General features: G+C 46.3%; 6 protein-coding genes across 8 annotated transcripts; 4 read left to right on the top strand and 2 right to left on the bottom strand.

The window, feature by feature from the left end:
- The first annotated feature begins 1,932 nt into the window (after positions 1-1,932).
- On the top strand, positions 1,933-2,840 carry LOC102090851 (hemoglobin subunit alpha-A-like). Its single transcript, XM_005508461.2, has 3 exons — positions 1,933-2,147; positions 2,303-2,507; positions 2,612-2,840. The coding sequence occupies exons 1-3, from the start codon at positions 2,053-2,055 to the stop codon at positions 2,738-2,740; spliced, it is 429 nt and encodes a 142-aa protein (XP_005508518.1). The 5' UTR covers positions 1,933-2,052; the 3' UTR covers positions 2,741-2,840.
- An 8,695-nt stretch (positions 2,841-11,535) lies between these two features.
- Positions 11,536-29,904, top strand: PGAP6 (post-GPI attachment to proteins 6). Its single transcript, XM_065030712.1, has 13 exons — positions 11,536-11,716; positions 15,684-15,861; positions 17,483-17,690; positions 17,777-17,910; positions 18,292-18,557; positions 19,773-20,101; positions 20,830-20,923; positions 21,480-21,603; positions 22,290-22,426; positions 24,798-24,976; positions 25,453-25,599; positions 26,004-26,120; positions 27,596-29,904. The coding sequence occupies exons 1-13, from the start codon at positions 11,623-11,625 to the stop codon at positions 27,890-27,892; spliced, it is 2,304 nt and encodes a 767-aa protein (XP_064886784.1). The 5' UTR covers positions 11,536-11,622; the 3' UTR covers positions 27,893-29,904.
- A 124-nt stretch (positions 29,905-30,028) lies between these two features.
- MRPL28 (mitochondrial ribosomal protein L28) lies at positions 30,029-35,008 on the top strand. Its single transcript, XM_005508506.3, has 5 exons — positions 30,029-30,377; positions 32,040-32,192; positions 32,752-32,886; positions 33,551-33,637; positions 34,592-35,008. The coding sequence occupies exons 1-5, from the start codon at positions 30,090-30,092 to the stop codon at positions 34,673-34,675; spliced, it is 747 nt and encodes a 248-aa protein (XP_005508563.2). The 5' UTR covers positions 30,029-30,089; the 3' UTR covers positions 34,676-35,008.
- A 6,615-nt stretch (positions 35,009-41,623) lies between these two features.
- Positions 41,624-124,841, top strand: AXIN1 (axin 1). 3 transcript variants are annotated; one of them, XM_065030710.1, is made up of 11 exons: positions 41,624-41,834; positions 48,923-49,049; positions 57,008-57,979; positions 95,063-95,203; positions 101,457-101,553; positions 108,019-108,156; positions 113,403-113,956; positions 115,961-116,137; positions 117,291-117,536; positions 122,108-122,275; positions 123,107-124,841. In XM_065030710.1, the coding sequence occupies exons 3-11, from the start codon at positions 57,102-57,104 to the stop codon at positions 123,231-123,233; spliced, it is 2,526 nt and encodes an 841-aa protein (XP_064886782.1). In that variant the 5' UTR covers positions 41,624-41,834; positions 48,923-49,049; positions 57,008-57,101; the 3' UTR covers positions 123,234-124,841. The 3 variants fall into 3 exon arrangements, with proteins under 3 accessions (XP_064886782.1, XP_064886781.1, XP_064886783.1); XM_065030709.1 differs by lacking the exons at positions 41,624-41,834; positions 48,923-49,049 and adding an exon at positions 54,778-54,917; XM_065030711.1 differs by lacking the exons at positions 41,624-41,834; positions 48,923-49,049; positions 115,961-116,137 and adding an exon at positions 54,778-54,917.
- Positions 124,842-125,219: 378 nt separating this feature from the next.
- PDIA2 (protein disulfide isomerase family A member 2) lies at positions 125,220-128,950 on the bottom strand. The gene is made up of 11 exons (XM_021295825.2): positions 128,584-128,950; positions 127,934-128,140; positions 127,501-127,634; positions 127,296-127,433; positions 127,106-127,222; positions 126,901-127,026; positions 126,627-126,821; positions 126,158-126,278; positions 125,820-126,001; positions 125,642-125,728; positions 125,220-125,510 (listed from the first exon to the last, which is right to left on the bottom strand). Exons 1-11 carry the CDS (start codon positions 128,795-128,797, stop codon positions 125,430-125,432), a joined length of 1,602 nt encoding a protein of 533 aa, XP_021151500.2. The 5' UTR covers positions 128,798-128,950; the 3' UTR covers positions 125,220-125,429.
- Positions 128,951-129,008: 58 nt separating this feature from the next.
- Positions 129,009-133,466, bottom strand: ARHGDIG (Rho GDP dissociation inhibitor gamma). The gene is made up of 6 exons (XM_065030714.1): positions 132,965-133,466; positions 131,638-131,820; positions 130,562-130,645; positions 130,409-130,485; positions 129,649-129,712; positions 129,009-129,553 (listed from the first exon to the last, which is right to left on the bottom strand). The coding sequence occupies exons 1-6, from the start codon at positions 133,035-133,037 to the stop codon at positions 129,354-129,356; spliced, it is 681 nt and encodes a 226-aa protein (XP_064886786.1). The 5' UTR covers positions 133,038-133,466; the 3' UTR covers positions 129,009-129,353.
- Between the last annotated feature and the right edge of the window lie 117,682 nt (positions 133,467-251,148).

Below are 251,148 nucleotides of genomic sequence, written 5' to 3'. Positions count from 1 at the left end.
TTCTTTTTTCTTTTACTATTACTTTATTAAAGCTGTTTCTATTTCAACCCACAAGCATTTCATCCCCTTTCCCTCCAGAGAAGAAAAGGTGAGTGAGCAACCGTTTTGCTGTTTAGCTGCCGGCCCAGCGCTGAACAGCAGCAGTTGCGGTCTAGCAAAGGGCCACAGGTATCAGCAGTTTGGAGTCTGAATTAAAAAAAAATAAAATCATTGTCTTTAGATCACAGGTGATGGGTTAGGAGATAATGAACTAGCCTTTGGTGTGTTCTGTGCTATGATACCAGAGGGAGAAGAGTGTTGTGAGGGATGGGAGAAGGTGCATGAAGAGCAGTTTCTGCAGTGGCCAAGCACAGGCAGCAGCCAGGTAACAGGCACGTGGGGACCCTGCCTGTATGGAAACATGGGACTATGACAGCCCATGCTTCCCCAAGTGCACTCATGGGCCCACAGTGCTTTTCCTCCATCCTTAGACACATCCCAGTCTACATTCCAGTGTCTTCCTGTGCATTTACACCCATTTACTCTTGTGTCACCAGTTTGAAGGGCTCTTCTGCCTCTGCAGTTTGTCCCCGTGATGTACACACAGGCAGCAGATGCACCACCCTGAATGCTGTTTCTCTGGGCTCCGATTCTCAGAAGATTGGCCCCTCTGTCCTCCCCTCCTCCCCTGCTCTGAAATGGTGCCAGCTCAAGCTAATCTCCCCTGAACACAAATGATAAGAACCATCAGCCATGGAGGAAACATGGGTGTGAACTGTCCCCTGCCTGTCTGCGCCACCTTTTGAACCTACTGGAAGCACTGCAGCCCTCCTCACCTTCCTCACCCTCCCTGTCTTCCTCACCATCACCACCTTCCTTGCCTTCCTCACCATCATTTGAGGCTCACAGGGCTCACCATGGGCTGCTGCAGCCCTCCGTGCCTTTCTCCCTGGGCTGTGAGCTCCTGCTGCTGGAGGCCAGTGCTTCCACCAGTGCCCACTGATCCCCGTGGCTCTGCTGAGCGTCCCCTGGCACAGGAGTCAGGGTGACCTGGTCCCCCATGGCACTGGGATTGGCACATGTGCAGAAGGGAGGGCCAGGGCAGGGGAGCTCCAGGGTTTGTATGCAGAGTGGTGCAGCTGTGGTTTGGGGAGCAGGAAAAGGGCACACGCTTTGGGGTACACTGGTTTGGGGTGCACTGAGGGAACGAGAGCAGTAGGTGCAGTCAGGCAATATGGATGTATGTATAGGGGCTGCACTGGATGGCAGTGTGTGTATAGGGGCAGCATGTGCGGGCAGAGACGGTGTGTGCACAGGGGCTGCATTGGATGGCAGCGTGTGTAGGGGCACTGTGCACACAGGGGCAGCTCACGTGTGTGCGCGGGGGCTGTGTTGGATGGGTCATGCATGTGCAGGTGCCCACGGGGCAGCATGTGGGTGTTGGGGGCGCTGGGCAGGTTCAGTCTGTGGGGCACAGGCTCCCACCATACTATTGAAGTTATAATGCCACCCCTCTACCGCTGTCCCCTCCATCCTGCCCGCTTGTCCCTGCCAGAGCACATGCAGGCTGTGCCAGGGCTGCCTGCGCCCGGGGGACCCAAGTCAGTACCTGGCTCCAAGCCCTGAACCCAACCTGTGCCGGGGGGGAGACAGACTCCTCCACCTGTGCCACTGAAGACCGTAAACCTAACCTGAAGCCTAAACCTAAAACTAAACCAAAGCCTAAGCCTAAACCTAAGCCTAACCCTGCAGTCAGTCTGTGCCAGAGGGGATGGACCACTCAGCCTGCGCTGATGTGATCCCTGGCCCTAATCCTGACTCGAAACCCATCAGGTACCGGGGGCCAGACCCCCCCAGCCGGTGCCGGTGCCGCAGAGCGGAGCGGGGTGCGGTGCTGGCCGGGGGGGGGCGGCTCCGCCTGGCCGGGCTCCAGCGGCGGCGGGGCCGGAGCGGGGCGGGGCGGGCCGGGCCGGGCTGGGCCGGGGGCGGGCGCTGCCCCGGCACCGCATATAAGGGACAGCGGCGGCCAGCGAGGGCACCCGTGCTGGGGGCTGCCAACGCGAAGGTGACACCATGGTGCTGTCTGCCAACGACAAGAGCAACGTGAAGGCCGTCTTCGGCAAAATCGGCGGCCAGGCCGGTGACTTGGGTGGTGAAGCCCTGGAGAGGTATGTGGTCATCCGTCATTACCCCATCTCTTGTCTGTCTGTGACTCCATCCCATCTGCCCCCATACTCTCCCCATCCATAACTGTCCCTGTTCTATGTGGCCCTGGCTCTGTCTCATCTGTCCCCAACTGTCCCTGATTGCCTCTGTCCCCCAGGTTGTTCATCACCTACCCCCAGACCAAGACCTACTTCCCCCACTTCGACCTGTCACATGGCTCCGCTCAGATCAAGGGGCACGGCAAGAAGGTGGCGGAGGCACTGGTTGAGGCTGCCAACCACATCGATGACATCGCTGGTGCCCTCTCCAAGCTGAGCGACCTCCACGCCCAAAAGCTCCGTGTGGACCCCGTCAACTTCAAAGTGAGCATCTGGGAAGGGGTGACCAGTCTGGCTCCCCTCCTGCACACACCTCTGGCTACCCCCTCACCTCACCCCCTTGCTCACCATCTCCTTTTGCCTTTCAGCTGCTGGGTCACTGCTTCCTGGTGGTCGTGGCCGTCCACTTCCCCTCTCTCCTGACCCCGGAGGTCCATGCTTCCCTGGACAAGTTCGTGTGTGCCGTGGGCACCGTCCTTACTGCCAAGTACCGTTAAGATGCGGCACCATGGCTAGAGCTGGACACAACCTGCTGCCAGCCCTCCAACAGTGAGCAACCAAATGATCTGAAATAAAATCTGTTCCATTTGTGCTCCATCGTTGGCGTCCTGCTCTGGCTGCTGCCTGTGGGGAGGGAGCGGGAGAGATCTGTGCTAGGGGTCCAAACAGGGGGTCCCCCCTGCCAGGTGGGCATGTAGGTGAAATGGGCTCTTGTTTTGCTGTCTCTGAGAGGAGGCAGCCTTTGGGTGGCTGTGGTGCAGACACTGCTCTGCTAGCTGTGGAGCTCTGTGAGCAAGCGAAGCATCTACAGGCACTTGGTGGAAGGGAACAGCCAGAGTCTGACTCTTGAGGGCTCTCTGCAGCTCCAGCCTGTCCCGGCCTTCCCACCAGCACACCATGCTGAAATCTCCTCTTGCCACACCAGCTCCCCACACCTGTTGTTCCTTCTCAGGCCAAACTGCTGGAGACCATCTCCTGCTGGAAGTTTTTGCAGGAGACAGGGAGGTGCAGGTACTCCCAGTGCCTGTGACCCTCTGCGTGGTGTCACAGTGAGGACAACCTGAGGACCTTCAAGTGCAAGGGCATGTCTCTGTGCAGCCCTGGCATGCAGGGCTGTGTGGCATTGTAGGGCTTCTTCTGTTTCCACGCAATGCTGCATTGTGGAGATGTCACTTTGGAGGCGGGCTGGCAGGCTGGGGGAGACAGCGGGCATGGGGGACTGCAAGGGGAGCAGATGAGGCTCAGCCTCAGATCCTGCTTTTTGAGCGCTGAACCCCAGTGGGATAGGGGTATCGGGGCAGGAAAATGAGCACAGGCAGCAAAGTGGTGCTGAGTGCCACAGTGCTGGTGTCAGTGGAGCCCCTGGCCCTTATCACAGCATGCAGGGGGTGGCCGTGGCTGTGGGGGCTGCAGGCAGCTGATAAAGAAGAGCGTGGGCTCTCCTCCAGCTGTGGGTGTGGTGGGAGACGGGGCAGCAGATAGTCCTGGAGGGCTACAGCCTGCCAGGTGCTGAGTAAGGCTGCCCTGTCCCTGCCAGGCTTGGGACTTGCTTGGGCTGAAGGTTTGAGAAAGCCCCAGCATACGTGGCCCAGCAGAGCCAGAGCACAGAGCCAAGGCATGGTCGCCATGGGCCCCTTTCCTCCCTGGCACTTACAAGGATGAATGCTTGCCACAGCCTCCAGTCACCATCAATGAACATATCAGAGGCAGGAGGGACCCCAAATGACTCCAGTGAGAGACAGACACCCACTAGCCCCCAGGGTTTCTCTTGCAAAGCACCATAGGCATCATGATCCCAGCTGCCCACCACACCTGGGCACCATGAGAAGGGGAAGAGAAAGCTGGTCAGATATCAACTCCAGCACAGGCTTGAGATGCTCCAAACCTGGCCACAGAGGACGCTCATGGGGTCTTTATGCTCATGGTGTGTCCATAACAGGGAAGGTGGAAGAGCAAGTCAGGGACAGTAGGTGCATGGAGGGGGAGGAGGTGGCAGTTGTCTCCGCTGCCTCTGCCAGACTTTTGCTCCCAGCCGCTCCCGTGCCGTGTTGTGTCCTCGGGCAGCACATGGCGTGTGGCAGTGTGCTGTATCCTGGCTCTGTGGCACTTTCCCGAGGATCTGTCTGGCCAAAGACCCACTGAGCTCCCAAGAGCCGGGATGAGTTTTGTCCCAGCCATTTGTCCCTGCCGCCACCAGATGGGGACCTCAAGCTGTGGTGTTTTATCGGGGCAGGCAGAGGGTGCGGAGGGCCAAGCTTTGGTCCTGCCTGCAGGGCTGAGCTGGAGCCTCCAGGCAGGGAGGAGCAGGCTGTCAGGATGGGCTTCCAGCCGTCCCCAGGTCCCCAGCACTCTGGGGACACTGGTGCCAGCTCAGAGGGGTGCAGGAGCCCTCCCCAGCAGCCCATTTCCAGTGCTGGATGCCCCAGCAGCTTCCTGCCTCATAGCACAGGGGCAGGCGAGTCCTGTGCTCACTTCACTGAATGTCCCTTGGTGGCCATGGCTTCATGTGCCCCAGGACACAGCCTGCCTCACAGGTCAGACACACTGGCAGCAGCTTTCTAAAGCTGGGCCCTCCCTGAGCTGGCGTTCCTGCCCAGCGCCACAGAACAGCAGTGCTGGGCAGCGGGGCAGGGTGAATCTTCCCCACTGCCTTCCCCGGGGTTGGTTTTGCAGCTTGTGTTGCTGCAGCCCTGTTGCTGAGGAGGTGGAGGCATCTCTGCACTGCCACAGCAGCGGCAGCCCTGAATGGCACCAGGAGACATAAAGGAGGTGAACTTTGCGGGGCAAAGCCCCCTGACCCAGGCCATGGCAGCACTCAAGAGGCAGAGTCCCAGCAGGCACTTTCAGGGGAATATCTTCAGGTGAGACAAAAGCCTGTTCTGATGTCTACACTATTTGGAGGCCTTTCTCACCACTCATCAACATTCTTTCTTGATTGGCAAACCATCTATGGTTGTAAGACACCCACAGAACAACATACTATTTTGTCATATGATAGTCACCATATGATAGTTCATTTTTATTGAAAGAGAAAATAAAATGACATCAGGAAACAAGCTTGATGGCTATGTCTTACCTAATCACAACGCTTTTACCCGTCTCTTGAGGGTTGCAAACAGTGTTGTCCAGGTAGCTTGGATGCTACTCTTATTAATATCTGGTAAAAAGTCATGGCCCTAGAGCATGCCTCCTGAAAAGGGACAGAGAAGCACATGCTTCTGGAGGAGGTCAAGCATTCTGGGGGAGTTTACCAGGAATTTCCCATCCAAAATTTAGCCGAGAAGAAGCGAGAAGATGTGGATCTGGTTTATTGCTGGAAGCTGATCTTAGGACTCCAGTTGAGAGATTCTCTTGCTGGAGAGATGAGGGGAAACATCATGTGTTTTACAAACTGTTCTTCTGTTTACACATCCCACATTGGCATTCAATATGCCAACAGCATAACTCATGATTGGTGCAGCCTGTAAGTCTTTTGCTGAAATACCGCTGCATAAGCAGTTTGCATTATGGTTGGACAGTTCCTCTTTCCTTAATGTCAGGTTTTCCATAGTCAACTGATTTCTCCAATTTGTCTAGGTCATTTTGAATTTTAACCCAGTGCTTTGGGGTGCTTGCAGCCCCTCCAGCTCAGGCACATCTGAGAATTTAATAAGCACATTCCCCATTACAACACGTAAGTTATTGATGAAGGAACAGTGAATAATAATGTTGAACCAAGGACTGGAATCTGTCACAGAAGGAAAACAGACTTATCTGAAATGATTCACTCTTGGCAATGGCCATGGTTATTACTCATCTCTTTCTTTGATTAAATGTCCTACTGGTTTTTTTTTTTTTGTGATTTGAAGCTGACTGGTTTATAGTTCCTTGGTTTCCTCCTCTAACCCTGCTAATGATGAAAGACTTTCTTGTCTCATTTCTGCAACCCCATCATCCTCCACAGCTTCCCAAAGATACTGGCTGTGTGGAGATGGTTTTCATCAGTTGCTTAGGTAAGGGCATTTTTTTCAGGCAAACAGCCTGAAAATACTGGAATGATTGAAATATACTTTGATTCACACTTTTTAGGATCCTCCCACCTTCTCCACTGGCTATCTTGCCAGTGAGAAAAGGAAAAGTTATCGTAGGAGACAGAAAATAGAGTCAACCTTCACTAAAATGCCAATTGTGAGGAAGGACCTCAAATATTTTCTCTCGTTCCTAACAGCACAGACTGCTCGCAGCAGAGCAGCCACATCAGGCACAGCTGTACAAGAGCTTCCAGACAGGATGGGGTTGATAAAAACAAATATTGACAGAACTTGTCTGCTTTCCTTTGCCATCACAAAAAGTTTAACACCGCAAGCAGCATCTTAGCAAACCTTTCTGCTGCTCCAACTCAAAGTGGACCTGTGAGAAACCCAGGTCCCATTTTGTGAGCTCCAGTGAACAAAAAGTCATTAAATCTCACAAATCCCCTGTCTCTGGAGATGTTCACAACAGAATCCAGGACTTGGATTTTATATCTGGGAGGAGAAGAAGCAGACCTGTGTTAACATGACATTGGCCGCTGATGCCTTCTCAGTGCCATCACAGCTCTTTTGGAGCCATTCATCAACTAAATGGCAGAAATTTTCCACAGCCACTTTGCACTGTTTTCCCACTTTCTTTTCGTGGCTGACCGTGTCTTTTGGATGATGAGATCTAGCCAGATTTTCACTCCAATTGTACCACTCACAATCCTTTTCCATGTGATTACAGTATTTTTCAGTCAGGCCTGCTTGACGTTGTCCAGTGGGCATTGATCAGATTTTCAGCACAAGGATAGGTATGAATGGAAATGCAAAACCTTTCTTCCTTGCTGGTTGCTCTGTCTTCCCACCACACACAAACCAGATCTGAGAAGATCTGAGTTTGCTTAGGGATGGTGGAACTGAGAACATAGGCAACGGTCTGCTGGTCAGATCATTGGTTTTTCTCTCCCAGTGTTGTTTCCAGCAGCAGGAGATGCCATCTGGGGAGAGCACATGAACCCAGCCATTTTTCATTGTGCTCCTCCAGCATCCACAGCAGCAATAACAGCAATTTCAGATGGTGCATTCCTGTCTGTTGCTTTCAGTATTTGCCTGTTGACCTGCTGCTCATGAATTTGCTTTAGCTTTTACAAACCTGCTGATCCTATTTTTTTCTACAATCTCCTGTGGCAGCGAGTCCCAGAAGCTCACTCTCCCCCCACCCCATATGAAGTCCATTTTATCCATTCTAAACCAATCTATTAGACTCATCAATAGCTTCTTCATGAAGAATCCAGTGAGCATCAGATCCACATTCACTTTATGATTTTTTAATGTTGGCTCTTTCTGCTCCCCTTTTTCCAGGGAAATATCCCAGCCTTCCCAGGACCTCCTTATACCACAGATGCCCCATCCTCTTGATCATCTCGCTTGATCTGCTCAGGACTCTTAAGTCCACTGTGTCCTTCGATCCAGAGGCCAAAACTGCACAGATGTGGGTGTACCAAGCTGCTACTCAGCAGGCAAAAGATGCCCTGTCCTTCTTTTCTGAGAGTCCTTCCTGGTGATATCACCACATTTTGCTGGCTTCTTGGATGGCTCCTGCACATCAAGGCTGCAGTTTTGGTGAACCATCAGCGAGGACTCCAGCATCTCTTTCATGAGCTATAATAGCCAGTTCAAGTTCAACCTCCCCTGGTTTAGATCATGTTTCTCTGTCTGTGTCACTTTACATTTATCTATGCTGAAACAACTGACCTCCTATTTTTCCATCTGTGAATAACTCTGAAAGCTGGGCATAGCAAAGCTCTGTGGACTACATCAAACGGCCTTTCACCAGTCTCCTGCAGTGATGGAGCATCATCTGACGTTTCTGTCCAAAGTTAAAACATGCAACTCTAAGAGCAAATTTTTGATCCATACTCCAGGGACACAGTTCTTCATTATATTCTTTTTTTCCAGACCCCTGTCACAGTGACTTCAATTGGCAACAAGATGCTGCACTGACACAAATCAATATAGCTGGAAATGGTTGAAACATAGGGTTTTTTACTCCTTTTACCAGAACCAGACAGACAGAGACAGGGGAGCAGATTGTGCCAGCTCCATGCTCTCCAGAGACCTTTGCGCATGGCCAGGTGGATCCCAACAATGGATTTATGGAAAGCAATACAGCAAAATGTGCATTGTAGCTTCTCGGCCAGAAAGCTTTTATACCTCCTTCAACGGTTGAGCAGCTGAGTGCCTTTATTAATAGTAGAAGTATATTTATCAAAATTCATGGGTCAGCATTGTTAAAGCTCAATAGATTAAATTTGGACAGGTCACCATTATTTATTTTTCCAGATCATAGATTCAAATGGGGATATTTTCAGCATGTAGTCCAGACGTCTCTCCAGGCCTGTTTGAAACACTGTAGGAAATGCACTCCCCAGAGCAGGCTCTTCCTCTTGGGTCAGAGTTCCTGAGGAGGGGCTGAGCTTGAGGACTCATGGACCAAAGAGCAAGAAGCAGATGTGGTGAGCCCTAAGTATTACCCAGGTACCCCCGCTATATTCAGAGCCAAGTGTGTCCCTGAGCCAGACACAAGCCCTGGCCCCGGCACAGTGCTCCCTTAGATTTCAGCATGGACAGAAGCTCACCAGCTGTTTTCTAAACGTTGCAGTTTTTGTTGCCACCACAAGAGGAGGCAAATATCACCGCAGCTGGACCTTCTGCCTGGCTGCAGGTCACGGTGCTCCATGGGTGTGGAGGAAACTTCAGCTCCAGCTCTGGAGCAAAAGGGAGACAGATCATTTCACCCTCCCTGGTCCAAGCTCACCCCTTCTTCTGAGATTGGTGAGCCAAAGGGGAAAGGAGAAACCCACAGAGTCGCTAAGCCAATGACAACATTTTACTGTCCTCAGCTGTCTGGAGCAGCTGTCAGTCTGGAGGTGACATGTCCTACAGCATCCACCACCCCAAACACTTCCATTGAGCACAGGAATGCTTTTATTGGGGAACAGGAGCACATTCAGCGTTGTTGATCTGATTTTGCATTACCATAGGTGAGTCTGAACGGTGCTCAGATCTCTCAGATCTTTGACTTTGAACCTCGTTTTTAGTCCTTTAAGAGGAAAATAACTATAAGTAGAAACAGTCTTGCAGGAAAGTCATTCATATGGATTGACTGATGACAAGCTGATACCTTTAAAGTGGAGTTGAAGGCTAAACTAGCACAGAACAAGAACAGACGGGTTTGTTTGTTCTTCTTTCAGAAGAACAATTTTTGAGCAACAGCAAAATCAACTGGAAAAACTCAAAGCTAGTGGGGAAGAGGCTTGCCTTTCCATAGGGAAAACATTGTAAAATTACTTTATACCCCAAAGAAGCAGGAAAAAGCACAAAAAACAAGAGAGAAAGAGTATAATACCTAACTGGACTGTGATTTCCTAATATCAAAAATATATTAGGAACAATAAGAAGATTATGAAAAATGGAGAGGAGGACTAGCCATTAAAGGAGGCTTTGATTGATGTCTGCAATATGCATGAGTGATGTAAGAACAGATAAATCCATCAAGTTGTGGGTCGAGATCTCAAAGCTTAGTCATAAGCTTTGTTGTAAGTCAGGAGCCGTGTTACAGCAGCATCATGTGCTGCTGAGACCATGGGATTTAGCCTGGAGAAAACATGGATTAGTGGAGGAACTGTAAGACAGAACTCAAGAAAATAGGGACATGATAACGGCATGTTGAAAGGGAATTGTTAGGCTGGATGGAAATTGCTGATGGAATCTGACCTTAGATCTGGCCTTGGAATTTTTATTAATGGTCAAAATATATTTAAAAAAAAAAAAAATTGTGGGTACTGCCACTATAGAGAAGGCTCAGGATATTATAAGATACGTACACGGCTTCAAGGAGCAACGCAGCAGAAAGGTGATGATATCTTCATGCCCAGAAAAAAGATGAGAGGAAGCCAACACTGTTCTATGCAGGACACGTTCCAGAAGGTGAGTTCTGAACATTCAAGGATAGTATTGCACAGGGACAAATGGAAATGAACAGGCAGTGAACAAATCTAGGCTGGGAATTAGAAGAATAGTCCCTTCCCATCCCATGTTTTATATGCTCAAGCTTTTGGGCTGACTTCAAGGAAGTCTTCTCATAAATTAGATGAGGACATTGCTAACTATTGATTGCATAAGCTGCTCTGACTGGGCTTTCAGTGATGTCAGAGCACTAGAAAATGACTGGCTCTTCCCTATGGGATTTCATGCCCATACCTAGGAAAGTCACCACCAGTATATCAGGCCCATGAGAGCAATAAGCAAAGATTTTGAGCTTCCGAAGTAGTAAGTCCATCTTCATGGAGATTGTGGTTGACTGAAAACAGTCTGAAGTTCTTAACCCATCTGATACATAAACAAGTGGTGGGGTTTTTGCCTGAGCAAGGACTCTGAGACCATGTCCAGACTGCATCATTCTCTTAGAGAACACAAACACTTCAGAAGATATTGCAAAGAAAAGGCATGTAAGAGAGAAGATCCTGGAGTCTTCTGGAGACAATCCAGAAAAAATCAGAGAACGAGTTCACCTACGGAAGCCGCATCTCCTCCAAGTCCTGTGGACATGGCAGATACGTGAGAGCTGAGAAGGCAACTGGACTTTGTAGGGATGTATAAAACCCCACTTTGGTCTGAAGAGCTGAGCCTCCCCAACAGTTTGGGTTGTGAGCCAGGGTACGTGGGCAGCTGGTGTCTGTTTACGACTGAAGCATGTCAATGTTTGCAATTTCAGGTTAAACTGGTCTTAAATGCCCATGTCACTTTCTCTTTGTGTCACCAAAAAGCAAACCCAGGAGGTCACTGTCTCCGGTGGCAGCAGCCTGGTTCCAGCACCACCATCATGACCCCTACGGGTCCAGGGTGCTCCTGGGGTTCTGAGCCCCAATTAAGTCACTCTCCTGGGGATCTCAGGGACGTCCTGGGGTATCAGGGTGCTGGGGAACACCAGGACCATCCGATGTCTGTGGGTCATGGGGCTCCCTGGAATTATCCATAGCCTCGGGGTGCTGATGGGGCTGTAGGACTTCCCAGGGTCATAGACTCACAGAACAGTTTAGGTTGGAAGGCAATTTTAGGGGAGATCACCAGAACAGGGGGAGGTCACCAGGTCAATAATGGCGCTTGTCCCCGAGCCCCCCAAGGCTCCCCAGCTCTGCACGCAGCCCCACGGCCCCGCTTCACCCCACGGGTCCCCGCGCCCGTCCCAACGGCTGCTCCGGCGGCGGCCGTTCTGCCGGGGGCGGGGCGGGGCGGGGCAGCCGGCGGAAGCGGCGGTGGCGGCGGCGATGGCGCTGCGGGGCGGGCGGCGGGCGGCGATGCCGGGATAGCGCCGGGCGGCCATGGCGGGGGGAGCCGGCCCGCCGCCGCCGCTCCTCCTGCTGCTGCTGCCGCTCCTGGCGCTGCCCGCCGGCCGCGCCAACCGCACCGGCCCCGGTGAGTCCCGGCCGGGGATGGGGGTGGCTCGGGGGCAGTTCGGGGATGCTCCGCGGGGGCCGGGGATGGGTAGCTTCGCAGAGGAAGCCAGGCTGGGGGGCTTCGCTGCCCGCCCGGGGCCGGCGGGGTCCCGGGGGGCAGAGGTGCCGGTGCGAAACCAACGGGGTGATGTGGAAGTGAGCGGGGACTTGTCTGCTGCGCAGCCCCGGAGCCGGTCTGAGCCCCGCAGCTCCTGCCAGGGGTGGCTTTGAGGCGGCTTTGAGGTGGCTTCGTGGTTTCGCGGTGATTTGGGTGCTCGGGGGCTCCATGAACCGGCTCCGGTGGAACAGCGCTTGTGTCGGGCGCTGCAGAGCAGCGGGAGCTCAGGCCCGGACCCGGAGGGGCTCCTGCTGGCTTTGTGGCAGCAGTGGGGCTTTTGCTTGGTTTTGCTTTGTTTTCAGAGTAATTCCCATGCATCAAGGCAGCTGGGCGGGAGCAGGGGTTTCAGCAGAGCGGTGGGATGCTCTTCACAGTAGTGCTGGGGGTCTGGGGACCGTGGTGACCGTGCCTGCCCCTCCGGAGGGTCAGCCCGTGGGTGTGGTGGTGCAAAGGTTTGGGGAGGTGAGATTCTTTGACTGCTTCACCCTGTTACGGAGGCAGGCTCACGCCAGCAGCGGCTGTCTGCTATTGATGTTGGTTGTCATTTCCTCATAGCCTGCCAGCGTGGAGCTTGCTCCGGGGAGCTGATGGGTGAGATGGCCTTTTGGCCCAGGCCCACCCTCCTCTGGCATCCTGCTGGCTGGCTTTCCAGCCCTGGAGAGCTACCCCGTGCTGCAGGTTGGTTTGTCTCGGCGCCGTCCCGCCGGCTGGGTCAGGTCTGGGAGCTGGAGAGATCAGCACCTCTCCAGAGGAGTGAGGAACCCTCTTTCTGGAACATTTAAAGATGGATTTATGATGTGAGCTAGAGAGTAGGATTTCTGTTACGTTATAAATGGCCAAACATCCTTCCACGTAGCCGTGTCTTGTTCAGAGTCAGACTGATAACCATCTGTATATCTTTTTGCAGCGCCTGCTTTGAAATGTGGGCTTCTTCCTTATGATGGGAAGCCCTAAAACCAGCAGTCAAAGTATCATTTCCTAAAACTACCATGAGATCATCTTTAGACAAACACATCCAAGCTAATGCAGGTGGCTCTTTATTCTGAAATTCAAATAACGTGTCTCCTCTTTGCATCTATGATTCTATCGTGTTTTGTTTCTTGTCTTAAAAACACTTGTTTATTGCATAATATATTTGAAATCTGCTTTTGTGGAATCTGTATGGGAAGAGGATGGAAACAACATCCATTTGACAGCTCCCTTGCTCAGTTTAAAGGCTCGTTTTCCATCATGGGACAGTCCCACACAAGTGGGACTTTCCAGGTGCTGCCGTGCTGGCACAGAGCATACTGAATAGATGGGGACAGACACGTACAGAGCACAGCAAATACTAGAGTGCACACTCTCCATGTAAATGGGCTGCCGGTGACCTGTCTTTCTGGCTTTTTCCTGCTGATATTCAGTTTACCTGCCTGTGGTATTTCCTCGTCAGCCCAGCCGGAGGGTGCCCTAGGAGCCAGCTCGCCCGCTCTGGGGGTGCAGCCTGTGAGGGGGGGCTTGGCCAGTTGTCCCTGCGAGAAGCTGTTTGTGAGTGGACTTTGTCCACGCCAGGGTTTTGTTGGTACAGCCACAGCTGCTGCTCGCCTGGTCGCAGGCAGCGTGTGGGCAGGGCAGGTCTGCCTGCCCTTGACCTCTTACTGCACTTGAGCTTGCTCTGTGTAATTGGCGAGTACTTAATAAATAGCACTGCTGTTTGCTTGAGTTTTTAATTTGCAGCCTGCCTGCCTTCTCCTCCCCAAAACCCACACAAATCTTGCTTCGGTTTCCTGAGGACGTGCTGGACCAGTGGTGACCGTGGTGTTGGTGGTGCAGAGCCTGACAGCCAGCGGGGCCGGAGCAGCATGCATGCAGGTTGCCTGATGGGACCTGTGGCATTGAGCAGGACCAGGGCTCTCCCAGCTCTAATCATGCTTTGTGTCCCTGTCTGCCCTTGTCCTGTGCCCAAGCATCTCCATGGACTTCCAGAAACAAACATTCTGTGTGCATGTGGAGTGCAGCTCGGGGTATAGACAACCGATGACTAAAGACTGCTCCCTTCTGTAGCTCCCGTGCATGAAATACAACTGGGCTCGTAGGGGATCGCAGCCAGCTCTTGGCTGTCATAGCCCACGCACTGTGCTGGCGTTGCAGCCGGGGAGCCTTTGCTTGAAAAGCCCCTTTTGTGGTCTCTGCTCCTTGGTGTCCTGAAGAGCAGCATAACCCTGGTGTGGGGAATGCAGCGGGACGGCTCTGCCTGTGGGCTGCGGGCTCCTCGCTGTCCTGCCCGGGCTCCCCCTGCCCGGTGACCTCGCCTGGCCCCAGCACTGAGGTGCTGCAGCTGCTGCTCCCTTGGCCGGACCTGGTGGGCGTGCAGCCGGGGCAGCCATGCTCTTCCTCCACCAGCAAATCCTCCTCTTGGCTTGTGTGGCTGGTATTTCTTGCTTTCCTGTTTCCTCCTTTCCCTGTTGGGTTTGTAGCGTGCCCCGAGGCTTTGGTAACTTGCCAGGGAATGAAAACCATGATTACTGTTCCTGTCTCTTTGCAGTGCCGTGGGTGCAGGCCAGTGTGCATCCTGCTTTGGGGCATGAATCCGGAGTTCCTGCTAGGATTAGGTTCCTCTTGGCATGAAGCACATCCCAACACTCTGGTCCTGACTGAGGACTGTTTTCCTCTTTCTTTGGCCTCTTTCTTAAACTCCGTTAGGTCTTCTGTGTTTCCAACACGACCCTGTGCAGCAATGGAGGAAGGCAAGTTAAACCACTCTTGCTGCTTTACTTTCTGAAATAAATGAGGAATCTGCATCTGAAAGGTGCCACAGTTTCTTCTCACTCTGGGGAAATCCAGAGTAGAAAAGGAGCATCTTGGAGGACTTGGCAGAGATGTGAAGACACTTTCTTCTAGGCCCTTGCTAAGTGTTATGAACCTTGGTTTTGGGTGGGCAGCATGACCTTGGCTCTGCTGTCTCTGTGTGGTTTTGTCCCTTTCTCAACCCTGGTGTGATGTTGCTTTCCCATCCCCGAGTTGCAGTATGACTGGTTTCTTGCTGGCAATAACACTGATGTGTAATTTTGCAGGTGAAATCATCGGCAGGCTGGGCATGATCTGTAGGCATAGCTGGACAGAGAGATGGGTGTAGGATCCAGTTAGTTCTAGTGGCACTTTCACTGAATAGCTCTTGTCCTCTTGCATGACCTTTCAGCCTACCCTGGGGCTGTTCTCGCTATCCCAGCAGCCTTTCTTCCAGGTAGGAAAATCTTTAGACTTTGGAAGGTATGTCTGAAAGCAGAGCTAGGTCTGCAGCACATGAATTTTCATCACGTTGTGTGTCACAGGAAGGCGGCATGTTGCGCAGGACGTGTGTCCTCAGCTGGGTGAGACCGATAACATCAGCCTGGGCACTCAGCAGGGACAGACAAGGGCACAGCTCTTGCCTGTTTGCACCATAAACTGCTCGCAACCATCTGCTCTGTGCTGTTTGACCCAGGGTTTGCTGCTGCCTACTCCGTCGCCTGTTCTTGTGCCATCAGTTTTTCCTCCTGACCTCTTCCTCCTCCTCCTCAGTGTCTCTGGTGATCGATCATCTTCAGAGCACATCTTGCAGAGCATAGTTAAAGCATCTTGTAGTGCTCTCTGGCTCCAGGTGACCGTTTTGTAGCTGGGGTGTGGGCGGTTCTGGCTGGAGGAACAACGTGGATCACCATGTACCTGGTGGGGTTGGAATGAGGAATCAGGGACACAAGTGGCTCTTCTCCAGCAGCATTAAAACTCCCGTGTGCTTCTGTGGGCGGGTGTAGCCCCGCTGCCTGCCCCAGCAGCCACCCCAGCATCTGCTGTCCTCTCTCCCTTCCAGATTCCCTGTACATCTCCGAGTACTTCTCTCAGAGCGCCCAGAAGCTGTCCTTCTACAGCTGGTACGGGAACGCCAAGCTCTTCCACTTCCATGTGCCAGAAGACACCGTGCTGCTCCGCTGGCTGCTGCAGGCGTCCCGGGGGAGAGGACCCGAGTGCACCAACATGGAGATCACAGTGTACGTACATCCCTGGGAAGCGCTTGCCCATGTGGGCTTCCTCTCCTGCTCTTGCCCGTGTTGCTCATGACTGTGGTTGATTGTTTTTAGGAGGCTGTCTGTTCTCCAGTTGCAGCAGGCATTTTGTAGTTTCTTAACGTACTAGCACTAAATCTGTGTGTTTAAACCTGTGGGAGCGTTTCACATTCACATTACCAGTGGATCTGGGGCTGTCTGTCATATGTAATGCCTAAGAGACGCCTTAAAAACACTGGAGAGATCTTCACAACAAGGCTGGTGTTGCTGCTCATTAGCAAAGGTCTTCCTGGACCTTTCTGTGCCTCGCAGGATCCTGTGCATGGTACCAAAGGATGTGGCAGAAATGCAAGGGGCTTGCGAGGACCTGAAACGATTGGAGACAGACATATTTCCCCAGTACAGATGAACTGAAGAGACTGGAAACACCTTTTGTGAGGGATGTGGGCTGTGTGTGGAGCAGAGATGGGAGAGGAGTGCCAAGTCCTGCAAACACTAGAGCATGGGAAAACTCAGTAGGATCCAGTTAGTTCTTTCTCAGTGCCAGTGAAAGAAACGTAGCTGAAAGCAGTACTTGAGTTGTTAGGGGATTTGAGGTCAAAAACTTGCAGGTGGGGCAAGACTTTGAGCTGTATCTTGTGAAGGTCCCAAGTTTCCTGGGCAGATTGTGCCCTTAGAAACACGTGGGTCTCTGGTACCCACTCCTCAGGGGCCTCAGCAGTGACTGAAGTTTGCTGCTGGGCTTAGACTTCCCTGGTCCGTCCTGGGCACAGACTGGTGCCTTTAGTTGCTGCAGAGCAGCCTGACACAGATGATCTTCCTACTTTCTGCTTCCCAGAAAGATTTAGTTTGGGGATGTGAGGGGCAAGGCAGCAGCCAAAGGATACCCTAAGGAATTAAGACCAGCTCAAACAGGTTAATAACACGTCACCTGTCACACTTGCTTGCTGGACCTGCTGCGTCCGTTGTTCTGTTGCAATGCTCTAGCGGTCCAAAAACAAGGAAATTTACTGCCGAACTGACTGGCCAAATAAATATCTTGTGTGTTACTTAGCTGCCTGCTTTTCTGCTACTTTTCAGACGTTAAGCTGCTTCTCTGGGAAGGAGAAGTGCCGCTGTGCTGGAGTCAGTCACACGGGCCCTCCTTGACGAGCACCTCTTGAGTCTGCCTGCCTGATTTCCTTGAAAGAGCAAATAGGGAAGATGCAGATCTTAGCTAGAAAATGAAAACTCTTCATCGATGATTTAGCCTATATGGGGAATTTGCTGATGGTTATAGAAAAGAAGTAGTCTTGCAGCTGGGGCTTAGCCTTAGTAAGTGTGGAAATTTGCTTTCAGGCTTGATGGAACCATGTAAATCCTTATCTTAATAAGCAGCCAAGTTAAACCAATCTCTAAATAAATCCTGGATAAACTAATAGCAGCCTGTCCTCACCAGATGAAAATGATGGCTCTTGTTATCCACTTGAAAATGTGGGTGTTTTCCAGCCTGCTCCTTCTACCATCCCTGGCTAAGCTGGGTGTCCACTGATGAGTCTGTATCCCAGTTTATCTTGCCAGCATCTTTACATACCTTGATTTATTTACTTCCTGTTTTATTTTGCAGGCATTTTCGCTACGGAGCCCCTCCTGTAATTAATCCACTGGGCACTCATTTTCCTGCAAATGCAACCGTCCGTCCTTCCTATAACATCAGCATCACTCTGAGCGGTGCTGTGCAAAACACCACCTTTGTGAACGTCACCACCCCTGCAGCTGGAGACTGGTTCATCGCTGCCCATCTCCCCGAGGCTGCTGGCAGGATTGAAGTGAAAGTGAGGGTCCTGGAGAGGGTCTCAGCCATTGTACCCTGCCCGGTGTGTCTCGTCACAGCTGACCCCTCTGCTCTCTCCTCCTGCAGGGTTTCTCCACTCCATGCCACTATGTGTTCCAGGCAGATATGTTTGTGCTCAGACTCGCTGATACACCTGTTCTGGAGCCTGGTGTTCCCACGCTGCAAACCGTTGTCTCCCCTGCGAAGCCTCTGCATGTGAAGTGAGTGAGAGCAGTGGATGGAGAGATGTGGGGCCATGGGGGGTGGGATTTCCCATGGGTGCTGCTTAGGGGATGCCACTGTTGTTCCCAGGTAGGGCTGGAGCTGGGGAGTCCCCCAGCCTGTTTGCCAGCCTCCCTGCAGCCGTGGTGGGGTTTGCTCAGGGAGCACACGAGCACCCTTATCCAGCCCTTCCCAGGTGGTCTTAGAGGTTCAGCTGCAGGAATTTTACTTCTTTGAGATGTTTCTTTCGGGAAGGATTTTCACACAACCAACCAGGGTGATCTAGTTCTTGCCACAAAGCCCCAGGGACCGTGGTGGGTCGTTGGCTGGTTTGTGTTGAGAGTACAAGCTCTGCAAACTGCTGGTCCCTCCTCCCGCAGGGTCTTTGTCCCCAAGCACGCCTCAGGGATGCGGTTTGAGCTGCGAAGGTGCGTGACCAGCGAGCAGAAAGCGTGCACTGTGCGGGTAGTGCTGGGCTCCATCACGCTGCCCCAGTCCTTCCAGAAGATTGTCACCTGCACGGGGACTGTCAACTGCAGCCTGGCCCTGCATTCACCCCCCTGGGAGAAGTGGCTGCAGATCATGGTGGAGAGTCTGGGTGCTGCCAATGCCAGTGTGTCGGTGGAGATGCTGGCTTCTTTCACAGGTGGGCTTCCGCTTTCTCTGGCCCTGTGGGATGGACCAGAGAGAACTGTGTGTTTACTATGTCTGTCTTGGACCCTTGGGTGGATATACCGGCCTGCACTCCCCAGCATGCTGGTTGCTTGGGCATAACCTGTGGGGCTGAGACCTGGTTGATGCTTTGGGGTCAAAAGTGATGGCTCCAGTGTTCACCCAAGCGAGATGCTGCCCGGAGCTGTCTGTTTTGGAATGCCTAAAAAGTTTAGGGTCTCTGAAGCAGTATTTTCCAAAGGCTGTTTGGGAAACCATGGGTGGCTTAAAATCTGGTGAGGAGGATGGTTTTGGGTAGGTGCACCAGACTGTAATGATATGTTGACTATCAATTGGCCACAAGCAGGCTACGGACAGCAAACTATCTCACAGAGGTTTCCTTGGGGTAATGTCTTTGGTTGTAGTGAGGGAATGTCACCTTTTCAGGTGACACCTTGTGACTCAGGAGCTCACAAGGTCCTTGTGGCTGTAATAGGCACCTTTGCATCCTCTTATTACATGACCATAATCCCTGTTTGACTCTTGGAAACTCACCAGCTATTATAGATACATTTTTAAAGTTTTCTGTGCTGGGGGTTCTGCCATCCCCTCCTCAAAGCAGAGCCTCATCCCATGTGCTGGAGGGCCTGGTGCTGGCAGCTGAAGTGGTGGGAGGGAGCACTGGAGTCTCAGGGAGCAGTGAAGAGGCTCCAGCAGTGGGAGTCCAAGTGTCCCACTTGGCTCCATCTGCCATGACATGATGCCTTGTGCCTGTAGCTGCCTTGGGTCAGCTTCTCTCTTCTGCTCAGCCTTGTCTGCTCACATCTGCAGAACTGGTGGAGATGTGGATGCAGGCTGTGGTTGTGGGACGGCTCAGTGCTGTGCTCTGCCCCTGGCTGGTGAATCCTCCCTGGGCATGTTGGTGTGTTACGGTGCTGTGCATTATCCCTTCCTCTGCTCTTCCACCCCTTCCCGGCAGCTCCAGAGTGCTCCCACTCACTGTCCCATTGTCTGGCTTCCAGATGTGTCCCAGCTTGTGGGTGCTGGAATCCCCCCTGCAAAGGTGGTGCCTTTTGGGGGCTGTGGTGCATGGACCAGCTGAGATACCCCCAGTTCGTGCTCTCACTTGAAAGCCCGAAGCTGCTGGGGCCCTGCCTAGATGAGGTGCCAGTCCTGGCTGTGCTGATTCCTCTCCTTATTTGCGTTACAGCTTGCAGACCGGGAAGCACCAGTTCATTTCTGAACTTCAGCAGCCTAAACCAGAGCCAAGCTGGTCCCAGACCAGGCAGCGCAGGAGCAGCGGGGAGCTCCGCTCTCTCTGCTGGAGAGGCTTCTCGCAATGTGTCCCACCAGAGGAGCTTCTGCCTGCAGAACCAGCCCGTCGTGCGTGAGGACCTGGATGTGGTGTCTGTGCGCTACAGGCTCTTGAATGGCCCCACCGTGCCCGTGAACTCCTTCTCCCCAACCCTCGTCCTCCTCAACCTGAACACTGGCATGGACAGCGGGGGTACCCTCGTGGTCAGTCTCCTGCTGAACAAGGTGCGGAGGATGATGGATGAGGTTGTCTCCCCTTTGCAGGGCTTTGTCCTTGCTCCTGGGCTGGTTTGTCAGCAAACTCCAGGGGTTGTAGGTACCAGTGAGACTACTTCTCTTTTCTTTTTGTTGTCGCAAAACACACTGAGCCTGTTTTAGCCACTTCCAGCATGTCCCAGCTGCCAGGTCCAATTCAAATGCCACAGCTTGCTGGCATGTGGTGGCAGTGACGCAGTGGAGATGAAAGGGAAAACAGCTGCAATGCCTTCTTCTCCCTGGGAGCCTGGCACCTTGCCACCAGGAGAGGAGACTGAGCAGGGAAACCTGGGGATGTTCCTGCCCAAGTTGCTGATTCCCAGTGACACCCCAAAATCAGCTTCCTGAAATGCTCTGAAACCTCCTGAGGGCTGGAACAGAGCTTAGTGCCCGTGTCATGCTGCCTCTGACTTGTGCCACCCTGTGCTCGTGCTGAAGGGATGTGTGAGCGTCCCAGCTTTGAGGCAGTTCCCCTTGGGAGATTCTCTTGCCTTTCAGCCAGCACACAACTTGGTGGCAGTGCAGGGTGAGGGGGACACAGGTTTGCCCAAAACCAGCTGCCAAGTTAATGAGCAACCTTGGTCTGCAGGGTTTATTGTCGCTTGCTGCTCTCGTATGCCGTGGGCAGTGTGGGAGGTGAACTGTGGGGGAGTTGACATTGGGGCGCTCTGACATGGGACACTGCTCTGTTTGCACAGACATCCGTGAGCCTGGCCAATGCCACCGTGGTGGCGTGTGTGAGTGCTGCGTCACCGGTGCTGTCCCTCAATGCCACCCAGAACTGCAGCACAGGTATGAGAGACACTGGCATCTGCCGCCAGCTCAGCGACGCTGTCTCAGGGCTTTGCTTTTAGACCTTGTGAGCTGTCAGCTGACTCAGGACTTTGTGGCATGTCTCAGGGAAGCTGATTTTGGCTCAAGTCCTCCTGAGGTCTTCGTGTTGGCATATGCCCTGGGGTGCAGATGCTAGTCTGGCACTGGGAGTTTGCCTCTGCCAAAGGAAGGTCTGGTTACCAGCCTGGACTCTTCCAGCCTTGTTGGCAGGAGGTTTGGGGATGGTCAAGGCATTGCTGGTGTGCAGAGAAGCTGAGCTCTGCACTGGAGGACTAGCCAAGCAAACAGGCTCTTCAGATGCCCTGTGCTGTGTAGGCAGGTACTGAGAACTGAGATGAAAGAAAAAACAAGGGTCTTGGGGGCAAGGATCCTCTTCATGCCCCTGGTGCCTCCTGAGGACAGGAGCAAGGAGCCACAGGACCATCTGATTCCTGTGCAACCAATCTCAGCCGGGGATTGCAATGGGTCCTTCTCCCCTAGTCCTGGCCCATCATAGCATCCTCTTTTCTTTAAGCTTTTTTCCAGGGCTACCCTCTGAGTGTGAACGCATCCTCAGCAGAAGCGACGGTGATTGTCCTGTACCCACAGACGGACAACTGGTTCCTCTCCCTACAGCTCGTCTGCCCCAAGGGCCAGGGGTGAGTCTGGTGGTCATCTCACCTGTGGGCTGGTTCAGAGCTCTCTGCCTCCACATCCTGCTGCCCTTGACTAGTGGGAGCAAAACCAAACCCCTGTCCTCACTGCCTTACCCTGGGCTCACTCACCTGGAGGGGTGAAGCTGTGGCTGCAGAGGGGGAGGGAGACAGGTGGCGGTGCTGACTTGCTCTCTTGTGAGCACCCAAGCAGCTTGTCTGGTGCCGAGCTGGCATGTGTCATGCAAACTGTGGGTGGCAGAGCCTGTCTGGATGAGCTTCCCCTTCCCCAGGGGGATTTTGAGGGGATAAATTGATAAAAGAAAATGCTGCTGTTGCTCCTTTGAGAGGTCTCTGAAATGCAGGCAGTTGTGCCCATGCTCCTGCTGTTTGTCTGCCTGCCGGATCCTGTGTGAGAGGCTGAGCACACACTGTAAAACAGTGCTGGTGGTGCTGGGCCTGGATACCGGGGTCTGCTGGGGGCCTGGGGGAGCTGACTGCCCCCTGCATGTTGGGTGGGCAGTGCGAATGGCGAGCGAGCCGACTCTGCTCCCAGCTCCTGGGCGGGCTGGAGAGATCTGAAATAGCAGGGGGCTTGCACGAGCGCAGCTGGACCCTCAGAGCAGAGCGCTCCCTGGGCACGGAGCTGCCCCGAGTGACAGGGACACCCACACAGCCTGCTCCTCTGGCAGTGAATGTAACGCCGCAGAAGCCAAAGTGACCGTCTTCGCATACCTCACCCCCTGCTTCAATGACTGTGGGCCCTACGGCCAGTGCAGCCTCCTGAGAAGACACGGCTACCTCTACGCTGGCTGCAGCTGCAAGGCAGGTGAGTGCATTTTCCTTGGAAGCTTTTCCATCCTTCCCAAAAGGAGGCCACATTTTTTGGTAGTGGTGTTTATGTAGGGGAGCCTGGGGTCTGCCATGGCTGCCAGGAACAGCCTGAGGTCTCAGTGCCTGCCCCAGTAGCCATTGGCACCTGTGGTGGCCTCTTTGGGAGCATCCTGACTCCACCGATGGTGCTGTGCTTGGGGAGGTGAAGAGCACCCCAGGGGAATGAGGAATCAGACTGAGGCCAGCTTTCTGCTCAATGGTGGTTTAGCCTCCATCATGAAGACTCCCAGGTCCTGGAGAGGTGCTTCTAGGCACCCCCAAAGAGCTCAGAGTGCCAGCAGGGCTGCTGGAGAGTGTGTCAGAGCCTGTGCTGTACGGGGAGGTTTGTCACACAGGGAGGTTTGTCACGCAGGGTGGTGGTACGGGCTGCGCTGAGCCTGGCTGTGGTCCCTGCTTTGCCGTGGCGCTCTGTCTCCTGCCAGGAGCCAGCCCTTGGGCTTAGAGGTGCCCCTGGAGGAGGAACAGCCATGTCAGCTGCTAATTATCTTAATGGCATGAGAAGACTGGGCGGGAGTCAGTGGCGTAGGGAAGATGATAGCTCTGCTGTGCCTGGGTGGGGACATGTACCTGTTCCCAGCAGAAGGACGAGGCGCAAAGTGTTTTCGCTGCTGCCTTGGGCCTGAGCCAGGATGTCCCTGTGTCTGCTGCAGTGCTGATGGGTGAGGAGTGAGATGGAGAACAGCATCCTGATTTCCCTGAGTGGTGCCAGGTCCTGGGAAGCACAGAGCACCCCAAGGGAACTGGGGAATCAGGCTGAGGACAGCTTTCTGCTGAGTCACTTGGAGCAAAATGCCCCAGCTGCATATTCGTGACCCAGAAATAAGCTGGAGAGGGCAGCAACCTCCCTGGGCTCTGCCTGGCAAGGAGCCGGATTAGGGGCAGGTTTCTGGCTGGGTTTCTGGTGGCACTGGAATGGGATGGATGCCACTTTTAACTCTGCTCATTGGCATACCCAGGCTGCCCTGTGAATGACCTCCTTTCCCCAAAAGAAGGGCATGGGTATCCTGATCTTGAATTAAAATAATTAAAAAGAAAAGCGGGGGGGAAGGAAAAAGGGCAGGTTTGTGTTTGTAGACTGTCTCAGCACAGTCCTTGGTATGGCACCAGCAGGCTGAGCCCTGACCCCCATGCCAAGCCCGGAGTGCGCACTGTCCTCCAGGATGATCGCTGCCCTGGTCCTGCTGACCACACTATTCCTGATACAAGCCAAGATGTTGTTGGCTTTTTTGGCCACCTGGGCACATGCTGGCTAACGTTCAGCCGCTGTTCACCAGCACTCCCAGATCCTTTTCTGCCAGGCAGCTTTTCAGCCACTCTACCCGAGCCTGTAGCGCTGCCTGGGGTTGTTGTGACCCAAGTGTGGGACCTGGCACTTGGTCTTGTTGAACCTCATACAACTGGCCTCAGCCCAATGATCCAGCTGGTCCAGATCCCTCTGTGTGGCCGTCCCACCCTCCAGCAGATCAACACTCCCACTCAGTGTCATCTGCAATCTTAGTGAGGGTACACTTGATCCCCTCATCCAGATCATTGATAAAGAGATTAAACAGAACTGGCCCCAATAATGAGCCCTGGGGAACACCACTTGTGACTGGCCACCAACTGGATTGGACTCCATTTACCACAACTCTTTGGGCCTGACCATCCAGCCAGTTCTTTACTGAAGTCCAGGTACACAACCTCCACAGCCTTTCCCTCATCTACTAGGCAGGTCACCTTGTCACAGGAGGAGATCAGGTTGGTCAAGCAGGACCTGCTTTTCATAAATCCATGTTGACTGGGCCTGCTCGCCTGGTTGTCCTGTACGTGCCGCAGGATAATCTGTTCCATGACCTTCTCCAGGACCAAGGTCAGACTGACAGGCCTGTAATTCTCTGGATCCTCCTTCTGGCCCTTCTTGTAGATGGGCATCATGTTTGCCAACTTCCAGTCAACTGGGACCTCCCTGGTGAGCCAGGAGTTACTGTAGGGATGAAAAGTATTCACCTGGACAGATCCATGGTGTCCAGAATGGACCCATGCAGAACAGAATGGCCCCTGCTACATGAGAGCAACCCTGTGGGTTGTCCTCAGAGCAGACATGGGGCTCTGCTGAGGTTCTCCAAGGCTTACCACAGCAGAGTATACGATGAGTAATGGGACCATCCTGAGAACAAGAGTGTGGGTGGCTGATGGACCAGGAGACAAGGCTCAGAGATAGTCCTGGGGTGTGATTGCTTTTTCTGAGGAGTCCCAGGCTTTTGCTGGGTGCTGTGTGGGGACAAGGCAGGGCATGCAAGATCCAAACAAGTCTCTCTGCTCCACAGGTTGGGGCGGGTGGAGTTGCACAGACGATACCAAGGCCCAGTCTGTCGGTGCACAGAACCTGGCTACCCTCCTGCTCACCCTGAGCAACTTCATGTTCCTGCCAGCAATAGCAGTTGCTGTCTATCGCTACTACCTGGTGGAGGCCTCCGTCTACACCTACACCATGTTCTTCTCCACGGTAGGGATTACTTTTAGTTGGGTCCCCTGCCAGCTCCCCTTGAGCATCGGGGATGCTGCATCAGGCTGAAGTCCTTGGTGGAGCAGTCCATCCTGGAGCTCCACAAAGAGCTTCTAGGATTGAGGACAAGCGCCTCTGTGGACATGTCCTGCCCCTTCAGAGCTTGGCAGGAGCGTTACTTTGACTGGGCTCTTCCACCCACACCGCGGGTGCTCGTATTTGGGGGTGGAACCCCATGGAGCAGAGACAGAGTTGGAGCTTTGCTGTCCTGGGAGCTCTCGGCTGCTGCTGGGAGGGTGCAGGTGGTGGATGCTCTCATCTGCTTCCCCTAATGCCATGGTGGTTTGGTGGAGCTTCCTAGAGGCACTGCCAAGAAGGATCCTGGTTGCTGTGGGCCGAGCCTTTTCCTGCCTCTCCAGAAAGCCAGGTGGTGCTGCTGGATTCATGCTGGTCTTTGCTTTTGTCCCTGGCTCTAGTTCTACCACGCGTGTGACCAGCCAGGCATCGCGGTGATGTGCATCATGGACTACGACACACTACAGTACTGTGACTTTTTGGGCTCCGTGGTGTCCATCTGGGTGACGATCCTGTGCATGTCCCGGGTGAAGAAGATTCTGAAATACGTGAGTGTCGGGTAACCCTGTGCAGCACAACCAGACGTGAGCCAGTGGAGCCACGGGTGGCCATGCCGAGCCCTCTCATAGCTGTATTTTAATTGCACAGCCCAGCCTGGTGACAAAGCCTGTTTGTCACCCAGTGCCACCCTGACTTTTAAACCAGTGGGTTGTTTTGTCCCTGGAGTTTCGATTGTGAACCTGCGTGTTTGTAGAGACTGCTCCTGAGGGGAACTAAGATCTGTGGGAAAGGTTTGTGGGTCCTCTGGTTTCTCCTGAAGGTGCTGCTGTGCATCCTGCCCGCACACAGGGCTGGGTGGCCAGCAGGGAAGGTCCTCCCTGCCTGTGGCATGGCTGGCCACGCTCTGGCAGCAGGTGAGCTGCTGCTGACAGCCGTGGTGTCTCATTCCCAGGTCCTTTTCATCTTGGGGACCCTGTTAATTGCCATGTCCCTGCAGCTGGACCGCAGAGGGGTGTGGAACATGATGGGTCCCTGCCTCTTTGCCCTTGTCATCATGATTGCAGCGTGGGTAAGTATAGGCAGCCAGGCAGGATCTGTTGCCTTTATCTCCCCTCCAGAGTGATGGTGGCAGAGCAGACCCCAGGCTCTGGCTCATCCACAGGCAGGGCCTGATCAACTTGAAGCACCCATGTTGTGGGAGGGCAGGGCAAGGGATTCACTTTCCACCCCTCCAGTAGCTGAGAAATCCCCTGTTGCAGATCTCAACAGGGTCCAGCTGCTGCAGCTGCAGCTGAGCGCCCGCCTGGGGCTGGGCTGCTGTCACAGTATCACAGTATCACAGTATCACAGTATGTTTGGGATTGGAAGGGACCTCAAAAGTTCATCTAGTCCAATCCCCCTGCTGGAGCAGGAATGCCTAGGTGAGGTCGCACAGGAACATGTCCAGGCGGGTTTTGAATGTCTCCAGAGAAGGAGACTCCACAACCTCCCTGGGCAGCCTGTTCCAGTGTCTGCCATCCTCACTGAGAAGAAGTTTTTTCTCAAATTTAAGCGGAACCTCTTGTGTTCCAGCTTGATCCCATTACCCCTTGTCCTATCATTGTTGGCCACCGAGAAGAGCCTGGCTCCATCCTCATGGCACTCACCCCTTATATATTTATAAACATTAATGAGGTCCCCCCTTAGTCTCCTCTTCTCCAAACTAAAGAGCCCCAGCTCCCTCAGCCTTTCTTCATAAGGGAGGTGCTCCACTCCCTTAATCATCTTGGTTGCCCTACGCTGGACCCTCTCCAGCAGTTCCCTGTCCTTCTTGAACTGAGGGGCCCAGAACTGGACACAATATTCCAGATGTGGTCTCACCAGGGCGGAGTAGAGGGGAAGGAGAACCTCTCTCGATCTACTAGCCACCCCCCTTCTAATACACCCCAGGATGCCATTGGCCTTCCTGGCCACAAGGGCACAGTGCTGGCTCATGGTCATCCTGTTGTCCACCAGGACCCCCAGGTCCCTTTCCCCTACACTGCTCTCTAATATGTAATTTCCCAACCTATACTGGAACCCGGGGTTGTTCCTGCCCAGATGCAGGACTCTACACTTTCCCTTGTTAAATTTCATCAGGTTATTCCCCGCCCAACTCTCCAGCCTGTCCAGGTCCCGCTGGATGGCAGCACAGCCTTCTGGCGTGTCAGCCACACCTCCCAGCTTAGTGTCATCAGCAAACTTGCTGATAGTACACTCTATTCCCTCGTCTAAATCGTTAATGAATATATTGAATAATATTGGCCCCACACTGGCTGGCGGTGCCTGTGTCCCGGGCAGGAGCGGTGCCATAGCCACTGTCCTCTGTGTGCTGGGCTGCGGTGCCACAGCTGGACAGGGGCTCTTGCACACAAGAAATGAGCCCAAGAAGCGAGGAGCCTGAATTTCTTGCAGCCTCTTGCTGTGAGGTTGGCAGACAGTCCTGCATCAAGCAGCACTGCCTGTCGTCCCCCTGCCTAATCTTCTTCTTGTCTACTTAACCCTCCCGTGCTCTCCCACCTCCAGGTTCACCACGGGGTGAAGCGCAGACACTGCTACCCCTCCTCGTGGAAGCGCTGGGTTTTCTACCTCCTCCCAGGGATCACCTTGGCTTTCATCGCCATCTCGGTGTATGCATTCATGGAAACCAATGAGAACTATTACTACACCCACAGCATCTGGCACGTGCTGGTGGCTTGCAGCGTTGCGTTCCTGCTTCCTCCTCGGGACAAGCATAAGAAGCCCTGGGCCTGGTCACAGAAGCTGACTTGTCGCTATCAGATCTGCCAGAACGACCGCGAGGAGCTCTATGCTGTGACCTGAACCTGCTCAGCTCCCCGTGGCAGAGGTGGAGGGCTGGTGGGGTTGCTCTTTGCCTGGGCTGCCCCTCTCTCACACATCAGCCATCCTCTTACATGCTCATTCACTGGCCAGGGGAGCACGGCATGGACCTGGTTTAAAGATGAAGATGGTGGGCTTGTCTTGTGAAGATGAGTCTGAGGCCACCTCTGCTTTTCTACTGGGATGGGGCAGGTTCTTTGTGGTTCTACATCAAGGAATAGCCCGTCCTTCACCTCCCTGTGGCCCGGGGGGAAATCACCAACCCTTCTCCTCCTCCTGCTGCATCCATGAGGCTTGTGCTTAGCCTACGCTGAGCTGGAGCCAGGGTGTTGGCTGCTGGGCTCTTCCCTGCACCCCTGTCCTAGCAGAGGGCTGGGGGGTGGGGATTTCTCCTGCCATCCTGCAATCAGCATTTGAACCCAAGAGAAGAACAGGTTTCTTCTGATCTGGGGTGCAAATGCTGCCGCACACCCTTGGTGCTGATGAGGAGGGAGGAAGCTGCTCTTGGTGTGTGCTGGGCCCATGGCTGCTGTCAAAACGGGGGTCTGGACCCACTCTGCCTGTGAAACAGGTGGTGCTGCTCGGACATGGTCCAGATTCTGCGGGGACAAGGACAAGGCCAGGACTTGGCATGAATGTGAAAAAAAAAATGCAGGGACGTGCAAGAGGCATTGGCAGCATCTCACCCGGAGCTGTGAAACCCACAGCGGCACAGGGTTTAGTCTGAGTGTAACATTAGCTCTCTTAGCTCATCTGGAAGGAGCCAGGCTGCTGCACCAGGTCCCTTCCTCTCTTGATGTTCAGGTATTCGCCATCTTCCTCCCTTTTACGGGATCGGTGTGTGCGTGGCTGTGCCTGGGCTCTGGTCCAGGGTGACGTCCGAGCTGCCCCCCAGCTCCTCCAGCCTGCTGTGCCACGGGGCTGGACGTGCTGGGGAGTCACGGCCAAGCTGAGGCCACCAGCAATGTCCCGGCCTGCCAGGGACATGGCCACAGGCTCCCCGGGTGGCTGCGGGCTCCTTGGACGTGTCTGTCTTGCCTCAGCCTTGCTACAGGGCATGCAGAAAGCAAAGGCAGAAACTTGGCAGCCAGGCAAGTTGTCTTTGCTCATCCTTAATCTCTAGATAAGGGCTCACATACATTGTTCCTGCTGGTTTGTTCGAGCTGTGGTCAGTGAGGTGTGTGTGCTGCTGCCTGTGCGCAGAGCCCCTCAGGTGACTTTGGGGAGGAAAGAGTTATTAATGAAGGACGTGCCTCCTCGTTTGTAGGAAACAGGGTCAGTTCTTTGCATTGAGAAGCGCCCAGCTTTCTGCTCAGCTCTGCACTTTATCCCTCTCCCTCCCCATCCGCTGCAAACTCCGACTTCTAAGCAGACGCAGGACGAGCGAAGGGCGCTCACCTGCACCCAGCGATGCCGTCACCCTCGTTCCCCGTCTTTCCTTTTGCTGCTGCCGTCCACGACGCCGGCAGCATGGCAGGAGCGGGGGACACGGGGCCCTCAGCTCTTCCTTGAACTTTTATCACTTTTAGGCACTTTTTGCCCCCCTCTCAGTTTGCACAGCGGCGTTGCAGCCCCAGCCCTGTGGCAGGCGACTGCTGCTCCTCCAGCCGTGCCAGGCTGCCGGTCTGGCCCGGTGCTGCCGGTTACCGGAGAAAGCAATAATTCAATGATTCCTGCTGGGGATTTTCCTTCAGTGGCTTCTGTGCTGCAAAGCAGGAGAAGCTTTGGGGTGAGAAATCCCACTAACATGATTGTTTATTTTGTATTTGATCGTTTATTTTGTGTTTGATTGTTGAAATTCTGCTTCCCCCCACCTCCCCACGAAGGTTGTGTTAGGTGCCTGGGGGAGCTTTTGGGTAAAATCTGAGCAAATGTCTAGGGGGGGGGAAAAAGGTTAATTTTGTTTTTCTTTGCTGTTAATACCTGTGATTATTTTATACGGTAAATTTTAAAGCTTACGGTTTTATAATTTAATAAAGGTACTTGAGGGCAAACCGTGGGGCTGGAGGTGTCGCGGGCGCGCTCAGGGCGGAACGCGGGCGCGCTCAGGGCGGAACGCGGGCGCGGCGCGGCCCCTGCCGGCCGCCGTCGTCGTGTCCACCGCGGTCCGTCCGCGCCAGCCAATGAGAGGCGGCTGCGGCCCCGGTTCCGGCGGCCGGGAGCGGAAGCGGCGGTGGCGATGCCGCTGCACCGGTTCCCGCCGCGGCTCTGGGCCGCCATGCGCCTGCGGGAGGGCATCTGTGCGCGGCTGCCGCAGCACTACCTGGACGCGCTGCAGGACGACACGCCGCCCACCCCCGTGCACTGGCGGCCGCTGGGGGTGCGCTACCGGCGGAACCCGCGCACCGGCGAGCGGGAGCGGGTGCAGGACGTGCCGGTGCCGGTGTATCTGCCGCCCGCTGCACACGAGGGGCTGTGGGGCGGCGAGGGCTGGATCCGCGGCTTCCGATACGCGCGCAACGACAAGGTGAGCGCTGCGGGCCTTCCGCACCCCCCGATGACCGGGAACCGCCCGCCCCGTGTCGTTAGTCATTAGTGGGTCTGGAAAGAACACTTAGCTAGGTATTGTGAACTGACAGTCATGCGAAACGGAATTAGCAAGCGTCTTCTTTGGTATGTGTTCTGTTAAGTGAGAACAACCGACGGTAGGACAAGGGGTAACGGATTCAAACTGGAACACAGGAGGTTCCACTTAAAGATGAGAAGAAACTTGTTCCTGGTGAGGGTGGCAGAGCCTGGCCCAGGCTGCCCAGGGAGGTTGTGGAGTCTCCTTCTGTGCAGACATTCCAACCCGCCTGGACACCTTCCTGTGTAACCTCATCTGGGTGTTCCTGCTCCATGGGGGGATTGCACTGGATGAGCTTTCCAGGTCCCTTCCAACCCTGACACTCTGGGGTTCTGTGGATAGTGAAGAAGGAACATAGCAAACAATTATTCAGCGAATACAATAGGCTCAGGCGGTATGTCTCAGCAAAGCAAATTTTTAATAACGATATTGTAAGACCGGGTGTTCTACCTAAAGGTAGGCACACATAATAGGGCAAAAAGCCCCTGCTTATATCCCCAAAAAATCCGGGCCGCAGTTTCCCTCCCCTGTTCCCTGTTGGTTGGGTACTGCAGGGTTTACAGACGCGTACAATACCCTTCCCCTTATCAGTCTATTTAGGATATGGATTCCTGGAACTTTGGCTGCACTTCCCCCTAAATTAACTTGTAAATACAGGTACCGGTATGTATACAGATACCCGTATATACTCTGGGAAGAGACTGTGTTTTACATTAAAGATTCATAGCCCGATGTCTCTCGGTCCTTCCCCCTGCTGGGGTCAGGCGCCAGGTCCTCAGTTATGTAAAAACAACAGTTCTTTGTTGAACATTCCTTACAGGATCATATTTTTCAGTCTGCTTGGGAGACTTTTAGCCGTTGGTCCATGCAAAATTTCACAACAGACAGTAGCTACATGAATTATTTAACATATTTCATTTTAGCTTAAATATCTATTCGCTATTAAGACACAGGGTGTTTCAAAAAGATGGACCCAACTTGAAATGACGACTGTTTTGAAATTGGGTCCATCTTTTTTAAACACCCTGTATATCTTCAATAAGAGACTTCTCAATCAGAATTCATATTTTTTCCTGATACAGTGGCTACAAATCTAGTGGGAATCTGTGCCAGACCGTGTTTTTCCCTCCTGAGTAGGCCATGTGTGATGTGTAAGCTACTCAGTGACTCAGTTTGATATAGCAGTATAACCTATATATACACTCAATTAGTATGCCACATATCACAGCCTAATATATTTATCATTCACAAAAATGACCGAGATGCACACCCCTAAAAATGCATGATTCAGTGCTCTTATTTAGGAAATGGCATTAAGTCAGTCGTCAAACTCTGTGTGCTTCTGTTTCACTAAATACAAAGCTTGCTTTAAAAAAGGATGCGTGTCTCCCAAAGAAAGAGCTAAAAATAGTTGACATTTTGAACTTAACCCTGTCCTGGATTTGGATAGCTGGTGATTTGTAAGACTCATGTTTGATTATTAGAAGATAAATTCATAGGGCTCCTCCGTGTCCCGGGCCCCCCGGCCCCTGGGGCGGGCGCTCAGGGCCGCTCTCTGCCCAGCTCTCCACCCGGCTGCCCAAAACGTGGAAGCCGCAGCTGTTCGAGCGACAGTTCTACAGCGAGATCCTGGACGCCACGCTCACCATCACCGTCACCATGCGCACCCTGGACCTCATCGACCAAGCCTACGGCTTCGACTTCTACATCCTCAAGGTCAGGCCCCACGCTTGGGGGCTGGCGGGTGTCTGCTGCGGTTCGTGTGTCAGCGCAGGGCTAAAGCTTTGAGCCGTAGCATGGAAGGTGCTGGTCTCTTCTCCCAAGTGATAGGATGAGAGGAAGTGGCCTCAAGTTGTGCCAGGGGAGGTTTAGATTATATATTAGGAAGATTTTTGTCACAGAAAGGGTTGTGAAGCACTGGAACAGGCTGCCCAGGTGGAGTCACCATCCTTGGGGGTGTTTAAAAAATGTTTAGATGAGGTTTTTAAGGAACATGGTTTAGTGCCCGAGTTAGAGTATGGTTGGACTCAATGATCTTAAGGGTCTCCTCCATCCAAAATAATTCTATGACTGAAGCCCTAAGAGTTAAAGATCAGAAGTATGATCAAATTAGCTCCAGAACAAATCCAAAGGATCTTTTGCTTTTTATGATCTGCATCCTGAGAGGCTGTATAGTGTGTGGATAAACCACCAGTGTTGTCTATATGGTAGTAAACTCACACGTTCTCCAGCAGCTGGTCTCTTGGTGCATTTTAACATCAGACTCTTTCTCCAGACTCCAAAAGCCGATATGTGCTCGAAGCTTGGGATGGATTTGAAGCGAACGATGCTGCTGCGACTTGCACGGCGGGATCCTAAACTGCATCCTGATGACCCCGCCAGAAGAGAGGCAATCTATAACAAGTATCAGGTGGGTGCCTGCCCTGCAGTCCCTGCCCTCCTGTCTGCAGTGATGTTTGCTAGTTGTCCAGGCTGGTAACACCCCAATCACCCCATCACAGCACCAAACAGTGTTAATGCTCCTGTGTTAAGGGTTAAGGGTATGGGCAAAGAAGATCTAAACATCGTTTGTCAAGTTTTTCATGTCCCTCTGTGGGCCGCTAATTTCTGTACTGATCACTTAGGGTGGCAAAATCCTCTACTTTTGCTGCGAGCACAGCCAGCGAGGGTCTGCAATAAGCTCTGGTAGGAGGTGGCACTGCCAAGAGCAGTGAGAATTTGTGCTGACACCGCAGCAAGGAGCCCAGGCTGCCTGTGTGCAGGGTGGTTTTGTGCGGCTGGTGATAGTTTTCAGCACAGAAGCACCAGCAGCATCCACGGCCCATGGATTGGTGCTAAGAAACAGCCCCAGAACCACACAAAGGAGAGACAGGACTGATCAGAGGAAGCAGGACCCTTGCACGGGGAAAGAGGAGAAGTGGATTTTGGTTGCCAGAAATGAGGGAACAGTGTTTTAAGATTTGTCCATAATAACATTCTTAGTGGATTGCACGTTTGTGTGAGTTGAGCATAGAGAGGATTTGCGTCTTAGTCACCTGGAAGGACTGTACCACCTGCCCCTTCTTCTATCACAGGAGTTTGCGATCCCAGAAGAGGAAGCTGAATGGGTTGGCTTGAGTTTAGAAGAAGCAATAGAAAAACAGAGGCTACTAGAAAAAAAGGTGAGTTCCTGAGGCTGTGCTTGGCACCCAGGTACCTTAGCTGTGTTGGGCTGCAGGTCCAGCTCATCTTCTGAGCAGCCTGAGCTCTCCTGAGCAATGGAAATTGTGCTCCGAAACTCCTGAGCAGCCTCATGAGCCCAGTTAAACTTGGGTGCCCAAAACAAGGGGCTGAATTTAAGCAGATTGTAAAACCAGATCCCCCAATCCAGAGAGAGATATATAGGACGATGGCTCATAACTCCTGCCCTGTTGCATGAGCATCTTTGGTTTGTTCTGCTGTACTTCTTGTGCTTTGAGACACACAGACACAAGCCCAGGGCTCAGTGGGTTTGTGACCCTCTGTCGCTTGTCGCTGCAGCTTGCTTTTTAGAAGCAATCTGCAGAGGAGGGTGCACCGGAGAGCTGCTGGTGGGGGTAAAGGGCTTCCTGGGGTGGTGGGGTCTCTTGGTGACATTTTCCCCAGATCTGTTGGCTCCTGTTGTGGCTGCAGCAGAGGCGGAGGTTGGGGACACTGAGTGCAGGGGGTGGTGCTGCGCCCCAAACCCTGCAGGCCCCAGCTTCTGCAAGGGGCAAGTTCTCCCAACGTGCTTCAGTACAGCTCTGATTGAGGGCGATGTGAGGAGGGAAGCAAGTTTTTTTAGAGGAAAATGGATCCCTGGGAGCTGCTGATGATTCTCATCTGCGGACAGGACTGGGAGAGCTGCTGAACATCCCCCACAGGTGCCTGTCATCTTTGGGGCAGGGTCCCAGAGCTGAGCATCAGCTGTTTCTGGAGGAGCAGCACAGCAGGTTGTCTTGTTCTGCCACTGAAAAAACCCTGGCACATCTTCCTCCGGTTTTAGTTGTTACTGCTTCTGCAGCACTGGCTCCCTGGGCTCACTGTTACATTTCACCACTTGCTGCTGCTGCTCAGGTTCACTCATTTTAAGTGGTTTACCCTCTGCTTTGTTTCAGGACCCTGTCCCACTCTTTAAAGTGTATGCTGAAGAGCTCGTCAACCAACTGAAAGAACAGGAGCTGCAGAAGCAGCAGAAGTAGAAACCTTTGGAGTAAAACCCCTGCTGCAGATCAGGCTGTAGGGTTCAGCAAGTTCTGCCTGAACCACGCTGTGTGGAAGGGGCCACATGAAGAGCGTTCCCAGGAGCATGTTGCAGTTACTGGGATCTAATGACAGTCTAAGTTCAGTGAGCAACTGCTCCCGTGGGCCAAGGAAAGAATTTCTGTCCTGTGGCCTCTGGAAGCATTCTCGTAAGACTGACTTCATGTGGTTCTTCTGCCTGTGCAAGGAGTTGGCTGCTGTCGAGGGCTTGATCATGATACAAAATGAAATATGCATTTTGGGAATATCAGTAAACTTTTCTCTGATACTCATTGCTCGGTAGTGTTTTATAACACGGGCTGTGATATGTGGTGGTGTAACTTTGATCGGTGACCAGCCCCCATCTTCAGAGACAGTTGTGCCCCAAAAGCGTGACCCCAAACCCTGGCCTCTAGCAGGGCTGCCAGCAGGTGGGGCTGAGCTCCCCACCCAGCAGTTCACTCTGACCCCTTGGCTTCCAGTGCTGTTTCTGTTGGAAGCTGGTGATTTTAAAATCTCTCGTTTTGTAAAACTGTAGTTGATGTGGGTGTTCAAGCCTTTGCCCCTGTCTGGCATGAAGGGACTGAAAAGCACTTGCCAGAATTCCACACCAGTGCACAGTGCTGTGTGTCACTGATGGCGTCTGTGACATTCGTGGTCCTGCAGAGGGTTTCTGGCTGGATAAAAAGCAACTTCTGCCTTTCCCCTCAGCTCTGAGGTGAGGGATGAGAGCAGAGCTTGCAGGGTGGACTTCATGTGAGCTGTGTTGTCACCCCAGGAAGAAACTTTGCCTTCACCTTGCCTTGGGATGAGACACATTCCCCCTCTCTAGCAGGTGTATGGTCTCAGTTTCTGAGCCATAGGACCCATGATGAGAGAGAAACTGGGCTTGTAGGGCAGTGTGTGGCTGGTCCCCTCTGCACTGGGGTGGAACAGGACCACAGGGAGCAGAAATTTCCAGTGACGTAATGTCTGCCTTGAGGCTTTGGAGGAGAAGCACTGCGGAGGCAGCTGCTGGATGGGCACGGGGCCTCGGTAGGGCTGTGTGAGGTGGCTGGGGATGAGGGAAGTGCTTGAGGTGAACGTGACCTAAATGCCATTTCATGAGGACCAGACTTCGCTGCTGCTTTTTTGTGCCAGGGAACATGTTGGAGCCCTCGCAAGGGGTGTTGGAGCCACTGGGCGAGCATGACACAGCTGTGCAGACCCATGCTGGCTGTTGGGGGCTGCAGGACTGGGGCTGTGCTGTCTGTGTGGGAGCAGGAGGCTCGGCACTGCAGGGGACAGGTTGGGTGGCAAAAGCTGGCGTGTTTCCAGCCTGCCTGCGTGTCTCAGCTTTGGCAAGTCCAGGTTCTCAAGAGCAAACTGGCACAGAAGGTTGCATTTGCCTAATTAATGATTTTGTAGCTAGGCCAGCACAATGACATTTGCTTATCTTCTCTCTCTTCTGCAACTGAGCTGAGTGGGAAGCTGCTGCCCAGCTCCTCAGGGACCCTGACACTCTGCCCTCGTTAGAGATAATTAGCTGGGACAAGCTCCTTGTTTGACAGCTCCACTCATCATTAGGGCTAGCGCAGCTCATGCATTTTAATGCAGCTCTGAGCAAAGCTCCAGACTGTGGCTCCGTCCAGGCCCCCTCCATGGCTTTACTGGAACGTGCTGGTGCAGGACTGGCCCCTGGGGCCCAGTGTGGCTGCAGCAGAGCGTGGCTGGCGCCTGCCTGGACCCTCCCAGCCCTGCGGTGGTCCCTGTGTGTCTCACAGCTCCTCGGGGCTGAGGGGCTGTTCGGGATGGCTGAGGGGGCAGTTGTCAACTCCTGCTCTGTACTTGGGGCAAGTAGGTTTTAGTTATGAAAAGTTATCTGCCAGTTGTGTGGTGCTGGTGCTCGCGGGGAGAGCTTGGGCTGTGCATCCTCCCAGCTGCGCTGCTGCTGTTATCTGTCCTTGAAGTTGTCTCCGTTCCTCAGCACTGCTCATCATGTGTGCCCATTCTGCAGGATCTGACACCCTTGAAAGGTTTGGTGGGTGCTGAGGGGCAGTGGGAGCTTTTGTCCACACCTGGGAGAGAGCTCCGGTCCCACTGGGGTTTGGGGCACTGTGTGCAATAGGAGCTGCAGGAGCTTCCCCATCAGGAAGCGTCTGGGTACATGGTTAATCCTGACTCTGGAGTGGGAACCCTCCAATCCCTCACCTGCCTTCACTCTGAAACGCTCACCTTGCTCCTGCCCCTACAGCCATGCTGGATGTGACTGGGACCCCCACCTCATGGACACACACCCCTGGAGATACTCTCCTGACCTGAGGAAAGCTGGAAACTGCTTGTGGACCAGGGATGCTGCAGCTTCAGGGAAAACAAAGTCCGCAGTTGCACAGCCGCAGCCATGCAGGGCTGGCTTCTCCTCCTGCTCAGCAGTGTAGCGAATGTCTCAAGGTGGAGAGGGAGCCTCTGGGCAGCATTTGGGGCAGTTTGGGCAACAATGTCCTCAGCCAGGTTGCCTTGAGGAGGTGGAGGAATAGCTCAGGGGCCGGTGTCAGAGCTGGCCTGGGTTTATGCCTGGTTTTGTGCAGCTCTGACCACAGATGGAGAGCTTGATTCCGTGTGTGTGGTGGCGATGGTGGTTTCCATATGTCGAGGTGGGCTCAGTTTGGCAGGTATCAGGTTCCTTCACTGCCGGAACACAGGGAACTGGAGGAGCTGGTCATCTGCCACAACAGCATGTTCCCAGTAAACCACAGATGCCACAAACCTGTGGGTGCAAATCGGGTGCTGTCAGCTCAAAGCTGCCAATCTGCCCTGGACAGGGACAGGGCCTGGCGGCTGAGCACAGCTCAGACCCGAGCACCCCCTTGGGTTCCAGCAAAGGTCACCAGGCTCTGTCTGTGCTCAACAGCAGCCACCATGAGGATCCCGAGCACCATTGCAGCTTGTGAGGACGTGACAGCCACCCACAAGCTGCCAGGGAGCCCTCCCCAGGGTCACCTTGAGTTTGGCAGCGTAAGATAAGGCTGGGGTAGCAGCAGAGAGTGCTGAGAAGGGGAAATGATGAAAAATGATCTCAGCAAGACAGCAACAAAACGAAAAATTGTGAGGAGAACTGGCAGGGCAAGGTTTGTGCCGATCTGTCAATACAAGACGGCTGCTTGCTGGAGTCCAAAGCACAGAATCACCTGTTTTATTCTCCTGCACAGGGACTGCAGCCAGCGCTGGGAGGACTTCTGATGGGGCAGGAGAATAGGGCTCGTCACCCAAACCCCACCGCAGTGCTCTGTCTGAGTCCCCTGCTCGGCATCGCAGATGAGCACTGCCTCAGTCTCTCCTACAGCCACGGGGTGAGCTGGACCGAGGATGCTGGACCAGGGCAGATGGGGCATGGGTGGGCGTGTGGTGTTACCTCCATCCACAGCTCCTGCACGTCATGGGCTCAGATTGGGGTCCTTGGCCATGGGAGGAAGGGCTGGGGGTGCGAGGGGCAGCAGTGCTAGTGGTAGACTGGCCACAGGCACCTCTGCCTGGCTGGACTCTGCTGTCCGTGCACATCTCCATCACATGCATTTACCAGGCAGCCATCGCCATGGAAACGCTGAAAATGGTGCTGTTTCAAGCCAGTTAGAGCACTCTGGCAAACGCAGAAAATGGCATTTCTGAAATGGGAGGAGGGCTTCGCTTGCAGGGCCTCCAGGTACCTTGGGATGCGGCCGCTCTGAGAAGGTCCTTGCAAGACCTGCTGTCCCCTGGGATGCACGTCCCAAGCTGGGGTGAAGGTGGTGGAGAGAGTATGTGAACATGTCTTGAGACCCAGGTGGACCTTCCCAGCGGGGTCTCACCTGCCCAGCAGGGACATGGGTTAAGTTGAGGTACCTGTCCTCGCTTTAGAGGAGACATCCAACTGCCCTTGTATCTGTGTGTCGACTCTTTTTATTCCTTAGGATGTTGTCCATCAACTTCTGATGCTGATTGAGGACCCGAGCTGAGTTAAATGCATGGATTTAGGTTTCAAGTGGTGGAAAGTCTTTACGCCTAATGTCAAGCCTTGCTTTCAGCTCTGGGAATCAAGCCTTGTCATGCTCTGTCTCTCACAGCAAGGCTTTGCTGTACCTGGTATTTCCTCCTCTTTCTCACATTGTAAACTCTCGGTCTGTTTGACATTGAGCTTCAGGCCTTACCTGTGGCCTTTTCTTTTTGCAACAGTTCTCCACCACTGTTTTTGAAGCAGGGGACTGGAACTGGGCACCAGGACCAAAAGTTGGGGAAAATCTCCTTGAGTGCTGGTGCTGGGCTAGCAGGGTCCTGCCCAGCCTGGCAGTGCTGGGATGTGCAGAGCTGGGACCTACCAAAGTGCAGAGGTAGGAAGTCACTCATGTGCAGCCCTGCTTATCCTGCTCAAGTCCCCCTCTCCTCCCTGAATGCTGTGCTCCTCTTGCCTGCTGTCTGTTTTCCCTTGTTTTCTGCATGATCCACTGCAGAAAAAAGAGAATTAGGGCCTTTACAGAGTTCTGGGGAAGATACTCATGTTGTAAAGCTGGTGCAGCTGCTCTCTGTAGGGAGGCATGAGATGGTGGGTCCCTTGCGGAGGGGCCAGGAGGTCCTGGGTGGCAGGAGGGGACAGCAGCACTGGGGGGACAGGGCAAGAGGGTGGTGAGACTCTGGCAGGGGAGCTGGGGTGGCGGGCACAGGCCGTGGGTGTGTGTGGCTAAAGCCGTGATGGTGTGTGGCTAAAGCTGTGCTGGCTCAGGAGCCAGAGATCTGGAGAGTTACCATGGGAACCGCCGGAGGATGCTCGGGAGGGCAGTGCGGCTCTGGCAGCACCGGCACAGCCCCACAGCCGCGGTGCCTGTGCCCAAGTCCCAGCCGTGAGCACAGGCAGAAGGTCCCGGTGCTGGGAGCGGAGCCAGGTGGAACCCCAGCCCACAGGTACCCAGAGAGGCACCAGCTTGTTGGCAGTAGAAAGGCAGCAATCCTCTCTCGGACAAGCCCCAAAGCACTTCATGGAGAAGGTGCCTTTAAAATAGAGAAAGTGCAAGTGCGAGAGCAGCCACAGGCATGATGGGAGCATGGTGGGACCTGCAGTCAGACAGCAGTGCTGGGCTGTGCCGGGGCTCCCAGCTCCGCTCCTGAACCGCCCTGTGCCGGACACCGGCTCCTGGACCAAAGGCTCTAAAGCCAGAGCTGTAATGCCATCCCTGGGGTGGCTGCATGGTACAGCCCCGCTCGCTGCTCCAGGCACCAGCCAGCCCCTTTCCCCATCAGCCCATAGGTTGCTGCTGGCACTTTCCAAGTTGGCTGCGCTTAGGGGACAGGTCATCCCTGTACAAGTCATCTCAGTTTCCCAGAGAGGGTTTATTTACCCAGGTGCCTACAAATGGTGCTTTCAGGAGCATCTCTGCTGATGTTGTGGTACAGCCATCAGATTAGTGGCCCGCCCTTTCCTGCCTTTCCCTGTCGTATGTGAAAGGAAAATTGTTAATGCATTTGCCAGGCCCCAAATTGCCCTTTCTGTGAGGTAGGGCTGTTTGAGGGTCAGCAGGTTCGTCTCCTAGTTTCTTCAGAAGCTCTGGAGATGCCTCCTGGCCTCACGGCTCCTTGCTGTTCCATCCTCGGCTGTTTCCATGTTGTTGTCTATGGCCACCCCTGTCTTCTACGCTCCCCAGTATGCAGGGTGGGAATCCCCCAGTCCTCCCACTGAAGCAAGGAGCTTGCACGGTGTCTCCCAGTGCTTCTCCTGCAGCTGCCCTGATGGACTTGTCCCTTGGGCTGGCTGTGAGGGTGGATGGGAACATGACCTTGGTTTCCTCTCAAGCCCAACCCACTCCTCTCTCACCCTGCTGCCCATGAGCTCTCTGTTTTCCCAGGATGCCTCCAGCCCTTAGATTCTTCCTAAGACCTTTTTTCCCCCATTTTCCTGGAATTTCTGTTTGGTGCCAGCTGTGGCTGGTGAGGACAGAAGTGCTGTGTGTGTGTCCCGGTGGTAAGCCTGGGCTGGGCACCCCTGTGCTGTTTTCTGGCTGCAGCATCCATCCCAGGACCATGAGGATGGAGCTGGAGCCGCACTCCTGCCTGCGGGACCCACCTGGCCACGAGCACGAATTGTGATCCACGCTTACAGGTCTGGCGACAAGACCTGCGCATATCGCTCTGCCTGTCATCATTAAACACCCTCCAGGAGTGACGAGAAGCTCTGTGCCTCGCAGACCCAGCACGGAGTGGCTCAGCCTGAAGGCAGCGGGGCAGAGCAGGTGCCTCGGCATCCCGGCCTCGAGGGATGAGCATGGCTGGGGCCAGAGGTACGAGCTGCCCCATCCTAGCCAGCACTGATGCCGGGTCCCGCAGAGCTGGGGAAAGGGCCGGCTGAGCCGGGCAGCGCTGGTGCTTGGGCAGGAACCCCGCACGCTTTGGCCATGAATCACCAATGGAAGTGGTGGGGAAGAAGGACGGGGGCAATGAAGGACCATTTGAGCCCATCCTCGCTCTGCTTATGAACCGGTGTGAAATCCCTGCGAAAGGCAGAAGCAGCGGTTGGCGGCAAGAGCCCACTGCGGTCAGACCTGTGCATCCATGGGGTGTCGTGCATCCCCACTCAGCGCTGCTCCTGGAGGAGGATGATGGTGAGGGCTGCGTGACAGTGCAGCAAAGTCCTGGCATCGAGGCATTGTGCAGTGGCCGTGGTGGGAAAAGGCTGGCCAGGAGGGGGGCACTGCTTTCCGCAACAGCCTTCAAAGAGTTTTCCTTAAGTGTTGCTGTTCCTTAGGGCTTCCTTCTCCAATAAAAAATAAAAAAATTTTAAAAAAGAGAAAAAAAGGCGATGAGGTAGAGCAATCTCTTGGTGCGGGATGAAAGCGGCCTGTCTTGACTATTTACCCAGCAATTATAAGTAAATCGGTGGTGCCTAACGGGGCCGGTTGCCATAGTGACAATGGGATGGAAGGACCAGCATTTGGTCCTGGCCGCAGCCAATCAGGCTGGGAAGCCCAAGCTGCAATATAAAGTAAAGATTCCCATCTTCCAGCCACGCACTTGCCAAGAAAGGGAAATAGGTTCAAGAGTCTGGGGAAAAAAAGTGCTCCGGCCGGCGGCAAGCGGGGCGGCTGCTCCCGTCATGGCGGACTGCGAACGCCCGGGCAGGTGAGAAATCCCAACTCTCCCCATCTCCCCGCTTATTGTTCTCCCGCGCCGCGGTCCCCTCCGCCGCCCCACCCCACCCACGCCGCCGCCCCGACCCCTTCGCCCCGGCACCCACAATGAAACCCCCCTTCGGGCAGGAGACAAAGAGAGGCGGGTGGAGAAAGGCTCCACCATTCTCCCCAAATTGCTATCGTAGGCCTTTCACATCAAATTTCGCAAAGCAGCTTCATCAAAGGCCCCCGGCTGAGAGGCGCGAGCCCCATATTCCTGCCCCCCCACACCGCCCCGGCAGGTCTGGGGTGGTGCGGTGATCCCACACAAAGTCAGTGCCGCTCCAGAAGTGAATTTGAAAAAAAAAATTAAAAAAAAAAGAAAAATAGGGAAGATGGAGATAAAAAGAAACGCAAGCAAGAAAGAGCGGCGCCTAAATTGCTCGTCGTCTCCCCATCTCATTACTGGCGACTTCTGAGCACAGATATTTCCAAAGGCTGCTATGAAAGACTTGTGAGTGGGGCCCCCCCGGATGAGATCAAAGCCCAAGGCCGGGACGCCAGGGTGTGCCGGAGGAGGGGGCGAGTGGCGGCGGCACCGCAGGATGGCGGGGGGAGCCTTCCTCCCCTGCTGCCGCTGCCCTCCATGTTTCCCAGTGTCGCTGCTGCTGCTGCTGCCCGACCCATCTTGCAATGGAGACCAGAGACAGCGGCCGGAGCCCAACGGCTGAAACCCAGACGAGCAAACTCCATCGGCTCACAGTTCCACAACTCTCCTAAAATTCATGATTGATAAAGAAGCTTATTCCAGCCAGGACCTCTCCGGACACCTCGAATTGCAGATGAGTGGGCGGCTTCCCCATGGCTTGAGCCCGTTCCTTGGATCTCCTCCTTCCCTGCGCCACGGCATGGCGAGCCTGGGGAGCACCGGCAGAAGGGCCGAGGACAAAGGCAGGAGGACAGAAGTTGTGCCACTTTCCCTTCCCGCTGCCTCCCTTCAAGTACGGGCTGCTTGCTTCTGCTCGGCAACAAATTCGGCTCCAGGCAGCGTTCCCACCACCGTCACCACCGGCAGACGGGCGCCCCATCGGCAGCACGGAAAGCAAACTCACAGATGGTAAAATAAGAGAGTCGTGTAGGGTTCAAAGAGACCTTCTATGTCAATTGTTATATTATTAGGTAAACTCTAAGAAGAAAATCTTTTAATCCACTGTGGCTAATCCAGTCCACTTTTGTTGGCCAGGACATATTCAGCATCAACAAAAGGCTCTGGCCGACGGACACCGGCATACATAATGTATTTATAACTGCGGGAGCCGGCTCGGCAGCAGAAAGAGCCACTGCTTGGGCCAGCAGTGGGGGCCGGGGTGGAGGATTTGCCTGACTTTTATCAGTTTTATTTTCATTTCAAAGATCTCGGCTGATATTTGCGCTGTGCCGCTTACCAGAGGGAGCACAAAGAGGGCAGGGACGTTCCTGGCTCCGGAAAGCCCCCAAACCCCACTAGGAGCCTGCTGGGACCCCGCCAGGACCCCATTGGGACCCCGCTGGGACCCTCACTCCTCACCTTGCCCCTGGGGCCGGGCCAGTGCCGGGCTGGTGGTGGCAAAGAGGGCTGCGAGGGCAGGTTTGTCCTGTGCCTGGTTCAGAGATGATGGTTCCCATGGGGAGCTGGCAGCTGGGCTGGTTTCCCCCCAAAATGGCCATGTCAGACTGGCAGGGTCCCCTGGGATTTACACTGGGATTTACCCTGGGAAGCTGCCATTGCCTCAGCATGGGGCGAATCACCTTCCCGCAAGGACATGGGACACAAGCGATTCAGGGACAGAGCTGCCCGCCCTGCAAAAGGCCAACGCCAAGGAGGTGGAGAGCAGCGTGTGGGTAGACCTTGTCCTCCAAACCTGAAGAAGAGACTGGAGCTGAAGAACCTGAAAAAGCAAATATAAACCAACACTGGCAAAGGACAGGTGGGACATAAGTGGGGACAACATGGCCACAGCCTGGCTGATGTGGATGGTCAGGCAGGAGGAGGTGGGAACTAGCGAGAACATGCTGAGACGGATTGAGGTGGCAGCCATGAGCTGCCACTTGTAGATGCTGGAGGTGAGAAGGGGACACCAGCTGCCCAGCTCCTTTGGGCATCAGGTACAGCCTGTCTTGAGCAACAGGTTCCCCCTGGGCAGGGCCCATGTCTGATCCACAGTAAGCCAGGCTGGATCCACGGTCTGAGCCGGAGATTGAAAACAGCTGTTAAATGCTCGGCTGGACGGGCACTGGTGGCCATGGGATGAGGATGGGACTGAGCCAACAGAGACCTCTGCAGAGCAAGGGTGTCCAGTGGGAGTAAGCTCATGGTCCTCCCAGGATGTCATTGAGTCAAAAACGTCTTTATTCCCACCATGGGTTGCTCAGTGTTGTCCAAGGCCAGTGGCTCAGGTGTGGCCATGAGGATCTTCAGTGAGACCATGGAAAGGAGACACAGCGATGGAGGGCTCAAAAGGACTTGTTTCACAGGGCGTTCAGCCTTTGAAGTGGTGCTAACACAGTGCTGACAGGAACAAGTGACCCAGGGAGGAAACAACCCCTGAGGGATTTGGTTGTTACTGCAAGCTTTTTCACTTTCAACGCACTCACAGGTACTTGAGAGTCCTCCAGAACTACGGTCTTCCTAGGATATTGTTAAATTGGCCAATGCTCAGAAGCTTCTGCAGAGCGATTAAGCACAAACCTGTGAGTCACTGGCCCTGGACAGTCCATCCTGAGACCTGCCAAGGAACAGGGGTCAGGGATGTGGGTGCCACCCATGAAAGCAGCCGCCATCCCAAAGGCTGAAGTGTAACGGAGCTCACTGAGCATTGCTGCACAGCCCAGCCCAGCTCTGACCGTTGCTGAGGCATCCCCAAAACTCCTGGCTGCTCTGCATGGCCCATCCAGAGGTTTGCACAGCACAGGAGCTGCCAGGGCAGATGGACACAAAAGGAGCACAAACCACCTGGGAGACAGAGGATGAGAATTCAGGCTAAATCATCCGTTTTCCTCAGGCAGAAGCTGAATATCAGGGGCTGCAGAGGAGCCAGGCTCTGGGCAGCTGTCATATGTGAGACTGAGCTAAACGGTCCAAGTTAAAGTTGTTCAGCATTAGAGATCTGAAAATCTCTCTCCACTGGGAAAAGGGAGCCAAGGACCTGGGCAGGCACCTCTGCTCCACATCCCACTCCAGGAGAAGGCTCAGGTGGGCTGGGATGGCTCACAGCATGGGCTGGGGTGTCAGGGGACGGCTGCCCACAAGATGATCATCTCCAGACCATGGGCACTCACCCCACCTCATGACCCTGGGAGGGTCAGAGAAGTGTGGGAAGGCTAATCAAAGTCCATGTCAAGCTCTTCTGTGGGACATGGTCTCCACGACATGTCCTTGGCACACTGGGGAAGCTGCTGCCACAGGAAGATGCTAAATCCAAGGTCTGGCAAGGTTTGGTGTTGCACATTCACTGCCACATGATTTCTTGTGCTTTGGCCAGTTGTAACTATAAAGGGTCAGGACAAAACACCATATGAGGTCAGATTTGCTCATATCTGCCAGCCATGGGTTCTCCTGAAGCTATGCTGGCCAGCATTTGTCCTTTGAAGGACTTTCGGCAGAGGACATGCATTAATAAAAGAAGGCCCAGCAGAAGAGTCCAAGTGGGGAATGTATCCTCTGGGAGAAGAACAGGAGAGCCCAGCACCCTGAGCTCAGACAGGCCGAGCCTGCAGGGACCAAACTGCTGTCTGCTCCCACCATGGTGGAGAAGAGCTGCGTAGGCTGAAGGACACAGCTAGCATGAGCAGCTCGTGTGAAATGGCTGCAGGTGGGCAGGCTGGACACAAGAAGGTGGCTCCAGCCCTGCAGAGCCATGGGAGTGGCAGTGGCCTCTGTGTCCTGATGAGGACAGGGGCCAAAGGGCTGGGAAGCAGTACCACTTTGTGGAAGATGTCCCAAAGCTTGGTGCCTGGGACACAGTAAAGCTTGAGACATCTGTCCAGCCTGATGCTTATGTCTCCAATGAGTAGTTCTTGCTATCTCCTCCCCAGGGAAGGAGAGGGCTGTGGGATGCTCATGGTCAATAGCTCACATCTCCTGCTGCTCCTGGCCATCCTCTCCTGGAGAGGACTTGGCTCTGCTGTGGTTCACCTGCCCACCTGGGCACAGGAAGGGATTTTAGGTGAGAAGCAGCCTGGGGTTCCACAGCCAGGGAAGAGAGATACCAAGTGGTGGGCAGGAGCAGAAAGGGGCCACTGACAGTCCCAAAAGTGCTGGCAGACAGGGATGGCAAATCTCATGGCTGACATCCAGTGTCAAGGGTGGGTTTGCCTTGGCTGTGGAGCAAGTCTTGGACCCCTCCAAAGACAGAGACCCCCCACTCTTTCTCCGAGTTTCCTCGCACAGTGAATGATTTTGTGAGCAATTTCTTCAGTTCTGTGTCAGGATGAGACCAATGCTGTCCACATCTGTTCACTTGATGCCAGAAAGCCTTGAGATGAGTCAACACCATGATGATCTCCTGGGCTGGGTTTGTGCTGGGGCAGCTAAAGCAGCAGAAGATTTTGGAAACTCTTCCATAAGTGTGTGAATAAATAGCACTGAGCATCCCAGCTCGTCAGCTGTGGCTCAGCACAGCATCGTTTTGACAACAAGGAGCAGAAGAGCCTGCACACCCATGCAGCATCCTCCCACTGCCCCAGCACAGGTCGGTGTCCCCAGCCTGTCTGCAGATGTCCAGCCCCAGCAGGGATGGTGCAGCAGGAGGGCCTCCTCATCATCACAGCTCTGTGTGGTTTTGCTCTCCTCTGCAGAAGGAAGCAGGCGAACCCCAGGGTCACTGCTGGGCTGGGGCCAGCATCTTGGCTCAGCTGGTCAGGACCTCAGCTGGTGTCCATCAGTACAGAACCTTCCTGGTGCTGTTCCTAGGATCTCACCCCCACCATGGAAGAGGAACCTTACAGAGAAACCTCCTTTCCCAGAGGTGGTGCAGCCCTCAGGCAGGTCACTGGGCTGGAGGGGCTCCAGGACCTGCCCGTACTGAGCCCTGGCTGCCCTGTTTGGGTGCTGGTGACACAGCAGCATGGGGGTCCTGTCCACTGTCTCAGTTGGGAGGGTTGGCCATGGCTGGGGAGATGGGTGCTCTGAGGACAGGCCATCTCACGGGGAGATGCCAAAGGAGGGCAACCCTCACCTGGGGCTGGAGGTTTAGCAGGTGCTGCTGGGGAGTGGGAGGTCGGGAAAGGGATGGGGGAGGCTGGAGTTGCAGGTGTTGCAAGGGATCCCAGAGGGCTGTGGCTGTGTTACCAGAGATCTGAAAGAGTGGGGGGCTCCCAGGAGTGCCCTGCCATGCCTAGGGGTCCCCCAGAGAGGGCTAGCTTGTCCCTGGCCCAGAGCAGACCTGGGCCCTTGGTGCAGCATGTGGTGCTGGAGAAGAGCCCAGCGAGGGCTGTGGTTGGCAGGCTGTGACCTCCCGGATGGTGGGCAGCCACCAGGAGCCCATTACCAGCAACTAGGTGCTGCAAATGACTTCCATGGCTGGCTGCTGGCCTGCCTGGCCACCTGGAGCCAGCACTTCTCCAGGGCACAGCATCTCCCCCAGGAGCATCTGGGACATCTAATGCCCTGTCTGAGAAGCATGAGACAGTGAGGAAAGCCACTCTGCAGGAGAAATAAAGTGTGAAAATGCCACGGGACTTCCCTCAGCTGCTCCCAATGTGACCACAAGGATCCTTTGCTGTAGCCTGGGTCTGGCTGGGTTTTGTAACCTGAGCAAACCAGCCACAACTTCAGCTGCTGTTGTCACTTCATGGGCTGGGAGCTCTCCTGGAGGACAATAGTGAGTTGAGACCTAAACTGCACCTGTCAGGTACGTGTGCAGGTAAAATTATTTCCAGAGCTTGTCCTGGGTGCACAAGTGTTTGAGACGTTCTCACAAGCCTCACTGTACCCAGCAAAGCTGACCATAAACCCAGGGGCTGCTAGCTGGACTCACAATAAACCAAAATTGTGATAGAGAACTTGCTGACCATCGTCCACATCTCTGGGAAGAACCTCGTCAAAGCAGATGCACCATGGGTGAGCCTCATCCCAGGCAAGAACCGAAAAACCAGCAGCATGCATCCAACTGGCCACAAACGGGGCATCAGATGTTGGCCAAAATGTGGTCAACAGACCTTACTTATCACAAAATTTCCTGCAAGCAGAGCTGACTTTCCAGGATGGGCAAGCCAGGAGTGTGAGGACAAGCACTTGCTCTCCAAGCTGGACTGCTGATAAAGATCATATCAGAACACTCTGCAAGGCTGTAGGACAGACATCAAGGCATCACTGAGCCACATCTAAGCCAGTAGGTCTTGCCCAGTGTTGCAAAACAGATCTGCAAGACAGAGCAGCTGATATTTCCAGCAGCGCTCTTGCCATCAGCCTTGCCTTACCTCCTGGTAACCAGCTGGTTGGGACCACGCATGGCTGGATAAAGGAGACCTGCCTCTCCTGCCAGGATCAACTGCATCAAATTAGCAGGGGCTGCTCTGGGACAACTTTGCAGGCAGGGCCCAGGTGTCTCAACATGGCCATCCATGATGTGAGCTGGACCCTACATTCCCCCCTGGGGACAATGCCCACTGCACACTCACCTTGTCCCATCCTGCCACGGGGACACCCCAGCAACAGCTGTGGAGGGCAAGTGAGCGATGCCCCGGGGCAGGTGGGTGAGTCCTGGGTCTGCAGTGGGGCTTGAGGACCAGGGACAGGGATGTCCCCCTGACACCACTGCTCATTCTCACCCCAGCTCTGTAAGGTGGGACCATTTCTGTAGCAATAACAGCTCCAGAGCCCCCGCACTCAGGGACAGGACAGTCCCAGTGTAGCTCAGGGCACAGCAGAGTCTGTTCCAGACATCTCCATCTCATGGAGGGCCAAGATATGAAGTGTGTCCTTCAGGACCATGGGAGTAGGATCCTGTCCTTCAAGCAGGGACTGGTGGGTGTCCCCACCTGGCCTGGCGCCCCTGTGGGCATCTCCTGGGCAGGGTGGTCCCAGCAGGGACGAGCTGACATCTTTTCTCTCTGCAGAGTGGTCCTGCTGGGACATGTGTGGACGGCGTCCCACCCCCGGCCCCCAGAGAGGAGCGGCGAGCCCGGTGGTCAGCAGCATGGAGAGGGAGACTTGCGGGGTGCAGGCCCAGGGCAGGCCACAAAGGTGGGTGCGGGAAGGTGTGTGGGGTGGGACATCACCAGGGGGTGTTCACCTTCACCAGCTGGGGATGGAGAGAATCAGGCATTGGCAATGGGGGCTGAGTGTGTGTGCTTTGGCTTTTGGCAGAGAAGATTGATCAAACACAGGGGAGTTGTGGGGGGCTTGGATGTGTCAAGGGTCAGGAAAGGCTCTCTTTGCTCTGCTGGCCATGGGCAACTCTTCATCAAGAGTGGCAGGGGGCCCAGGTAGAGGACCAAGGGGACACCGATGTCCTGGCACCCATCTCGTTTCATACACTCCTCTCCCACCCTGCAGCCCCAAGCAGCAGCATTGGCTCCTTAGCTGGGCTGGGGCAGATGCTGCATCCTCACCACTTGGCACGGACAGGCTCTGTGGTCAACTACTGCACACTCCCACCCTGAGTGAGGTCCCAGAAGCAGCTAGATCCCTGCCAGGTGATTTCAAGGTTTAAGGACTTGAATTTCAACCTTAGATCTCATTTGTAGCCTGTGTCCCGTAGCTCTTACCGCAGATTTTATGCAACCCCTAGAGCATCATTGGACAGTTCATCAATTACAGATGATTTTCTAGGAGATTGTACCTGCCCAAAGAAATTGTCACCGTGTGAGAGAAATAGCTGACCGGTTATTGATGGCAGCCATCAAGCTTGTGTCAGTGGAGAGTAATGACAGATAATCCACACCATGTGCTGCTGTGTGGGGACTGTGTTTCCAGACCTGAGCAAAAACTGGGAGAAGGAAATTTCTAGGGAGAAGTCTGGGAACAGAGGTTATCTGGGCAGCCAGTACAGAAGGGTGAGAAGTGAGGAGGAGGATGGGGAAAGCTTTGACCAAAAATTCCAGTTCTGAGCTCAAAACATGTTTTGGCATCACCAGAGGTGGGAGCTGGGGATGGTCTTGAGGGCTGGTGGCAGGAGGGTCACAGGGCACTTGGGTGATCAGCTTATCTGCAGCAGCCTCCCAAGGCACAGCCTGGGCTCATCTGTAATCTTTTTTTTTGGAGAAACACCAGGTCTGGGGGCTCTGTAATCTGACAGGGGAAGTCAAGGCAGAGTTGGAGGAGGGAGGGTGATGGCAGGGCAGGCACAAGGGGCAAAACCGAGCGGGGATGCTCCTGGGGCTGAAGGCAGAGCAGGACCCTGGGGAGAACAGGCCAGGGTGTGGGATGCTGCATGGGCTCTGGATAACATGTGGGGGCTTCCCTCTGCCCTATGAGCACCTGCACCACCAGGGCAAACACTGGCAGCTGCAAAACCCATTACAGACTGCTGCCTGAGGTGGCCCAGAACCTCCTGCCTTTACATTCCTAGGAGGAAGCCATGCCTGCTGGAGTTTTTCTTGGTTTTTATATGAATAGTAAAACCTTTGCCCCATACACCTGCTCCAGCCCTGTACCTGGGACAGGGGAGGCCTGGAGACTCCTGGTGTACCCTGGGGATTTGCAAGTGAGCACCCACATGGCAATAGGAGTGATCTGGGAAGCTGGGATGATGTTGCTGGAGGGGAAGGACCTGAGGACCCAGAGCAGCCAAGCCCGCAGCCTTCCCACCTGTCCGGAGCTGCAGGCTCAGGTGTGGCCTATACAGAAGAGCAGCATCTGAGCAAAAAGGCATAAGCTTGGTGTCCAAATGGGGCTTCACCCTCTTTGCCCAGCATTGGAGGCAAATCCCAGGCAAACTGACAAATTTGGGTACATTTGCCTCTTTTGAGGTGGGGAATCTGAAGCAGGAGGTACATCAAGCTGCCCATGGGACCTGCACCACAGGGATGTGGAAAGTGGGTCCTGCTGCTCCATGGATGCTGTGGGGGCTGACATTGCCAGGGTGGAGAGATATCTTTAGACCAGTGTCTCCCGCAAGAAGAGATGCTGTGAGGGTTGTGACCAGCATCAGTTGCCTCAGCTCTTGCCCCCAGCCCCTGGCACAGCTGCCCACGGGCATCTTCACTGCCTGGGCCAGGCCATGCTCCATCCCTTCCAACCCAGCGGGGCAGGAGCTGCCTTCAGCACCCTTGGCCCCTCCTCTGCTTTGCTCTCCTGCCATCTGTGCCCTGTGGCTCCACTCGCTCGTCACCCCTGCGGCAGTGCCACTGGGCTGCAGTGCCTCATGCCAGCTGGGCTCTTCTGGGTGCCCTCGGTTCCTGGTGCCACAACGCCAGTACTTTTATTTTGACTGCTAACATTTTCTTTCTCCCGTTCTGCAAGCGTTATCTTGCCAGCAGTCCACGAGAGAGCTGTCAGCCTCCCCTTCCACCCTGCGACTTTTTTTTCTTGGCAGCCCTTTCTGCTGTTGCTGCTCATGTAGCCAAACCCCGGTTCCTGCCTCGGAAATGAGGGTGCTCCAGGCATGAGGCAGCATGCACCTCTCTGAGGGCGAGCTGCCCTTTGCCTCCACCAACAATCAGTGTAGCACCTCATACTTCAGAGTATTTCTATTTGTCCTCCAGTTTCAAAAAATTTTTTCAATGAAACCGAAATTCTGGCAGCACTCATGACCTTCCAGGGTCCTTTGAAATTACAGCCAAAGGTTGAACAGCACCATCTAGTGCGCTTCACCCAGAAACTGCCTGCGCCAGAGGGACACCAGTTCTCACCCACCCACCTCTATGCTGCTGGAAGGGCACGCTGGATGCTAACAGCCCACCAGCCAGCAAACATCAGCACCTGCGCAGGCTCACCTTGCTTTGGGGAAACCATTGAGTCACCACAAAGAAGAGAATTAATTTGAGATTAATATTGTCAGTGCTGAAGCTGAAAACAGCACTTGCAGCCTCTGTAGAGGTGATACTGGAAGGCTTGCAGCTCCCAAGCCAACCTGCCAGGGAACTGGTGGTGCTAACAGAAAACATCCCTTTGCAGCTCTGAGAGGGGAGAGGGAAGGGCTTGAAACCAGCATCTGAGAATCACATTGTGCAAGTGTTGTGTGCACAGGGTTGGGCTGCTTGGACATGGCCCCAGACCCTTTAGACAAAAGGCTGAGAGCAGTTCTTCTGTCACTAGTGTTTGCTGGCTCTTTCAGGCAGAGATGAGTGTGCATCAGGAGCTGGGATGTGTTACAGCATCCCGGGCTTGCTCGAGGGCCAGAAAATGGTGAGGCATTGGGAGGGCCAGGCATCACCCTGTGGGGAATTCACCTCTCTTGCTGCCCCAGGCCCAGCCTGGCCCCAAGGAACAGTAAGCAAAGCTGGTTACAGGAATGGACAGAAGCATAGGGGACATGCCAAGCTCCCCCACTTCAGCCACCTGCCTCCTGGTGCACCAAAACTCATCGCCCCCACCCCTCAGTTTCCCCCTTGCCACGAAGAAATCTGGCTCCGGTTTCTCATGTGAACTCAATTCAGGCCACGAAATCTTGCTGGGCCTTTCTCTGGGAGATGAAAAGCTCTCTAATACCTGATTGTCTCTCACCAGTGAAATTGCTTAAGCGCTATAATCGAGGCATCTCTGGGACTCCTTTGAACCAGCTGAGGAGGCTGCAGTTCTCAGGCATCCCCCTGCAAGGCAGGGGTCAGTAGTAACTCTTCTCCACCTTCTCTCTAATTTCTCAGCATCCTTTCTGAAACGCAGATGCTGGGAATCCTTCTGCTGTAGCATCCAGCCCAGTCTCAGCCAGGACATTCCCCAAGGGGACCCTGCTGCTCCCACTGTCCCTCCTGCCTCCTAAGCTCCCTCCGAATTTGTCCGTGCGGGTTCCCAGCAGAATGGCCCTGTGCTCAGAGGAGGGATCCTTTTGCAGCTGCTCACATTCAACCACATTTTATTTGCCTGGGACTCAGCTTCTGAAGTTTTCTACAGCTGTCTTGACCTCGTCCGTGTCTGCTGCCCCTCTCATTTCCCTGGCCCCAGCATTTTTCTCAGCAGGGCCTTTTAATCTATTTCTGGACCATTGATGGAAATGCTGAATAGCATTGGGCTTCCCATCCAACCCCCGGACACCCACTGAGAGCTCTCCCTTTCTGCAGGGATTCCCCATTGATGGCTGTCGGTTTGCCAGCTCCCAGTCCCTTGAAGGTGTCTCTCTTGATGTTGTATTGTGCTAATTTTTAATCAGAATACTATATGGATTAAGTCACATGCCTGAATGGAGTCCAGGTCTATTATTTCTATGCCATAACCTTTATCAGCCAAACTTGTAATCTCTTCAAAGGATGACATCAGAGTTTGACAAGAGCTATTTTCCAGAAACTAGGCTGATTGCATTAATTATATTCCCATCCTTTAATTCTTTACCAGCTGAATCCCACATCAGCTTTTCTATTATTGTGCCCAAGATCAGTGTTGCACTGCTACATGTAAATCAGCTCTGAGCATCGTTCACATGAAAGAGCTCGAGGAGCGGCTCCGTGCTGCTGGGCTCTGCGCCGGGGCAGGAAGGGAAGCGCCGCTGCCCAGCGTGGACTTCTGTGCAGTTCAGAGAGCGGGGGAAAAGTGTTGTACGTTTCTGAAAGTGCTCACGGAAACAGGCACACACTGTAGAATAATTGCGTCAGAAACAATCTCTATCAGAAATCAGAGTAATTTCTGATTTTTAGAGAACTGTCTTAGGGCTTGTTTGCATGTTCAAGCTTTTGGGATGGTACCTAGGGGTCTGCCTGGCTCAGTCCCAGGGCTCCAAGCATATCGTCACTTTCCAAGGAAGAATAAGGCTTTGCATTTCCCCATCACGCCACTCTCATTTGGTGTCTGCATCTGGTAACTCCCTTTTTCTTCCTGCGATGTCCCACATCGCTCCAGGCCAGCACTGCAGGCACAGTGTGGGGTACCCTGCCTGGCCAGAAGCTCCATCCCGGGGTACAACACGCTCCCCACCGCCCTTCTCGGGAGTCTCCATGTTGTTGGACCCATTTCATTCCATAGAGTGCCACCTCTTGGCGAGTCTCCTTATTTCTCCCCGCCGCAGAATTGCCCGGCTCAGAGGTGCAGGACACACGCTGCGGTTTCTAAGCCAGCTCCAGCTCTTGGTGGAGGCAAGAGCGGCTGGGGAAGCAGGCACTGCGCTCCTCCGCCCCCGGTGCGCGGTTGCTCCTGGGCAGAGCTCGGCTGCAGAGGTTGTCGTTCGACCCTGGACGGAGCAGGGGAGACTGGCGGCGGCTTTGAAGGTGGCTGCGTTTTCAGTGCCGAGCCCGGGCCCTGGAGGTCTGCAGAGCGAGACCCTCTGCCGGGGATGCTCGAGGGAGCTCTGCGGGTTCCTCTAGGCCAGAACCAGACGGAGCCCTGGAGCAGCTCAGCCCTTGAGGAGGCGCCAGCGCAGACAGAGCCCTGCTGGGCGCCCAGCGCCCTGCCCGGACCTTCGGCCATGTGCCCGGGGCTCCAGGCCTCTTCGGGAGGGGACCTCCGTGCGCCCCCCGCCTGCCCGGCAGTGAGCGCAGGGCTGCGGGCCCCGCTAGTCCCCCGGCCTGCCCGGCAGTGAGCGCAGGGCTGCAGGCACCGCTGGCCCCCCGGCCTGCCCGGCAGTGAGCGCAGGGCTGCAGGCACCGCTGGCCCCCCGGCCTGCCCGGCCGCCGCCGTCCTCGGGCCCCGTGTGCCCAGCGCCGCCTCCCCCGGGCCGGCCCCGCTCCGCCCCCGAGCCGGCTGCCGGCGCGGGCTGCCGGGCCCGCAGTACCGGCCGGGGGCGCGGGGGGCGCGGCTGAGCCGCTCTCCCCGGCGCTGGGAGGCAGCGGCGCAGGCGGAGCGGAGCGGTGCGGGGCTCGTTGCTGCTCTCTCCCTGTCGCCGCCACAAGCCAGCGGCCGCGGCCATGGGCGTCCCGGGCCGCCCGCTTTGTGCCGCCGCCGCCCCGCCGCCGCCCGCCGCCCCGGGCCGCCGCTGCTGAGCCGCATGGGCTCAGCCGCCGCCGCCGCTGCTGCTCCGTGCGGGTGAGTGAGTGAGCGGGGAGGCGGCCCCGAGCCCAGGCCCTGCGCCGAGGCCGCGCCGGAGGCCGCCGCCGGGCGGGAGGCGCGGGGCCGCGCCGGGCGCCGCCGAGCCGGCGCTAGGCCGCCCTGGGCGCGGGGGGCGGGCGCCTGCCGGCCGCCACGGGCCGGGCCGCGCCGCGGAGGGCGAGCGGGGCTGGGGGCGGCGGCGGCGAGGGGCCCGCCCGGGTCGCTTCCCCCGAAGTTGCCCGGGGGCGGCGAGGGGCCCCGCGCGACGCCCTGTCAGCGCCGGGGCTGCCCGCGGAGCCCGCCCCGGCCCGGCGCCTCCCGCGGGGCAACTTGGGGCGTCGGGGGCTCGGCCGGGCCGGGGGTTTGGCTGCTGCTGCCGTGGGCCGTGAGGCGGAGGGTCCCGCTCCGCGGAGAGCAGCGGCCGGCGCCGCCGTCCCTCGGCCGGGCGCTTGGCTCGTCCCCCCGGCTCTCGGCGCGCACCCCGCGGGGCTCCCCCCGGCCGGGAGAGCAGCGAGCGCCGCCTCGCCGCAACAATGACCGACATGGCTGTGGGGCAGCTGCCCCGGGGGTCCCCAGCGCCCGGGCTGGGGTAACCGGGCACTCTCACCGGGGACACGGGGGCGAGTCCAGGGCTCGCATTCATAACGGGGGTGAAAGCGACCTAAAAACGCAGCGTGGTGCGAAAAATCCAGCCCCGTTGTGTGCCGGGGCAGCGGCTGCGAGCTCCGGGTGGCTCGGTCGAGGTGCGAGGGCGGCGTTCGGCCCGGGTCGGGCACACGGGGCCCGGCCCTGCTCACCGCCTGCCCCCGGTCTCCCTGGGGTTATTTAGTGATGTGCAGGGGGGCTGTAAGGACAGGGACAGTGTAGGCGATTGTTCTTGGTTCAACGGGGGTGAGAGAATGGGGGGAAATGGCAAAGCATCCCAAAGATATGTTTGTTGGGGTGGGGCGAGCTTTGAGAGCGGGGCCAAGCTAAAATTTGTCTTTCCTGGTGTGTTTTCCCGTACAATTGAGTTTATCCAGTGCAAGGAGTAATTTGTCAGACAGTTGGTGCTCTGCAGCACTTGCGGCTTTGAGGCTGATGCCATTCTGCAAAACAATACTTTTGCTACTGCCTTTAAATGATGAAGTTACCTTGTCGAGCAGCAGAAGTAGCAACCAACTCAGGCATTGCCTTCCTCTGCCTTCCCCTCCTTCCCCACACCTTCCATCCTCCATGTTGATTCGTTGCTTTTCTTCAAAAACATTATACTTGATCAGATTTCTTTCCTGAGGTGGTTTTCTCATCTTCCTTCCATGACCTGAAATTTTCCCAGACTCGTAGCATGCAGTGTTGTTAGTGTAAATGAACCTTTTCTCAATGGCCTGTCTACAAAAGCCGTTGCCAGTACTGAGATCCTGTGCTAACGTGCGCATCTGAAGCAAGAATGTAGTCCAGATACCCAAAATATTAGGGTCAATAATGCATCTGGATTCCCCTGGAGCTAGACAAGGCAACACAGTGTATTTCTAAAATGCAGATATTCGTGAGGAATGTGGCGCTGGTATGTCACTTGAGCGTACAAAAGCCACCTGTGTTTGATTAAGGTGCAGTCTTGCTTTCAGGACTAACTGGGTATTCTTTCAGAATATTTTTCATGAGACTTAAATTCCTGTTTGGGGATGAGAATTTCCTAGATCAGTAGCTAGTTAAAAGCCTTAGTGTGACCTGGCACGTGTGCTGCCCAGGTGGGCTGTGCAGAGGAGCTCATGCCAGTGCAGAAGACAGCAGTGTCCTGTGGCACCAGCTGGAGACAGTGAGATCCCAGGGCCCTATAAAACCAGCTCTCTTGTGAAATTGGCTGTTGGTTTTGGGTAGCACCAGCCGTACCAGCAATGCCTGAATGCAAAGTTTTTGGATATTCTGTAGCTGTCATTTTTAGAGGGTGCCTGATTCTACACTCTCTGAAGTCACCAAGAGCTTTGCCATTGGTTCTGTTGAAAAAATGGCATTAATACAATAACGATGCAGAGCAAAATTAGTGGTTTGTAGCCTTAGAGTGTTTATTTACAGTGATACTAACATATTTTTTTTCTCATCTGTTTCAGCCAAACAAACTTGTTCCCCTTGGATCTACAAATATTGGCCATTTGAGAGTTGAGCTCATCCTCCACCGTTCCTGCGCAAGCAAGCACCAGAAAAATGAATATCCAGGGGAAAGGCTTCCCCTTGGACCTCGGAGGAAGCTTCACTGAGGATGCTCCAAGGCCACCGGTTCCTGGTGAGGAGGGGGAGCTCGTGTCCACAGATCCAAGGCCAGTTAGCCACGGTTTCTACTCCAGTAAAAGTGATGTGGTTAGAAATGAGACGTCCACGGCAACACCGAGGCGCTCCGATTTGGATTTGGGGTACGAGCCCGAGGGGAGTGCTTCTCCAACTCCACCCTACCTGAAGTGGGCTGAGTCGCTGCACTCCTTGCTGGATGATCAGGACGGTATCAACCTCTTCAGGACTTTTCTGAAGCAGGAGGACTGTGCGGATCTGCTGGACTTCTGGTTTGCCTGCAGTGGCTTCAGGAAGCTGGAGCCTTGCATGTCTAATGAGGAAAAAAGACTCAAGCTGGCAAAAGCCATTTACAAAAAATACATCCTTGACAACAACGGCATTGTGTCCCGGCAGATCAAACCGGCCACAAAAAGCTTCATCAAAGACTGCGTCATGAAACTGCAGATTGACCCTGACATGTTTGACCAGGCCCAAACGGAGATTCAGTGCATGATAGAAGACAATACCTACCCTTTGTTCCTTAAGTCGGATATTTATTTGGAATACACGAGGACAGGTGGGGAAAGTCCAAAAATTTATAGCGATCCGAGCTCGGGGTCTGGGACAGGTAAAGGGCTACCTGGTTATCTGCCGACTCTGAACGAGGACGAGGAGTGGAAATGTGACCAAGAGGCCGAGCCCAAGGCCAGCAGGGACTCGGCGCCTTCCAGCAGGCTGACGCAGAAGCTGCTCCTGGAGACGGCCAACCAGCGCGCCGCCTCGGCCCGGCGCTACAGCGAGGGCAGGGAGTTCAGGTGGGTGAGCGCCGCCGGGGCCGCGTCGCTTCGGTGGGGGACGGATCGGGAGCCGCCATGGATGCAGGAAACCTTGGGTGCTGGGGAGCATCCCCATTGGTATGGGATGCCATTGCTTGGGCGCTTTGCTGGAATGCAAAGCTTTATTTGAAAGTAGCCGCGGGTTGTTCTAAGGGTGTCTTTGGCTGTTCCTGTCTGATTGCCCTGGGTCATCCCTGCAGCATGTTCTTCACCCAGGTGAACTGCTGCTAGATGTAGTCTGGAGGCGGGTCAGGCTTGGTGGACAGTGAAGGTCCTTGTGCATGTGCAGGGAGTCGAGCAAGCTGCACTTTCAGGTTGGCTGTAGCCTGCACCGGCAGCAGGTCAGGGCTCAGCTACAGGAACACAGGCAAGAACAGCTCATGGTGAAACTCCTCTTTGTAAATACACCAGGAAATAGTCGTGATGAGCCACAGCTAGAGGCTGCAGGAAGCTTGCAGGGGATACTCTCACCTCTGTAATATTTATATGAGTGAAATGGGGTTCACAGTACTGCCTGATAACGGAACTGCTTTGCACGCAATATTCCCAGCGCTGAATTCTAGCGGTGTCAAAGGCAGAATCACCAAATCCAGTTAAAACGGTTCCCTGCTGCAGCTTTTCCCTTCATCAGAGTAACTGCTGTTGGTTTGTTGATCTGTTTGTTTGTTTTTTAAGTAGAGGAGTTGCACAGTTTTGCAGCCTGTTTTTTTTTCTGGGTTCCCCACCCACCTCCAGCCAACATGGATTTTGAAACTTGCTGAGAGCTCAGTTAAAATTCCAGACAATTAACTTAGCAGGGAGCTCTCTGGGATCAATAAGCGTGTGTGTGTCTAACCCTTGCTGAATCAACAGAACCCAGCCAGAACACATTCCTACTTTTTTCTTTCTTTTTTTTTTTAATAAAATCTCCTTGTTTTAAGACCTAGTTAGGCTAAAACCTGACGCTTTGTGAAGATTACGAAATGAAGTAGCTGAACTGTCCTCTTCAAAGCCGCGTGCCTTATGAAAAACATTTCTGTGTTTCATCTCCCTCGGCCGTCCCTTTAGGCTGGCAGCTGGAAACGCATCCCACCCTGCGCAAGGTCCCGGCTCCTTTTAGCTGGCAAAATGTGTTTGGTTTGATTCTTGTTCGTTTTAGATTTTGAGGAGGGGGATGTTGTGTGTGAAACGTGATTTAAAAAAAGGAAAGAAAAAGAGGGAAAATTCATGTGGACTCCCCGCTGTTTTAATCAGAAGCTGGAAAAACAAAATCCCAGGATCCTGGGACCTTCCTGTGGAGTTAATAAAAAACTTGGATGTTTCTTGCAATGGGTTTTCACTGAGCGATCAGGTACTCACCATAAGCAAAGCATTAGAGAAGTCTATGATTTAAGTAACTTTTTATTTAAGTGATAGTGGCTTTAAGATTGAAAATAACCTGAGGTTCTGCTGTGTTTAGTTTCCTTACCGGAGCAGGTAGCAAAAACCCGCATGCAGCACTGTGCTTCTCAGCTCCAGCTTCAGAAAAAAATGCACTTTATCCATTATCTGAATACATCTGTGCCAGATTTTAAAATGGTTAAGAAATGTCCTGGGAAGCAGAAGCATTTTAGTGTGGTATTCCTCAGTCCTGGGCATTTTCTTACGAAATTGGAACAACATTAAATATATTTTTACCTGGGGGGTGGAGGTCAGAAAAAATGCGTTGCTATTAATTTGTAGTGTCCAACAGCCTGTCATTGTGGCTACTGAAGCTCCGTTGACCTGTTGAGTAGGGAGACACGGAAATGTTCACTGTTCTCACCAGCGCAGGAGTCATTTCTCAGCCTGGAGTAACCGAGGATAAGTGATTTATTCTTTAAATGTTGTTATGTCAGCTCTAGTAGCATCCAGAGCATCACCATGGAAGATGCTGCTGAACTGTGTAATCTCTGCATTTTTTATTCTAAAAAATCTGCTGAGATACTAATTTATGAGGTGATTGTTCCTCTTTGTGTAAGACCTTGTGGTTGAATTAACTTCCCAGATGTTATATAGCTATAGCTGTCTTGAATAAGCTGTTTTTAAGCTGTAGCGTCTTTATCCTGCAGACTTATTTTGTTCATTTACTTTCTCACCTGCATGAGCGTGCTGGAAGCTGGTGGAGCGGCTTGCAGCAAGAAGCAATAGCGGTATGCAGCATTTGAAAGGCTGGGTCCCAATTTATTTTGAACATTTCCACAAACTTTTTATTTTTTGACATATGTGTGGAAGAATTTTTTGTTTCTGTTCTTGAGAGAATGTTGAAATAAGCTGTTTTGCATTATATCTGAGGGCCTGTTTAATCTTCCCAAGACTGAGCTTCTATTCCTTGGCTTCCATGGAAACCCTAAATAAAGAGGAATCTGAGCAAATGCAATAGAAGTATTTCTCTGTTAGCAAATGAGCATCTTGAATCGGCTCCAAATTTTTTGCAGCAGAAAGTTCATAAATCTTGATTTGGTAGCTCTTGCTCTCGGGAGAGAAAACGTAAAAAATTCCACAAACGGCAGAAGACAACCAATTATTAGCGTTGGATATTTTGAAGGTCTGCACATGTGCGTGTGTATTTGAGAATATCCCGAAGCCAAAAGCATCGCTGTTACCCACTGTGTTTTTGTATGCGTAGGAAAAGGCCAATAGTCATTATAGTTAGGCTCCTGCAAATTAATTGGACATTGGTTATGGATCAGTGAACTTCAAAGAGGGCAACCCCCGAAGATCTCGGGCATTAACTCGCAGCTTCCGAAAGTGACACTAACGTGGTTGTGAGGGCGGCTAAATCGTTCATTAACCTTCTTCTGACACGCCGGGACAGCGTTCCTCGGATCCGAAGAGCAGAAATTAAACCTGTGCCTGAGAACCGCCCTGCAGCCTGCTTTTCCAGCACTCCAGGAAGATGCCCGTTTTAAAATGTTGGAAATTTGGTGTTTGGTGGTGCAAGTGTCAGGTTGCTGTTGTGTCTTTTGATGGGGTGGGTTTCTTCTGCCATCTCTTTAGCTCCCCTCCTGCTCCCAAAGCGTTGAGGACCAGCACTCACAGCTGTTGCCTTTGCTTTCTTCCCGTGGTGGAAAGCAAGAAGAGCGTACGCTGTTCCCTGTGAGCAGCTTCGCCTTCATCTCTTCTGAAGGACCAGCAAGCTGGGAGATGGAGGCTGCCTCTGCCAGTTTTGGGGATTGACCCGTGTCATGAAGTATAGAACGCGTTGAAAAGGAGACCTGGAGGATGGCGATCAGAGGACACGTGGTGCTGGCTGAGATGTCCAGTTGTTGGACGTTGGGACATATTGTGGTAGAACTGCTAGGCACAGATGGACAAAATTTCCCAACAGGGCCTTTGATATACATGTGGTTTGTTTTTTTTTTAAAGGAAGCTGTCTACATGATCCAAGCTTTGATTTCCACAGCGCTGAGCTGACTAAGCTCACGGTGTTTTGCAAATGTTGGTGGTTCAAGGGGTTCAAGACAGGGTTCTCCAATGGGGTGCACAGAGAAAGCAAGTGGAGAATCATCTGAAGGAGCTTTTAGAGGGATGTGACAACCTCTAGTCTGAGAGAATGCCATGACAAACCATAATGCGGAGAGAAAGAGCGCAGGGTGGTTCAGGAAAGATGTGGGATCGCTGTTGCTTGAGCAGCACAAATGGTCTGGTGGCCAGAAGCTGGGCCTGCATCAGGAAGAAGCAGAAATTTAGCTGGCAGACCTAATTTTGAGGTTTGCTACTTTGTTCATAATTGAATATTAAATTGCAGACTTCTGACTCAAGACTGTGTGGTGAAGGAATCAGTGTTAATTGTACCGAATGAGTGGAAAACTGGGGATGCAAATTCACGAACACTGATGCAGGAGCAGTCTGTGCTTAGAAGATTTAAGGCATGTATTCCTGTCTTACCGATGCTTCTTTTAACTGGAAATGCAGCATGTGTGTCTTGGAGTTAGGCTGTTCGAGCTTCATGAGAGCTTGTTTGCTGGAAAAAAAGCAGCTACTGAATGTTAAACCCATACATAAAAGGCAGAAAGAAAAGTTTTGGATGCTTAGCTTGAATTAAAATTACTAGGCCCATAACGTCACTTGCAATCAATACAACCCTATTTGCAGCCTGTGCAGAGCAGCTGCTATTTCCAATTTTAAAGAAAATAAATTGCAGAAGAATAGTTTTGGTTCTGCATTGTTCTTGGGAGAAGTTACTGACTCTAATGGCGAGGTGGGGTCTGATGCTAATGGCTCTAAGTGGTAATTTAGTGACTCCAGCACTGTAAGATATACAAGACAAAGACTGATGGTGTTTTTGCACAGAACTTATGCCAGCTTTTTAAAATACATTGTTAAGTTGATGAACTTCTGCATGGAAATGCTTATATTAACAGTGTAAAGTATTTATACTTGTGTTTGCCAAGTTTTAAAATGGATTTTATTTGAAGAAGAATACCTTTTGTGCCCATAGCTTTGCCTTTACACAAATCAAGATGAAGAAGTGGTGTATTTGTTGTTTGGTTATGGATCAGTGCTTTGGCTTCTTTTTAAAGACAGGTAGTTAAGCTTTTAGCACTCCCTTTTGATAAATGAATAGCATTTTCTCCCCTTCTCCATCAAACAGCTACCTTATTTTGTTGTGATTGAGTTTTATTTGGGTTTTAGGGTCTTTTATATTAAAAGCACAAAAGAGGAGTTTTATCCTCCTCTTTTTGGTGCTGGGGAGGTTCAGGTTGGACATGGGGGGGGAAGTTCTTTATGGGGGGTGCGATACAGGTCAGCAGAAGAGAGGGGTTCTCCATCCTTGGGGGGCTTCACAGCTGGGTCAGGCAGAGCCACGGCCCATCTGGTCCAGTGTTGGCCGTGCTCCTACTTGGATGTGCAGTTACGGTGGCGGCACAAATCTGTGTTTGAGAACCAGGTTGGGGGTCTGACTGGTTTGGGGTCTGCCTGGATTCAGAAAGAACTGGGTGCTAAAAGGCTGCATGGGAGCTGGACCAATCCCGGGGTGCTGGGCAGGGTGGCCACGGGGTGGGTGCACCTTGGGTTTGATCTGCTCTTCAGCTTGGCTTTATGTTTTAACAGTTTCTTTGTTGTCACTATAATGGACTAATCCCTTGAATAATTAGTTGCCATTGGATGTTTTAAAAATGACTACTACTTGGATGTTTTCCTTTAATAGTCTGTTAGATCCTGGATTTATTAACTATTGAGACAGACTGTGAAATCCTGTTACACCAGGCTTTCTTAGTGGAAAAGGGACTGAGAAGGGTGTGGGGGTGTTGGGAGAACACACGCTGGCCTCGTGTTTGGGTAGAGCTGTTGGCTTCCCAAGCCATGCGAGACATCCCTCCTGCCCACTGGGCTGGGATGCTGTTGCCTGAGCATCCCGTAGCCGTGGGTCATCCCAAGGTTTGGTGCTTCAGAAGGTGCTCCAAGAAGTTACAGCACTGTGGTTGCGTGGTGCAAGGTCAGCCAGGCAGTCCCTGTCCATGGAAAATACATTACGTGCCTGGTTTTATTAGAATCAGGAGAGAAATCTGGTTTCAGAAGCGGTTGTATGTGTAGCGCAGAAAATCGTTGTGTTTGAAAAACACTCAGAACGAAGGTGCTGTTATCCTAAATAGATTCCTGGAAATATCATTGGATTATTAGGCTCATCCTTAAATCCATTAAGCAAATTACAGTTAATCAGTCAAATAAAAGAAGAAAGATCTTTTGCAAGGCCCTGTCTTTTGAGCCACATGCAGAAGCTGTAGTAATATTTTAATTTTCCATCTGTCAGTGAATGTATTAAATCACTTCACTTCCTTATGTAGAGGATTTGAAATTAGAAACTGAGGTTAATTATCTGCGTTAAATGAAATATGTGAAGACCACAAAAGCAAAAACCTTCATGATTTGGTATGGTCTGTTAAGCTAGGCAGGCTGTTTCAGAAGGAGAGGGGTTATTTTCCCCGGTTTTGTTCCGATTGAAGGGTTTTAGTCACAGTAATTGAAATGATTAAAAAGTCAAATTGCTGGTGGATATAATTCTGGGCATCTTTCTGAAAAGATTTGACGCTTGGTGAAGAGCAGGGGTTTGCCCTGCCTGGCCGCTCCTGGCAGTGTGAGCAGCCGTTCGCCATCCCGGTTGTCCTCGGTGCCTTGTTGTCAACTTGCTCTGCTGCTGGCTTCAGGGAGGTGACTTGGAGGTGGAACACCACCGAAGGAGAGCTGTGCTTTTGAGCATATCAGCTATAAAACAGACCTGGCACCATCCATCCTAATGCCAGCAATTGGCCAGTTACTGCCCTCTTCATTTGGAAGTGCAGCTGTGGACTCTACAAAGATGACCCTCATGGAGATACACCATCCCCAGCGGTGCAGCTGGTTTTGGGGCTCTTTATTTCTTAAGAGGCTCATTTTTTTTCCTACTGCTGCAGTACACACATGGCTCAGGTGTGAGCAGCTTGGGGGGCTGCAGCCCCGTCTGTGTTCCTTGGGGCAAAGATGCCCCTTCACTGGTGCAGCCCTGAATACCCAGCTCTGAGCACTTTAGGACTCTTCTGGAGACACGTATCTTCTCGTTCCTCTCCACCATGTGCCAGAGCGAGCGGCTTTGCCTGAAGTCACGCTCAGAAATTCAATTGTAGCAGGTCACGCTTGCATGCAAAAGCAAACCCATCATTACTTGCAGCCCTGGTCTGCGTTGTTCACTGTTGTAAGGCAGTGATGAGTTTAAGTAGAACCGTTGCAGTTTTAAGTCAGATTATCCAAATTCTATAAAACCCATGTGGAAATTGGATTTTGCCTTTGAAGAGTCTAGAGTACACTTTTGTGGTAAGATGTGGAATTTTTTGGTCCTATGGCCCCCAAGATACAATCTGTCCTTAAAGTACCAGCTTTTAGAAGGTCTTTAGCTGATCTAAACAGATAATAGATCAGTGGCTTTTATCTATCTTGATGAAAAACAGCAGAGGGAGGGAAAACTATAGCTAGAAGAAAAAACATCATTGAAATACCCAGTGAGACCTACTGGTTAGCACCAGGACCTTGTGTTAGTCCTCTGACTAATGACAAGAAGATACTGGTTTTATTCTTCCTTTGGCCCTCCAACCCACGCGTATTCCCCGTTCTGTTGTAGGCTGGAGAGTCTCAGTCAGATTTACCATTTTCAGTCATAAATTTTGGTCTTTTCCTTGGCTGGCAATCAGCTTTTCAGACTGTGTGGGATTTATATGGAAGAGGGGCTTCCCTGTTCTGCCATTGCTGCCAACCTGGTCCAGGCGGTTGCTCGGTCCCACGCAGGTATTCCTGTGGGATCGATTGTTTGGTAGCTGAGGATCTCTCCAAGCTTTCACAAGCAAAGTGCAAATCAGAGCCGAGAGCTCTGGGAATTACATGTAGGATCCTGGAAGAGAGGTGACTCCATCTCCAGCTGTGGCTACTGGGTTTGATTAACTTTGTCCCGGCTGTGCCCTGCAGAAGTAAGAGCTGTAAAGCCATTTGGCACCAGACATGCAAATGAGAGCTGGGCTGAAGTGGCCGGTACCCAACAAGGATCCCAAAAGAGGAATCAGCAAATAGAAATTATTCTATTAGCAGGGGCAAAGTTCACAGGTTAACCATCATGTCAAATCAATGAAATACAGCCTTAATCTCCTGCACAAGGGCTTTATTGTGTATAAATAAGAGTGCCCGAGCAAAGACAGCAAGTTCTTCCACTGTAACATTTGCAGCGTGCTGAAGAAAGGGAAGCTCTGTCCAGATTGCAGCACAAAATGTCTCCGTCGGATGCTGGCTTCATTCCTGCTTCAGAAGACTGTAAAACGTGACCTTGGAACCTTCTTGCTCTCCTTATGGCCCTACCCAGATTGGATTTCCACAGGGCATGTATTTTTTTATATATTTTTTTAATAAAAGTTGGTGTCTTTGGCTAAGAAGCCTTGTCTTTGTACTTTTAATTCAGTCCATGTGACTGTCATAACACTTATTTCTTAAGAAATGAAAAATGTTGCATCTTGAGGGAAGCCACAAGAGAAAGCCGTTGGGTATGCTGGCAACCTCAGGTGTGTGCAGCAGGTGTCTTCTGCTGGTCTGCTAGTGCTGGACAGAGACCATCACCCTGAGTCCTTTGTTGCTTGGTCCAAGGCTCTGCCAAGAAACGACAGAAGCCGCTTTCTTTGCTGTGGAAGTATTTATAGTGTCTTTGAACATCTGCACATTTGGGGAAACTTTATTTTCCTCTCTTGGAAAAAGGTGCTTTGAGAAGGCTCGCTTGACCCTCTTTTCTTCAAGATGTGCCAGCCCTGGTAAAAATAGGTGAGCTTGAAACAAGATGGAAATGGGCAGCAAAGGATGGGTGGATGTGTCACTGGAGTGCAGGATTTGTCACAGCTCCCCGGGTTTTCCCCTCCAGGAACATGCAGTGAAGTTTGTGACCTGGGGGTGATTTGAGTGCTGGGAAAAGAGCCGGGCTGGAGGCATTTGGGAAATCCCAGCCAGGCTGGAGGCATTTGGGAAAGTCGAGCATCCCAGTGGCCGTGAGCAGTGAGTGAGAGTCTAGAGGAACCTGCTGAAACCCATCCACAAACCTTCGTCCTGCAGAGAGGAAGCTTTCCAAGTGGGCATGGGAAAAACTTGGTAATCCTGGAGATAACAGGTCTTGCAGCTTCACCCACTGACTCTTGCGCAACAACTGGTGGTCAGGCTGAAGTGGCTATTTTAGAAAGGCATCCAAGTGATGGGAGGTCGTGCAGCATTTTTGTTATCTCTTCCCCTGGTTAGTTATTCTCATTGTTCTCTGTCCCTTATTGCTTGCTTCAGATTTTTCCAGCTTCATTTTTTAGCTGCTGTGTTTTGGTGTGTCTTTGCCCACTTCAGTGGCTCCAAATACCTTTGCATGTTTGAAAAAACCCTACTGAATGGGTGTGAATGTTCTCCTTAAGTGGCAGTAGCTTTGTTATGGAAGGCCCTTTGGTTTTATTAGACTTTTCAACCCTCCGGTTGACTGTTAAACAAGCCGTAGCTTGTCATGGTTGACAAACCTTCGCTCTGGTCTCAGACCTAACCTACCAGTTTAAAAGGCAGTATTCTTTTGTGTGCAGGTTTCTGGGTGGGGACCATTGGGCTTCTAAGGGAAATTAACTTGCGGCCTCTCTTTCCCCCTCCCATCTCAAATAAATTAAGTTTTGTGTTAACTGTTCTGTCACTTCTAAAGGCCGAAGGGAAACTTCAGCCTTTGCTTTAGGTTTTCTGCTAGTAATACCTGAAGTGCTGCGCTACACAACAAGTGTGCAAGTAGGTGGGAATATGTAATTATATTAAAAACAGAATAGCTGCACGATCAGTGTCAGCTACTGAAGATAAAATGTAAAAAGTTTTTTTTTCTGAATGATTCATCCGTAATTATTTAAAAACGTGTTGAATTTATTCTTAAGCTTTGGAGGAGAATTCTTTCAAGGCTGTTTGCCGTCCATGATGTTTATACACCTGAGTAAATGCCTGTCTCAGCAGTTTGGCGGTGTTGACTGCTCCAAATCTAAATCCCTTCAAAGGTAACCCCAGCACCTTTGTCTGTGCTGGCCGTTCCATCTGCAGAGTTCTCACCGGTGAGCTGGAACCAGTCGTGGCAGTGGCTGGCACTGGGACAGGCAGGGTGCTGAGGCTCACACCATTTTAATAACTGTTTTATGCAGATTTGCTCTCTGTGTGTTTAAGTGGCAAAGGCTGTAGCAGCTGGATGACACAAATACACCGATGGGACGCGGGGAGAGGTGGCTGTGAAGCGGCTTTGTGTCCCCACAGCAGGCAAACTATGGGCTGTGTCTCCTCTCTGTTCTGTTAATATGTCTCCCCAGCAGTGTCTGTCGTATGGATTGTGGTGGCCCAGGGAAGAAGGGAGGGAAGGTCCTTTGGGTGGTCTCTCTAGAATGCAGCAGACTAGCCACATCTGATTTTAGCAGTGTTGGAAGATACGGTGCTTTTCCTTGTGTCATGTTGTTGCAGGTGTTGCTGCTTCCCGCCCAACTGAGTAAAACTCAGTATTTTTATTTTCAGGCCTGTGGTATTCAGGAGAAGCTAGTCTGTGCTGCGAGAGGGGCATTTCTCACACGCTTCTCTCTGTGGTTGCCAAGAGGGTGGAAATGTGTTACACTGAATGGGCTGAAAACTGTATGGTGCTGTTGTTGTTTTTACGCCAACACGGTGCTGCCCGGCTCACCGGCCCAGAGAAGCATCCGCGCAGGGCTCGGCTCCGGCCCCCGCGGCCGGGAGGGCAGCTGGCACTGCAGCGCAGTCACCGCCGAGCAGCCAGCGCTTTCCAGTGCCACCAGCCTCAGGGTGACGGGCACGGGCGCCTGAGCTGCCTCTCGCTTTGCTTTATGACAGTGGAGCAGGGAGAAGAGGGGAAGGGTCTCGGATCCAGACGTTAGCAGGGTGTCCCCAGCCCCTGGGACAGATCACCAGTCAAGCTGCACTGCTCCATCGCACTGCTTGGGTGGAAGAGATGAGCAAATTTGAGGAGGGCAGAAACCCCAGCGCATGCTCTAGTCCGTCTCTTGCTGAGCCCTGCTGCCTGCAGCTTTAGTAAAGAGCTCAAGGAGGCTTTTCTGATCCTACAGCAGTCTCAGCAGAAGCGTCGGCTGACCCCATGTTGATCTGTTTTCCTTTCTTGATGCAGTGCTAGAGCTCCTCTCCTTGAGACCCTTGCAAATACTGACTTGGGCACTCTCAGCCTGGGAGAGGTGCCTTGCTGGAGCTGTAGCGAGTAAGCTGACATCCCACTGATTTTGCAGTGAAGGTGCTGGCCTTGCAGTCCTTCCACATGCTCAGAAGTGTGGATGCTTCCTGCAGCTCACTTGTTTGCCTCCCCAATGGCAGGGTACACTTGAGAGGCAGCGGTTGCTGGGGCTCAGCAAGGTCGCCAGGGTTTAGGTCCCCGATGGTGACGCCCTGAGTCAGCTCTGTGTGGATTGCTGCCTTTCTCACCTCATGCAGGTTCCTCTCTTTGGAGCCATCAACCACATTGCCAGCAGTCAAGCTGTGAGCAACCCTTTTTCTTTGTTAATTGCCGCCTGTGGCTTGGCACCAGCAACATCAGAAACCCTCCCAGGTAGCCCATCTTGGACTGTGGACTTGGGTGTAGTGTGTTGCCTCGGGTGGCAGGGAGTAGCATAATTCTCTTACTTCCCAGATTTGGAAATCATCCTGGAAGCCTGAGCTGAAGAAAGAGGGTGGGACTGGAGCCAAACCTCTCGTTCCAGATGGGACAGTAGTGGCAGGAACACCTATTGTCCACAGAGATGTTGCCAAGCCACAGGAGACAATTAGCAGGGAAGAAAAATGTGCTTCCTTGAAAATTTGAATTTTGAAAATAGTTTTTCCTTTGAAATTGAACATACATGCATTAATATGCCAAGTAGGCAAAATCGGGATTGTAAGAGTAAGCATCTGAAATTATCTAACTCATGTAGTTAGTAAGTTAATTAAACAGGCAGGTTTGTCAAATGGGATTCCATTCAGTCCTGAGCCACAGCAGCGTGTGAACGGGATTTATCACACCAGGTTAATCTGTGTTTGACATAGTGGACAAGTAAGACAGTCCTGGAGTATAGTAGTGAGCTCTCTGTCTAACTGTATTGTTGCCAATGCAGTGATGGTAGAGATAGAGTTCAAAAATAATCTTTTCCTCCTTTCTAGGGTCAGCTGTTTGTGTTGCAGATCTAAACTGTGCATTAAACAGTCAATCCCTTTGGGCATTAAAACGATTTTCACAAGCTTTCACTTTCATATAGGGGACCTTTCTGCACCGAGTCCCCCTCCCCAGCTGATGTTGCAACCATGGTTTATATTTGTGCTGGGCTGCTGGATTTCACCTCTCACTCTCCTAGCACTCGGTGCATCAGTTCCCTCTGTATTCTAATTTGAGCATGAATTTGGAAACAGAGCAGGATTTCAGGGGTGAGAAATCCTTCTCAGGTGCTGGGGGAAGCGTGGAGATGGGGAGCATCAGAGCAGCAGTGCTGTGGGAAGGAGGGGAAATACCACCTGCAGTCTGTGACCTGCATCGATCTGGGCTGGAGGGCCTGGAATAGGGAAGAGAGCAGATGGTGCAGCCCCGTGTTGGCTGGGGACCTGCTGGCCGTGTGAGCTGTTTAAAGTCTGAGTGCCCTCCCGAGTCCCGCAGGATTGCCTTGTTAGCCGTTTACTGTCCCTCTTATCTCTGGCTTTCCATATAGACAAAACAGGCGTGTGCCATTTCTTGGAGAGAAGTGTGTTAAAGCTTGTTCCAGGCTCTTTCAAGTGTGTTGTTGGCTTGAGTTAATCTTTCCTCCTTGCTCTTGCTGTGTTCCCTATGAAGAAAGATCAGTAAAGACTGTCCTAGTATCTCACCGTAGGTGATCATAATTCTACTTCTCTCTCCAGATTTCTTAAAATATTCATATTCTTAGTAAGTACCTCAGCTATGGCCACCTTACCTGGTGTTGACAGTAGACCTACTTCAAGCTGGAGGCTGGATGACTCTGCTACTTCTGAGATCACTTTCAATCAATACCTTTGTGATTTTAATCTTTAACTGCCAAGCAGATCCTCCTCTGTCACGTGCATATCTGAAGGACTTCATTAGCTTTTATGCAACAGTGAGCCCTGCAGAAATTCATATGCTCATGCAGCTGAAGAAATGGCACTAACAGCTGGACTGGTGGCTAGGAGATGGGGGGCCATCACTGAAAGGTATAATGAAATACAATATGAGAGCCCTGCTCTAAGATAAAAATGCAATTCCAGCAACCCAAGCCACATGAGCAAGGAAAGGCATTTTTTCCCTCCCCTAAAAATGCATTGGAAGTGAGAGAGGAAACTGCCATACTGTAATGGCCATCTGCACTAGATCATATCCTTGTCCATCTCTCAGGTTTTTAAATCTCCCATCTAAAAGGTTAGGCTTCGAAAGTGAGAAAGGTGTGTTTCTTTTTCTCTCAATCATGTAATGTTTTTTAATTTGCTGTTTGGTCCTGGTCCTCATGCGTTGACTGCCCGGGAGCTGCGGCGTTGGCTTACAAACAAAGCAGGTGACTGTTCCTTTAAAAGCTATAAGGCTTAAATCAAATTCTGCAGTATTGAAATCGAGCATATTTTTCAAACAACATAAATAATGATGATATTGTTGTTTTTTTGGTGGTGTGCATGTTAGGATCCTCCCATGCTTTTAAATATCTGATCTAAAAATCTATTCTCCTGCTTGTGCATTTCTCTTTGCAGCGTGGTGACCAGAGGTCCTGCACCTCACCTCTGAGGCCAGTAAAAGTGGGAATGGGCAATGCACTATTTTTAGAAATCAGCAGTGATACATTCCAGGAATTCCTGCAATATTTTTCAGAACAGTGTTTGAAGCTTTTAAGCACAGATAGGGAAATATGTCATCTGTGTAAATTGCTCTAAATTACCTGCAATTTGTTGGGAGTTGCCATTTCTAAGTGCTTATTGCAACTCTAGATAGTTGAGGAAGCTTTTGATTATCCTGAGCTTGTAAAATGTAATTGGCTATTTCTTAATTGTTGTCCTCTGTGAAGTATAATTACCTGTAATGTAGAGCTTTTTATTTGTCGATGCCGCAAACAGGAAATCAAGAGTGTCTGATTGAGATAAGTTTGGAGACTCCACCATGACTTAAAATTGCATCAGGTGACTTGTTTGTACTGGGACTGGTCTCTCCTGTAAAGTCCTGGAGACCTTCAAAGAACCTGGAAACCTTATATACCATCTTTATGTCTTGTTGTGTGCAAGTCTGGCTTGCGCTTTCCTAAAACACTCTTGAAATAGATCCTGGTGGTGGCATCTCTTTGTTCTCACGTATTGCGTGAAGTTTCAGGAGGAAGAGGCTGAATTGGAATTAATTTCTTAAATGCAGTTAATCAGAAGATGTGGTAGAGTTTGCTAATGTTCATGAACACCATAGAGAAATCAGTTAATTAAAGCCTGGCAGCCTGAAGGGAGTTGATTGATACAGAGCATCCCAGTTCTTATCGGTGTGTGCTGGTACCTGGATGCAGAACAGAGAATAGGTCTTGAATGGCCTGGGATCTCCTGCAGACTAAGAGTGTGTCTTATCGCAGTCTGACACGTCTGCATGGGGAGTTGGTCCTCATGTCCCGCGCTGGCGTGGGCTGGGAATGTGGGTCTGCGATGCCGGGGTGACTGATTGGGGGTTGCGCTGCATGGCCAAGGTCTACCTGTGAACTTTGATCTTGGATTTGTGTCATGCTCATTTATGCTGAAGCTTTCATTGTCATTGTCTTCCCAAGCCCCATCTGTCTTTGCTGGGGCATTAAACATTATTAGTTAATTGAACTCAGACGTTACTGGAGAATTCTTTGTTGTAGTTCTGGGTATTTTTTGTGTTTTACAGTGGTGATGGAAGTGTCAGGCGGGGTTTGTTATCCCCTCCTGGATCTCTACCTTGGGCTTGGCTGTACTGAGCCCAAGTGCAGCTCTGGGGAATGCTGAAGGAAGATGTGACATGGGTTGACACGGCCAGTCTGGGGTTTTACATTTGGTGTTTGGGGGATGGAGAGACATCAAGGGAGAAGGAAAAGCCCTGTCATTCCCCACTGCAGCCCTGGGCGATGCTGTGCCAAGACAGGCTGGTTTATGAGCGGCTCTGCTCCCATTCCTGGGGGTTTCCAGAATTTTTCTGTACATGTGTTTTCCTTATGCGCACTCTGTAGGTTTAAATACCCTCCTCACTGTGCCTTTTGAGCATGACTTAAAAGCAAGAGCTGCTTAAGGGTCCTCTAGGAGCAGCTGGCCAATTCTGCCACCCCAAAGCAGCAACGCAAGCTTCCTTTGGAGAAACCTCCTAAAAACAAAACCTTAAAATAAAAACCCTCTTCTTGCTAAACTGACTCTCCGCAAACATAGAATGATTTAGTTTTATTTTTGCTCTTTTGATGGAGCACCAGTGCCGAACAGTTCTCGGGGAGGGCGGTGAGTCAGCTCGCCCAACAGTGACTCTATTGATAGGTCTGTCTAGTCATTGTTGGTGCTGGGCCGGAGCGCCGGGGGCTCGAGGGCAGGCTCAAACACCTCTCACCAGCCTTGGGAGATCAAACGCAATGACTCAGGCTGCAGAAAATCATGACAGAGACCAAATTAATTAAATCTTTTTTTTTTTTTTTCTTTTTTTAACCCTGTTTTGAAAGCGAGAAGGGAAGGACACACGCACCGGGGTGTGTGGGACCTGCCAGGTCATCTCTTATTGCAAGTTGACTTTTCTTGTGTCTTCTGAGCTGCTTCAGTAGAAACTTGGCCTCTGTTCTGCTCTGGAGTAATGGACCGGACAACTTTCTCCTCTCGATAGCCTCTTGTTTCTCACCTTTCTGTGTAAGGACATGAGGCAGGGCTGGAAAACAAACACTTAGCACCAACACCCCACTCTTACATATCCCGTCTTCTGGTTATTTTTCAATTTAAAATGCATACAAGTCAGAAAGCATTTCAAGAGGGGCTTTAATTTGTTCTAAATTTTGTGTAATTTTGATCAAGGTGGGAGAGGCAGGAGATGGGCAGTGCTGCAGACCTGGCAGTGCTTTCCCCCGGGTTTTTCCATCCCCTTTTCCCAAGGCATGGCTTGCTGTCAAAGGTGGGGAACCACATCCATAAAGCCCAGAGCTTCTGGCAAAGCTTTGCATATAAACCAAACCTTAAAGGTCGTGGGCATGAAGGACCATATCATAATAATGCAGCAGCTCTTCATGCCAGCACCGATATCCCGTGCCTTGGGCTGGTACTGTCCCCTGGGCAAGAGAGGGTTACAACCAGCACTGAGGGCCTTGAACTTCACTTTGGTCTATTAAATGCAAGTGCCACACGCTTTGATACCTCAGGCCATGCCGCCCCGAGCTTTCTTCAGGTGTTCTGAACACATGGGGTTCACCTCCCATCTCACCAGGCACCAGGCGCCGGCCAATTTTCAGCATAACGCACAATATCAACTATTTTATTGCTTAATTTAGGCCATAAAGTCCCTTTGATGTGTTGTGTAATGCAATGTTCATTCTGAAAAAGTGGGTGGAGTAGCTTTATGGTATTATAAAAATAAATAAAATGCCTGGCAGGATTTTGAAACCACATGGTCATTCCTCCTCTCTCCGCAGATAAGTTGATTGTTGAGAGAGAAATCTTGCTTAATATCTAACTTTGGGTGATTTATTTCTCCATAGTCCTTTCATCTCCAGCATGTATTGGGTTATCTGTGACTTCTAATCTGATTGTTTTAAACATGATCAAAGAAACCAAGAGAATGCACTTTATTTTCCCACTGTATGAACAGAATGCTGTTTGTACAGTGCATTACATCACCTGTTCCTGCTGCTTCTGACTCCTGCACCAAATGGCTGCGGTATAAATAGAAAACAGAATGGACTTGTAGGGGGTGATGAAATTTGTTCCCCTTGCCGAGTAAAACAGAGTTAACGAACGCTTTCTTCACGCTCGACTCTACCTCGGCGCTCAACAACATGGGCTGAAAATGTTTGAAATAACTCGCTCGTGCGGGGTATTGGGCTGGCACTCGGCAGTGTGGAGGAGCCGCACTGAAAGTCCAGGGGAGATGGCAGGCAGGAAGATTGCCGTCGTTGACGTTGCTGGGATTCTTTCCAGGCGATGCAAAGAAAGAGTTTGGCCTTGTGTGGAGCCGCGGTGTTGCTTTGGCTGTGGTGGCCCACGGCAGGGGAGCTGTGGTCGCCCTCCTTGCCCAGGCTTGGTGTAGGATCCCTGCACACGTGGAGGGCTTTGCCGTTCCAGAGAAACCCTGCCGTCTAAAGCAGCTTGCTTTTGGAAGGTCTGGAGGATGTAGGCCGTGGGGACCCACTGGGTGTTGCTCCAGGTTGCAAACTGTGTGTTTCTGGGGGTGAGTGCTGAGAAGCGGCTGTGATTCGCGGTGGAGGCCCAGAAGCTGCCTCTGAAGATGGGCCTGGGAGCTGCGTTTCTCTGCTTCATCCTAAAAATCTGAAATTCAATAAAAGATTTTTTTTCTGACATATCTTAATGCTTCACCAGCACATAACCTCAGTGCTCAGCTGAGGACAGCTGTCCTCTCCGCAACTTTGCCACATCCCTCCCGCCAACCCTGCTAACCTCTCCCGGCCTCTTCAGAGGCACCGAGCAGCATTTTCACTCCAATTATCTAATTGATTAGCATATTTAACTTGGAACATTTGTTCTCAGCCTGTGTTTGACTTTCAGTTTCTTGCTTCTCTTGCAGACTAGGAGGGTAATCTGAGGGTCTGAAAGCTTGCTTGCTAGCTTTTCCAAGCTGTAGCTGTTGGCTTGAAAAAATAAATAAATAAAACCCAACTCTCTCCTTACTGACCTTGCCTTGACACACCTACATGAAAATCCCACCCTGGGTAAATAGCTCACGTTTTTATTCAGAGAACTGCCATGAACCAAAGGGTCAAGGGGAATTGTTGGGGGCTTAAATGGTGTTTTTATCTTAAGTAATTAGTCCTTCGTGTTGAGGGTTTTTTTAGTTTTCTGATTATCTTGCCAGTTGTTCTTGTGTAGCATGTGGTTGCTGTAGGAATACTAAACTTGCAGAAATGGTGAAAAGTTGTCTCCAGTGCCCCATTCTGCCCCTGCATTTCCGATGTGCCATTCTGGCAGGATGAGATTAGGCTCCGGGTGCTGATCATCTGATACGTGAAAAGGTTTTGCCCATCCATCATTAAGCTGCCAGTGGTGTTCTCTCTCTGTAGTCCCCAGGCTGAAGGAGTAGGCGAGGACTGAAGCATGGAGATTTCCCTTCGGACACTTGCTGCCTGGGTTAGGGTTGGGATCTGCAGTGCCGGCTGCTCAGACATGGCTGGGTCTCCTCCTTGCTGTGAGCATCATCCCATGCCGCGGGCAGTTGTCTTCCTCCGGGCAAGCTGAGCTGCTCTGCAATTTCTTTACAGTGAATGAAAGGAAAATGAGTTTATCCTTCTCCCTTGAAAGCTGTGCAGCACCAGTTTCGGATTGAATACATCTTTCACAGCTTCCCTGCGGGATGCTGAGCAGCAGGAACGCCTGTGTGGTTACCTGGCCATGTCTGACCTGCAGGTCTGTCGCTGCGGGACGCAGCGGCGATGCCGAGCTCACTCGCTCTCCAGAGGCTCGCCGGCAGCACCATGTTGCTTTTCTCAAGGTCATATTGCAAAGGTTGCTGTAGCCGAAACACTACTCATTTATTGGTTGCACAGCAGTGGTGTTTGGAGATCCCCTCTGCTTGCTGGACTACAAGGGGAACGTTATGATTTGCATTAGGACAGGGGATTTTCCAGCCCTCGGGGAACAGCATCTTCCTTAGGGATGTTTCAGCTCCGTTTTGGTGTGGCTGGATGGTGGTCAGGGGCAGCTGGGCAGTGTGCGAGCTCCTGTGAGGGAAAGGGGCTGGATCCTGGAGTGCAGATTGATGAGATGAGGAGCTGAGCCCACATTACATCTGTTTTATTGCTGCTGTTGCAGGTCCTGAAGGTGTCTGACTGGACTCTGTGAGTTGATAAGACCATCAAACCAGCGCTGAAACGAACTGCATCTGCTTGAATGCGCACTCGTTGGCATATTAGGGTTTAATCTGTGTAGTGCTCCTTCCATAACAGAAATCTGTATGTCAATGTGTTACACTACTAGTGGGGTTTCTTTGCCCAACTGTCTTATGCAAAAGCACTTCAAAGTCACTTCAAAACATCCAGAGGTGTGAATTACAGCTGATGTAATTAATTTGTGTTTGTGGGCCTGGCCCCCTGCAGTCTAGGTGGCTCTTAGGCTGGCAGTTAAGAAGAACAAAAGTCTAATCTTGGAGAAGATTAGGAGTTCTCTGACAAAGGTTAAGCCAGGGTGCCACTGTTTTATCATTTGTACTGGTGTCCTGTGGCAAATCTGTAATTTAAGCCATGAACAGTAGCAGGCTGTTCCTCACACTAGCTTTAAAGCAGCAGCATCTCTGCTCACCTACCTGATTGTTTTGCAAAGCAAAGCCTTGAAAAATTATTAGGCATAAAACAAGAGTGGGGCAACTCTAGATCGTAAAGCCTCTACAGGAGTGCCCATTGCCAGGATGTTCAGAGCTGGAGCCTGCTGTGTGCCTTTTGAAGTCTCTCCTTCCCAACGCCATCTCTGTGCTGTCCCGTCTCCCTGCTCATCTCTTCTCATCCCTCCCGCCCTGGGGTGAGTGAGCAGCATAAATACTGTGCCTGGATCCATTGGCCAGGCACTGTGAGGGGAGCTGGAGATGAAATGGGGAGGAAGGCGCTCCGTTTTGGGGAGCCAGCCCTGCCTTTGCTGCGGGCTCTGTGGTGTGCTGAGCCCAGCCTGGCTGCAGCAGGGTTTAGTCCCAGCACATCTCCAGCCAGCACATCATGGCAAGCTTCCCCAAGCAGCAGTTTCCATTTTTCCTCTTTGCTGTCTATTGTTATTTGGGGAACTGGAATCCATGATCAAATTTGAAAGGTGGTTAGCATTAGCCTCTGACGCAACACAGTTTTTGTTTTCCTTTCAGATTGGTCTGAGCCCGAGCACATCTTCCCCCGGACAACTTGAGGGGTCCACGGCTCTCCTGTGACCCACGTGCTCAGGTGGTGGGGCCACATTGTGTTTGGTGCCGAAAGACCGTCCCATTTAGTCTCAGTAAAGCTGCAAAGTGCTGGCTTGGGCCAAATCGGGCAAATAGTCACTTGATCACAAGTGAGTTTCCCAAAGAGAGGGAGGCTGGTGAGTGCTGGTGGTTTAGATTTAGTCATTTAATGAACAGCATCAGGAATGGGTTACATTCTCAATTATTTTGATTTTAATCTAATGCGTTAATAACGTGAGGCTCTTCAGATGAAAATGTATTTCCAAGTTGCTCTAAGTATTTGCTAGCATAGTAAGTTGAAGACATATGTGAAAGCAAGGGCCATCTGATGAGCTGCTATTGTTCTCTTAATTCAACCCACCCCATTTGGGCCACTCTGTTTGAATGGCTTTGTGTTTGCTAATAAAATCATGCTATGTTCCCTGCAACATGTTCTGCATGTCCCAACTAGTCAGCAGCAGTAAAACCTTATTTTATAGGTTTATAATGTTACCTTCTCAACTGGGACTTCTTTTAGAGACACCAGTACTTCCAGGGTTGGCCCTGGCGTGCTGGAGCACACAGGGGCAGCTTTGAGAGCTGCCATAGCCCCGTGTTTCTGGCACATCTTCCTCCTTTCCCTTAGTACCTTGGACTCTTGCTCATGTACCTCCTCACCTAAAGGTGCTGCGTTAGAACATTGAAAGAGAATTGTGCTCCTTGGGCTGTATCCTCTGCCTTCACCCCAGGATGTTTGTACAAACCTGAGTTGCTTCTCAGGCTGGCTCAGGGGCCGAGAGTGACTGCGGGACCCTTTTATCTGCTGGGCTTTGGAGTCCCAAAGAGCTTGTGGGAAGAGTTCTGCTGTTACATGAGCCCAGGAGAGCTGCAACCAGCCTGGTGGTTTCTTTGCACAGCCCATAGCACAGAGGGATGGCAAGCAACCTTCTGCCTTAGCAGGGCGTCTCAGCAGCTGGCTGTGGTCCTCCAGGAGCCACGTCCAAGCTGAGGGCAATCAGTATGCGTAGCAGTTGCTCCCTTTCCTTGGCACATTGTTTTTGAAGGGCTGTAGGGTGGAGGGGATTAGACCAAGTTCTTAGGGAAGAGAATAACCAGCAGGGGATGGCTGGTCATTTTTGTTCCTTTTGTGGCACAAACAATCTCTCCCTTGCTACTTGTAGGGGCTCATGAGCCTTTGTGATGTTTATTAGGCTGAAAGATTTGGAGACCTCTGGTCTAGATAGCTCTCCAACTGAGAAGAGGAGTTTAGGCACTTGTGATAGTGTGGCCAAAGAAATTACAATAAATATTTGGGAGATTTTAGTGTTTGGCATGTGTCAAGAATGTTTTAGCAGAATGAAATCTTTAGTGGAAAGGGTGGAAGTCCAGCTGAAATGACAAAGATGTGCCTGGGTTGGCGTTGGCACATCTTCCACACTTCAGGGATTAGAAGGAATTGTGTAATAGCAGCGTAATGATCTGCAGAATTGGCTCAATTAAACTTCAGCTGCTTTTGTTTAGGAGATGGACTTAAAATCTGAAACTGGGTCAAAATCTTTTCTTGTTCTAGAACTAAAAGTTCCACACGTTTCAGGCTTGTGTTTGAAGAGACGTCTTTATTATTGCTGTTCAACCAGCCCTCCTGGGCTGAATTTCAGCCACACAGTGACCTTGGCCTGCTAGTCTTCATCACTTGGGAAAGTGGCATTGATCAGGATCAGAAAAGATTTTGTAAGGTCTGATGATCACCAACACAACCTCTCCTCTGATCAAATCACAGTCCTTGGTCCTCTTTAGGACTGACAGAAACACCTCTCTAAGATTAGCAGCTGAGCAGGCACCATTCTGGGGATATATTCAATCTTCTGGATTCTTACCACGTTTTCAGTGAAGGTCAGTGTCAGAGTTCTGTCACTCCATGAACTTGCCCTAAACTGCCAGGGAGACAGAAGTCTTCCTCAGCAATGGCGTTCTTCCCAAAAATGAAGCCTTATCTCCATGAGCAGTGTCCTAAGAGCTGTTGCAGGCCCATGTCTCCTCAGCTTGCAGCAGCAAATAATATCCCTGAAAGGTGTTTGGGGTGCGTTTCCAACAGTAAATGAAGATTCTTGTTCCTGATCACAGGGACAGCGGCTCACAGACATGCTTCCTGGTCTCCTGGTACATGCTTCCTGGTCTCCTGGTGTCAAGGAAATACACAGATATTTCTTTGTCCCAACCTGTTCCCTAACTTTTCTCAGAGAATAAACCCTGGGGGTAGATTTGCAAAGTTAGTGTTGGGAAATAGCTGCTTGGGAAAGCCCTCTTCCTTGCTACTGGAGAAAGTGGCCTGATTAATTATTCTGATTGCTCATCTGGACTGAGGTAGACTTCCAGTGGTGAGACTGAGAGCAGTTGTGAAGTGGAAGATTTGGAGGGCAGGAATTGTGGCCCTTCGCAGGCAACACCACCAGGCAGCCAACCTGCTGCCCGCAGGCAAGTAACGGAGCGATCCTGCACGTGGAGGATCTCCGTCAGTTGCCAGCAGTGGGATTCATAAATTCATTTATTATTTGCTTAAACCACGTCTGCAGCACACACAGACATCTGTTAGCATCTCGAGCAGGGAAGATGATGCCATTGAGCAGTTGCTGTGTTAGCAACACGCACATGTGAAACAGATGAGTCTCTCTTTGCTCATTTATTCACGTTGTGAATTTTATGTCGTTCAGTGGATATACACGTAGTCCAGAAAGATCAGTCCTAAAATAAGAACCGCTAGCGAATATTGTTCTCTCTTCCCTGGATGTGACAAGGTACGGGCAGCAAAAGCTGGCAGCCAAGTCTCTGTGCTGTTGCATCGTACAACTGCAGATGCAAATGTGCAGGCTCAGGCATCGGTGTCACAAGCTCCTGCATGTTTTGATTAATTCATCCACAGTTTTCACACACAGGTTCGAGGACGGGTGCTTTCATCAACTTTGCAATCAAAGTATATGCCCAGTATATTATGACTCATGTTACAGACTCGCTTGTAGTTTTGCAGGGGGGGGTTAATAGTGATGTTAAAATATCACTCGTTTACTATATAGGCGGAGCTGGCGGCAGTGGCTGTAGTCATGGTTGCCTAATGTTTCCCATTGTATAAAACTTTGTTGTAGTTGCTCATATCTTTATCAGACTGTGGTGTTTGGTCTTCTTCCATGCTGAGATTCTGCCTAAGGCTGAATTATTTTGGCAAATTTTAGCAAAAACAGAGGGGGAGGAAATTACATTGTTTTGCTCATGTCAGAGTCTTACAATTTACTTTTCATTGATAACCTTCCAGCTTTCCTCCTTTGAAGCAGGGGTGTATTGTTTGGCAAGTGGGTTGCTGGAGATGGGAGAGGTGCTGGCAGCTTGAACATACCTTTTGCTGTCCATGTGAGAATCGTCCAATTTGATGAAATTATAAGCTTGTGAAAATTGCACAAGCTCTGTAGGATGTGGTTTAAAATTTTGGCAGCCAGAGTATCTGAAAAGTATCTTCATGCTGAAGACTTCAGAGACTGGAAACTGCAATTCTTGTTGCTGGTGCTGCTGCTGATTCTGGAGTGTCTGACCCTCATCGTTAGGGGACCCAGCTCTCTTCTCGCATCCTTCAGAAAAGGCACTCGGCTGAAAATTGTCTTTTTGGGCAGTAACGGGAGGAGGTGAGGAGGGTGAGATCCTCCAGTAGTGAGCAGTGATCTTGGGAGCTGGCAGGACACAAGGCTGTACCAGGAGATAAAATGGGAAAGGGGTTTTCTGATGCTTCCCAGAGATTTCAGGTGCTGCAGCTGAAGCTGCCTCCTTGTCAACCTCAGTTCAAGCTTATTATGCAGGAGTAAGATACTGCTTATCCACTAACCTCAGACAGTTTTGATAATGGGATAAAAGTCCCTTTTGTGCACAAGGATGGCAGATTAGAGGAGAGAAACCCTATTTGCCTCCGAGGGGGGGACTATGAGCGGACTCTGTAGGACTGAGCTGGTAGAGCTGAATGGGAGAGAGAGGCTGGGGATGTTTGCCTCACTGCTATCACATTGTGTTTCATAGCTTTCTCTGCTCTTGTAGCTACTTGTTGGTGTGTGATCATAGAGTCTTGCGTGTTCAGTGCATGGGATGACTCGGGCTGGGGGAACCAACAGAGCAGGTGGGAAGGAAGGTGCGCAGGGCACCTGCGTTGCCTCTTGCAGCATTAAAAGGCCTTGCAGTGGGAGAGGCAGAAAATGCAGACAGAAAACCACCGTTCCCTTCGTGCTGGTTTCTTCCAGAGACATCCTGTAAGACAGATTTTCTCAGGAGAGTCATCGTGTGTGTAGCTTTTCTGTGTGCAACTTAAGACCCAGATCAGACTTACTGATGTGCTGAGCGTGCATTGAGGCAGAAGACTTACAAAAATGCTGAGTATTAAGCCCAGAGCATTTCAAATTGAGCATCCACATTTTGAGAAAATTTTGACTATTTCAGCATTACTGTTGGCTTTTTGCACATAAGAGGATAATAGCTTTTCCTTCTTCCAGAATAGCATCACAAATAAATACAAGATTCACTTGTGAAAATTGCTGTAGAAGAATCTCCAACCAAGTGGATAATGCTGCATTCAGCATGAGGTTTGGGTGATGTGGAAGTACAAAGAGAGGAAAATAAGGATATCAATCCGTTTATCCTGTGCCCTGAGCAGATGAAGTTCTGCAGAGGTAGTGCAGGATCAGTGATAGATACTGAGATACATGGGCACAGGAAAGTTGAGTAGAAGATATATTTTTTTTTCTTCAAAACTGTAGGTTGCTTTTCACTGCTGTCTTAAGGAGAAAACATTTAAAGCAACGAGGCATTTTTGTATTACCTACTTGGTCATTGAAATTCTGTATGTATAGTACAGCACATATGCATTCTGTAACAAATGGTATGTTTGTGTCACACAGATGGGCTCCAGTGTTTCACAGCTCTTGTGCCCCAGCCCCTAGACAGAAAACAGCCTTCTCCTTCCTCTGCAGGATTTCATTTCTAATTGTGGCAGCCGGGATGGTTGCAGTGGGTCAGCGGAGCCATGGTGCTCTGCTCTGGACTCCACTTGCTATACAAGAAGAAAATGGTAGAAGCAACATGTCATGTCAACTGGAGGTGATTTGAAGCCCATCCACAGCCATCCAAAATGCAGAGTTAAACCTAGTCTCAGCACGGAGACTCACAAAACGTGGCTTTTGCGATGGGCCCGCGCTGACTTCAGTGTCTGGGCAGGTGTCAGCTGGAGCTGAAGCTTCTGTTTGCATTTGAGGTGATTTGTAAGATCTCTTCTCCATGTAGGTTTTCTGCTGAGATCTGGCCACAGCCTCATCGTTATTCAGAATATTTAAGTCTCTCCTCACCTTCCTATTTTCACTAATTATCACAGTGTCTTTGGGGCCTCCCTCCCCTGTTGAATTTGGGTGAGTGTCAGCAAATACCTTGTACTCAGAATTTCTGGAGGGAGTAAAAAGAGATCACAGGGAAACAGAAAAAGAGAGAAACACGGAGTTTGATCACCTAGCCTTCTGTCTTCAAGAAACTGAGGTAAACAAAAACACAGCTGTCTTTTATTTGAACAGTGGCTAATTTGTTTAGAACAAAAAGCACATTGCTTACATTGTCACTTATTTTTTCTAAATGGAACCATCAACTGGTTTTAATTGTGTAAAGACACATAGGAATGGAACGAGAGTTCAAACAGCTTTCTTACAGCACTTTAAATGGACATGGTACTTCATATATATCCCCACAATAATGCATACCAGATGAAAAGATACTGTGGAATTTGTGTAATAAAGGTAAAAGCCCATATATCTGCCTGTTCTAATGGCTGAGAACCAAAACAGAAAAATTGCATAAGGCAAAAATAACAACAGTTCTTGAAGTCAAGTTTCACTTGCTTTTAAGTGCACCGAGAAAAACCACGCACAGGATTTCCCTGAGCAGGGTGAGTGCCGTAACGGGGTTGGCTGCACCTAACGAGCCTCCCAGCCGCTGCCGTTAAAGGTATTTCATCTCCTCTCTGGTCTGGAGTTCAGCTGGACCTTCTGGTACCGCAGTGTCCCCAGAGCTGCCCTGTGAGCTCCCGTGCCATTTGTCTGTGAGCAGCTGCTTTGTTTTTTTTCCCTTTCCCTGCCTTCTTTAGCTGTTTTTCACTACATTTTAATATCCATTTAGATGAGGTGAGCTGGTTCTGGCACCTTGAACTATTCAGTGACTGCCTCTGGAGACGTTGTCACCTTGCAGAGCACAGCATACCCAGCGGGGGTCCTTCATGTCACCGTCAAGGTGTATGCAGTAAAGAGGCACCGCTTTGGGTGCTGGTCTCTGTCTTTCCCCCTGATGAATTATTTGCTCTTGGTTTGCCAGTCAACCACTGAAATTGAGATCCGTTTGTGAAAGTACAACCACGAGAAATGAGAAGCTGAATCCACTGATCTCATTCATCAGTTTTAAACATGGCTTCGTCTGACCTGGGTGCAGCGATTGGTGGTTTGGCTTCCAGGGCTGGCTAGAGGTGCAAGGTTTGGTGACTGTCCCAAAACTAGGACTGTGAAAGAAGACTTCGTTCTGCAGCATCTAAGGAAAAGTTGCTTTAGTCCTTATTCAAAAGGAAAACTGTCTGCAGCATCTTCACAAGACTAGCTTCCCTCTGTACGCCTGTTTTCTGGGGACAGCAGCAGGTTATTTGCTGTTAGTATGCTGAACTCTTAGAAGAGGAAAAAAATAAGTATCTCTAGAAAAAGATCCTTTTAAACAACATTTGTCTCCCTTAGACACAATTTCTGCGTGGTTCATTCCTTCTGGTTGTTGTTATTACAGTTCTTCTGGGGACTTGTCATTGCTGTCAACCCCAATGGACCTTGTCAGATGGATAGCACGACTCAGTCACCCTCATCTCGCCCCAGCCACTGCATTATATCAGCCAGGTCAGTCTGAGATGAGAAGAGAATGTCAGACTATGGGCTCTCGATAGAGACCAAGAGACCAGATTATGATTTATACATTTACTGTGATGCTGACATCTCTTCAGAGCTGGGTAGTTAACGATAGAGCAAGTTTAAAAGCTTTTTGCAGATTACCAGTGTTTTGTTGTTGATAAAGCCTGCCTCTTGTTACCACGTTCCAACAAATATCCTTTAAAGATCCCATTTGGGGAGCTCGTGAGACCCCAGAGCCCTGCTGGACAAGCTCCATTTCCTGGTTCTGTACTTCTGAGACCCACATTGTTGCAGACAACTGATGCTTATGGGTTCCTGCTCATTATAAAGTACTGATTGGTGGCAGAAGTCTTATGGGGAGGATCGTCTTTCCTGTCCTGATCTAATGGTCTCTTGACTTGAAACATAAATTTGTTCCCCAGATAGAAGTGAAGTTAAATAAGGCTTTGCAGGAATTCTTAATGCAAAGGTGTGAAATGTCTTTGTGAAGGTCTTTTGCTTGACTGAGTTGGTTTTTTCATGTGCTGCCAATATCCGATCCCACTTCTTGACCTTTAATATACACTGAGAGAGAAGACGAGGATGTTTCTAATCAGCTGAATCTCCCCTCTGGGAGCACTATTAAATCCTGACTCTCAGCTTTATCTCTGCCAGGTCTTGCCAGCCCTCTGTGTTTTTGGTTTTGTTACCAGCTGAGGTTGGAGTTCGGTCACCTCAAAGGTTCTTGTTCAGTTGAGGGGTTTCTTGGATCCTTTCTGTAAGAGTTAAGACATCAGTGAGTGACTCTGCTTGGAGTCAGGTCTCTTTGTTTCATGTGCATTAATGTGCCAGACCTTTTTTGGTGAAATAAAGGTTTTTTTTTTTTTTGTGCAGGATTATTGCTACAGGTCCCTCAGTAATCCTACCCACCTCATAATTAGTGGGGCTTCATCAAACGTCTTTGGGAACAAACCTGAGTGGTTTTGATGCGCCGAGTCAGATCCCTCATAGATATTCAAAATATTGCATCAACCATTTTGTTCCACCACCAATTCTGTAATTTCATTAAAATACCAAGTTTATTGGCAATAAATTGGTAATGAGTATTGAGTTTCATGGTGTTGTTTCGATGAGGATTTAAGCGAGGCTAGCAAGTCTGTGGTTGTGTGGCTCAGCCTACGCTACGTGGCACAAGCAAGCAGTTCAATGTCAAACGGAGCCTCCTTGAGTTGCATATCTTCTCCTTTCACTTCAGCCAGCACCAACACCACTGTTGTGATATAAGTATCAGGAAATGTTATTATCCCTGCAGTGCTGGGGTTTGTGCCCTTCTGAAGAGCTTCGGTGATGTGAGGAAGGAGTGAGCCCAGATGCTCTTATTTGCTCTTTGATTCCAATAGCTCCTGTTCCCCAGTGTGGTCCATGTACCTGTAGATGTCCATCTGTCTCATGTTCTTGAATGCTCCAGAGGCTCCATAGGTATGTAGGAAGGAGGGGAATGGTCTGGAGTCACTGGCCAAAGCTGGGTGCTGTGTTCCTGTCCAAAACTTACTCATCCTACAGGACCTGGTCTTAAGTTACTGAGCTTCCAGAGAAATCTGCTCGTAATTTCTTTCTTGTAAGTCCTTTCTTGATGAGCAGAAGTTTTGGCAAACAAGACTCGAGGCACTGGAGAATCCCCAGTTCTGCCTGGTTATACCAGGCCTCCTCGGATCTTTCCTTGGAACGAACAGGCAAGAGGAAATACTTTCCATTTCAGAGAAGCGTGGACAAACAACGTTGCTTCAGATGGAGAAGAAAAGCAGCAGACGGAGTTACAGCGCTGAATCGTGCCAGCCAAAAGCGTGCTCTTGCCTTTATTCAGTCATTCCTGGATCACAGTGTTCTTATTGTATTCCTCCTCCAGAGCCTCTCCTTGGGCTTGGGACTCAGAGATAGCCCAACCATGATGCTGGTGTGTTTGGGGAAATTAAAAAAAGCATCAAACACATCTTGGAAATGGACCCTTTCCCATGCCTGACATTAGGTAAACGTGTTTTCTGAAAACCTGGATCCCGTTAGAAAGGCACCCGCTGTCTGGAAAACAAAGCGCTTGCTTGCCTGGTTTAGTCATTAAGTAAATTTGTGGTTTGGTTGAAACGAAAAATAATGAAGAAAAGCTGTTGAAATCCCGGGATTAATTTGATAGTTAGCAGGCAGCGGTGTTTTTAAGTGGAGCTGCTGCCTTCTTTAGGTTATGTGCAGGCCCAGGTATAAACCTGGGCTTTGCTTTGCTTTCTCCCCGCACCTCAGAGGCAGGCGTTTAGAAGGAATTTGTTTGACGAAGGCCTTTGTGATGTGGGTGAGGGGGATGCTCTGGGCTGGAAGGTGCTTTTGGCTGCGTATTTCAGCCATGGAGGGAGAGGACGGGTGGTCACTCGCTCAGCGTGATGGGGACGGCTCTGAGCAGCTTGGGGGGTTCGCTGGTATTTTTACATCTGCAATGTGATCATAGTTGTGTTGCCCCATCTGGGAAGAACCATTTCCTCTGCAGCTCCTTTACATCTCCCAGCTGCCCTGCCTGCCTTCCCAGAGCTGGGAGACCACAGGGAAAAGGCACAGGAGCCTGTGCAGAGACCCCCAGAGCTCCCCGTGGGGGTTTCCCTTCTCTGATGGCCCCAATTTACCAGAGTATCTGTGAGAATCACCCGGGAAAGCAGAAACGTGGGAGCTGGCACTGCTGTGTGCTGGCTGAAATGGCTGCTCTGTGTGTTCACCCACTTAAGCACGTTATATATGTCTATATACATATATATCTCATTTTCTCTATTAAAGGTAGATGTCATTTCACTCTGAGCAGCCAATTAGCACAGAGAAAGGTCTTGCCTTTCAGCCTGTTGCTAATTTTTCCCCAGCTCTCAGCTCATGCAGGAAACTGCATTATCAGGCCCCCGTGCCCATGTCCACACTAGCGAGCCCCATGGCACCGGGAGAGCACATTGGCAGGGTCAGAGAAGAGGGGGGTGAGGACTGGGATCCCACTTGTTTTGGCAAAGGTTTGCAGTGCGCTGGTTCTCACCCAGGCCCATGAGCAGCTGGGGCGCACTGGGAGCATGCTGGGATGCACTGGGATGCACTGGGAGCGTGCTGGGATGCACTGGGATGCACTGGGAGCATGCTGGGATGCACTGGGATGCACTGTGAGCGTGCTGGGATGCACTGGGAGTGTGGTGGAGGACGGCATCCCCTGCCTGGGGATGGGAACCCAAGCTCTTGGGTGTGCTGCAAGGCTTGTGTAGACAGGCCCTGTGATTGGAAAAGATTCAGGGTCTTCTCAGTACGTTCTGGATGCACTTTGATGTGATGATCCCCACAAGTGTGGTGTTCGACACAGCCCTGTGTGGCCTTGATTCTGTCCCTTCTAATAAAGTATTAAAAATAATTCACCTGTGGAGTATTATCTGACAAAGGCCATGGCACAGAGGCGAGCGTGGCTTATGGGTGGGAGTAATATAACCTGGATATCCAAGATGCACACAGGGAATGGTGGGATTCCCCTCCAAAGCAGAAAGGCTCTTATTCAATTGCAATTAATGCAGCCAAATATCCTGTATATTTTATAGTAAGTGTCCTTATTTAATGTCAACCTTTCATAATGGATAAAAATTCATATTAATTATGTCATCATGAAAAAAAAAAAGCAACAACCTCTTATGGTATAAATTCAGACGAATTAATGTGTTGAAATGAGTCTAGGCAGGTACCTGTTATTGTTAGATGTGGAACAGAATGTTCCGTGACATTCAGTTTATTTCAGGAAGATGATCCAAGCGTCCTGTTAATCGATGTGCAGACATTGTGTTGCCCATATTTTCTCTTTTATTTTAATTCATTTATTGTACATTGAGCTATTAAATAAATAAGGTTTATGGCCTTATTCTAGGGAAGATGTTTTTGTTTTTAGGAAGGACTTGACTTTGTTGTGTGTCAAAATCAGGTTTTTACAGTTTTGATTTTTAATTCGTAACTAGTAGACAAACTATAGTATTAAATTGGATCAGTGGATGAGCACAGCCTTGCCTCTGTGGGGAAGGAGCTGGGAGGGCTTATTTGTAGATGCACGGTCAGCTGAATATTGAGGGACTTGTTCTGCCGTTTCCTTGGAACACAGTGGTTGCGTCCTGTTGTCTGAAATCCTTTCCTAGGACGGTTTGGGTGGCAGTAGGGCAGTACAGCCACAATATTTAGCCTATCTAGTCTTTATTTGCCTCCTAAGGCAAACATTTTATTTCCTGTATTCCAGCTTCCTTCCTAGATTCTGACGGATTCAATATCACTTTTCTCACCCGCCTTGCTGTATCCTGTGATCTGAATTACTGGTTTCAACAAATGCATCTTCTGTACCTTAGTCCTGCCTGTGAAGTAGGATGGTCCTTGGTAAATACATAGGAGTGAGAAATTGGAAACTCAGGCGGGTAGATCTTGGGTTTAGCATTTGTAACTCTGATACTTGGCAATAAATTACTGAATAATTACTGAAGCTCCCCGTAAAGTAATCTCCTAAAATGGAATCGAATGTCTTAGAATAAAAGTGAAGAGGAGCCCTTATCTGTACTTTCAGTTAAGTTTTTATTTATTTCCCTTCTTCCTCCGGTGTAGGAGGATGAATAAGCACGGAAGAAGATACAGATTTGCAAAGGCAAGGAGTGCTAAAGAGCGTCGTTTTTTTCATCAGCTTTTAAAAGCCAGACTGTAATCATAAATTCCCTGATAGCTGGAGCATGCAGAAGTCGTCTTTAAGCCTACAAGTGACAGGCTGCTGTTGCTTTTCAAACTTCAGATTTCATTTTTTTGTAAGACACAACTTTGATCTGGTTCCTTTGTAATGTTCTGCAGAGCGCCGGGGCCGCCGCGCTCGCCGGCTGCAGGGCTGGAAGTGAACTTTCTTGGCGAGAGCCATCTGGAGACCTCAAAGAACAGATTAACTTGTCCAGAATTGATGTGATCTTTGAAGAAGCTGCCCTTGCCTAGAACACATGTGATTAACTTGACATTGGCAGTGATAAAGCTGAGATGCACAGCAGTGGCTGAGTACCCGGAGTAATTGGGAAGAGTTTTAAGTGGAGCAACTCCAACGATCTGCAATCAAATTATCAGCTAAATCCCCAATTTTAACCTCTTGAGCAGACTTTGTGTCTTCAGTGCAGGTTAAATCCAGTCAGGAGTGAAGACTTTACATCTTCATAGACATTTTGTTCTTGGCTCCAAGCCATACCTGTGATGATGTATCGGGGAACACTGTGAATGCTGTGGGACATTGCTTATAGTTTTATACCCAGTATGGTGCAACTTTTGTGCTGGTTGTTGGTACCGAGGATTGGAAATGGAGACTTTTCTGTTCAGGCAGTAGATTAATGTAATCTTGTATGTCAGACTTCTTGGTGGATCCTGTTCTAATCCCTTGTTTAAAGGTGACCCTGCTGCTCAGACACTCTTGTCAGCACATGCTATTTAAATACGCTGAAGGGATTTGCTTTGGCTCGTACATCATAAGCTAGCATGCGCACCTTTTAATTTGATTGACTGGTTGTGATAATGAAATGTGGTATTGCGTGAAGGATGTGACAGTCACGTACTTGTTGGTAGATGTAGTATGGGAAGTGGGGGAGCTCTTGGTCATGTCTGCCCAGCCAGCTGTTGTTTTGAAAGCTTTTTATTTTTTTTTCTTGGGTGGAAATTTAACTTCTTTAAAGGGATTTTTATTTTTTTTTTGCTATGAAGCAATGGGAGATGTTAAAATAATCACCTGGAAGGATGTCTCAGCATTAGACTGCGTCCTCCCAGTCACTAAGACAAAATGACGAAGGACACCAAATAAGGGTAGGGCTTAATCCTGCTTTCCTGCTGCAAATGTAGTCCTGGAAATAGTCATCTTTAATACCATGGACTGTAAGAGTTTAAACTAAGTTGCCAGAAGCTGGTGTGAAAAAGCAGGTGGGAGCGCAGGTTCGGTAACCGGGTCTGGCTGAGTTGCAGCCCCGCTCTGTGGTCAGTGGGCACCGTCCCTCAGCCCAGACACCACCCATTGAAAGAGGAGGGCAGGAATCGTGTCCTGCCGCGCAGGAGCGAGGGTGTCACAGCTACTTGGACCTGCCCTCAGCTCTGGTGAGAGATCCCCAGTTTCTGCAGAGCCTGTTTTGGGGTGTCCTTCCCTGAGATGTACCCCCGGCCCAACTTCTGCAGCTTGGAGCTTTCCAAGGCAACTTGTGAAGTTTGGGTGGTTGTCAGCTGCCTCGTGCCTCACGCTGTCTAGAAAATGGAATTTCTTCCATGTTGATAACAAGCTGCTGACCCAGATCCTGGTGACCAAGGTTCAGAGCATGTTGTGGGAGGAAATCTTACAGAAGCGCTCTTTGGGGGAACACAAGCAGAATGTGTTGGGATTTTGTGGTTGTCAGCTTTGTGCGTCTTTATCTCTTGGGTTTACTAATCCAGTGCTGCTTTTCTTCCAGAAAATGTGTCATAAAAATTCAGTGCTAGAGCTGGAGAAGATGGTAGCAATTAAAACTGATGGATCTGATCAGTGTCGCTGATAGACTGGCAGCTGCTCCAGCCACATGGGAACGGCCAGCAGCCTTGGGAAGACCATGTCTCACAGACCTGCCAATAGAGTGTTGTGCAATTTATTCCCTCCAGTGAAAATTTAAATTCTACAGATATTAGTTGCCTACAGGTCTTTCATCTCACAGGAGGTTTCCTTCTTGCTTTAGTTTTGTTTTCTGTGCTTGATGAAGCATGTCAGTGAAGGAGAAGCGTAACTGTTGAGAACCAAAGGGAGTGCAGTGTGGATTTGGGTTTGCAGGCAGGATCCATGAGATCTTCCTCCCACTGTGGATGAAGGTGATGCTGTGCTTCCCCCGAGCATGCCAGCCAAACATGCTCTTGTTGCAAAGAGCAAACAATAGTGTATTTAGCAAAAATTGGGAACTTTGTGTCTTTGATTTCAACTTGAAATAGCCATCAGTGGGGAGCTATGTGAAAGACACTGGGGATCCCCAGCTGGAAGGAGAAAGATGCCCTTAGGGACTCGTGATGCAGTGGGAGCTCCAGCTAGGGCAAGAGGACCAAAGAGGACCTCACCTCTTTTCTTGCTGACATTGAAGCTCCATGGTCTGACAGTGCTGATGTTCAGAGTGCTTTGTGGTGGTCTTGGTTGGAGGAGCAGGAGGTTTGGGGATGGGATACAGCCAAGAAAACATGCAAAATAAACTCTGAACAGATAGAAGGAAGCCCTAAGGAGGTGCTTGCTGGTTCTCTAAAACCGTTTTGGCCCTTGTCAGCATTACCAGAATTGACAGGGATCAGTGGAGGGCTTTATGCAAAGAAAAGGCAGCTGGTCAGGTTGACTTACTTGGGTCGCTGTGATCTCTATTATAATTGTTCCCTATGTGATTATTTTGAGGGTTGAGCAACTGAGAGCTGCAGAAGAGACGTGCAGCTTTATTTCTGCAATGCGTGAAATGTTCTGTGTTCATTTCAAAACTGTTCATTGCTCTTTCAATCAAAAAAAAAATTCTGGAAGTCTGCAGGAGTTTTTGTGAAGTCTAACTTTAAATGTTCACCTTTCTTTTTATCACCCTTATCAGCACATAGACCTCTGTATGTGAGGTTTTTAGCTGACATTTCAAATTGCTCTGAGTGCGCCTGTATCCCTTTTAAAGCAGCCTCCCCTTCCAGATCAGAAGTGACCAGGGTTTTTTTTTGTTAGACTCCATGTTCCTTTAATGTTTTCCTCCTAATAGATGTTGAAAGCGTTCTTCAGAGGCACGGCACAAAACATTCAAATAGTGATACGAGCCAGCTGAAGAGAGTTGTCAGGGAGAGGGAACATTAGGAGAAGGATTGAATACAGATGGATTCCTCAAAAGTAATGTAACCTGTTATGATTGCTTTGAAATCCTATACCCTTTCCATCTACTTACGCTTACCAAAAGTTTACATTTGCATTGATGTATTAGAGGCAGAGCTAAAATGGAAGTAATCCCTGTTGTATACATGCTTAAGTGTGTAATTTTAGCTAAATACAACAGTTGTGACCAAACTCTTGCCTGCATCCTCAGTGGGAAGCCCACGGACACAGAGTGCTGCAGGAGAGCCTGTCCATCCCAACTACCCCGGGAGACCAGGGACCACCCGGCACCCGTCTGGTTCCTTCAGATGTTCTCTGCTGCTTTGTCTCTGTATCAGCAGATACAAAGGAGAAATGGATTGAGCTGTACATTTTATTCTATATATTATAGTGCTTTCTTAATAAACTGCTAGAATAATCCATTCCTCTTCGGCAGAGGCCTAGCAGAAAGTCCTCTGGAAGTTGGTGCTATATTTTAATTGGGTTATCCAAAAAGCGTCCTTCTCTTTGCCCGCAGGGAAGACCTGAGCTATCCGTCATTCCTGCCTCAATTTAAGAGGTTGTATCAGCCTCCATCATGCAACTGTCGTATCGGATTTGACAGGAGGGTTGTGCTGCACAGCACTTCTTTCATGTTCAGAACTGACCATTATGCAAGGGGAGAACTGGTGGAGGGAGGGTGCTAAGATTTTCACTTATTATACCTTGCTTTTTAGGGCAAACTTGTTAAAATTACTTCCAGCCTTAAATATTTGCCCTAAAAAGTTGTTTTGGAATTTAGAAATAAGGTTGCTAGTGCATATTTACAGTGACAGACAGAAAGTTTGTGTGCTAGATGACTTGCCATCCCAAAGCACCCCTAAGTGTTCGTACCCCACCGGCTCTGTACTGCACCCAAGCGTGGAGAAACCTCACAAAGCCCCATTTACCTCGAACGGTTGTGGAAAACCTCAGCAAACACAGGTCTGGATGCTCTTTGCACCACTCTGCAACTGCACTGAGCTTTGACCTCCGAGGAGAAATAGCTTGGAGTTTTTGTTGGCTTGTGGCAAGCAAAATATTGGTTTTCTCTTTGTGAGAATAGGAGGGCAATTTGTTTCTAACTGACCTCATAGTGGACCTGAATTTGGGGTTTAAAATACTTCAGTAGTGCTCCCATTCTTGTACACAGACTACCATATTACACATAGATCATTCTGTAAACCTCCACTTCAAATGGGTTGTCTGCTAGTCCCAGTTCATGTGGTGGCTGTCCTGCATTTATAACCTGTACAAATATGCAGAAACTGCCAACTCTTGCCTTTGCTGATGGCTTTCTCGCCTCCAGTCCTTCCATCTGTGTGTTTCTCATGGGTTTCCTTGTCTTATCTAAATGTAAACTCTAAATGTAAACAGGGCAGGGACTGTTTTTTGTTGTCTGTAGGACTTTGGCCATTGCGGTACTGCCAGGAAGGCTTTTCACGGCAGAACTTGTATGATGTGTCCTCCTTGGAGGTGTTTGCTCAGGGTTCATTGCAAACCACATCAACTAGGTTCCGCTTGCTGAGTTGCTAAATAAAAGACCATGCTGATGAGCTCTGTGATGTGAATTAAAACAGGATTTTCAGAGCTGGTAACAGAGCTTGGAAAACCCAGGAATTTATCAACTCCAAGATTCTTACAGGTCACAGAATCACAGAATGCTGCTCTTCACGCAGATGGGTGGGCAGGGAGAGTGGGGGGTTAAATGATGCTGTGTTGGTGTGAATGTTTCAGCTTGTTCCTTCCTCTGGCAAGCTGCAAAATGACTTGCAGGGAGCACAGACGGCTGCGTGGCCGGGCTGACCTGCACGGCGGAGTGGGAGCCGTGTTGGCAGCGGTGGTGGTTCTGCGCCGTGGTGCTGGGTGTGCAGGAGCTCCTGCCTGTCTCACAGCCTGACCCACCGTTCGTGCAGGTCTCCTCCTCGGCAAGGAACTCGCTTCCCAACTTAGCTCAGGCGAGCAGCCCCTCCCCTACTATGTTTGAGAGAAGGAGGTTGGCCTGCTCACACGTGTACTTGAATAACCCGTCTGCAGGACAAGGCGTAGATCCATGGCCAGATTGTCCATGGGGAAAGCTGGTGCAGTTACGTGGTCCTTCCTGGTGGAATTTGCAAGTATTTGATGTACATGAGTGGAACATTTCCACTTTAGGTACATTTTCCAGCTTTAGGTACTGCATTGTAAGCAACAGCTGTTTCTTGCTTTACCTGCCTCCCTTGGCAGACATGTTGAAGTTAAGTAGAGGGGTGTAGAAGGAAGCATAGAGTGGGTGACCCGTGCTACACATCCCTCACAGCTGGAAAAATAGAAGCCTGTTTTGACTAAGAAAAATGCTGTCTTATTATCTAGGTATTGCTTTTAGATGTTCTGCCGTGTTCATAGAATGACAATGCTAAGCAGTTAGCTGATGGACACAATAAATCCTGATGTGAACTGGACTTGTTCCATATAGTCTTGTTCCCTCTCTTCTCCAGCTCTAGTAGTGTCATCTTCATTACTCCATGAATTTTCTTTTGCTTCCAGTTATGAGTCAAATTGTTCATGGTTCTGTCAGTGCAACTGAATGTGAACACAACTTGCTCTGTAGCCTGTCACCGATACCAGCCCTCAAGCCCAGGGGTGCAGAGTATGGTCAAGGTTGTGTCTCTCTAATTTGACTCTCATTTTTCTTGCAGGCATGGGCCGTGGAGAGAGCCTGTTAACCCTTACTATGTCAACACAGGCTACGCGTTGGCACCAGCGACCAGTGCCAACGACAGTGAGCAGCAGAGCATGTCCAGTGACGCCGATACGATGTCGCTGACGGACAGCAGTGTGTAAGTACTGGAACCACAGCATGTTTGTTGCCTTAGTAGTGGTGCTGCTGTTGTCTTAGTCTTGGGGAGGCATTGCTGCAGCTGGTGTTCGAGATACAATATCTTCTCAGTGTCAGACAGAGCTTTCTACTTACCTGGGTACTTCTCTTGAGGTTTTTTGCTGCCAAACTGTGCTCAGTCTCTGATTGCTCTTCAGTGGGATTGGTGACTGACCAGTTTTAGTTGTCTGGTGACCAGTTTAACACAACTTGTACTGATAAGCCCCCGCTAAATCTATTTTGCTTTTTTCTAGTTCCTACGTTCCCGACAGCATCCTCTATCTCACCCATGAGATACCTTCCTTAAAGATGGTCTGCAAAGGGAGAAAAAAGAGGTTATGAGATTTTGTTGTGACTGAATCTCTGTGATAAAGAAAAGGATTTGGGCAAAAATATTCAATGTTTGGTCTGGTTTTTAGTAGTGCAAATGCAAAGTGTCTTTCTGTAGAGCAGAGGAACCCTTTGATTCTTCAAGCAAAAGATGACAGGTTTACAGAATTAGGAGAGGCTTTTATTGACAGCAGTGCTATAAACACAAAGTCCTCCAAGAGGCTCATTTAGTGTCACTGTGAATGTCAGGAGCTGTCAGACCTTGTTGGAGATACTTTCCAGCCTGTGTCACAACTATTGTTAATGGGTGCTGCAGCAGTTCCCCACCTGCCCTCGGTTAATAAGGTGAGCTGGTGGGTGTGTGACATGCGTGGTGACTGTGTGAGCCGGTCACCAGCTCCTCATACCTTCCCCATGTCGTAGTGCAAAGTGGAGAAGGCAGACCTCGGCCAAAGGGGCATGGGAGGCAGAAGATGCCCCTGGGACAGAAAGCTGTAGAGGACCAACCGCTAATTAAAAGCTCTGTTTGATACAAATCCAGCTGCTTTGCCACATCCTACTGTGATTCTTCATATTCATCAGTTTATATGGAGGAGTACTCTGAAGCCAGCAGGGGTCGTGTAACTTCTTGTTATCAGGAGAGACAGATGTAAGAACTCTTCAAAATTAATTAGCTTTTAACATTTCCTTTTCCACTGGTCCAGCAGGTTTGTGGGGCTTCACAGATGGTTATACCTGCGATAAGTTGTGATCATTTATGCCAGAGTTCTTCATCTTCCTAATTTTTATTTCAGTAGCCATAATTTATTTCTTTCGCAGGCAGAATAATTTCTGTTTGACCATTCTATGCATTCTTTATTCTTTGCTCCATTTTTCCCTTAAGCATTTTATCCCTTCTATGCCCACCATAGGCTGCTTCTAGGACTTTAATTATCACTGAAACGTGTGCTGCCTTCTGCTAATAACTAGCCCAATCTCAGTGGTTCATTTAAAGTAAGTCTCAAAAATCATAAGGCTAAACCCGTGATCTTTCTTTCTGTGCATCTCAAACTGGGTGCATGCAGATTGATCCTCAAATTGGGATTCTGGACATACGGCCTTGACCTTTGACTTAGGAAGACTCTGTGTGCTTTCAACACATACTCTTCGTTACGTCCTTTGAAACTCCAGTACCAGGTTTTGTTCTGTTTTTACATGGCATTGCTCAGCCTGTCTGCCTCCTGAGTTTCAAAGGAATTTTTGCAGGATTGCTCAAGGCAGCAAAAATGAAGAACAACCAGACGCAAGTTAAAGAAGGGACTCCTGCTGCTTGACGAGACTTGCATGTCTCGGTGCTTTGAATTTAGGCCTTCTCTAAGGAAAATGGCAATAAAAGCCTCGTTTGCCGATGAGTGAGGATCTTCCCTGTGTGTGCTGTTTACATACAGCAGTCGGGCTCAATAATAAAGAAATCTGGCTTCTGCTCCAAGGCAGCATATGAACAGCGTGTGATCCCAAGGCAGGAACCTCTGTGACCCTCCATCAGAGGGGAATGTGTCTGGACAATCAGGATGCAAATGTCGGTTAATTGAGGAGTGCTAATAAGCCGGAGAAGCAGGCAGGCGCATGGGGAGCGTGGTGTGATGCAAGGTGTGCTCTTCCAGTGTTGGCCAACGCAAGCCTGTGGACAAGGCAGGCACCCTATGTATTGCAGTTGCACCAGCTTGCGTCCAGGCTTTGATATTGTATCGATCACGGCACAGCAGGGTCTGGATGTGGCTGCATGCACAGCCCAGCTATGCAAACCTGCTGGTAAGGACCTGGGCGATGCTCTGGCCCCCTGAGCTGGGGTGAGGGGAGGCAGGCACAGGCTTTTTGGACCGCCCAGTGTTTTTAAAAGTCATTTCTGTGGTACCAGCTACAAGCACGCTTGCCTAAAAGACAAACTTTAAACAGGATGCCTTTCTAAGCACTGGTAAATATTATTGTAATGGGTTGAACTTATATAACGAATATGTTATCAGTCCCTGTTGTTCAAGGAGTTTGCTTTTTGAGTGGCTTAAAAAACATTGCTCTTAAATGCCTGTGCTCCGCTGATTATTTTTCAGTCTTCCTGTGTCATACGAATTCCTCTGCCCTTGTAGGCAAAACAGCTCTGGTCCCCTCTGCTGAAACCTGTTTTTATAATCAGCACGGCAGCTGTGTTGTTTTAGCTGGTGTGTGCGGGGGCAAGGTCTGGGAGGACACGGTGGAAAGCCCTGGTGAGCGCTGGCCTGGCCAGCGTGCCGTGGGCCCAGGTGGGGCGAGCTGCTGGTGCTCAGAGGTGGGTCAGTGGTGGGTTGGGGCTTTGGGGCTCTGCCCAACACCCTGGGCTGTTCAGAGCCTGCCTCAGGCTGCTTTGGCATTTCTGGCACATCTTGAACTTCTCCTGCCCTCCCAGACAACCCCCCACATACAAAGAGCATCTTCCCCAAGGGGAGGAGACAGTCTCTGGTTGGGGGTTTGTCACAGCAGAGACCATGGAGGAAAATTCAGGTAAATCTAGGTAGGAAGGCAACATGCGGGAGCTGAAATGCATCAAATCGCCATGTGATATTCCAGTTCAGACACAGAAATGCTCTAGGTCCGTCAAGAGCTTAGGTGGGTGAACAAGAGGTAATGTCTCCTCTTTAGCCCAGTGTTGTGGTCCAACTAAACAACAGTACTCCTTCCTCTGGGTCTTATCATGTGTCCTGGTTTATCTTGGTTGGGAGATGAGCTTTTTCTTCAGGCTTGGCTGGAGGGATCCCTGTTCTTCCGCAGCTCCAGCTGAACCTGCCCGGCAGTAAGGATGGTCATTCCCCAGAGCAAAGAGGTTTAGGACAGTGCTTAAAAAACCTCGCAGATTAAATATTTTTCCTCAGATGCCTGACCTTAGGCCAAAATGCCTGGCCATTTTCCCGTCTTCTCTATGTGAGAAAGGTCTCTTGGTGACGGTGGTGCTTTGATAAGAGTAATTGGTAGAAAACATCAGCTTCACTGTGGATTTATTTCTCGTCTTTCCTACAGGCAGTGATCCAGAATGACCTTGAGTTCTGCTGTATTTCATAGAATCATTTAGGTTGGAAGAGACCCTCAAGATCATGGAGTCTAACCATAACCTAACTCTGCGACTAAACCATGTCCCTAATTTAAACAAGTTTAACAACTTTTAATTTAAAAAATCCTCAATGATGATTTTTAACTGCTTAGGCTTAATGGTTGGGTTTGGAGGCTGTTTACGGAGGAGCAAAGACAGCCCTTGTTTGAAGAGTCCAACTGCAGAGCCACAGCAAAGCCTCCCTGCTCGCTAGAGGCCCTTGCGGGTCTGTTTGGTTTGGTATGGAAGCCCCCACCTCTCCCCCATAGCAAACCAATTGCATTCTCATTAAGTAAATGATAGAAATCCTCTTGCTCCCCCCGCGTTGCATTTTAGCACAGAGCTTTCTGGTACTAGGGAAAATCACGTAATGAAACAAGGAAAAACAGTTTAGGAAAGTTTTATTTTAAAAGTAGATGTGCTGTAAAAAAGTTTTGATTTTTTTTTTTTTTTTAATATATATATATATATATATATATATATATTATTTCTCTATCTATTGAAAATATCTCAAAGCAAGCTACCTGACAAAAGGAAAACAAAAGTACGGTATTGGTTTTCCTTGCTTTCCCCCCATCTATTGAATAAGGTTTTGTTGGGATAAAATTAAAGTGCTTATCTTTGAATTTGCTTCCTCTGGTTGAGTTGGCACAGTACATTGAACGAAGGAATGTTCCAAGTTCAGAGGTGGCATTGGGGAATCTAGTTAAAATGACATCAAAGGCAGCACAGCAGGGCTGAACATGTGTTTGAAGCCGGATAGATTAGAGGCCATTATCAGCCTTTCGCTACTGTGCTGGGAACAAAAGTCGCTCTTTCCGCTGGGACTGCTGCTGGGGAGAATTAAAAAAAAAGAGAAGGAAAAATTGCACCTTCTAATATAATGCCGCTTTTCCCGCAAATGGCTCTGCGGCTTTAGCGTGCGAGTTGTGTTCTGGCACCCGGGTTTTGTGCGGTGGTTAAGCTGAAATGTTGTCTATTGATGCTGACCAGCAATGGCCGTGGTAATCCCCAAGGTTTATTTTTTCTGTAAAAATTGCCAGTTGTTTCATTGCCATCCAGTCTGGAAAAAGCCGCAGCATGTTGCGATAAAACTCTTTGACCCTCGTGACTCTTAAGTTATTTTTCAAATGGAGGTTCGTCATTAGGGAAAATGAAGCCACCTAATGAAAGCCATGGGAATGGCCCATCCGAGGTGTCCCTGCCGGGCACAGCCAGGTGATGCTCCAGCTCCCGCATTACCTGCAGCCACCAGCCAGAGCTGTAATTAGCCTGGCTAATTTTCTTTTCTCTCATTTGTCTTCCTACTAAAAAGCACTTGTCATTAATCATAGGTTTTATTTTATTTTAATGGTGTTTAATTTTGAATGCCTGGGTTACTGCATGAAATTGCGTTTGCCTGATGTAATTTGGTGGCGACTCTTGCCTGCGCCCGCGTTTCCAGGGAGGCACCGGGTACGGAGAGCTGGTGGTGACCTCCTTGCACAGGCTGGGGCTTGTAACTCAGGAGCTTTGCGGGGAAAACACTGCAGTAAATTGTGTTTCCCTTGCCAAATGGCATCTTGACTTGAAAACTCTGCTGGTTAAACTGTTTGGCTTATGTTCTTGAGAAGCAGCTGTGCTTGGCGGATGGGGAGAGGGATAGGTGCTAAGTACATTTGGCTTGTGCAAACATCTTGTTGCTGTGCGATGTGCTGGGGCGGGCTCATTCGCACCACTCAGAGTGGTGTGGGGTTGGAAGGAGACGTGTGTGCAGGGAAGTTATTTGGTACATGGTCAAACCAAAACCCCCCTTCATTTCTGTGCCATTGCACAGCTTCCCCAGGCAGTTACTTTTACTGATAAAGGGAAACGTGTAAAATAAAAAGGGAAGACTCCAAATTGCCAAGCTCCAGGCTGGCATTTGTTTTTGCATTCATTGATTTTTCTCCAAGAAACACAGTGTCACCAGGACACGGGCCCATGTCCTTATCTTGTAACCGAGCTCCAGCTCACTCACAGTCTCCTCATCCCAGGGTGTAAGCAGGGTGGTCGCAATAGTGAGAACAAAAATGTGGTCCCTTTCTTCACCCGAAGTTATGCTCAGCCAGTGATGGTTTGCAGTGCTTAGCCAAGTCTGCTGGCTCTGACCCTCTGATACCCATTTTTGGGACCCACGTGCACCCATATTTGCAGCAGGGCTGTGTGCAGGCTGGCAGAGCAAGTCTGCGCCGTACCCCAGCTCATGGCAGAACTTCTGACTGAGCTAGAGATTGTCTTAAGAGCAGCAGAGCCTACCTCTTCACTTTGATAAGCCATTTGAGAAGTTGTCGTGCTCTCTTAAAAATAGATGCCTTGTTCCATGACCGAGTTCCCCTCGGTGTAGATGTTCACTGAGCTCCCACTCCTCCTCCTCCCCCTCCTCACCTGCCCTGTGGTTTACTGTGTACATTACCAGTTCTCTTATAAAAAGCAACCCAATATAAAAGGTACCAGGATATGGTCCGAGTCCTTCTCCCTGCCCTCTGCCTTGGGCAGTGGTTGCAGGAGCCCTGGTTTGCTCTGCTCCCAGCGAATGCCGTCTCAGTCACCCCCAGCACCCAGTACCAGAGTGTTGCTGGTTCAGGGACCTGGGCAAGCATCGTTCCCCGCAGGGATTTGTCCTGCTCTGCTGTGTTCGCCCTGGGTGTGCAAAGCCTTTCTCAAATGTAAAGAGGTTCCCTACCTGCCATTCCATGGTGACAAGGCTTAAATGAATGTAATGTATCAGAGGACTAAAGCAGCGCATGTTGTTGTTTTATTCTGGCAGAGATGGGATCCCACCGTACAGACTCCGAAAGCAGCATCGCCGAGAGATGCAAGAAAGTGCCAAAGCAAACGGACGCGTGCCACTACCTCACATTCCGGTAAGTAGCACTGTCTCCTTCCCCAGAGGTAAACATGCAAAATACATGAGATCTCTAGCCTATAGTTGCTCTGCTTGCTCAAGTTTTAACCCCCCTCTTAGTGCTGTATTCATTTGGGGATGTTTTAAGATGGAAATAGACCATGCTAAGAAAGATCTTGGTAGCCTTCTGCCAAACCCATCATCCAGGGCTGCCCAAAACGCATAGTTTTTCTTAACTGTTCGGTCAGTAACCAGTTGTTTCTCCTGGATGAGAATGGAAGCGCTGGCTGGAATCTACCTGCAAGAAGGGTATGTGCCCTCAGGTGAGCTGGAGGTGTTTGTGGAAGGTGTAGGAGGCCGTTGGACGTGAAGGCTGATGTAGCTCTCAGCCAAGGTTGGCTGGGGAGAAATGCAACTGTCCCGAGCGGTATTTCTGCACTGGGCAGCCAAAGGGAGCTGTAACCTGTTCTCAAGGACTCAGCAGAGTCTGCCTGGGGGTATAAGGCAGGAGAGCAAAGAAGGTGCAGGCATAAGTGTTTCATTTGTCTGAGATTGTCTCCCCGGTTGCTCCAGGTAAGCAAACAGCTTTGGAGGATGATCATACCTACTAGGGCTCTGCAGCACCAGCTGCAGCGCTGCTTATTATTATTTTCTTTCTGTGACAAGTTACAGGTGACATTTAATATCTAGCAGGGAATAAAGGTACTTCTTTCCCCTTTGGACAGCTGGACTCCAGCACAAATCAAATAAGGAGAAAAAGAACCTCCATCTGCTTTCTCCAGAAGTGCCTTCAAACTTGACACAGCTGTTCTCATCCTGCCTGCTCAAAGCAGCACAATGCCAGCAGAAATACACCCTTGTTTTAATCTGATTTAAAAAAAAAAAAATCACTCTTTGTTTTGCCTTTTAAATTAGATTATTTTCCTTAGATTTAAGAGGGTCTCCTATGCTTTGATCACTGGGTTGACAATAAAAGCCCTGGCCGCGGACGCTCACTAGCCATCCTTGCTCAGTCACCTCTCTTTTCACACAGTTGCTTTCACAGTGTGGTCGCTGTTGAAAAGGCTGGCTGGGTGCCTTTTTATTTCGCTTGATGCCATTTTTACTGTAAGCATGGCTTTGTTAGAGTTGAAGTTTGAAAGCTTGGCCTTTATTTTTTGTTGTTGTTGTTGCTGTTCCCCAACAGTGGGAACTACCGAGTGAATATTCTCCAGCTTCAAAGCTTGTCAGTGGCTTTACCTTTTGGATAAAAATAATAGTGGCTTTCTGTTGATTGTGTGCACTGGCAATGCCTCGACGAACTGCAGGTTATAAACTCAGAGTATGGAGCATTAAATATGTATAGTGAGCTCTGCTTTAATGAACTTCCATCTGCCAAACATTTCTTTTGTTGAACTGAATAAGTGTCATTCCAGCAGCAGTTCCTTGCAGGCTAATTAGTTTTACTTAGCATTAAATTTTATCGACCTTTTCGGAAACCAGTTAAAAAAGAGGGGGGAAAAAAACAAGGTTTAAATTGGCCACCTGCTGCTTATAAATTTTTATATTATCCTACTTATCTACATGGTCTTTTAGAATTACATATTCCTCCTAAATTACACACAGGAGCTTCACAAGGATTTTTCTGTGAAACATCCGCTGTTCCCATTAGGTTCTGCGCTGTAATTTTAAGTCCCAGGGAAAAAGGCATCTCGACGCATATTTATATGGGAGTGGAGGACTGAGAAGTCGAGTTAGTTCTAGTCTTTCTCCAGGGAATAAAAGTTTGGTTCAGACATTCTGGCACCTCCTGCCAGCCAATTACTGACACAGAATTGGCATCGACTTCAGAGAGGCTCTGCTCTGCCCTCGCTTATCAATCAGCCAAGAAAGGAGAAGGTAATTAGACAATATGTTTTGACAACACCGGCGTGAAATGTTATAAAGCTAGTCTTTTAAAATCACCTCTAACTGCACGCTTATTGAATTAAACTTCCCCAATTAGCAAGGAGCCATGCAAATGTTGCTTTCCGAAGCCGGGGGTTTGGCTACCTCGCAGCCCGTGGCTAAAGCCATCTCCTTCAGTCGCCCAGCCCTGGTGGTTAGTGTGATTTTAAACATGCAGCAATGACTAAATTGCAGCTTTGGTGAAGGTCTTTATGGACTCGTATCTCACCAGAGTAGCCAGAGTCCACACTGATAGCGCTTGCAGAATGCATGGCATGTTTTCCTCCTACTTCCGAAAAGTCGTTTCAGAAGGACTTTGGAGACCTTACCGTTCTCTTACAAATGAGTTATGCGGCTATTACGCAAAATTCTGAAAGAGCTTATATTGGTTTTAATAGCAGCACTTGTAGTTAGGTCCAGAAGCTATGAACTGTAGTGATTATACATTCAGAGGAGACTGCCCGCTGGTTTCAACAGCCGTGCTGCTGCTGGATACCGAAGGCGTGTGCGGGTTGTGTAGGATGCTCTGCAGCCCATCCTGCTGCGTGGACGGCTGCGTGTTCCACGCTCACAAACTCAGTTTGGAAAAGCGGCGTTTGTGAGATGGCGCTCTGCCCAGGAATGCTGTGGTGGGTGAAGGTCTCTAGCAAGCAACGAGACCTTCATTTTGTGCCTCCGGCAGGATCCCGTTACACAGCATGTGAATGTTGCTTTTCATGCGGTTTTCTTCTTGGATTCAAGCAGAGCCTTGGAACACCAAAGAGAAAAGGAGCAAGCAGGGTCCCAAAGGAAGAGTGAAAGCCCAGAGAACGCAGGGCTGTACCTGTGCTATTGCATTCATCTGTTCCCAGGAGAGGATGGGAGATGCTCCTTTTTCCCAGCAAATTTAGAAAAATCCAACCTCAAGCATTACAACTTGGGATTCCTTTTTTTGTTTGCCTGTTTAACTGCATTAAGAAGCCATTTTGGGATGTTCTTGCTGTAGCTTGGTCAGTGGGTGGGAGCTCTCCTGTCCTGCCCCACAATCAAGGAAGCTGCAGGTCTTTACGCTATTCCCACGTGAGAAGAAAACGAGTAGAAGCAGCAGCAGAGTGGGTCAGGCTGATTGCTGAACTGCCCCAGCAGAATGTCCTCTGTGCAGAGGTGGCTTCCATAGTGTTCTTGAGTGGAACGGAAGGTTTTGAGTGAGCGCCCTGCAGTGCTGCACAAGTAAGGAGTGTACAGGAGGAGCCCTGGCCTCACGCCGCCTGGAGAACTACAGCGAAATGAGCTTTCTGCTCCTGCGAGCTGGGAACCTGCTCAGAATCCCCATCAGACATTTCATGCTTTTTTCCTCTAATGCCCTGCAGCAGCGGGACTCCTCGCTAATACCTGAATGCTGCGGGAGTCAATACTGAAATCCAGCTATCCATGAGCTCTGCCACGCGTGTTTCTAGTATGGAAGCACCATTTATCCTTTTATAATGTATGTCACAGTGGAATGCATTATTAACCTGGGAAAAGTGAGGTTCAGAAGTTCTTTCTCTTGGGTCCTCTAGCCTGCCACCTTCAGTTCATCTCCAAGGATGACTTGTGGTCTAACATCAGCCACTCAAGCGTCATGGAGGCATCAAACCTCCTGTAGGTGAGGGAGATTTACCAACATGGAATTCTTTGGCCCAGTCGGATCTGTTCAGCCCAACGCCGGGATCCCTGGGGCTGGTTAGAGACCTCTACCCAATGATGACATTGGAAAACTTGCTGTTTCATCTCAGAGCAATTGGGATTTATTCTTCCCAAGAGGAACCCCCAAGCCACAGTGAGATTCTTCCCTTTCTGCCTTTTCACATATAGGTCATAGTAAAGCTGCACATTTAGGGTGACAGTGTGTTCTGATGTGCGGCTTCATCCTCAAACCTCAGTTTCTCAGGGAAGGTGAAATCCATCCAAATCCAAGTCCAGCATATGCCTGATGTAGCAAAATCCAGGCAACTCCCAACTCCCTGGATACAGCAGTGTCTTCAGCTCCTCGTTAGAGACAGAGCTGTGGTCCTTGAGCATTGCTGGGCTTGGAGGGAACCACCTTGCTGTGCCAGGACTCGAACACACAGGTTAGCAAACTTCAGCCTTTGCATCCACTGCTGTCACGGGCTTGGGAGAGCCTTTGGTTTGGGATGCTGCATTGCATCAAAGGTCATGAAAATAAAGGGAAATTCTTTCCAGTTCTGCTTTTCTATGTAAACTGCAACGGGGAGACCTGTGACTGTAACTGCTGAGCGCCAAGCTGCCTCTCATTAGGCTCATTAAGTTTCTAATGGAGCAGGGCTTGGTGCTGCTGTCGTGTAAACAACTGCAGAGAGAGTTGGCACATCTGAAGTGGCAGGAGGGAGCGAGCACATCACCTGACGGGTTGCGACTTGTCAGGTGAGACAGGGATTTCCCTCCTTGGGAATGGCTGGTTCTGGTCATGGGTTTGGGGTTTCTGATGAAAGCAGACGCCCTAGCCAGAAGTGCTCCCCCAGGCTATGCAAGGGGAATGGGGAATCATTGCTTGGATCCTGGAAGCTCCTCAGGGAGTAAGAGAGGAGGGACCAGCTCTGCCACATCTTCCCGCATGATGGAGCACATCTAGGGATCATTTCTGGGCAACACAAGGTCCGTGTGCTGGGACAACACACGTGACTTCATCCATTATGCCAATATCTCAAGACTAAATGTCATTTTTCTTGATAATTTCTTTTTTTTTTTAATACAGGCCGTTGATTTGCAGGGCTGGAGGTCCTGGTGGCAACAAAGGCTTTGTCATCCCAGGCTGCTTCCTCTCCATCAGCTGCACCCCTGGGTGAAGGGGATGGTTGTTCGGGGCTGTTCGCAGCTCGGGTGGGTCAGTCCTGCCTGGGACAGCGTTGGGTCCCTCTGCTGTCATGGAAAGCAGGTGCTAGAGCAGACGGTCCTCTTGCCCACAAAGTCTCATGGTGTCCCCAGGGATGCTGCAGCCCAGCACCGTGCGGTGTGGAAGACGGGGCGGTGGCAACAAGCACTGGGATGGGGTCTTGCTCTTGGTGAACAAAGCAAGCGGTGCTTTAGCTGAGACCTCAGCAACCAAACCTGGGTGTCATAAAAGATACCTTCAGCTTCTGGGTGCCATCAGGAGGATACTTACTGTCTCCGTTTTTCTTCCTCTGCCCTCCACTCAGCAGCTGGCAGAGTGGAAAACTAAAATGATTTGCATACTTCTGTCAGGTTTTGAGGCAAAGCATTATTTTAGTCTTCTGCACTGATCTTTTGGCTGATCTGGGTTAAATTCAGGTGGTCTCTTATCCTCCTTTAAAGATTTCGAGCTCGATGGCTGCCTCTGGTGCTGTATTTGTTCTTTTACGATGAATTATCTCATGTCTTCACATTTAATTTTATCTCTGGTCTGACAGAGTGTATATTTCTCTTATGTTAGTATTGAAATATCTCAATGCAGGTTTTTATACTGTTGAATTTTCCATATATTTTTTCCTCCAAATTAAATTTTTATCTCTGCCTTGTCATTTTGGTTTTTCTAGTATTTTAATAAAATAATGCAGAGGGGATAAAAATGAGGAGAAAAATACAGCAGCTGATAACTTCATACTTCACTACACACTCCTCTTATCCCAGAGCTCAGGAATTTAGGGACAAAGTAACTCAGCACAAGGAAGGAAGGAATGCCCTTGAACTTTCATAGATATTCATTTGTTCACCCAAAGCAAGCAGAAAAATGGTATCTCTGCGCTTGTAAGATTGCTGATAAAGCAAGCAGGGGATGGTTGCACAGCTCTGAAGGGCTGAGACACCATCCTGCAGGATCCTCTAGGAAGAGATGATGGTTTGTGGGAATCGTGGCCTTTTGTGGCTGGGCTGGGTTGTAGCAGAAGGTTGAGGGAAGTAAAATGTCTTGGAGGTTGCCCAGAGAGGTGGTGGATGAACCATCCCTGGAGACGTCCCAGGCCAGGCTGGACGGGGCTCTGAGCAACCTGAGCTGGTGAAGATGTCCCTGCTCATGGCAGGGGTGGCACTGGGGGAGCTTTGAATTTCCCTTCCAGCCCAAACTGTTCTATGAGTTGACAGGATTTCCACTCTTCTTTGTGGCTATGGGCAAGATTTGCAGATTTCCTGGCTCACAATGATCTATTTGGGGTAAGCTGAAGAAATATACATAAGAGGTCTTCCTTTCTATCCAAGTGAAAATATCACTACTATAAGCATGATTTTTTGAGAGGTTTGTCTCTCGGTCCCTTTCCCACCCTTTGAGACCCGGCTATTCCTGCAGACCATGTGTACATGGGAAGAAAAGCTAGGACATCCATCCCAAAGAGGAGTTTGATGCCGAAAGAGCTTGTTGCATTGTGGCTCCAGAAAGCCTTTCCCTTAGTATGCAGAGCAAATGCTGGCTGGGGAGCTTGTGGTGGTTGCTCAGCGTCCAGCTGGCCTGTCCTCCCTCAACTCCACACCAGAACGAGTGGCATTTTCAGTTAGCAAAGCCTCCAAAAGAAACGTGTGATTTTTTTGGTGCATCTTTTGCTAACCCCTGGTGTGTTTTTTCCTGCAGCGTACGTACCGAATGCCAAAGGATATCCACGTTGAACCAGAGAAGTTTGCTGCAGAACTGATCAATCGTTTGGAGGAAGTACAAAAGGAACGTGAAGCAGAGGAGAAACTAGAGGAGCGCCTTAAACGCGTTCGAGCGGTTAGTAGCCTCCTTGCCTCCTCTACCAGCCTGGGGGGCTGTGTGTGTACCCTGCACCACAGGGAGCTTTCAGCTGCTGTGGAAGCAACCAGGGTGACCACTTCCCTGCTCCAACAGCCATGGTCTTCGCTTGCATGGGGGATTCTGTAGGCTCCCATTGCCCCAGGAGCTTCCATGGTGCTGTTCCCCCTTCCATGCAGGGCTCTGTGAGCTCCAGCACTCCCTCACTGCCATAAGGTACCAGCTATGGCACAGCAGTGCCCTCTTTTGCCACCAGTTAGGGGCTGTGGATGCCCTCCATCATCTTCTCCAGCACCCTAGCTCTCCTGACTTTGTGAGCAATTCCTTCTGTGCGAGCATGGGGACTATGTGACAGGGGTTTGCCTTCCCCTATGGGGTTTGTGTGATCCCTGTTTCTCCCAGAAATGGTACCCAGATGGTAGGTGATGTTTTGCTTGGAGGTGTTTGTGTCTGCCATCAGGCTGTTCCTAGCACAGCCAAAAGGGCTCTGCCCGTCAGTGCCTAGCACATCCCTAGAAGATTTAGAACTGCTCAGGTGTAGCATCCAAAACCGCTCTCCTGGGCAGAGAAACACAGTGACTCCACGTGGGTGACTGGGGAAACAGGGCTCCTGGCACTGCCGGGGCCTGGCAGAGCTCAGGGACTTGGTAGATGAACCATGGGAAGCGTGCAAGGCCTTTAGCTCCGCAACAGGCTCCAAACGGAAGAGAATTCACTATTGGTCATCTAGTATTGCCTGTGTGGAGCATCCTATTCCACAGTATTGACACAGTATCTTCTGTGATACTGCACCTCCCAGCTACCTGTGCATCTTGTGCTGGGGTATGGGAGAGCTTTTAGAGGACATCACAATGTTACTGAGCATCACCCATATCAGTGTAACTGCAGCCCTGTGTGAAGAAATCACGGGTGTCTGCAGTTAATAGCTCCCACGGCCCTGAGGCAAGGGCTCTGTGCACAGGAACTCCCAGCTCTTCCCGAAAACAGAGGCGTGGGTGCCCATCTCAGCTCTGTGCTGTGGGAGAAGCTGAGCCGTTGGGGCTCCAGGGCAGAGCCTTCAGCCCCATTAGAGTATTTTAAAATATTCATCAATATGTTTAAATGTTTATCTTTTAAACACAAAAAAGAGCTGTAGGTTGTAGTATTTGCTTTTAATTATATGCATATTTCAAATATGGAGAAGTGCAGAAGGCAGAGGGATCTCTAAGCTTCCCTCCAGCTCCAGGTGTTGTCCAGGTAGCTGCCTTCACATCTGCATCCAGCATCCAGCCAGAAAAGGCCATGAGGTGCTATTTTGTGATTAGATTCCTATTCTTCTGGAACTGGTCCATTTTTCTCTCTGGTACCTATTGCTCTCTAGACATAGCTGATTTAACCAGCAGCATTGTCTGCTAACACAGTCCTAGAGCACTCTTCATCCTCCTCCTCCTCCCATGGCAGCCTCCACCTGTACTAGACTACATTATCCCAGCCCTCTGCCTCCTTGAAGAATCTGCCAGTAGCAATACCGTAAAATCAGCAAATACCTGTGTGCCAGAGAATAAATTGAAGTCTCTTTAAACACATTTTTGTGTGACTTAATCTATTTTTAAGCCCAGGACTCCCACTAATGCTATATATTAAACCTCTTTGCTGTCTCCAGAATGTATTTCATTGACTGGCTGGCATCTGGCATTAGCCATTCAGGAAAAACTCAGAATAAGCAATTGTAGCTTTTTTAGGTCAGCGCTTAAGGTGCAGGAGCTGCTGGTATCAGCAAGAGGAGAGCTTGCATCCTGATAGATCACAGGGATTTTGTCTATGACCTGAGCACCAGGACTACAGGGTAACCTCTTACCAGGTCTGCATGGCTCACTGAACAGCAGCACAGGGAAAGCCACGAGCGTTATTCACACTGGGTAGTTATCAGCTTAGCAGAGAAGCTGGGAATATTTTGCAAAAGCTAGAAAAAACAAGGTTTTTTCTCCCCCATGCTGAGCAGTCTGCAGCTTCCCTTTCAAAGCCACATCATGCAGTGACGTCGAGAAGAGGCATCTGATTTAGAGCCAAACGGCTTTTACTGGAAAAACTGTAAGATTTTTTGAAAAAATAACTCTGAATTCATTAATTTTTCTGATTAAACACAGGAAAGGATTAGAGGATACGCATGTTCCTGTATTACTTTATGAGCCACTACAGCCTCATGTATGGAGGCTGCAGGATTGTATTGTACAAATCAGTATTGTATCATACAGGTCGCTCTGTCTTTGTCTGAACTGAGCAAATTGAAAATGAGCCAGGAGAAGCAAAGCCAGTGCTGAGATTCTCACTGTTTGAATATAAAACATTGCCTAAATAAAGAGGGGATTCATTTGCACGATGATTGAAAATGTGCTCGTGGTTAGGTGAGCTGTTCCGCCCTACTGACCAGTAGCAGCCTAATGGGTGGGACTGGGAGAAGGCAGAGGAGGAGGTTTGCAGCAAGATATCACTTGCCCATAGCTCATCAGTGCAGATTTCAGCCTCCAAATTCAAAGGGAAGGGCACCCCCGAGCTTGCTGCAGAGCAAAAATAGCTCAGCAGACAGTCAGCAAAGTTGAAACCTGCATCTCTCTTGCTGCTGCTCCCGGATGGAAGAGCTTTCTGACAGTATTATGTCAACCAAGCACCATCTAGTGGTTATGGCACCCGGGGCTGCCTGGCTCACCGCAGCGAGATGCCGAAACGCGGCTCTGGAGCTCCCACCAGCCCTGTGTCGGGGAGAGCTGAGTCCCTGGAGGAGGCGGCTCCCCCGCCCCGTGCGTTCCTTTTTGCATGTGCCTCCTTGGTCCTCATGTTGTCTTGTCTCCCCTTTCCGCAGCGCGGGCAGGGCGAGGGTGCTCGGGGGCAGGCTGGGCAGCGGGCTGGCGCAGGCAGGGTCGGTGAGAGCGGCGGCTGCGGCTGCGTTGCTGGGCTGGGGCTGCGGTCAGGTAACCGGGCAAGGAGCACCGGGCAGCTCTGCCGTGTCCAAACTACCGCCTTACAGTCCCAGCTTGGGCTGCCCCGACCTCATGCCCTTTGTTGTTTTTCCCACTGCAGACTAAGAACAGTGAACAGATTTAGCAGAATTGGTATCTGTAGCCTTGACTCAAACCTTTGGCCTCTGCCCTGCTCAAGGAGAGAGGACAGCTTGAGTTAGGCACCCAAATTTCTTCATTAGCAGCCATTATCTTCTACTCTTGGGTCTTTCCTACCCAGTGTGAGGCTGAGAGCAGCACCTGGGGGAGAGATTAGCCAGTTGTCCTGAGGCTGCATGCACACCCCCTGCCCCAGCAGCGCTTGCTTCTGACTGGGGTCCAGATCTCCTGTGCAGTGACACAGATGAGCTGAGCCGATGCAAACCAAGAGTGAGTCGATGCACCCATCTCCTTCCCGCAGTCCACCCTGGTCTCAGTCTCAGAGCAAAGCAAAGTTCCGTGTCCCAGTTTTTGGAAAATAGGGTTCTGGGCAGCCAGAGGATTTCCCAGATCCCAGGCACCCATCTGGCTGGACCACCCTGGGTTTCCAGTGCCGTGCCACCCCGCTCCAGTGTGACAGCAGAGCCGGAGCTCTGGACTCTGAGCACAAGGACGCGCTGCTGTTCCTCAGGGATCTGTGCCGGGGTCAGATCTTGTCCTGCACTTTAGTTAGTGTTTAAACCTAAGAGTTTTCTAGAAAGTAGGTACCAGCCCTAAAAGCCTCCCAAGTGCTGGGTGCGTCTTCGGGCTTTCATAAACTGAAATAAACGCTTACCCCAGTGGCGGGGATTTAGTCAGCACATGCTTCCTCTTCTCCCCGAGTGAGGTGCCCAGGGACAGTGGTTGGCAGGCTGCAGCGTGACAGACTGAAGGTGCCTCTGAACTTCTTCAAAGCCATTTAGTTAGAAAGTGATGCATCCCCTCCAGATATGGGCATCATGTCGCCCCTCAGGCTTGTGGCGCCCACGCCTTTGGCACTTCCAAAGCCTGGCATTGTCCCTGGCTCAAGTTTGAATCCCCCAGTGCGACACTGGGAGGAAGTCTGTTATTTGCTTTCTTGCTGTGTGGTTGGCAGCGGAGACTTTGAAGCTGGTTAGCAAGTGATGGATGATGACATCTGACAGGCAAAGCTGACGGGAGTCAGTGTTTTCGAGCAGATGCATTTGTCTGGGCGGGCAGAGATACCCTATGCTGCAACTCATTTCTGTACTGTGCCAAAGGAGGAAAAGAGAGCGGGATTAAAAGACTCACTGGAATCCTGCTTGTGTAATTAAAAAGAATAGGAATCCTGATTTCCAATAGAGAAACTTCATAAATATTTGAGTTTATGTTGGAGTGTAAAATAGTTTGTCAGCATCAAAACTGTGGCTGTCAGCATGGAGGAGTTTTATTCTTCCTGGCAAGGACTTAAGAGCTGCTAACAGCGTGTCCTGGACCGTTGTGAACTACAAGAACAAGCAGTTAGTTCCAACTCGTTTCTTTATCTGTGTGAAATGCTTCCCTCCAGCCTTAGCATGCCCAGGAGAAACTGATGTTTGATTTTCAAAACCATTCATGCAGCTGTCGACCTTCACTTGCCCCCTTCTGTTACAAACCCACTGTTGGCTTTGCCTTGTGAAATAGTCATTCGGGTGAGAACCCCCCTGGTCTCGCCTGACTCAAGAACGATTTTGCCACGTATCCTGTAACTTCGGGCTTTGTCTGATGGGCTTTGAAGTGGTGCCTTACCAAGGGCTCGTAGGAAGTCACAGGTACAATGCGGTAAGTTGTATTTCCGCTGCTGGTTGTTACAGAACCACCTTCAAGGGACTTGATGAGCTTTTTGGTAAGGTTCTGCCTGCTCATACATCCGTTTGAATTGTTATGCTCGTCAGAAAGCTGCATCTGTAAACCCTGGTTGTGATGTTTGGGCTCCCTGTCAGAGGTTGCCTCAGTCTCTTCAGGTAACATGTGGAGACCCTTGCTAATGGTGGCTCAAAAAGCAGGTACAGGGACCTGAGCAGCTCTGCTTGGTGTCAGCAACACTGCACAGGCTTGGGTGGAGCATCAGGAAATGTTCTGCAGGAGGGTGGCACAATCTGGGACAGGTCTCCAGAGGGCTGGTGCATCTCCCTCTTGAAGGCTTGCAAGATCTGGCAGGACAAAGCCAGGCCTGACCGCCTCAAGTGTTGGCTGCGGGCGGGAGGTGGGACTGGAGACCCCTCGTGCCACCCTGCTGTCATTCTCTGATTGTCCTTGTGTTTCTTGCAGGAAGAAGAAGGTGAGGATGCAGATATCTCTTCTGGTCCCTCAGTCATTAGCCACAAGATGCCTTCCGCCCAAGCCTTTCATCATTTTGCTCCTCGTTACTCTGAGATGGGCTGCGCTGGGATGCAGATGAGAGATGCTCATGAAGAAAACCCAGAAAGCATCCTCGATGAACATGTCCAGCGTGTGATGAAAACACCAGGCTGCCAGTCTCCAGGACCTGGCCGCCACTCTCCTAAGCCACGGTCCCCAGAAAGCGGCCACTTAGGAAAGCTGTCAGGGACACTAGGAACAATTCCTCCAGGACATGGCAAGCATGCAACAAAATCAGGAATGAAACTGGATGCAGCTAACTTATACCACCATAAACATGTCTACCACCACATCCATCACCACAGCGTGATGAAACCAAAAGAGCAGATCGAGGCCGAGGCCACTCAGCGAGTGCAGAACAGCTTTGCTTGGAATGTAGATTCACATAACTATGCAACAAAGTCACGAAACTACACTGAAAACTTGGGCATGGGCCCTGTCCCCATGGACTCGTTAGGCTACAGGTGAGTCCCAAAGCTGTGGCTTCTCTAGGAAGCTCTTTCATAAATGGGCTGTATCATGCCAGTGAAACAGGGTGGTTAAACCACATTTTCTCCTTAAAACCTGTGCTGGGAAATGGTTTAAGGGCTACCCACTGCTCTTCCTCTTTAGAAATGGATGTGTTCCCTGGTAGCCTTTATAGACCCCTTTTAATGTCTGTGATCTGGTGCTGAAAGACACCCTCTAATCAGGGTTTTTAATGGCCTTAGTGGTAATGTAGGTTTTCTGCTCCTTAAAGCAGTGGAGGTGCTTAGAAATTGCAGATGCTGGTCTGCTACCCCATGTATTAGGAGTTGCTAAGTATAGAGCTGTGCCTCGGGGTCTGGGTAACCACTCTCCTCAGGTATTCGTGACAGGACAGAAACGCTCTCCATATTGCAAGGCCTGACCCACTCACCAGAAAAGCTCCTTTCTCTTCTGTTGAAGCGATGGACGCTGCGGTGCTGCTGTGGCACCCTGTCCTGAGGGGACGTTCTCTGGGGCAGGGAACCCTCTGCCCCAGAAAGACATGGAGCTGCCTTACGGGCTTTTGTCCATCTTCCCTTGGCTGCTTCAATTCCTGCGTCCCGTCTGTGCTGAGAGGGAGCAGCCCCAGGGGAGAGCTGTGCTCACCCCAGCTCCCCCAGGCACTGGGTTTGGGGTGATGCTTTGCAGCGTACCGGGGGTGGGATCATTGGGGATGATGCCTAAATTTTCCCTATTTATTCAGAGCTGTTGCTTCAGCAGAGCACGTGTCTGACCATGCTGGGTCAACCCAAAGCCCCGTCTAGACACAGGACCCTCTCTAGCGTGGACTAAATCGCATATTAAGGGGAATTTAAGAGGGCGTATTCATAGCTTTCCTTCCTCTGGCACAAACTCATGGTTCCTGACAGATTAGGGGCTGCACAAGACAAGAGTTTGCATCTCAACAGTCTTGTTCGGCACCACCCTGTGGTGGCTGGTCTGGCTCCTTGTTGAACCCAGCTGGGCTGCTGTCCCCCTACCCCTGCGGCTGTGCCTGTGTCTCTGGGTTTACTACAACCTGCCAAAAAAGGTCCTTTTTTTGGTTCGCACTGAAAACCTGCTCCTGCATAATTTCATTTGATACCCGCTAGGTCTCGTGTGGGGAGAAGAAGAGAAGCTGTCAGTTTGCTCTGCCTTAGGAGATCTTCAGCAACCTCTCTCCAGGCTTTTTCCCTAAAAAATCAGCCAAGCTGCCTGGGGACCTGTTGCTCCTCTGTGGTGTTAAGGTTGTTTTTCCTGTAGGGAGGGAAGGTCCTATGGAGTGAAGTGGGTGGCTGATTAGGGTGGTCCCATGAAGCCACAGGCTGTGGCAGTGATAGGCCAGCATGGGTGAATTCTGTGTGGCCTAGTGAGCGTGGGGCTACCCAGCCGGGCATGTGGGGCTGCGTGTGGGCAAGGGGCTTCTGTAGGAGCTGTTCCTGCAGCCATAAGCGTGGCTGGAGTGTCAGCTGCTGCCTGGAGCCTGTTTGGCCACCATGTTTGACGTGGCTGGGCTTCCAGTGCATGAGAGGCAGCCCACCCTGCTGTGGTGTGATCTTCCACCCTGATGTGAAGCCTCAGTTCAAGTCACGGTGAGAAGTAGATGCCTGGCACGGCAAATCAGCGGTTTGGGGTGTCAGCGAATTAAGAAAGGGCTCAAGTTTCAAGCAGTGTCTGGCACTGAAAGGCAGCTGACGGATTGCAGCCCAAGAATGAACCTCATGCTCTGCACCTGGTAGCTGGATGGAGAAGCCGCTGTGCTTGGGTCTGGCCAGTCTTGCTTTAGCCTCAAACAGAGCATGGCTGGTTTGAGCTGTGGTAGAGCCAGGGGGCTGTGCAGGGCAGCCAGGGCCACTGCCATGAGCAGCACCAGACCCTGGCAGGGCTGAGTAGGTCTGGAGATAGATGTGTCCAACCTCTGCCACGGTCTGTGGTGGTTTGGCTTAGGCAAAACGCTAATGTCTCAAGCTTTGTTCTTGCAGCGGGAAAGCAAGTCTGCTCTCAAAAAGAAATGTTAAGAAGACTGATTCAGGGAAAAGTGATGGTGCCAACTATGAGATGCCAGGATCTCCTGAAGACGTGGAGAGAAACCAGAAGATCCTTCAGTGGATCATAGAAGGAGAGAAGGAGATCAGCAGGCATAAGAAAACAAACCATGGGTAAGGGCTGGCAGAGCGAGGGGTCTTCACACTGTTATGTTGTGTCCCCTGCACAGGGCACGTGTGTCTGGACTGTCTGGCACTCTGCCTTGTTCCTGGGGACCCTGGGGAGACAAGACTTCACCAGGCACAAGGGTTTAGGCACTTTGGAGACTGAGGATTGATCAGGGGCTGTAAGGGCTGTTTTTGTGGTTGTGCTAGGGGAGGGTTGCAGCCCCAGGAGAATCTCACAAGTCACTGCTGTGGTTTTGAGGTGGATAACATGGTGTACAGCAGGCAGGATTGTTCCTTTAAGCATTTGCTGTCTGTAAATGCCTGTTACTCCTGCAAGGTGCTGATAGAAATGCAGAATCTACTGTGCTGGAGTCATGGGTCCAGAGGCAGCAGCTCAGCATGGCTCAGGGTTGCCCAGTGTTTCAGCTTGCTGGTAGCATCCTCTGGGCTGGCCTCACCTGTCTTGAGCAGAGCTGAGGACACGGCTGGCTCAGGGATCTCTCTGGAGCTGCACAGTTCCACAGGCACAGATCCTCAGTCACAATCTGGTCAGGCTCTCGCAAAAACCAGCTTGGTGGGTGCCGATGAGAGGGGTCTGTGGTCTTGTCCGCACTGGCGCAGCAGCGCTGAGTGGTGGAACTGCTGGTGGTTTCCTCCATGCTGGACAGTGGAAGCCAGGGCGGGTTGCACTGCAGGCAGCTGAGGCCGAGCGCCAGAGCTCAGCAAGGAGCCCGGCAGCAGAGTCTGCCCCTGGGGCTGGGGAAGGACAAGCGCATCCCTGCAACGTCCCTTTTCCCAGAGCTGCTGAACAGTGGCTCATGGAGAGGCTCCCAGCCTGGGAGGACATCTTCTGGGGCAGTGTCACAAATGGTGGAGCTGCATTTTGCTTGTTTTATTCTTATGTATTGTGTGCTTGATGAGAGCCCTTAAACAGACCTGTGGGCTTTGTGTCAGAGTTGGGTTGCTCACCCTGATGTCTCAGGACTTGCTGTCCTGAAATCTCCTCTAGAGGTGGATGGTGGTCGCCTCTGTAAGTGCTGTAAGGAACTTCAGTTGTGCCCATGTGCAGCTGCAGGAGCAGCAGGTCCATGTAGGAGTGACAGTGCACCACAGCAGAGCCACCCAGCGGCCCATGTAAAACCTTTGTGTTTGTTTGCAGATCTTCAGGTGCTAAGAAGCAGCTGTCCCATGATATGGTCCGACCCCTCTCCATTGAGCGACCTGTTGCAGTGCATCCATGGGTCAGCGCTCAGCTCCGGAACGTCGTCCAGCCTTCTCACCCCTTCATCCAAGATCCTACCATGCCACCCAATCCAGCTCCCAACCCACTCACCCAGCTGGAAGAAGCTCGCAGGAGGTTGGAGGAGGAGGAAAAAAGGGCTGGAAAACTCCCCCTTAAACAAAGGTATGGTGATACAGTCTGGTTGTGCATGGGAGAGAAGGGGGGGACTGCTCTGAAGGTGGGCAGCTGAGGGACATGTCCACTCTGCTCTGATCTCCAGCTCCCAGCAACAACTGCATGCAAGCCTGAGCAGAGAGGTGAGAGAAATCTGTCCCAGTCCCTCTGATGTGGTGACACAAATGCCAAAACTGACCGTGAGGACCTGGGCTTGTGGTTTGTGGGTGTAGAGGCTGGAAATGCCCATGGGAGGGTGGGGAAGGGGGTGCTGCGAGCTTGAGGAAAGGCTGGGCAGGGGGAACATGCCTGGAGGGACATGGGATGGGAGAGCTGACTGACTCCACTCATTTACACTTGCACGATGATTTCAAAGGTTGGTGTAGGAGCAGAATTCAGCAGGATGCAGCAAAATTAAGTGCAGGACAAGATGTATTTGCTCATTATCTACATCTCCCGCATCCCTGTGTCCCACTGCAGCAGCAGTGGCTGCGTGGCCCTGTCCAGGTCACTGCATCTTCCTGGGACTCAGCTCCTGCCTGTTGCAGAGCAAATTCTCCTGCTCCTGTGTTATGTGTCAGGGAAGGTTGTTCACCAGGCACATGGAGCTCTCAGATGAAAAGCGTTTTGGAAGTGCTAAATAATTACTGTTAACAGCTAAAAGCACTTAGTCCCTTAAAAACGTTTCACAGCTTTATAGCTGTATTCTGAGAACTTGAAACTTTGACATCTGACTCTTAGAAACACGAGTGTAATTTTAAAAAGAAACTCTGTTAATTGCCAAGCTCCAATTATTTTTGCTTGCAGTGACCATGTAGCAGACTTCTGCGTATTTATATCAGAGTACTGATTGAAAGCCAGGTAATTAGAGGGCTCTCCCAAGTCAGGATAAGCCAAGTTTATTTGTCCTACCTTTCAGTTGGTGTAACTAAAGAGGCTTTATTAGTAGAGTTGTTTATAGTCATATGAAATTAATGCACCTTCCCCAGAAATGTCTAGATGCAGATACGCACTTTGGAAACATCAACCTGGGCTAAATTAATATACAATTAATACTCTAATACTAATTTGGTGTGTATTGTAAGCGTAGCTTTTGTAAGAATCCTGTGGCACTGTGGTAGGTGCGGTGCAGACCAGCGGGAGGACACGCACTGGGCTGCTCTGTGTTCGCTGCCTGCCCACAAGGTCCAGCTCTTCTCCTGGTGACAGAGGGTCCCCCGATGTGCCCCATGCAGGGAAAGCCAGGGAGCTGTGTTTGCCGGTGGGGAACTGCTCATGAAAAGCAAATGTGCCTATGCCAAGTAGCAGGCAGGAATGGATGCAACGGTCCCCAGGGATTTCAGGGTGTTGAAATCTCTCTGCTGGGTTTTGGCAGGATTGGGTGCTCTGGCTGGAGTACACCTGAGCCAGCAGCTTCTTAGAGAGCTCCTGCTGTGGTTGGCACAGGAGCCTGCCTGAAAACAGACCTCACGGCTCTTTGGAGAGCAAAGCAGAAATGGAGAGGGGAGCTTGTGAAAAAAACATTTATTTCAGTCGGGAGCTTTGGAGAGCTCTGGGAAATTTGAGCCAGTGTTCAAGTTTGTCAACAGCCTCGGGGAAGCGCGGTGCCCTTGGCAGGAGAGGTGGAGGTGGGCCTGGGGGTGTCCTTGAGCTTGAGCTGGCTGCGGGAGGAGAGCGCAGCGTGCCGGCTTTGTGTGCCCAAGCTGACCTTGCCAGCCCGGTTACCCGGCCCAGCAGCCGCTCTCCTGGCACAGCCATGGCCAGCAGCGTCCTTCCCCAAATCCCTGCGTGTGCCCTGTCGGGGGGCCAGCAGCCCCACTCCCACCCAGCACTGCCCCGTCAGAAATACGGGAGGTGTCTGCAGTGCCTGGACTGGCAATGGTAAATATTATTTCAGAAACCACGCTTCCGTTGCAGAAAAAGCCTTTCTCTCCCTGTTCCACAGTGTTTTGAGGGCCACTCATGTCTGAGATAGTCACTTGGCTGCTGCTAGCAATGCAGGGTTACATGTCTGGTACTGAATGACCGGCAGATCTGTTGTGCCCAGCATTGGTGTCGCAGTGACCATCAGGTTTTTCCTTGTACAGTCAGGTTTTGAGCCATTTTCTGTAGCTCAGTGTCACAGTTCAATTACGTTCGCAGCTGGATGAAGTAATTACTACCAGCTCTTCAGAGAATAGATTTTTGCCAGCAGTGAGAACATTAGCCTGAGCTCGATTGGGAATTAATTGGGTTGGGTCAAGCCTGGAAGAGGAGCAGAGCTGGCGGCTGGGACACCTCCTGAGGTGACATCTGGTGCATGCGTTTCAGGCTTTCCAGAGCTCTCCAGCCCCAGGGCTGAGCTGGACCAAGCTGGTGCCCAGACTTTGTGTCCCTGTCACAGCACCACTGGGTTAGGTGGCCAAGAAATCGGGAGGGTGGTGAAGTGCAGATGCAATAGGTGGAGCAGGGGCTGCAGTTTCTGCGCTGGAGAACATTTGTGCTTGTGACACATGCAGCAGGGGGGGTGATCCCAGGAGGGCAGGGTGGTGGTACCTGGCTGTGTTTCTGGGTCACGCTGCTGCCAGGAGATGGATGCAGGTGGAAGCCTTAATGAGGCAGGGCCCAGAGAGGGTCTGGTTTGGGTAAACTGTGCTCTCAGGAGATCTCTTGGCGATGACGAAAGTGGAGGCAATTGTGTTGTCTCATTCGTTTGAGAGGAGCTCTTGGAAAATCACATTTTCAGTGATTCTGTATTTTTAACTCTCGCTCTGTGGAGCAGTGCGGAGTTTCTGCTTTTGGGCATGATTTTTAGGCACGTCTCTGCTCTGGAAAGAGATGAGCACTGGAGCTGGGCTGAGCATGTTCAGAAACGACTTTTCAGGGATACATTGGCAGGAGGAGGAGGAGGAAGGAGGCTCCCAGCTGCCAGCACGGTCCCCCTCTCGCTTTGACCACAGCAGAGCTTGGGGGTGTCCTGTCCATCTCCCCGGGTGAAGGAGAAGGGCAGCCCTGGCTGTGCTGCCTGCACAGGGCGCGGGGGTTTGTCCCCGCATCCCCAGGTGTGCAGCAGCGCTCTCTCAGTCACAACTTGTTTCTAGCAGGATTAAAGAGAAGCTCAGGGACTCTGAGGTTTTCCAAACCCCTTCAATTAACTTTGGCTCGCAGGGTTCACAGAATCTGCCTGAATTTATGACCCATTTTTCCTTTAAACGCCTCATTTTTTTTTTTTTTTTCCAAGAATGACTCAATTCCTTAATGTTTTTCTAGCTAAAGGGCATCCTGTGCGGTGGTACGGGGATGGGAGCGGCTCCAGGGGCTCTGCTGGCACCAGGAGCAGACCCTCACCTCTCAGGGTGCTGCGTCGTCTCCAAAGGTCTCCCAGGCAGAGCAGGAACCAGGAGGGTTGTTCAGCTGAACTTCAGACCTCTCATGCCTTTAGAAAGACAAGAAAAGATAGTGCCTGGTCTTGTTGGCAAAGCCAGCATTTACGTGGGCATGCCATTGAAAAGGTGCTCTGCCCGCAAGCCGGTGTTTAAAGGTTAGAGTCAGCGTCAGTTCCAAAACTGTGATTACCTCATGTGCTTGGCAAATTCTGTTTTTTATAGCAACTTTCCAGTCATGTAAATACAAAATTATCTTTTTTATCCAGCGTGCTTTTTAAATATTTTTTTAAAGCTGCCGAATTTGCTGTATGTGACTTTGAAAGAGAGGGCTGCCTCTGGCTCAGACCACACATGCCAAGTTGCCAGTTTGCGTAGGCTGCTCCAGTGTTTGTGCAGCATTTACAGCACCCCAGATGAAAGGCTCCGCAGAAGGGCAAAGTACCCTGGGTGTTGTTATTGCTACTTTTGTCAGCCTCTCAAAATGGAGTTAGGACTGGGCTGACGCTTTTGGTCTAGTGATGGCACCACATAGCAGAACCCCAGTGTGTGGGCTAGAAGCAGAGACCAGACCAACATCCTGAGAGTCAGGAAAACACGAGAGGTTTAAAGTCACCGAGGCTTTGGGGATGGTGGCTGCCTCCCTACTCTGTGCAGATAGCAAAGCCTCCAGGGCATGTCCAGCTGGGAGCTCCATCCCCTCCGACCTCCCTCTGCGCCGGGAGAGGTGCCCGGGGAGCTGCAGGAGCAGGAGCGGTTCTGGCTGCGCAGCCTGGCAGATGTAGGTCCGCAGAAAGCCATGCTGAGCTGTTTTGGCCTCGGCAGCAATAATCCCAAGTAGTCTGAGCAGTGTTTGCGTTACGGTCCCCAGGCATGCTCGGTGTGCGTGAGGAACGTGCTGCTGCTGCCCTGGCTGCTGCCCTGGCCGGGATGCTCACTGGTGACTCTGTCCCATCTCAGGGCCTGGGGATGTGTTTCTTCAGCACAAAGGGGCTGAGCTGGAACCTGTGCCCTCCTTGTAGTGGCAGCCTGGCCTCATCCAGCCTTTCCAAGTGCCGTTCGCTACTTCACCACCCTCAGTGTGCAGCTGTGTGCCAAGAGAGCCGGTGGTCCCTCCAGCCCATTTCTGTCACCTCTGGTGGGGCCTGACACCCACTGCTGGCCTGGGCAACCCCAGAACCCACACTCAGCAGATCGCTTGTATTTTTTGCACGGCAGGTTGAAGCCCCAGAAGAGACCAGGCAGTGGAGCGTCCCAGCCATGCGAGAACATCGTGGTCGCTTACTACTTCTGCGGAGAGCCGATCCCTTACCGCACCCTCGTCAAAGGGCGCGTGGTGACGCTGGGACAGTTCAAGGAACTGCTGACCAAGAAAGGGAACTACAGGTAAGGGCTGTGCTCCCTGTGTGCGATGTGGTGCCAGCAGACTGTCAGCAACCCCTGGCAGATGCTGTTGCCAGGACATGGCAGTGTTGCCCCCTCAAGGCAAAGGAGCGTGGTGGAGTTAGATTTGGAGCTTCTGGAGGTCCTGACAGCCTTCCACAAGGGCTCCTGCTATTTGTGCTGCAGTGGGGGTGTGGCAGTAGAGCCAAGGCTGTTGAAGAGGCAGGTTACAGGGTCGGGGCAGGTTGGGTTTTGTACCAGAAATGTCTTGCATCACAGTTTGCAACTTCAGCAGAAGCTGCTGAGCTGCCCTGTAGGGCCCTCACAAGGTTCTGGGCTGGTGAGGAGCAGTGTCAGATGGTGGTCAGTGATGCTGTGAGGAACCCTCCGATTTCCAGAGCCACTTCAGCTCCTCCCAGACAGGATAGGGAGGTTGGGTCCTGCCAAATCCCAAAGCAGCCAGGCATGGGACATGTAGCTCTCCAAATTCCCCCTTCCAAGTGGAGCTGCCATAGAGAAGCCTGCCTAGAAACACGCCGGTACTATCAGTGTCTCCAGCCTCTGCTTTTGGGAGAGCTCCGAATCGGCTTGGGTTCAGGGCTGGAGCTTCTGAATGTGCCAACACAGATCCCGACCACTCTGGTTTGCTCACTGGGTGAGGGCAGGGGCAAAAGTGTGGCTGCAGTTGCCTCCATGTCAGGGGGAGCTGCTCCCCATGCACCATGAGCTCAGGAGCATGGAAAGGAGTTGTACCCAGGTTTGGTGACCGTGGTGTCTTCATGACCATTCACCTGCTCTTTTTTGTCCTCTCTCCCATGTTTCTGTTTTTTTCAGGTATTACTTTAAGAAAGTGAGTGACGAGTTCGACTGTGGTGTGGTCTTTGAGGAGGTGCGGGAGGATGACACCATCTTGCCCATCTTCGAAGAGAAGATCATTGGGAAGGTGGAGAAGATCGACTAGGGTGCCATGGTGTGAGGACAGGACTGTGAAAGACTCCGGGACCGGAGGAGAGGGCCTGGGGCGGACGCTGGCAGTGCCGCTGCCACGGGTGCTGGAGGACACAGCCAACTCCGGCGCCGACCTGGGCGAGCTCCGGGCTGCCGGTGGGTGACGTTTCACCCCATCAACCTGCCAGTGGGAGCCCGGGCTCCCTCTCCATACCGACTATAAGTGTAATGTAGCATTGTACAGTGCATTAGAAAGTGTAATATGACCTTGTTTACTAAAGCTGCATATTTTTGATATATTGTAATAAAAGGAAAATATTTCCAATGTCACAGTGCTCTTATGTAAATGTAAAACATACAGGTACTGCAGAATGTGCCCAAAGTGTACAGCCATCCCTCAGACTCCGTTTGCTTCTCGCTTTCACGTCACCCTGCCCTGCTTCCCGGCGTGGGTGGCTTCGGAGCGCCGCCACTCGGGAGGGGCTGTGGTCCCAGCTCGCCTCTGAAGACTGTTGAGCCATTTGGAACAAGTTGGTCTCTTGCCGCCCTGGCAGCTGCAGCGGCTGGACATGGTAGGATGAGGTTTTTTTTCCCTCCTGAGCTTTCTTGCGACTGAGTAAATCCCTGAGGGATAAAAGGGTTGATGCCAGCTCTGGGGCTGCGGATTTCCCTCAGTGCAAGGACTGGCGAGGAGCCAGGGTGACAGGCTGGGTGCTGGTGTTCCCCCGTGTGTGCCCTGCCCCTGGAGAAGTGTTCACCCCCCAGGAGGGTGCTGTGTCTCTGCAGAGCGCCAGCACCTGTGTCCCCAGCGCAGACATGCCCAGGCCGCCAGCGCCAAGCTGCGGTCAGGGGACTCCCTTAGGAGAAACTTGGTAGGGGAGGGAACTGAAGAGACACTCAGTCTGAGGACAAAACCCATCTTTTTATGAGTCCTCTGTCTTTTGTTGGCTTGTGTCTCAGGAGAGGCAGCGTGATGGCACTGCAGGCCACTGCCGAATGCAAGGAGGGTGTTGGTGCCAGTTTGTGGGGCTCGTGAAGGGTCAGGGGACCCCATGTGGCAGTCGGCACGCGGGGAAGCCTCCTGGGTTTATTTGGCTGCAGGCCCTGTCCTCTCCCCGCTCCTTCAGACACCGGCGCTCGCCCACCCACACAAACTGGGGTGGCCCCTGAAGCCGGGGGTTCCACATTGGCGCTCTCCCTGCCCAGCGCTGCTCACAGCCGTGGTGGTGCGTTGGAGCTGCTGGGGCCCCTGTGGCACCGCGCCGGGACGCAACTCAGCCTGTTGTACATGTCACCGAGTGCCTTTAAAATTATGGTTCTGAGACTAGCCTATATGTGACATCCAACAAAATCCACAATCATATTCAGCCCGGGAACAGCGTTATGAGCGGTTCTCCCCCCCTCCTTTTTTTTTTTCAGTTCTGATGGTGTTGTGTCTGGTGAGGTTGTTAACATGCCCGGGATTTCCGTCTCCCCCTTTTTTACTCAGGGGGTCCCCTGTAAATATGTACAGTGGCTGCGCGACTCTGGCAACGTCTCCTCTGCATTCTCATGTGCTGGCTTGTACAATGATCTTTTCAAAGGTACTTGGATAAATTGAAATAAAACTCCTTGTCCCACTGCCTGCTGGTTTCTTCCTTCCCCGCTGAGCAGATGCCCAGGCCCTTGGCAGCCAGCTGGGGTGGTGGAGGATGGGATGGGTTGGGCAAAGGGCCCTGATGTGGGCTTGGGCGTGTGGTGGGGCTGGGGTGTCTGTGAGCTCCCTTGAGGGGTGGCTGGGCAGGTCCTGGCCCAGGGGAACCGAGGTGTTGCTCTCAGAGGAATTGCCCAGGATCTGGGATCAACAGGCCCAGGGAGAGGGGACAGTGCGGGGTGTTCTGGGGGATGCTGGGGGGGTCCCAGGGGCTGCGAGCCAGGCTTGACCATGGTGAGCTCCGTGCTGGCTCGGACCGCAGCTCCTGGGGCTCGGCTGGGGCTGGCAGATGACTGGAGTCCAGGCCTGTGGCGGGAGAGCTGCCTGGGAGCCACAACCAAGGGACCCCAGCTGGTCCCCCCATGACCTTTGCCCCAGCAGCTAACTCTCCTGTGTGTCCCCAAGGACACGGGGGTGTCCCCACAACGTGCACCCTGCAGTGCTGCGGAGCCACAGACACACAGAGCCCGCATCGTTTCCAGGTGGTTTATAGCAGGAGCACATGTGGGACGGGGCTCATAGCTCATCCCGGGATTCAGCCGTCCCAAGTGAACTCGGCTCCTCACTGCTTGTGCTGTTCTCGGGGGTCTGGGGCACCTGGAGAAGACAGTGGTGATGAGGCACGGACAGACATACACCTCCTGTCCCTGTCCCCATCCCAAAGGAGCTGATCCCGCCCAGCAAAGGCTGGGAGCTGTGTTGCCCTGGTGTGGGGGGACCTCACTTACTGCAGGTGGCTCCTCGGGCAGCGTCCCCCCATTTTCCAGGAACTTAGAGAAGGTCTCCACATCTCGGGTGCTCTTGTACTCAACCATCTGCAGCCATGGGATGGAATGGAGATGAGGGGTGACCCCATTTCCCAGGTGCTGGCAGAGCCAGGGTGGCCCTGCAGATGCCCCCACTTACCTTCCTGCCCGGCCCCGCGGGGAAGTAGTGCAGGGTGGGGAAGCCATTGATGGTGAAGTTCTCCAACTCGTTGGCCGTGGCATCCAGCTCAGCGATGATGATGTTCTCGTGGTCCTTGTAGCGCTCGCCCAGCTCCTCCCAGGCGGCTGCCATAGCCTGGCAGTGGGAGCACCATGGTGCGTCTGCGGGACCGGCACAAACCAGGGGATCGGGGCTCTGCCGGGGTCATGGCACAGCATCCGCTGGGCAGGGGTTGGGGACGCGACTGGGGACATCGCAGTGTGGGCCCGAGTCCTGTGCAGAGCTTGAGGAGGGTCACAGGCAGCTCCAGCACTTACAGAACTTAACAAAGACGTTCTTGGTCTCGTCAAACGCCACCTGCTCAAAGGTCTTCCCCACCAGGACTTTAACAGGCCGTGTGTCCCAGCCCTCGGGGGGCTCCGCGCTCAGCAGGTGGGGCTGTGGGGACAATCGGGACAGCCACACAGCCTGGGCTGAGTGGTGCCAGGGCCCCATGGGCACAGGATGGAACAGGGGGACCCCAGCCTGTAGCCAACAGTGCGCCTGTGCTGCCTTTCGGACCAACTCTGCCATCATCCCATCTCTGTGTGCCTCCATAGCAACAGTCTCCTGACTCCTGTCCCACAAACCCCCCCCAAATCCTCAGGCCTCACAGCACAAGCATCAGCGCGCAGGTGGCTGGTGTTCACCACACTACTGCCATCATTAGGCCTCAGAGTTAACAGCCCACCGCTCACCACTAGGAAGCATCCTTGGTGTCAGCTGGCACCGTGTTGCATCCCTCACCTTCACCTTTCCATCCAGCACCGCCTGGACGAAGGTGCGGATGGCGGCCTCCGAGAAGGTGTCCTGGTCCATCCGGTACTTGCGGTTGTTCTCCATCTTGACCAGGCGCAGGGTAGGGGCGTCAGCAGGTGTCATGGCGAAGAAGGGCAGGACGTGAGCACCGTGCCCAGTCACGTCCACCACCACAAAGAGTACCTAGGCAGGAGGTGGGTGACACTGAGGTTGCGGTGCCCCATGGTCACTCCTCCATGTCCCCACCATGGGCTCTCCTCACCTTGCCCCGGAAGGCACCGGCAGCTGCTCGGAATCCATCCTGCAGTGCCAGCTGCACCGGTGAGGACTTGTTGAGGAAAAGCAGCATGTGGTGGGGGATCTTGGCACCGAATATCTGTGCGGAGGTCTGAGGAGGAGGAGGAGGGTGAGGGCAAGGGGAACATGGCCCTTGCAGGTTCAGGAACAGGGATGGCGATGGGCTGTACCTCGTTGGTGAACTCCATCACCAGCTCCAGGCTATGGACGCGGAGCAGCTGGGTGAGCTCAGCCACATCAAGCCCCTGGGCTGGGTCCACGGGGAAGTCTGTCCGTCCCTCGTCGAACTGCCGGGGGCCAGGGCTGGTGAGGGCTGGGGGTGACCAGGACAGCCCCACCACTCCCCTGCCACCTCCTCACCTTCTTGAAGAGGCAGACAGTGTCGGCTGACAGCCCATACACCTGGAAGAGCTCAGCTGCCTCGGCCACTCCAAACGGCACGTCCACCACCTCGCCAGCCACCTCGTAAAATGCCTGGGCTGCCTGGCCCTGCAGGTCCTGTGCAGCCGCGCCGTGAGCAGACACAGCCACGGCCCCGACCTAGCCCCCACTCACCACAGCCCACCTTGAAGAAGCCAATGACCACCAAATCCTGGGAGCTGATGAAGGCGGCGGCGGTGTCGGTGTCCTGCAGCAGCGTGGCTCTGGGGCCGGCCCGACGCTGCATCCAGCGCACGATGCCCTCAGCGTCCATGCGGCCTGCCACACAGGGCAGGGTCCCCGTGGTCACCTCGGCCACCCCTCACTGGGCTGCCACACAGCCCTCCTGCCGCCAGCACCACCTGCCATCACCACCACGGCACTGCCAGCACCACTCCATGCACCATCGCCATGTTGTCACCTGCACACCATCACCACCCTGCACTCCCCACCAGGACATTGCCACCCTTCCCATCATCACCCCCGCCACCTGCCTTTGCATGCCAGCCCACCCCAGCACCCATTGTGGCGTCCCCCACAACAGGTGCCGCAGTCACCACGCGGTGTCACAGCCATACCGGTGTAGGCGAGGGGGTGGGTGCGGTTGCCATCACGGAAGAGCTTGAGTGTGGGGTATGAAGTGATGCCAAACTCGCTGGCCAGGGCCCCCTGTGCCGTGGCATCCACCTTGCCCAGCCGTGCCAGGCTGGACTCGTTCTTCAGCGTGGCAGCCGCCTGGGCAAAGGCTGGGGCCAGCCGCTGGCAGTGCCCGCACCACGGCGCATCTGCGGGCAGCGGACAGTGTTGGCAGCAGGGACGGCCCCAGGACAGCCTTGGGGTGTCCCTGGTTCCCAGGGTGGGCTTAGTGGGTGGCTGGGGCACAGAATGGCTACATGAGCCTGCTGGGCTCCAGCTCGTGCCCCTGCCCATATCCCCTGCACCAGGGCCCATGTCCCACACACCCGCCATGTGTCCCCCCCATCCCTGCTACATGTCCCCCACCATCCCTCTGCCTGTGTCCCTGCTCCAAGTCCCTGTCTCCGTCCCATACCCCACACCCCTGCCCTGTCACATGCCATGCCCTGTGCCCCTCTGACCCACAGCCCTGTCCCTGCCCACACCACCCAACCTCCATCCTGCACCCATCCTGTGCCCCATTCTGCACCTGCACCCCTGCCCTGTACCCCACACCTCTGCCTGCACCCCTGCCCACAGCGGGGACACTTACAGAACTCCACCAGCAGCAGCCCATGCTCACTCAGGGCACGGGCAAAGTTGTGCTCATGGAGCACCAGGACGCCGTCCTCCTCCCCAAGTTCGTCCGAGAGTGCTTCATCCTCCTCCTCCACCACCACCTCCCCATCCTCCCCCTCAGCCCCCAATACCAGGCACAGCCAAGTCAGTGCCAGCAGCCAAACCAGCCGGGTCCCCCAGCCCTGCATGGTGCCAAAGCCAGTGCCCAGGGAGAAGGACACAGATAAGGGCCCCAGGGCAGGTGGTGCCGGTCCCCTGGTGCTCGTGGCCCTTCGCTACTGGCTGCCCGGCACCACCGATAAGGCAGCGGGACCAGGTGGCTGTTTTCCTGCCACCTGTCCCCACAGCAGAACCTGCCCTGCCAGTGGGACAGAGGCGATGGGGGCACAGACACACCAGTAAGAGACCAGTCTGTAGGGTTTAATGGCGATGGAAGAGCACAGCCTGCGACCAGGTGGCCAGCCGGGCACGGCACCGCCACGGCAGGGTCACGGCCCTGGGCCCAGCGATGGGGACACTGCGAGGACCAGGTGGGTGTCAGTGTTTTAAAAAAAAACCAGCAATTAAAAATAACTTTGGTTGCGAAGACCACGACTGTGGGTGCCCACTCGCTAAGGGACCCCCCACACACAACCCTTCACATGACCGGGGCAAGCACCGTGGTGCCAGTGAGGGGTCCCCCCAGGATGGCAGGCACCACGTCCCCGAGCTGGCAGTGGGGGGAAACCGGGGTGTGATGGGGGCTCAGTCCTCCCAGGCCTTTTTTATGCAGAGGCCCCACTCCCAGGAGAGATGCTCCGTCTTGTCATCGTCGGTGACGAGGGAACGGACGTGGTAGGAGCCCCGCGCCAGCCAGCCCCGCGGAACCTCCTCCGCCGGCGTCACCACCTCATACTCCTCAGCCCGCGGTGCGTAGCTGCCCACCATGAAGACATCGCGGTCCACTGGGCAAGAAGGGGAGAAGGGGGATGGGTGAGTGGGGCCGGGGTGGCATGGCCCCCCCACCCCCCACCAATCCCAGACCCCCAACCCCACTCACCGGGCCGGCCCCGGCGGTAGGTGAGGTGCAGGCACCGCAGCCCACAGACGATCTCCCTGTTCACCTGCAGATAGAGAGCAAAGGCACCATGGGTGCTGCCCCATGGCATGGTGCTCCCCGTGCTAGGGATCCCTGGCCTTGGGGACACCCACCTGTAAAGCCCCATACTGACCCCCCAGGGTCCAGCTTCCTGGGCAGGGTCGGGCACTGAGCAGCATCAACGGTGGCAAGGACACCCAAAAGGGACAGGAACCCTGGGAAGGCAGGAACCCCTGGGAGGGGTAGGGACCTCCAGGGACCCCTGGGAAAGGCAGGGACCCAATGTGGCTGGGACCTTTAAGAGGAGCAGGGACCCAGGGGTGGCCCAGATCCCCGAGAGGGATAAGGACCCCAAGGTAGCAGTGACCATCAGGTGTCAGTGATGTCGAAGGCAGCAAGGACTCCCAAGGTGGCAGAGACCCAGGAGGGCAGGGACCCCAGGGTAGGCAGGAACACAGGCCCTGGGGGTGAGGGGCGTGGGGCAGGGACGCCCCAAGACAGCAGGGACAATGGGGAAGCAGAGACCCATGGGTGGCAGGAGGGATCCTGTGAGACAGGGACACATGGAAAAGGAATCCATGGGGAGTAAGGACACCATGGGTCAGAGTGTGAGGGCAGGGACCCAGGGCAACAGGGACCTTTTGGGGCAGGGACCCTGGGGTGTAAGGGCAGCAAGGCAATGCCCAGCCAGAGGTCACAAGGCACCATGCACCCGCCTCACCTTGAAGGACACCTTCACCCTGTAGTCCACCCCCTCCTTCAGCACAAAGGCTCGGCCCCGCAGCACCTCCAGGTCTCCTGCGTGGGGAGACAGCCCATCAGCCCAGCAGCCTTTCCCCCTCTTCCTCCTCCCATGGGTGGCCCCACCACTCACCTGTCAGTTCCATGGTGATGGGCCCCGGTGCCTGCTCGCACATCAAGGTGAGCCTCGTCACCTGCACATTGGGCACGCTGGCATCTAGGGACAAGTGGCAGGGCACAGACCTTACCCACCTGTGCCCAGCCCACTGCCACTGGCACCTCCATCCCAGTGCAGCCGGGGGGCTGCCCATGCCCCCTTTAATGGCACAAAGGGCCATAGTGGCCATGGTGGAGGCGTTGTGAGCCAGCGAGTGCCAGGCAGGGTGCAGGAGACCAGGGGCACTTCAGGCCAGCCCCAAATTTGGCCTTCAGGGTAACAACACATTGAAGGGGCTCAGCCACAAGTAGCTCCCATTTGGGTGCAATGCTCCTGGCGTAGGCCAAGAGGAGTGGAGAGGACAAGGCAGCACATGTAAGCAAAGGTGTCCTTTGAGGCAGACACTGGCCTAATTCACCCCACCAGCCCAACCTGCACCCCACCAGCCCACTTGCACCCCATCAGCCTGCACCCCCCCCCCCAGCTTGCACACACCTCATGCACCCCACTGGTTTGCACAAGCCTCACCAGCTTGCACAACATCTCCCCAACCCTCATGCACCCATCAGCTACCACACAGAGGTCCTGGGCCCATGGAGCACCCCAGGATGGCCCAGGCCCCACAGACACTGAGGGCAGCACCAGGCTGTGGTACGTGGCTTCTGTAGGTGCCATGGGGAGCAAGGGACACTGTCTGGGCACTGACAGCCATGCCATCCCAGCCCCCGCAGCTGCTTGCTCCATCTCTGTCATCCCAATGAATTTCCCGGTCCCCTGTAACCGTTCCTATGGAAACTGCGGCGGTGATCCCGTAACCAAGGTAACTGGGGTCCCCGGGCAGCCGTTACCCTGTCAGCAGGGGGGTGCCGGGGTCCCTGCGCAGGCGGAGGGCACAGGCTGCACCTGTGGGCGATGCCAGTCAGGATGTGCCCTCCCTACTGGGGATGCCCCATGGGTGCTGAGGATGCCTGAGCTCCCTGAACCCCCTGAGGCTGCATCACCCGGTCTGGGTGCCAGGGTGCCCAGCTGTAGTGGGCAGCCCCCAGCCTTACCCACGGCAGCAGGGATGGTGCCCAGCAGCGCCTGCTTGTACTTGCGCAGGCTCTCGTCCCCTGGGTCCAGCTCCTGGATTTCCCGCAGGCTCTTCTTCTCTGGTGTCTTGTATGCCAGGGCCACGTCGGCATCCTCCTCCTCCTCCAGTGACAGCATCACCCCCTCCTTGTCAGCCATGATGTCTGCAGGGGACAGGCAGAGGCAGTCCTGCCACCCCAGGGACACCCCAGGGGACACCCCCACTCTTGTGGGCAGGGGGTGGGTGAGCTGGAGATGCCACAGTTGGATGTGGGCAATCCCCTGTGGGTAGCTGAGCTGTGCCCCTGCTTGGGGCCATGGGGACACCACTGGGCTTCATGTCCCCAGGGCCTGGTGGCACAGCTGAGACCTGAGGCTTTGCCACCAGCTTCATTTCCGCACAGTCATGGAGCAAGACAAGCTGGTGCCTCCGTGGTGTGCATAGCCCGGGGGGTGCCTGCAGCCCACCATGGCCTGCAGGTGTCCTTCATGCCCCATCACCCAGAGAGGTCCTAGTCACTGTTGCATGGTCCCCTCCAACCTCAATGGGAAGCCACCAGCCCAGTGTCCCATCCTGAACCACCAGTGGCTGCAGAGAAAAAAAGCCAGCTCTGGGGCAAATGGTGGTTCTGGTGGGTGACAGGCTGCCAGGGGGCACAAGGACAGGCAATGTCCCCATAGCCTCTCACTCTGCCCTGCCCACTACATCACTCCCCCACCCCCTTCTGACTGCAAGCACTGAGCTCCCCAAAGCCCCTGGAAACCCAATCCCTGGTGACACAGCACAGGGCAGGGTTCCCACTGTGCTCAGCCCCTGGGGCCACAGGGCCAGCTGTGCAGGTCCCTGGGGCAGTGGCAGTGACTGGGGCACGGAGCAGTGGCCCTACCGCACCTCTGGGTACCCAGCAAAGGCCCCAGCACCCCAGCTGGCACGACGCCGTGCGGCACTGGGCCACGCTGGCTCCCAGCCCAGGGATACACCCACCCAGGGCTTCGCCCAGCCCCCCGTGGGTGTCAGGACAGAGTGGCGTGTGTTGGGTGCCACAGGTCGGGCTGTAAGGTGGCAGAGGCAGTGGCGGGGGGGTCCCCCACCCCTACAGGATGCTCTGGTCCCCCAGGGCCTGGGGTGATGTTCACTCCTGAACGCACATGGTACCCGAGGTGATGCTCACCTGTTAGGGACTCGGGGCGATGCTCCCCCCGGGGCGATGCCCACCCCGCCGCCCCCAGGCGATGCCCACCCCCGGGGCACCCGAGCGATGCCCTCCCGCTGCAGGGACGCACTCCCCCGGCCCGGCCGCCGCTCACCTCGGTAGCACAGCGCCAGCCAGAGCAGCTCCAGCAGCTGCCCGCCGGCCTCGCACACATCCAGGCCGAGCATGGCCGGGCCGGAGGGGCCCAGCGCCCCCAGGGCCGGGCGGGGAGGTCGCTGCCGGGGCCCGGGGTGCGGCTCTGCCGATGTCAGCGGCTCCGCCGGGTCCCGCGGCCGCGCTCCTCCCGCCCGCTGCCGCCGTGCTCGGCGGTGCCGGCTGCTCCGCTGCGCTCCCCGGCGCTCCCCGCTGCGCTCCCCGGCGCTGCCCGGCGCGGCCCGGCGGGGCGGCGGCGGCGGCTCCCGCAGACGCGGCGGCTCCGCTGCCCGCCCCCGCCCGCCCCCGCCCCTCGACGCCGGGCGGCTCCAGCCCCGCCGCTCATGTGCGGTGAGACTGCAGTGAGCTCATCCGCCGTGCGCGCCCGCGCAGCGCCTGCCCGCGCCCGGCAAGCACCCGGTCCGCGCTGTCCGCTCCTTGCCCACAGCCCCGCAGCCTGCCAACACCTTGTCCCCAGTGCCCGCACCCTGCACGGATACTGCCTGCAGCCTCAGTTTGCTGCCCGCACTTCATCCCGCACTGCCCACACGCTGTCTGCACCCTGCCCACGCCTTGCCTGAATTGCCCACACCTTGTCCACACCCTAGCCACACAACCGTTCCGACTGCCACAGTGGTTCCCCCCACCGGCTGCACCTGGCAGCCCACCGGCTCAGCCCCCTGGGGGACCGGGGCCAGCCCTACGTTCCCCCGACCCGGCCAGCGGAGCCGCGGCCCCGGGCGGCGCGGGCTGTGGGGGGGCCGGGAGCCAGCGGGCCAGGCTGTCGGGCCCGTGGGCGGAGCAAGGGCTAGTCCCGGGTACCGGAGACGGGGCTGCCATGGACCCAGGGTCATGCCCAGACCCAAAGCATCATGCCGGATAAGCTCCAGGACACCCTCAGGGCCCTGCCAGCATTACCCCAGGGTCATCCTGAGACACCCACGGCATGATGCCAGGGTCAGCTCGGGGAACCTGCCAGGATCCCACCGGTGTGACTCTGGATTCATGCCTCAACCCCCGCCGGTGTGATGCCGGGATCCACGTCGGGACCTCCCGGGACCCTGCCGATATGACCCCGGGTCACGCCTGGACCGCCCCCCCACGGCCCCAGCGTGATGCCGGGGTCAACGCCAGGACCACCACGGTACCACACTGGCCTGACACGGGGGTCATGCTCGGACCCCCAGGCTGAAGAGGAGCTGCCAATTTAACGTATACCGTGATTAAGTTGCAAAGGACGTACCCATCATTAATCAATAGACATGACGAATGCTTTCTAAGTACCCACCAAAGGAAGGGGTATTTTTCAAGCCTTAGATTCTCTTCCATGACAAGCTAGAGACAGACTATTAAGTGACATATTGTTTAGAAGCAGAGTATTTAGCTTATGTTTAGCCAGAAATTAATAGGTGCGTTGTAAGTAAGAAACTAATCCATTACTTATGTAAGTGAGCACTAATTCGAAGAGCTGCGAACATGGAGGGGTCAATCAGGGGACACCTGAGAAGACCACCAGAAGGGCCCCCCGAAAGAGAGTGTGGTATCGGTAATGAGCCACTAGATGGCAGCAAAGACCGTTAAATACCCAACTCCATCTTTATGTAATAATTTCCTAGTAAAGGTATATTCTTTGTTAAAAATCCTTAAAAATTGTAATAATATGCAATAATTGTGCGAATATAAGCAATGCAAGAACATCCAGTCGTTGGAGCACTCGTGGAGGATGATCCCCAGAGCTCCCCAGCGCTGTCAATATAAGAATGCCAATTAAGAGTATAATTGACTCTGCTGTTAATTTATCCGTTTCAAGGCGAGATGTCGGCGTCAACGTCGGGACCCCCCCGGAACCCCGGGGTCATGCCCGGACCCCCCGTACCTGCTTACGCCCCACACACCTCAGAGAAGAAAATGGCTATTGCTTGCTCTTCCCTTTAGGTGGCATTTGTGCGTATCTATTAGGGACCAACTCAGTGAGCTACAACCATTTGCTTCTGCAGATCGGTTGCAGAGCTTTTATGTGTTTAACTGATGTATTTATTAAGTCCCAGCAACGTGCCAATTATTTGGGTCTTGTTTAAAAGCTCCTGATCAGTACTAAAATGGCTTTTACAGACTACAGCATGAACAAAGGTGTAATTTTTATATTAAAATTCTCAAGGTCATTGGGATCTTCAAGGAGAAAGAACAGTTGCCTCCAAAGTTGCTGCTGAAGGTTAGGCCTTGGAAACAAGTGCTGCAAGCTTGTAACCACCTGGGCTTTGGAGGTGATATACAGTAGAAAGTCCTTTAAAGGACAAGCGTTTTGCTCTACCCATTAAATTAATGATCCTGTTAAAAGTAGAGTTTTGTTCTTATATATTGATTGTTCCTGTGCATTGACTCCTCTATTTAATCGTGAAACTTTGCTTGCGTCTGTTCAGTCTGCAATTTATCTGTCTTCATAAAGAGCGTTAAACCAGGAACCTGCAGCTTCTGGTGTCAGGATGGTAATCCACAGAAGGAAAACGCTTTTATGTTTCTCAGGATATCTTCCCAAAATGTCCTTGAAATCTATTTTCTTTCTCCCTTAGGGTCTTTAGGAGTCACCTGTAGTGAACCGGAATAAGAGGATACCTTGAGATATGTAAGTATATACCTCTTCCATGTGTAACTGTTGCAATGTTCATAATGCATAAGTCACAGTAAGAAAAAAGTATTGTGCATTTGGGAGAGATGAACATATTTACCAATAATTTTGCTTAATGATGGTGCCCTTTCCTAGCTAACACTCCCCAGGTTTTAATGACATAGCATGGGTTTGCCACAGACACTTTTCCTAGGCAGTAAACAAAAAAAGATTGATGAAAAACAAATTACCAGGCAGAACATTGACCTCAGAGCAAAATCTCTGCAAACAGGGGGTACGACATGGACTGCTGCTCTGTGTTGTCAGATTAGTACAGAAAGCAGACACGCAGATGATTGTGTTTTCTCAGAAGACATTAAAAAGAAGAAGCAGAGATATCCTGGATGATTAGGAACAATTGTCACAGCTATATCAGGACATGTAACATAGCTGGGAGTCTCAAGAGAGTCCAGCCCATCTGTTGGAAATGTGCCGCAGTCGGGAAGATGACAGGTAGTGTATGAACCAAACCTTGCAACATGTCCCTGTGGGTGTCAGTGACAAATCAATCCAAATCTCTTGAGGTGCAGGACATTTTTTTCTTTTGCATAATTTCAAGTGAAAAAGATAATTCTGATGCAAAAAAGCATGTGTTTTAAAGTTTTAATTGTTAAGTAAGTCCTGATAGGAAGCATTTACTTGCAGTATGTGTCTTTGCTAATTGTGTGCTGTCCAGTCAGGACTCTGATCCTACTGCTCAGGGTGGTGGTATTTCAACACACGGTGTGAGACACATCCATTCCCAAGGGATCTTTCACTTGAAAAACAAAGCACTAGAGCAGAAACAGCAGAAGCAAAATGACTTAACCAAGGTCAAGAAGGTCTGCAGCAGAGCTGGGAGTGGAGTTCATGTATTTTAACACATGGAACAACTACTAGCCACAGGATGCACTGATGTCCAGTAGCATTTGGAATTGAGGATCTTTTAATCTCTCAGATGTATTGAGTTTATTTTTTGGGGAAATTTTTATTGTACCTGGCTTGTGGGAAGCCCTAAAATGTTGTGAGCAGTTGGTGAGCAGCTAAAGCCTACAGATAGGTTCAGATAATCGTGGCTGCTCCCTTGTGGAAGCAGATGAAAAGATGCTTCCAACATCTACATATTGAGGCAAGATACAATTCTTGCCATAAGATAAAATGCTTATAAGATGGCATTTTCCCTCTGTAGAAGAATCAGATCTCCAGGTGTTTCATAATATTCCATCACTACTTCAATTCACAAAGCTCTACAGTGGATTTAAGTAGTGTTTTCAAGGGTCCTGTGAAAATAAGACATCTGCTATTAATGGCTTTCAGAGCAGTTTGGCTCCATGGCTGTCTAGGTGACATCGGGAGCTGCCCCATCTGTACACTCCCATAACCCACAGGTCCTCCAAGTCACTTTTGGAACTGATTTAACTGTGTCAGCCTTTCTTTTTCCCCACTTTTTAGTGGCGATGTCTTCTGCCCCTGATAGCTATCTGGAAATCAGTTTACTGATCCAGGAGCGTTCGCATGCACAGCTGTTTGGCTTAGCACGTGCTCAGCACGATGCAGAGGAGTGTAATGGTGTAATAACACAGGGAGGCTGGATGAGTGCAACGAGAACCAGAGATGATGAAACAATGCAGCTCTGCTCTAAGATTGCACTGAGAATGCTACTGATGTTTTGAGCTCTGCAGGAGATAAAATATATTGACATTCTGGGATTGGAGATGATCTCTGCTTCATGAATAAGGGTATGATGAGGCCATGCTCCAAGAGGAAAGCAAACCAACAAAATAAAGCCTGCTGATTAATTTAGATAAAATCAAGACATAGATTTGAGGGAATTGCGTGTTGTTTTAATAAGGCACAAAACAGCCAGGTCCAGAGAGAGAGTTGTAAACTGAAGAGATGGAGAACCTGAAACTAATGCTGGGAGGCAATCTGGTGGCTATTGAAATGAGCCGCCCATGCAAGGCAACGTACGTTAAAGCCAAATGGAGGTTTATCCCTTGGAAAGAGTACATGAGAGTGAGGGGAGAAAATATATCTTCATTGAATACCATGAATGTGTCCATGTTTTTATAAATTTCTGTCAATGCATCTTTCCTGTGAAAGATAAAACAAGTGATCCCAGAGCAGGTATTAATGACCATTTTGAGCAGCTAAGAAAAGTAATTGGCATTTGATACTCTAGCAAAGTATGGAGTTGTGTATGTTTTGTAGTGGGTCTAACCTACCAGCCATTGCAGTTTATCTTTTTGGGTAGTAAATTCAGAAGCCAGAGTCCTGTCTTCTCTGACCTGAATAACCGACCACACTTTCCAGCCAGCATTTCTTACATTAATTCTAATTGCCTGTGATTGAACATTGTGCTTTGGAATTCAGAGACTCAATTGCCAATAAATCCACAATACCGATGTGTGGCCTACTTAGTGCTTAGTCGCATTAAGTTTGATTTTATTTTCGGTGTGAATGTGGCCGACCACTTTTTACACCTGGCATCACATTTTAATTTTCTTTTCTTTTTCTCAAATTTTCTAGTCTCAGATATCTCCTCTCCAGTTTGTTAATTATAGCTCATGAACAAGGTGTCTTTACTTTGAATATCTTGCTAGACTGAGCTCTTTCAGTTTCTCATAAAAATAATGGATCAAAGAAACTAAGGAGTAGATGTATAATTAGCTCTGAGATGACTAAACAGTGAGTTACAGCACGTCAGGAGGTATCAGTAAGGGCCCCAAAAAGAGGGAGCAAACATGAGTGGGTCATATCATTTTCTTATCCTGCTGCAGTGAGTCCAAGGAGCTCTGATGAATATGTATAGGTGGTGAAGAAATATAGGCAGGTGGGAGTATAAAGTGTGTTGTATTGTTTGCATTTTGTGTATTGTGTTTATTTAGCACAGTACCATACCAGGAATACCATGGTAGCAGCAATAATTAATAATCCTTCATGATTCAACAGAAAGTGGGAGAGAACTGTAAGAACAAAATGGATTCCAGCCCAACCACCTTGTGCAACTAATTTTTTGTTTGTTCGTTCGAGGATATTTTTAATCTAACCTTTAGGTGAATCTCTTTTCTGTACATGATTATTTATGTTTTCTTTGTTGTCTGCATTTGTCTGATTTATGTCTCCATTGTGTATCTTTAAATGCATGTTGGCCTGGTTCACCATGGCTGCTCATCTTTGTATTTCACTCTTAGATCAGCACAGCCACCGACCACGTATGAAGGGAAAGGAGGAAAAGCCCTTAATAAAAATTGCCAGCAAAGCAGCAAGTCATGAAAACAAAACTAGAGTTCCTAGACCTTTATGTTTTGAAAATCAGATGAGTCAGAAGAAGACAACATGAGACATATCTATTAGGGACATGAGTTGTCCTGTGCTCGCACCAAGGCGCAGTAAGTGCCACCTGCCAAGGTGGGTGAAGTGGAGGAGGTTGATGGTTACTGTTGTTATCGGCTACTAACTAGGATTGCCTTTCCTTCCCCACCTCCACGTCTATAAAACAACTTCTCTAAGAGCAATCATGGGATTTGAATTTCATTACTGCTGCTACATTTTGTAATAGCTCCCGACCGCACTTTCTCAACTGATAATTTAGTTAAGCTCTCTGCTGCTCATGCTAATGCTTCAGTGTGGAGGCAATGGAAAATTATTTAATAAAAGTTAACTCTGCTTTCATTTCATGGCTGTTATTATCGAATATTAGTCATTGCTGAGAATCATTGCTTGAACAGTTCTTTCTTATCATCCTCATGCATTTGGCTATCACCTCTTTGAAATGCAGCAGCCTCTTGGGTGGTAAATGAAGGCAGATTTCATTTTATTCAGCTGCACATCTTGAAAGCAGGTGTGATCTTAACAAACAGGAGTTATTGTTATTTCTGTGTCTTCTGTGATAGTTCAGCATAAAAAATGAAGTTTTAGTTGAAGTCTCAGAGATGAATGCCAGGGCTGAATAATTTACAAGTGGTTCTGTCATCAGTGAAGCTTGTTTCTCTCAAAATATGTGTCTGCATGATTCAGACAAAGTTGAGAAATTTTTTCTTGCTATTGGATCAGACATACCCTCTGCATCATATTCTATATGAATTTGTAAGAGCTGGAAAGAAAAGACTCAGATCTTGAAAAGCTTTCTATACATGTGCGTATATACAAATACTGACTCCAAAGGTTCTTCTGCCTGTTCATTGAATCAAAACTATGTGTATAAGCATCCAAAAGATTTTCAAGATGAATAATTGTGGTTTGAAAAGCCTCACTCATTTATTTTCTCCTAATATTCATTGGGTAGTGAAGATACATGCTATTGATGTTAATTGGCATGAAGGGGAATATCTTCTCTGTGTAAATGAGGAGTCTCTGAATATTCAGTGGACTTTCTGAGAAGTTAACAAACTTACCTAGAAATGAGAAGACATCTTCTCTTGTTATTTCTAAGGTCATCCCCACTCAAACCATTTAAACAGCAATTATTTCCTAAATGATAAAAGGACTTCCACAGAAGTATCACTGACTCCCAAGCCAGGAATTTCTCCAAGGGTGCTCCCCAGCCTTTTCATGCAAGTTGTATTGCGACTTCATGAGACAGGTAGCAAACCTGATGCAGGAAAACCAAATCTCCTATCGCTCAATTCCAGTTAATTTCTATTTGGAGTAAGATGTGTGGGAAGAGGTAATAGCTTTTATTGTCGAATTTAGAAAGAACAGGCAAACGTCTGGGTGCACAAGTATTTCTCAGGGGACAAAGTAAATTGTGGGATAGCTGAGTCTACCTGCCAGGCTGATGTCTGAGGTTCTGCTGGTTTCTGTGCCCCAGATCTCACGCTGTGTGTCCCCCAGCTCTCACACCGGAGCTCCTGCCTCCCCACAGACAGTCGGTGTGTCTGGTGCTGGTGTGGGATCATACGGGCTAAGTGGAGACCTATAAATGCGAAATGTGATTCCTGCAGCATTGTTTTAAAGGTCAGCCTGCCATATTTACACAGCAGGGTCGAGAGCGACTGTCTCCCTCAGATATTTTATGTGGACTAGGGGATTGCGTCCAGATATTAATAGTGCTGAATAAATAAAGCTGGGGAAGGTATTCTATCTCTGCAAATATTGCATCGCCTATTATGTTTATAATCCTATAATAAAAAGAAATTTTAGTACGAAAAGTGGGCACATCTTCAATGTTATAGACTTATGGGAGTTTTTAACAATTTCAAAGTAAAATCCCACCCTTGTAGAGTCAGACATCTATAGGGGTAAGGTCAGCCTGCCTTTTCTGACCAATATAGCACAAACACAAATAACCTAAAGATTAAAAATTCAGGTTCCTGAACTGTAACCCAAACTAAATCAGCAGCAAAGCCATTGGAAGGATTTAGTGTATTCAAATACCAAAAGCATTCACAGGTGGGTTTTTTGGTACATTGTTTTTTTGGGAGAGGTGAGAGAGAAGGAGGGATCTTCATAGAGGGCTTAAAAAGAACTAGGGGGTTAAAAAGCATCATTTGTGGCTTTCAAAGGGGCTGTGGGATCTTGTCCACTTCAGAGATATGTATTCCACAGTGGCTATCGGTGTTGGATGATTCATACAGGCCAAAAATCCTATTAACGCAGGCATTACATATTACAAAATTCCCCTTGTAGATATAGATCAGCAAACTACAAGAACACCAGTAAATAATCACCAGACCTTAGAAAAAGGGTAAGGATTAAACTCATCCATCACTAACTAGCACATCTGTAGCAAATCCACAGAAAGAGAAAGAAAAAAGGAAGGGGAAGATAAACATTTTTATCATCTTGTACTTGCTCTTCGTTTATTACTGAGCGTGTGAAGGGTGAGTATGAGTATCACAGCTGGAAGCAGAGAGAAATGATAAAGTGTAGGGTAACCTTTTCCACTTTTTGGAATGGATCTGAGGCTTGTCGAGGAGCCGGGGCTGTGCCTGGTGGCGCGGGCTGCTCCCCACAGGGAGCCGGTGGGCTGAATCCTGCCCCTTGCTGTGCATTCGCACGATCTGTACTTATTTTGAGGTCTGCCGGTGTTGCAGCAGAGGATTTGGTCTCCTCTGAATGATTTTGTACCATGTATGCTCAGCAGCACCCGTGTCTGAAGCAGAAGCAGGGTCCAGTGTTCCGTACCTTGCCCTGCACACGCCAGTGTGGGGCAGCGAGCACTGCGGCTGCAGCTCTGCGAAGGACAGAATGCCTGGTCTGGACCCAAATTCCTCCCAAATGAAAGCCTCGGTCCTGCTGCTGGCTCGGTGGATGTGCTGCCATTACCTGAGCCGAACGGTTTTATTTAGCACCTGCTGGTATATTTACTGCTAAACCCCATTTGTCTGGTCTGTGTAGCAAGAAGCGAAAGGCTGTCAGGACTGGAAGGAAAAAAGTATGCTGATGGATTTGCGGGGTTCAAGAGTGGCTGCAGAGGAGGTTTCTTGCTCGTGCAGGTGACTGCTCTGCCCTACATCACTGATATATGGAGAAGGTGGCTTCCCCAAGGCAGAGAGGACTAGGTAGGGGTTTGTGCAACAGCTGCAAATGTGATTTCATTAATCTGTCCTCTTATAAAGTCCAGTGGAATTCGGTTGGCTCCAGGTATTTCTTCATGGACAGGATCTTTACTGCTGCAATAATGTTGCCCTTCTGGCTTACAGTGACACCTCCCTTTATTAGGACTTTGTAATCTGTTTGTTTCCATCACTAAGCATCCCCTCATAAGTATGACAGTGTGTTGCAAAGTGTTCTCTTAAATAACCAAACCTATAGCCATAGCAATAAACGAATTAGGAATGCTTTATGGTGCAAATCCTGGTTTTCATTGTGTTTTTCCAATTACTTTGTAATTCACAAGGTTCAGTAGCTCACAATGGGTCTCCCAGCCTTTACTGCAAAATTGCACAGTTCTGCTGTAGGTAAAATTACGGGATAGAAAACTCCAGCAGGAAAAGTAGGTGCTTCACTTTCTCCCACGCCTTCCTTCCCATGGCTCCCTCCTGCCTTTCTGAAACCTCTGTGTTCTGCTGTGGCTACGAGGAATGAGTTTTTGCCACTGCTGTTGGGTACTTCAGAGAGCTTGGTGGAAAATCAAAGTGAGGTGGGACTTGAAGTGTCACCTTTCTAACAGCTGAGGGTCCTTTGCAGCTACCAGGAGGAACAGCCCTGTGGTTTCTGGGGGTCTGCAGGAAGCATCAGGAGAGGAGCCCAGCATCCCCACATCTGTGCTGATCAGAGGAAGCTGGGATAACGTGCTTCAGTCCTTTCTGAGAACATCTGGAGAAACAAGAGGCCTGCTCATATTTTGGTGAAGTGTTTTTTGTTTGGTTTGTTTGTTTGCTTTATTCCTTTTTTTGTTTTGTTTTCTCTCTCATCTCTCTGTTGCTATCTGAACACTCTCCTGCTGCTCCTGCGCTGATTGTTCCAACAAGAAGAAGCAGCCCCGCAGTGAGATCATCGGGAGCCGCTTTATTTGCCAGAGCCAGATTACCACGGTGTAGCAAGGAAGAATAAGTTTATTTGGAGGAGCAAACAGTTAACAACAACTTCTACAAAGCAGCTCAGGCTTGCTGATTCCTAAAGAAAAAGGGGTGAAATGGGACGATGCCACTGAAGTTTGTACCTTCACAGACCTCAGGGAATTTGGTAGAACTCCAGAGATGGATGACTTGTTCTAGTTACTATGCAGGTTTCAAAAACAGTGTGTGTTTCCACGTGAAATCAATACAACTTGCTGGGAGGCTTTACTGGCTTCCACAGAAGACCCCTGGAAGTAATGGATGGGAAAAGGGGGAGCAGCTCACTAGCAAGAACAGAGACACTTTGAACAGGGGCGAAGGAGCAGCAAGGGAAACCCTGGAATTTGGCAATGAGACACTTAAAATCAATAAAACAGAACACTTGGCAATGAGGTCACAGTGAAAATGACTAATTGAAGGGGTCTGAGGTGGGGTGGTGTAATTAGGTCATTAGATCCAAGGCTGTGGTCAGGCAATAGCATTTCAATTTGAAGGAAATGCTGGTATCTGTTCCCAGCCTGAGGCAGGAGAAACAGGCCCAAAAGTGAATCTGAGGAGGGGAAAGTCCCTGCCAGATCTCACATGGGCACAGCAAATCAGGTGTGTCCTGCTGGAAACAGCACACTGGGGGCTGAGGAGATGCCAGAAGAGAATGGCAATTGTTTTTCTTTCTTTTTCATCATCACATTTTTCAGGAAGAATCAGGGGGGAAGGCAGTGCAGAAAATCCTCAGAGGAAGTAGCAAAACCACCGTTTCCAAAACTAGGGAAAAAAAGATGAAAACCAACCTAATTCACCTGCTTGCACCTTGTCATGTCTAAAGTTTACAAAATCTGATCTGAGTGATTCTTACTTGACTGTTTCTAGTCCTGTTCTCTAAAAAAGAGTAAACATAGAACAATTTTGTTAAGTGTCCGGAGTGCCAAAAGATCTATTTTAGAAAGTTCAGCCGTAAGTTTAAACATCAGGGTAATTTTAAATAATTCAGCTTATTTTACAGATGTTTTAAAGCAGACCTGAAAAGAACAGAGGATTCCTCAAATTGCTGAAAAATCTCCTGGACATAATGTACTGACTATCTCCTATGTCAATTTCAGAACATACCATTGACGTGATGGCAATAAGCTGCTTTCCAGTCTGAAGGAAAAGGTGCAGGTTCATCCATGGCTGGTGGATAACACAAGAGGAAGTTGCCTGCTGGTCTCCAGAGAAATCCATCTGAGGTGTGGGTAAGCACTCTATAGCCTCAGCCTTTTAAATACACAGAAACATGAAATTCTGGGCAAAGAATGAAGCTCACATGATAACCCGTTTCTTTTTCTCTCTTAAATTTTCCTTTCTCATTTCATCTTTCACTCCTTAGAAAGGGATATGTGTATTTACTGTAAGAACTGTGACCCTTAATCAGAACAATCTAAGTGATAGTGTGGTAGTAAGTGTGACAACTGTACTCGTGAGATATGATTATTTACTACAGGCACACTGGTAAGAAAATGTTTGTATAATAATAATTAGAGAAACTGAATCCCTTTTTGTCATAGTAGCCACGAACAGCTGCATGTTACAGGATATGAACAATTGTTCATATTACATTAAGCTGAATTTAAATACTTTTTTTGGTGAACCACATTTATTCTAAGATAATACAGTTTTTCACTCAGTAGTTCCACTGATTATCAAATAGAGATCCTTCACTTACATGTGTACTGGGCTTTTATACATAAAATAATTGTAAGTAACAAGCACAATAATATTAGAGCTAACAGAATTACAACTGGATGAAGCATCACATTCAAAGTTTCTGTTGTGGTTGATGACCATCCAAATAGGGTCTTCCACTTTCAGGCTTGGCTCCTGACCCCAGCCTGTCAGCAAGAGCCATGCAGATGCATGCAGGATGGTTCCCTTGCTGGGTGAAGCTTGTTGTCCAGCTCTGCCTAACACCATTAAGACCCAGAAGGTGGTACTAGTGGCTCTAAGAACAGTATTTGGATTAGTGTAAGCTAAGAAAAGTAGAAAAATATACTTGCACCAGCTCCCATTAGAGTTGTGGAAAGAGTTCTGTTCTTACAGGACTTTGTGGATGGATATGCTCAGCTGCTGCTTGGCAATTTCTACATTGCTCTGTGCTTCAGTCTCCCCATTGGTAAGTAGGTCTGGTCTCCTTTGTGATCTCTGGGTAGACTTTGATTATCCCCAGGTCCCACCTGGTTGCTCTGCAGCTGAGTTTGCAGCCTCGCGAAGTCGGAGCTCTGGTGGGAGCCGTTCCGACAGCCCGTGACTGACGCTCTGCCGGATGGCGCTCCCCGTGCAGACGTGCTCTCGGAAAGCAAGGTCAGCTGCCACCAGGGAAACTACAGCTGTTTTTCTACTTTGATTCATTTTTTGGCTTGTGGGTACATTCAGCTTGGAGCGATAACAGATCTATTAAATGTTGAGGTGCCACATGAGGCAAGAGAATGGTTGTGCTTTGTGCCTGTGTGCGTTTGCATAAGCAGGTCAGTGAATCGCAGAGGGGCTGCTCAGGTGAACAGCAGCTGTATGAGTGCAGCCTGGGCTGCTGGAAATTTCTGAGCTTTAAATCAAGACACTGTTGCTGCATATGGCATTGAGCACTCTAACATGATGCATGTGGCCTCGCAGCTATTCTCTCCCTGGTGTGTGCGTTATTTTGTTAAATTTGATTTGTGTTTGTTTTCACACCAATTAATGCTGCTCTGACAACATAAGTGGGTGTGTAAGGGAACGAGGATGCATAATGAGGATTTGGCCCCAGGTGCTTAACTGTACTGTTAGGTACTGTTTTCTCAAGTTACAAACTCATTTGTTGTCACACATGCTGGTGACTGGTTCCAGCTGGTGTACATTGTCATAATTCCTTTGACTTTAATGGAGCTATAACAGCTTATGCTGGTGAAGTGTTTGCCCATGGCATTTTACATCACAGATTAATGTTTTTATATTGAGTTTAATTAAACTGACTGATTCTCAAAACTGCCAAGATGATTTACAAACTCAGGTTTGTTTGAGGTTGGGACTGAGGCATCCTGAGACCTTGGGGCCAGTGAGCACTGAGGTGGGTGGAGATGCAGATGGGCCTCTCACCAGGTGTCTCTCCTGTTGTTAAAAATCCTCTGACAAGCTTCTGTGGCTTTTTCACAATTCCGTAATTTTGTAGGTTTCACTCTAGGTTATTTTGGAAAATGGCTGCTGAATATTTTAGGTTGTTTTGAAAACTGTACTTAAGACAGCCAAATATACTGCTGGGAGACAGCTCATTTGTAGAAGAAGAGCTAAGATTAGTAGGTGGTGTAAGAGTTGTCCCTGGAAAGGATGCTGGGAGATGTAAGAGAGCAGTGGAAGAGCTTTGGGAAGGTTGCAGGGCTTTGCAGGGGAGCAGAGGGACACAGCTCCTGCAGAACCCCAAGTTTGGGTAATGCCTTGCAAGCCTCAAATTGTCCGTGAAATCCACAGCAAAAAGCAGTTCGAAATTCTGGGCTTGTGTATATTTCTGTGTTTTAGAAAGTGTTAAACCTTTTCATGCAGTGACTGGAGGTTAGCATATCTGCAGAGAGAGGGAAATTGCAAGTGGTTTAGCAATAGATTAGTTGATGCAAAAAGCTCGAGGTTGTCTCTGTATCTTTTAACCTCCTAAAGCAAGTTGGAAGTTGGGTTATCTAATCTAAAAGGCTGGAACAACTGTTTAATAGCCTGAAGACAAGGGTCAAAATTTAAAAGCTCCAGCATCACAAGGTTTCCAAAGAAGATGAGGAATAAACAGATTTCCCCAGGGCCAGGAAACGGGGAGAACAGCAGATTTTGCTGTGTAAACCATATGTCTTGGCTACCAGAGGCATTGGGTTGTTTCATGTACCACTGATGTGCCCAAGAAAGAGAAATGAGGAGACTTGCAGGTTTTAGGTGGGGTAAGTGCTAAGGCAATGTGCTTAGCTATAATGCACCTCTGTTACAGGAACAGCCCTGCTGCTGATTTCATCTGGAGTGGTGTCTGTGAGTTGTGCACAACTATGATTTGCTAAAATAAGGCTAGTGTTTTATTGAGCTGTCTTCCTGGCCTTCCCATCCCACTTGTGGCAGTTGCACATCCTCCTGAGCTCTGGAGTCTTCAATAGGGGAGTTGACAGCTCCTTAGGACCTTTTGTGCTCCATTGTGCCTGTCCCAAGGGACTCATCTAAAATTATGCCAAGGTGCCACCCCCCAGCAGGGTGACTTCACCTCCATCCGGCTTGGGGGGCAGGAGGGGTGGAACCCTCAGTTGATTGACAGTGTCCTTAAAAAAGGAGGTGCCCAGAGAAGCTGAGAAGCTTCTGCACCATGTTGTAATGCCCACAGCCTGATCTGACCAGGCTTTAAAATGTGGTCCCTGCTGAAAACCCCTTGGAGTGGTCTTCTCGGAGCAGCAGGTCTATGAACTGGAGCCCTTCCCTTAGACTGGGATGCCATCTAAGGAGACTTCCTGGGATTGAGAGCATCCTACCTCCTGCTGTGGTTAAGTGGTTATTTACCGGATATATCCTGGAATGAGTTCTCGCCTAACCCAGGTGAGTGTGAGTCCTTGCCTAACCCAGGTGGAGATTATTTGTTGTGGGTGCCCTTGAGTGAGAGGCCTCTGGTTTTGTTTCTTGTGTTTGCATGCACGTTGTGGATCGTTATCATGTTGTCATACCCATCTCCTCAACTGATATCTGAACCTGTATTTTATGTTGTCAGAGTGCTAAATAATTATATAAACCCTGCTTCTAGTCAGTTTGCTACACATTTCCGACTATAAGAAAGTCTGGTTTGGAACTTGTTGTTCACCTGAAATTGACTTTTGGGGTGTCTCTGTGACACCACAACACCTATGCTTAGGTATTGATTTCCACCCATCTGTGAAGTTCTCAATTCAACCCCTCTGTAGAAATCAGATATTCAGTAAATCCTGAATATTTTGGCTTTTTTTTTTTTTTAAAAAAATTATATATATACATCTATTTTAATTAATTAATTAATTAATTAATTTGGGGAGTTGCCACTGAGCCATATCTGTGTTAGCACCTGGGGAAGGAATGAGAATACTTCTGCCTGTGTAAGTTTCACATGGGACCTGTGACATTTGGTACTACCCAATGTTTCCCTCAAACCTGTAGGCTGAGTCAGTATTGGACCTCCTGAGCAATCAGTGTCACCCAGTACAGTATAACTCAATGCAGTAAAATAAGTCTAAACTTGTTATATCTGATAAGACCTGAGCCTATTGCAATTTGAACTCGAATTTTATGAGAAGGGTGTGTGCTTTTTTCCTGCTGAACTGGATCACTTTTCCCTTGTCATACATAATCCTTTATTATTACACAGAGTGCATTTAATTTTCCATGTGTAATGAAGATAAGCACTCACAAAAACTCATGATGGCTCTTTGGAAAGTAAATATTTAATTTTTGAATGCATACATTTGTTCTTCATTAGAAGATACAGAACTAACTATTCCCTGAGTATTATAACAAAATTAAAGCCGCACAGTTCTGGTGTACTGGTAAAATGCATGTGTATTGCAACAAAGGAAAAGAAAAATGGAAAATTCATTAGGGAGAGGCACTGTTTTACTAAACTCCTGTGATAAAGGAGATTCCATGTACAGGATGAATTCTTGCAAGAACCTGGGTGCAGGGAGTTAGGTTTTGTGAACACCTACCCCATGGCTTAGAACAGCCTTTTCAAATGCTACAATAAATATTTCCACTTGGATACAAATGAATTATCAAGGATGCAGAAGCAGACTTTCATTGAGGTATTCTACACAGTCATCACAACACACACAGGTTTTGAAGTGTCTAGATTTCAGGATGCTGTATAAACAGAATAGAGTGATATAGCTTATTGCATCTGCAGGAGTGTCTCATGAAATGCAAAATGAATGGCTGAAAGAAATATTCTTACTAGAGGAAAAATGGGACTCCAGTGTGTGTCATAAATTTGGCTAACAGAATTTTAAACAGGGATACTGGCTATAGATTTCAAGCCTCCTCCCTCTTGAGCAGCTACTAAATCTTCCTTTTCAGTAAAGTCACGTTAAAACAACTCAATTCCAGCACTAACACTGACATCCTGATTCCCGCTGTTGCGCTGGCATAACCAGGGTATTTTCAAGGTCACTGTGGTCAGTTAAAACTCCTGGTGATGTCAGTTGAGATTTGGGTTTTCCTTGTCCTTTATTAGTGTTGTAAAGAATGTAGAATGTTGGTGTAAGACAGCATGACACCTGGGGAGAGCACGCATATATATATATATCACAGAATCACAGAATGTGATATATAGATATACATATGCAGAAATCTTAAGAGACATTTACTCTTCATGAAGACACACAGAAGATGTTACCAAAACTTCTAGGGTCTGTTTTCAAAGATTGGCAAAGACCTCAACAAGGTCTCAGAAAGTTCCCTAGTACCTGTGAGATCTGGTCCTACCGTAAAAAATGGCTGTTAGTATGGTAGTCAGTTGTTCCATGTTGCTATTTAAAGTCCTCCAGTGAGAACAGAAAGTTGTTACTCCCATGGGCTCCACACAGCTGCCAGCAGAGGTGGTGGAAGCCTTTTCTTCACCTGCAGCATCGCTCTGGGGATGTCCAGCTCCAGCTCTGCAGCCCCTGCGATGTCTGTGGATTTGTGTCAGTGTCTGGAAGGATCGAACTGAAAACGAGAACTGTTTCTTCCAGGCAGTGCTGGGATCTGTGGGTGAGTTTTCTTGGCTTTTGGATCATGGGTTGATTTCATGACCAAGAATAAAAAGAGGGGGGGGAAAAAAGTTCCCCATCTGCTCATTTGGCTCCCTCTGTCCGCAGGGACACGTGTGTCTCATGTGCTGGAGCCTCTCTGACACTAATATCTGGGTACAGAGCAGCAAGAAGTTCTCAGGATGGTTTGGTTTCAATGGGGATGACTTCTTTTTTCCCTGCTAGCATTTCTCTCTTAGCTATATTCTCCCTAATGAAATTGCCCATTCGGTGTTAGGTTTGTAATCTAAAGTGAGTGCTATAGATTAACAGTTGTTGCTGCTTTATTATTGAAATGAGAGCCATGGGATCAATTTAGCTGTTCCTTCCTTCATTATTTGCTTAAGACAATAGAGTCATCTCAGCAAATTCTATTGCTTTGTGGGTATTTTTAGCTTAATTATCATAGATATTAGCAACAATCAACAAAGATTTCCTGGGTGCATGTGCTTGCTCCTTGGAACTAGTTTTTTACAGAATTCTTACTTTTAACTTGCCTTTCTTTTTGTAGTCAATCCAGTCTTTGAGGAAAAAAAAGGAACCAAACAACTGAAAAAAACATTATTTTGCAAAAATATTGGTGCTTTCCTAGTAGTTTATTTTAAGCATTAAAGGCATAGTATGATTGTAGCTTCTGTTATGCACATACCTAAATATTCTGGCAATTGAGCCTGTGTAGGTACAACTGAGACTTCAGGTATTTGGTGGGGGTTTATTTCAAACAGTTCAGAATACATCAAAAGCTTCCTTTGAAGGGAGCTCTCAGTAAGGCCTGACTGATCCCAGCTTTACCTTTCCTTTGCAACATATCCTAAGCTAAAGACAGACATACAGTGCATATATCTGCACTCAGCAGCAGCTGCTTTGTCCCTTCCAGCCTGGCCAGGCTGTGATCGCAGCTCCAGGTTGATGCCTCCAATAAAGGGACTTAGAGTTGGGTTCATATGACCTGAATTGAGATAAAATCTAGCCTACAGTATTGCCAACATAATTTTTCAAAAATCCTTCAGTATAATTTACTAGACTCCTAAATCACAAAGTCCCCCGCCACCAATATTTGAATTAGTGTCCCCCAGCTGGCTTGAAGCAGGGGGAGATGGTGCCCAGGGAAAGCTCTAGTTGTCCATTGAACACACTGAATTTGGGATCCTGGTATGAGTTCATTTGAAGTTTGCTGGACAACTTTATGCAGAATATGTAAACAAAATTCTCTCTTATCAGTAGGAGCATAGCTGGATGTCCCAGCAGAATAAAGAAAGCAATCTGCAGCTTTGTTTATACTGCCTATCTTCCATTTAAAATGTAGCAGGAAAAAGGTCTTATTAACATTTCTTAAGAGTGCCAGCAAAAGCATGAGGCAGTTTCTTGCATTTGAAGTACTGAAAAAGCAATTTTAATATCTAGTTTAACATAACATAAACATGTTTCTCTTCCAGTCAACATTTTAACAGCCGTTTATATTACTTCTACATACTTTAAACGTAATCACTGGAAACCTCTTAAACTCCCTTCAAACTGCATTCCCTAAACATTCTAAGAAAAAAATGAGAATTGTTTAAGATAGGCATAATTATCCTTGTGTCAGAGTCCTTCTTCTTGTACCTCATCCCCTCTTCATCTTTTCTGTTTTCCCCCTTCCTCCCAAAACACTAGGAAAACAGGACTAATTTTATATCCATTTTAACAGATGGCAAACTAGTAAAAGGCATAGAGAGAGCAACAGGGCTTTATTTTAGCAGCAAGCCTCAAATCTTGTAGGATTTACATGTTGCTCAGGTGTTTAGGTGCTCTGCTGAATCTAGGCTTAAATATTTTGCCCAAGGATGCAAAGGAAAACTAAGAATGAATACACAAATTTGGGATCAATGCCACTTCTATTGGAGTGTACTCTTAATTACTTCAGTTCTAATTTAGCCTTTCGCACTTTGGACACTTCTCTGTAAAGGTGAGCTTTGGCATACATCCTTGTCAAACGAAGCCTCCCTTAATGAGTTTTTGCTGTCCATATGCTGGAGGAAAACATAAGTGTGAGTTTTGGTGGTTTTATTTATTTTTTTTTTAAGGTAAGATGGAGCAATGCCAGATTGTATCCAAATGCCCAGTATAGGGGTTGATGGCTAAAATACATAAATCCCGAGCCAATCCTGGCTGTACTTGGTACCCATCAGATGAAGAGCATTAATGTTCCTGGGCAGGGGCTCCAGCTCCCCCCTGCAGCCTCTCTGTGCCATTCTTCACCACTCCTTTGCACATTTTTCCATAATTTTGCCTGCAATAGAGAGTCTTTCTTCTTGAAAATAACAACCGCCAAGATCTAATGAGGAGATTCAGCTTTCCTTTGATAAAGCTGTGGCTGTAATAGAGTTTGCCTGCCTGCATATTCCCAGCAGTGCGGACAGAAACTCCAATGTCTTTGCTTCCTTAGCATTATTTGACCAGCTAAAAATTCAAGCCAAGGATTGCTTGTATTGGAGGAATGGAAATATTGTTTTCTCAATATTAGAACAAAAAGATATACACATATCTGTAGGTGGTATGGAAATGGGTGTTTACTACTGAAGAGCTGTGGAAAATAAATTGCTCCCAAATGGTGGTAATTTTTTTTTTGCTATGCCAATCTAACAGATAACGTCTCTGAGAGATGCTAAGGAAGACTTTTCAAGTAGAAGCCTCCAGTTAGACAGAGGTGTCTGCACAAAATCACTGCAGACTAGAAAACTGAAAAAACACAGATGTTAGTAAATACTGCCTTGATTAAGAATGTGATAGAAACCAAAAGCTTTCTCTTACAGCCATAATTTGAACTATATTACAGTCACTGATTTGCATAAAAATCTTTGCTTTTTCTAGTAAATGCTGCTGTGTAAGAACCTGCTGTTAACTCAGAAATCTCTGGTTTAGAGGTCTAACTTCAACCCATAGTCTGATTTTAAAAATGGTATTTTCTGTGTTGCCACTTTGATTTTATGTGCCACAAGTACAGACCCCTCTAAAATCCTTACTACAAATCCTTGTCAGGTTCTGTCTTACCATGCCTACCTGTACAGTGAATGGTTTCCTCACAGTGGTGTTTTGAACACCAGGTTATTGTTCAGCACATAGATTAGGACTGTACAATGTGATATGTTGATGCCACTCTGTGATAATATTTGGTCAGTATGGATTTTTTTTTCCTTTGTGGTAGATCTCCGTGTATGGATTGTGTGAACTGAAATGGAGCCTGCAGCAAGAACCTGGTGTGCAGACACTGTCCCACATGGCCAGAAATCCCAATCAGAGGTGATTGTGCTGTTCTTACCCAGCAGAAATTACTAGAGGGAACACACAAATTGGGTGCTAATGCAAAGAGATCGATAGTAGGGCACAGCAGGGGTGGAAAGCCTGTGTGGTTATTGTCTATCAAACACACCTCACCCCCGATGAGAGGGGCTGCTGCATGGCTCCTACCAGAACCAAGGAAAACCTTTCAGCCCAGGTAGATTCTAATGTGTCTTAGGGTTTTGTGAGCTGAGAAGAATGTTTGTTACTGTCGTTCAGCTGAGGAATGTTTTAGGAAGCAATTGCCGTCTGTGTCCTGTCTGCAGAGGGAGAAAACCAATACATTCTGGCAATAATGTAATGGCCATGATTTCAGGTCACTAGTTTTCAACCCAATCTTGATTCAGCTGAAGAAAACGTTAGGAACTAATTAACGTGGCAGTAACTCTAATTACAGCATCTTCAACATGCAAGTGAAGCCAATGTCTGTCCTCCTACTTTTGTCCTGTAGCAGCATCATCAGCAGGATGTTCTCTGCTCTGTCAGCTTTCCTGTAGTGAGAACCTCTGTGTACTCAGCCGTTCATGGATGGATCTGTGTCCAATAGGACAGAAGTTTTGCTCTTGTGTTTTATCCATCCTAGACCAGTTCCAACCACTACAGTCTCAAGGCTCCTTCTGCAAGGATAAATGGCTTGGTCTTTGGTCTCATAAATACACTTGTTCACTGGTACTAGGTTATTATCCCATAAAGCCTTTCATCCCATTAATGAAGAGAGCACGAATCATGTCAAATAGATGGTAATTGGTGTAAGGAAGCTGGATACTGTAGCCTGGCCTGATAAGGAATGTTCCAGACTGCTTTATTTTCAGAACTGTCATGGTAACAAATATTTATGGATAGGTGGTTTTTTGGTACTGTTTCTAAGACTGAGGAGTAGATGTCTGGTACAACCCTACCCATTTGTTTTCAAATAGTTACTCAGCATGTGCAGAGTGGGCTGGTTTTCTCAAAGGGGCACAAAAACATCCTCTGCCTGGGACTGCAGAGCAAGCCGAGAAAACAACAGCATATTTGGTTTTGTCTGGCTCCTTTATTGCTTACAGTTCAACTATGCTTTTATGAAGGCAGGTGAATTTAAATGCAAAGCAGCAGAGAAGTCTGCTGAGAGAGAGATAGAAGAGTCTGAAGCCATTACAGGGAAGTGGAATAAGTGATAGCATGAATCTAAACAGCAAGTGCATGTGAGGCTTAATGACATCTTCTCTTATTCTTGGAATAGTCATTTTCCATTGCCAACACTTGAGTGTGGCTGGGAGAGGATACAATAGTGCAGTTTGTTGCCCCTGCTCCTTAGGAGAGACAAATTCCAAAGGCTCAATGTAGAGGAGTCCTTCAGAGGGCTCAGAGCACACTCAGCTGCCCCACTGTTTGCTGCTCTGTTTCTGACCTTACAGATGATTTTGCACTCAAGTCCAGTCTGTGGAGAAAGGCTTTTGTCTTCTCAGAGCCGTGTGTGCCCATGGGAAGGTCTTTCATAAAATCGTAGAATAGAATCATAGAACAGTTTGGGTTGGAAGGGACCTCCAAAGCTCCCCCAGTGCCACCCTTGCCATGAGCAGGGACATCTTCACCAGCTCAGGTTGCTCAGAGCCCCGTCCAGCCTGGCCTGGGATGTCTCCAGGGATGGTTCATCCACCACCTCTTTGGGCAACCTGGCCCAGGCTCTCACCACCCCCAGTGTAAAACATTCTTCCTCATGTCCAGCCCAAATCTCCCTCCTTTATTAAAGCCATCACCCCTTGTCCTGTCATAACAGGGCCTGTTAAAAACCAAAAAACAAAATAAATGTACTGAAAAACAAAATAAATATTTCTTGAAAAAGGGATGCGAAGAGACAAATGATTCTTGAAGTTCTTATTTTAAACCCCTATGGCAACATCAGCTGCCAACATCCTTGTGCTTGTCCCCCCTTGTACCCACAGCCAATTCATGTGTGACAGTGACAACCTGTGCCTGCTCTTGACTGCCATACTCCGACACACTGGTGTCTATCAGCAGCTCTTTACATATCTCAGGACAGTTATTCCTACAAGTATGACCACTGGATGTACACTCGGTACACTGGATGCATTAAAATTGCTGTAGATATAGTAGTTCATTCCCGCAGAAGGTCTGGTCCCCTGGCCTGAGCTGTCTGGACGCTTCAAGGGTAATACCAGTGATTTTGCTGTAGTGGAAAAGTACAACAACAACAATATCAGAACTATTCCAAGTGACAAAGAGCTGTGGTTCATTGCAAAATTTTCTGTCACAGATCATAAAACATAAGTGAAGAAATGCTTTCTCAAGTGATAATTCATTTTTTTTTTGCTTTTTATTTTTAATATTTAGAATCTCTTTTGGCCATGCTTAATAATGTTGAATGACGTACTCTTCCATGCACTGGGATAAGACATAACAGACTCAAGGACTTAGTGTGAGCTGAAAAAAAACAAATGAAAAGAGCTGAGCCAACTGGTGCTTTGCAAATCCACCTTATGATAATTAATACCTGGGTCTCCCACTTCACAGAGGAACCAGTTGAATTTTTCCAGCCTCAGGGGCAAAGAAAACTCCAGTCCAATTGACTGTTAGCGTGGATTGGCCAAAACTGCAAAGAAAGAAAAACCGTATAAGTGTTCACAGGAGAACCAGAGCAGCTCTCATTCTGCATTTTAATGGTGGCATAAAATGACCAGCACTTCTGCAGCAGATTAGGGGTTCACATCTCCCATTACTGGGGAGCATGCAGGAGGCAGAATCCATAACTACAGATACCACAGTGCTGTCTGCTCTGCTTCTCAAAATTCTTCTCCTGTGGCTAAATAAAACTCTGAGGTGCTTTGGTTGTGTTATTCCCATCTGCTTTCATTGCCTTTTTTTCTTTTTAGTAGCAATGGAATATGCTGAGCTGCAAATGCTGTTACTTGCTACATTCCTCCTCATCCCTGGAGTTATATGTTCATTTCCAGCTTGTAAAAATAACCTGTTTATTCCATGTCTAAGTCCTGCATAAGGCGGTTCTTATTTTCCCTGTGCTGGCTCCCTGGAGTTTTATCACATCTGGCTGCCCACCTCTGTGCTTTGTCTCAGCTACAGAGTTTTCCTTCTCCAGAAAATTGCAGAGCAATTCTCTCCAGTAGCAGAAGAATTATGGTCAACACAAAAGTTGAATTAATTGCAAACCTCAGTATTAACGTCAGATAAAGCTATATAGAGCCCTAACTTATCCTGGATGATTTGGGGGATCGCTTCTTTCTCTGGTTGTTTCCACTCAGTCAAAATAGATAATCATATGCTTTGTGCTCCCACCTCCACACACCTCATGGATCTCACCTCCCCACTTGCTCCCTGAGCTCTGCAGGCTTTGCCAGGCTGGCCCATCTGCCGAGGAGCCTGCGCTTGCCACAGCAGAGCTGAGCTTAACCTCAACAGTGATCAGCATGGTCACCATTGCCATAGGGGACAGACAAACTATGGTGACCTTCAGTTGTAACACAGCAGACTGAGGGTGGACATTCAGGAAAACACACAGTAAAAAAAGCTAGGGAGGCCCAGGGATATGTTGTTAAGGGGTGATGGAACTTTTTATAGGTTGGAGAAGCACGTGTCAAACATTGTGGCCATAGGTCCTGGAACTGAAGAGTGGGCTGTCTGCCCTGACTTGGCCACATCCCTGCCTTTCCATGGCTGTACAGTTGTTTGGTTTCCCAAGGAACTGTTGTTATATTGCTAGCCTTATTATCATTGCTTTATTATTTTCTATCCAGAGACTGCAAAATTGAATTACTAAGCATCCCCAAGCCCCACCACTCTTCATACAGCTCTGGTCTCTTCTGAACCCATCCAGAACCATCTACTCTCAGTCAGATGTGTGCAGATGGATCCCTGGAGCATCTGCAGAACACATGCGTGAGTAATTACCTATTATCTGGAAGGCTACAGAGAAGCAGCATAAATGTGACCTGCCTTCTGCATTTTTATTCAGCACAAGACTAAGAAACATCTCTAGCAGACCAGAAAGCTCTCCAGCGCCCCAAAGCTTCTCTGTGATGGATTATTTACACCTATCAGGGAAATGAGAGTCTCTCTTATGTCCATGTCTTATCCTTTCTCCTTCAAACTGTAAGCATCTCAATCAGGACTTATCAAAATAATGAATGAGAAACTACCCAGCATTTATTTTTTGACCTATTTTATGACCTATTTTTCCACTTGTACACTGCTAGAAAATTGCACGCTTGGCTTTGACGCCCTGTGTGTGACACGTGCAGAAATGTCTCCTGACCAGTGTATGCCAAAACCTTTCACCCACTGGGCTGTCAGATGCCACCTTCGCTCCGGTTATTTGCTGTTCCCACCAAAGGGGTTATGAGCTTCAGCCTGAACAGAAAGTCAGGAAAAAGAGGCATGTAACTCTTTGTATTCCTTTGAAAATCTGACATATTTTTAGTAAACTCTGTGGAGGTATTTCTGTTATTTGACTGAAGTACTTTCACTTCTGTTCTGTTTGGAATAACAGGATACTTTTTCCAAACCCGTTGTTAAACATGGTCTCTTCAATCCAGGGTGCAAGGCTCATCACCTCGTACCAGAGTTGCACTCCACTAATGGAGCTGCACAATATACAGCTGAGAAAGCTGCAGAGACACTGTGACCCTTTAGTCTAATTTTATATTTCAGCAATCCGCAGCTATTTCGAGCAAAAGAAGCACACCATTTCTATTGCTTTCTAGTTGCTACTAAAATACAGTTCTTGTGTCTCTATTACTGGCAATCTATTGTGGATGCATTTTATGTTGGGTACAACAACTGTTAAGATAGCAATTAAATCCACCTATTATAAACTAAATATGTCTTCCTGAGAAATAACTAAAGAACAAAAATTCATTCTTGGGAAAGGAGAAGAAATTTATCCGTGAAAGCCAAACCATGACCAAAGCACTGTTGTCATTGTCAGGGCCTCAAAGAGAGCAAAGGTGTCTTCATAATGGCTGTTAATGCAACTCAACACATTCACTTTTTTTATTTATGATACCCCTTTATATGTCACCATGGCAGAGACTGAAAATACAAGCGTAGCTTTGGCTTCTGTTGGATACAGAGATTCAATCTAGATGTTTATCTGGAATGGCCTCATCAGTCTGGAAAGTGCTGATATGGAGAGTAGAAAAAAAAATGTAGAAAGATAAATACGTTTATTCTGTTTCATGGGACTTGTCTAAACAAAAGAGGTGCCTGTGGTTCCTGGTGCAGGACATACACATTGCTCACTACCTGGTGCTTCAGTCTGTGCTGGCTTCAATCCAGAGATACACTTCTTTTTAGTTCTCCCAATTGCAATGGAGTCATCCAGATGGAAATCGCTTGTTTGCCTCTCTCTGAACAAAATGAAATCCTCTTGGGAAGTTTCCATCTGTCAGTCTGTATGCCTGGCACAAATCTGGAAGTACAGGGGAGTTTCTCGCACTGTAACTTTCTAATAACCTTTTCCAAAACTCAGAGGCTGAATTTGGCCTGAGCTTTAGAAAATATTCAGGCCAGAGCTCATTACATAAAAACTGCTTCGTTTCCCTCTAAACCAACATGATAAAAAGAAGAAAAAGCTGAAGTTTCAGTTCTACAAACAGCTCAGCACTTTGGAGCTCTAGTTGAGTGGCTCCACTCCAAGACCTCTGTTGCCTCCTCCCTCCCTATCTGGAACACCTTGAGCCCGCACATCCAGAAAGGGTTTGGAGAAATTTCATGAAGAACAAGTGTTATGGAAATCTTAGCTCATTTATATATATTTTTAAAAATCATTCAAACCACAAGCTATGCAGGGATTTGCAACAGCCAAGTGAAACACGTTTCAGAGACAGTTGTATTCACAGGAAGTGAAGCGTATGAAGTGAAGTATGACTCCTCTTCAAAAGAACTCCTACTTTTTTCCCACATCTCATGACATCATTGGTTCTTCAGAACTTCTCGAATGAATCCAGAGTAAAAGTGGGGCCTTGCAGTGGGGTTTGATGCTATTTTTACCACAGTCAAAGTGAAAACTCCCATTGTAAGTGGTAAAACCCTGGAGGGAATGTGCCAGCCAAGAGAGATTAAACATTCTATTGTAGAACAAAAAGCGTTGTAAGGTTGATTAGAATAAAACCTTTCCAAAGTGACAGCATTGGCTTCCTTCTTCTCTTTCTTCCCCCTTATGCTCTTACATAGTTATAAAAAGAAATAACATTTCAGTAAAGTGCATGGTCATTCAGAGTTCAGAAGCTGCATAAAATGTATCTTCATTTTTCATGGATGGAGAGCTCACCATTCTGGTCCCTGGGGGTGAGCCGTGGAGCTGAGTGTCTGGTAGAAGGCTGTGCTGCTGGATTGTAAATGGGAAAAGTTCTCTTTAAAATACCCTGAAATTGTTTAGAGATTGTTCAGGTTTATGTCAAACTTTCTACTTTCTTCAAGAGTCAGTTTCATTGGTGTCACAGCAATTCGCAGGGGTTATATGACTTGTGAAGAATGTCTGTTTGTGACTTTTATTGAATTTTTTGCAACACACCTAGTTTAAAGTCAAAACGCTTAGAAACTTCCCAGCTATAATCCCAAATTACTCACTGCAATTTGAAAATCTTTCAAACATTTGCTTGCAGATAGAGTTAGTCAGAGCTGTGCTGAGATATGGCAAATCTTCCTGTCCAAGCACACAGCCTGTCAGTGGATAACACCTTGTTTTCCTGGGACAGACCAGTGAAATGGGATCCCATCCTCATCTTAGAACATTGAATGTGGTGAAAAGTGTGGAGGTGAACGGACCTCCTGGAGAGGATGAGATGTGTTTCTGTTTGGTGTCCTGGCTGCGGTGCTGTTTTCCAGGTGAGGTGGGGACAAGGGTCAGACCAGCCTTGGTGGGAGGGAGCACATCAGCAACACTGAGCTCATGTGGGGCTTATAGAGAAGGAGGTCAAGGCAGCCAGCTGCTGTAGTGAACTCAGACTTCTTACAAAGAGGCAGTAGGTAAACTGCTATTGTTTGAGGTTAAATAGATATATTTTAGGAAGGAAAGTGGATGGGAGTTTGCTCATTGTCATGTGCCCTGGTGTGAGAGCTCCAGCAAGCTGGCTGTGATGGCTGCGTGAAGAAACCAGCCCCTACAACATGCTCTGAAGCATTTTTTCTGGCTTGTTACCTTTGTGTTGTCAAAGGCTGTGTTGCTGCTAGTGATATTTTTCATGCCTCTGAGAACTGTTGTGTGGGCTCGGCAGATGCAACGTGTGTCTTATGGCTTATGTTGTGACACCCATGCTATGGCAAACTGTGTCTGCAGAAGAAAACTTCTGTTTTTTGTTTGTTTGTTTTTTTCCTAAATATTGCTTTTAAGGTTTATTACAAATTGAAAAAGAGATTTGTGCTTGAAGTTTTCCATCATTGGTTCTCTGTGGATGAATCCAAGCTGCACACTTGCTGGATAACTGCCAAGGTATTTATCTGTTTCTTATTGGGGCTCTGGCTGGGTTTCCTTTTTGATATTCCAGTGGAGCAAATAGTATTTATAACTGTATTTCAGTCCAGCAAAACGTATCAGCAGCATACTTTTGCAGGTTTTCCTTGCTGGTGCAAACATTACCTTGTTCTCTGGGGAGTCGGTGTGGGTATAGGATACGATTCCTGCGGTGCTTTTAAAACATCCAATAGCAAATTTTCACGTTAGGTGGTTGCGACGTCCTGCTGGGTCTCTGCTGGAGTGTAATTTTGCAAGTTTCTGCTTCAAGGGTTGTGGCAGGTCATGGAGTGCTCTTTCCTGTGTGTTTGTTCTTAACCTCTGCTTGGGAGTTGCGCTTGGAGCTCATCTGGCTGAAAATAAGCTGCTGAAAGTCGTGGCCACTTAAATCCCTGTCTTTAATCTGTCGCCCAGTTCAGCTACATCTGCAGAAGCAGCTGAGAGTAGCGAAGGGGCTGGACCGTGGGGCAGGAGGAGGTGTGGAGGGAGGAGCTGCGTCAAAGCAAGCCTGCCAGCTAAAGAAGCTCTCAGAAAATTGTAGTTTAACTGAAGTGGATTAAGGTTTAAATATATGGAAGGTAAAATAGTTGGTGTTTTTATGTATATATGTGTATATATAAAGTTTTGCTTCTCAACATTTGGAGACTGCAGGCACTTGACACATTATATTGAGGGAGCAAGACGAGACTTTACAGGCTCAATGGAAGATCGGGCCCCATATCTCCTATGTTATGTGTATTAGCAATATGCTTGTCCTGATGCAGGTTGAGTGTCTGTCCTCTCCTGAGTCCCTGAGCTGCTTTTCCTCTGAATTTTGGAGTCTTGCGGTGTGTGAGTGGTATTAGCTCCTGGGGAAGGGCTTCACAACCTCTCCTGGCCAAAACTGTCATATATACCTATAAAAATAACTCTTCTCCTTGGTACCATTTCTTTTGGACCCAAAGGAAATAGTACCAATCTGTAGATTTCTAGAAGGAGTTAATTATTGCCATTCTGAGTAGCTCTCTTCTGCAGACATGTATCAATACCATTTCTGGGAGGTGCTGGAAAACTCCTGTGTTGAGATTTTTTAATGATTTTCCTCCCATTTCACAGCCTTTAGCACTTGTCATTATTTGTTTTGGGACCAGCTGTGTGTTTTGGCACACTGCGGGGCTGGTGTTCCTGTGTTGCAATTTAGTGTTTCTTTTAGATGTCTTAAGATTTCAGTTGTAAATACGGCTATAGGATGGATGTATTTGAAAGCTTGATTACTGGCTATCCAATTTCAGGCACAGATATGCTGGATTTTCTGAAGATCCTTAGCGATTTTAATCCATGGCTACCATATTTAACTATTTCAAACTGCTGACTCGGATTGCCACTCTTCTCTCCTGCGTCAGAGTCACAAACTCTTACGGATTTTATGTTGCCTTAGTGTTTGGACGCAGGCTGTGTCCAGAGGATGGATAAAATCTGTGAATAGGTGAGAGCTTTGTGTAGAACTGCTTTTGGTGGGGTCTGGGCTGTTTAACAGTGGTGCCTGGTGTAGCAGCTCCTCACCTTCTTCAGGGACTAAACGCAGAAGAGCTTTCCATGGATGAGGGGAGACTCCATGCTGTTGTTCCTCATGGGGAGACCACCAGGGAGAACTTTGTTCCTGGAGAATTACTGCCCAGTTTCAGGAGATCTGGATGGATCTCTAGATGCACCAGCTTCCCCAGTTGCAAACTCTCTTTGACAGTCTCTGTCACCACCCAAATGATCTAATGAATCAGCATTTGCTTTTTCCTGGTGTTTTTCTGGTGAAATACACTTCAGCAAGTCAGCAAGCAGTGCTGGTTGTGGTGGATGAAGGCATATATGTAGCAGTCCATGTACGCTGACACTTAGTCAATGACAGACCAGTCGAGCAAAACCACCAAACGGGCAGTCATTCATCAGCAAAATCCAATTGTGCTGTTAAATAACGTGTCCTCCAGATCACCCAGATAACTATCGCTTTGAAACTAAGTTTACTGAGGATCCAATCTCTCACCCTCACCGTTAAGTTAAGCTTTATAGATTTTTATCACGCTTGTCTGTGAGTGAGGATTTCCATAATTTTGCCTGGAGGGTGTTTTGGTTTTGTCATGAAACATGTTATCATCTGCCTGGTGGCATCCTGCATGGCAACAAACACAACACTTCTCACGGAAACCATTTAAAATGAATACGATTTTTTTCTTTTAATGATTGCATATAAATAAAAATAGATAACATGTTTGTTTGGGGAACAGCTTGAGCTGGCTGATCTGCAATACCTGGGTTCTTCGATGTCATGAGTGCTGTGTAGCTGCTCTGAATATCTGGAGTTGCTGTTGTATCAGAGACTGGGCAATGTATGGAGGCTAAAATTAAGGACCGGCTCTGTTGTAGCTCTACAAAGTCATTACTGTGTGTTACTGTTCAGAGAGCCTTCTGTGGGAAAGCCAGATTAGGTGTGAGAAGCAACTTCTCCCCTATGGTACAAGCAATGATAGCAAGCCTTTAACATGACAGTGGTTCATCAAGATCTTGGGGGATTTAAATGAAAGTATTGATGAACTTCATCAACAAAGTGCGATGATGTCTAGGAAGAGTTTAGTCTCTAATTTATCTTAAATCTCGCCTCAACTGATATGTGTTCTGTACACTAAATAAGTTAAAGTAAGCTAAGTGATTACACATACAATGAATGCACAGAGACGACTTGTTATAAGTAGGATGATATTAAAACTGTACAGACTTTGGAATGTAGATGCCATATCTGCAATTGCATATAAGAAAACTATAATGTAAGATGTCTATCTATCATGAGATGAAGTGCAGGACCCGATAGCTTGCCTTTGGATTCTCATACTTACCAAACCTGTTTCAAACAAGGCAGTTCCCTTTTTAAAATAAAGAAAATTTCCCACACTGATTTTCTCAAGTTATTCAGTTGATTTGGACATCTGAGAGAACCTCAACCTACATCATTCATGTTTCATGCAGTGAATACACTTTGGGTAGGGCTAGTCCATTTTTGAGCTAAACATGCATGATATTAAATCCTAGCTTTACCCATTTTTCCTGTGCTTTTGACCCCTACAACTTTTTCTGTAAATGCATCTGTGTCTGCTACCCCAGTCCATACTGACAGAAAACCCTAGAAAATTCAGATAACTTGATCTTTTGTGAGGATCTGAGGTGCAATAGAATATGAGAAGGATTAATGGTGTAGAACCATCACATGTCCTGCTGAATTCAGAGTTAGCTGTTGTGAATCTAGCTGGGAGATGCAAATTAATTCCAGCTGGGAGATGTAATATATCCATGTAGAAGGCTTTATCTCCCCATTGTGGCCCACCTGAGTTACTTTTGAGAGAGATCAGGTATATGAGAGAGCGTTGCCTCCTCCCCTGCAGTACAATGTGATCCTGAGCTTTTCTGCCAGACTTCGTTCTCTGGAATCCTGTGGCTCTGACAGAAAGGAAGAATAAGCTAATAAATATCCTTTAACCCCTTTTACCTTAAACATAAAATCCTATTTTAACATTCAGGTAACAATTATTGAAAAGGTTGTTTCCATTACAGCATTCTCAATAAACATGGATAAGGGAAATAAGAGCACAGTGTCTGTAAGGAAGCTTCTCCCTCTTCAGTTGTACCTAAAGACTGAGGTCTTATTTCAAATTGTTTTTGTTGTATTCTGTAAAGAAGAGCTCTTAAATCATTACAGTCATTGTCATCACAGTTGAAGGATCTCTGAGTGGCAAAATAAAATGGGGCAAAATATGCTACAAACTATGGAAACGTGCCTGTTGTATGTTTTTAATTAAAAAAGTGACTAACGTGCATTATTTGAAATGTTTTCACCAGATCTGCCTATTTCTGAGTGCTGAGATGGGAGGACTTCTTATTTTTAATCTCTATTTTGTAGCCTGTTGAGGTGTGGGTGGTTCTCCCCCCCTTATTTGCAGTAGAACTAGGGCAGCTGCGCAATAAAACCATGAGCTCCACCACAGCAGCACAGAACACACACAGGCACTGGGGTTCTGACCACAAGTGCAGGTGAGATCAGAAGGACCTCAGTGTCACTATCAGGTGAGAATTAACATTCCAGTCAAGTGCAAGACAAGAAAACCCATTTTGGAATTCATTGCAGCAATAAACACGAGCACCTGTGGGTGGCATTATTGGCCTTTATTTCACTTCATTTTGCAGGGCAAGTAAGCAATTACCAAACTGCAGGAGCACGTATTGGTACGAATGGAAATGAATGATGCATAGAAGTTCAGTTTCTGACAAATTTCTGTCTTTGCAACACAAGGGTTTTGCAGAGAAAAAGGCTCGTTGTGATTAGTCTCTACTTCAGCTTCTGTCTGGTTATTAAAAGCTGTGTGAGCGAGGGTGGCAGCCTCATGGCAGTAGGAGGAGGGTGACAGGGATCCTAGAACAGGCACCCCAAATAGCGGGGGGGTTAGGAAGGGCAGGGAGGGAGGGCTATGGCTTTCTGGGGCTTGGATGTGTTCAGTCGTAGGAATGCAGCTTGGATAACATAATCTTTGGTATCTATTTTAGATGTACATAGCTTTTAAAGACACCTAGGTATATTTTCTATTAATATAGGCATTTCACTGCTTTTTTGCCAGCACAAATAGCTCTCTTCTGCTTTTGGCCTCTTCTTTAATCTTCTCCTTCTCACTAACCCTTTTATGACTCTTGAATTACCAGCTCTCACCTGGCCCCTGCTAAAACCCTTAATATCGCAGCCACTAAATACTGAGAGATGTACCTTGAAGGTTTTCCTACACTCAGCAGGAACTCCCTGTAACTGAACCCACCTCCCAACCTTTCCTCTAGTTCCCCCATGCAAGTTTTCATATTTCAGTGGGTGATGGGTGGCAGCTGATGGGCTGAGGGTCCCCTGTCCCATGGATCTGCATGGGCGTCCTTTCCCATCTGTCTGGGTTATGGCCTCTCTTCCACAACAGGGTTTAGTACTTGTCTCACTGCACTGTTTTTATGTTCTTTATTTATTTGTCACTTTGAAGAATGGGCTTCTGGTTCAGATAAAAGGTTTTCAGGCACTGCAGTAATACAGATAATTAACTGTGGCTATATATGTCTGACACCATGTAGAGATGGCAGCTTTCATTTTACTGACGTATTCCTTGATACGCTGCTGCAGCCAAAGTCTGCTCCTGGCTTTGCGTACATGACTTACTGATTTGGATGATAGCAGGGGATTGTTAGCAAGAATATTACAGTCTTGTCGCTGTTATTTCCCTATCAAGACAATTTACGGTGTGGTAAGATAACAAGAGTAGATGGGTTTTAGCTCTGTTTGCAATGGCTGCATTTAAGAGTAACTTGAAAAAGTTTGCACTGCTGACAAAAGGCATAAAAAAAATCGTGTTTGTGTAGGGGGAATATTACTTTTGTCTTTTTTGTTGACATTAAACTTGGAAAAAAGTATAGGTTCTCTTGCTAGTATTTAAAACTACAATTTAATTTTTATTTGGCACTATTTTTTTAAGTTGATCTTCAGGTCTTGGATTGGTATTGAAGAGGCAGAATTCTGAAAACAGTGTTATATGTCCTACCAGAGGGTATCAGAAGCTTTCGTTTTCATAAACTGAAAGAGATAGCAGTCACAGCAAAAATGTCTCAGTTGTGTAATAAGTTGCAGGTGGTTTTTTTCCTTAAATGCTTAAGGCTGCATTTGACTTTATTACTGAAATAAGATGAATTGAAATCCTGACCCAGAGCCCATTGAAATCTATGAGTATTTCCAGTGGCCACAAGGGTCTTTGAAAGACTCTTACATGAGGATTCCATCAAGCATTAGACATTTAACTGAGGCGCTTGAACTTGGAGCGTACTTAACCTGTGCTCCCCTGTAGCTAATGAGATGCTGGTTTCAGCAAGCAATGGATGTCCTGTGTGGGCTGAATTGCCCTCTGGAGATGCCTGTCTCTGTTCATTGATTAACTTTCTTCAGTGATTATGCTCTTTGGGTCCCTGAAGCTTGGAGAGATGAATGCGAAACTATGGAGTGAAGCACCCCGGCACTAGATACAGACAGCGTGCTGCTTCAGGGGTTGAATCCTTAAGATGTTTTAAAGTGATGAAGTTTCTGCTAATGTGGACCCTGCAAAACAGGCTTAGTGTTTGATGGATGTTGCAGGCTTCCTCATTTCTTCTTGCCCCACAGGTTAGATTCAATGTTTGAAATGAAGCTGTTGGGAGGTCTCTTCATCAACTCACATCCTTCAGTTCAGACCTTTTCTTTTAATGCTTAAATCCTCCAAAATATGCACAAGTTTTGTGACTGTGTTAAGGGGAGAACAGAATATGATTGCTTCCTTTTTTATTTTTTTGGTACCTGGATACACAGTTTGGAGTTTCTGTGGTAACTCTGTGCAGGCTTTTTGATATCATATCATACCATATCACCATCTTTCTCTGCCACCCAGCGAAGAGTAATGTCTCACACCAACCAGATGCATTGATTCTCAATGGCTGGGGAAATTCAGTCTTGAACATCTCATATTTGTTCTGCCTTCTGAGCCTGAAATACCTTCAGCTTTGGAGGAGGTAAGCAAAGGCTGCATTACAGCCTCCCTGCAGTTGTTTTGACAAACCTTTACATTTTCTTTCCTGCGTTTCAAGGTTGGAAAGAATTAGCTCTGAAGTATAAATCAAAGTCTTGAGCTCACAGCCTTAGGAAAGGAAGATGCTATAATAAACAAAGCTGTATGAAATGAAGGATTGCAAGAGGCTCAGAGGTCTGTCTTTCCTGCTATAAAACCTTCTTTACTCCTGTGACTTCTACATGGACTCTCTACTCCTCCATTTTTCCTCATTGCTTCAATGCTTCATATCTTTCTGTAAGTCTCTCCCCCTCAGACTTGTGCTCAATCTGTCATTGTCCTTGCGTTGTCTTCACAGCAATGATTTCTCATTTTGATTTATTTAGTACTTTACAAACCTTTGCATTAGAACAAAATAACGAAGTAACTGCAAGGTGATGATAAATTGGGTTATTTTTCTTCAGGGGCCTGATTCTTGTCTCAGTAAACTGGCATTACTTCATGGCAATGGATGCTGTCATTTTAGCCTTCCCTTTTCCAAGTCTGCAGGCAGCAAAGCTTGAGGATGTTGGATGAAGTAATTGCTCTGGAGAACAGTTCTGAGCTTTGCAGGAGCTCAGGTCTGTTATAGCTGTGGTTGCAGAGCACAGAGGAATCCTATCAAGCCCTTAGGAGAAACTTGAAGTCATAGTGTACTACAAAGATACTGCAAGTGTCTTTTCTGGACCCTGTGTCTCAGGCTTGGATGTTCCTAAACTGAAACTGGAACAGGTAGTGGTGCCGGCAGCAAGATAATAATAATGTGATTTCACAATTTCACAACCTAGATAAACCCTGTGAAAAATCCCTGTGATTTAAGGAAATCTGACCAACGTGTCCATGAGGCTGTTGGGTCTCTGCGTGTGTCTGGAGGGTGCTCTGCGTAAACACCATGCTGTCCATTTTGTGGGTGAGATTTAATGGCTGAGAGTCTGGTGTTAATGACCAAACCATTTCTGCTCCAGCACTTTATTTTGTCTTATTTTATGACTTTCCAGTTGGATAGCTCCAGTACCAGCGAGGTGCAATATATCAAGCACATCAGGAATCTCCTATGTTACTGCTTCAGACCTACTGAAGCCACATACCTCCAAGTTTATTGAACTTTCCAGCTGAGACCTCAGAGATAAGTGTTAGACTGCTAGGAGACTGCATCGTGTGAATAGTTCAATAAGCTACAGGAGACACAATTTTGAATTGCTAATGAAAGAGCAATGTCCCCTGCCAGTTTGAAGGGCCTCACTTGAGCCCACAACGTGGTGGTTGATCCCCAGACCTGTGTCATTCCCCAGCTGCCTTAGACTTTTAACTTATCATGGCCATTTTATATTTTGTGATGTGACAATCTTATGTGAAATGCACTTGCAGTAGTAATACTTATTAGCTTATTTATGGTACTGGGAGGTAAAGTGACAATTTCACTTGTGAAATGTCTACCAATGTAGACATTTTCTTTATTCAGTCTTTCACTGAAAGCTAAACTGCATTTGGTTCACAATTTTAAGATTTAATTATATAATATAACACTTCCAGATGAAGGTACAACGACTTATTTGTAGCAATATGGGACAAAAAGCAGAGAAATTCTTCCCAAGAACTAGTTTCCTTGCAGTTTCTTTGCCAGACTGTTTCCTAGAAGGGAATGACATGGTAATGTAATAGCAAACCTGTCTCCACATAAATTTAACTTTTGCACCAACCAAGCCAAAGAATGGCCAAAAAAAAGGTGTTGGGTAGTAGTCTTTGCAAGTCCTATCCCAAGGAAAGCAGGAGAAAGGTGTAAATAAACACATAACTTGTAAGAAATAGTCCGCATGTGTTCAGTGCCCTGACACTCACAGGTCTGGAAAATACATATAGGGCAGGTACTGATCAAGTTGTTAATTCCTGTTAAAGACTTCTGCTATTCTAAAATCCCTATGGGTTTCCAAGTGCTCCTGTTATATCAGAACACTTACATGAGCTCCGCTTAGCTGTTGTTTTCATACACAGTGTAATTGCACATCCGTTCTATTTGTGAAATGGCTGTGCTAAAGAAGAAAAAAAGAGTGTCTTTCCTAAGATCTTTTCTTGATGCTGCTTATCAATCTATGTTGTAAAAATATTACCCCTTGCATCCAGTACTGCAGATGTACCAGATGCTGCAATTGAAGAGCCCTCCTTGTACAGTGTGTCCTGAGAGGGTTCAGATGGTCAGTCCATCACTCATGCCAAGGGGCAAGCACTAGCAAGTAACCTTCACTGATATCAGAGTCTACTATGCTATGAAGCTTAGAAAAATATATGATCAACTTCTTACTGTGCATTTGAAGAGTGAAGTGCCATAAAGGGGGGAATTGCTGTGAAGAGAAAGGCTATAAACTAACTCATAAATACTGTTTTTTAAATTTTCTGAAAGCAGAAATAAGAATTCTAATAAGCGTAGTAATATTAAGACTTGATTAGATATATGGAAGCCCTCAGCCTCATCTGAGGACTATATGGACTATACTGGGATCAATCAAAGCGCTGTGTGTAAGTGATACCAAGCAAACTTACAAGTTATTCCCAGCGCATAGCAAACTGTTTTTGTAATCTTCACTCAGGTGAGTCCTTTCTCAGACAGATGGTTTCACTAGGGTCAGTGTGCTGCTGTATTCCATAGGTCTGATTTCCATAAATAATGCCCAGCACCAGCAATCACAAAGGCAAGGGCTGATCTGTCAGAGTCATGTTAAGGATTGATAGAGCACTGATCTGCTGCAGAAATGCAGGATCAAAGCCAGAATACCCAGCTCTGGGGCTGCTCCTCTGTCTATTGGTCTTGCATGTTTCAGACTTCTAAGGTTAACAGTCTTTGCTGGACTCCTGAAGATACGTTGATGAGGCAATTTGCTAATACCAGATTTTTTTCACAGGTGTAAGAATATAAAACCCCTTCATCTAAAAGAGTGACTTGTGGTATTGTAATCCAGATTATTTGCGTGCCTTGGCATATCCAAATACTAGCGTGGGGTTGATATTGTGAGAGGAACACAAAATTAGCTGCATACAATTGTAGTTAAATATGAATGATAACCTGGAAATATCTACAGTCTGTATTTCATTCTGGTTCCTTCTTAAAACTCCTGTGATTTTAAGTCTGATCACTGCTAGTTTTGACGTCTCTTGTTTATATGTCTACTCAAGTTTGCAGAAGGTCCAGAGCAGATTGTAGGGATGGTGCTGAGCAGTGATCCACATTGTGGAGATGATCCTGCTGGAGGAATCACTTGGGGATGGGGATGCAAGGCTTAGCGCTCTAGAAATGATGGGAGGAAGGCCTTTAATCCAGGAGAAATTAAATTTAGCTTGGAAAGAAAAATATAAATTCCTCAATATTCAGTGGAGCTAAAGCAGATCTATCCATGCATTAATAATCAAACATAACACAATTCTGTGCGACTCCTCCACTCAAAGGAATTTAAGAAAACAAGTGTTGGGAATAATGACAAGCAACAACACTCATACTTTGGGACCTGTACCCAATGAAATGTGAAGGGAGAATAAGAACTAGGAAGTTTAGAGCTGGATCTCTTGGAAAATGCACTACTCCTCAGTGGGTGGTATTTTGCTCTTGGCCAGTTACTTACACAAACTGTGACTACACCAGCCTCTGGGCTACGGAGAGGCTGCTGAAATAAAGAAACAGTCAATGGTACCAACTGCTGAAACAACTGCCCATTGCAAGATGTATCACACTAAACCATTTGTCAAAAATTTGAGATCATGAGACTGTTGTGTAGACACACAACAGAAGAGAGTTTATTTTATTTTTATACTGTTTTTGCTACATTTTCCTATTGGAAAGCCTGGGAACTCCAGAGCTCCAGTTTGTCCAAGATCAAGAGGCAAACTCGTGCTACTGTGTGCGTTGAGAAGAGCTCAAAGGATTTTTCTTGTGAACTGCTCTTGTTCACATAGATTAATAAAAGACAGAAAAACAAAACATCCACTTATGAGTAAGCCAGCAGAAAGTATTGACCCTTTCAAACACAGAGGGCATCAGAACGACTGTGTGAGGAGTGCTGTTTAGAATTATCTCACTGGATTTTAATCATGATTTGTTTTGTATTAAGTATTGTCATAACTGAAGAAAGAAATGCTGTATTTGTCTAGGGTCAAGTTTTCTTACAGTATCACCTCATCAGCTATGCCTTACTTTCCCGTGCAGTCATCACCTCGACAGGTATGATGGCTGTAGAGGTCTCCTGAGCAGAATGAGAACATTGCAGTAATGAGGCACTTCCAAAGTCATGGTGAAGCGGTCTGTAAATCCAGCACGCCCCACCTCCACTTAATTTTCCACTGCATTAACACTGGCAAGATAGTATCTGTTTGCAGTGATTGGAGGTTACACTTTAAATAGTGATTTCTTTGTTTTCTTTTGCTTAGAAACATTATCGATGTTGCTGTTTTTTGCTGTATCCCTCCACTGGGGAGGAAGGGGAGGTGTGAAGCGTGTTCCTGGGCAATAGGGAAATTGAGTTCCTCCAGTTGCACTCGAGAAGACTCTTCTGAAGGGCCAGGAGGATGGACCAGGAGAACAAAGGGGTCTTTCCTTGCTGTAATGACTTTACTCCTTAAAGCAGAAGTCATACATGCTTCCACTCAAAACAAAAGTAACTTCAGGTTAGACCAGGTTGCTCAGGGCCTTGTGACCTTTCAGTGGACACCCTCCAGTTGTCAATGGCTCTCTCATTCTTGAGGATCCAAATGGCATACAGTTTTATAGATGTGGTCTCAAAAGTGCCATGCAGAGTGAAATAATCACTTCCCTTGACCTGCTGGTTACGCTTTTGCTGATGTTGTTGAAACTGTAGTTGATCATCGATATTAAGTTCCTCAACAGCACGCTGCTGATTCTCGTTCAAACTGTTTAGCCGGTCTACGTTTCTGAAATATTCCCTGATCAGGGATTTGAGAACAAGTCTCATTCGTTTCTCTCTGTTTTGGTGTACCCGTGACATTTCTGCCGGCCATCTCTTAGGAACTTTCTGTTGTGAAGTAGCCCAGGTGGGAACCTGAGGTAGAGACTTAGGTCTTTTGTAGTAAGCCCCAGTGAGGAGCTCACTTGTTTTGCTTCTTTCCATTCTTCTAGAGCAGCTGAAAAAGGCTACAGTCCCCTTCACTTCATCAGTGATTTAAAGTGCTGGGGTCCAATATGGGTGAAAGTTAGGAGACTCTGCTCTTACTGATGCGATCTACTTCACCGTAGAATGTTTTTTGATACTTTTTGAATTTTGCCCCCAAGAAACACATACAGATATGTTTGCTTTTATGTGAAACTGTTTTCATTTCTTCTGAAGTTGTTGCTTTGGGAAATGCTAATGATAAAACAACCCGTTATTGAAACTCCTTAGTGCTTCTTGTGTAACCACAACCGAGGGTGCATTGGCAGATACTTTTATCATAAGAATGGAGGATGTTTGCTGTACTGTGTGTTGTTTGGTTGGTTTGTTTGTTTTGCTTTTCAAATGGGAATACCCCCAGCTGTTTGCTCTCCTATCACCCTGCAACACAGGCAGTGGTATGGCATTCCTGGGCTTAATGTAATATATCTCTCAATGTTATGTAAATGTTTTCTTGTAAGATTAAATATCTCAAAATTTCTTTTACCAGTAGCTTGCCATCTCCAGTTTTGCAGTCTCAAATTCTTTGGAAGGTGAACTTTATCAGAGAAATACAATCCAGAGAATACTGTGTGGTCCTAATTCCCAGAGATGTAAGTTATAAGTGGAATGTCAGCTTCTTGTTAGATAAGCTCTGTTTATAAGCGAGAAAGGTGAGGAAAGGGCTTGTCTCAGAAACTCCAAGGCTGCCTTTATTTGTGCGATGTCTGTTATATATTACAGATATAAGTGATAGTTCCTCAATGAAAAAGGGGCTTCAGTTTCATGAAGACAAGGCAATTTGAGTACAAAGAGATAAAAGTGAACACTGGGCCACTCCAAAGATAACCAAGCAATATACTGTTTCATCCAAAAAGAATATCTGCATTTTCCAGCAGACAGAATTCAGTCTTTCCAAGAAGATGAAAAAAATATTCCCTGAAAAGAAATAAAATAAATAAAAAACCAAGTTTTTGCCAGCTAGCCCAGCTAGCTTCTGCGCAGCTAAATTTCAAACCAAAGGAAATTGTAGGGCAACATACAGATGAATGGCAGGATGTGGAGGATTAAAGTCATATCTGATGGCCTGGTTGTCTTTTCTGCAGCTGTTTCTTGTGCAAATAAGTTTCCCAGGTATCTGTTAGCAAAGGGGTGAAAACTAGTTCTGATTCACTTTTGAGCAACCTTGGTCTCGGCTTTATTCATGAACAAATGTCTGTTCTGTACACAGTTTGGCCCATCATGTATTCCTTCCTCAGAAAAGCTATTGGATGTTTAATCTCCCTTTAGGTTAAGGGAAACAAAAAGGTAATAACATGTCATTTAGCGGAGTTGCCAGGATGTCCATAACATCTGTCTGTCATGTGAGGATGTATCTGAAGTCAAAATACTTTGATCTTTCTGCGAAACGATAGCTTATATGGAGCCAGTGTATTCTTCAGTGTCATCTTTAAATATTAAACCTAGATGGTTTCAGCAAAAGAACAAGATGAAACGTTGTCTTTTATTTCCAGGTTAGAATGGAATTGATTCTCAGCTGATGGATTCAACCTGCACATTAAAACCAGTCTACAGCACAGATCAGTGCATTTAGCAGATCATGGCAGTGACACCCGTCAGCGCTGCTGTGCTCACAAGTTAGATGACCATCTCACTGCAGTTCTTGTGGCCAGGCTGGCAACGCACCAACAGCCACAGGCTGACTCTGCACATTTCCCTCTAATTTTTCTTGCATGGAACTGAGTATTATCATGTCAGTGCTTTATAAATGATCCTGTTTACACTGTGTTGGGGTCTGTAAAGGTGATCTCAGTGCTGTTTAGTAAATAATTTTAGCTTCCCCTAGAGACAGGAAAACATTTTCCCTTTTCAGAAAGCGAAGGCAAAACACTTTTCAACTTGTTTGATACTTTCAGGAAAAGCTTTCATGACTTTTTGCTGGTCCTAGATTTTCACCTTAAGAAAATAAAAATATTTAATCTCTTATGTATTTTCAAGGATTGTTCCCTATAAGTGGTAACAGCAGATCTTATTTTATCCTTCTACCATAAAATTAGGATAGCAGGAAATAAAAAGGTGCAAATACTTGGCTATGAAAAAATTTAGATATGTGTATGGGTAGTACATTTGTTGGCTGAGAGTTCTGTCTCTTATTTGGTGAATATGGAATATCACTCCAGTGGCTAAGTACTTTCTGCTGAGATGTCAGTGTCCACAAATAATACACGTTTGCATCAGTAACAGCTGGGACTGCAGGAGTGGGGCGGGGGGTGTATTGTCGCTGTTGCCTTGGCCATGGCCATCGATTGAGCTGGAGGTTGGGAGAGGTGAAGATACTGCATTAAACAGCTGATTGCATTAGTGGAGGGATGAAGGATGGTTGTGTAAACAAGAACTGAACACCGATATTAGCAATTTGGAATCCCATTCCTGGGTTAGTCCTCCTCCCTGTGTGTGGGTGCTGGGTTTAGCTAAAACATGTAGCTTAAAATTCTGTGAGAAAGGTACAGTGGACAATTGTTAACTAAGGAAAATGTTTCAGATTTTAGAATAATTGATGATTTTTTGTTTTTCTGTATAATACAAAAAAAAAATGCTCCTGGCATCGTATCTAACTGAGGTGTACAAACACTAATGCACCTTGCACTAAGTCTGCAATAGTATGCATTATTACAATATTACAATTGCTGCAGCTTTTGAAGTTGGATGGGCTGGCTGCACCAAAATTTGTCATCCCTTTCACTCAGTCTTCTGGATGTATGATACTTTGAGGCTTTCTAACACAAGTTCAATCATTCAGTCTGAAGGGAGGAGCTCTCTGTTTCCTATAAGAACTAAAAAAAATTCTGATCTTTGACAGAATTGTCTGTGGTGGTTGTTTTCAAAATCTGTGGGGAAAGGCAAAGCTGATTGCACGATCCTTCAAGAATTCTTATGATAAATAAAAAGAATACACAATTTTATCAAGCCAGGATTCCCCAGATCCCATTGGGAACAGCAGCACAGGCAAAAACCCCAACTGAAAAAAAAACCCAAATCAAACCAACTCCTATAGAAATCAATAGGATTTAATCTGTATTTTAATGTTTTTTCTTACATCCAGTATTTTGGAAGTATTAGTCTTTTGTCTCTCTGCAATAAGATCTGACAAGACAGTAGCAGCCTCATTTTTAACCTGAATGAAAAGTATATACCTAGATTAAAAAAAAATCTAAAAACATGATCTGTATTTAATATTTCATTTACTTGGACTATTTACAACATTAGAGGGTAAGTGTCATCTGTACGTCTATAAAAGCAGGTGGAATTAGGCATTTGGTGTGTCTATTGTCAGATTTAATTTGGTATACCCCTGAGTAGAAATTCAAACGACGGAATCTTAAATTTGGATGATCAAGCAAAGCTGTAGTGTTGCCACCCACCATCTGATGAGCAATAATTACAGATCTCTGAATTTTTCAAATAAGTCCAAGATATTACATCTGTCTGGAAGTTGGAAAAGTAGTGGGACCTTGGCTCTTAAAGTCCTCTAGCTTTTTTTTTTAATATCAGCTCAAGCCTCTGCTTTCTTAGCATATTAAGACCAAATAAAGCCTGTACACAACTTTTTTTTTCTGATAACTGAGAATCCCAAAATCAACATTATTCACATTTATCTTCATAAGAAAATCATATGGCAGATAATACCCAAACCTGCCTGCTGAAAATGATGGCAAAACCTTGTGTGGGGAAGAAAGTTGATTTCTGGGTGCTGGCTCATTGCAGGAGGTGCAGATTATCTGGTGCCTTGGGCAGGGTTAGGGGAAAAGTGCCATTCCAGCCCTTGTAGTGGGCTCAGACTAATTGCACTCTACATATGATTAATTAGGCTGTGTAGTTCAGTAGGTGATGACCTCCACAGCAACACATCCAGCTGACTGGTACTCACAAATTAAGCACTGTATATAACAGAGGTGTCATAATATGCAAAAGTGTATTAGGTGTAGCATACCTAATGTGTTTTTTTTTTTCCTCACTTGCAATAATGGGAAGGGAGTGCAGAAAAAACACTTTCAAATTACTGAATGACACGTACAGCACAGATAATGAAGCTCTGGGAACCCTTTTTCAGCTTTCAAAAAGTGCTTGTTCAGAAACGGGACTATAGATATTTGCCAAAAAATAAGTTAATTTTGCAAAGCTTCCTGTGATATGGAAAGCGGAGCCAGGAAAGCTGGCTGGGTGTCAGCAAAGTGTGCCCAGCATTCGGCTGGATGCAGCACAGGGATGCAGAGCTGACGATCGCTTTGAATTTGAACCTCAAGCCAAGGTTTACAGGCCAAAGTTTACAGAAGTGTCTCCAGCTCTGCAAACGAGCAGCGTTAAAACTCGAGAAACAGGGAATACTTTCATAGAAGTGTATAAACTGTGGAAAACCAGCAGCAAATTTTATTTACTGACAGTTTAGAAAATTCAACCCTCTATACCTGGGTTTTCTGCTCCTTAAACATCCTCTGCTCCCAGTTAAACACTGTCGTTCAGGTGAACCAGTGGTTGGGTTGTGGAGTGATTATTGTGAGCACCATGGGACTTCAACTGCTCCATATATTGTTGTTATAAAACTTTAAATGGTAAATCACTGCAATGAAAAAGACTCTGTAAAAAGCCCCATAATAAGCACAGCTTTCAATTATTTACCATACTACTAAAAAATCTTTTAAAATGCCACTGGAACCAGCTATATAAAAGTTTGTGGTACTAATATAATGATGTGATGAAATCTGTAATATATATTTTGGGTTGTAGAGGAATAATTGAATATGGACAGATTTTGTGCAGGGTATTTTTTTAATGTCTGCTGGTCTTGGACCTGTAAATCTTGTACTGAATTACGAAAATCAAGACTTTAACACAGCATTAACCTCTGTACTTTTTTATGTAGGGGTAATGTACTAGACACCATGTGACTGAATATGAAGTTAGGCTCTCACTGCAAAAAGCCTGCTCCATCTTAAGTACAAAAATAGAGTCTTGAAAGTTAGAACTAGTTCTGGGATTGATTATCTCTACTTATGTTAGAGAGGTAGTTGCCATGGGGGTGAGGCCAACCTCCTTTTGTCCAATGACCTTGCACTTCCATCCACTGTCTCAAAACGAGTAACCATGTCATGGTGACTACAGATTGTCTCTTCCAGACCCCATTACAACTTTCTGAAGAAGGTTGGCACTAGGTTGTATCTCCTAAAATGACAGCTACGGGTTGCAGGATCTCTTCCTACCAGCGACCCCTTAGCTAGAACCTGGGCATCGTGTTCTCCTGGGGGCCCATGGAGGCCCATGGGTTTGAAGGGAGCTACATGGTATAGAGAGCTCAGGCACCTTGTTGTACTGCTTCTGTTGTGTACGAGGTGGGGTGGACCGAGCAGTTCACAGACCTGGGCTGCGGTGACTTTCCCAGCAGCTGGAGTTTGTTAGAGCCTATTTGCAGCATGACTGTAGTGCAATGAGCCTGGGAGATTCTTCCCTGAATGTAGAATTTTGCAATTATTTCACAATGACACAAAAATCTGTTCTGAAGTGCGTTTAGTAGTGTCCGAGGATTTATATTCTGGATACTTCACAGGGCAACAGAGTGAAGATCTTCCTTTCAAGTTACAAATTAGCATGTGGCAAGATGATACAGGATTACTTTTTTGCATCCAGTTGGTCTGCAACTTGGATAATATGTTGTAATATATAGTCACAATACAGGTCTGCAAATAACTCATGCTAGCTGTGGTTGTGCCTCAGGATGCTGTGTAACTTAAAGGATAATTTCAGTGGAAGACAAATGGTGCAGTAATGCCACCGTGTACTTGTAGAGCAGCTTTCAATTTACAGGCTTCTACCTTACTTAGAAAACTATGCTTGCAACTAAATGTGACCACCCTTCTGCTGGGAACAGGCTGTCCGGTTTGTAGTTGCAAAACTGTCTCTTATTTCTGTAAATGGAAGATTTCATAGTGCTGCTAAGGGGACTAATCTCCATTTTCTCATGTAAATATTTTGTTTAATGAATTATGATACATATTTAAAGCAGACATAATTATTAACCCTCATAATAAAGTATCTAAATATTTGCTTGCTGTCACAATGATATTTATTTCCTGCTACTCATTAAAAAAAAAAAACACAAAAAACCAACAAATAATGGAGGGACTGCATAGTCCATTGACTCATGGTGAATCTTGTGCTCTGAGTCAGCTGGAAAGGGATTTGTCTCTTAATTTTCTCTAAGCTGGATTCCTGTAACTGAGGAAGAAGAAGGCAGTTGTAGGGGGCTACTGATCATTTCCTTAGGTAGGTATTTGACATGGGTCAGATAGTGTTGGAAATGGTCCAGTTTCATGCAGTTGGCCATAAAGAGTCAGTAGGCAATCGGGTGAGAAAGTCTAAAATGAATCCCACTAGTACAATCCTACTAGATACTTCAGTGTATCAATATACATAACTTTGTTTTGAACATGAATGGGCTACTACTGGGAGTACAAATGCTATGAACACTTTAAATATGGTGAACTTTACTTATCTGAGCAGTTATGTAAGAATGAACATACCTCCTTACCACCTTCTTTATTTGTCTTCTGTACACATGAACTCCTTGGCATGGTTTGATTGGTTCCAAACCCATGCTTCATGTGGCTCAGGACAGAAGACAGAAGCGCAGACCACCATTCATTTGTTGAGAATAGGAATAGATACTCAAGAATTATAGCCCACTTGTGGTTTTGGTGATGGAAGGTCTCTCTTATTTTCATACTGACAGCGACTGCAACTTGTTCTATGACTGTACAGTTCCCAAATACACAATTGTTTATACTTAGCTGTATTTCTTACACAGCATTCATTCTTGTATGTCAAGCTCAGCTTTTTGGGACAGACAAAAATACAATTTCCTTCTCATCCAGTTCCCATATAGAAGGTGAGAGAACCTACTAGTTGCTCTCTACCATGCCACTGTGTGTCTTCAATGTTAGAAAACACACAGGCAAATCACTGCACATGGGATAAGAACTAGAGCCAGGTTCTTATTTCTGACTGCATTTGCCATCTAGAGCTGGCTGTTCTCCAGCTGCTGCTCCTCACATCGTGCCTGTTTGTTGGGAATGTTCTTGTTCAGACTTGCTCTGAGTGCCTGAGGAGATGGACTGCAAAACAGATTTTCATTTAAACACTTCAACTGTTTAATCCCTGGTCACATTTCAGAGCAGACAAGAGTAATGGAATTTCAGAGTGCGATGACAATAAAATAAGCAGCAGATGAAAGCAAAGCTTTAGGTTGTATGTGGGTTTTTGGGTGGTTGTTCCCCAACAAATGGGCAGTCAGCCATCTCATCACTGGTATTTAAAGGTCCACCAAGTGCTCTGCCCTTATCTGTGTGAGATACTGCTTTGAAGGCCCTGCTTCCTGCATGAACTCTACAATTAATTTCAAGTGTATGTATCAGCTGTTTGCCTGTCCTAAAAAGGGGGAAAGGGCTGCTGAGAGCTCTTGTGTTTCTCACTGGTGCAACAGCAGCTGCTTCTTGTTACCTTCTTTGTGACACTTTGACCCTTTAAGGTGGTGGAACACTTAATGTACAAGATATTAAAAACTTCCACTTTTTTATTTTGAGAGGTACAAAGCAAGACAAAAAAGATTTCTCTAGGGCAGGCTAGAGATTCTAATGGCTTCTGGACAGTATAATTGAGGTTAATGTTTATTTTTCCTGCTTCTGTGACACTATCTGAGATGTACTTGTCAGTATAGCTCCACTGAAATCAGTGCAAGCCAGTTGATTTGCACTGAGAAGTCCAGGTTAGTCCAGCAAGCAAGTAATTCTGATTTCAGTGTAACCAATATGTGAAGTTACAATACCTGCAATACCACTATTGAACATGCATGTCAAAAACATCCAGTTCTTTTAGAAAGTTATTACCGTATTGATAATGATTACAGCTTCACTTTAAGTACTTGTTTTTAAATAATGCTTTGTCCTGTTTAGAAATAACCTTTATTATTATTATTATTATTATTATTATTATTATTTTTGGCCAGATTTTGCTCAGAAAAATCAAAACAAAAAAAACTAACACCATTCCCCTCTTGGATGAGCTACATATTGACAAGTGTAACCAAACTGTATCAGAAACAAAACTTTTGAGTTTCCGCTTTTACTAGTGAGCGCTTTTGCACTGCAGAGGATGCTCAGGTCAGGACATTCCTCTGGAGACCACATTGCTTTTCTTTTTCTGGCTGGCCACTGGAGAGTTTTCCCTTTTATTTGTTTTTATTTTCCCCCAAAGTAACTTTTACTGGTAGAGTTGATGTATGCCATGAGTTATAGACTGTGCAAATCAATCTTCGTGTGTGTCAACCTGTCTCAACATCTTTTGTGCAAAACATATTGCTGCATAGATTACAGTTCACGTCATCAAGAAGTGGTGTGTGAGGCTTTATACACAGAAATAAATGTCAACTGTAGTTTTCAATTCTCCTTCTTCAGCTCTTCGACAATATTACTTGTCAAGAGTTAGAGAATCAGTTTTATTATTTAATAAAATCCAATTCAAAGTAGGCTTTTGCTCTACTGCTATACATTTCTGTAGGCTAGAAAAAACCTCCACTGGAGATGGAACAAGATTGCAGGGAGGCAGCTGCCAAACAGGAGACAGAGGTTGACTCTGAGTAGCTTCAAGAAAATTTGGAGATGTTTGTGTGTTGGAAAAATCTGTGGTTCAATTCTCATTTGCAATAAATTGCACTAACCTCCTTTATTTGTCACAAGCAAGAATGCATTTGCTCTTGGCCATAAGTAAGTCCTGACTCAGGAATGACCTCCTTAGTCTATCCATCTTGAAGTATGCAAGGTACATACTGCAGGAGATGAAGGGGCCAAAAATAAATCCTCCCCCCCACAGAAGTATGTGACAACATATTGCAGAAAGAGTATGTAGATGCATTCTAGAAACAATAGATACACAGATTTAGAGTCCAAATGGTTTATACATTATTTTTAAAAGTGCTCAATTAAGTGAGTTTCCCATTTAAATAAATGCTAGAGAGGGCAACACCAATATTACACACACTTCTACTCTCCCTTTCATTTCTCTATTATCTTAACAATGGTTTAAACAGCATAGCTATTACTGATAACAAAGCCTGAGGTTTATAATAACAGTGCAGCAAGTAGTTTGTTATACAGGAGGGAGCTACAGCAAATCAGTCATGCAAAAAAAAGCCTCTGAAGGTGAAAATACAATGGAATTATATTCACTTTTCATCTTTAACCTGGGCAGGAGCTTGTTGGCTTTGGGATCTTTTGAAGCACTGTGGGACAGTCTTCATTAATTCTAGCCCCTAAATTTTCAGAATACTGCAGAAGCAGAATGAAAAAGGAAAATGAACATAAAAGAACCCTAAAAGGGATTACCAACAAATTGCAGGCCAATTCCATCTTCAGAAGAGCACCTCTAATGTATCTAAACTGGAAGCTGAAGAGGTCGATGGATGAATGTGGAGCCGTTTCTTACTGAATCTGTGTTTGGATGAACATTCACTCTAAACACTCTAGGCTTATTTCTTAATTATATAGAGCCAATTTAGGACATTTTGTTCCTACTGCAGGTCATTTATGTACAATTTAAGTCTTTAGATTATAGCAAGCCTAAGAGAAAATTCTTTCCCTAGGGAATAAAAGGCACTATATCTTAAATGATAAAATGGCTGTATTTCTGATGTGTACTTTATGTCAAAATGGAATTGCATGTGTACCAGAAAGTGAGCTGTGTTTTGAAGTATGCTAGTAGAACAAGCAAAGAGTTAGGAAATTTTTTTTTATTCTTTTCAGAAATAAGTGTTTGGGAATGATATCCATTCATGCACTTTGCCTGTATCTGCTTATATCTTGGTTTGAACTCTATTTAAATGATATTGTGGCTCAGAATTTAGCCTGGAATGTAAGTAAAACTAGCTTTGTACTGGATGGCCTGGTGTATATATAGTGTAGAGGAATTCTTCCAGCAGAAATGGTGTAAATTGGATGAGGACCATCTCTTCTCCTAAGAGTATTCCCATTTGGGGCTGGAACCTCTTCAGCTTTTAACTCTTCAGTGCTGACTTGTGAAGAGAACCGGAGGAAACAGGTGAGGAAGAGGGCAAATGTACAGGTATATTATAGGACAAAGGGGTGCTCACAGCAGTTTTGAGTGTATTCAAGAGGAGGAAAGGTTAATATTCCTTTAGCTCTTTCTGTGTAGAGTCACAGCATCTGAAGTAAGCCCTTTTCTTGCATATCAAGGACAGAGGATGGATACTGAAGTTCAAATGCAATTTCTTGCTGTGAATCTGGAAACATTTTAAATTTACAGTTCTAATTTTGACCTGGCTACTTGTGGAATATCATTATTCTTGCCTATGTACCATAGTATTCCTAAGCAGTCAAATATAAACAATCTGAATAAATATAACTACCTCCTCTACTGTAAATCATGCAAAATTACGCATGCCAGCTGGTACCATGTGGCCAGAAGCTACAGGCTTTCATTTACTCTTATTGCAATTATGTAATAATAACTTTTGTTCTTCACGTTCTCTTGAAGGTCAAAAATGTGAAATCTGAGCACATGTGAAATCTGAGGCTGTGTTGGTAGTAACATAAAGCACATTCTGGAGTAGGACATGTACTACCTATTTTTAGCTGTAATCTTGGCTGAGTGGCAGAGTTAATGCACAGGCTGGAATTTGAATAATACATGAGACTTGTGCTATGTGAACAATAATTTAGATATAATCTAATGCATGAAATAATGAGTGGTAATTTTATCATGAGACACAGTAAGTTGCTATGTACCCCAGCAAGCAAGTGCAAATGGTTTGACAAGCACATGGTATTCGTGATGGACTCATTTAGCCTCTTGTTGAAATCACAAGAGTGATGGCAGGGCTGTGCTTGTCCCAGTGTCTTGAAGATTTGCTGCTGGAAAGAAGAATGAAGCATCCAGCAGTAAATAAAATGTGTGTATTTCAGTAAAGGAGTTGAGAATATTTATGTCTATACTTTATGGAAAAATAGTTCTCTAGGGACAAAAACTATTGTGTTTGCAACAGATCCAGGTTTCACTAAAAATTGCTTGATTCCATAAATTGTGTTTGTTTTCCCTGGCTATTGATCTTTCCCTCACCAAAACTAATGTCTTGCCCATATTAATTTCTGATGAGTTGTCCTGATAAGAGAAAACTTAAAACAGAATGTAATTTTACAGTGGTGGAACTGCAAGATAGACATTGAAAGGAGAACAACGACAAGCATCTCCTGTTTAACTGGACAAGCTCTAGTCTTAGGGTAAAGTGGTGGGTTCACCACAAATCCAAAATTTGCTCATTTTCTGTGGTGATCACATCTGTGGAATGTGAATCAGGATTGTATACCTCAAGTGTCCTCTGGTCTTCCAATACCCTAATACTAATGTTTAGAAATTAACAGAATTTTGAGGAGGTGTATGGTAGATCTATATAGAATAGTAAATGCAAGTATTAGAGCTGATGTGATAGTTGCTTTGTACACCTCTGGCATAAGCTTCTCTCTAAACCAGAATTTCAAATAATTGCAGTGTGTGTGATGGGTTTGCTTTGAAGTGTCAACTGAATCCTTTTGAAACTTGAGTCTCATTCTCCAGTACTGCCAAATTCCCAATACATTTGGAGGTTTTTAATTCTGTTTTCTATGCTTCAGGCATCAGTGTGTACAAGGCACTGGTGGGAGCCTCAGCCAGCTCTGAATTATCCCAAGGAGAGAGAAAGGAGAACCTAAAGATTGGCAGAGAAATTAATCTGTACGGCTAGGTCAATACACGCAGTTGTTGCTAAGATCCTCCTGAGGTGTAAGCATCAAGCTCAGCTTTTTTCATGGCTCATTTAATGTTGTAATGATTGAGTAAAGGTGAAGCGAAAACATCCTTTGCTGGGAGTGGAGAAAACAAGATGCCACTCAGCTCAACTTTTGGGCAAGAGAAGAAAAATCCTAGATTTCCCTCTTATAGTAAAAAAATTATATAAGTGAAACTGAAGCGTTCCATTCAGTCAGGTCTATTGCCTCTGTCGCTATACTGTTGACCGACTATAAACTTGCTACCTCTTCTTTATGGCAGGTGGTCAAAACTTTTAGTTTATTACATACATATCGGTCTCAAACTCGTTATAAACCAACATAAATGCGACAGCGTTAAATCTGAGTTTGACTGAAATATAACTTTAAAATATTTTAACAAAACTTTTCTATTTACTTAATTTGATCAAAGTAACAACACATTTTTATTTGATCGCATTTAAAAAAAAAAAGTTTGTTCCAGGAATAGTTCAGTGCTCTGAAGTCTGTACCTGTATTACCAGGGTAGAAAAATATCTGGGTAAGAGTTTTGCAGTGTTGTTACAACCACATCTACACCTGTACTACACTCTGTTCCTTTTTGCTACAAGACAGCAATGATGCAGATTAGCCCATTTTTAATCACTCCACAGCAATAAAGTTTTGTTTGACTGTGCAAAGGTAGTTAAGTATAATTTATCCCTGGTGCAACTATATGTATTCACTGGAGTTGCACAGAGGAGAAGCTGGTGTGCAGTATTTATAATGGAAGCAATTAGCACTGAAGCACAAATGTTTATAGCAGACTTCACTGTGGCTCATTTTTAATTATTTTACAACTTATGTACCAGTTTAATTATATAGCAGAGATTAAGCTGTATAAAAGTGACATTGTTATGATACAGTCACTTGAGATTCTGGCTTTTATAGCTTACAGGACCAAGCATCTTCCTCAGAGAGCTCCTGTTGTCATTAGAACTGTAAATGTTTAGCATCTTCCAGGCACATCTCAGCCTCTTATGGGATTTGCCAAGTACTGATTGTCATAGAAAACAAAGTGAGGATATAAGGATAAAACCTGACATTACTTGTTATTTGAATCTATCTGTCTAGTTCTATGTAAGTTTCAAGCAAACAAGTTGATGTGGATGTGGTGGGGTGTTTTTTTTTGTTTGTTTTGTTTTGGCTTTTTTTCCCTTCTCTCTCTCCCCGCCCCTCGCCCCTCTCTTCCCTAATTGCACAATCTGCATACTGAAACCTAAGCACAACTTTTTAGGATTCCCCATTAACCCCCCACTACCTACTGCATCCAGCTGCTCTGTGCACCAGTGAGGAACATGTAAATCTGCATGGAGGTCAAGAGTTGAGAGACATTAAAGAACGAATCCATTAAGCTAAGGAAAATGCTATATTTCTGGTAGAACAGCTTCATTGGAAAAGATACCTCAGCTTTATTATGTCTACATAGTCAGTTCCTAGAAAGAATAAGGAAGAACTGAAGAAATTTATGTCTATATTTATGATGTGCAGTTTACTGCAGGGTCATCTCAGTGGTCGGTATGTCTGTCTTAGGAGAGGAACTTTGAATGTCTAAGATGCAGTTAATAGGTAATATGGTAGATTTAATTAGTGTCCTACTTAAGTGAGGAGTATTACAGAGCAGATTTAGAAAAGCTGAGTTTTTATCACCACTTTCTCAGATTGGAGGTTGGACGTGTTTGCCTGGAAGTTCTTATTCTGTGTCCTTGAATAGTAGAAAGCAGGTATTTCACTACTTTGTTTTATTTGCTCCATCCTTTGATTAGGTTTTTGTTTTCTTTCATTTGGGTTATAACAGGCACTACAGAAGCTGGACGCTTGGATCTGGCAGGGTGAGGCAACAAGCTCTTGGGGTACAAATGCACTGTTATGCAGGATGCTGGCTGCTCCTCCAGCTGAAACAGGAAAGGTGTTTGTGCAAAGACACTGTTAGGATCCCTAAAACAAACTCGCAGATTACAAAACATGTAGCATTAGCTTTAAATTCCATGAACAGTAAATAAGCTACCTTACATTAAGAAATTCTCAGATAGAACTGATCAGGTCATTCCATAAATGTGGTATGAGTCAGGCTATTAAAAATTAGTGGTGAATGATTTTCGAAAGTGACAAACAATTTAGGTAACTCTCTTTTCAGAATCGAATGTGACATACTTAAAACGAACTTTTCTTACAGTGTGGAATTCGTAGTCACTAATCACAATCATTTTGGTATTATTGTATTATCACCAATTCTTTACCAGATAGCTCACAACTGTGCTTCTGTTTGCATCTGGTTACTGGCCAGTGTGTACCTTACCAACCCCTTTTTATACTCTGGTGTTTGCAAAATGGGCTTGACAGATCTGGTAATGTTATATTGTTTGCAAAGGATAAGAAAAAAGAACAAATTACTCTAAGTAATGGCTGTGAGGAAAATCTGACTTTGCTAATGAGCAGTTAACATCTCAGATAAGTCCATGAGCTCTGCTTCTGGAAAGAGAGTGAGCACCAGGCAGATTCACCACTGAAGTCTGGCCCACAATTATCTAGATATTGTAAGTGTATTTCAGACTACACTTCCCTAAGAACACATGTCATGAGACCTTTCTCCAAAAGACCTTTCCCAGAGTGGATGAATTGGTGAGCAGGTTCCTTTTTGCACTCAGTAATCTCTCATACCTCAAAAATTAACTTTTAAAACATATTAGATGCTTTGGATCTCTTTAAGACAAATTTGTTTACTCTTATCTATAAATAAGATCTTCAATTTTAAACTATGAGCAAATATTTTCATTATTGTAACTAAACTGCTGCTTTTCTGTCACACTGAAGACTCTTGTGCTGCCTTTGGCAGAACTCATACCCCACAGGCAGGAGCTCTGAAACCGTCACAGCCAGCTCTAGAATGTAGAGTGCCTGCCCAATTGTTCCCAGTTGTGAGGTCACACCACATGGGTATTACTTCTAATTTGTTTGCCCTAACCACCTCTCAGGATATGACCCTGTGTGTCTGAAGTCAAACACATGACACAACAGGAATATTTGAACCTAAAGACAGAGTTTGGGAGTTGAGAAGAGGGAATTTCCCTGTATGATGTGGCAATACTGAAGAAGAGAGATGCAACCTGCAAACTGTGAAATGATTGCAGTTTTTAGGACTTGCAGGCAGCTGCGTAGAAAGTCAGGGTTGCATTCACAGAAAGAAAAGAAGATAATATAAATTAATGTGTGCAAGCTTAGTACAGTCTGTTTCATTTGAAAGTTCTCACGAGAAGCAGGGCATTGAGACGTGTGTGGGATATACTAAGGAAGCAAAACTGTCAGAAGTTATATTTTCAGATAGAAACAGCCTGAGAGGCAGAGAGAGCTCAGGAGCTGGAAACGGTGGAGCTAACACTGCCCCCTCCTTCTCTAACACTGTGCCATCCCAGCACCGTCTCCTGGCACTGCCTTTCACAGCGGATCTTGGGCTTCAGGTCTGTGATTTTCCCAACTTCTGACCTCAGGGCAAACAGGGACAAGTTCATTCAACTCATTTTCCAGATTGCAAATTGCAGTAGTGACCTGGACTTTTTCTGACACCTTTTGAATGCTCTGGGTGTGGGGACACTCGCTGTGCTTCCCACCTTGTGCCACAGAAAGCAGCTCAAAAAATAAAGATATTTATTTTACTCAGGAATCTTTGCTCTTGCGTTGCGACAGGGAAATGGGGGGATTACCGGTTTGTTTTTGATATATGGTCCTGCTTTGGCCTCCAGGACATGGATTGTCCCCTGAATGAAGTGCTTTCCAGTGCAGCTTGCTGCTGCAGTGCTGTCCCACTCTGGGGGACAGAGCTTGAGTCACTGAAAGAGCCACATCACTCTCCACAGACATCTCAATTTGCACTGTGAAAATGGCATTACTTGCCCTCCAGATATTTCTCTAAGTCACTATCTATTTTGCTATTGTTCCCCACAGGGCCATTATTGGCTTTCTTACAATACATAAGTGCCACTAAGAAAACACACAGTTTGTATGATTACATTAAGGCCTTTAGATTAATAGACAGTTTTATTCAGTATTGTTCAGAAAAGAATGAATTAAAATGCCTCCTTGTATAAGATCATCTGTACCTCTTCCATTGCAGATGGGTTGTTGCCACACAGGTTCTCCCTGCTCAGATCTCAGCACATTTTCCCCTATGCCCTATGTAGTTATTTATACCTGTGTGAATGAACATGGCAGTGTAATGCAGGTTCAAAAGCTTTGTATAAGGAATTAAGGTCAATTATCAAAGTAGGTTTTCTGTCATGTCAAGTGTTAGCGAAACCTATTGTCACAGACTAAGAGTATTTCAAACCTGACACCACAAAGCTCTCAGCAGATTTTAATTTTCCTTCTCTCCTTCTTTCTTCCCTCATTTTCCTTCATGGTTCAATAATGTGCAGAATGGGCTTTTTTCATTGCTGGTTGGCAAAGCTTTTGATATTCAGATGCTACTCCAGTCCTCTGACTTATGTTAGCAGTTTTAAGCAAAGAACCTGATTTCTCAGGGTGCTGTTTAAACCTTGGGGCTACACAGCATTCTTCCCTTCTCTGCTGTTGGAGAGCTTCTGTTTTCTCTTTTCCTCTCCCTTTGTCTCCTCTGTTCAGATTGTTCTTTCCTGTAGCCTTCCTTTATTAAATCCCAACCCTGTACCCGGTTATCAGCCCAAAGTACCTCAGCCCAGTGGTCTGTGTTTAGTCCTTGTGTTACCTGTGCCAGTTTCCAGCAAAAAAGATGGGAGAGGCTCAGCTGGGAAATGGAAATACTGCTCTGGAATGAGTGTGGGGGAGCACATCTCTGTAGGTATGCTCCATGTATTGTTTTTCAAGTATCTGTCCCAAATATCTAGCTGTCAGACGGTACTCCAACAGCTAGTAAAACATCTGCAGCAAGATCTGTGAAAAGTTATCCAAATTTCTAACACGAGCTTGACAAGTAAATTAAAATGTGTGGGCTGGCATGTGCCCCCAAACTAATCCTTAAACTCAAATCTGAACAGTTCACATAACTCTTCTATTACTTAGTGTTTTTTTTCTCAGTGAGGATACAATGGAGATATAAAAGGTGAACCTGTTAAGGTCTGACCAATTCACTAATATTAAGTTGCTGGAAACAAATCCAGGCAACATAGAAATTATACCAAAATTTACAACTCTATTTCATGCACCTCCTACATGACGTAATGTCACCTGCAATAAGAAAGTGCATCAGATGCCTTTGCAGACTGGTAACATCTCTGGAAATGGCCTGACTGCCTGTTTAGGCAGAAAAGACCAGTCTAATAAACATCCCACACTGTCTCCCCTCCCAGTGCCCTCCTGTCTGGTTAACTGGAGTGCTTTGCTTTCTTTGAGTGATTCTGCCCAAGCCTGTGACTGCCCATCTCTTTTTGGGCAGTTGGGCACCTCATTTGGCTGCTGCAGGTCTCTGTGCTGCTCCAAACCCCTTTCTAATCCCTTACAGGTTCTGCCCTGAGCTCCTAGTCCCATGCTATTCTTCCTTCTCTTCTTGTCCTTATCAGACCAATTCTGATTCTCTTTTTCCAGGTCTGATCTATCTAGAATAAGAATTTTTTTTGGCTGGTGTTTCTTCTGTCTTCTAGCAAGATCCCATCATAAAATGATATTAGCCCGATGACCACGGAGCTCTGTGCTGTGACCGTGCTGTAGATGAGGCAGAACAGCCTGTCCTGCAAGGCAGAGGGACCCAGGGACGTAGCAATCCCTATAGAGAAAAATTTATAGCATTATTCAGAATTTATAAGCTTTATGCGCAGATCCTTGAGTGACTCACACATGTATGCAGCCTGAAACCATAGATGTTATTCGAAAGCTCCTTTTTTGCTAGCGGTGACTTTGGTTTCTCAAGGCACTGCTGCACTGTTTAACTAAGATGCTGTGTGCTGGCTTCTGTACTGCGTGTTTTCTATCTCAGAGCAGGGGTAACACTGCCTCAGAGCCCTGCAGTCCACCACAAACACGCCATGACAAAGTATTTTGACTAGGGCTTCTCAGCACAGCAACATACTGTTCCAAAAGGCTTGGTCATAGTCATATTTTATCAGCCAGATTTATACAATGCTATGTTAAATATTTCAGAAGAAATTAGAAGTTAATTCAGTGGCACCAATGATCTCCTTGTTCTGGTATGTGATTAAAGAGGTGCTGTCAAAGTGGGTGGTCCAGAAATTAACTTAGTTTGACAAGTGTCTAATTTAGTAGCTCTTTTCTTGAATACTCTGCTCCCACTTCCTTGACTTTCAATTCAGTATTGAGCCAAAATACAAAAGCAACTGACAACAGCTTTCTTCTTAGTCTTGTTTCAAACAGACCTTCAGAAAGATGCAAGCTGCCTGATGGTGGTGCATGAGGAAACAAGGTTTGCAGGCAGCTGTTTGCCTCTTAATTTTCCTTGACTGTGATATAGATTGCTGCCACTTCTCCTCAGCCAGAGGGTGATGGCAGCAGGGCTGGCTTGGGAGTCTGCTTTTGAATTCAGCTCACAGAGCCAGACCCTTGGCAATGACACCCTCTGCAGAGGCTTGCCCAGCATGCACAGGCAAAGGGGCCGAAAATCCAGCAAGTGGCACTAGGTAGTGATGTTATTTCTGCTACCTTTATTTCCTTAGTGTCCCCACTTCTGGGGGAAAGAGAACAATTATATCACTGCTGGAAACTGTGTGACTCAGCTGAAGATTCATAGGAGAAACCACACTGCCTAGGAGAAGAAATTGCTCTGCTTATAATAAAAGCTACTAAAACTAGCTAGTCTTTTCATAATGTCTCCTAAAATACAGCCATCACAATCCATGATGGGAGGGGATGAGAAAGGAACAGTGACTGAAACACAAAATGCTGAAAGGTCAAAATAAGGTGTTCGCATGGAGGGAACCTGACACATTCAGACAAGTAAAGCTCACATTCTTTGGAGGCAGGACACAAAAGCTCAGTGATATTCCTTATTCCCTCTCCTTCTGGTGATAATTGTGATGGGAATCATCAGTGACACTGGGCTAAAACTCTCGTCTTGCAGTCTCATTTTAGATTGTCATCTTGCTCTCTGCTTTGAATGCTGTGAGGAGTGGATGCACATGTGGAATGTGAAGGAAATCCTTGCTTGAGAGGGAACTCTGAGCACCAAAGCCAGCACTGTCAGGGCAGACTTCATCTCCTTGTTTGCAAACACAGCAAAGCTTTGCTTGGCGCTTCTCATGATAACCTGTCTGAATTGCAGTTGTGCTATAAAGCAAATAAAAGTTACGGTAATCACACAAACTCTCTGCTAGGTATCTTGGGCTTCATCTTCCTCCAGAAGCAGGCACTAATATCAGTTCAAGTGTGGTCATGGCTGTACTTCTGTCCCCTCTGTACACTCTTGACAATATAGCTTTTTGATTCCTGCTATTTTTCATACTGGCAGTGATTACTACATAGCTGGCCAGCATAATTTTCTCCCTAAGTATAAAAGCTCCTTTTTTTCCCTAAGATGAAAAGCCTGAGAGGTGTCCTATAAAGAAAACTAACACTTTGTTAACTATGCAATTGATGTGAACAGCTAGGTTGGTATTCTTGGTGTCAGGCTAATATTAAATGGTATTAAATGGAGATAGAGAGAATGAGAACTTCTCTTCTGGATTCACAATAAATGTTCTGCCTCCCTTGTGCTGTGCTTAAAAAAAAACCTAACTAAGTATTAGGTTAAAACTATTATTCTTGAAGATTTGTGCTGTGACTTATTTGCCTATGAAAATGGTTTTGCTTCGTGCATCATACTGTGTTGCTTGCTCAGATCTGGGAAGCAAGATAAAGGGTGTGTTTCTCTTGTCCTTTGTGGATATTGCTGAATGGATGAATTTCTCAATGGGATTGCTGGGGAATCTTTTTGAGGGTGGATGTGTTTTCTTGATTGATTTTTTTTAAAGGGTACAAGGCAGTTCCCAGTGGTGAGAACTGAATTCCAGTGGATCAGAGCATGTTCTCTGCTCTTCTCTGACTCCCATTTTTTATTGTCCTTGTTCTTTGCTTTTCATTTCTTTGGTGCTTAACTTGAAGACAAGAATATAAATCAGCAAGTCTAGGAATAGACAAATAAACATCTCTGTGTCTCCTGGGTATAAAAAAAAGCTATAGTAACAGTTTCTTAATTCCTTTGAAGCTTGGCTATTCATTTGTCCTTTACAAATAAATTTGGGTAGGATAATACTCACTATTTTTAAGATTTTGTGGTATTGCCAATGTTTAAATATAATAAATTTGCATTAAGATTTCCAGTCCTAGATCCTAGGGTCTCTTTCACCTGTGATATTAGTTAAGTGATCACCTGTCTTTGTCTCCAGCCATGAACTTTCTCATCCTATTTTCTCTCACTGTCCTGCTGGTTGGGGGAGAGTCAGGTTGAGTTGATTACTTTGCATTGCTACCACACTGCAGTTTCGTAGCCATGTCAAACATTCATCCAAAGTAGCCTGAAAATGTCAAGAGCTACAAATCAATGAGAGCAAAAAGTTTTAAATAATTGCACCCTAGACTAGAAAGTAATATTTGTATGGGTTGTGGGAAGAGGGGAATGTGTGATCAGGGAAAAGAATGAACCAAGAAGAGAATGTTGGGTTTTATTTGTTGTGCCTTCCACTTGTCTTGTGGATTACTGTGAAGAAATGGGAACAAGCTGTCCACTACAATATTGTGTGAATAGCATACAACTGTGTACAGCACCTTGAGATAGATAAAGTTCTATATGATGTTGTTAATGCCAAGATTAATGATGATTGAAGAATGCCATTTGCTGGACCGGACATCATGCTACTGTTGTGCTTATATCAGTGAGTTCCAACCAGAAGCTGCTGTCGCAGGAACAGAGGGCTCTGCACTTGCTTGAATCCAACTCCCTGATGACAGTACAGCTATTGTACTTTAGGGGAAAACTTTGAATTGAAAAGCTCTAGTTTTCTATTATTTTCACTTCTTTATTGCTACCACTGCAGTTTTGCCTCACTTATAAGTTATGCACTGTTCGCCCTCTTGAAATTGTCTGGGTTTTGAGTTTTATGCTTTCCAAATGTTTTTTCTTCCTGCACTGCTTTAGGTCACTTTGTATGGTATGTGACTCTGAATGCTATTTATGGGGATTTGATTTATTACCTTATTCTTTCAAATCTCGCTAGTCTATTTATGTATTTTGTTTTGCTCTCTCAGAACTACATTTTCCCCATAAACAAGTCTAACTTGGTCTTGAAAGAAAGTCCTTCCTGAAAAAAAGATTGGCCTCACATATAGTTTTCAGTACCTTTTCAAAAGGGAAAACCAGTTCCAAGCCAATCTTTCTTGGCTATTTTTTATCCTTCCTCTGTTTCAAAGAACGCTAGTAGGCTGTTTGCTCCATTCTGATCTCAAGACTAATTTCCCTGAGTTCTAAAATGTACATCATTCAGCTAGAGGTCCATTCAGTTTTTGTATGAGAGATGTCTGACCACTTAGATGGGAAAGATTGTCACAACTGGTCAAGAAATGTGGGGTTTAGCTGCCTACAGTAAGACAACTAATGAGGTATTAGATGCTCATGTTTATGCAACTGAATATCCCAGTTATGTTGTGTCAGTCTCACCCTCTGTACTAAATTACATAGGTAGAGATTAAAGTGTGACTGTCTAAGGAATATGGGACTCCAGTGTGTTCCTTTTCTGTATCTGCAAACACAGCAATTTCTGCCAGCAGCCTTGCTGTGTCTTTTGCTGTGTGGAGCCCACATCCAGACCTGGATGAGGGTGTGACTCAACTTATTGAGTCCTTGTGATGCTCAGGAAATGTAAAATGTGGAGGTAAGTTGGAATTATTTTTCTTGTCATCCTCCATTCCTGACCCAAATGCACTTCAAAGCTGAGGCTTGAGGAAAACATCACCCATAACTTGAGTGGACGCAATTCCACTGATTCCAGTGGAGTTGTTTTCATTGGATTTAACCTACAGGTAACACAACCCTTTGGAAGTAAAACTAGTGACAAGTTAAAAAAAAAAAATATAAAATAGCCACTATGGCCTTTTTGTCTACTTTAGAATCAACACTGAGCAGCTGCTTTTATATGCTGGAATTAAAGTGGAAGGACTTATGAGCACTGTGTAAGATAATGAACCTCTGTATAAACCACCTGCCCAAGAGAATAAGAGTCTACCTGTTAATAAGGCCAATATGCAGGGACAAAGCATCTTGAGTACTTTGCGTAATTTTTTTGCTCTGCCTCTTTTTGGGCCCTGTGAATGCTCTGATGAGATCTTACCTACATCCTGGCTGTGTGGGAGTCAATTCTTCCTCCAAATTGTCTGTTCTTGTGCTAGCAGGAGGTTTGCCCAGTACGCTGATGTAAATTAATGATTAGACAAGGGTTTCATATATTTTTTTACTTTGTATCATAGCTACGTGGCTTCGCAGTTCTTTGAGATTAGCGTTGTAGTAGTTTAACTACATCAAATTTAGAGAAGTTGTTCTGATTTATGGTGAAAAGGAGATGAGAGACAAGACATTTATAAGTCCTTTGCCAATTAAATGAGCTGAAGAAATGAAGCATTTCCAGCCTAATGTAACCTCCTTCGGTCCCATGGTAGGTGCTGTGCCTGCCCTGCCTGGCTGGCTGGTGATGCTGGGAGCAGCAGGATGCTGCAGAGAGGGCAGGGGCCAAGGCACAGCTCAGCTTCATCCCTCTGCAAATTTAATGAAAAATAACAAGGGCAAGTATAGAGTCTTGCATTTGTGTAGGAACAACCCCAGGTTCCAATATAAGTTGGGGAATGACCTATTAGAGAGCAGCGTAGGGGAAAGGGACCTGGGGATCCTGGTGGACAACAGGATGACCATGAGCCAGCACTGTGCCCTTGTGGCCAGGAAGGCCAATGGCATCTTGGGGTGTATCAGAAGCGGGGTGATCAGTAGGTTGAGAGAGGTTCTCCTGCCCCTCTATTCTGCCCTGGTGAGACCACACCTGGAATATTGTGTTCATTTCTGGGCCCCTCAGTTCCAGCAGGACAGGGAACTGCTGGAGAGAGTCCAGTGCAGGGCAACAAAGATGATGAAGGGAGTGGAGCATCTCCCGTGTGAGAAGAGGCTGAGGGAGCTGGGGCTTTTTAGCTTGGAGAAGAGGAGACTGAGGGGTGACCTTGTTAATGTTTATGAATATATAAAGTGTAAGTGTCAGAAGGGTGGAGCCAGGCTCTTCTCAGTGACAGCCCTTGGTAGGACAAAGGGTAATGGGTTCAAACTGGAACACGAGAGGTTCCACTTAAATATGAGAAGAAACTTCTTCTTGTGAGGGTGGCAGAGCCTGGCCCAGGCTGCCCAGGGGGCTTGTGGAGTCTCCTTCTGTGCAGACATTCCAACCCGCCTGGACACCTTCCTGTGTAACCTCATCTGGGTGTTCCTGCTCCATGGGGGGATTGCACTGGATGAGCTTTGAGGTCCCTTCCAACCCCTGACATTCTGTGATTCTTGTCCTGTGTTCAAGTAATAACAGAGGAAGTCTGTAGCTCAGAGGTGGCCTTAATTAAGTTTGAGGCTGTGGTTGCAGTGCGGTACAAAGCGCAGTGGTGGTACAAACACTGCTGATTTTAGCATTCTGCTCAGTTTGAGGGCTGCAGTCTCCTCAGGGGTGGAGAAGGGGTGTGTATAATACAAACCTGGGATGCTATCTCAGAGCTTGGGTCCTGCTGGGTATCACTGACTCTCTTGCACCTGGCAAAGTTGTTCTGTGGGCAGTTATTCATGTAGCAATTTCCTTATCTAGTAGTGGTAACGTTCTACTGAGCTTAGAATTTGTTTCCAAGGGAATTGTTTCCTGGCCTCTAAACAAGTGGATGTTTTTTAGTGCTGTAATATCGGATTATTCAGTGTTGTCATATGCATACTCTGCAATGTTTTTCTGTTCTTATAACATCAACATTTAATTAGGCTGAATGTTATTATGCAGTTTCAATTATCTGAGTCTTGCTTCTGCAGAGGTTTCTAACACCTCCATGTTAAAGCTAAATGTTTAATATATATATTTATCTGCTTTATATGAAGGAGAGGAAAGTTCCTAGTTCTAGCCAGGGAGTAGAGGACTGACCCCAAAATACGCCTAAACTTTGCATATAAATCCCTTAGCAGAACTGCTGATTTACCAGACCTTTGCATTTGAAGATATGATTTGAAATTTAGGTAAAACTAGTAGTAAACATAGCAACTTGAAAAAGTAATATAGCTTGATGACTCACAGAATACCTCTGGGCAAAAACAACCTGCTTAAGACATAGGAAAAAAGATTGAATAATTTTTTTAATGATTCAAAACTTACTGGCTGGAGTTTAAATCAGACGAGTTCTTATTGGTATTCGACACAACTACCACAGACACTGCAGCAATTAGGAAAAGGAAGGAGGAAGCAAAGGCTATCCACTTTCATGTAGATTTTTGTATGCACAGTTCAGTCTTGCTTAATTGGGACAGTGCCTGGGTTTTCAGATAAACCGTATCTGGGCGTACTCTTTGCTGGGTAAAGAACTGGCTGCAGGGCCAGGCTCATGGAGCTGGTGATCGGAGCCCAATCCCAGCTGGCTGATCATGGGTGGTGTTTCCCAGGGCTAGGTATTGGGGCCAATTTTGTTTAATCTCTTTATCAATGATCTGGACGAGGGGATAGAGTGCACCCTCAATGAGTCTGCAGACAACACCAGGCTAGATGTTGAGTGCGGACTCTGTGATAATATTTCAGATTATTTACTTAATTTGCAAGCAGATCAATATACACGAAGGCAAAGACTTCAGTGGTGCTCAGGGGATTTAGGCACACTTGTTCCACATGTTTTTAATTGGATTGATGATTCAAGTAGCTTAACTGGCATTAAAGAATTCAAACAGTGGTGTGTACATTATATGAAATACTATGACTTTCCAACTGCTTCAATATAATAAACACCCTTTATGGCTACGCTTTGCCTCAGCTCTTAAGAATCCATATGACTTCAAACGTGCTTTCAACTGCCATAACGTTGTGATCTCTGTAGAGTTTTATTCTGCAACTAGTAAGTTACACTTTCACAATGAGGAAGCTAAATCTCAAACAGGTCTTGACAGTGCTATTAATCATATCAAAGCCATGACTTTTGTTATGCTCCTTCACAGAGAATTTCATGCACAAAGAATTGCCTGTGTTAATCTGAATAGTCTTCGCAGAGGCAAAACAGCTCTCTGAGAATTACAGCCTCGAGTGGAGCAGCCAGGCCACTGACAATCAGGGAAGGCAGCAGCAGGTGATCGGAATATTCCCAGGTAATTTGCTGCACCACAGGCATCGTAATGGGTTCTTCAGTGGAAACTGAATGAGCTGCTAAGCAGGCACACCGCTGAAAATGCAAAACTGCTTCTCAAGTCAAGTAGACATTGTCATGTAAGTAGAAATCTGCTTCTTATCCCTGTACAGATTTCAAAATGAATGAAAGACAAAAAAGAAAAGGGCAAGAAAAGAATGTGGTGCAATGTTTCTTTGATCTCTGTCTTAAAGGGAGAACTGATTGACAGAAGGCCTGCATGCTGTTCCCAGGTTGCTGAAAAGATGTTTGCATAAGTGAAGTGCTGCTGTCGTGTTATCTGCTGTCACCTCATCATCCTCCTTCATTTTTCACTAGACAAATATATCCTATATAGCAGACAGTGCACAAACTGCAGAAATAGTCTGTCATCTTGTGGACAAAGTGACCCACTCAGAGATGCTTAATGAATTTGTCATTGTGGGAAGACCATGGAGCTTGGCTCAAGCTACATTAAAATTGTATCTATGTTCTTGAGAACATATGTATGTTGAAAAACTAAGTGAATACTTTTGCTAGTGTCCCAGGAACTGTGAAACTAGTAGCAGCTAAGAATGGGTGATGCCATGACCAATTTCCAGGTTTTCCTTAACTACATTATAAATGCAAGAGCTTTCTTCAGTTTTGTGACTATTTTGGCAAACCTATGAACTTTGCTTATCATAGTCTCTAGAAGCTTATAATGCCTTCCTCAGAAGTAGCTCTAGAAAACAGAGTGTGCATGTAATCCTCTGATTTGCACAGCAGGGCAGGACTTCAGTGAACTCAGCGTTTGAGGATTTTTTTCCCTTTCCATAAAGAAATTCAGTATCTTCTACAGAAAAATCCTCAAGTATCCTCTTTGTAGAATGCTTGTGTACTAAATGCACATAACTGTGTCGTGGCTTATCTTATGTCATGTTGCTAAATAATCCTGTCAGGGAAAGTCTTCCAGGCATGTTATAGTTATAGCAGCACTGCAGTTATGTTCTGTTAGAGAGTGTAACACAAAGCAGTAGAGAACCCCTGGGGCCTTACAGTGAGCAAAGCAAGGTGAGAAAGGACACAGAGATGAAAAAGAGTTGGGTGTATGTTCACACTGTATGCTGGGATCAGGGTCAAGAAGAGAATTCAAAGATTTTGTTTGTTTGTTTTTGTGTTATCGCCCTAATCAATGGCTACCTCCCCCTTAACTCCGCTTATTGCACTTACCTTCGGGGCTTGGTTTTTCTTCCTTGGCTGTATGCTAGAGAAATACATCCAAAACCAAAACGGTAATTTCACGTAGCTGCTATGAGTATTAAAAATTTATCTGGGAAAATAATGGCCATTTCAGGTATAGTTTATATAACAGCTCTGTATGTTATAATGAGAAAGAGATGGTTATCTAAGTCTTCAGTATAAATTTGTATTTATCAGATATCCTCTGATTTAAGCAACTACATATCACAGACTGGTGTTTGGACTAGTTGAGGCAAAGTTGAGATTGTCAAAGGAAATATTTCCATAAAAAAGAAAAGCACAGTATAATAAGCCTGCATTTGTTAAAGCTCACAACAAAGTTGATGGTGTAGACACAGAAGGAGATCACTACGCTGAATTTATTTAAAGGACTGTTGTATGTGCTTTTGCTACTTAAAACAGAAGAGAGAAAGGGATAATTTCTATTTCTCTGCATGGCTATGGAGAATACATATAGTCAACTTGATTTTATGCTTGAGAAAGAAGTTTTGGATGAGCTGAAGGGACAAGCCAGAGAAGGATCAGTGCAACAGGGAAGAGCAGGGTGACTGGCACAGGGCTCTGAAATACGGGACAAAGAATGGAGAATTCAACATTTTGATAGTTTTTTTAAAGTTATATTTTAATTGAAATTCAGCTCTGTAATTGTGCTTGAGTTTGGGTGGCTTGTCTTCCAGGATATGCTATAGACACTGTAATACTGGATTCTTATTCAGGAGGAGAAGAAACATCTTGGGGTTTCCTGGTATCAACCTGAAGATGTGTAAAAGAAACTTTGCTATTACTGTTTACAGCCTTGTGTAGGTAGAGCATTTTGTTTGTTTCACTGATTGGAAAGAGCCTCTATTCTTGCTAACTCAGGTACTTTTGTTGTTTAAGTATAAGTCACAATCTGGTGGGAAATGACACTGTTGTTTGTATGTTATAGTTCCTTGTTGTCTTTCAGCATAATTGCAATTATGTTCTGTAGTTATAACAAATACTTGGAATGTATTAAAAGAAGGCAGGAGGGAAGGAAAAACCTGCTGCGTTGCAGTCCCGCGCCTATTCCCAATTCCTAATATAATTTACTGACAATGAATTCTGCAAATTACTCATAAAACAGCAGTGGGCCTCATTTAACAACATGACAGGGCTGCATGTAATTAGAACTATTTTAAAGTGTTTTTTTCCCCCTATAGATCAATTATTCCACCTATGAGTGTTGCTAAAACAATACATACAGTTTTTCACTGTAAAGTGCAGTGTAGCCATCTGAAGTATCTGTCTCTTAGTCTGGCATCACCTGGTCAATGCTCCAGGGGACTCAGTCTCCAGTGACCTGCTCTGAATATGGCTGATCTAGTTCTTCTCAAGAGCTAGCAAATGTTCATAGCTTTGCAGAGACCTGGAGCCATGCTCTACCCAAATTTAGTTTAAAGACTGGGCAGAACCATTGTAGGTCACACATTTCATCCAAAGGAGAGTCAACAATAACTTTCCTTACTCATCCCGGTATGATGAGAATTGTGAGTATACCTTTCTGGTATGTGCCTAGAAAAGTCTCTCTGCTATCACTTCAATTACAATACGTTGAGTTTTACATTAATACTGAATTTTGTGACAGTTTTCCAAGTTACTGGAACCCAACACCACTGAGTTGGTAGTCATGTGCAGGCAAATCTGTCTGAAGTAACTGGCAAATACCAATTGCCTTTCTGAAGGCAACTGCTTTGTTAAGTCTGCTTTAAGGCGCCTGATAAAGTGACCAGATCGCAGAATCCAGTTCTTTTTGAGGACTGTATCTCTCCTGATAGGTACTGCCAGAGCCCCAGAGGCAAAGCTGAGGGAAGAAATGACAGGGAAGAGGAGCTACTACTTCATGACCTCTCTGAGTGTGAAATTCTAAAAAACCAAAATCTCTAATATTCCTGTTCCTAACATTTAAAAGTTTAATTCAAAACTCGCTGAAGTCGAAGTGGATCTTTCCATTAACTTCAATGGTGTTTAGATCAAGCTGTGAATGTTTAACGAAGCTGTTATGTTCCATTTAGATAATTATCTCTTTCTTTCTCCCTTTTCAGACTGTTCAAGTTTGCTTTGCCCACAGCATTATTTTGCATGTCATTTGCTTCTCTACACTGTTCCTGTGCTAGCGGTCTAACTATAAATGGGACTTGGATTAGCTATAGAACTATGTTTTCTGAGTATATGTTGAACAATAAATCATGTTTACAAATCACGAAGCTAGCAGATAATGCCATAGAGAATTAGGAGGTTAGTCCTGTTTAAGAGAAATTATAGATGGAAAAGGTGGGCCATTATTGATCTTTTATGCCCAGATCAGCAACTTCTTTCTCAATCCCCGCCTTGTCAAGCCTTTGTAAATGTCAGCTACTCAATCACATTCTTTTTCAAGACACGGGGAGTAAGATTAACATATCAGATGGAAGGAGTGCATCTAATCTTAAGCACAGTAGAAGCTGAGAGTCAAATTCTCAGATGAGTTTAAACTGATAGAGTACCATTGACTTCTGCAGGCTGTGTTGATTTATCTCCCCTGGTCACCAGGAGAGATAGTCTCGAAAATAGAAAGGATAACTTATATGAAAGGATGAGACTGCCAAAGGACAGGTCCCTCACTACTTTAGTTCCATAATTTGTGCACAAGTATGCTGTCCCATTGTACATTTAAAATAATGCCTGGACCATATAAGACTCAATTTCCATCCTTGAGATACTGTGAAGAGTAAATCACATAATTAAAAATCTAAAAATTCAGTTTCTGACACAGTTTTCTCATAAATTAGTCGTATTTGAAAGGGGAAGAAAACCCAGTAACTTTCATTAGCAGTGCAAGTGTTTTCAGTTTGTTACATCCTCAGAGCAATGCCTGGAGGTTGAAGAAGTCCCTAGTGTTTCCTTGGGATCTCAACAGGTGCTTCTGAAGCCCATTTGGGACCTTAAGAAGTTCCTGGGGACTAACAAATTAGTACAAAGAGACATTTATAGGGGCTGGATTCTGTCCCACATGTCAGTTCAGCACTCCATCCTCCTAGTTGTGTCACTTAAGCACATGCTTTAATAAGCCATTGCTTGTGCATATGTTTAAGTGCTTTGATGAAATGGTGCAGACGGGAGGAGTGGGAGCAGAAGATGGGAAATTACAGCACAGGTAGAAAGAGGGAAGGAGATAAACAGAATTATTTTTGCAGAAAGAAGCAACAAGAAAGAGGCAGCACACTATAAGGGAGATTTGTTAATTAGAAAACATCTTGCAAAAATTCCAAGGAGGGGAAGGCTTTAACCAGACAGTCTTTTCCAGAATGTTGGAATCTTTATGAAAGTGGCAGGGAGCTCCCCTGAAGTAATTTCTTTTGAATTATAATGTCCACAGGAATAAAAAAAATATAAAAGAAAATAAAATCTCTCAAGCTGAAATGTCTCCTTCTAGGACTTGCATGATTTGATGAGAATTTTTCGGATGCTAAAGTATGTCTTAAAAAAAAAAAAGGGGGGGGTTTGGAAGTAAGTTTTTAATCTATGAAAATGAACCTTGTCTAGAACTTCCAGAACTTTTAATAGAGAATGAAAAATTCTTACTTGGCCTGCTGAGTCCTTGGCTCACACAAAGATTCTAGACCTGGGTTTTAAAGTACTTGTGGTGGATGGTTACCCTGAATACCAGGCATGGGTTGACCCCTCTTTCTGGCCTGATGAACAGTTAAAACAGGACAGCTTAACAAGAGAAACTGAAGCTGTAGGTCAGGCAGAGGCAGTTACATGAAATTCCTGCTCATTGTGGAGTGGGTATATCTTGTCTCTTTTCTTCTTATTGTGATCAATAAATCTACTCTGGACCAAAAGAGACACTTGCACAAAAGTACAATAACATTTATCTCCACTTTTGCAGAGAACCCCTTCTATAAGGGGGGGGAAATAAAACCCCAAAACAAACATGAAATGAAATTCACAAGTAAATTTTCTCGCTGCCCATTTCTATGTATAGCTAGTTCAATCAACAAACATGCTTGCACAAAGGCTTGGTAAGGAAACTCATTAAAAAAAAAAATCCACATTTGTTTTTCTTTACAGCCCTGGCATTTGGTTATGTGCAGCATTCAGCCATTGTCTTTTGCAATAGAAGCTCTTTCAAGGTGTTGAAAGGGAAACTGTGAGACAGTAAATGTATTGATAAAGAAATGTATTGATAAAGAAATCCAGCTGATTTCTGTAAACAAGTCTTTTTCTTTCTAGAAGTCTGCCAGCATCAGGGCTTTGGAACTATCTATAGTAACCATTGCTGCAGGAATCCAACTGGCCTTTAAAGAGGGATTTTAACCCGTAATTCCATCTCACCTGTGGTGTTGCATGAGTGTGGACAGGCAAAGAGGCAAGGTGAGCATTGCCCTCCTGTGCTAATGAGGCTGCTTCAGCTGGCTTGTTAGATGAGCAGAACCGGGGCTCCAGTCTGGTGTCTTTATGCAACCACTTCCAGACCAGACAGATCCTGTTTTTTCTGTAGTGTGACCCCTGGAAAGGTGTTCTCAAGGTGAGAACTACTCAAGGGCTAAGCCGTAAGTCCATTGGTAGGAGCAGTAATGTAAATGGGAAACCTGGCATTGTTGGTATTGAATGATGCTAATACTTTTATCCTGGTATTTGCTGATAGGCAAAATTTTTGTTCAGAGATAGAGACACACCAAATTCTTTCAGCATAACCTTGCTAATAGAACACTGAGATATTTCCCTTGCCCTGCCTTGACCAAACAGAGGTACAGTTTCAAACCTGTGAGCCTCTGACATAGGGTTTCACCGTGAAAGTACACGAATGGACTAGATCTGTTGTTCTGTTAAGATTGAGCCTTGTGAAGTATTAACTTTAGTGTGATCACAGCCTCCTAGTTGCCAATAGAAGCACTGAGGCTTCTGTAAGACTGGCAATGTTTTTATGTACTTGTGTAACTGAGGAGGAGGGAATAAGACCCTGCAGAGTATTAGAGGGAGGAACAACATATGGTGTCCGGCTCTGGGAATGTGCAGTTCCCATGGACAGTACAGATGAACATCTTGGAAAGATCTCAGCCCTCTGTTTGCACAGGTCTCTGTTCAGTAAAGCACAAACACACACTGTTTTTACAGTCAAATACATGTAAACACATGTTGTTAATGCTGATTTACAGTTATGTTTATATGTTTTGTGGAAGAAGGCTGAGTTTAAAGCAAACAGGTGCACAAGTCTGTCTTGTGGTAGAAAAGCTCAGTGACAGATAAATCTCTGCCATTTCACTTGCAATAATGGCTGAGACTCTTTTCATTCCACATATTTCCCAGAGACATAATTTATTACACAGAATTTCAAGGACAAAACCATGGCCCATAAAGACAAAGGAAATTTAACTTTACTTTCAGGTAGGCTTCTTTTTTGGCCAGTTTGTTTTCAATATATTTTCTTCAGCTGCTTTCTTTGGAACTCAAGAGTCTTTCCTCTTTGGGATTACAGTCAGATGCTTAGCACCATATCAACATCATATTTTTAAAGCTGAATGTAGCCAGACTCAAAAATCCCTGGCAGGCCAGAATCTCTGGGCTCAATTATTGTGAAGTGTAGAACTCAAAAGTTGAGATGGATGCTCAAATTGAAAGCTCCAGGTGACCTTAAGGTAACACACTCTAGCAGTTCTGGTTCCTCAGCATCAGTCACAGATGCTCTCTACTCTTTGCGTTTTTCCCTGATTTTCTTGAGGAAAGTAGTCCTCTGAGATAAGCAGAGTACTTCTCATTCTGAAAACTACGCTCAGTCTCTTCCATACACAATATGATGCCAGAGTTGCACAGCGATGCAGTTCGTGGCCTGCTGTAATGTTAATAAAACATTCAATGCAGTAGGTTGGTTTTGACTTTCTGAAGGAGAGTAGGAGAGATACAAGGTGGTAAAAAGAGCTTTACTTGCCTGGTGTGCCCACTTCAAGCCCTCTGGTGATGGGCCACAGTTTCCTATGTTGGGCAAGTTCAGAGCCCATTAAGAGCTGAACAGGAGCTTCAGTGCTACAACAAAACCATGTGGAGACCCAGTGCTGTGGTGGGCACGTTTCCTTCTCTTAGTCGCTGCTGTGCCCGCTCTGTTCTGCACTCACAGGTAACAAATCACTTGGAGTAAGGAAAAGACAGAATTGTGACTCACTTTCTTCTCTGCATTCACCTGGAGAATTTATTGGATGTTGAAAGGCATTTTGGCTCCAGCGCTTGAAAGGTGACATTAGAAATGACATTTTCCTGGGCCCATGGAGGGATTGTGGCTAAGGGGGAACGAGGGCGTAAATCAGCTAGGAATTGCCTTCCAAATTACTGCATTGGGATATTCATAAGCAGCTTCTTTCTCAGCTGTATCCTCACTACAGCATAGACAGTGAACCGTATACTGCAGAATGAGGGGAAAATAAGGCTGGTGACCACAATGTACACAGACACATAGGACAGTGTAACCAATCTTTAAAAGCAGTTTTTCTTTCTCTAAGTTCTGGGAATTTTCTGGATTGATTTGTTTTCTGGGAATCTTTGTTTATTTTGCATTTGTTCCCCAAAAGGAACTGTGTAACCACAGTTACCAGTGTAACCAGTTTCCCCTGCCACCTATGCATTCTTGTATTAAAAATAAACAAATTTTAAAAAATCCAGGTATTTTATCTTAAAGTTCTGAGTATTCAATTCCAAATCAATGTGTAGCAATAGGGATTCATGACCAGTGTACTCTTGTATATGGCCTCAGTCCAGCAACGCACTTAAGCACATGCTTAATTTTAATTTTGAACTAAACAGGGCAGTGAATCACATGCTCCAGTCTCAAATGAGGTTAAAATTAAAATTAACCATGTGTATATGCTTTCCTGGATGTCTGTGTATGGTGTTTCCACTTCTTGCCAGCATTTCCATTACTGTGAAATATTAATTCTTCTCACTTTTTATCATCTATTTCTTCATTGTTCTTCAGTAGTTTTCTTTGCGTCTTCATCAGATAGATCTTATTTCAGTGAAAGCCTATTATATCAGGTTGGCATACACAAACTGATATCAAGGTAGAATCCCAAAGCAATTGCCCGGTGGAGTTTTTTCTCTTTTTGTCCTTTTGAGACTCCTTTAGCTTATTCCCTGTCGTGAATATATAAGAATTAAAAGGCAATTTGAAACAGCCAATGCTGCTTTTTCTGATCAAAGAATTTTGAAATCGCATTTGCCATATTGAAAATACCCTGGAGACTGGAAGGATTTGTGGTGATTTGCAGTCATCTGATTAGAAGCAAAAAGTCAGAAATTAATTTCAGTCAGTTCTACGCTCAACATCTTTTGAAAGATGGAAATAAGGTGATTTGATTCCTGCATCTTGTGTTGTAAATCATTCAGCTTGAGAATATCAAAATAATTTCTCATCCCTTTCATTAATATGGTATAAACTCCTTGATATCTATCAGAATAATGGGGTAATGTGCAGAAAGAAATTGAGGAAACATATGTAAGTGGCTGACCAGAGTCTAGTAGTTTGTTTTTATTTTGCATAAATTGGAAAGATTTGTGCTCCAGGACCTGCATTGGAAACTTGCACCAGCTATAGTACATATTGTATGTTACTTAATAACATTCTTTTTAGCGCTTATTATACTCAATTTTTATTTCTTTCATGGTGGAATTTACCTGAAAACTTAGAAAATATATATTGATGCCTTTCGTCAATTAGCAGAAATATTAATTTCCTTTTTTGTTGGCTTGAGTAATTTTCTACGTTTACCTAGTGGTAATGTTTTAAAACTACTAAACTTTAGTAATTTATTTTAACAGTACGGACTCTACTGATTCATTTTGTATCCTTTCATTTGCTGTACATTTCACTTAATATTTAAATCTTCCACATCAGCTAAATTGACATTACTCAAGCATTAGGTAAGGGCTATTTACAAGAAAGTTTAATTTATGAATGATTCTGAAGAGCCATCAGCAGTACGTGAATTGAACTCGAGGTGGGAATTCCACTCCCATTGTATTATCTAGTGTTATGTGGTTCTTTTGTGTGTCTCCCTTATGTGCACAGCACTTGGGTCAAATAATCAATACCCTGATGAAGTTTAGGCACAGTAAATATGCAAAGAGGAGGGAGGTATCTCAATGCTTATGCTGGATTTGCAAAGACTCACCAGAGCTTAATGGAACTTCTCTTAGAAGTCCAAGGGAACTATGGACTATAAGCAAGTGCTTCCAATCCCAAGTGAACCATCCTTGGTTGGTCTTTAATGCAGAGAAACACTATTGGTGCTGGACTGATCAAGCAGAAACTAGGGATAATTTCTGCACTCCTCTGACCAACAGGAACAGCAGGAGGACAGAGCAGTGTTCATTTTAACCTGATTGCTCTTATCTGCAGTATTGTGGGATTTACTTGCCAGGCAATGGAAGTAGCACAACTGAGGTGATTTAGAAATAAATTCACATAATGTCTTATTATGCAACATTTAATTGTTTTACTTGTATAAAATACATCTAAATTAGTAAAGCTTATATGAGGAAATGTTACTGTGTGCAGAGGTCCCAGCAGCAAGGCAGGTTTCCTCTCTCAGGGGACCAACGCCGTAAGATCTCATGTATGTTCACGGCAAGCACAATATTAACTGACAGGCCAAGAAAGAAAATTTTAAAGCTACCTGAGAGGGTCTCCTGCAGCAGAGCTTAATTACATGGACAAAGTTGCTACTTGTAGTTTTGCTTTCATATTTGATAAGAACGAAGAAAATCAAGGCTGGGATTTATTTAAGTGCTGAGGACCTCTCAGTCAAGGCAAGTGGAAAGTGCTTTAATATTGAGTGCTGCAGCCAGCAGCTGTGTTCAGAACTGAACAAAAAGAGTTGTTTTCAATATTCTCAGACTCCTATACAAATGTCCAAGGGTTTAATCTCATAATGTATATGTATATACACTACTGCACATAGGTAAGGCTTTTCTCCATTGCACTCTCCCACTCTTTATTTTGTCTTTCTCAGATTTTCTTCTTTTGTTTAAACATTTTTTTTTTCTTCTTCTTTTTTTTGGTTCTTTTGATTTTGCCTTCACTACCTGCCTCTTGCAAGTTTCCCACATTTTTTTATCTAGTGCTGCTATGATCCTCTTTTTATGTTTAGGAGGAGAAGGGATGTTTCCACAGACCCCCAGATCCATCTTCATCTGCTGTTTTCTCAGACTCTGCTGTGTCATATCCAAGATCCTGCTCTTGAGCAGCATCCTAACTCTTTCCCACGGCGTATGACTCAGTCTGAGGTAGTTTATACACTGAGTAGTTCTTCCCCTGTGAAACAGAGAAAACAGCCTTTTCTCTGTGAAAAGATGCCTTCATGACAAGACCCAGATCCAAAGGCAACATGTCAGAAATATCAGCAAAGCCAGCTAAATGGAATATTTTGCAAGCTCAAGGTGAATTTGCATCTGCACAAGACTGATTCTTCCCTCCCTACCTAGTGAATGGTGGGTCTTTAACAAGCTTTAAGAAAAAAACAAACAAAAAAATCAGTCCCCCCAAACCAAAACCCAACTGACCAAAAACTACAAACAAATAAAAAACCCAACAAACCAAATAATGCACAAGACAAGAAATCTTCATGAAAAAGTCTATGGTGATAATTACATCTCAGAAATTAAAGTTATTTTATCATTATATGCTCATCCCATCTTCAATTTAGAAGGAAACTCAGGAATACATACCAGAAATATTGCACCATATATTAAACTGTTGACTCTCAGTCCCACAGTATGGAAGCTTGTGAGGCCAGTACAACCAACCCCTTACACACCAAGTGTCTCTATATCATGTCAAACACAGTTTGTGCCAAATCTTCACCTTAGAGTGGAGGCACCACAAAAGACATTTAGTATCCAAAAATTTCTGGTTTGTTGGTTTGTCCACTTCTCTTTGTTCCAATTATGTACTAAAAGAATAAGGGGATGGTTTCTCTTGCCTATTTTTCCTCTTCTTTGTAGTGTATTGATTACTTTACACCTGCTTAGAAACATCAATATTCCATTAGGTAGCAGAGAATAGCACTACAGCAGAAAATAGCCAGGCTGTTGCCAAAATTTAAAGCTCAATGTTGAAAGACAAAAGATTTTTTTTGTCAAAAGTGGAATGAAAATCTTTTGGGTAACTGAGCAAATAATGGTGTATTTCTACAGACCTGCTGGAGGGTGTAGCTGTTATTGTTAAAAGAAATTGTTTTGCCCACCTCCACCAGATCTTCAGGAAGTCGAGAAAGCACCTGATAAATATGTAGCTATTTTCCGGAGTTTTGGAAAGTGTATGTGATTGGTTTTTTTTTTCCATTTTCTTAATTGCCTTCTTATAATGAATAGGAACTGGTATAATTATATGATGAGACAATGTAATTATGATAGGTACAGATTTAATTAAAAATCTTTACAAAGTACCATGAATAGATGTAGGTTTTTTACAATGAAGATATTTTTAAAGGTAAGTGAGGAAGTTATTAGTGTTTGCAGGTTTGGAGTCAAATGATTTACTAGTTAATGAGAGGGACCAACTTATTTCCAGCACTTTGCATATTTAGCAAAAAAGTTTAGCCTGATATTCCTGGAAATTTCATTAATATTTCCAAGTCTCAATAGAGCCTGTGCAGATGTTATACAACAGATGTGGAGAGCCCTTAAGAAATTTTGTTATGAAGACTCTTTCTCTGATGTCCAAAAAAAGGGTCACCAACATATTTCAGGATTGGCCCCCACTGTGTTCTCTAAGGGGTATCAGCAGTGGCAGGTTTACCTCTTGATGCACAAAAGGTTTTTTAAATGCCTCAGTGGGCCCCAGAAGGACTGAATTCCCTTAAATCCCTTATATTGGGTATGTGCTTTAACCATAGGGCACAGTGGCATCCTGTGTATAACTCTACAATTATTTCAGATTATTATTTTTAAGTACCTTTTATTAATTTTACAAGTCATTTTTGCTAGATGAGAATAAATTCCTTTAGAAACAATACTGAGATTTGACTTAATGTAATTTAAAAAAAATTCCTCTTATATTAGAGACAAAGTGCATTATGCATGTATAGACCTTCCCTTTATCATATGTGGGGAATGTTCTGGATGAAAAGGTCCCTTGCTCAGTGTAGTGTACTATTCATCATATATGTCAGAAAAAAATATTGATATAATGTGGGATGGATTTTGACTCTAATTTTGACTTTTCTCCTCAAATAATATCAATGGGGATTATGCAGCTAAATCTCTACACACTTAATGCCATGACACCCTTTATTATGCTCGAAGGAAAAAAAAATGGGAAAGCAGAAAATTTTTACTCAAGGACATAACATTGAAATGGCCATAAGCCAATAGAGTAGATGTAGTAGAGCCTGGAGACTGGTAGTTAAAAGTGAATGCAGTGATGCTGAGCAGAGTTGTCATTTTCAGTGACATTAAACAGCTTTGGCTGAAGGTGAATAGGAATTTTTTGCCAAAATAACTTTTTGCCAGTATTGCTAAAAAAGGCCACAGATGAGATGATACTGATACAGGTTGTTTTGGTTATTTGGTGGTCTGGTTTTGACATTGTTTTGTAGTGGGGGAAACACATTACAATCTGCATTTCTAATAGACTACACGAAATACGAAGTGGATAGGAATTACAAATTTGGGGGAGGAATTTCTCCTACTTTCATAAGTTTCCTCATACTTTCCTAACTTATTCTCTTCAGTCCCATCACTGTTAAAACTCTACTCTCTCTGGTACAAAGTGATTTCAAGCACCTCTGAGTGAACATTTGGGAGGACACTGGTCAACACCGGTGATGAGACAACACTGAGGACACGAGGAGGATGGGATTAGTACTTCATGCAGGATCTGTGGAAGTAATTAGTTAATTGGTTGGTGCTATTTGGGAAGGGAATTATTCCAACCTTGTTTTTTTTCCAGTAAGCAAATAGATAATAACCAATAACTGGGGGCAGTGATAGAACATAATCTGATTTAATGTAGTAGACTGGATTTGGGGGGCAGACAGAAGCAGAGAAGAGGATTCCAGCCGTTTGTTGAAGGAAATGCAGACATCTCACAAACTGCTGCCTTGCTGCAGAAGACAGGAGCAGAGAAGTGGAGGTAACATTGGAATCAACCCTGACTCTTGAAGCTGTTCCAACATGACAGCAGCATTTTCCAAAACTATGAGGTGGGGTTTTCCTCAGCAGCTATTTTTTTCTTGTTAAACCATCCACTGGGTCTTGCTGTAGTGGGCATTCTGCAGAGATGTTGTTCCAAGGGGTGAGATTAGCAGATGCCTTCTAAACAGCCCAGGCAGCATCTGGGCCAGAATGATGGCAACTTTTGGTGACAGAATTTTCTCTCTGGTCTTTGATCCTTTGGCAAAAAAGTAATGGTATTTTTTGCCAAATTTATCATTGCAAACATTCATTTTTTTTCTTCCAAAGCAACTGGGCTTCAAATTCAACGCTCACTCTTGAGTTTTGTTACTCTTGTCTTGTGATAAAGGAAAAGAAACAAGATTCAAAAAGCTAAAACAAATTGCATATACAATTAATGCAAAAATTATTTTGAGAATTTCAGTTGTTTTTAAGTCAAAGCATAATGCATACACATTTCTCTTCCATCTCTTATGTACTTTCTTTTTCCCCCAGAATGGAGGATTCCTGTCCTCAAGTGAAAACTAGAATTATACTAATTGCTACTAATTGCTCAGTTCAGTGACTCCAGGTTTACGCCCATGTGTTTGAGCTGGCTGGATGTGAGGTAGTGCTGGTCCAGAAGCTGCTAATCCAGCGTGTGGTGGCACCGTGCTGGGGCTGTGACGTTGCCCTGCTCACCAACCATGGCGGTTGCCCCAGCACCAGATCTTCCTTCAGCAGGTTCAGGGATGAAGTTATTGCAAGAACATTTTTTTTCCATTAGAGGTAATATGTGTGGAAAAAAAAAAAATCACACAGCTAAAATCCAGATTTAACGTATCCAGGGGCATTACTTTCTAAGCAGCTGGCAAAATCCTTCCAGAAGGGGCTCTAATTAACAATGTTTTAATTCCATCAAGGGGCATTTTTCTGCCTACATTATCATTAAAGTAATTTATCTCAGTGCTCCTCTGCTTAGGAAAAAACAAACAGTTAAGAAAGGAGTAGCCATCAGTGCAGAAAATCAGCAAAGTCCAATTAAAATGATTCCAATGGGCTATAAATCAGTGGAAACCAATTCTATTGCATTTTTTGAAAGCCAGCGTTTCTCCCTGTTAATTAAGTGACCAGAACACTGAGACTTTAATGCTGCTGAGCAACGATTTGAATTCCATTCGTGCAAAATTCATCCTGAAACAACCTCCTGAAAGCGGAGGCTTTGCACCTGCGCTAAACTTGTCCAACTTTGCCTATAAGAATTTAACAACATTTATTATATTAATTCCTTGCCAAGGCACTAGATTTTCTTCTACTATGTGTTGAACACATCAACAAAAATCCACCTACAGAAGTAGGAATTGTGCATTTATCTAGGACAAAAGCTGTCCTTAGTTTTAGAAACCTTTAGTCCTAAAAATAGGTTTCCTGTGGCTGATGAGTGCCAGGGTTTCCTTAGCATTTGGAAAGACTAACATCTAACATCATTTATTGTTTCTTTGTTCAAGAAATAAAAAGGTTTTTTATATTTAAATATAAAATGAATGAAACCTGCATAACCATAAGATGGTAGTTAACTCCCATGAGCATTGTGAGGTTGTTGATGTTTATGAATTAAAGTAATTGTTAATGTACATGCTGTGAAAAGATATATTTTAATATTATGACTCAGCCTTCTTAAAGGGGCAAGAATGTTAGGATCTGTTTATTGTTTCTCGGCTTTGCATAAGAGATGATAGAAGCTTTTTCCTTATTTTCTGAAGTAACTTTCACCTGAGGAGAAAAAAGTTACGGGAACTCTTTATTTTCCCTGGATTAAATTTGCCCTGTGCAGGTGGGCAGCATTTGGACTAAATATTTAAAAAATAAAGGCAAGGATTTTTTATGTGAGGGTTTCCATTGCACATACACTTCTGGACAGGACAGAAATTCCTGTAGGGCCTACCAGTAGTTCCACAGCTGTTCTTTGGGTGATGGACAAAACAAACTGCTGCCCTGGGTAATACACCCTTTTCCAACACTGTGTATCACTATCTCATGGTGGCTTTGGAGAAACATTTCTGGCATGTTCATCATAAATGGAGCTACTCTTTAAATTTGAATCTTTAGCAGCCTGTTTCGTGGCTTGTTTTCCAGCTACTGAAATATTTGGAGGAGAGGGAGGCTGGGTAGAGGCAAGAAGCATGAGAAAAGAAAAGATGGAGCATCTTTCTCTGTGTGCTGTAGTGGTGATGGTTCTCCTCAGTGCAGCTGCTGTATGCAGTGGAAAATGGGTTGGATTTTATGTAACATTCAAAAGTATTGAAGAAAACTAGTGAAAACACGTGTGTCAACTCATCTGTTACGTGATCTACCTCTGCCAATGAGAACTGTTCATTTCCCAGCAAGAAGAGGAGAGTATTTGCAATTTCTGGCAGAAACTTCTATTGCTGAATCTTTATTCATGCACATTACCGCTTATAAATGTGTTTAATTGAATCTAATTTTGCTTGTAAGCTCACTGGGGCTGCCTTGGTACAGTCCTCGCATGACATTAGCCACTTTTATAGAGTATCTGTGTAGATGGGAATTAGACATGATGAGAGGAGAATATTCTGGTGCAGGAAACTGCAAAGCTCCATTGGAGTACTGATTGTGGTCTCTTCAGCCTAGAAATGGCTAGGAATGAAAAACAGATACCAGAGCCAAAGATTCTTTTTCAATTGATGGTCTTTTAGGCTACCAGAACTGGAAGTAAAACTAATGCTTTTTAGCCATTTTAATGAATTACATTTGCCTTAAAAAACACTTTCTGCTCATTTATATTTTATTGTACAGTAAAACAGAACGAGTGTCTATAAGCTAATAACTTCTTTTTATTTTTATTTTACATTGTGCTGTTCTCTAATATTAAAATATTCATCTCATTAATATTAAATTTAGACTTTACTCCAGTTGGAGGAAGTAGATTTTTATTTTTACCCTTAAGTAACTTAAAGAGTTTAACTTTTCAAAATTGTGCTGAGTCAGAAGGAAAAGAATAAAAACCAAATCCATAATTAAGAATTTTCCTCTTTTATTCCATGCCAGCAAAGGACTGAGCAAAAATATGGGAACAAAAGGACAAAACCTAAATGGGCATTACTGAAACAGCATGGAAGCAACGACATTTCTAAAAAGTTTTCAGCTTTAAAAAAGGTCCATTCTTCACAAATACAAATGTTTACAAGCTTTCCTTCAAAAGAAAGGCTGAATTAAGTCAGACCAAATTGTGTTGTCACAATCAGATTGACTGAAAATCTGATCTAATAAAAGATGAGAAATTACTTTTTTTCCTTCCTCTGTGCATGGCTGGAGTTCTGAAATGCCAGCAGTAGTAGATGCTGGGGGAAAGCATAAAAAACATTAAAAAATAAAGCAAATATTGCTTGTGCTTTTCTTGTTGTGTCTTCCCTGCTTCTACCAGCCAGTATTCTGAGGACTTCCCGAGCCAGAGGTTGCATCCGTTCTGTGTTTAATAAGCATTAGTGGACAACCTCACCTCAGAGCTTTTGGTGGTCTCCTTTTGAACACTCGTATTTTTATTTTCTGCAATATCCTGTGACAATTTTCTATGAGAAGAAACACATGAACCAGGCACTGGTTTAATTTTCATGGCTTGTTTATATAATTATTTCAAAATGACTGTGTTTGCTGCAATTTATACCAGTCTAGCCTGATAAACCTTCTCTTTGCTACCTCTCCCTGCTCCTACTGCACCTGCCATTAGTCCTATGGTGCTTTCCACTAAGATAAGCCCACTCCTGGGATTCCATCCAATATAATAGATGTGGGCCAAGCAACAGGTTCAGTGGAGTGACAATGATCACCAGGACCTTTAGAATTGGCATGTTGAGTGCCTGAGCACCCTGGAGTAACCTGGTGTGTGTTTTTCTGTGCAGCACTTCTCAGCCACAGCACCGCCTTCCCATCTTTCTCTGCACAGCAGCTGGAAGGTCCCAGTTTGGACCTGATGGCTTGATAATGCACCAGGTAAGCCTGAACTTCAGCTGATGTACAGGAGGGTTCAAAAACATAGACCCAGTTTCAAAGACAGTGATTTCAAATTGGGTGCATTTTTTGAAATGCCCTGTCTTTTGGATTGTTTGTCAGATTACCACAGAGAAGGAAAGCATACCTTGCAGCCTGAGAGGAACACTAAGTACATTTAAACCTGTAGAGGTTTTTTTGTTGTTCTCCAGAATCTGCTGATCTTTGTGTGGACAGTCCTTGCATTATTCATTTCTGCACTTGGGAGCGAGAGAGCAGGAGGAGCAGACAGCCAACATGGGTCACCAGAGCGATTGCTTCACTCTCCGTGTTACACAGGCGGTATCTGGCCAGCAGGTGCTGCTTTGTGCAATCAAATCTACATGTTGTCATTCCTGACAAGTCTTTCAGGTTGGAAGTGGCAATCGCAGAAACATCTCCCACTTCACACTCTGCCTCCAGCTTGGCCTCACTCTTGACCATCCCTAGTTTTGTGCTGTATCCCCTTTCCCTGTGGTGTCTGCCACGTGCATCAGACTTGTGGACACAGCTGGGGGTGACTTTGTGCCCCAGCCAAGAGGCGTCTTCTCCTCAGCTCCTTGCAGCTTTGCTCTTTAATCCCATCTCTCCCTCTGACTTTACCCACATCCTCTGCTCTACTGATTTGAAAGCATTCAATTCAACCTGCAAATTCCCCGTGGCTTACTAGACCTGGAACGGTTCATCTTGCCTGTGAATGGGGCACACTCACTCTTTTAGCACTGATCTCCCTGGAGAATCAGCTCTGAGAAGCAGGTAAATCAGCTATTCTGGGACAGACACTATGTTTGTCCATGACTGTGTAGGGTTGTCACAGCATGGAATGAGATGGTGTCAATGGACAAAATTCACCCTTGTGCAAAAAGCCTGTGCAAGAGTTCAGATCCTACTTAAATTCCTAGATTAGGATTTTCAGATTGTTTAGTCCTGGTCCTCTGCAAATGGGGTGACTCACTTCAAAGTGAATGTGAGTTTTTGAGTCAGATGCTCCAGAATTAAATGCCTGCAAATAGTTCTTTAAACTAGATGCAGTTTGTGTTATATAGTGACTTCACATAATGCCAAATTGATTTTTAAGAAGATGAGGAGACAGTGTCAGGAAGATAATTTGTGTCCCCCCCTCCAAAAAAAAATGCTGGGTGAAACACAGAGTTCACAAGTCTTATCCCCATCTGAGCTGTTCAAATCTTCTTCAATTTTCATTTTGTGGTTTGTTTGTTTTCATTCAGTTATATAGTTACTTGTATTTACAGAGGTATATCAGCATCTGAAACAGGGAACTCTGGACAAAACTGAGTTAGATTAAATGTTGTTCTTTATTTTGATGTGCTAGCTTTTGTGTTCCTATGATAGAAACCTTTTGTCTTATCCAGCACAAAATCAATGCTACTTCTAAACTGCTGCTTCAGAGGACTTGGCAAATACATAATGGAATAGCTATCATTTCTTAAATAATCCTAAGCAAACTGAATTTTCCCATTACTCCCATATAATCTTTCCAATGTCATTAAAACAAACAGCTCAATCTGCCATAGGAATTTTCCTCTTTCCTTTGTTTTTAATAAAAGGTGATAGGTTACAGAATAGTTTTTCTTATCTGTTTGCTTTATATCTTGAGCACTGTCTCTTTTTAATAAGGTATTGGAGATAGGCAAACAAAATACCTCATGAGAGTCTTCTGCCAGTGATTAACTGAGAAATTAAACACTGTCTTTCACTCACAAATATTCCCAGGTGACCCTTCTCAAAAGCTTTGCAACAGAACCTGGAAGCTTTCTTTCCTAAGCCTTCAAGAGCTTAATGAAGTAGAAATCATACTTTCTTCTTCTTACAAAAGAGCGTGTATTATATGTGTATGCCGGAAATGAATTTAACCCTCATTAAGGTGAAAAACTGTGTGACACTGTCTGGCCCCTGGCATGACATGGAGGATATCTGCCGAATTCTCTCTCTGACTCTGCCAGTGCAGCCAAAGCCCAGCTCACAGAACCCCTGTCATCCTCACTTTGGCTTTCTGGTGGGATGGGGCTGGTACTTGTGCTGAACTAGCGGGTGATTTGTGATGCTTGTGAACATCCACGGGGGATGTAGGCACTGCTTCTACCCCAAAGAGGAAAAATAACCCACTGAGCAGTCTTCCTTGGAGAGAAATCTATTGTGAGAATGCAAAATAAAAACATGTTCCATGGCTCAAAAATTTAACAAGGTGTGTGTCATACAAAAATATTAGGGTTGGTAGATACATTTGGATAAAGGGATGAGCTGGAGGAAGCAGTGAGATAATGTTGGTTAAAATGAGACTGATGCTGTGAAATAGCAGACTGTGAAGACGTGTTTGGAGAAAGATAAAAGGTGGATGGAAGGAAGGTCTTCTGGCAATTTGGGAATGCTGTGGTAGATACTGCTTCTACACCTATCCCTATGGCTGAACAGTGAACTGCTTATGTGCAGATCTTTCTGTTTGGAGTATCTTATGTATTTTCTCAATTTTCTTATTATTCATTGTCTGAAATTGCCTAAAATTTCTCTCTCTCTCTCTTTTTTTAATTACCAAGTTGTCTTACATTTTGTGAGCATCAGTTCTTTCCAGCTGGACTCAGTGCTCCAGGGAATGCCTTACATTTGTCTTGTCCACCATATTACAGTTGTAAATGCTCAAGTGTTATTTCCCCAGATGTCAAACAGAAAGAGATGGAGTGGTTTCATTTCCTGTTTGCTTTCACCTTGACTTCCCTCTGGACGCTCTGGGTAGATGTATTCATTAAGGATGCACCCATGAGCAAATATAAATAAGTGCTATGGAATGAAATACCCATTCCCTGCTTCTAAAGAACATAGTGTAACGTGTTTGGTAGCTGACCTGGCAGGATATTGAAAAAGTATATTTTTCTTTTCCAAGTTTCCTTCTAATTAATATTGAAATCAAGAAAACCTGATTGTTGGCCATGTTGTGAAAGAAATTCATTAATTTTGTTTAATATTAATATTTTTGTGTTCTTTTTCTGAAACATTCATGGAACCATTAAAACCTTCTAATTATTTTAGTTGTTCAAAAGTATCTTCAGTGAAGTTCTTTCAAAACAACGAGAAAAGGGCTAATGAATAACAGTGAAGAAACCATTGAGACTCTTTGCAGCAAACAATCCTTCAGTCTTTGTGTCACAATCACACAAATTCACAAAACAAAAATTGATATTGAAAACACATAATGAAAAAACCCACACAAAATCACACACACAAAAATTCCAGCCCAGATGTGCTGTGTTATCTTTTAAGAGCAGGCTTAGGAAGATTATTAGTGATGTTCTAACTAGCATGAAGAAGATAGTATAAGTGCTTAGATAAAAGAATAAGTAGAATATTTTCATACAACATAAACCATTGGAGCTATTTTTTCGAACTCTAAAACTACATTCATTTGTTCTAATGTGAAAATTAAAGAACAGAAACCTGTGTATACCAATAGTACCAGATTTCTGATTTCAGCAGATTTGGTCTGAAATATATGGTTTCATTTAATTTTAAGCCCTTGGAGACTCTTTGTTCCTTGCTTGTGAACCTCATCTTGCACAAATCACACAGCCAAAATCTCCAGTGCTACACTGGAAATTTGCTTATGATAGGGAGAAAGGGATTACAGTTAAAGTGTATCAGCTTTTATTACTATTATTATAAATTACCATTAATATCATACGTTGACCTACTCCAATCCCTGTTCTGCTGTTTATTGATGTTATTTGTCAGCATTCTAGAATATCACAAAATCTGTATGAACTTCAAACAGACTTATACTGTTATAAATTGGTCTTTTTCTTTATACAAAGAGACAGACAGCAAGATCGTTCAGAAGCTGTCTGTTCCACATATTCTTTTTTGCACTATGTGCACGATGCTTGATTAAAATAGAAGCCTAGTCAATTTATTTAGGTTCTAGTCAGCAGAAATATTGTATAATATAGGCATTCTACTTCTTGTGACCTGTCTAGCAGAAATGTAGCTAAATAGCCCAGACCAGGGCAAGGATGCACAATGAGTACTGCACAATTTAATGATCTTAACTTGCTGAGACACTTCTCAATGTAATCTGTGACATGGAAATCCAGCTAATAGAAAAACTGTCTGTTTCAGTAAATGTAAGGGTAAAAGCTACATGGATCCAGTGGAATCAGGACTAGGGCTTTGAGTCACTATAAACTGAAAATAATGTGGCAAATCCAAGCCTTCCTAAATGCTGTGGTGATTCCCACTCCCCTCAAAATAGAGTTAAGTTGAAATTAAATCCTGGGAACATTATTTTTCTAATAATATTTGAAAACTCACAGTTGCAAAGTATGTGCTGTGTTGTTTCCATATATAGAGGATGCCTTAAGGTGAAAAAAATGCATATGAATTTATAATGTATTTGTATTCTCGGTTAAAGCTGAAAGATATTTACAGCATGTCTAGAAAACTGTGCTAACATAATGCCCTTCACAGAAAATGTAACTATTTGAATCTGCAATTGAAATCCAGGGGATACAACCAACATCCCATTGTCACAGGAGTATAAGTGCCTACGCCACTTTAATTTTATACTATTGGGGATAAAATAGATTTAATATAGTTCAAGTTCAAACAAAGCTGTACCTTCTCCATAATCGGGAGATAGAGTTGCTTGAATGAAAACATGTAGCTATGTTTACTGTGTTACCAAAAAGTCACACAAGTAAACAGAGGTGTCTTCTACCGCCAGCTAACTGACAAAACTTGGCTGACCCTTTTTTCCCTTCACATTTCTCTACGAACTCATCAGTGATGAAAAATGGTTCTCTGTGATGTGGTGGTGCTTAACGACAGAGGTTGAAGTGGCATATTGTTCCCTGTTTTTATGCGTGGTTTAGTTGCAGTTGTCTGTTGTGTGGAAGTTCTTGAATCCCGAGGCAGATGGGGAGGGAAGCGTGAGCTGACACTGAGAGCTCACACAGGGAGCTCGGTGCCTCTCTTCACGTTTTCAATTAGCATCTGTAGGTGTTAACAGTGTGTACGTGGTGTCCCAGGTGCAGCTTTATCTTACATCATTCACAGTAATTTAAGCAGGGAAAAGTCTCTTGACGAGAGCAGATGGCACGGACAGGAATGTCTCTTCTGCTCTTCTGACTTTTCGTCGTTGGCTTTGAGCTTGGGACCATCCCTGTGGTTCCCAGAAACACAGTCATTAAAGGTAAACACAGCTTATTCTCAGCAGTGTGGAAAATAAGAGTAGGAAACTGGCTTTTTTCCTGCTTCTTAGTGGAGTAACAGAACTAGTGGAGCAACTCGAAAAGGCAAAGGATCTTTTTCTTGTTATTGTTGGAAAAATAACTCTGAAAACATCTAACTCTGAAATGGATTCTTCTGAGTTCCATGATTTTTTTTTCTTGTACGTGTCACCTCAGTAAAATCAGAACGAGATTAAGCTCTTGTGAGGGTCCTTCTGGGTTCAGCATACGCAAATTAAATGGGCCTGTATACAGGGACATCTCTGTAAGGGTGGAATCCCCTTAATCCTGCAGCCAACAGCAGGTTATTAACGTGCTCTTGTGACGCTGAATTTCTCTCTTATGTGACATCTACTGTCTAAAGCCCCTTAGAATCTTCAGAGGGGAGACTGAGCTTGTGTCTTGTTTCAGAATATCAGAGATTTGAGAATCTAAATGCATTCTTCCAATTTATAAAAGTTTAGGTACATTTTAAAGGTCATTTTAACTGTTAAATAATTCCTTTAAAGCTCCATAATTGCTGATGTAAAAGATGCTTTGATCCAGAAAGATGTGAAAAAGTTCAAAGGTCTCACTGGCATCAAGAAGACACTTCATACAGTTATAGTTAAAGAACGTGGGTAAGTGCTACATTGCATTAGGAGAAGCTTGACTATGAGAAAAATGTAGTGTGCAATTTTGTGTTGAGACCATAAATCCAGGAATACAAACTTTTATCTCCAGGTTCGGAAACACATATCACTGGAATTTTTTTTTCTTTTTAGCTAAGTGAGCTGTAAGTTTATGAGAATCAAATAAACTGGTATCCTACTCTTATTGTTAATGCTACTTCTGAATTTTCACTCTTTTTCTAAATAAAAAACCTAAGGATACATCAGTATTTGTAGCATAATAGCTCATTTCACTCCTGCAGATACCTTGTGGAAAGCTCAAAATAGAACAATGGAGAAGCAATGAGAGTAAAATGTCAGTTTGTTTGCATGCTGAAAATATAATCAGTGCGATTTGAAAGGCTCATCTGCCCTACACTGGGTAAGAAAGAATCATCCTTTCAAGTATGTGTCCTTAGATTAATCCTTAGAGTTCCTTTTCCTCAAGAATTCTTTACTAACAAATATAGTTTTCATGCTGACCTTTGTACTGCAATTTTTGATCCCTTGTAAACACCCTATAAACAAGTCTGTGTCTTCTGACACTTCCCATATTTCCAGATCTATTCTTGGATATTCCTAAGTGTCATGGAAGTTGGCAGTGACACTTCAGAGCGCTATGCACCAGGTCCTGGGAACTGCTGCACTCCCTAGACATCACATATTTAGATGAAAAATAAATGGTTGTGTCATCCCAGATGGTTACTTCCACGAAATTCCTTGTTGCAGAACTTGAGTTCTGAGTTGAATGGAGTAAAACATGAAGAAACTCTTACCAAGGATGTAAAAATGCAGCACAGTCTTAAATCTTTGGAGGGCTTTGTTCTAAAGATTAAATGAGGTGTGCTACACCTGAGTTATGTCCATGTAGAACTGTGAAAGCTGGACTGTATACCAACAGACTTAAACATATACATGAATGTGACCTTTAAACTACTTTTCCAAGCTTCTTGAAGAGCTGAGTAAACAAAGGATAATATTTACAGTCAGCAACTTTTTGAAGATGCTTCTATTCTTCTCAAATCTCAATGGCACACATCTTTTTTAGGTGAATTAATTTCTGCAACTTTTGTTGTCTAGCCTATTCCTGGCTGCAGAATGAAAGCATTGACCTTGACTCAAGAAATCCATAAAAACAGAAGGAATCAATTTGAAAACTAAAGTGCTTGTGAAGGATAGAAGTCTTCTTTAACACTTTGAACTATGCAGGCTTGCAGATCATTACTGCAATGCTCTCTAACTCTGCTAGCACCTCTGCCTTGCTGACATTTTCCTGCTGACCTAAATCTTTAAAACTCCAGTCACGTTTCTTGTTATTATCCATTAAAAGTTTGTGCAATATGGTCGTAGAGTGAAAAGTTATTAGGCCAGCAGTTAAACTGAATTTTTCTTGGCTGAAATCATTCACAACAAAACTTTGTGATCACTTCTTTTCCATGTATTTTCATCGTCCTTTAAACTGTACTCTTCATGTTTCAATATCAATTTCACTTTAAAAGCATGAATTAGAAATCAAAAACTTTAAAAATACGGATTTTAAAATCTAGCAATTTCCCTCTTAATTGTAAACTTTACCTTGAAAAAACCCTTCTGTGGTGAAGCCATGTGGCCCAAAGGATTAAGTAAAGAAATGAAAAGAATAATTTTGTTGCAATGAGATGTTAGTTGGTAAACTTTGTCAAAGTACTCTCGAGACTTTCACAGGATCATAATGCATATGTTTGTAGAAGAATTATGTTAACAGACCAGTGTCATAGTGCTACATGCAAGGGCTGCTGATATAATGCTTTGAATTATTTAAAGTGTAAGTGTGTAGAGATGCCTTTTTAGACTCCCCACTGACTTAAATTTGGTGTTATTGCTACTGTTGCTGCTTCTCTTTTATGTGTGGTCTTGTTTTTTTTTTTGAGATTTTTTCAAAGTACATTATATTAACTGCATAAATCTCACTGTGCTTCTAGGAGCTGTATTTTATGGTTGCATTATATTTACAGAAGGGTAAGACTGGGGCACATAGAGGTCAGTGGCTTGACTCTCCAGAGTAACTTCCTTTGAGGTTCAATGGGCATCACATCCTGAAGGGAGACTGGAGAACATGGCAAGAACAAAGCCACAAACAACTTATATACATCTCCTAGGCCAACCTGGTCCAATACCCACTTAACTTTTCACAGTAAAAGCTAAATCACTGTGTTCTTGCTCACTTCTGCAGCAAGTAGTCCAGATGGCTTCAGAAGGACCACTTGTGGTAGAAAATAATACTCGAGGATCTCTTTCTGGCCCTCTTAAGTCCCCCCCTGTTGTGTGTATCCAGGCATGGTAATTTGTGGAGGTATCATAGAATCATTTTGGTTGGAAGAGACCCTCAAGGTCATCGAGTCCAGCCATTAACCTAACTCTTGCACTAAATCATGTCCCTAAGAACCTCAGTCACAATTTAATACTCATTCAGTCTGTTGTGGTTTTTTTTGGAATCACCAGTTTCAGAGGCGAAAGGAAGAGTCTATGTACAGCAAATGCTGTCCTGATGGCTCATGCTGGCTCTTTGGACTTCTCAATGGAAGAGGAATATGAGACTCCCATTCCTGAGGCTGTTTACCTCCAAGGACTATTCTTCCTGATATATTAATTCTTTCTCTAAAACTATAAGATAGAAAGGCAAATACACATTTGCAGTGGTTTAAACGAATGCCTTATGCCACAGGAGCACACAGCTGAAACAGCCCTCAGCCTCCTCAGTGACTCTGCCATTGAATCCTTTACTCTTGGTATAAACTAATGGAAACACTATTTGCACACAAGCATCAGCAGTCAGACCGGCAATAGCCCTTAGGCTGTACTTCCATAAGGCTATCTCAACTCAACAGCTGGGTAGCTCACAGGTTCTGCTTCCCCAAGGGTGGATGTGGGTTTAGAATGAGATTCAGATGGGCTGTTGCTTCAGGATCTGCTTTAGCAAAACTTGCAACTGTTAAGAGATGTTAATGCAAATGAGTCATGTTATTACCCGCACTGTAACAGCACAGGGTGCCCTTCCCATTTGTGACAGTGAGGTGTGTGCAATAAGGACTGTTGCCAACATAAAGAGCTCTCAGCCCAATAACTGAGCCATAACTAGGTTCTGATAGGAGAGAGAACCACCAAACATTGTGCCTCACCTTATGTGTTTGGCTATGCCAGGGAACTGTCTTTGCTGTCTTGGCTCAATCTGGTGTGATTAACCAAGCAATGTCTCATCTGTATGTGGATAATCACAAACAGTGTGAGAGGATGAAAGCCATTGTGCTGGCGTCAGGCTCTGATGGCAAGCGATTTGGGAGTGGTTGCCAGAATTGTAATCATTTCAGTCATTTCAAAAGAGTTTAAAGTAGTTGTTAAAAGGAAAGTGCCTCATCATCCTGGGAAATAGAGGCATTCTTGGCCTTCAGTCAGGCATTCTACTTTGGAGCTAGTGACACATTTATGTGATTATAATGCCAAATGACTTTTCTGTCCTTCTCTATTTGTATAATAGATGAGATGTGTGTGTTTTTTAGGATGGAAGAAACAAGGGAGGATGGGATATTTAAATTTCAAATATATTCCCTCATTACTAGAAAAACCACAAACAAAACACAAAAAAATACCAAACAACAAAAACAATCCGACAAAAAAACTAACAACAACAAACACACACACAAAACAACCAAACAAGCCTAAACAAAGAAAAACTCAAACCGAAACAAACAACAAACCTAGGAATACAGAGTTGCAATTCTAACATCAAAGGTATATTCCTAAGGTCCTTGCATCAGAATCAAACAAACGTAGCTGCCTAATTTCTTGGCCAACTTGGGACATATCAGTTCCCTTTGGACCTATTACACGCCTGTTTTCTGCTGATTTGGTCAGTCTACTCAAAGGTCAGGTAAAGCTATTTGGAAGCCAGATGGTAAAGGTCCAAAGCCTGCCGTCAGCTAAACTAGTGCAAATCGTATTTAATCAGATATACCCCAGATCTACAGAAACTGAGGGCAGAATTTGGCCCACCGTATTTCATAAAGTGCAGGGCAATATTATACACACAGATCTCTTGCTGCATGTGCTGACAAAATTCTGATTGGGTTAAAATTGCTACCAGAACTAGTCATCTTGATGTGTTTCCTTTGCTGTATCTATTTCACAAGTGCTCCAAATTTTCAGAGTAAATGCAACGCTTCAATAAAATGTTTAATAACCCCAGTGCCCGCCCTGCTTCGTTCAAACTGTTTAATGGAGGAAAAAAAATGCTGAAATTTAAGGATTCTGCCATATATAAATTTAAATTTTGATTTATAAACTTGGCAATCAGTCTCTACCATTTGAAAATATACATAGCGTTTTTTTTCATCTTCTCAAAATGCCAACTGTGTTATTACTGAGCTGGTCTGTCTTGCAGTCAGGGAACTTGCCTTTGTACCTGTCAAGACCCAATCTGGAAAGTGGTACCTGATAATGATTCAGAGTGACAGTCCAAAATTGTTCATCCAGCAACCCCTAAATTCTCAGAGAGACTTTTCTCGCGTATTTTAATTGTACAGTTTCAATTCTAAAAGTCCAATTTACTACACTGAACAATTTTCAGTGACAAAAATAAAGTCAGCCTAAATTTGTAGATAAACCCTGGTATTCAAGTGCTGAAGTTCCTCAGAGAAAGGCATATTGAAAGGTTGTATCATTGAGAGATTTTCTATTGAGTTAATATTGTAAGAGATGGACGGGTCTTTCAAAGATCAACTGATCTTTAGCTGGAGGACTCCATCTCCAGAGGAAGTGGCCAACCTCAGGTGCTACACAATTCTGTGCATTGCAACAAGATCTACACCTGGTTTATGCTTGGCCAGTGGACCAAATAAAATGAATACTTTATCATAACCCTGTCCTTAAGTCACGTATTACAGGTTTATGAGTTAATACGAATAAATGCAAGAGAGAAAATGATTCATCTTCACCCATTGAGAAACTGTGATAACTTATTCTATACTGACAGTCCATTTCACATAAGGGTTCCTAGCACAATTTTTTTATTAATTCCTTTAACAGTACAGAAACAAATCTTGACATTTTAAAATGACACTTTGCTTAGTATCAGAATTAAGCTTCAGTGCCCTTAGGTGGAAATAATTGCTGTAGCTTTCTGATACTCAAAAGCTAATGAGAATTGAATAATTTTGCTTTCAGGAAGCTTATCCTTAGCTTATCATCAGAACAGTGAAAACTGAGGAAAAATAAAGATCTACATTGACAAGAATATTTCTAGATACCTAAGTCGAGGATTTGGTGCTAATTAACAATGGTGAAATTAGATTAATTTTTATATTACAGATGTGCTAGTAATTTTGGTAGTGTTTAGATAATACTTGAGGATATATGCTTAAAAATATGTCCTTAAATGCTCCTTATTAAATGAGCCAAATAAATGAAACCTTCATAATGTTGCAAAAAAACCACTCACATCCAAGGTCATGAGAGAGAGTATAATAAAAGAATAAGAACTGGCTGGATTTTTAGACTCTGAACTAAACTTTTATGTGTGAAATTACGAACTCAATTGGTACTTGTGGCAGCCACAACTTATTCAGTCTCAGTTCTACTAAAGTTTTACTATTAAAACCTTTTCCGTTGTAACTAACATGGTCACATACTAAAGTGAATTAGTCAAATCCTTCTAATGTAAATATGAATAACTTATTACAAATAATTCTGGTTAGATAGTTCAGCAAATGTCTGCCGAGTGCTAAATAGATCACAGAATGACCACAGAATGTTTTTCATTTTAAGGTTGAGTTTGGACAATTATAGAATCACACAATCATTTTGCTTGGAAAAGACCTTTAAGATCATCAAGTCCAACTGTTAAATTAATACTACCAAGTCCATCTCTAAAGTATGTCCCTATATTCACCAAGCTTTACTACTGTTGAAATGGTTCCTGTTTTTTTTTACCATTTTTTCATGTGCTTGAATGTTTACAGCGTATTTTTCTTCCAGTCATTATGAACAGCTGCAGTTTTCGAGACTGGGGCTTCAGTGACCACATTCCGTTGATACTGCACAATGATTTGGCCAATTTGATTAGGGTAGTGACTATAATACAGTATAAAACTAAAGAAATGAAAAAACAAATACCCATTCCTATGGCAGTCAAAAGGCTTTTCAGTAGGATCCTAGTTTATCTGTTAAACAACTCCTTAGTTTCAGTCAGCATCACTGTGTTTGTTGTGATATCCCATACTGCCCTTCCTAATGGACATTTCCATCCACTGATGACTTTGCAGCAGATGTGTTCTGGCCAAATTAGAAATTTCACATGGTACCGAACCCAGAGAATTTTTCATACAATTTGGTTCTATTCCAGCTGACACATGTTGAACTGCTTACTCTTTTGACAGCCTATTTCTCCTATCCTGTATGTGTGATTTTCCCCTCTTTCTGAAAATAGTATCTGATTATGCACTATCTGTGACCAACATCCATAGTGACTCCTTGTCGAATGGATTTTTCAGGATTCATTTTGTTTGGTCCACTGGCCAAGCATAAACCAGGTGTAGATCTTGTTGCAATGCACAGAATTGTGTAGCACCTGAGGTTGGCCACTTCCTCTGGAGATGGAGTCCTCCAGCTCAAGATCAGTTGATCTTTGAAAGACTCGTCCATCTCTTACAATATTAACTCAATAGAAAATCTCTCAATGATGCAACCTTTCAATATGCCTTTCTCTGAGGAACTTCAGCACTTGAATACCAGGGTTTATCTACAAATTTAGGCTGACTTCATTTTTGTCACTGAAAATTGTTCAGTGTAGTAAAAGTACAGGACAAGCATTTAAAAAAAATAGTGTTTTCAGTTGACTAGGGTGTGAAGTACAGGAAAAGAGGAAAGCCCTTTTAAAATTTATTTTAATTTTTTAATTTGCCTGCATGACTCCATTCTAATTCTGCTTTGTATCTTTTACTATTGGTATAAGTCTTAAAAAATTATATACGTTTTATTTAAGCAGGACTAATGACTAATCAAAGCAATGTTATTTCGTATATGGCAACTGGAAGATCAGAAGGCAAAGGAAAGCTTCCTCGTATTTGTATGAAATATCAATTATGTATACAATTTGTTTGTATAAAGCATTCTCCCTATGAATTTATCTTTCACTTACAGCTGCACTAAGGATATTGAATAAGTCTGATTGGTATTGCAGCCAAAAAAAGTAGTGATATGGAAGGCAAGGCCTTTTATTTATTTATTTATTTTATATTTGCTATTTTTACAGCCTTTTAAGTTAGACGTTATTCTTGTGTTCATTGTCTAAGTTTTTAAGATAAATACCCTTTTCTGTTATAATGCTGTTATAGTACTCTTCTAGAATAGCCTCTCTTCTCCCTGTCCGGAAATATACTTCATTTATAATGACATCAGTGCATCGATTTGTTGTTGTTTTTCAAATTATTCTAATTGATAATAGGTCAAGCCTATGTTCCTTCAGATGAAGAAGATGTGCCAAATGCTGCAAGGCCTGCCTCACTGCACTGTGTCAATAGAGCAAAAAATATTTGAGTAAAATAATTATGACATCCATTTTTCCCTGGACTATGGGATGTCAGCAATCTGTGATGGATCCAATGTCCTGGAATAATCTATTATCTTCCAGATGAGTGGTGTTGGAGGTGGAGAGAAAGAACAGGAGAATACATCAAGCAAAAGAGCAGCTTCTACTGGAGAGAAGCAGATGTGACATGATGTAATGCTGCTTTCTGGGCTGAAAAAAATCTCACCTAGAGAGTTTTCTGAACAAAAGGTAACTTTCAAATGTGGTTAAACTCACTAATTAATTGTTCTAGTGTTCTACAGATATTTCATACTTATTTGCAAAAACGTGTCTAAGAATCAGAGTAAAATGGACCTGACTTAAGTTTCAGCATAACTGAGAAAACACAAAACAAAACAAACCCAGCCAAGCACCCAAATAAAAAAACTGTATGCTTTCTTTGGTTTCCACACAATCCTCTGTCTTCAACATAGGAAAAAGTAGACTCTTCTATTAATGACATCAACAAAATCATTGGGATTTTGCTGGATGATCTTTACTATGTTTAGGTTAGGTTTGACAGGTTTTTGTTCAGTTTCTTGTGGTTTCTTAAGTTAGATGGTCAAAGGATCTCTTTGTGAGCTTTATTTAAGACCCAGACAGAATATTGTGAAACAGTTATTCTTATGAGATTTTTAACTAAAAACCAGTAGAATTGTGTCAGAGGCTGATCTCTTACAAATTCCAGTATAATGTGTTAAAGTCTTTAAAGCTTTTTGGGATTATTGATTCTGAATCCAAACCCAAGCTTTGGCTAATCAAAAAGCAAATTAATGGATTAACAGAAGCATTGTTCTATATCTGAGATAAGCACAGTTCCACTTCCATACTTGTAGATTTGTCTCAGAAAGGTTTTCTAAATGTGTGAGTTCAAAACATTAGGGATAATGATGGTCTTAACTAGACAGCAGAATTGTCACTCGTAATCAGTGCTGTAGGAGGTGGTTCTTTGAGAAAAAAAGAGAAGTTTGCCTCTGAGAACAGGTTTTCATATTGTCACCACCAACAACTGCACAACAAATAGAATTCAGAACAATCTTTATAGGTTCGTGTCATGTGAATACATTGAGGAGGAGGCTCAGTGTCACTGTGGAACTGGATATTTTTGGGGGTGGAGGGGGGAATAGGCCTGTAGCGTCCACAGCTGGACCTTTGATCACAGTAGATATGACCTGTGGAAATGGTGGACAGTCCCTATTTAAATTAAAAATAAACTTTTGCAAAATATACGAGGGATGGACTAGGCGGAATTAACAGTTTAAAATTTGTGAATTCATTATATTTTTCTTTCAGTGTTAAACTACTGCTTTGACCATTTATCAATTGTAACTCTCAAAAGTATGTCAGATGTGTAACGAGTTTACACAGTGTCTGCAGTAGTATGGCCAACCTAATGGGTAGAAATTCAGCAATTCTGTAACAAACGTCACTAATAATGCTAATAAGTTGAGATACAGAATTGTATGGCAGAGCACATGTGAAGTGCATGCTTAACATACTTGGATTGTAGAGCATATTCTGAAACGACCTGTGTGGTGTAGTATATTTGTTAGGCTACTATGTTAGTCCTGCTAAAATCACAAGAAAGTGATTTCTTGTGGAGATGAGTTCTCATTGAATAGGGAACAGTTTTTTCCTGTTTTACTGGTCACCACGTATTACTATGCTTAGTTTTCCTACTGCTTCCTCCAATTAATTACGATGTCTATGTAAATCGATAATTAAATCTAGGGCATTTGATTGTCTTTTTGGCACTTACTAATTCCTATGGGACTAAGCCACTTGAGACCACCCATAGTGATCATAAATTACATGGCGAAGGCCAGAGAGAGAAATTTACGCCTCTGTGATCTAATTACTTTTTAGGTAGTTCGTGATACTTTTCCCCTCTCTTCTACGTCAGCATTCAAATCCACAACAAAATAGAGACATAGATTCTCCTCTTCTGCTGGTTCCAACAGGAAAATTATCTCCAGTGAATAATAAATGTTTCAGGCTTGTAAATACTTGCTTGCCACTCCTCGCTTTTCCCTAGAACAGGTGCAGCTTTCTGAACCCCTTTAGATATGTCTAGAGATCTACAATCAAAAGACTTTTTATCATTACTTTCACAACAGCATATTTCTGTGCTATTATTATGCTCAAACTTCTTTTTTAATTATAAAGAGGGATAGTACAAGTTAAGAAACCACATGTTGCCAGCTTTCCGGAGATTTTTTTTTAATACTATTTTTGTCTACAGAGTTAAAATTACTCCTGTGGAAATTTTCAAATACAGCTAGGACTAGTTTATAAAAAATTATTTATTCATCTAATGATAGATGTGGATATCTTATGGGATTTAAGAAAGTGTCTCAGCAAGCTGGAACTAAGAAAGTTTAAACATCTAATATGTTTAACTTGTCTTAAAAATTCTGTGAGATGCTATTGCAAAATTATAAAATGATTTTTTACAGACTGTCATAAAATATTTCAGACCCAACCATGTTTTCAGAAGTACCTTAGAGACACCTTATTGACTAAATTAGAAATAAACCACCCACGTTAGTTTTTAAAGCAATGAATATAAACATACAGAGAATTATTGTTGCATTTGTGAAGATTTAAAGTTGGGAAAGAAACAGGGTTTGTAGGGAGAAGTGGTTAATACCATTGAAAAACAACCATTTTCCAATCTTTCCATCCTATCTGTCTCCTTAGTGTGTCTGAGAGTCTGGTTGCCTTTTTTCCAGCAGTATCAAGTAGTTTATTAAAATGTATTTCTTCCCTGAGAAAACTTTGCATTTCAGCATGGATATCAATCTGTTATTAAAACAAGAGAATTTAAAACTGTCCCCTACTTTTCACTTAAAGAAAAAGCTAAAATATGAGAAAATATGACCAGAGCTCACCTTGGGATTATGTGCAGTGACAGTAACAATAAGTACTTCTTACAGAAGTGCTGCATCTTCCAAAGAACTAACTCTTTTCTGTCTGAAAGAGAGATCAGAACAGCCACTGAGTAGCGGAATAGCAAAACCAAACCCCAATTATTATTCTACAGAGACAGCAACTTTTCACTATTCATGATAGAGGCAGCCAGAGCCCCTTGGGTTTTATGAGGATGCTGTTCAATGTTCTCAAGCGGCTCTGTGTCTGAAGACTGTTTATCAATCCAAGCAGTACTACGTGCTATACTTTGCTGCTAGGCTTCAGTTTCTATGCATTCAGGCCAAACTGGCATTTGTATCAGACAATACTCTGAAATCCCAGGTCAGAATTCTCTTGAGAAGTATGGTTGGGCAGAATGAGGCCAAAAGAGTTCAAATTCAGTGCAACTCTACCTTACTCTCATCAAAGCTGAAGTGGTCGACATGACAGCCTGGACTCAAGACCAACATCAACATGTTACTTTCCTGCTGTGCAATTTTTGCAAGCAAAATGTGAGTGACTGTAGTGACTTCTGAACAAAATCCATGAGATAGCCCCTGCATAAGGCAGTGAACTGCCCTGGTGCTGTGAATCACCTCTTGAGACACCTGTATTTCTACTTTAATGCAGGAGGAACAGAGCAGGACTAAGTTCCTGATTTAGCTGCTTCATTGGAATAACAAAATTTAGGCTGAAGTTGCTCATGTTTACTTTCAACTGGAATGGAAACACAAGAGGTTTGTTTGGTGAAAGAATGGGAAGGTATGTCCTGAGCTGGCTCTGTAAGAGTGTTTTAGGTTTTATTACAGGAGCTAATAGCTAGTTGTACCTCTTGTTTGCATTTGCCATATCTCTTCAGATCCTACTCGCTCTGGCTGAAAGGTCCATTTGCACCAGGTTTTGGATATATTGTCTTATTTTCCCAAAGGAGAGTTTGCCAGTTATGTCAATTCAATGAATTGCACATGCTTTGCGATATTTTTACTTTCTATTCCTTTCCTTTTGCAGGCATAGCTGGAGAGTGAGAGCTGCCAAAATTGCAACTGTGCAGTATTTCCTGTCTTGGCAAGTCTGACATTTCTCCCTCTCTGACAATGCCATGAATAGCTGAATGATAATGTGGTTTTTGCTTTTTAAGCCTTTCTCACACCTGTCTTTGTTCATCTGCAGAGATTTCATGTTCTCTTTTAAATTACTAGAATGGGAGCGTTTCCAAAATAGCAGAAGGAAAACATGCCCGCATCCTTTGTACTGGCGAGGTACAGGCCAATTAAAAGTAGCTTTTACTGGAATTGGTCAAAACCCTTTACAGACAGGGGAAAAGAATCACAATATTTATATGCAGTCCAGAGCTGAGATTTGACCTGAGTTAATCTAAAGCTACTGGAAACCTCAGATTTGGTGGTTTAGATATCATCCCTTCCTTCCCACAGGGAAGACACTTTCAAAACCATTCAGTTTGGTCATATAGTTACAGCATCAGGGCTCTGTGACATGTACCTGTCTCCTAAGGAATTTACTTGCACACATAAATATTTTGCCAGACATGAACACTTTTTCTACCTTCTGAACTTAGTGAGAAAGAACAGTGTAGCTTGTCATTTGAATACCAAAGTTGAAACTCAATGGACTATAGACAGGTATAGATCAAGGAGAAGTTGAGGGCACATCTGTTCTTGTCTATTGTCCATTCCTGCATTGGGTGAGCAGAAGAAACCACTGATAATAGAAACGTACATCTATTAGTCTCCAGAGCGCCTTGCAGTGTCTCCTGCGGAGAGCTCGCACCTCAAAATATACGGTAGTAATTAAATTACTGCTAATTGAGTTTAGTAATCCAAAGGCTCAAATGGTAACCAGCTAAAACAGGAAATGTGACAAAAGGGAAATGCCTTTTCCATAACTTTTTATGTTTTTCATCTCATAATTGCCTAACCTGCACTGAGAATTGCTTTCTGTCATGTCTCCCATCTCATTTGAATTTGTTATTCTTGGATTTCTTTTCCTTGGGGGCAATTTTGTTTAGAGTTGATGTTTGCTTACAGGATTGGAAACAAAAAAAAAAAAAAACAAAATAAAAGTCACTGCCTGTCGTAAAACAATTTACCTGAGAGAAAACAATAACAACACTGAGGCAAGAGTATGGATACATTTCTTGGTAAATATGTGCTTTATACCAATTGCTTTTATTCTCACAGTTCTCTCACAGCCCTTGACAGTCTCTAACTCCAGAGGATAAATTCCCCCTTGTTCCAAAGGAGAATACACCCATTAGACTGATAAAGGCAGCTGTATTAGCACAGGTAAAATCATAGAATAGAGACAAATCAACAATTGATTTTGGCAATAATCTGTCATTAAAATATCAATTTTATTGCCATTTAAAAATAATTATTTTGCATTTTTTCCTTCAAATCTTGAAGCCACTTATCAAGATGTTTAAAAATGAGCAACTAAACTTAATTTCTATGGGGCATATTTGGATGGCATCTGGGAAAATAATCTTAGGATTAGTTTTGTTTCTTTACATACTTTGAAAAGCTCCTGTTGGTCCTAATTGTGCTAACACTTTCCTTCTTTTGGCCTTGCCTCAATTTTCTACAAGTTCTGCCTCTTGATTTATATGTGTTTTGCTTTATTTTTGTAACTTATTATCTATTTTCTTATTAGTTAATTTTTTTTCAACTCTACAATGAATCTTTAAAAATTAGTAGATCTCCTTGATTATTATGCTGTAGCACTTGGAAAAATAACAGCACTGTAACCTGCTCTTCACACCAACAATCTGTTTTGTAATTGCTTCTGGCTTTCTGGAATTGGTTCTTTAAAAGCACAGTGATTTAAGCTTTATTTTGCTTGCACATAAGAAATGCAGTAGGATGACTGGTTTTACCTCAACTATCACAGTTTTTTAGCTCTAGGAGGAATTAGTCTTTACCTCTCAAGGTAAAGTTTAATACAGATTTCCTAGCACATTAGATGCAACCTTTTTCATTTAGGAAATGATCTTCCAGACTAGCACCAGCCTTTTAAGGTACACATTTCATATTGTAGCCCTGCATGTTAATGTAATATTTTTCTCTAGGTAGAAACTCTAAATTGATATTAAAAACGCAGGCATCCTTTACTTTTTCTGGTTTTATGGTCTGTAAAAAGTGTCATTTATATTCCATCGCATGCTTTATCTCTTATCATACTGCGCATTCAAGATCTTTCATATTAGTTTAAAGTGAATCAGAGAAAGGCAATTCCATTTTTTATAAAGTTTTCTCAAACGCAAGTAATGTATTTGAAAAATCTCCAGTTTCTCTTTATGAAATGGATACAGAAGCTACCCCTGTGGTTCCATAATGCAACCTCTTTCTCAGATGAGATATTTTTCAGTGATGTCTTTTGTAGTTGAGGATGAGAAAGAGTAGCTTATACCTAATAAATATCAGACAGAAGATGTGCCAAATTTTCGATAGCACACTGCAGGGAAGTGCACAGGCTAAAAGCTACAATATATTGTTTGGATTCATAGGTAGCCAGGACTGCTAGATATGTCCTGATCCATTCATGGTAACATTTTTGGTGGAAATGAAACATTTTAGGTTAAATTAGGTACTCAGTTTACTCATACATCCTTAGACTTTTTTTTTCTTTACAACACCCTTGGAATTAGGAAATTTAAACTCTAAGGACTCTGTCACTCTACCTTGCTGAAACAAAACCAGTACAGACAATATTCAGTTATTTATGGAGAAAATAAGAGTTCATGTCCTCCTCAGAAAACACGTTCCTTTGTAGCCGAGAAGTGGTGCCATCTTCCAATGCAGCAGAAAGATTTGAAGCTTGGGAATGTGTATTTCTCTTATTGACTTATCTCCATGGCAAAGCAGCATGGTTTACATATGGGAACACAGTTGGTGCTGTAGTCCTCAGGCTGGTAAAGAATGGGGATGGATTTCAGGGTTGCCAGAAGGATACCTAAGGCCTTTTTGAGGATCTGTCCAAATAGCACTGATCCATGGGTAGTCTTCTTTCTTTTTTTTTTCCTTTCCTCTGCAGATTGTAATTCAAAAATGCATCCTGGTCTGAAAATAACAGATCTCGGTTTTGAAAGTTTGGACAGGGATGTTTTTTCCTTTCAGTCAGTGCTGTTCAGTGTTATCACATCCCCACGGTTTTTATTCTTTGCAGCAGACATTTTTAAAATGCAGGTTAAAAATAAAATCTCCTGGCTGCAGCAAGGGAGGGATTATCACACATGAATTTTATATGCTTGCTCTGAGTGATTTTGTTGTTTTATTGGTTTTCACAACATTTTAAAATTTCCGTGTTTATACCCCATTTTAGAAATTATCATCAGAGGATATTAGTCTTACCTCCCCATGTAGGACAGATGATGTATTTTTACAGCTTATTAGGCTTCTAGATTTACCCTGAACACATCCACAAAGTCTGCTTGAAATATTGGCCTCCTACTCAGCTACATTCAAATTACCAGGTAGGTGGTCCCACTGGGGATCCTGTTTTGTACCCTGCAACTATCAAGATTCACTGTGCCGGCGAGGATCCTAATGATAGCTAAGAGTCCCGAAACTTTTGGTTTTCATGGCAACCACACAGTCTGTTGTACAATAACTACTGCTTTGTCACTTGTTTCAAGTTGAGCTTTGAAAACAGTTGGCAGCAGAAAAGAATCTTTTTATGCCTTCTCTCTACAGAGCCTGATATTCTTGCCTGGTGCATTTTGTTAGTGCACACGATACATCTCTTTCCATGGAGTTAATTGTCAGGGGCCTTTCAGTGATATTAATGGCTGTGTGATTAGCTTGCTGTTGGTGGCACTATGATAATGAGAGTTTCCTTCAGGGGAACACCGATCTGATCCTTGGTTTGCATGCTCCTCACCTTGGAGGCTTCAGCTGAAGTTCATGGAGGTGAAGAAAGGTTTAATGTCAGCAAGAGAAATACCCATTAACTGCGGATTTCCAATTAGACATCAGTTAGGTGGGGCTGAACACAGTTATTTGTGGGGGGATATCAGTGGGAGAAGAGACCTTTCACAAATATTCCTCTCCAAGGCCTGTTGTCTCTCCCAATTGCCCTGGATCACAGTCCTGGAATGGTCCTGCCACAGGAGCTTTTGATAGTGGTGGCAAAAAAAGCACAGTCTGGGCACCCTGACTGTGATCCCACAAATAGTTCTTATTTATACAGACCTGTTTAAAATATCTAACCTTCATCTGCTACTTCAAATGACTTGCTGCCTGCTGAAAGCCATGAAAGTGACCCAATCACTTTTATGGCTTCCAGATCAGACTCAGGATATTCATTTTTGCAACAGTCTTTAGGGCATGATTTCAAAAAAGCACAAAATGCATGCCTAACTTCAACAACTAAATATGCTCCATCTGAATCAGGGTGTTATCTTAAATCAGGGTGTGGATAATTATTATGATGCTGTTATTAATAAAAAGCTGTCTCCTGCTGGCTGTGCGCTGGTAGTTGGTAGAGTGATGGATTTAGTTCCTTAGGTTTTGTAAACAGGCTGATGAGGGGACCTTTCTGGACAAATGGCTTTCTCAGACGTGACAGTCACAGGAATGGTTTAGAAGGGTGACCTGCTTTAGGGTGGACTTCAGTATAGCAGCAAGTTTTCTTGAGAAGTGTGATGATAATTTTCTTTTTACATGCACAATTTAGCCAATTTATTCAACAGGCAGCACGTGGTACATTTCTGTGTCTTTGTGGTACCATAAAGATCTCTAAATGATTAAGGAGAAGCAGGCTGGGTGAGGAATCAAGGAGTTTAAGGCCAGCGAAAAGAAGTTAGATCATCTAATCTGACCTTCTTGGTATTACATGTGTGTTGCATTTCACTCAGATGTTACTGTGTAAAACCCAAGTATTTAAATTATAATATATTGTTGAACTTTCAAGGTACTGAACAGTGTGCCACATACAGGAAGCAGATGGACTAACCTTGCTGCTGTTTCTGGTAATCAGGTGAAATTTGCCGTGGTAGTTGTGAAACATATTTCCCCTGTTTTTGTAAGGATATATTGTTAAAAAACCCACAACCAACCAACCAACCAAACCCCCAATGATCAATATAATCCATAGCTGGTCAACAAAGTAGGCATCAAGACAGCAACTTTGCCAAGCTCCCTTGTAGCAGATGTTCATTCCACCTGGTGTCTCAGCTCCAGATGTGGCCAAGCACTGACTATCAGAAAAAAAGCAAAGGGAAAAAATGCTAGAATAACATCTCCCTTGTCTAGTGCTTCAGCATCAGAATATGTTTCAGGCCTTTTGCAGACTTTCCTTCCATGGTGCAGATGTACCTGACCCAGTACCATCAAACAACATCACCTCCAACAAGAAACTAGTTCTCAAAACCAGCTCAGTCACTGCTCTGTCAGCCTTTAAAATGGGCTGCAGGTTCTAGTGGTAACTAACTCTTGCAGCTGCCTTTGAACACCTGCCCTTTTGCTTTCCGCACTTGATCTGACCTACACCGTTTCTTTTGTTTTGCTAAAAATAGGTGGTCTAAAGCTTTCAGCGAAATTAAGTGACCTGTTCAGAGACAAACTGCAATTTTAAAGAGTGCGTTTGCCTTTTAGCAAACATAATATGCAGTAAATCAATTATCTCAATAAAGGCTAAACAGAATTTTACTGTGCTGACCAGGGAGCTACGAGCTTTTATTGTCTCACACAACATTTTACTGTTTTGATAACTGTTTTATTCAGAAAAGAAAACAACGCTGATTAGGAGTAGTTTGGAATTAAAACAATCAGCTGGGCTGGTGTTTCGGATGTCAAGTACAATGATGGAACAAGAGCAATTGGAGCAGGAAAAGCAATTTTCATTTTCAATGTCTAAATTGAGCAATTAGGAAAGAATTAGATTGGCATGGACGTAACCAAGAAATGTCAATAAGTAAGAAATGTCAAGTAAATTACAATAACACGGTAATTTGGGTCAGTCTTGATGTATATGTACTTGTTCTCTCCCTAGCTCCTTCATCCATAATTTATAAATCATTGATAGGATGAAGAGACACTTTAGAAAAATATGAGGATTCCTCCAGTCTTAAGATTTAGGGTTTCATGACAGAATAGTCCAAGTAGGTATGTGACTCAGGAGGCCAAACTCAGCTGCTGCTCTGAAAAATCCACAGCCTCCATCAATGTGATAGAAATGTGAGGGGAGGGAGCCAGGAGGTATGTAGGGGTTAAAGAAGGGCAGGGCCAGAAATAGATCTAGTTTCTATACAGTGCTGTGTTTCAAGACAAAAGTTGCAGGATGGACTAAGTGTAGACCCAGATGCAGATTTTCAATCCGGAGTTTTAGGCCCGCCATTGTTGGGAGTATTGCCCCACAGTCCTGTTTTATTCCCTCTGTGGGTGGAGTGTGAGTTAGCAGGAAAGGCAATTACAGTCTCTGAACATGCTGGTCTGTTCATACCTTTGCTTGTTATTTACATGATGTTTTGAACAGCTGCTTTGGAAAGAGAGTTTTCATGTATGGAATTCCCCTTGTCACTTGAAAGTTTGACTTTTTGCTGCAGATATTTTGACAAAGCAGGGGAACGTTCAATGCCATTCAATTTCTCTTGCGGTCTTATCTGTAAGTTTAAAAGAGCCACAGATGTAGTTGTTTATCTGCGTTTCAGGGGACTCAGTTCTGGGATTATGGCTAACCATGAAGTAGATTTTCCCATTCACAGGAGTAGTCTCTCTAGCCCTTTTCCAGTAAATTTTCAGATATAAAGAGCCATATTTTCTTTGGAAGTCTTCCTTGCTGGCCCTAGGGATCGCATCTCTTGCTGTGATCTAAGAGACAGTGATACCCTGCTCAGTTTTCTCAGAGCAATGACACAAATCCTGGTGGAACTTCTAAAAGCTCTGGCTGGGAAGGAGTCTTTGTCTCTTCTGCTTCTCTCGCTTTACTCATCTGCTGCCTTGGGAAAACTGGTGCCCTGCCCCCAGGGCTGGATTCCCCAGAAGAGGCCACCTCCTGGGTATCCATGTCTGTTATTGATTCTTTCATACTTTGTTTTGCATTCACTTTGCGTTTTTCTTTCTGGTATACACTCGTTACCATCAACATTGACTTTAAATCAATTCCCTGATGTTGACAATGGCTGTAATTGATTTTCAAAAAGCAATTATCTTTGTTGTGGAAAAAGTCTAGATATAATTCACGTTAAACTATACTGAAACCTATAATCCAAACCATTGGAAGTCTCAGTGTCTCAGCAAGTTCAACCCATCAGTTTTAAGTGTGTGTCACTGCAGGATTAAAAGGACTTCAGAGAGACATGAGGTGCAGCAATTAGTTTTAGAATTTGATGTGTTGTGTTTGGAATGCACAAGAGATTCACATGTGATTAGATCCTTCCATGTACAATGGAATGTAACTCCCCTATAGAACTGAACAACACACGGATTCTTTAAGAGGGGCAGGAGAATTTTAAGTCAATTAGTTTTCCTCCACTCTGCATTTGCAGGCAGGTTCTGAGACAGAAATAAAATGTGCACAAAGTGCTGATACTGAGTGTTATGGTAGTCATATATTTTTACACTCTTTTGAGTCCTAAACATTCCCATTTCCTTATTAAAGGTAAACTGGTTTATATTCTATATCTTTGCTGAATCCTCATCTGAATGAAAATATCAGCTCCTGAAAGTGATACAATTCCTAAATGCTGAGTCTCTAAACATAATAGCACAACATCATGGACAGAGCAAAGACTATCTGAGTGAATATTGACATGGGAGATGCTCATAAAACTGCATTTACTCGTATTCTCACAACAGATCCTTGAGTTTCTTTGAATTGTTCACCCCAGTAGAACAGAACTTATGATTGGATTTGTTTAAAATAAGCATACAACCAATGCATAGCTCAGCCCCTCATTACCATATATGCCAGTGGTTTATACACTTATTTTTTAAGGAAGTCGCAAAGTGAAAAGTCTGTCTGTCTTCCCTGAAAAGATCCCAGCCTCCATCCCCTTTCATTCCAAGCTGTAACTGTACCATGCTCATCATTTGAAATGTGTTCCAGTGTCATCATCAGCTTCAAACAGGGTGAGCAGTGAAACACCTTGTAACTCAATAGCTTTATCTGATGTTTTCAGCTTCAAAGCTTCAAAAGACCATATCCAGTCACACTCAGTTTCAGTTAGAAAGACATTAGTTTTACGAGATGTTTTTTTCTTTATCTGGGTGGCCCAGTATACTTTAGAATGCGGCATACTTTGTAAATATATGTTTTTGTATAAAAGTAAATTTTACAATTAATCCCAATTGAAATAGAAAATATTTGTAGAAGAACTTGTGCATATGTGTCTAAACCTTATAACTTCCCTTAGCTCACTTCGGAGTACGGTTTCCAGCACAGTTACAGATTAAAAATATATAGTATCCCACTCTTCCTCTGGAATAAAAGTTTAAGCTTAACTGCCAGCAGAATTAACAGAAATGTCTTCAAGTCAATGCAATGAAGCAAAGGAAGCAGATCTATAGGCCATTTGTCTTACAACTGTTGAATTACTTGTTTGTTTTGTCATTAAAAGTAGGTATCTGCATCACTCTAGAGCTTCTGGTGAGCTTAAGATCAAGCAATGCCCATTTATTTCAGAATGTCAGGATCAGTTTAACCTCAAGATGGTGCTAGATGGTTAAGTTGGATGTCACAACTACTGCTTGTCATTTAAATTTTTAGCAGAATAAAAAGGCATCAATAACATGTAATTGGTTAATAACCAATAAGAAGGGATAAAGTCTTTGTAAGTGCATTACTTTTGTAGATTAATGTTTATCTACCTGACCAAGACATGGATTGATTTGAGAAGATATTGATTATATCAATGTCTTGGAATAAAATAGTGCTTGGGAAGAAACAAATATGTATTAAAGTCATTGGGACAACAGTGATAAGCGATAAACAATATGCAGTTTGACAGCTTACCTGGTTATTAGAACCAGACAGTTTAGGAGTAACGTGAGTGTCAATCTGACAAATTTACGTAATTGAAACACTATCAGATAAGTAGTAAATACTTGAAGTTCTTGAAGAACTTAAAAAGCTATTAATGCTTTAATTCAAAATAAATAGTATGTAGAAGTACTTTAGTTATTCAAAAAGAAGCAGTTTTCATGCTAGAAGATGGTTATCTAGGGCACAGCTGTAAGATTTAAGCTATAACAGCACTATGAAAGTTTATACGATCCTGCTAGTGCCAACACAGAGGGTTTAACATGAAGTATCAATGTACCCATTCCTGGATCAGCAGAGAAATGAGCTGCACTGAGGTGCCAGGACTATTATTCTGAGCACTTAGCACAAGCAGTTGTGACTGCAGAATAGAAAACACAGACCACTGTGGAGGTTGTGCCCTTCATTTATGGCACCAGGTCTGATTTTCTAGTACAGCCGAGCAGTGGCCAGACGACCAGACATTCATCCTGCAGCTTCCTTCCTTCTGAAACAGAGAAGAAAAAGATTTTCAGAGGAGCCCATGACAATGTTATGTTTGTTTGCAGCAAAAAAATAGTGCTAGGTTTGTATAAATGGCTTATAACTCAATGTGGCAGTCACTAGAACGGACCTACTCACTTTGAAAAACTCTTTTCCCCAAATAAGATATGGGTCTGATTGAAGATCCTTTTCCTAGGCTGGTTTCCTCTGACTGGTGGGTGCCAGAAAGCAGGGAATCTCTCTTCCCCACACCACACATTTTTGTTTTGTTTTATTTATTTAATTTTATTTTAATTTAATTTTATTTTATTTTATTTGTTTTTTAATGCTTGCTTCTTTGGCAATGAGATTTAATCTTCTAGAAAAGCTGCAAAATGGAAACAATTTATGTGTCAAGTTAATTTATTTTGTATCAGAAAGGCCTTTCAAAAAGTTGGCTGTTTAATACATAATCTTATAAATGAATCAGCAAAATAATATGGGGTTGTGGGGATATGCAGTGACAGGAGGCTTTTTATTAAGTTTTATTTTATTTTGAATACTTTATTTTGACAGACATTTGTCTTGACATCTCCCAATGTTTTTATAATTGTCTAATGTAAGCAATTACTAATGAAGAGGCTGAATCAATCAAGACCACGTTACAAAAATGTGTTAAACTCTGGCATTGAAAAGGGTTACTTGATCTCCTGAAATAACTGGAAATTTGCCACCGTTCCTTTGTAGCCTTAAAAGAGGAGGTTTTACAGTCCTTCTCATTTGTAACCCTGGAATGACATAAATGAACACACTACTGCCTATGCTGTTCAAATTCTTAGTTTCTTTATTGTTTATATAATGCATTTCTTGGAGAGAAAGAATCAGCTACATGTAATTGTTTGGCTTTATAAAGCAAGGAAATAGAAACCAGACTGTGTGTCCTACCCACAGATTTTTATCAGATACAGATAAAAGTATAAATAGGCTAGGAGAATGTGTTCTCTGAAATGATGATCCTAAGGTTAGTGGGGCTTTTCAAGAAGATTTTTCTTGTCTAGACAGATATAAAGAAACTGGAAGTTGATTTAAGGTTTTATTATAGGCAGCGTAGTTCTACATCACTCATATTCAGCATTTAAGCAGGAAGATATTTTATGTATAATTTTAGAAAGCTATTCAGAAGGAAATGTCATATTTGTCACCCCAGCTATCCAAAAATCTATTTTCAAAAGTATTTCACAAGGGAAATAGATGACATTTTTTAGAACAATGGGGAAATCAACAGACTATGCTTTTTTTTTCATCAGATTAAATTCCAACATGACATTCCAGCTGACAGAAGGAGAGAGCCAGTAATAAAATTCATGCTTACATGGTTTAGGATTAATCAAGGGGAGAAATAGGGTAAGAGTGTTGAGCTAAAAGTCATTTTAAATCACAAGTACATAAGGATAGATGATTAATTATGTTATCCACTTTGGGCAATGACTGTGCAGGACAAATTGCATTTGAACTTGGTCACAAGAGAGTTCAAAAAACAAAAGCACTGAGTGGCAATAGAAAAAGAGACACTATTTGCTTCCTCTCGAAGCATCGTGTATTGATACAGGGAAATGATTCCTTTCGGTTTCACAGAGGAATTTAAGTGAAAGTTGTCTATAGGTATCGATCCTGACACAGGATCCTTCCAGCACCAGTCCCAGGGGTGCAGCTGGCAGAGATGCAGAGGATGAGTGTTTGCAGTGACCTCTGTCACCCGAAGATCAGAGTCAGCATCTGGATCTCCATATGGAGGATAAAACTTTTTGTATTACAAAAAAGCTTTCCAACAACTATTTTGGCAGGGACAATTATAAAGAGAGAATTTGAGCATCTTATTACATTGTTAATATATTCCCATCAGGAAGTTAAACTAATTAACTCCTCTCTTATGCATACCTTGGTGATATTTTTACATTTCCCAGGGCACATAACCAGTCACAAGAAAAGGAAAGTGTCACCTTCCAATAGTGACTCCGTGGCTGATGCTGGAGGACATTCTCAAAACAAAATGTTTTGTGTACTGTTAAGTTTCTTGATGAGGTAGAACAAAAGATGACAGTCTCACCTGACACTTTTGCGTCAACTTGGGGTGTATCTCTTTTTAGTCTGTTTTTAGACATTTTTACTTCTTTGTGCTCTTGATATCAGTTGCCAATTCCGCTTTTGTTCTCTGATTGCCAGGAAAAAAAATAATAAAATTATTTTAGCATTGAGAGGTATGAAGCTACTGGAGAGCCCAGCAAATGACCTCTGCAATGATGTAGGGTCTGGAATGACTCATGTGTGTAAACAGTGAGAGAGCTGGGACTGCCCAGCCTGGAGAAGAGAAGGCTCAGAGAGGATCTCATCAACATGGACAAATACATGAGGGGAGGATGTAAAGAAGACGGAATTGGGTTCTTTTCAGTTGTGCCCAGTGACCGGGCTGGAGTTCATGGGCACAAACTGCAACACAGGAGTTCTCTCTGAACATCAGGAAACACTTTTCTACTGTGTGGGTAACTGAGCACTGGCAGAGGTTGCCCAGAGAGGTTGAGGAGTCTCCATCCTTGGAGATATGTAGAACACGTTTGGACACTGTTCTGGGCATCCTGTTCTAGGTGACCCTGAGTGAGCAGGAGGGTTGGACAAGATGACCTCCAGAGGTCCCTTCCAACCTCAACCATTCTGTGATTCTGTGAGTCTCTCACGTTGTTGTTCAGCGTTTCTGGTGTAATCTCTGACTGTAAAGCAATGATGAGGGAATAAAAAACCTGGATCTTTTTAGCCTTGAACTAAACCTATTAACCCATTTGCCTTCTTTTTTTGTTAGAGTTTCATGTCTTCAAACCATCTGTGAAAACAAGGCTTAAGGAAAACATCCTTCAGAATAAAACTGATTTCAGCAGTAAACATTGGTCAAGTAGAGCAGAACATAATTTGGGTGAGTGCTGAAGGACAAAACACAATACCAGTGTCTGTAAGCAAACTTATCCTTTGATGGCAACTTCTGTCACCTATAGTATTCTTCCTTTTGTGAAAGAGCACATTTTTAAAAAAAATATAGTCAATGCATTGTGGAAACCGACACTAACACAGAAGGACAAGGACCATTGTCTGCATTGGCCTAATACTTCCAAATGAGATATTTTTAGTGAATTGGAATCTAAAATGTTTTGTGTGTCAGTCAAGGTCATTTTTTTTGAGCTTGTCTGATGCACACAATGAAGCCGCTGTATTAAATGCCATTCAGCATAATATTCCTAATTTAAGATGTAGACAATTATGGCGGATTAACCAAAGATAATAGCTGTGAACCTGATTCTTTATTACCTGGATCAGCGATGTTGGAAGAATAAATGGAAGGCAGAAATGAAATAAGGTGTTACTGTACAGTTGAAGAACACACTAAATCACCTGGCTAACCAAGAATGAAGACTATGTTTTTGAACTGACAGAAAAAATCATGGTTAAGGTCACTGCAGATTTATTACCCCAAGGAGCATTATAATAAACTGGGTTGTCCTTATGTGATAATTAACTAAAAGAAGCCTCAAATTTCAGGCACATCAATTTGTAATAGAATTAATTGGATGACAATGTCATCTGATGTAATTGGTAGAAATCTATTCAACTGCATGAACGGTGTGTTTTCAAAAGAGGTAGTGAAAATTTTGGTACCGCTTTCTTGTCTGGTTTTTAGGAAACTCCATAGTTGGATAACTTTGAGTTCTGAAGCCAGGATGAGCACAGTGTGGTTTTGTTGGCTTTTTTTTTTTTTTTTTGTCAAAGTAGATCGTGTGAGCAGAAAGAATTTCCACCTTCCATTTTAAAATGACTAGACTATTAAATGGATATTAAATGCAATGAACTTTAACATATATTTAATGAAAAAAAAACATTCTCTGAAAACATTTAAAACCTTTATTCAAATGCTCATATTTTAAAAATGTGCTTTCATCAAATCCACATTTAGAGGAAATTTCAATACCTATGAGGGCACCGTTGTTACTGAAAATAATTAGATGAAAACATGCTGTAAATCCTGTTAAAGACTATACGTCTCCTTAAATGCTATCTTCTGGTGGGACTCAGCGACTTTGGAAAACCTCAGCCCAGATTTATCCCATTAACTTTAACAGTTTCCCTGATGTGCTAGGCAAGGAGTCTTTGCAGGTATGGCCGATGCAGAAAGATAAGCAGCTCCAGGGAGGCTGCATCCTTTGTGGCAATGCCTTTTCTCTCCATTAACAGGAGTGTCAAGGTATTTAGACCTTCTGTGCTCAGAAGATACAGAAACCAGAGGTTATTTGCTAACTGAGTGAAGGACCTGTGGTTTATTCCCGCTGGTAACCCTAACAAAGACTGTTATGAGTCTTGGCTGTTATAAATGAGACCATTTTTATGAAGTGTAAAAGGATCTTCTCCTAGCCAGATACCTTGCTCTGGTTTGTCTGAGGAGGCTACTTCTAGCGTAATTCAAACTGGCCAGTTAATTTACACCATAAAATTGTGTCTTAAAAATGGAACTGAGAGCCTCTGGTTCAGCCTCTCCTCTGGGGATCCCTGGACAGCCACAGAAACAACACAGGGGAAAAGGATTTCATACCTAATCCTGATTTTCTGTCAGCAAATGCATTCAGTGTTACCGGGTAATAATTCCAGACAGATTGAGGAGCTTCATGGATGTTTTGAAGTTATATACAGTGGCCACAGATTTTCAGCTCAGTGAACCTGAGTGTGTAATAGCCTATGATGAAGCGTGCAGGCCCATCAGTGCCCCTGGAGAGGACTTTGAAGCCATTTCACACTCTGTGCTGAGCAGGGTCTATTAAAACAAGATCCTGCCAAGCCAAGTCCCCAGGAGTTAGATTCCCAGCCAGGGCTTGAAGCTATTCAGGGTGTTACTAATAATGGAAATATCATTATCTGCTGCCAAACTCATTTGCATTCTATATTTTGAAAGAAGGGAATTGGGATTAGTTAGGAGAGGACTGTTCAAAGGGGTGAGCACTGGAGTAATCAGGTGTTACCCAAGAGACTTTTTGATTTCTTGTTCTCACGTTTATTGATTGTCAGTGTACATGGATGACATGCAGTTACAAATAGTTTCTTGTAATAAAACTCTCCTTGGGTGTTTTGACAGCCTTACATACATCTTGTTTAGATTTTAATAATTTAGTAGCCGTAGTTGCAAAATCAGCACTCTAGAATTTGTGTGTTTTACTACTAGACATTGACGTGGTAGCATGCATAGTGCCTCTGTGTAGGACAGTTTGCTTGATGCAAGGTTAATTCCTTAGCACCAACCAGAGTCCCTGCGTTTTTGGTTTTGTGTGTGTGTGTTTCTCTCAAAGTTCTATTAAATAGGGATAATGATTCTGATCTTTTATAAGTTATCATAAGGCATAGATCAATCAGCATCAAGATGGTACGTGGCAAAATTGGAAGTATGGCAACAGTTTGAATGCTTAGACAATACAGTAATGAGACATAGCAGTCAGAGAAACCATAGCCAGCGTTTATTTCTAAAACTGAGCCCGCAAATGTTTCCGAAAGACATATGACCTACTTTGAGTGGAGGTTATTGGGCTCAAAGTAGCCTGAATGGGTACAGTTTTGTGGCTTATATATTAAGCTCAAAGCCACGCTAGATGGCAATAATAGTCACCTGAAGGCTTACAATGGCACCCACAGAAGATGGTTTAATCTTCTACATTGTGAAGTGAAAACCAATTCTTACTGTCCAGCTCTGTGTTTCTCACAGAAGTGAGTTTTACTTCCTCCTCTATTGTTAGATATAAATCTGAAGTCAGTGGTTTCATTTTCCACAGGAGCAGGGTTTGTTCAAAGCACTAACCCGAGAACCAGCAGCCCTGTTAAGTTCTTGTTCATGTGCACTCCTCTTCTATCACTAGAGATGAAGTGTGGGCTTTGGGAAATATTATCTCAGCTCCTACAGTGGCCACTACTGTTCTCTCTGTCTCTAACGCCCCAGAGTGCCAGACCGATTTCAAATGTCATCCACAGTGAGCTAATATTGCCAAAGAGATTTCAAATACCAGCCAGCCTTTGCTATTCACACACGAATAGCTTAAAATATCAGTGCTACAGTAGCTGCAAAAATTAGCAGCACATTACATCTTTTTGTTACAGATGTGGCAATGTCATCCAAGAAAGTTAATGACTCGGGCACCAGGAAATGGTCTTCCAGGTAGCAAATGTTCAGCAGATCACAGTATTCCATTTATAGCACAGAAGATGATCTGAAATGTCATCATTGCTCTGGAGAAAACAAAGTACTGCATCCAAGCGTGCTGGAGGCTGTGTCAGTGAGAAGAGACTTTCTCTTCTAGCTCAGGTAGTGAACATTCATTCTCACCTATTACATTATGCATTGTCTTTAGCAACTCTATGGCTTTATGTAATAATGTGTTGTAATCTTCTCATCATGGATATTGGTAGTCAGGATTAGAACAGTGGGGGTTTTTTGAATGTTTCAAGGCACACTACAAATCTTAGTAATTCTTGCTGCCTCTCTGTGATGTTGATCTTGTTTAACTATCTCAGGAATACGTATGTTGAAAGGAAAAAGAGTTTGTCCAGGGTTAGCATGGCAAACACACTGGAGTACCTCAGTTCTCAGTTTGCTGACTTCCTTGTTTCAAGGTGAGATGCTGTTTCCAACAAAACAGGATTTTGCATGCCTTCATATCGAGTATCTGTGAATCCTATAAAATGCTCAGGTGATACAATTTAATATTAAGCTTCACAGCAGAGTGTCTTACATGAGTTCTGCGGCATTTCCATGATGTGTACGTAGAGCGTGGGGATTGACTAGCTGTTTCACATAGGGGGCTGGAATCATGTGAAGTAGCCTGAAACAAAGCAAGAAGCATATAATATCAGAGTGTTTTTGCAAGTTTGAGCTTTCTTGGTTGCAATCACTATTGCTTAGCTTCCTAGGAGCAAATTTCAGGTGAGTTCTGGATGGGGACAATACAAATTTTCACTCTTTTGGGTATTTAACTACAGTTTTTAAGATCATAGGGAAACATCATCTGGTTTAGCCTTCCTTCACTAAAGGAACTGCTTAGTATTTATTTACACTTAGTATCCACTTCCACCTAGTTTCACTTCACTACATTTCTGGATGTGGTGTCAGGAGGGTTTCCAGCTGGAACAAAGGGAGAAGAAGAAAGAGGAGCTTTGCTCCTGCCAGGTTTGTGACTGGGATGTAATTCCTGAAGTCAAAGAAAATAAAAGAAGATAAAAGAAAAGGAGAGAAAACAAAAGGAGAGAAAAGGAGAGGAAAGAAAAGGGAACGCATTAGTCAGAGTTTAACAGTTGCTTTCCAGGAAAATGTCTTTACAAGCTCGGAAGTTTTCCCTGGATACTGAGTAATTTCTGCACAGAGTTATTCTGGGCCATCCAGTCCACGAAACGGAGTTGTATTCTTCATACAGTTGCATAACAAAAATAAGTTATGCCGAGTTCATCCAACATCTTGTAGATGATTTGGGAAAGTATGTGACAATGGCCACAGGTCAGAGTAGTTGAGAATCAGGTTACACTACTACAACTTGCCAGAAACCAGCCCAGAGGGTGACGTTCTCTATGGCAAAACCCACGCTGGAGTTCTTTTCATCACAGTTTCCTGTACCTAATATATCTTTTATTCTTGCCTTTATGAAACATGAAAATGAATTGTTCTAGACAAGTTAAAATCAAAGACTTGAACTGTAAATAATATTTTTGTTGGTAACAGATTGTGAAGAATGGTTTAGTTATATGGATACTATTGCACCTGAAGGGCCAAAGCAGCCTCATCTCCTGCAGTGTACATAAATCTGATTGATTCTTTGTATTTTTGTGCTTGGGTCATGCAGGGAGAACCTTGTGAATAATTTTAGCAGAAAGTCACCTTGTAAGGAAACGAAATTCTAACCATTCACAGCCTTGTGTGAGAGTGGAATAGAAGTCCTCACCAAACCCTTTTTTTTCGTCCATCACTGATCCATCACAGATTTCCCCATCTCTGAAAGAAGCCTCTGGATTTCTGACAGTAGAGGCTGTCTTTGAAATGTGCCTTTCTTTTTCTCTCCTCACTGTCACTATGTGTTGTCCAGCCCTCAGTCAAGAGTACCAGGTTTAGTTCAGGACTAACATTGGGTTTGTGCTGTAGCCAGCCAATTTTCTTCACTCTATTCAGTCTGCTGAGCATCTCAGAGGTTGAAGGATTTGTGTTGCCATTCACTCTTCCTCTTGGGGTAAAAACACCTTTTGTGCTCCAAAATATTCAAGATCTGGTCATGTGGAAGATGTTTATCATGTGAAGTAGTGACTACTACATATGGAAAGCAGAAAGGTTTGAGAGAATTATTGGAAAACTTATTTGAAGATGGTGTTTCGTATACTGTATTTACCATACCAAATGATAAAATCTTGGTTAGTGGAATATTCCTCCCCTTTCACATACATTCTGAATCAGCAAAACGGCGAAGTAGGTTTCTAAATGGAAACCTCTGAAGCCTGACTGGATTTGACTGATTGGATGTTGAAAGTTAGGAAAACCTTGCTTAAAATGTGGTTCTGTTGGTTGGATATTTGTTATTGCTCCCTCTCTTGGAAGGTAGGAGGTGGTCAAACTGTGCATGCCCTGTGTACACAGTAATAGTGGAATTTTAGTGTGCTGTTGAGCTCTGTTCACAGATCAGGGTGTGCTGTAAATCTTACAGGTGCCATTTAAGTCTTGATATCATCATAGTGGTCTTGACTAAAGCGCAGAGCTCACTTATTAATATGGTTATCCTGGGTCAAGAATACACTAGAAATGGCTTTCTCACTGTTCACAAGTGAAAGCTTCTCTGCAGACTCAATGCACATGACTACATAGCAACTGGCACCCCAAAATTTTCCAAATCAGGCATCAGGCTGGCTGCACCCTATTAGGTCCTATAGAAATTTTTTATTCCACATAAAGGTATTGCAAGGAACAAGGTGGATCTTCTTCCTGCTGCCTCTGGAAAATAACATTTGGAAGGTGGTGGGGCAGAGGGATGAATGTGCAAAAGGTTTGGTACCAGTTCCCTGTGTCTTGTACCGTGGATGTTTTCTTTCTTGTCTTGTGAATGGCCCATGGAAAGTTACCCAT

The sequence above is a fragment of the Columba livia genome, chromosome 15 (genome assembly GCF_036013475.1).
Source record: "Columba livia isolate bColLiv1 breed racing homer chromosome 15, bColLiv1.pat.W.v2, whole genome shotgun sequence".
NCBI lineage: Eukaryota > Metazoa > Chordata > Aves > Columbiformes > Columbidae > Columba > Columba livia.
Note: the sequence above shows the minus strand (reverse complement) of the source record. Positions and strands in the feature narration are given on the sequence as shown.

Excerpts from the sequence above, each read along its gene's own strand:
- AXIN1 (XM_065030710.1), top strand. The coding sequence starts at position 57,102 with ATGAATATCCAGGGGAAAGGCTTCCCCTTGGACCTCGGAGGAAGCTTC. Across the intron at positions 101,554-108,018 it reads TGCCACTACCTCACATTCCG|CGTACGTACCGAATGCCAAA; the intron begins GTAAGTAGCACT and ends TTTTTCCTGCAG. Across the intron at positions 113,957-115,960 it reads ATGGACTCGTTAGGCTACAG|CGGGAAAGCAAGTCTGCTCT; the intron begins GTGAGTCCCAAA and ends TTGTTCTTGCAG.
- LOC102090851 (XM_005508461.2), top strand. The coding sequence starts at position 2,053 with ATGGTGCTGTCTGCCAACGACAAGAGCAACGTGAAGGCCGTCTTCGGC. Across the intron at positions 2,148-2,302 it reads GGTGGTGAAGCCCTGGAGAG|GTTGTTCATCACCTACCCCC; the intron begins GTATGTGGTCAT and ends TCTGTCCCCCAG. Across the intron at positions 2,508-2,611 it reads TGGACCCCGTCAACTTCAAA|CTGCTGGGTCACTGCTTCCT; the intron begins GTGAGCATCTGG and ends TTTGCCTTTCAG.
- ARHGDIG (XM_065030714.1), bottom strand. The coding sequence starts at position 133,037 with ATGCTCGGCCTGGATGTGTGCGAGGCCGGCGGGCAGCTGCTGGAGCTG. Across the intron at positions 129,713-130,408 it reads GGGTGAAGGTGTCCTTCAAG|GTGAACAGGGAGATCGTCTG; the intron begins GTGAGGCGGGTG and ends CTCTATCTGCAG. Across the intron at positions 129,554-129,648 it reads CTACCGCCGGGGCCGGCCCG|TGGACCGCGATGTCTTCATG; the intron begins GTGAGTGGGGTT and ends CTTCTTGCCCAG.
- MRPL28 (XM_005508506.3), top strand. The coding sequence starts at position 30,090 with ATGCCGCTGCACCGGTTCCCGCCGCGGCTCTGGGCCGCCATGCGCCTG. Across the intron at positions 32,193-32,751 it reads TCGACTTCTACATCCTCAAG|ACTCCAAAAGCCGATATGTG; the intron begins GTCAGGCCCCAC and ends CTCTTTCTCCAG. Across the intron at positions 32,887-33,550 it reads CAATCTATAACAAGTATCAG|GAGTTTGCGATCCCAGAAGA; the intron begins GTGGGTGCCTGC and ends CTTCTATCACAG.
- PGAP6 (XM_065030712.1), top strand. The coding sequence starts at position 11,623 with ATGGCGGGGGGAGCCGGCCCGCCGCCGCCGCTCCTCCTGCTGCTGCTG. Across the intron at positions 17,911-18,291 it reads GCGAAGCCTCTGCATGTGAA|GGTCTTTGTCCCCAAGCACG; the intron begins GTGAGTGAGAGC and ends CTCCTCCCGCAG. Across the intron at positions 20,102-20,829 it reads TCAGTCTCCTGCTGAACAAG|ACATCCGTGAGCCTGGCCAA; the intron begins GTGCGGAGGATG and ends CTGTTTGCACAG.
- PDIA2 (XM_021295825.2), bottom strand. The coding sequence starts at position 128,797 with ATGCAGGGCTGGGGGACCCGGCTGGTTTGGCTGCTGGCACTGACTTGG. Across the intron at positions 126,822-126,900 it reads CCGGTGCCTTCCGGGGCAAG|GTACTCTTTGTGGTGGTGGA; the intron begins GTGAGGAGAGCC and ends CCTCCTGCCTAG. Across the intron at positions 126,279-126,626 it reads TGCTGGATGGAAAGGTGAAG|CCCCACCTGCTGAGCGCGGA; the intron begins GTGAGGGATGCA and ends TTGTCCCCACAG.